Here is a 288,358-nt window from a genome sequence, read left to right on the forward strand (position 1 = left end):
CAACCGAGCGTTACTACAATCGAACCCGACTGCAGTCAGAGTTCCAAATAGGTGACAGAGTACTACGCGACCTGCACACCCTCGGTGATGCCAGCAAAGGAGTGGCAGCAAAACTGGCTCCAAGACGTTCGGGACCTTTCGTGGTGGTGGGGAAAGTGGGGGCGAGTGACTATTGTTTGAGGGACCAAAGAACGGGAAGACTGGCGGGGCTGGCTCATGGGGTGTATCTCGAAACAACCCATTCTGATTTGAACCCTTCTCGTATGAACCCATTCGCAAAACGCCCTTCGCGTTTTAACCCTTCGTGTTTCAACCCTTTCTCATTTATACCCGTCTCATTTGAACCCATTCTCACTTGAACCCTTCTCGTCTGAACCCATTCGCAAAACGCCCTTCGCGTTTTAATCTTTCGCGTTTAGACCCTTCCTTATTTGAACTCGTTCTCATTTGAACACTGTATTTCAAACCGATCGCCTAACGCTCTTTGCACTTTAACCTTATCTATTTTATGCCCTTCTTGGTTGAACCCGCTTTCATTTAAACCATTAGTGTTTAATTAAACTCCGTCTCAAAACAGGTACTTGGCGTTTCAACCCGTATCGTTTAAGCATGTAGTTTGACAATATCCGTGTCTTCCTGTTTAGTGTGCTCTTGGAATTTCAACCAGTCTCTCTTCATGTGTTAATAAAATATTGAAAATAATGGAGATGTTGGCACTGTTAATAACAGTGCCGGCTACTCCGCGACAATTTTTATTTGATAAACAAATAAACAGATCTAAAAAAAACGAGCACACAAACAAACAAGAAGCCCGTCAGAGTCGCCATTGTATATATTATTACAATTCAAACATGTTCGTCGATCCATTTTCGTGGTCTACCTGTGCCAGTGTGCACCGATGCGAACACTTAATGTCATGTTCCACACCAAGGCTAACTGGTGATCGCTTACCGCCCGCACCGGCAGCATCACAAAGCAGCAGTCGCGGCGGGTCTCTCGCACTACTGTGCACCTTGTCGCTCACAAAACGCCGCCGCCACCACTCAAGAGCACCACCAGCTGGGAGCGGCCAACGATCCTGTGCCCACCCCGGCATGAATCATTTTAACCCTTTTGCGTAGGATCTATTGCATTCGAAATATGTTCACAGAAATGTTTTGTTTTCCATACCATCCCGTTACAAGCGATTCGGAAAGCATTATGCCATTCAAACCGTATGGCTAATCGTTAGGCTCCTGACGGCTCTTCTTGAGACGCATAGAACAAAATATTTTTTGCCACAGAATCAGTCATCGCACCTTAATGCGATCTCATGCTTGGTAAAGCTTTATTCTGGAGCTTTGTTCCCACAAGCATTATCAACGCAGGTGATTGGTCAAACTATTTAAGATGACCGCAGCAACAAAACACGGACCATTCAAAGGTCAGAGAATTCCTTCGTCCTCAGAAAGTCACAAAGGGAAATCCCGCCATTGGCAAGCTGGCACTGCGGCATTTTTTTTTTTTTTTTTCGAAATGTGCGGGTGCGATGTTGCGCGGCTTGAGCTAGGTCTTTCTTACCAGGCACAGATTTTTTTCTTCGTTTCAGTCGTGAATCATCGGATGCAAATTATGTTCACTTGGCATGCCCTATGAAGTGGGTCCGGACATTTCATCGAACGCCGTTTCACCGAACGCCGTTTCATCGAACACCGTTTTATCGAAGTCGTTTTATCGAACGCAGTTTTATTGAACGCCGTTTCATCGAACGCCATTTCATCAAAACCGTTTCATTGAACGCTGCCTACTTGAGCAGTAGGAATTCTACATGTAGGAAATATTTTTCTTTTTAAGCACCGGGAGGATAGCAGTGTTTTAGTATTGATTATAATTTATAAACTTATACAATTATAAAAGGAAGAAACCTTTTATTGTCAAGTTTCTATTCTTTCTTTCTAGTAAATGATGACGTCTGTTAATGTGGCAAATAAGAAACGGGAACGCTGACGACACTTTTTGAAACTGCGTTCATCAGGTGCAGTGATGAACGCACGTCCGTTCAGGGGCGTATATCTTCGTCCTTGAAGATACTTTTTCTGCTTCAAAACGAAGCCGTCCTTAAAGCAGTGATTGGTCTCCGTGTCCAATGATACGGAAAAAAAGGGGTGTCCCCCTTCTTTATTAATTTATTATAACCGAGAAAACCATACGCCATTCGGATATTCGACATACAGTATATAGACTGCATGTCGAATATCCGACCGCTTTACGGTTTTGTCGGTTACAATAAATTAACGAAAAGGGGAGACGCGTCTTTTTTAGGAACATACATGTTCTTAAAAAGAAAGCTATTCTCCTAGGATAAAATGAAAACACAGGTAAATCGACAAATACGAAATAAAAAAAGGCGATGCGGAGAATAGTTCGCGTGAATAAATAGAGGGATGAAGTGGAAAAAAGCGTGTGGCCGAGAACAGCCGCCTACCTCGCCAGAAAAGAATAAGTCGCGTATTCGCTCAAGTTTTGGAATGACACAGCTACCCTGTATGATTCAGTAGCCGACGTTTAGGTTGACAAAAAATTTACCGGGTAGTAATTTTATTTCAGGTGAATTTGGAGTGGAGTCAAAACTATTTTTAAAGCGTAGTAAATTATGTAAAAAAGTATTGTATTGCTCTAAAATTCAGTAAAAGGAAATTCGATGAAACGGCATCAAGTGATTCGATGAAACGCTGTTCGATGAATCGGCTTTCGATAAAATATCCACTTATTCGATGAAACGACGTTTGATGAAATGGTGTTCGATGAAATGTCGATACCCCCGGCGGGGTAAGATATTGAATTATTTACAATCGGTGTTGGAGTGGTTGTACAGATCTATGATCATTGCATATTTGCCTATCTGTCGTCCGTCATGCCGTGGATTGGCATGCACTCTAGATGTCATTCTCCAGGAAGCATTTCAAGGCGTAATAAAGCTTCAGGTGCCTAGACATTATAATGCCATTGGTTCCTTTATTTCGGTCTCCCGTGAGTGAATTCTGAAATTATTGGTTTTCCCTAGCCTGATCAAGGTCTCGGTTAAAATGAGGAAAGCAGTTTTGACAATGGTCAAAACCAGAAAATGTGTTTTTAGTAAGTTTGAAATGAGAAAGTTTAAAATGAGACGAAAAGTCTTTTTGAGAATGGTCAAAACCAGAAAGTTTGAAAGGAGAAGGGTTAAAATGAGAAAAGTCGTTTTGACAAGGGTCAAAACCCGAAAGTTTGTTTTGAGAACGGTTGAAGGGGGAACACTGGTCTTGGAGCTTTTTTTTTCCTATTTTATGACCAAACTCAATGAAACTGCACAAGCTTGTTCAGCCTTTTTTGCTGATTTTATATATCTGGTACTTTCCTCAGTCAGTAGAATTGTCCTGAAGATAATTAAAACTTGCCTGCCTTTGTTTGGAGGAATGATAGGGAAAACACTGCTGATCAAATTATCCTTTTTAACGCATGGCCAGATACTACGGAGTGTAAAGAATACAATGTTGGAAGTACTTTTAAAATAAACCCAGTATTAGTGATTTTACAACATATTGAAGTTCAGTGCTCAATGCATGGCTAACAAGTACTAAAACAAAAGATCAAATAAAAATTTTCTAGACTTATATTAAAAAATGCTATTCTCAACATTGTATGCTTCACACATTTAGCAACACATTTCAAGGAAGGTTATATTTCTGACTGATGTAGATGCTGAGATATCCCTACTGCGAATTTTCAACGAGTCTAAAAATTGTGTTATGTGAAAACAATGTTTTAGAGTCAACTTTAATGCACATTCAGCCCACATAGACATTATAAATTGATTTATAGCACAAATATTCATCCACGAAATCAGAAGCCTGGTAGATTCAGAACAACAACAGCCATCGCCGTTTTCAAAAGAATGTAGTTTTAGGAAGTTTTTGGCTGCAAAGACCCATGTCCCCCCTTAAGTGAGAAAGGGAGAAAAGCGAAAGTTGTTTTCCGCTGGGTTGAAATGAGAAGGTAAAAACGAGAAGGTACAAATGCGAACGGGTTTAAATGAGGACCACCCGGCTCATGTGGACCAGTGGTCGAAGTTCTGCGAAGACCGACCGGACTTCAGTTTTTAAGGGGGAAGGATTGTGAGGGATAGCGAGGCACCGACGGGGGCGTCTCCAGCGGCAATGCACGGAAAGTGTGCCAGAGCGAGGGAACTCCCGCGGATGCGCGGGGGAACGGGAGCGAAGAGGAAGAAGCACAGTGCGAGCGAGCATACGCGGACTGGCTGTAGGTGACTCGAGGGACTCGTGAACGGTTTCGGAACTGGCGTTATGTGGATCGGTGCAGTGTAACTTAGAATAAACCAGTGTTATATTGGGCCCGAGTACATAACAAGACATATCAAATTCAGCTACTTTCTATCCTTCCACGAATCCTCATACACCCAGAAATCTAAGGCCGACTACAGCCCTCACTGAACTTCCACGAAGAGACCTACAGTTACAACAAAACATCAGGTTACCAGACATCGAACGCACCCTTTAATCCCAAACATAAGCCAGAGGCTCAAAGATTAACCTTCATTTCCTTCCCTCGTTTCCCATCTTCAAAGTGAACAATGAATCCAACCTTCACGAAGAAGAACTGGTAGTTTTCAAGACTTACCTTCAAAATTCAAAAGTCATACCCTCTTTTCTACTTGCTCGTATCGCAGACAGAAACATCGAGAAGCAACTGTTGCTAAGTTCGAACAAGAGACTTTGTTAAATTGAAACATGTGAGGTTCTTGTAGAACGCTCGTACAATGTGGGGTTACAGTACATTTGGCTCATCTGCATCGCCCATGAATATGACATGAATATGACAAAACACAGATTTTTAAACGTGAACATATCAACAAATGAAACCTTGCTTCCGCTTGTTTTCATCTCCAGGTGTCCTTTCATCAAAGCCTTCAAATTCGTATGTTGTCACTTGATGGGATAGATAATAAAGAAAAAACCTTCGTTTGATCAAATTAATTATGGTAATTAGCAAAATACAAATGTAACGTATATGTAACGATACGTTCCATTTTTAAAATCGTCACGGGAACAAGTTCCTTTCTCACAGATGGAAGCTGTAACGAAAACGCGTTCCCCCAAAAAAATAAGGAACGAGCTTTGGTTCCTCTTTTTGAAGAACGTGTACAACACTGGTCCCAAATGACCATATAGCTGAAGCTACACGGCTACCCTGTTAGCGCTCGCTGGAGGAAGCTCCTGTTCGCGCATCTGGGGAACTTTTGATTGACACCGCGTAATCCCCAGCTATATCTTCTTCCTTGGGAAAGTGGAGAATCTGCAGGACAAGACAATAGACCTGCCATTTCGCAACTTATTTCATTTCCCAATTCACCATGCCATGATTTTGATGCCTGGCGATGTGCCCGCTAAACGGAAACTCTCTGGGTCACAGGTCTCCTGGTGTACTTCTCGTACGGCATGAGGCACAGCAAGCTAAACCCGGACGGCGTGCTATCTCCGCGAAGCTCGCTGCTCTCAAGCCAGGAGCCAGCTCAGCGAACCTGGGGCGCTCTGGACAAGGAACTGTCCGTCCCTGGCGACAACGCAGACGCACCGGCGGGGGAAGACGACGATGACAAGCGGCCGCTGGTTCCTGCTTCGTAGGGCATATCCCTGGGGGCGACTCAAACGGGCAGATTGGTCGCACGAGTTTGATGCGCTCGTGTATAAGACGTCAAAAGTGTGTGGATATCAACTACACAAATGGTCCCTAAAAAAAGACCACCTTGCACACGGAATGCTGAAGGTACACCAGTGTTCAGCCGACCCTGTTGGTGCGATGCTCTGATGAAGGATACGTCACTAAAAGGAAGTGTGCCCAAAGTGCAAATTACGTTAGCGGGCGTTTCATTAACTTCCCTTTCCGTCAAATTATAGTGAAAGAATCTTTGCAGAACAATCGTTTTTGTAAACGGAGCTGCTATTATGAAATCTTCGTGAAGGGGGAATGGCCAAGTGGAAAGGGAATACTAGTTTTCTCTGTGATTGCGGTTCGACTTTCTCTCGTTGGTAAATGCAGCGAGCGACGGAAAACTAGGCATCGCTGGTTTTGTCTATATGTCGGCTCCGCGCTGAGGTCGATGCCATGTACTGAATACGGTGCTGAAAAAAAAAGTATTTCGATCGATGATCGACAGTGTCAAGCTGAATACATAAAATCATCAACGTGTGAACTTGGTTCGTGTGAAAAATGTTGTTGCTGACGGTTCTATGTAGTCGCAGCGAACATTAATGAACATGATATTAGCGAGCTTACTGCATCCGCGTTGAAAAGTACGTGCTGGACAAGGTGCACTTGTCGAAATACTGGTCGAAGCCGAGTACTCTCCCTAAAGGAAGAAAACTCCGTTTCAGCTCATGGTGGACCGCGGAGGATGTAATGAGCAATGGAAAGGAATCCAATGTCGTGTGAGTGTCACGTGATTGTCGGGAAAGGCACAACGACGTCTGGGGAGCGTAGTGACGTCAAGCGTCCACAGCGCTGGATTGATTGAGGCAGTGTAACGGCTGAGAGGCCTCAGAGCGCCACTGAGCGATGAAATGGAGTAAAGATCCCGAAGTCGTCCTTCGGCCGCCCGCTGCCTAGGTGCACCGAATATCTTTTGTGGCTGTATCAATCGCCGTCTTTGGCATGCTTTTATAAGGCCTTCATATGTATTTTTGTTCCACTGACATTAATCCTGAGGTACGCAATAACGTCGGCAGAAAAAATCCACGCCTGTGCGTACCGATCTCAAATGTTCACCAAAAGTGTATTTTAGAGGTGCGTATGGGTTACTTTTTCTTTTTTTTAATACCAAGGCATTGGAATCGTCCGGTGAAAAATGAGACCAACAAACATGGCAGGGCCAACGGTGGATGTCAACGTAGACCGGGGGTCTCCGGCATTTTGGCTCATGGGCCGGATCGGGGACTTGACACGGTCTCGAGGGCAGTAAAATAAATAAGAGAATATACATGAGGAAATACTAAGTAAATAAAACCTAATAAGTATTCAAATGCAAACAAAAATAACCAGAACAAGTAGTCAAAATACGTGTAAGGTGGGAATACATATATTTATTTTTAAATGCAATAAGTTGCTAATAAAGTCATTGCAAATAATTCCAAATAATATATGAAAGAACATGGGGAACTATGGTATATTCAGACAAGGCAGTATACATGAGTCTGGTACATTTGATGATGATAATATGCATGAGTTTTGACGCATGATACTACGCACTGTGTACATGAGAACGCTAACGAATATTATCCTAGTTCCACAAACACAGCGCAAGGAACTACGAATTGTAATTTTGGTGATGTCAACGTACCATAAACAATAATGCGAGAGACTGACGTTTTGATGCACTAGTTTTTTGTTTTTATTTCTCATTATTTTTGATAGCTTCGTTTGCGTTTTAGGTGCGAGTGGCGGCGTTGTCTTTGTTCGTCATGCGCACTTGGCATTTGCAGCAGCGGGCCATGGGTCGGGCGTTCTAGGAAAGACCGCGCCATTCGCGGGCCTGCAGGAGCGCTTACGCGGGCCGGAGTTTGGAGACCCCCGACGTAAACGACCGAATTACCGAGACTCGGACTTGATGGCGCAACAGCTTGCAGACAACCAGGTCGTCGCGCTGGACTGAATGTGTCGTCTGATCGCTGCGCCTGTCGGCAAATGGCGCCACAAGCACAATCTTCGCTAACTCGATCGTCTACATTGATGTCCGCCGCTGACCCTTGCAAGTTTGTTTATCTCGTTGTTTACGGGATAGGAGTTGGGCCCTTTAAGCTAAACAGAAAGGTTAAATGCACCACTGAACTTCATCTGCTGCAAATTTGAGATCGCTGCTTGCAGGTGTCGATTTTTCCGGCCGATTTTGGAGACTCCGTCGGGATTTCTGACATATTATGTGTTCATCGGCACGTACGACGCCAGTCAAAACACTGAAGTACAGGATCTATTGTATGGATAAAGAATTGTTCTCAAGAAATGTACAACTGGAGATCCAATGTTTCTGAGAGTATATGCGAATAAACTATTTTTCCCATCGAACCGTTTGTTCCTTCTATTACTCCCGACCCCTTTCATTTCATTGGCTCGCAAAAACGTTTCGGTGACTAAATTCGGAGAGTAATAAACCAACAGCTCAATTTACTATTTCGTAGGCAGGACTCTCCTCGTAACAAAGTGGTCATATTAACGCTCTTCAACCTATATTCCTTCGCTATTGAATGAGTTTTATAGCGTTCAAGGAGTCCAAAATAAAAACACAGTCGCCCAGAAGTGCTTGCGTAAACAAGCTATGCGGAGCGGAAGTTCGTCTGCTTCTTTTGCAGGAGTTGAGGTGACGTCAGAACGCCGGGCCCTGATTGGCTCTGATTGATGGATAGCGGGTATACCTCAAGGCAGCTAGCATTGAGGTCTATCCACTATTCTTCAATCAGAGCCAATCAGAGCGCGGCGTTCTGATGTCACCACAACCCCAGCAATACAAGCGGACGAACTTGCACTCCGCATAGCAACGCTCCACACAGCGAGATTCGAGCTATGACAGGCTGAAGAGGAATGTGAGCATCTCGGTTTCTTCAGAGCCGCAGGTTAGTTTAGGAATAAGTTATCTCATGATGATACCTTTCGTTTTACTTCCTCTGGATCACATGGAGCAGATAGAATCACCTTTATAAAAGGCTGATATATATAATGCTGTCTGATTAGCAGGACCGTACCAGGCAGCACGAAACATGTGTTGCGTCTCTGGCCAGCCCTCGGGCACTCTCCGGCCAGCTCAGCCAGTGGCCACCGGAGATCAAAAGATCACCGGCAAGCGTACGGCCAAAAACAACTCTGTTTTCCTTTGGCGACTGGTAATAAAAAATGATTGGCAAGCATCTGGCCATAGACAACTCAGTTTTTCTCTGTCCACCGGTGATAAAAAAAAAGACCGGCAAGCACCTCGCCACAGAACACTCACTTCTCTCTTGGCCATTCGTGTTCAAAAGATGATCCGTAAGTGCATGGTCACAGATGTATCATTTCTGCTCGGCTACCAGAGACAGATTTTGAGTTTGGGGCTGTATGTAAAAGACTGAAAAATAATTGTCCCCTGCGTCCGCTCCCTCTTTCGCACCGCAGACTTAAAGCCAATTCAATATAAATTAATTGGATCCTTTGATCAAAAATGAATTTCATGTAAAAAGCCAACTGGGAACTAAACTACGGAAAAAATAAAACTGGGCTTTGCCAAAAGAACAACCCAGGAAGGAGTGACAGGGAGAAAGGACCCCGCAGAGCTCGACACCAGCACAATCCCGCGAAGGGGCAGAAAAGGGCGACATCAAGGGGTCGACAACGGTCGAGGGCATCCCTATGCCAACAACCGCCGCCGTAGTGATTTTTGCTTTTCCTCTCCTCCCAAGGCGGGACCCTGTCAGAGGGCCCCCCCCCCCCCCCCCCCTTGGTAGAGGGGCACGGCTATCAATGACGAAAATATGTCTGGAAAGCATCTGTCCCCAGAGCACCCTGTTTTCTTCTGGTCACCGGTGTTCAAAAGATGATCCGAAAGTGTATAGCCACTGATGCGTCATTCCTGCTCACCTACCACAGACAAAAGATGTCTGGCAAGTATGTGGCCACAAAGCACTCTCTTTTCTTGTGGGCCTAGGTGTTCAAAAGATAAACCGAAAGTGTGTAGCCATGGCCACACACAGCCACAAATAATGCACTGATGCATTATTTGTGCTTGGCTAACAGAGACAAAAAGATGTCTGGCAAGCATCTGGCCACAGAGCACTCCCTTTTCTTCTGGTCAAAGGTGTTGAAAAGATTATCCGAACGTGTGTGGCCACTGCTGCGTTATATCTGCTCGGCTACCAGAGGCAAAAAGATGTCTGGATAGCATCTGGCCCCAGAGTACCCTCTTTTCCTTTGCCACGTACTGGTGTTTGAAATATGATCCGCAAGTGTGCGGACACCGCTGTATCATTTCTACTCGGCTACCAGTGACAAAAAGATGTCTGGCAAGCATCTGGTCCCAGAACTCCCTCTTCTCTCCTGGTCACCGGCGTTCAAAAGATGATCCATAGATGTATGGCCACTGATGCGCCATTTCTGCTCGGCCACAAGTGGCAAGAAAATATGTCTGCGAAGCTCCCAAGCATTTAGCCCAAAAGAAATCACTTTTCTTATGTCCAGCGATGTTCAAAAGGTGACCTGCTGGTCACAGTGCAGCAATTCTGTTTGTATACCAATATTACCAAAAGCTGGCAAGTATCTAGAAGCAGAGCACTTTCTTCATTTATTTTCATTATAAATAAGCCTAATACATATAATATATAGAATACATAAAAGAGAAATATTAAGACGAGAAAATAAGAAAAGGAAGGGGAAAAAAGGGACAGGGCATTGCAGCCTAGAGTGCAGAATGATGGTACCGGCTCACGGATAATTTAAGAAGCCCAGGGCATTGAGGAGATGATGGAACAGGATGATCGGCTCAGTACACTTCTTCCATGTCCTATTGTAGCCATGCACTTACCTGCCCGAAAATTATGGCGCTTCGGGTGCCTCAAAATGCGTGACCCAACATTATATCCGTATTAGTAGGCAACACCTACAGCACTATAAATTTAGGGGAGGTCAAACATTCGATAATGCAAGCACACTATTTTGTCGCGACGGGGATGTTGTGAAATGAGGTTGACAAATCGAAATTGAAACTTAGTAAGAAAGTGTTCCCGAGACGATGTGCCCGGCAGTTCGCCACTAGAATAGCTGCAATTTTGCAAGCAGCCTATTCGATGTCTCAGACCTTGAAAAGTAGCAGGTATAGATTGCGCCGACTCCTTTTCTTTTATGTACCAATAGATTCACGCTTCGGAAATCGCAACACACCGACAGGTTTCTAATGTGACGAATGTGGCTTCTCCCCGCGCCGCTGTGGGGCAATGACTTGCGTACGGTCCCAGCGGACGCCACGAGCCAACCCAGCCAATCCAGCTCTGAGAACGCAGCACGTGACTACGTTTTCCGCGCGTCGCAACGGGTCTATAGCGCAGTGGGAAATCGTTGCAGGTGATACCACAGCTTTGCTGTCTAACCACTTTCCCAATGTGGACTAAAATCTTGCTTCTTTTTTTTTTTTTCCTTTATGTTCTCTTATTTTGGGGTTTGTAAGTATAGACGCTTTGCAGCAGCTGTGCATGGGCGCCGCCATAACTGACCTTCAGTTTTTGCTTCCCCTTATTACGTTTACTTCACTTCATTATTACCATAGCAGGCTAGGTCATTGCCATGCTAAATTTTATTCTGTCTTTCTCCCCAGCATTGGCCTTTTTTGAAGCTCGTCCACACCAATTTCAGTGGCTCGGTATCTCGGTAAAACAAGAGAAGGTCAGCAATGGCGGCTGTATTCTGGCGCGTGTGCAAAGCCTCTATAAGCATGATAACGTTTTTGAATTTCGAAAATGACGACTGTCTGTCATTTAGTTTTCTTTTCTTTCTTTTCTTTTGGGGTTGTGCAGCATATGGTGGCTGCGCACTGATCTCCACTAGAGGGGACTGGATGACGTATTGAGCAAACAGGTATGAAGCCACCGGAAGTAAGCGGCTTGTCCCGAAAGTGAGCACTTGGCAGGCTTTGTAACCCTTCCGAGTGCTGGTTCAAAAAGCGTCGAGGGCGCTGGTTTTTCGCTTGTCACCTCAATATAGCCTGCTCGTTCCGCGGTAAGAGCGCATGCAGACCCGAGAAGTATCATGGGAAGCCATTCAATGTAAACATTTTGAGATTCTAGTTGATCCCATGTGCATATGTCCCAAGTTCAAATGCCTCATTTTCGGGATTTAATTCGGAGCATGATTATTAAAACCCGCTCAGACACTGGGAACTACGGACGAAAACATCGACTGAATGCAGTATAGGAAGCCCAGCAGACACCCGACTTCCGGGACAAGGATGAAACTCCCGGTGGCTTCACTTGCGCCCTGCTCGGAGAGCGGCTATGCAAGATCCAGCCCCCTATAGTAGAGATCAGTGCGGCTGCGCATGGTAGTACGGCGTGCCTACCCCACTGCCAAGGAAGTTATATTTAAATTTCTTTTAACATAGTCCAGCAAGTTAGAAGTGTTTTTCGACTCGCAAACCGAAGCCCGAATGACTAGGCATTTGCAAAGTACTCTTGGAAATGCCCGATTTTTAATTTTGTCTGCAAAAGTCCTGCAGCGCACTTTTAACTTTAACTGGCTGGCGTTGTTTGCGCTCGAATAAAAGAAACAAACAGCCTCTCCGTTGGCGCAATGGCTGAGCGTCATTCTGCTTCTGGAGTTCGCACCGCACGGATGCGAAGCAGAGATAACGGCCAACGCTGACTGCTGTTTCTCAGATTTTAAAGTTTTGTGGGGCTAGTTGGTCAATACTAATTAAAAGGTTTGCAAAGCGGGAACAAAACGAGGACAAAGAAGGCACGAAGACATCAGTACGGACACTAACTCTCAAATGAGTGCCCATTAGATGTCATCACCACATATTTACAGCCTCCTCTGACCGACTCGCAACACAGTCAATCACCGCTCCTACACGCAGCCATTCAGAAACGTCACGTCATTCTGAAGCAAATAAGTAGATGGCGCACTAACGAAATTGTCATATGTCTTTTATATATATATATATATATATAAAACGCCCCAATAATCTCTTTCTGCCCCGAAAAAAACAGTATGTTTTCACTACCTAGATTATGCAACTGGAAATCTAACTGGAATTGTTTCTGGAAACCTGAAATCCAGATAGCAGACAAACGAACAATTTTTGAAAACTTGAAATCCAGATAGAATCCAAATAGATTTCCAGTTCCATAATCCAGATAGCGAAATTTATTCTGGGTTTTTCGGTAGGGTGGGTTTATCTTTTGCTTTTTTTTATTAATTGTGTCGATTCAAAGCCAAGTTTAGTGCCACATTTTACCACTTTAGGTGTTGTGGCTGTAAACCTGACTTAGAATCGACAGATATTTTTTGTAAGGAAGATAAACCGAGAAAGAGATTATTGAGGCATTTTTATCCCTGCCCAGACGACACCCCAACGCTCCTTTTCATTAAAGGGCAACACCGCTTCATTTTTGATATTTAGAAAACTATGTAGCCCTCTTCAGTGTCATATAGGAAGACCCCATGTCAAATATTACGATCTAATTCCGTCTATACATTTAATAAACTGGCCAGCAAACTTTCAAGTGAGCCAAGTCGCCGAAATCTGCCAACTCTAGCGTGCGACGTGAGGCGCAATCGTCAGCGCAGTCAATGCGACGGAGTTGGAGCGGCCAACGTTGAGCCACTACGTCAGAGGCATGACTACGTCACTCTCACGTTTTGTTTGTCTTTACTTCTCAGAGCGAAATTTAACGATGATGTCAAGTTTCTCCTCCCGGTGTTGGCTGAACGGCTTCCACGTGATCACCGTACGTGGATGCGTTAGTTTGCGCTGCTTTGCGCGCTTATCGGTCTGTTTCTCCGCTCCCCTTCCCCTCTTTCGTCTTCTCCCCTTCCCCCTCTCCCCCGGGCCATCCAACACCACCTAGAGCAAAGGGCGCAGAGCTCTGAGTTGTGACGTCATAGATTCACGACGAATGGGCTGACCTGAGAGGAAGGCTTCTCCGCAACACATGCTCTCTTTTCTTTTTTTTTTTTTCTTAAATGTGTTTTACCAAAGACGCCAAGCGGCGCATGCTCCGGCCTTTTTTTGTTTTTGTTTTTAGCTTTCTCCGAGCCCAGGGTTCTCCCGGGGCAGTTTGCTCAATGGACAATTTTTGCCTCCTTCGCGCACGGCGGCTTGCACAAGTCTCGCGGCGGGAGTACGCGAACCTGCTCCAACCGTCTCTTCTCTTTTGTGTTTGGTGTGCTTGGCGGTGAACGCGTGGTGGTTGTCAAGTTACGGGGGCTTTCGGGCTAGCCATGTCTCATAAATGCTGTGTCCCTGGGTGCCACGGGAACTATGAAACGTCGTCGAAGAAAGTGTCTGTGTTTAAGTTCCCGGAAGATGAAGAACTGCGAAAATTATGGGTGCGGGCGATTCCTCGAAGAAACCTGGTTCTATCGACGCATACCAGAGTGAGAACTCTCATACCTTTTTTCACGTTGTTTCTTTTTTTCTTTTTTTAATTATTGAATTTATTTCGTTGAATTTTACGCTGACGTAACAGCGAAGGCGACAAGCCTAAGCTAGCTCTCGCTTCTAATTTTAAAAACGTATCTTTGTAGCGCAAGCTCCCGTTTTCAAAACCAGGGTCAGGAGCCCGTAGCCTTCGCTCTATGTCCCCTTCTTGTTCCTACATCTGTGGCGCATATTATTAAAGGAATCAATGAAATCGCCGAGGTTTTCAAATCTGAAGGAAATGTTACCATGGACGCCGAACAAAGGAAGGCGACTCAGAGACGACTTTCAAGAACAAGTGACTTCTGCAGAGGACGATCCCTGTGTGCATTTCTTGTGCAGTATTTTTGAGTGGCTGGACGCCTGGCTTGACGTATGGGAGAGCGAGAACCTTATCAGTGGCACGCTAACCAAGGAAACTCACGGAGCACTCCGTCAAACAACCCGTGCACTTGTACAGATCACCGAATACTGCTTTAATGAACTCGGGCTGAACTATCTCCTGCTGGGAAACATTCAGACTGATAGCTTTGAAGACCGTTTCGGGAAGTGCAGGCAGCTGGCTGGCTCGCAGTATCACATATCTATAAGGCAGCTTTATAAAGGTGAAAATAAGCTGCGACTGCAGAGTACGTTGCCGACAATCCCGTGTGAAGACGAGCGATGGGAGGAGCTTGAAAAACAAGAGACAGGCCACGGCCCAGCTGCAACATAGTATAGTTACAGGAGAGGCAGTGTCACAAGCGATAACGTAGACCCTCCCAGTCTTAGTCTCCGTGGTAGGGCACACAGCTTATGCCGCTTTGAAAAAGCCGAAATGTCAAAAATGCAGGGCGGCGCTTGCCGAAGAAGATAAGACGGCAACAGTTTCACTTGCGCAGGAGAACTGCTTTCTAGTCAACCAATTGGATCGAGGTGGACTCCTTCATCCAACTATGTTCGCCGTTAATGCCATGACATACAATTACGTTGTTGCTCAAGAACTCTCCAAGCAGGCAGAGTTCATGAAGGTTCCGATCCAGTGTCAGTTCGTCAGCGAGCTTAAAATAGAACTGCTGTCTACCAACGAGACTTCTGACATCGACGCATGTGAAGGACACACAAGTGAGCTCGTGCTGAAGAACTTGTTATGGTGCGCAGCACGAACATTGTGCTGAAAAACTATTGTGGCAAGGTGAACGAAAAGCTTATGAGGCTAATTCCAAGTCGAAGAAAAGAAAATGTGAAACTCTAAAATCTAAATAATTATTTTATATTCAGTGCCACAGTTGTCATAGCATTATTATTGCGTACATTGCCGTACATGTGTTGTGTCTTAGTGTCGCGAAAGCTACAGAGCGGCATCTGAGTTGCTTGTGTTTGAATTATGCCAAGGTGGATACAAGAAGAAACTATGGATACACGAGAATATACATTAGAAACTTTCAAAGGTAAAATAACTGATAATCACAGCATCTATTCGTAGTGTGCATGAACGCGGGTAGACGTGCATGAACCTTTCACAGCTGCATGTGTCCCTTACTGAAAATTATGCTTTAAGTTTGCTAAGTTTGCCTGCACTCGGTTAAATCAAAACTGGCGCACTTCGATCTAGGCGGCGTCTTTCCCTCTTTTTTGTGCCTTTTCTGCGTTTAATTTTTTGTCTTAGTGTCGCAGTCTAGGATTAACTACTTTATAATAAACATTCCCCAGCTCGCCTGCAGTTTTGTTTTCATTATCATATGTTTACCTCTGGTAAAAAATACATTTCAACACATTACATTTTGTCGTGCTCCAAAAGTCCACATTTTTTTAATAATCTTCTTTTCATTAGCTTCAGATACGAATTCAGTTACCGCATATGTGCATGCATCATCCACCTACTTGGTTGTTGCTGTTATGCATTTTGGCGGGACCCATCACTTGACGTTTCAGTGCATTTATTTTTTGTTTGTTTGTGCCTTCGAACTCCTAGAGATAATTAAAGCACCCAAGATTTGGATGCCTGAAACGAAAACCCATCTCTCACAAAACGTCGTTAACCTTGTTCTTTCATATGATAACAATAATTGTACGTCTTAATATTCTGCCCGTGTAACAAAATATATTTCCCAGTCATATGGATATTTATAAATCCTTTACACCTATTAAAAAACGTTTGGGCAAATAAAAAAATGCCATTCTACGTCGGTAAATCTATGCGCGACGCATTCAGTGCAGCGCTTTTCCGCGGCGCTCTCCAGCCGACTCGTGTGACGTCACCCGAGGAGCGCTGCGGCCTTCAGCTCTAGGTGATGTTGGGCCATCACCGTCCACGCCATGCGAAGCGACCTGCCCGCCTCGCGTGTCCTGTCCATCGCCCCCTCCCCCCCCCCCCCCCCCCGCCCCCCCTCCCCGAACGGCACAAGACCACGTGGTTCGACGTGACGTGGCCATGACTCTGACGACACGAGACCAATGTTGCCTGACGCAACCGAAGTTTCGAATTAGGATTACACATATAATATTCCACATTTCGCGAATCCGAAGACGTAGAGCTATTTAGTAGTGCTTTGTAAAATGGAATCACATGTAAGCCTAAATTTTTCGGAATTGAGCGGAGTTGCCCTTTAACTATCCTTTCCGCTAAAGGATATTCTGCTAAAGGAGCTGCTGTCACACGGCCGGCTAAATACAAATTACCACCGACATTGATTCATTTGGGACCAACGTTACTGAAGCAAGCTCAGTTTCACAGCTCCGCCTGCGACGTGGGCTCAGTGGCGGTCACGAGAACTAGCAGCGCTGCAGTCGAGTCTTGCTTCCGGATTGTCTAGCCCGCCAAGTGTGAATAGCAATATTTGAGCTTACGCAAGTTATTGATTCATACTAACACTTCACAGCTCAAGGAAACAGACGCGCACAGAAATAAATTTCAAACACTCAAAGACAGAACACTCACAATGCGCTGACTCTGATCTCTGTGGCGTATTACACTTCATCTTCATCATATTTTTTTGCTATTATACACATAAAAATAAAAAAAGGAAGAAAAGAAAAAGAAAAACAAGTTCTCAACGCAGTGGTAGCAGACAACGCGCGAGACAGGGAAGCAAGATCCAACTGCAGCGCCGCTAGTTCTCGTGACTGCTACCTTGGCCACTCGCCTTTGCAGGCGAAAATAGGGAGCTGCAAAACTGAGCTTGCTCCAGTAACGTTGTTTGGGACTGGCCACACAAAGTTAAAACCGAAAGTAAAAATATTATTCTAAATGTTTTTAATCGTTTAAATCATTACAAGTTAATGGTTCTTTTACGAGCAATTTTTGAACCTCAAATAATTCAAAAAATCTTTAAAGGAAACATGTGCAAAGAAGCTTTCGCGTCATAGCCAGACACTGGCAACCACGACAGTGTACTAAATTTAGTGTGCGCTAAATTATGGCCTGCTTACTGAAGCCTATAAATAATTAAAAACTAGTATCTTCCGATAGTTATAATCTGAAAATATTTATATGCCAGTTTAATACTTGATATCAGCAATACTCGAAGAGGAGTGAGCGCGCGGGCGAGTTGTTGAGTAGCCCGAGCCGCGTGAGGAGGAAGAAGATACATATCGTCTATGACACAGTTAAGATTTGAAATATCAGCGAAAGCTTTTCAAGAGCACGGCTTCGTCAGCCAACACCTGAAAAAGAACAGGGTGAGGTCAGTCTTTCAAAGTTCTAACCCCAGGGAGACGAAATGCCGCGTCAGCTCGCTCCAGTGCCATAAGCGCCTGTAGAGAGTGCTTTCTTTGTACTAAAGGACTCTAGCGAACTCCTTTTCCGAAAAGGATTTCGGTGCCGTACGGCACAAACTGCTTCTTTTTTTAGGAGGTCGTTCTTTCTACTAAAGGAGCTTAATCGGTCCTTCTGACAGTGGTAATATATCAAAAAGACAGATGACAATTGCGTCGGCGAACCATCCATCTATTTACTTAAAAAGAAGTGACGCTTTTGGATGCTGTTTGTAGTAGTGGTGAATGGTTGTGATGCGGGTCAGGCAGAGGAGTGTATGTACAGACGCTTTGCAGCAGCTTTGTATGGGCACCGCCATAACTGATTTTCAATCTCTGTTTCCTCTTATTCCGCTTACTTCACTTCATCACTACAGTAGCAACCCAGTTTATTGCCATTTTAGATTATATTATGCCTTTCTCTCCAGCATTGGCCCTCGTGGAGGCTCGTCAATAACCATTTTAGTGGCTCAGTATCTCGGTAAGACAAGAGGTCACCAACGGCGGTTGTGATATGGCGTCTGTGCAAAGCGTCTATGTATACAAACTTTCAATAAAATTAGTAGAGATTTAGCGTCTGTCGTGTTGTCTTCGTGTCTTCATTGTCCTCGTTTGTCTGCGCGTTTTAAACCTTTTAATTACTTTACCTACTTTTGCCTTGATTCAAGACTATCGTGTCGTTCTTCTTACCCTGCCTTTAGAATGTTGCTGAAAATATCGTCTTTCTTCACCGCGCCGCGGCCGGTCGCCCTTATTGGGTAGACCAATACAGGGCCGAACTGGAACACGTAGACGTCTACTAGATTAATTTGTAGCAATGTGGTAAAGAAATCGCCGGGGTGGCGATATAATAAGCTGTCACTGTGAAGAAAAGGTAATGACCTCTTTAATTCATCACGGCTTACCGAAGCTGGCCGCTCGTGATATGAGCACCCGACGAGCGAACATTGTTGTCGTCGTTCATTTAGTACAAGTTCGTAACACCTCTTCCGCCTTCTAAAGATGTAAAGACCCCAGGCTAGCAGTCGTTGTGCACTGGCTAAATTGCTCATCAGCAGTCAGTAACAAGGTCGCCATGTTCTGGCAGACTAAACTAAACTCCTGCTGTATAAACAACTAACGACTAATTTGTTTTATTTATAAGCTTGAAAAGGCTGCGCCTGCTTCCCAGCTCGAGTAGGACGTCGTAGAGGTAGCACAGGAGTTAAGGTGGGAGGGTTCGAGCTAGTGGGAGTAGTTGTAGGAGGACTTGAAGCAGACTGGCCCTGATTTGGCACCGTGTCCAATTCTTGACCAGTTGGAGCCCCGTCTGAGGGCACATCGACGTCTGGTGATCAAGGTGTGGGTTTCGGTGACATTTCTGAGCCTGTCCTGGAAACCCTAGTGGATCATTGGTTCGCCTCCAACGCACTTGATCAATGTGGTGACGCACCAATTTCGCATTCGTCCGTACGGTTACAATTAGAGAGCCTTCCTGTTCTCCTGAAAACTCCCGACAGCCAGTTTCGCCCCTTACCAAAGTTTCGGACCTCGTTTGAGAACTGGGTAGGCGGGATGACTTCCACATTCCCACGTCGACTTTAATGTATTGTCCAGGAAGCAGGTGTCCAACCGAGACCGAATCTGTTATCCTAAGAATAACTGAAGTGGAGGAATGCTTAAAGTGAAAGGTGTTGGCGATAATTTAGTAGCAGCCGGCAACACTTAACGTGTAATGCGAGCCCGGTTGCTTTCTTCAAAGCATCCTTAACCATACGGACGGCTGGTTCCACCAAGCCGTTCGATTGCAGGTTTAAGAACCGGGAGAACTCGTCACTTGTGAATGGACCACCATTGTCTTTGACCACGGTCCGTGGAATTCCAAAGCAGCTGAATAGCTCCCAAATTTCTCGGACAGTGAAATCCGAAGTAGCGTGAGACGTAACCGCTGCTTGAATCCACTTTGAATACGCGTCTACAACACTCAGGATCATCCTAACGTCAATCGGACCGGCGCAGTCTAAGTGCAACATCAACCAAGGTTCGCCGGAGGCAGGCTTGTCAACAGGCTTCAGAGCTACTGGCATAGTAGAGGCTTGTAAGCATAGCTCGCAGCGATGTGTGAGGTTTACGATCCTAAAGTCCAGAGAGGGCCACCAGAAATTTCACCGAGAAACCTGTTTCCTCTCTAAAGCCCCTTGGTGCGTCTCGTGGAGAAGCAGGATAACAGATTCACGAGCTTTCTCGAGAACGACGTCCCGGTGTCTCCAGTACAGCAAGTTGTGTTGGACGGTAAGTTCATTTTTTCTGTTGCAGTACGGTCGCAGCTTGTCTTGCTCCACCAAAAACTTCCACGGTCATCCGAGCTCGAGATAGCTGATAAGGCTACGCAGCACTTGATCTTCTGCCGTCATCTGTGCCATTTGTTTTGCCGTGAGAGGCCGTCGTTCACATTTTCCAGAAACGCGATGATTTCTGGAACCTCCTCTTCCAGTTCCTTCGAATCCGGCAACAGGGGCAGTTCGCTCATGGCATCGGCATTAGCATTACTTGTACCTTATCTGTACTCGATGTGGCAGCTGTACCCTCGCAGTATGACGGCCAATCGTTGAATCGCCATTGCCGATACGACTTTGTCGTAATGAAACTGGTCCACAAAAGGCTTGTGGTCGGTTATCAGGGTGAAATCCCTTCCTAACAAATAGTCGCGGGACTTCATGACAGCGAACAACAATGCCATTGCATCTCGTTGTAGCTGAGAGTAATTTTGTTCTGCTTTTGCCAGTGTCCGCGAACGAAATCTAGCCAGCCGCCTGTCGCTTCCACAACAATACGGAAAAAAAGAACAGCGCCAATTCAATCTGGCAAGGCATCACATTCAAGAACCAGCGGCTCCTTGGGGTCATAGTGAGTTAGCATATTAGACTCACTCAAGGCTGCCTTCGATCGGACAAACGCCTTGTCGTCCTCTTTCCCAGTGCCATTTTGTCCCTTCTGCAACAGCACGTACAAGGGTTGTTGCTGTTATTGTTAAAAACATCTTCATTCAGTCCAATAAAATAAAGAAAGCAAGGGAGAACAATGGGTGACTGCCCCCATTCCGGGGCTTCACTAGCCTTGGATGCTATGGCTGCTCTCGTTACCAGCAGTAGCTTTTGGCTTTGGCCCTCGCTGCGTAACACGGCCTCCCATCATTCCGTCGTCGGGTTCATGCGGGAGACGGGTACTATGCGTTGAGTCTGTCCAGCGTCGGTAGTAAGACCGTCTGGAGCCTTCCTATCAGGTGTTCTTTTCTCGAGATTCTTCTGCGGTAGAGGGAACCGCCGCCTGGCGATTCGAATGGCGTTCAGTCGTTCAAAGTATGATGCCTCGTCGTCAACGTCGTAGCCACGGGAGGGGAAGGCCCGGTTGGGAAGTAAACCTCGGACCGCGGCATGAGCCGACTCATGCCCCCTGTGTCCCCCATGGCCCGGCGTCCACGACACGTACCGACTCCAGTGGGTGCTTTTAAATAAGTCTCGCCGCTACGAGTCCGATGTACCCCGCTGCAACATTTCAACACGCTGCCTGCGAGTCTGTAAGGACAGTCGCCCTCGGATAGCAAGCGATGGCCACCACATCCGCGCGGGCCTCCGACTTGATCTTCTTTACCAACGCTACGCTGATCATCTTCTCGCCGTCCGATGACACCAGGGCCACCGTGGCGGTTTCATCCTGTCCCATGGCCGCGGACACGTACTTGGCATTGCTCCCGCGATTCCACATGTGCGCCAGGGCCTCTGATCTTTCTCTTCTCCTGTCTTCGCCTCCCCCCGGCCTCCAGCCTTCCTCCGGCCTTAGCCTCCAGGTTCAGCTTCCCCAGGACCCGCCTGCCGATGGCCATCCCGTCCAGCCGCTTGAATTGTGCCGCAGTCCGTGCGTCTCAGTTCCTTCAAAGTACACTTAGCTCCATGAGCCACTCGGTAGGAGTACGCTCTGACACCCCCAGTACTAACTTGAGGGCCTTCTTGAACAAGGGTTACAAGAATGATGCCATGTTAGTCATAAACCGATTGTAGTAGGTTATGAGACCCAGGAAAGAACGAAGCTCGCTGACGTATACCGTTGGTGCTCGAGCCTTCTGGAGAGCCTTCAAATTCTTGCCAGTTGCGTGTAGCCCTTTACTGTCTATCCTGTCTCCAAGGTTGGCGACTTCTGTGTTCCGAAAGAAACACTTTTGCTGTATTTACCTGAGCCCGTTATCTCGAAGCACCTGCAGGACTTGGCGAAGCTTTTCGCCGCTGTCTCCTTTCTTCTCTGCCACCAGCACATCATCAAAATACAAATAATCCTCCGGGATGTCTTGGAGCAGAGTTTCCATTCTCCTTTGAAAAATCGAGGAAGCCGACGCCATGTCGAATGGTAGACGGTTGCAGCCGAGTAATCCGTTGTGCGTGCGGGTCACTGTCAGCTTTCTGGACACTTCATTCAAAGGAATTCGGTCGTACGCTGCGCAAAGGTCCAGGTGACTACTTCAACAGTAGTCACCACCATTCAGCAAAGCAAAAAAGTGAAAGCCGTTTACAACTCCCTGTAACGCCGAATTGGAGCACAGCTCTTGAGGAGGAGGAGGGAAGGGTACTGAGGGGAGGGTAGACCCCTCCTTGTCCTCCTCCCCTTATTCTTTAATATGCTCCGCGGGGGGGGTCACCTGACCTCGGGGAGAGGGGGGTCACGTGACCTCGGGGAGAGGGGGGTCGCATGACTTCGGGGGGGAAGGGGGGTCATGTGACCTCGGGGAGGGGGCCACGTGATCTCGGGGGGGGGGGGGGGCGTCACGTGACCTTGGGAAGGATCACGTGAGCTGAGGGGTCATGTGATCTGGGGTGATCACGTGACCTTGGGAGGGGTCAAGTGACCTTGGGGTTCACGTGACCTTGGGGGTCACGTGACCTGGGGGGTCATGGGACCTTAGGGCGGTCACGTGACCTTAGGGGGTCACGTGACCTCGGGGGTCACGTGACCTTGGGGTGACCTTGGTTACGCCGATGGCGACGGCGACGCCGACGCCGCTCAAGCCGGAAACGGGCGCCTAAGAGCTGCGCTCTAAAATGTCCTCGATGTATGGCAGAGGGTAATCCTCCGTCGGACACGCCTTGTTTACGGCGAGCTTAAAATCACCCTATAGCCTTATGGCTGTGCGTAAAGCTGTACTCCAGCTTCTTCACGAGACCCACTTATCAGGGGTGGCGTCGAAGGGTGGAACGTTGTTTGCCATTCTTGGACTACAACGTTCCACTGCGTTCCACTGACCAACGCCCACTGCGGAAGAGCTTGCAAATCCTGCGACTACACCCCTCGAGTCCAACGTCGAGTCCGAGGTCCTCCCACACCTTTCAGAGGCGGAGGCTCAAACTGTCCCAGCCGGATGTGCTGCCGAGGCGCCTGAACAGCCGGATCGAAGCCCTGTTGTGCTTCCGTCATGCAAGGACTCGCAAGGGGCAGCTGAGAGTGACACCGACGACTTGTGCATTGCCGACGATTTCCCAGGCAGGCGACCCTCTGAATCCGTTTCTCCCATGAACTTGCAGGACAGGTCACGCAAAACCGAACATAAGTGGAAGAGAGGCTGCCTAAAAAAGTTCGCTTCTACCGCATGCCTAGCATACCACCAGACGATCGGCGGCGACAAGACCTACCGTAAGTGGCTGGACCTCCCCCGCCCCCCCCCCCCTGGTCAGGTCAAGAGATGCCAAAACTTTTGTGGTATGGTAATCCGTTTTTAGAGCGCAGCTCTTAGGCGACCGTTTCCGGCTTGTGCGGCGTCGCCGTCGGCGTAACCGCGCGGTGCCATTATGGGTAAATTTCCCCGCTAAATCTAGCGGAAAAATTTCCCCGCTAGATCTAGCGGAAAAATTTCCCCGCCAAATCTAGCGGAAAAATATCCCCGGTAAATCTAACGGAAAAATTTCCACGCTAGATCTAGCCGAAAAATTGCCCACTAAATCTAGCGGAAAAATTCCCCCCAAATCTAGCGGAAAAATTTGCCCGCTAAATTTAGCGGAAAAATTTCCCCGCTAAATCTAGCGGAAAAATTTACCCGCTAAATCTAGCGGCTCAATCTAGCGGAGAAATTTTGGTCACGTGACCTTTCCCCGAGGTCACGTGACACCCCCAGGTCACGTGACCCCCTCCCGAGGTCACGTGACTCCCTCCCGAGGTCACGTGACCTGAGGGTGTCGTGGTGACTCCCCCCCACGTCAACCCCCCCTCCCCCGAGGTCACGTGACCCCACGAAGGCCACGTGCCCTCGGGGGGGTTTGACGTGACCCTTTCCCCTGTCACGTGACCCCCCCCCCCCCCCGAGAACACGTGGCCCTCAGTACCCTTCCCTCCTCCTCCTCAAGAGCTGCGCTCCAATTCGGCGTTACTGGGAGTTGTAAACTGCTTTCACTTTTTTTTTAGTTCTCTCTTCATTATAAGGATTATTAAAATTTCTATGCTCAGATTTGTTCGTTTAATTTCTAGAACAAGTAAATTGGCTTCCACATTTTTTTTTTTTTTTTAGAAAAAACTTTGACATAGCATGCCTTCAAGAGACTAAGCGCATGTGAATGACCTAAAGTTTTTTCGAGCGACTGCGCTTTCCTTACTACGTTATCATGCAACCACTACAGGGCACAGTTTTGATAAGAAAGGACATGATTTTTCGTACACCCAGAATGGAAGCCTGATAGGGGTTTGTTGGTGGAGGTCATTGGAAACCATGAGTCACTCAAAAGTTTCAGAACACGCCCCAACGATGCAGCCAACCGCAAAGCTTTTCTCTTTAATTTGAGGCTGTACCTTGACATGCATATATCCAAGATCACGGAAGGGAATTTTAACTGTGTGTTCAATGCGCAACAATGCTCCGGCACTCCACAGTCTAACTCCAGCCTGTCGGAGTTCAGAAACTTCTTGCGGGATTTTAACCTAGAGGATGCAACGGACGCATTTAAATTACCCTTTCCTGGATACACGGATTGGCAAGGGAGCTGTCATGCATGTCTAGAGCGCATTTACAATCAAATTTAGTGTTTTTTACGTGCCAAACCAATGACGGGCATCTGGCACACCCCAGCGAAGGACACAGGATTAATTTCGACCCCCTGGGGATCTTTTGGCGTGCAACCGAAAGCTCGGCTACACGGCGCCTTCTCCGCAATAAGCCTCCGTTAGAGTGCGGCCACCTAGGTGGGGATTTGAACCCACCACCTGGGGATCCGTAGGCCGGCGCTTTAGCTCAAAGCCATCAAGGTTGTTTGTTTTGTTGTTTTTTTTATTCCAGAGCCACCGAGGCGGCCCGCATTTACATGTCCAGCGAGCTTGCCAGTTCGGTAACTATCCAGAATATGTCCCCTGTTGCCTTCTCTGACTAGGCAATGGTTACAGTGCGGTTAGGAAGGGTGGACAGTCAAAAGAAAACGTAGTTTTGTAGGAGCCTTTTGGAAGCTTAAAGAAACTCTTCTCGATGACGAAGGTCTTTGTTCTCAGATGAAAAGCACCATAACCGAAACATCTAGAATTTATGAAATGTAATATCGCAATTAAACTGGCTTATGGCGCTATGGGAAGGATAAATATTATCCTCGTACACGGCTTCAAACAAAAACTGAGCCATCAAAGAGCATCGATGACGTCGATCCCTTAACTCCACGCTTGAGTCGTTCTGCTCTCGTTTACTCCAGCGCGTACACGAGTGTTACGGAGCCGGCGAAGAGGGAGGCAATTGACACGACACAGTCAACCTTCGACGGCTTAGCTTCGGTTTGAAGCAGTCTATGAGGATGCATTTCTTTGTAATGCACACTAGAATTTTTTCGTCAAACTTCCACGCCGCGGTTAGAATAGAATGAGGCCTAGCGTCAGTTATCCAATGGCATTAGGTCCCAAGAAGTTAAAATGAAAAAACTAAGCTAAAGACGATTTTGACTTCTAACAATTTGCGCAGAGCTACCCACCCGGTCCTAAAATTTGTCGGAGGACTAAAAGACAACCTAAAGCAAGGCCTCTTAAAAATATTTTTTATTTATAGTATTTGATCGCTGTCAGCTAGGCATGATAGTAATTAAGGTGCAGCGGTGATCTGGGTCTTCCCTCCTTAGGAATAAAACTTTGAAGCCATTATGGTCTCACAAATGTGCATGCCTCGCTTATGGTGCGACCTCAAGTTATTTCAGAAAAAAACAGTAATGTAGAAATTTGAAAATCACACAATCTAGCGTCACTGGGCCCTTGTTTAGTCGGCATGAGTACAAAACTGTTAATATAGGTAATGCCACCATACGTGCATTGGCTGATAATATTAACAGAAGTACCACGCGCACAAAATGATCCTCTGAGATGTCTGACTGCATCAAAAACGTCGAGTTCGTGCCTGCGATTAGGGAAAGCGGTATGAAAATCAAATTTTATACTCCGGAATTCATGGAGGGCAAAGTATTGAGCGGTTGTAAATCTCACCTTATGTTAATAGTAGCGAGCACGACACCCAGCATACTGCTCAGTGAAAAGAAGAAAAAAAAAAACAGCAATGGCTCAAATAAGCCTAGAAGAAAAATTACAAAACGACTACGAAGCATTTCAGGAAAGAAGTCATTTAATAGAGATCGAGCGTAGAGATGTGGCCAATTTGCGGCGCGATCAGGTCAAAAGAAGTCTTTGCAAATCGCATCCTGTGCTCTTTCTTGTTTTCAAAGATATAATGTAGTGGCCAAACAAAAGACAAGCAATTAACGCTACCGCTGTCGGACGCGGGTAAGAGGTGAGCCCTTTCAAGCCGATGTCAAAGAGAAGATCCAGTGAAGGCAACACTTAGTCCCAAGGTTATCGCTATGTAGCACCGAATATGTACATATACATATACACATGTGCGCTTTTATGAGTGGCTTGTTTGGCGCTTATATACATATCTATATCGGTCCATGGTTTATAAATAACGCTGAAAGCAAAGTGAGGGTCGGTTTTATAACCAACTGTGCTGATTGTTGAGATTAAAGTCGCTTCTAAAAATAGCTTCCGCAACTCTCTGACATGAGATTATATCAGGAATTTCTAATTGGTCGCTCTCTTTTTGTTCTCTTTATCTACGCGCGTAAAATGGCGAACAGGTAAAACTAGTATAAAAGAGTAAATACGGTGATGGCACTGTTTCACATCTGTCCAGATGTCCGTATACAAGTGGAATATAAAAGAAATCAAACATGCAAACGTATAACAGTCATAAATGTTACGCTCGTACACGGTACGTCGTAATAACAGCATCATATATTAATTTTAAGAAAAAACATTAAAGGGTATTATTTGATAAGCAACGATTCTACGAGCCAAATTAAAAAAAAAAAAAGGTACATAAAAGTAGGTTGACATGAAACCGCGCTCAGGTACGAATGTACTCCCTCATGTCTCTGAAATCTTTGCCAACACAAATTCGAAAAAGCGTTTTCCATTGCACTGATAGCACATCATATCCGTCCTAGTGGTATGCGCGTCACAAGGACGTAAGCACATCAATTCCGTGCGCATTGTAAGCAACAAATGCGCAAGTCCAAGAGAGGCTCTTGCTGTGTTGTCGAGCACAACACGCTGCCGGAAACTCGTTGTTCGAAACGGACGACGACGGTCAGAAGCTTAGTTCCCGGAGGGTCTACCAGATGGCTCCGACGGCATGTCCGCTTGCCGCCCAGAGCGAGGCACTATGTACAGATGCACACAAGAGCACAGCCCCCGTCGAAGGCGTCATGCCGTCAGGCCACTCTTCAAAGGCGGCTGTTCTGCTGCTTGCCGTTGGAGGGACTCTCCAGCGCCTGGCGACCGTTTGACTCTGGGAGCTTGTTGAGCTTGCTGTGCTGGGTTCCGTAGACGAAGTAGCCAGTAAGTCCTGCAGCACAAGATGATATCACACTTCACGAATAGGATTCAACGATCAAGTGATTCACACAGAACCGTTAGACTCTCGTGAGGCCTTCCCTCTTGTAGTTGCGATATATGATTCGAAGCAAAGGCGCAGAAAGACGAGGAGACAATAGTGAAGTACACAACAGAGAAACACTGGATGCCGAACTCGGCTATATCTAATTCTAATTCTTCACCGGAAATCGATAACCAATTTCTCACAAAAAATGACTAACTCGTCCAGACTGCCATGTCACCAAGTAATATTGCCAATTGGCAGGCCACCTGATATCACCCTGCACTAGGGCATTCCTTCGTGTAGTTACTGGTAGGGTGCCTAGTTTCTTGAACATATGCACGGGACAGCAGACAGAAATGTTTATTGGCGCTCAATTTAAATATTTGGATCAGATATCGGGGACTCATACAACTACACAACTCCGCTGATTATCAACCGACACAAAAAAAATGCTAAGTCGTCGAACATTTCCACAGTTGAGGGAAGTACCAATATTTCTCAAGAATCTTTATAAGCAATAAACGTCGATCGTTCAAATGGATTCTTGAAGTTTAAAAGAGGCAGTTTTGAGGACAAATGTGGAAGAATGTCCGGGAACTAAAGCCGTAACTGCTGCACAAACAAAAAGAAGTTCGCAAAAGCGAGGTTGAAACAGTTCGGAAAGCCCAAAAATGCAAGATGACAATTATAATACATAGTTGACACGTACTAGATATAAACATCCTTAGGTACATATCCGTTTAAAAGATAAAATCCTATCGTTGCCTTCAGCTGTCTCAGTGAGTTAACCTGCAGAATTTCGGAACACAAATTATTAAAGACAACACGCACATGAATACTTAGGGGAAGCTTAAGCTTCGCCTTTCAGAGTGAAACGCGATAGCGTTATCGGGCCCCGTTCGCAAAGCCTTGTCATCTAAACCCGCGCTCGTTCCCAAGACGTGCAAGTGTGTGCGCGTGGTCTAGTCAGTAGCGTCACGTGTCACGTGACGTCACATGACGTAACGTGTGACGTTATGTCACGTGGTTCGTGGCGTCAGACGTAGTTTTGACGTCATGACACTACCGAAACGCTATATTTGACGGTAAATTTTCTGCTCAATTTGGCGTGAAACTTTTCTCTCCAAATTTAACGGGTCGATAGGGGCACGTCCGGAAGATAACGTGAACTCAGCGCGGGCTACAAGAGAGCAGCGGGGCTGTGACTGTTCGCTGGCTGCGCCCTGCAGATATCTAATGTGGACGTAGCGCAAACTACGAGACAGCAGCGGGGACTCTGACTATTCGTTGGCTGCGCCCTGTAGATATCCAATGTGGACGTAGCGCGAACTACGAGACAGCAGCGGGGACTGTGACTGTTCGTCGGCTGCGCCCTGTAGATATCCAATGGGGACGTAGCGCGAACTACGAGACAGCAGTGGGGACTGTGACTGTTCGTTGGCTGAGCCCTGCAGATATCCAATGTGGACGTAGCGCAAACTACAAGACAGCAGCGGGGCTGTGACTGTTCGTTGGCTGCGCCCAGCAGATATCCAGTGTGGACATAGCGCAAACTACGAGACAGCAGCGGGGCTGTGACTGTTTTCGGCCGCGTCCTGGGTATATATCCAACGTGGACGCAGCACAAGGACAGCAGCGGGACTGTGAGTGTTCGTCGACTGCGTCCTGAAGACATATCCAACGTGGACGCAGCGCAAGCTACAAGAAAGCAGTGGGATTGTGAGTGTTCGCCAACCGCGTCCTGGAGATATCCAACGTGGACGCAACGCACGCTTCAAGACGGCAGCGAGGCTGTGACTGTTCATCGGCCGCGTCCTGGAGATATCCAGCGTAGACGCAGCGCAACCTACGAGAGAGCAGCGGGACTGTGCCTGTTCATCGGCTGCGTCCTGGAGATATCCAGCGCGGACGCAGCGCAAGCTACAAGACAGTGGCGGGACAGTGAGTGTTCCTCGGCCGCGTCCTGGAGAAACCCAACGCAGACGCAGCGCAAGAAACAAGATAGCAGCGGGACTGTTAGCGCTCATCGATCGCGTCGTGGAAATATCCAACGTGGACACAGCGTGAGCTACAAGAAAGCAGCGGGATTGTGAGTGTTCGCCGACCGCGTCCTGGAGATATTCAGCGTGGACGCAGCGCAAGCTACAAGACAGTGGCGGGACTGTCAGTGTTATTCGGCCGCGTCCTGGAGAAACTCAACGCAGACGCAGCGCAAGAGACAAGATAGCAGCGGGACTGTTAGTGCTCATCGACCGCGTCCTGGAAATATCCAACGTGGACGCACCGTAAGCTACAAGAAAGCAGTGGGATTGTGAGTGTTCGTCAACCGCGTCCTGGAGATATCCAACGTGGACGCAACGCACGCTTCAAGACGGAAGCGGGACTGTGACTGTTCATCGGCCGCGTCCTGGAGATATTTAGCGTAGACGCAGCGCAAGCTACGAGAGAGCAGCGTGACTGTGACTGTTCATCGGCTGAGTCCTGGAGATATCCAGCGTGGACGCACCGCAAGCTACAAGACAGTGGCGGGACTGTGAGTCTTCCTCTGCCGCGTCCTGGAGAAAACCAACGCAGACGCAGCGCAAGAGACGAGATAACAGCGGGACTGTTAGTGCTCATCGACCGCGTACTGGAAATATCAAATGTGGCCGCAGCGTAAGCTACAAGAAAGCAGCGGGATTGTGAGTGTTCGTCGACCGCATACTAGAGATATCCATCGTGGACGCAGCGCAAGCTACAAGACAGTGGCAGGACTGTGAGTGTTCCTCGGCCGCGTCCTGGAAAAAACCAACACAGACGCAGCACAAGAGACAAGATAGCAGCGGGACCGTTAGTGCTCATCGACCGCGTCCTGGAAATATCCAACGTGGACGCAGCGTAAGCTACAAGAAAGCAGCGGGACTGTGAGTGTTCCTCGGCCGCGTCCTGGAGAAAACCAACGCAGACGCTGCGCAAGAGACAAGATAGCAGCGGGACTGTTTGTGCTCATCGACCGCGTCCTGGAAATATCCAACGTGGACGCAGCGTAAGCTACAAGAAAGCAGCGGGACTGTGAGTGTTCCTCGGCCGCGTCCTGGAGAAAACCAACGCAGACGCAGCGCAAGAGACAAGATACCAGCGGGACTGTTAGTGTTCGTCGACCGCGTTCTGGAGATACCCATCGTGGACGCATCGCAAGCTAAAAGACAGTGGCGGGACTGTGAGTGTTCCTCGGCCGCGTCCTGGAAAAAACCAACGCAGACGCAGCGCAGGAGACAAGATAGCAGCGGGACTGTTAGTGCTCATCGACCGCGTCCTGGAAATATCCAACGCGGACGCAGCGTAAGCTACAAGAAAGCAGCGGGACTATGAGTGTTCCTCGGCCGCGTCCTGGAGAAAACCAACGCAGACGCAGCGCAAGAGACAAGATAGCAGCGGGACTGTTAGTGCTCACCGATCGCGTCCTGGAAATATCCAACGTGGACGCAGCGTAAGCTACAAGAAAGCAGCGGGACTGTGAGTGTTCCTCGGCCGCGTCCTGGAGAAAACCAACGCACACGCAGCGCAAGAGACAAGATAGCAGCGGGACTGTTAGAGCTCATCTTCCGGGTACTGGAAATATCAAACGTGGACGCAGCGTAAGCTACAGGAAAGTAGCGGGATTGTGATTGTTCGTCGACGGCGTCCTGGAGATATCCAGCGTGGACACAGCGCAAGCTACAAGGCAGTGGCGGGACTGTGAGTGTTCCTCGGCCGCGTCTTGGAGGAAACCAGCGCAGACGCAGCGCAAGAGCCAAGATAGCAACGGGACCGTTAGTGCTCATCGACCGATCCTGGAAATATCAAACGTGGCCGCAGCGTAAGCTACAAGAAAGCAGCGGGACTGTGAGTGTTCCTCGGCCGCGTCCAGGAGAAAACCAACGCGGACGCAGCGCAAGGGACAAGATAGCAGCGGGACCGTTAGTGCTCATCGACCGCGTCCTGGAAATATCCAACGTGGACGCAGCGTAAGCTACAAGAAAGCAATGGGATTGTGAGTGTTCGTCGACCGCGTCCTCGAAACATCCAACGTGGACGCAACTCAAGCTACAAGACAGTGGCGGGACTGTGAGTGTTCGTCGGCCGCATCCTGGAGATATCCAACGTGGACGCAACGCAAGCTACAAGACAGTGGCGGGACTGTTAGTGATTATCGACCGCGTCCTGGAAATATCCAACGTGGACGCAGCGTAAGCTACAAGAAAGCAGCAGGACTGTGAGTGTTCGTCGACCGCGTCTTGGTGATATCCAACGTGGACGCAACGCACGCTTCAAGACAACAGCGGGACTGTGAGTGTTCCTCGGCCGCCTCCTGGAGATATCAAGCGTAGACGCTGCGCAAGCTACGAGAGAGCAGCGGGACTGTGACTGTTCATCGGCTGCGTCCTGGAGATATCCAGCGTGGACGCAGCGCAAGCTACAAGACAGCAGCAGAACTATGAGCGTTCGTCGACTGCGTCCTAGAGATAACGAATGAAGATGTAGCGCAGAATAAAAGACAGCAGTGGGGCTGTGACTGTTCATCGGCTGCGTCCTGACGATATCCAGCGTGGACGCAGCGCAAGCTACAAGACAGCAGCAGGTCTGTGAGTGTTCGTCGACTGCGTCCTGGAGATAACGAGCGAGGATGCAGCGCAAAATAAAAGACAGCAGTGGGACTGTGTGTGTCCATTGGCCGTGTCCTGGAGATAAGCAACGTGGACGCAGCGCAGTCGAAAAGACAGCAGCGAGAGTGTTCTCGTTCGTCAGCCGCGTCCTGGAGATATTCAACCTTGACGCAGGCGCAGCGCAAGCTACAAGACAGCAACCGGAATGTCACTGTTGGCCGGCGGCGTCCTGGAGATATCCAACGAGGGTGCAGCGTTAGCTACAATACAGTAGCGGAAATGTGACTGTCCGCCAGCGGCGTCCTGGAGATATCCAAAGAGGGTGCAGCGTTAGCTACAATACAGTAGGGGAAATGTGACTGTTCGCCGGCGGCGTCCTGGAGATATCCAACGAGGGTGCAGCGTTAGCTGCAATACAGTAGCGGAAATGTGACTGTTCGCCGGCGGCGTCCTGCAGATATCCAAGGAGGGTGCACCGTTAGCTACAATACAGTATCGGAAATGTGACTGTTCGCCGGCGGCGTCCTGGAGATATGCAACGAGGGTGCAGCGTTAGCTACAGTACAGAAGGGGAAATGTGAGTGTTCGCCGGCGGCGTCCTGGAGATATCCAACGAGGGTGCAGCGTTAGCTACAATACAGTATCGGAAATGTGACTGTTCGCCGGCGGCGTCCTGGAGATATCCAACGAGGGTGCGGCGTTAGCTACAGTACAGTAGCGGAAATGTGAGTGTTCGCCGGCGGCATCCTGGAGATATCCAACGAGGGTGCAGCGTTAGCTACAATACAGTATCGGAAATGTGACTGTTCGCCGGCGGCGTCCTGGAGATATCCAACGAGGGTGCAGCGTTAGCTACAATACAGTATCGGAAATATGACTGTTCGCCGGCGGCGTCCTGGAGATATCCAACGAGGGTGCAGCGTTAGCTGCAATACAGTATCGGAAATGTGACTGTTCGCTGGCGGCGTCCTGGAGATATCCAACGAGGGTGCAGCATTAGCTACAATACAGTATCGGAAATGTGACTGTTCGCCGGCGGCGTCCTGGAGATATCCAACGAGGGTGCAGCGTTAGCTACAATACAGTATCGGAAATGTGACTGTTCGCCGGCGGCGTCCTGGAGATATCCAACGAGGGTGCAGCGTTAGCTACAGTACAGTAGCGGAAATGTGAGTGTTCGCCGGCGGCGTCCTGGAGAAATCCAACGAGGGTGCAGCGTTAGCTACAATACAGTTTCGGAAATGTGACTGTTCGCCGGCGGCGTCCTGGAGATATCCAACGACGGTGCACCATTAGCTACAATACAGTATCGGAAATGTGACTGTTCGCCGGCGGCGTCCTGGAGATATCCAACGAGGGTGCAGCGTTAGCTACAATACCGTATCGGAAATGTGACTGTTCGCCGGCGGCGTCCTGGAGATATCCAACGAGGGTGCAGCGTTAGCTACAATACAGTATCGGAAATGTGATTGTTCGCCGGCGGCGTCCTGGAGATATCCAACGAGGGTGCAGCATTAGCTACAATACAGTATCGGAAATGTGACTGTTCGCCGGCGGCGTCCTGGAGATATCCAACGAGGGTGCAGCGTTAGCTACAATACAGTATCGGAAATGTGACTGTTCGCCGGCGGCGTCCTGGAGATATCCAACGAGGGTGCAGCGTTAGCTATAATACAGTATCGGAAATGTGACTGTTCGCCGGCGGCGTCCCAGAGATATCCAAAGAGGGTGCAGCGTTAGCTACAATACAGTATCGGAAATGTGACTGTTCGCCGGCGGCGTCCTGGAGATATCAAACGAGGGTGCAGCGTTAGCTGCAATACAGTATCGGAAATGTGACTGTTCGCCGGCGGCGTCCTGGAGATATCCAACGAGGGTGCAGCATTAGCTACAATACAGTATCGGGAATGTGACTGTTCGCCGGCGGCGTCCTGGAGATATCCAACGAGGGTGCAGCGTTAGCTACAATACAGTATCGGAAATGTGACTGTTCGCCGGCGGCGTCCTGGAGATATCCAACGAGGGTGCAGCGTTAGCTACAATACAGTATCGGAAATGTGACTGTTCGCCGGCGGCGTCCTGGAGATATCCAACGAGGGTGCAGCGCTAGCTACAATACAGTATCGGAAATGTGACTGTTCGCCGGCGGCGTCCCAGAGATATCCAAAGAGGGTGCAGCGTTAGCTACAATACAGTATCGGAAATGTGACTGTTCGCCGGCGGCGTCCTGGAGATATCCAACGAGGGTGCAGCGTTAGCTGCAATACAGTATCGGAAATGTGACTGTTCGCCGGCGGCGTCCTGGAGATATCCAACGAGGGTGCAGCATTAGCTACAATACAGTATCGGGAATGTGACTGTTCGCCGGCGGCGTCCTGGAGATATCCAACGAGGGTGCAGCGTTAGCTACAATACAGTATCGGAAATGTGACTGTTCGCCGGCGGCGTCCTGGAGATATCCAACGAGGGTGCAGCGTTAGCTACAGTACAGTAGCGGAAATGTGAGTGTTTGCCGGCGGCGTCCTGGAGATATCCAACGAGGGTGCAGCGTTAGCTACAATACAGTATCGGAAATGTGACTGTTCGCCGGCGGCGTCCTGGAGATATCCAACGAGGGTGCAGCATTAGCTACAATACAGTAACGGAAATGTGACTGTTCGCCGGCGGCGTCCTGGAGATATCCAACGAGGGTGCAGCGTTAGCTACAATACAGTATCGCAAATGTGACTGTTCGCCGGCGGCGTCCTGGAGATATGCAACGAGGGTGCAGCGTTAGCTACAGTACAGAAGGGGAAATGTGAGTGTTCGCCGGCGGCGTCCTGGAGATATCCAACGAGGGTGCAGCGTTAGCTACAATACAGTATCGGAAATGTGACTGTTCGCCGGCGGCGTCCTGGAGATATCCAACGAGGGTGCAGCGTTAGCTACAGTACAGTAGCGGAAATGTGAGTGTTCGCCGGCGGCATCCTGGAGATATCCAACGAGGGTGCAGCGTTAGCTACAATACAGTATCGGAAATGTGACTGTTCGCCGGCGGCGTCCTGGAGATATCCAACGAGGGTGCAGCGTTAGCTACAATACAGTATCGGAAATATGACTGTTCGCCGGCGGCGTCCTGGAGATATCCAACGAGGGTGCAGCGTTAGCTGCAATACAGTATCGGAAATGTGACTGTTCGCTGGCGGCGTCCTGGAGATATCCAACGAGGGTGCAGCATTAGCTACAATACAGTATCGGAAATGTGACTGTTCGCCGGCGGCGTCCTGGAGATATCCAACGAGGGTGCAGCGTTAGCTACAATACAGTATCGGAAATGTGACTGTTCGCCGGCGGCGTCCTGGAGATATCCAACGAGGGTGCAGCGTTAGCTACAGTACAGTAGCGGAAATGTGAGTGTTCGCCGGCGGCGTCCTGGAGAAATCCAACGAGGGTGCAGCGTTAGCTACAATACAGTTTCGGAAATGTGACTGTTCGCCGGCGGCGTCCTGGAGATATCCAACGACGGTGCACCATTAGCTACAATACAGTATCGGAAATGTGACTGTTCGCCGGCGGCGTCCTGGAGATATCCAACGAGGGTGCAGCGTTAGCTACAATACCGTATCGGAAATGTGACTGTTCGCCGGCGGCGTCCTGGAGATATCCAACGAGGGTGCAGCGTTAGCTACAATACAGTATCGGAAATGTGATTGTTCGCCGGCGGCGTCCTGGAGATATCCAACGAGGGTGCAGCATTAGCTACAATACAGTATCGGAAATGTGACTGTTCGCCGGCGGCGTCCTGGAGATATCCAACGAGGGTGCAGCGTTAGCTACAATACAGTATCGGAAATGTGACTGTTCGCCGGCGGCGTCCTGGAGATATCCAACGAGGGTGCAGCGTTAGCTATAATACAGTATCGGAAATGTGACTGTTCGCCGGCGGCGTCCTGGAGATATCCAACGAGGGTGCAGCGTTAGCTACAATACAGTATCGGAAATGTGACTGTTCGCCGGCGGCGTCCTGGAGATATCCAACGAGGGTGCAGCGCTAGCTACAATACAGTATCGGAAATGTGACTGTTCGCCGGCGGCGTCCCAGAGATATCCAAAGAGGGTGCAGCGTTAGCTACAATACAGTATCGGAAATGTGACTGTTCGCCGGCGGCGTCCTGGAGATATCCAACGAGGGTGCAGCGTTAGCTACAATTCAGTATCGGAAATGTGACTGTTCGCCGGCGGCGTCCTGGAGATATCCAACGAGGGTGCAGCGCTAGCTACAATACAGTATCGGAAATGTGACTGTTCGCCGGCGGCGTCCCAGAGATATCCAAAGAGGGTGCAGCGTTAGCTACAATACAGTATCGGAAATGTGACTGTTCGCCGGCGGCGTCCTGGAGATATCCAACGAGGGTGCAGCGTTAGCTACAATACAGTATCGGAAATGTGACTGTTCGCCGGCGGCGTCCTGGAGATATCCAACGAGGGTGCAGCGCTAGCTACAATACAGTATCGGAAATGTGACTGTTCGCCGGCGGCGTCCTGGAGATATCCAACGAGGGTGCAGCGTTAGCTGCAATACAGTATCGGAAATGTGACTGTTCGCCGGCGGCGTCCTGGAGATATCCAACGAGGGTGCAGCGTTAGCTGCAATACAGTATCGGAAATGTGACTGTTCGCCGGCGGCGTCCTGGAGATATCCAACGAGGGTGCAGCATTAGCTACAATACAGTATCGGGAATGTGACTGTTCGCCGGCGGCGTCCTGGAGATATCCAACGAGGGTGCAGCGTTAGCTACAATACAGTATCGGAAATGTGACTGTTCGCCGGCGGCGTCCTGGAGATATCCAACGAGGGTGCAGCGTTAGCTACAGTACAGTAGCGGAAATGTGAGTGTTTGCCGGCGGCGTCCTGGAGATATCCAACGAGGGTGCAGCGTTAGCTACAATACAGTATCGGAAATGTGACTGTTCGCCGGCGGCGTCCTGGAGATATCCAACGAGGGTGCAGCATTAGCTACAATACAGTAACGGAAATGTGACTGTTCGCCGGCGGCGTCCTGGAGATATCCAACGAGGGTGCAGCGTTAGCTACAATACAGTATCGGAAATGTGACTGTTCGCCGGCGGCGTCCTGGAGATATGCAACGAGGGTGCAGCGTTAGCTACAGTACAGAAGGGGAAATGTGAGTGTTCGCCGGCGGCGTCCTGGAGATATCCAACGAGGGTGCAGCGTTAGCTACAATACAGTATCGGAAATGTGACTGTTCGCCGGCGGCGTCCTGGAGATATCCAACGAGGGTGCAGCGTTAGCTACAGTACAGTAGCGGAAATGTGAGTGTTCGCCGGCGGCATCCTGGAGATATCCAACGAGGGTGCAGCGTTAGCTACAATACAGTATCGGAAATGTGACTGTTCGCCGGCGGCGTCCTGGAGATATCCAACGAGGGTGCAGCGTTAGCTACAATACAGTATCGGAAATATGACTGTTCGCCGGCGGCGTCCTGGAGATATCCAACGAGGGTGCAGCGTTAGCTGCAATACAGTATCGGAAATGTGACTGTTCGCTGGCGGCGTCCTGGAGATATCCAACGAGGGTGCAGCATTAGCTACAATACAGTATCGGAAATGTGACTGTTCGCCGGCGGCGTCCTGGAGATATCCAACGAGGGTGCAGCGTTAGCTACAATACAGTATCGGAAATGTGACTGTTCGCCGGCGGCGTCCTGGAGATATCCAACGAGGGTGCAGCGTTAGCTACAGTACAGTAGCGGAAATGTGAGTGTTCGCCGGCGGCGTCCTGGAGAAATCCAACGAGGGTGCAGCGTTAGCTACAATACAGTTTCGGAAATGTGACTGTTCGCCGGCGGCGTCCTGGAGATATCCAACGACGGTGCACCATTAGCTACAATACAGTATCGGAAATGTGACTGTTCGCCGGCGGCGTCCTGGAGATATCCAACGAGGGTGCAGCGTTAGCTACAATACCGTATCGGAAATGTGACTGTTCGCCGGCGGCGTCCTGGAGATATCCAACGAGGGTGCAGCGTTAGCTACAATACAGTATCGGAAATGTGATTGTTCGCCGGCGGCGTCCTGGAGATATCCAACGAGGGTGCAGCATTAGCTACAATACAGTATCGGAAATGTGACTGTTCGCCGGCGGCGTCCTGGAGATATCCAACGAGGGTGCAGCGTTAGCTACAATACAGTATCGGAAATGTGACTGTTCGCCGGCGGCGTCCTGGAGATATCCAACGAGGGTGCAGCGTTAGCTACAATTCAGTATCGGAAATGTGACTGTTCGCCGGCGGCGTCCTAGAGATATCCAACGAGGGTGCAGCGTTAGCTAAAATACAGTAGCGGAAATGTGACTGTTCGCCGGCGGCGTCCTGGAGATATCCAACGAGGGTGCAGCGTTAGCTATAATTAGGGTGTGTACTTCCCGGTGTTTATTTGTGAGAAAAATCGGCGGATGTTTTTCGGTGTTTATTTATTTTCAAAACACCGACGTATTTCGGTGGAACATCTCACGATGAGGCTAAAAACGGTGATTATCGGTGAAAAAAAAAGCGATTGATCACATACAGAGAGTTCCAATTTTATTCACATAGTTCATACACTTCTTCTCTAGGAAGCAACTATTTTTCACACTTGGTTATTATAGTAGATGCAAGCATACTTTCATGCTTGCATCTACACGCAAGGAACGTGCTGCCGTCATGGCAGCACGTTCCTTGCGGTTCTCAACCCGCAATTATGAAAACGCACGCTCCTGTACGACACGGACGTCGGCAGTGTCTTCCAGGAACCACAGCAACCTCTGAATACATGGCTTGCACCGACATCATTTGCCCAGACATAATGTGGAAAAGGCACGTGAGAGCCTACCCTCCACTGTGTTAATTTTTCCACAAAAAAGGGACATGGGAGACACAATAGGGGAAAGGCGTATGAGAGCTTAGCTTCCACTGCGTTCACCAGACGCTTTTGACCCCCAGAAAGGAGGGCGGACTGGCGCCACCCGCAAGCCATGTATAAACACTGGAAGAATGCAGGATCCACGAGATAACACGTTTGACGAACCTCTACGGGGAAAGGGCTTCGCTAGGTCAGAAAATAGCAACGACCGATGTTTTTCGGTTTTAACCAGGGCGAAAATATCCAACCACCGGTGTTTTTCGGTTTTAACCGATTTTATATTTTCGTTACCGACGGATGTTTATCGGTGTTTTTCGGTTAAAACCGGAAAATGCACACCCTAGCTATAATACAGTATCGGAAATGTGACTGTTCGCCGGCGGCGTCCTGGAGATATCCAACGAGGGTGCAGCGTTAGCTACAATACAGTATCGGAAATGTGACTGTTCGCCGGCGGCGTCCTGGAGATATCCAACGAGGGTGCAGCGCTAGCTACAATACAGTATCGGAAATGTGACTGTTCGCCGGCGGCGTCCCAGAGATATCCAAAGAGGGTGCAGCGTTAGCTACAATACAGTATCGGAAATGTGACTGTTCGCCGGCGGCGTCCTGGAGATATCCAACGAGGGTGCAGCGTTAGCTACAATACAGTAGCGGAAATGTGACTGTTCGCCGGCGGCGTCCTGGAGATATCCAACGAGGGTGCAGCGTTAGCTACAATACAGTAGCGGAAATGTGAGTGTTCGTCGGCCGCGTCCTGAGATTCTTTCAATATCATCTAGAACTGCGCTCCTCGGTCACACGCGCAATGTAAAATGTTGCTCTCTGAACTTTACTTCTAATTCCTCGCGTTGCTTTTGTTGATTGCATTGTTACTTTTAACGGGTATGTGCGTGTGCCGTTCGTGCTTTTGTCCTAGCCATCATTTTAGCAGGTCTCCGCGTGCACTTCATGTTTACCACCTGCCTTTGTTTGAACATAAATTTGATGAGCGAGCGAATGCTAGGTGCTGTCTTTCTTCGACGACGAATCCAATCGAATGTGCTGTGACTTTCCCACCCTTCACATACTCCAATAAATATGTCTACCGAAGAAAGCGTCAGGAGTTATTTTTAGCGTGTTCTGGGCCGACTCCTTTTAGACGGTACCCATTTGGGGCTAAAGAAGTATTTACCTCAAAAGGGTACCGTATCAAACCAGTACCCGTTCGAAACGGGGACAGGTATCGAACGTGTGCCGGTATGAAAGAGGTGCTGGTATCAAACATGTACCCGTATCCCACAATACCATATGGCTCGACCATTTAGTAACCCGTTCGAATTTTAAACTGGTCGACTATTTGGAACCCCCTTTGAATTTCAAATATTTTTGTCAGTATGGACCCCATACGTGACAGGTGTATTTATCGAGTTTCTTTCTACCGGTAGTGTAATTTTTCTGTACGTTAACTTTCTGTGTGTACATTAAAGAAATAGAATTTTAAATATGGAAGAAAAGCGCAAAATAAACGAGGACCAAGAAGCAAATAGAGACGGAGCGCTTCGTCTCTATCTACTTCATTATCCCTGTTTATTCGGCGCTTTTTTTCTCAGTAATGTACCAACTAGCACATATTTTTATCTCCACGCATTTTTACGTCTTTTCAAGCACAGCTGGGGAAAATGGCACAACATCGGCGTGTGTCTGTTTCAGACGAGCGAGTTAAACGATTTCAGATGTTCCACAAGTGCGCAATAAATAGCTGCCAACGATACTTATTCAAGTCTGAAACGTATTTATTACGCGGTTTTCTCCAGCCCACGCTTAACTTTGAGATGGGCTGTCTACATTACGTAAATGTCATCAAAAGCAATTGGTAAGTGATACCTATATTGGGCCAAAGTCATTATATTATGTAGCAAGGTGTGAACATCACGTTTTCTACATGCTGCGATCAGTTCAGGACACGACAGTATTTTAGCGGAAACTCACCAACGGAGATCCAAACAAGCAGACGAAGCCAGGTGAGAGCGTGCAGGGTCGTCATCAAAATGGTGTTCACGACGATGCTCAGCGCTGGCAGGAAAGGAACAAACGGCATCTGCGATGAAAAAAAGTTGCTCGCTATACGAACGACTGCAGCATCCCAAACAGCGGCTTAATCGATTATCAAAGAGCAATTGAGGAGCGTCTGACAGTAAGGCGAGCCGCAGGACCAAAGCGCAGAGTGTTCAGATTGTTCTGCGGTAAGAACAAGCGAAACGTAAAAGAACTCGCACTCATAATCCACATGAGACGAGCAACCGTCAGTGCCCTCCGCGAAAAGACTAACCGAAAGCGACCGGTTTTCACCTTTGTGAAGATCAAACAAATAGCCCATCGATCATTCTTTCGATCAGATTTATGTCTGCACTGAACAATTCTGCCTTCAACTACGAATCGTGTTTTGGTTAAAATATCAATATCGTCACCATATAATGTAGTGTTAAAGACTACCTTGACTGCGTCACACTGTCCATACAGTTTTTCTGAATTGCACTGGCGGCTTGTTGCGAGATTTCAGAGCCAGGAAAAAATCTAAATTTACTAAGACACGCCTCATGCCTGATGTTATTGCAAAAGCCTGCCAAGCGTTCATCAAGATTTGGACTTTAAAAAGAAGGATATTGGGTGGGATAGAGCACCGTGCCCAGTCTAGCATCTGATATTAGGAACACAAGTGTAACTTATTTAACTATCGGTTACACTAGTTTTGCGGTGGTTGAAAGAATTATAAATCTGGGATGACAACTTTTTTGTTGTTGTTTTTTGTATATTATATCGGGGATTTTGTGTCTTTGGACAAGCCCGCAAAACTCCGCAAAAAACACTTGCCGGTAATAATTTCGTCAATTCGGGTTTATCCAATGAACTCCATATATCCATGTCAAGATTTAAAAAAAAAACGATATTCTTTAATTACATTTGGTCATAACAAAGAGAATGCCACCCCAATTCACTTTCAAATCTCGGATCATAGGCAAAACGTGTCCTATTGTTTATCCTCTCAAGGTTCATTCAGGGGTAAGGAAAACAGGTCATTGTAGTGAAGGTACACGACAAAGCCACTGAATTTGTACTTGAAAGAATTAGGAGCGCTCCGTTTTTGTAAAATGAGGCTATAAATCATAAAGATTTCATAGAAGGGGACAAAAGGGAGGAAGAGGATGGGATGACAACGAGCTTCCCAGCGACTGTCTCCAGGAGGCTAGAGATTTTCAGGTATCGACGTTTATTGGAGAAGGGGCATCGGTGGCCGAGTGGTCTAGCGCATTCGAGCTTGGAGCACGAGGAGCAAAAGCTCGCGCTGCAGAACCCTGGGATCCTGGGTTTAATCCCTGCCCGTTTCGATCTGTATGGTCATCGTGCCGGTGTGTGGTCGTGTATCACTAATGCCTGGTGCCCGCTAAAGACACCAGTCCAGCCGTTGTACTGCACTGAATAAATTTCTCATCTACAGCTGAGACACCAGACGCCCATTGAGGTTGACTAACTTCTGGTTGTGTAAAAATACGCACAACATTATTATATCGGAGCAACACTTCTTTGTAATTACGAATGGCAAAGGCGTCAATGTAAAATCCAGTTCAAAAAATATTATTTGATGCAATCGCGTTTTTTTCAATCCAGTACACACCTAAATCCGGATAAAATTTATTTTATTTTAAAAAAATAAAAAAACTGCCAAAATAAACTGCTTACTTCACAGAATTGAAGATCTACCAAAATACTTCGATGCGATCCAATTTCTCAGCAAGCAATTAACTCCGGAATACATCATTCGATTGTGACATAAAGTAAGCCCTGAAAACACGGAACCCAAATTACAATGCAACCCTTGTGGAAAGTCGGAAAATTCAAAATCGAATATACAAGGTCTTTTTTTTGAGTTTTACAGATGTGTTTAAAGAAAGAAGCGGAACCTACGCGTATTCGGTTCCTGCAGGTGAGTTATACGGCCAGGCGGATATAGTATGGGAGCTAACCACAACAATCACCCGTCTAATTAAGTAGACTTTGTTAATTAACTTTTTAATTCGTGAACAACGACAGGTGGTTCCAATTAGAAACTCGCTCAGCATCATCGGAAACCACTAGGTTAGTCATTTTCTTAAATACTTCCAGCGCGTGGGACGCGTAGTAGTGCGCAAACGGTACCAATCGTGCAACAGGTACAAGGCTGGAGCTATGATAAGAGACTGAAAAATCACGCGGCACCTTATCGCACCGGTAGCGTGGGTCCTTCTGCACGGGTGGTAACTTTAGCGCACTACCGGGGCTCTCCCGCGCTCAAACGTCTTTCTGAAAATAACCGATTTTGTGGTTTTCAATGACGATCAGCAAGTTTCTAATTGAAACCGTATGTCAATGTTTTGCTAATTAAAAGTTAATTGACAAATTTTACTTAATTACACGAATGATCGTTACGATTGGTACCGTTTGCGCACTATACTATGTCCGCCTGGCCACATAACTTACCCGCGGAAACCGCGTAAGTGTTGCCTTCGCGGATTTTCGATACAAATCTGTGAAGCTTGAGGAAGCCTCTACATTAGAAATTGTTTAAACAATAATAGTTCATATCTCACAATGCGTGGTTGTTGCTGTTAATGTTTTGTTTGTTTTTTTGTTTCGTTTTTTCGCAGCCATGATACGTTGCAACAACTAATGCCCAGAAACAAACATAGCACATTTAGTTCCTTCGAAAGACCCTCAGGGCTGAAGAATAACTTGGGTATTTAACTGTTTTTGAGGTGTATAATAGCAAGGGCTTTGTGATAATCTATTGGGGGGGGGGGGGGGGGGGGAAGGGGTGTCTTCAAGCCTTTTAACTAAGGGGCCAGATCGGAGATCTGTCGCTGTCTCCAGGACCGGAAAATAAATGAGCAAAGGGAAATGACAAAAAACTAAATAAATAATCCTAGATATGCATACAAATATAAGATTTCAAAAACAGCAAGGATTAAAATATATAATCTACGGTGCATGAATATATAACCTTTATATTTTTAAAGCATTATTCAGCTAATTATAACACTGCAGACAATTTCGGACCCAGGAAACTCACAAGACATTGACCAAAGCGCACAGAAACTTTGAGATGGTCGCACCGTGCAGATGACCACAAAGAATAATAGAATTAATGCTGACAATAGGCATTATATACGACACGGAACACTAAGTATAATACAGATGGGAACGCAAGAAAATTTTAACACGCGTAATTATCCATATATGAAACAGGAGACTAAGAATAGTGACGCTAGCAATGATAATGTCTAATGAATAGGGAAAGACCCGCATTACAATGGCAATTTTCTCTCGTTTCTTTTTTCTGGTATTTTTGTTTTTCACACTGGTACAAATTGCGGCGTATTTTTTTTTTTTTGTTTTTTTTTTTTTGTTTTGTTTTCTTTTTTTTTACGCGCGTTTAATCTTGCTTTGCAAGCCACTTGTTTGCCGGGAGTGGGCCGGGGGTCGGGCTTCATTAGAAAAGCCATGGCCATCCAAGGGCCAGTCAAAACCCTTGCGGGCCGGGGTTTCGAGACCACTAAACTATAGTAACACGTTTTGTGTTTGTGCTGCTGTGACTATGCCACATTTGTGACATTGTCATAGTTGTGACTGCCACAAATTTCTCATCGGTTGTAGATTGTAGAAGTTCTCATTTTGGCTCCTAAGGATGCGTCCCTTAGGAGCCGAAAACAGGACGTTACAAAGAGATTATTCTCCCAATCATGGCTATAATGGCTCAGCCGGGCTTGTAGGAACGGGCTTGGTTGAAATGCTGCTAGTCAATAAACTTCGCAAATAAACAGAACTCTCGCTAACTGATTATTCTTTTAAAGTAGAAAACGGTGGTATTCGATACTCTGTCCGACGAAACAGCGGCTCAGTGGCATGTGGACGGTCGGCGTGTATTGACCTGTAAGTGTCAATAAAGACTACAGGGTGCTACTTTGAAACGAATGTGTGACGTGCAGACTTTCATTACTTGTATATGTGGGTTAACAAAGAACGCTAACCACCGCAAGAACAATAAAGGGGGTCGTGCGCGTTTGAGCAAGCGCGGGTCCGGGGGACAGCTAGCGCAATCAATCGAGCTTTCTGAGCGGAAAATGATGTCTACATGAGATACGTCACATAGTGACGTAAGGCGATGATGTCGCGTGTCTGGTACGCTTCACTTGGGAAAGTTTGGGCTGCGCACCCCTGGTTTGCGTTCGCATGCGTCGGTTGTTTACGCGGGATTCTGACGGCTCGACCGCTCCTACCTCGCGTGGGTCATGGGTGCAGAGCCGGGACTGGAGCGTGGAAAATCGAAAACGCTTACATCTGTAATTGTGAAAGGAAGAACGAAAAAAAAATAACACGACAGAAACGTATGCCGTTGACGTTTTCTCGTGCCATAAAGTAAGAACAGAGTACGTAACGACCGTGCAAGTGATTGTTTGTGATCTCTTTGGGTTTATTAAAGTCTCTCAAGCAATCTAAACTTCACCGATGGCAATCGCTGTGCGTGCCCCGCCGCTTCAAGGCGGCCGAAAGGTATCTGTCGATGGCGAACGCGGACGTCTTCTTCGTTATTTGTGACATGTACTAAGTGCTACGGATATTGCGCCCGGCCTGTGTCGCCTGTTATTTGGCAGCTAAACAGTGGAAGTTGTGACTGACCGTCTGAAAGCTCAGTCGGCTGAGGCGTTGGTCGGCTTGTTAAGTTCGAGCAGCGGCCATTTTGAACGGCCGAACATCGCAGGGCACCACGCTCTTTTCGAGGAATAAAAGCTTTAGAATCAAGTCGCTCCAGAAATGCGCGACCACCTTCTGCTCGTCGATTTGGAGCGAGTATCACGGAGCGGATTTTCGCCTCCCTCGCTGATTTCGGAAAGCGCTCCGGATCTGCCCAGCGGAATTCATCATTACGTACAGGGCTACGGAACCGTTACAAAACAGCATGTATTCAAGTCCTCCCCCCCCCCCCCCCCCCCCCCCCTCCCTTATATACCCAATGTCCTTCCAAAGTAATGCTTTTTTTTTTTACGACTTTTGCTCCTCCGTGTGTATGACTTCGAGTATTATGTTCCACTCGAGGAGATCAATGTTCCACTGCCCCCACTTTTCACACCAAAACTGGGTATAGTTTAAACAAAATGAAGACCTGGTCGAACAAGGCAGACGGGCTTGAGAGCCAAAACGAACCTCCTATAAGTCTTAGCTGCACCAACGTCTATTAATGGGCTTAGCTTCTCAGACCCTGAGGGTGTCTTGGCAAAACGACGGCCGCCACCTCTGAGATATTTCGAGTCGCGGTGTCAACAACATAGTTGTATCTATGCTCTGCTTTAAGCAAACAAATATGCAGTACAAGCTTCCCCCGAAAGCCCTCTACGCTTTCCACTTTAGCAGAGTGACCGTTGGAAAGGAGGAGTGGAGTCGCTTCCTCTCCAGAGTGCGCTCTGTTAAATTAGAGAGTGGAGGGCTTTGCGGGAGGAGCTTGCCCCGTTTTTTACATGCGTTAAGCCCCTGTCACACTGAGGCAACTGTTGGACAACTCTATCCGGCCACACGAGGAAATCGTTTTGCCGGCAATCCTCTCAGATCACGGCAACAACAGCAGTCGGGCTACGTCCTGCCGTCACCCGGCAGCCGTGTTGGCCGATTTGTTGTCCGACCACCCTGCCACACCGCACTACGCCATCTTGATTGTTTACCTTCGTTCATATCCGACGCGGCGTCGCTGAAAATGAAACTCTACAAAATGCTGGTGGGTTCAAAAGGTCGGAAATTACCACGGGAAGACATCAATCAGTGACTGTGATTAGAAAGCTTGACACGGGGATATTTCCAACGCTTTATTTTATCAAACGTTCTTCATTCGCTGACAAAGCAGATAGCCCTAACCGAGGAAAGTGGAATCGCTGATATATGTTCGGGATTTTCGCCACCATATAAAGTCCTTCTGTCCGGTTCTTTCGTGCCATTCCTATTTCTACTGTAAAATTGAGTTAGCACAGGCAGTACTCCAAAGCGTCACTTGTAGCATGGTGTTGAGCTGAACTGACAGTGCTTAGAAACTGCTACACCGGCACTATCGGTCTTCCTAACATTCGGTGGGGTAAATATTTTTCAACTTTGTCTATTTGCCTACCGCCTGCAATGTGATCGCTTCATTCCCCAAAACGTCCTGGGTATTTTTTAATCAATTCAGGTGTCTGGTAGCGGCTCTTTCCAAGTTCCAAGCATCAACAATCATAATCAGAGTGGTTGTTTTAATGCTTCGATTTTTTTTATCTTTGTTTTCCTGAATAATTTTTATTATACTTTATCAGCGGGTGAGTGGGCATGCCATTTTATTTCACTAGCAGTAATGTGAACTGGTCTCTCAGCAGTTCCAATTTCAACACCAGTCTGAGCGTTCACGACCGTAGCTGTGACCATTTCCACAATCGCTTTCCGTAATTACGCAGCAAAAACATTAAGAAAATTATTTTAGCTGCACAACAGCCTGAAGATCGTTAAATAACGTTTTCCAAACCTTATCCAACGTTGTCCAACGCAAGTTGCTACTGTTTTTATTTCTGAATGCTGTCATAGTGAGGCAACCTTTTCGTTGTCGTTCATGATGTGCCGCTCTTGCCGCGATGTGACACATTTATCGGACAACTAGGGAGCGAGCAACAAGTTGCCCAACTGTTGAACAACGTCTTGCGTTGCTGGTGCCGTTGTGTTGATTCAGTGTGACAGGGCCTTTAGCATTTATTGCCGTGGCGCATGCAGTCGCCTCTGGTTTGGGCGGTCGTGGTTTGGAGGCACGCTTCACCGCGCAAGCGTCGTTCTGTATTTCCCAAATCACTCGAAAGCGCGCGAGAGCGGGCTTGGTCGTTGTGGTTGCAGTGTCGGCTGCTAGCCCACACTCTAAAAAGAAAAGGGTGTATTATTACACCCTTTGTCCCATGTCATACACCCCAACACTTGAGTTCGATGTACAGCGTACTGACGTCGATCTGACGGTACTAACTTTCACGAGAGGCTTGATAGCCGTGTGGCACAACTTGTTAAAATAGCTCATGTACGTGTTTCTGACTACAAAAAAAAAGTAATCAGAGTTTTCTTGGCCCTACTGCAAAACCTCAGTTTTCGTTTGTGGTCTTTGATAGGTGTTCTAGCTATTTAATAATATCGCACCGTTATCAAGCCCCTTGTAACATATGAGGCCGTCTGTTCGACTATAGTGCGCTGTACGTCGAACTGAAGTTTTGGGGTGCATTATATGGGACAAGAGGGTGTAAGGTGATACCCCCTTTTTTTTTTTTTAGAGAGCACAGCCGCTTTGAAACTTCGCTCCCGTCGTAAAATTATTGCAACTACAGATATCTAAGTGGGGCAGACAATGTCCGAAGGTTCAAGAAACTGGCATTACGCTGACTCCGTGAAATGCCAACACATGCGCTAAATATTAACACATTTCGTCGAGAATCAACGTAGCAATAGCAGAGATTTCGACATAATTGTTTTTACCTGCAACAAAGTATAGGCCTTTTTCGTTTACTCTTGTCTCCTGCCACCCTATAGACCTTTCCAGCGGCAGTCTCGGCAGTCGCGCGTCCCTGGTTTTGAGAGTGTACGTCAGTGTTGTCCGACTGCGCTGAGCTGTGGAGTTTCTCGTCAGTGGGTTGTGGCAGCCTGAGTAGGCGCAATTCCGGACGCTATAGGCGGCTGAATTGCCGCGTTTTCTTTTTTATTTCGTGTTCTGTGGCGAGCATAATTTATAGAAGTCTATAAGAAAGCAGTGCTCTATTTTTGGGAACAAAAACAAAGAAAGGAAAGCTGTCTTGGTGAGTCCGTGCGCGACAACAAATGCAACTGAAATGTTTGTTTCATTTTATGTTCATCGTTTTACGGCAGCGTACACTCAGCCGTGTCAATCTATAAAGGTCAAAATTTTTGACCACACAGGATATGCGAACTGCATGGATATTCCCCGCTTACAACATGAAATTCAACGAGTCTCATCAATCAAACAACATATATTGTACGTACCCCACGGTGCCGCGTTATCCGAACAGGATTTGAGAAAGGTCTCAAATAACACAACATATCCAATATACAGTGTCGACGATAGTCACTTCATGACGATCGGACGGAATCCGGCGTGTTTTGGAAAACATGTAGGAGAGGGCTCCTTTTTTCGCAGCTTCAAAGCAAATGTACGAACGAGTCTATTCCGTCCCCACACCCCGGACCCGACCCTATTAGCTATTTTTCGCGAAGACCCGGAACACAGCCGGGAAGGCTTTTTGGAGATTAAATCAACGGAAATAATCCTCCGAGAACGTCGAACTGCCTGCGTCGCGGGCTGCTTGACGTTCGCTCTCTTCGTTCGTTTCCTGCAAAGGCCGAGTAGGCTACGAGCCCTGGTATACCCTGGTTCTCACAGTGGAAGATAACATACAAAAGGTAAGCATCCTAAACAGGTGAATAAAGTAAAAACTTCCAAGAAAAGCCGTCGAACTCCGGATGCAAAATGCAGGTGGGGAGTCACGCTGACCGGGTTTCCACAGCTCAGGCGGGTGCCAGAAATTTCTGGCTGATAGGGGTCGCTCGGTTCGCAAAATGGCAACGGCCAGAGCGCTTTTTTTTTTTTTTTTTTTGCAGAGGTCTATAGGCGTATCCGGTATGGGCGACAAAAAGAAATATTAAAACATTTATACCTGTAAATAGTATTAAAATAGGGGGTATACAAAACGAAAACGCTTGACGCTTAAGCTTTTATTAGAAATGTCTTCTACTGGCATGGCGACGGCAAAACAATGTTTTCGCCCACACCGGGAGCGACAAAATCAAAGATGGCGGCGCCTTTGTGAAAAATGTCTATAATAACGTAGTGTCAAGTGCTGGTGAAGCGCGCACGAATGGGGAGCGCGCTACCGGAACATAAAACAAAATGAAAATATTTAATGTTCATTGTTTTGGTTCGTCTAAATTCTACCGATTGACCGCATAAAAAAGTATCGCGATTGAAGCATTATTTGATTACTTGGAAGGTTAATCTATCAATCTTTCATCCCTGATATTTTCCAATTCTTCGTTGAGAATGAAAATGCCTTTATTCCCCTTTTTTAAACACTGAGTAAGAGATGTTGCCAAGCTAAGGATGCAAAAATCTGCTAAAAAAAGGATCATATACGGGTACGATGCGAACAAAATGCATCAGCACATGAAACCGCAGAAGTGTATTCAAACAGCTAGTACTCGAAGGAAGGTGAAAACTTCCCAATATGTTTATATTAAAAAACAACGACGTATGTAACGTTCAACATTCTTCGGTATTTATTCTAATCGCTTGGTACTGATTTCGCAACCATTCACCAAGTCGAACGTGCCTCGGCAAGGCTTATTCAGAAAACATTTCCGTTACCCATCGGTATGGCGTCAGATTGGCGATAGGTGGTAACGTCTCGAATCACTAAGCCACTGTTTTCGCTCGGTGGGATCTGTGGTGAGTCGATCGTCGAAACGCAGGACCCCGTGCTTGACTCTGTGTACTTATTACTTCGATATTTTATGCAATTAAGACCAGTATATTTTCTTTGATTCCTTACGAGACAACATCAGCATATATTTTCTATATTCACTGTCCGTCAAACATACCAAAATATCCGATAGTTTTGCTGGTACTCGATAAAATAACACACGTTCCTTTGATCACGATTTTGTATCGTACGCACTATACAATAAAAACACCAGTGGGGATCCATTTCAATTGGGGTTATTGGACCACAATAAATTTGGGATATGGGATCCAATCTTATTAACTTTCTTAATAGGCTGTATTTTATTGGCATTACAATTTTCATAACATAATACGTGTGATTAACTTTTCTTTTTCAATACGACTCACTGCTGATAGTCACGAATTGAGTGAGAGCGTCAAATGCCTAACGAAGGTGCGCAACGAAGCCAACACAGTACAGACAAGCGACACTGAAGACTGCTTACGCCGTCAAAACATGTTTATCTATATGTATAGGTAAGGACTGAGTAGCATTGCTTCCTTTTTCGTCAAATGGGGCTTATACCCTAAGGACCTTCGCACAATCAAAGCCAGAAATACGCAAACAGAATGTGTCACAAAAACGCCAAACAGATAAAAGCCCACGGAAGGCAAGGGTATTGACCACCCAATAATAGCCTTCAGCGCGCTGCCATATATATGTACTGGGCTGTGGAACGCATTCCAAGCATACCCAGTAGCCCTCTTCCGCGGAAGAATAAATGCTGTTATGTGCCCACTTCCTTAAGTTTTCGCCTGTGTCATTGATTGCTGGGAGGTGCGTACAAATGGCTTGGCAACAGAGCTCACCTTGTAGCGCTGTTCCGTGATCACTTGCTCGTGGATGGCGATGGTGGTAAAGAGCAGAACGAGCAGAAGGCAGAGCACGATGACCACTAGCACAGCCCACCAGGCACCCGCGGCGAGCTCGGCCGAGAGGCTCTGGACGAAGAAGCCCAGCACCAGTGTGACGGCCACAAGGCCGCACACGCTCAGCGAGATGGCGAGGTCCGTGGACAGGCCGGACAGCAGAGGAGCAAGACGCCGGAAGCGAGGCTTGATGCGCTCCAGAGAGCCGCCCACACCGTTGGGCAGCTTGTCCGAGAGGGGCCCCATTTCAACCACATCCTGCGAGGACCTCATTACGTGAATATTGGCGACCCTGAAGAAATTCAGAAGCTGTACCAGACGAGATACGAGATCATTCCTGTGGACGCTTATGCGAGAAAAAAAAAAAACAACATAACCATGGAGAACCAAAAGCAATAGTAAATCAAGTTAGCTGATGTCTTAATCTAAAAATGAAATTTCAGAATCGGATACCTCGACCAAGCCAACTGGTTGCCTAGTCAGTGAAGAGTCACGTGCCCTTATCCTATCTCACTCTTGTTCTCTCCGAAGAGACTTGAAATTTGATCCTATCGACGGCGCTAACGTTCCGGCCCGAATTGCTCGAGTGCAATAGAACCAAGACAGCAAAGCTGAGCTGGAAACATTTACACACCTTATCTTAGGTCCTATGTCTTTGGCTAATGAACATGATCCGAGCAAATTGCAACGTTTGTAGACACTGCACGTCGCTGCGTATTTATTTTCTATAATGATCATTACGGGCTGAGCTAGCTTCGAGACACGAGGAGACGCTTACTTGGCAGCGCTCTTGACATATAGCTCGCCTTTTTTGCCACATGTGCTGTTTTCTGCGCAGTGTTTGTTTACAGTGAAGGTCAAGCATGGCCACCTCTCCTGTTGATACCTGATACCTCATACCGCCGCCACTCGCGCTGATTGAGCGCCGGGCACATTTTATCAGTTGGCGGTTATCTCGAATGCCAGCTCAGCAACAGTGAGAAAGTTGACACGGATCTTCTCATATTTGCCATGCTTGTAACTATGATATTATATTAAATATCGGTTTTTTAATCGTTAAAATGCTAGCATATGTATTCTCGGGTACCGTCGCTGACAGAATAAGAACGCCGAGGAGGAGTTACAATTGTCTCTCCTCCAGAGCGAGCTTCCTACCTTGGATAAGGTTTCGCCGTCTCATTAGACCCGAGCCACGGCCTCCTATATACTAACAAAGCCTGGCCGATCGCCACAAGAAGCGGCCGCCGAAATGAAAAAGGAGGAGCGGCAGACAACGGATGAGACGAGAGCCACGTGACTGCCACCCCGCTGCCGCGAGTCCCAGAAACGCACTTCTCCCGAGCGAGCAGGTGAGTTTCGGGTCCTCGCTGCTGCAAAAGCTGAGCGCTTTCGTCCAGGTACCCCGAGAAATCCTCTGTGCTACCCGATCCTCGCACTGCAAATCTGCGACTGGGCACTCTATGGCTCCGTCGTCGAACTGCTAGGCTTTGTGAGTATAGAGGAGGTTATGCCCGAACGTGCACGCACAACTAAAGTACGGCAAAAGGCAACTGGCCCATGCTGGAGGTCGAGGGTTCAAAAGCGACGCCCTGGCGTTTTCACCTTGTTAATAAGTATAGTAACAAGTCCTGGACGCCCTGCCAAAACTAATTCGGCTGTTCCACACTCATCTGAGAAGTCTTCAGACGGAAGTTCTTGATATAGCGAATATGGTTGCCACCACAAAACTGGGCGTGTGCCTCCAGCTACGGCGCTTAGCCAATTCTATAGAAGCCAATCCTATAAGAGTTCGAAGACCATTGATATACACGTACAACCAGCACCACCGAAGCAATAAGGCAACAAAAGATCCGAGCTCCAAAAGACGTCCGAGAGCGATTCCTCTAGAAGGACAGACCCCCCTCCCCCCCCCCTCCCCCCGATTTCGTTCCCCCAGCCAGGTTTGACTTGCGTTCCCCCGCCACCGGCACCCACCGCGATCAGGCAGCAAAATAATTTTGGGAGCAAACATTTTCAGCACTCGTGTATACCCCTCCATAAAAAACAATTGCTGGCGCATTCGCTACGCTGTATGGCTCTTTCGCACGAGCATTTGCTTGCTCGCTGCAGTTGCGATTCTTCTTAGACAACCTGTGCTTTAGCAGGCGTAAACTTATTTTTTTTCTGAGTCTGCGTGCTGAGCTTTGCGATTGTACGGTGACTGCCGATTTGTAAGCGTTTGAATAGTGTAAAACACAATGGAGTAGTAACGGGTTGCAAGTTAGTTGGTATCAAAGGAAACTAAAATTCTGAAGCTCTGTTTTACACTCAAAAGGGTGCATGCCCGCAATGTGGGAAAAATCGCGCACATTGACTTAACGGGTGACGGACAAAATCATTTTCATCCGCATATGGTAATACTTGCTGCTCTATCTGCATCCTTCATGTACTGCAGGTTCTCTTATGCGGTGTGCGAGTAGCAACGCCCGTTGTAAACCCAACCGCTAAAGCGAGCCAACCTTGGGTCATCTCCTTTAACCGCCACGGTTGTGGGTGGTTGGAGGACGCACCTTTTTGGTGGGCGCCCTGTATCTGAAGATGATGATGCCTCCGCTGACGACCAGGTAAGCGAACAAGGTGCCAATGGACATCATCTCCACCAGAGTCTCGATGTCCAGGATGACGGCCAACACCGCCGCCAGGGCAGAGAACACGTACATGGCAATTAGTGGGATCTTGGTGCGCTTGTTCACCGTGCCGAACATGCGCATGATGAGGCCGTCGTCTGCCATGGCGTACGCTATCCGGGTCAGTGCGTACAGAGTACCAATCAGGACCGTTGACATCCCACACAGCGCTCCAATGATCACCACAATCTGAAAAATAAAGCCCAAGTAATTCGGAGTTCGTCGTAGCACGCTTTCGCTCGTGCCCCAAAGGCGCCCTGAGGATCGAGGTTTCGCGGATCTCTAAAATATGTCGATAACTCACTTTGCTGGCTCTAGGCATCCTATAAATCCTTAAATAATGACGATACTCGGCCGATTTCCGCATTAAAGAAGTACGGAAACGAAAATTGAAAAATTTAAATTTCGTTCTGAAATGAATCAAGCATGACGGGTGATTAGCGTAAAGGATAATCACGTTTTTATATTTAAGGACTGGCTATATATCTCGTTTCAAACGATGCACTCGAGCCTTGCTCGAGAAGGGGCGAACGGAGAGCGCAATGCGCCATGAGATATCCGGCGCAAACAAAAACAGAAAAATGATTCCCCGCATTCGTGACGTAGCAAGGCTGGCGTGGTTATGAGCTTTGCCGTTGGTGGCGTTGTCAGCGTTGTGGTGGTTTCAATAGCGTCAACACGTTACAACCGAGTCGTTCGAACTATACGTGGGGTGATGAGCGTGTGGCTGGCCCAAGGAGCACGAAGCTTCCATAACACTATCCGCGTAGGGGTGCATTAAGTGGGGAAAACAAGTTTTGTACGAGTTTTGACCGACGGGCTAATTTTCTAGGGGGAGAATGGCTGTGTCCGGGTACACAAACGAGGGTCCGAGCAAGAGGGGAGTCCCTCCTTTCCGTCTCCTTGAACTGTTTGGTACAATGTGCGATTCGTGAGCTGAGGAGGAAAGGTTAAGAAACATGTTGAATTCCAAGAAGCGGCGCTGCTCCGATGTTTAGTGCGGCTACGTAATGGAACTTGCTACGTCATGACTACGTAGCAAGTTCCCCAACTTTGCTAGATTACCTCCCAAATAGGTTCCACATGCATCCACCAAGTGCACATTCAAGTATCGTTTAATTAGCTTTAAAATTAGTTTTCTTGTGCCTTTCAACGAAAGACTGGTATTATTGAGGTTATGCTGCAACACGCAACACATTAAAGTTGAAAAATTACCGCTGGAATTTAGTTTCCGTACCCGTTTATATTGGCCATTAAATATCGCAACACACTGAGGGCATCTTCGGCGATCGGAGGAGCATGTTCCAAAGTCAGGACTACTGTCAGCCAATAGCGAGCGAAGGATCCTGGCGCCTCCGGCCGGCGGAATCGCGGAGTGACATCTCGAATGAGCGCGGCTCGTTGCCCATACAGCCCGGATACAGAGAACTAGAGGAGGGGTAGTGAGATCAGGCACCGACGCGCGCCATGCATTTCAGTGAGGCGGCGAGCGTGGAAATGTCCCGGAGCTTGGAAAAGGTCCCCGAGCGTTGCGCCTTCGACAAGGAGGTTTGGCTTGGCGGTTCGACAGTGCGAACTGGGTCCCGTTAAGACATTTCCCCCGTGTTTCCTGTCGTATATGTAGATTGAAGTGCAATAACGAATCGAATACGACGGCAATGACGACGACGACGCCGACAACGCCAGTAGCGCAGCAAATGCTATGGATGCATCCGCTACTACGGCCCATGCTTTAGTGGCGCCCTCACGTGCCGTCGACGTCATCGGGTGCCGTCGGGGCCGAGATGCGCTTCGATTGCAAACCGAAACTTAAAAACCTGTCGAATTTGTGCGTTTTTTCAGAAAGCCGTAAAAAGCTTAGCGTGCCTTCTATCGTTCTGCAATTTGTTGATTTAGTGTTTTTCGATGGTGCAGAGCAATTCTCTAATTGAAACCATGAGCTTAATCACGACATTAAAAAAGGTAATTACGCAAATTACAATCTAATTATCCCGGACTATAATAATTTTCCTAAAAAGGCCCTGACACAACACAAAATCAACACAGGCTTTTTTTTTTTTTTTTTTTTTTTTTGCATTTGCCCATTTTTTGTGAAAAACCCTGTATACATTGGTTCTGAGACGGTTATTGCGGTATTATGTTCTCTTTCCACGAAAAATTAACGTTTTTCGACTACTCTTATTTGCTTTATCATCTGCCAAAGCATACACAATTTGCAATAACAGCGTTTGCAATCTCGACTAAATGTCGCATTTTATAGATCACATGTTCGATCTTTTATTGCTCTTTTTATAGGAAATCGGTCGTCCATCTTTATGATTTATGGATTTCTAGGATGCTTAGAGCCCGCAGAGTGACTTATCGCCATATTTAGACGATTTCAGATATCTCCTGAGGGAACCTTTAAGTCACGGGTTTAAGAAAAAAATTCACGTCCAAAATATTTTTTGTTAATAGGCCACGAATGTCACAAGATCAGCTCCTGTCAAACAAAATTTAATTACCGCGTTACATACGACGCAGCAACTCGCATTTTGAATTGGGAGTGAACTTGTCTGCTCGCGCGCGAGGGCTGACACATAACCATCACATCACAGTTACAACAAAATAATTTTGTAAGCCTGCTCTTGGCAGCAATCAGGGCGAAGGAGAGACACGCCCGTTCGTACGCGGCGCCACGTGTGCGCGCTCCACCAATCACCCGCGAGCACTGAAAGGGAGAGGAGTCGCAACTGCCTCAATCGCGTCGCAAGTAGGGTGCCTATATGTCTGTCTGTCTCAGGATGAAGACATTAATTGTTGCCCTGAATGTGCCAGCGCGTGACGTTCTCCCGCATTCGGTGCGTGACTTAGGTGGTAAAATGACGTCTATGCATTAGCCAGAGCTACGCGCTCGAGCTGAGTGACACCGGATTACACGCACTTCAAAATTCATAAAAAAAACGATAGGGCGGAAAAATGGCTGAGATGTCACCACTCAAGCAAAAGCGCGCGTGTGTATGTAGGCACTCTAGTCGCAAGTATTGCATTTCGTTTTTGCTTGGTTTGGGGGGGGGGGGGGGGGGGCGATGCCTTGTTACATACACGTATTAGAAGGTAATGCCTGAGCGTGGCAATCTTAATTTTTGTTCAGAAATATTTTAATAATTTTGCTCTGTACTAAACCGTGGTGCTATTAACTTCTGCGCCACTTGCAGGGGTGTGTTGAGTGACAACAAAAATTATCCGAGTGCCGGGATGAAACAGTGCGAACTCTGAGAACGGGTGCTGAGCGACCTCTGCTATGGAAAACGAATGAAATGCGAACACCGGAGCGTCTTAAATACATGCTGCGCTAGCTAGACGCCACTATAGTCGGTTACAGGTTAAGAGTTCTGGGCTAAAGCTACCGGATAAGGGTGACTGCAAGGGTGTTACCTACTCCGATGTGCACACCCCTGTAGACGCCCTAGTGACCTTTAGATAGCGCAGCATCTATCGAAAGCCACACACTCGGCTGTTCGCATTTCATAGGTACCCGAAACCTTTGGTATCTGCTGCGACATCTGCCAGGAAAAGCCGCGCCATCGGGTGTCACGAGGCGCTCGTGTGCGCAGCTGAGCCTAGAAGTCAACAGCTGTTCGCGATCGGTGTGCAATCGCCGATAGATGGCTACAATAAAACGTGAACTTCAAGCTTAACCGTGTGTTTTTTATTACCGCATACAATGGAAACTTGTTTATTGTTTTGTCCTTCAAGATGTGTTATATGTTATGTGGCCCTAAATATAAAAATTCACTGGAAAGGCGAAACGTTTTATTTTAGTCAGAATGAAAAAAAAAACATTAGGAATGCGAAAGCATAAAAGCCTGTTCACGCATGCAGCGGAGCGCTACAAGCATACAGCGCTGACCTTGCGCTAAGCGCGTGCCGACGGGAGCGTTCACCAGCTTGGTACGGCCGCGCCGTCAAAGCCGGAGGCAGAGCGCCACGTCTTCCTCTTGCACGCTCCGGCCGTGACATCACGCTTCCCCACTGCGGAGGTGCGGCAAACCCCGCCGGATTCCGTGACGACGCATATGCGTTGCTGTGCTTTTCCTTGTGTTTTATTTCCGAGGTGCGTCCGCTTTGACATTGAGCGGCGCGCCGGCCTCACGGCTTCCGTCACGAAGCATCTGCGTTGCTGTGCTTTTCTATGTGCTTTATTTCTGAGACGCGTCCACTTTGAAGATTGACCAGCACATGACGCGTCGCAGCCAATAGGAATTTATTGCTCGTTTCGCTGCAACAGACAATGCCGGCTTCGCTCCATAGGGCAGTTAATGCTTCCGCATTAAAAAAAAAGAACACGTGCCATGACACTAGATATTCCTCTGTAGCGTATGCTGTGAGCCCACCCCCAGAGGTGGGAACGTTTTTCAAAGCTTTTACGTCCGAAAAAAAGACAATCTGTGCTAGATACAGTTAAGTAAAAAGAAAAACAAAACGTGGTGATCTTGCAAGTTCATGGTCAGCGTTTATGTACTGTCAAGGCGCATTTATACGTCAACGTAACGGCCGCGTGAGTGGACTCGCGGCACACCGACGTCACGTCGGTGAAAACGAGACACTCTAGGTACCGGCGCACTAACGCAACCGACGCGACTAGCGGTATTCGGCGCGCACAGACGTCGCAGGCGTGAAAATCAGGTTTACTAGGGGCGTGCGAATACCAGTTCGAATCAAATAGCGCACTGTCATCCCTGGCTTTAAAACTTGAAAAAAAAAAAAGTTTTTGTAAAAAATTTGGGGGTTTTACGTGCCAAACCTACGACGGGCATCTGGCACGCCCCAGCGGAGGACTGAGGATTAATTTCGACCACCTGGGGATCTTTTGACGTGCAACCGAAAGCTCGGTTACACGGCGCCTCCTCCGCAATAAGCCTCCGTCAGATTGCGGGCACCTCGGTCGGGATTCGAACCCGCCACCTGGGGATCCGTAGGCCGGCGCTCTCGCCTCGGAGCCACCGAGGCGGCTGGAGAAGGTTGTTCTGGCTTTTCCTTTTACTGCGAACGTTATTAATGACGCAGGCCTATTCGAATCGAAACGGCGTTCGCACACCCCCAGCTTGTAGCCCTCCCGCGCCGATGGTGCCAAAATCGCAAAATCGCTGGATCGCCAAAATCGCAAGCATATCGCGCTCTCGTCCGGCAGATACGGTACTTCGCAGAAAAGAAAATAAAAAAAGTGCTTGATGGAAAGTGTTCTGCGCATGCGCGATGATGTTAGCGCGCCGTCGTAGAAGTTGCAGCGGGTTCAAGCGTACACTTCGCAGCCGACGCTACGAGGTATTGGCTGCAATCAAGCAGCTCCAGAAGCGCAAGTCATTATAGGACCCCTCGATTTATGAATCATGGAGCATACGTACAGAAACATGACGAACATCATGATAGTGCGCTTTTGATGTTGTGCGGTTGCTTCCACATGCTCATATAGCGTCGGCTGCGTCTGGATGTGCCTCGAGCGAGCGTGAACAGCCGCCGAATGCTTGGCTGAGCTGTGCGCGACTTGCGACACCAGATAGCGTGGCTTCTCCCGGCAGATGTCGCAACAGGTACGCGAGGCCCAGAGCCGTACTGGCGAGGCCACGCGCTTTCCCGGTTCATTTCATTTTGTTAAGCACACCATACTTCTCTCTTCGTACGCGTACGATGTCACACGATTGCAAAACTAAAACGTGCGTGTATCAGATATTGACTCAAAGACAATAAATGAATACTTCCTTCTTTTTTTTTCAATGCAGCCCAGAACAAAATATGCTGAATTAATACTTTGGATCAAGCTACATCACAGGGTGGAACTAGCTGAACAAGGAAGGAAAACAAAACAAAACAAAAAAAGAAAACGACCGATCGATGTTTTTTTTTTTTTCTTCCTTTTTTGTCCAGCTGGTTGCACCCGTGATGTATAATAACCAACTAGCTGAGCTCATCCCCGTAGTGAATTAAGTTAGTTGGCTCATGTTCATTTAAAAAGTTTAAAACACCAGTTCGTGTTGTAGGTGTGCCTTCGTCTTTGTCTTTTTTGCGCTTTCAAACACTTAAGTTAACAGAACGAAAACGTGTTCGATGCGAGTTCAATCCCCACACCTGAACGTTTCGATCTGGATGAGCATCGTACCGGCGTGCTGTTGTGCATCATCACTGCGAGGTGCACGTTAAAGACCCCAGGATAGCAGTTGTACTGCACTGGACAACTTTATCATCTACAGCGATTAACAATGTCGCCATGTTCCTGGCAGCTGAACCTCCCGCTGTATAAACAACTGACAACGAATTACCTCTTTTCCCGATGTGAGCCTTCTTAAACTCGCAGGAACGAACGTTGACTTCACAGATACAAATAGCAAGAGCAGTGCCATGAAGCAGCTGGCACAAATATTAAACGTGCCGGAATAAAAAAAAATGTTTTCCTTGATGATTATATTATTCGCACTTTAATACCCGCAAATAGATGTCACGAATGTTGTTAGCGTTTACTGCGCCATTTGCTTTCCTTCGGTGTTTTTTTTTTTTTTTTTATAATATGTCTAACGGAGACATTATCGAAGGGGTGGACAATGTATTTACCACCCATTATTTAGCCGCAAGCTGTAGACGTTTGTTATTGTTGATTGCGTGCAACTTCTGTGAAACTCGGAACATGCAGGATAGCATGTTGTGTCCTTTCTGAAAATTTTGCTTTATGTAATCCGAGCCAAGGGTGCACCCACCTTTGCCCAGATGGCCCCCTTCATCTCAAGCGCGTCCGGGAGTCCGGAGTCCGGCACGATGTCCCGGTAGTTCACCATGAGCGTGAGCACGGCGGACACGGCCACGTAGAGCACCGTCACCACCGACATGGAGATGAAGGTGGCGATGGGCAGCGAGCGCTGCGGGTTGACGGCCTCCTCGCCGGCGGCCGCGATGGCGTCGAACCCCACGTAGGCAAAAAAGCAAGCCGCCGACGCAGCCAGGATGCCATGCACGCCGAACGGCGCGAAGCCCCCGGTGTCCGGGTTCGTCCAGTTGGAGAAGTCGGCGAAGTAGGCCCCGACGCCGATGATGATGAACAACACAAAGATGTTGACGCAACACAGGATATTGTTGAGCCACGAGGTGGCCTGCACGCCCACGGACATGAATGCCACGTACAGAACGATTATGAGCAGCGCCAGAAAGTCGGGGTGAGCGGACAGGTAGGGGCCTGGCATCTCTCCGGTGACGTTCATAATGTAGCCCTTGATGGCGCCGTGCGTTAACGAGTCAATGTACGCGCTACACGCACGGGACACGGCCGATATGCCGATCACGTTTTCCAGGACCACGTTCCAGCCGACGAAGAAGGCCCAGAACTCGCCCACCGAAAAGTACGCGTAGGAGTAGGCCGAGCCCGCGCGGGGGAAACGAACGCCGAACTCGGCGTAAGCCAGAGCTGCCAGCAGAGAAGCGACGCCGGCCACGAGGTAGGACACAATGAGTGCGGGACCCGCCACCCCCTTGGCCACGGCCGGCGTGAGTACGTAGATGCCGGAGCCCATCATGTGGCCGATGCCCAGCAGCGTGATGTCGAAGGTGGTCAGGCACCGCTTCAGGTTCGTCTGCATGTGGTCCGCGCCAGGCTCCTTGGTGCGCCTGAGCTTCTGCAGGAACGCGGACAGCATCTTGCCCACGCCTCCCTGCGAGGGGCAAGGACAAGGGTCAGTCGCGGACGCCGCCCGATCGCCAGGGCCGACCTGAGCAGACGCGGCAGTAAGCCAAGAAAATGTGGCCCATATTTGACCGAGGATTTAGGAAGGAAGGTTCCACCTATCTCACTGATCGAGGTGATTATAGGGTTATATACACCACGCGAATTCACGCACAATTTCCACTACAATCTAGTCAGGATACTCATCAGGCTCCTGAAAAGTGGAAAGGCGAGTCCACTAAATAGTCAAGATGATTCACGGACTCAAATATCGATTTCTCCAGACTATCTAACCATGTAGGCTGATCGCGCCGCTCTTAAGAGTGAGCTTCATAGGCAAAAAGGACAGACCGAAGAGAAAAAAATCACTCAAGGTCGTAGAGAGCTCGGCAGCTCCAGTCTGCTCCCGAACCTCATTAAGTGGTTTGTTCCCCTCATCATAAAATGGCAATTATATTCATGTCCATTACACAACTAGGAATCGTGCACAATCGCACACATAATTTTATGATCCACGCCTTCAAGTATCGTATTAGAATGTTTGAAAGCAATCCTAGCATGCTAAAACATCTCAGAAGGGGCAACTAATCACTTTCATCCACAACACAGAGCCCCTTAGTTGAGCAGCTCACCTTCATCTTGAGAGCAGAATAGGGATAGTAAATGCCGAGAGATCTGAAGGCCCGTGTGCCCACTGCAAGCGCGTGGTCGAAATGCCCGAGCGGTGCAACCCGCAGCGCGATCTACACGCGTCTCGCCGCCGTACTCCTACAGCAGCGGGAGAGGAGGTGCGAGCTCGAAGCCCATTGGCTCCCATCCGTCCCCATAGCTCACGCGAGCCACGCCAATTCATAGTACCCCGCTCTCGCTCACGACTGTCTTACGCAAACGTCACCCGTAAAGATTTAACAAGGTGCAGCCGTCCCAGCGGTACCGCTGCGCGTCGCCAAGAGCGGCGAAACGAGACCGGAGGCGCTCATCCTTGGCACTGCCGTCGATGCCTGCGTGACGTGAGTTACGCTGCCGTAAAGATATGCAGCCGCGCAATGAGGAGCGCTCGAGTTGCACAGTGGCTTCTTCGCACAACTCCGGCCGGCTCCAGACCCGCGGAGATTCCATGTATCTTCATCAGCGGTAGCCGGTTTATTTTACGAGAGCGGTGAATCCATGTCTCTTGTTTGTGTGTGTTTGTATTTTGTTTTGTAAGCAAAACATGGGGGGGGGGGGGGGGGGGGGGGCAGTATTCTTCAGTGGTAATGCCGTTCAAAGACATGCCGCATCGCAGATCAGATGTGTATCAAATCTGCCGTGAGCTCGGTCTCGTATTAACGCAGCTCTTTCTGGTTATCATCGCGAACGAAGTCTCACTGGACGTATGAGCTGTTTATCTTACGTCAGCAACGAAGTTTTAAGCAATTGCTTAAAACTTTGAGACTTTAAGACTTGGGCTTTTGATTTATGGCTGTTCACGTTAAGCCCGTTTCACACAGCACAGTTTTCTTACGTTACGAAGCTTACGTAGGTATACGCTCACGTCAAGATACAACCGAAAGTTACCGACACCGCACGCTTCGTGCGAAGCGATGCAAGCAGTTAAAGGACAGCACTCGCCCGTGACTTGCAGTTCTATTTTGATGTAAGCGTACGTAAGCTTCGTAACGCAAGAAAACTGCGGTGTAAACCAGCCTTTATGGTAGTTTAAACAACGTCTAGTCTGGGTTGTCAGCTTTGAGCCGCTCAATTAATGCATGTTTTTATTTTCATATTCTTGTTTCTGGTTTTATTTACAATTAAATGCGTTGTCATTTATTACGTAATCCTTACTCATTTTATTATCTTTCGTCTTTGTGATTTATTTTATTACCATCCGTTATGATGGCAGGTGCAAAGAAAAGAGCCGAAATTCCCCACCAGCATCCACTCTCTATTAGCTAGCTAGAAGTTTTTCGGTGGAAAAGAGCTTAAAAGGGTGCCGTAAATAGCAGACAGTGAAAACAGAAAGGTAAGGCATACGTCCAGCTACTGAACCACACTCTAAAAAAAAAAGGTATCACATTACACCATTTTGTCCCATACAATGCACCCCAAAACTTCATTTCGACGTACAGCGCGCCATAGTCGAACAGACGCCCCCAAATTTTACGAGGGGCATGATGACGGTGCGATATAACTTATTAAATACCTAAAGTACGTATCAAAGACCACAGAAAGAAAACACTGAGGTTTTTCAGTCGGGCCAAGAAAACCGCGATTATTATTATTTTTTGTAGTCAGTAACACGTACATTACCTATTTGAATAAGTTGTACCACACGGCTATCAAGCCTCTCGATAAACTTAGTACCGTCAGAACGACGTCAGTGCGCTGTACGTCGAACTGAAGTTTTGGGTTGTATTATATGGGAAAAGTGTGTGAAAACAGACCCTTGTTTTTAGAGTGCATAGTAACGGCTGACGACTGTTCTTAGTTATTTATTTGTTGTCTCTACTGAACGCCACTTTCTACAAACAGATATCTTTAATATGGCAGAAACAAGTCCCTTGAAATTTAATTAAAAAGAAAATCCCATTCACAGTTTTTCTGGAGCTCTCTGCTCATCATAAAATCCTCTAGCATCTAGCTTTTACCGCAAGCATAGATACGAGGGCCTTCGTCGGAAAGTATTATAACGTGACAACATGTTTCAGCATTCGTTTTGTGGGATCCTAGATGGCACGGGTGAATACTACGTTGCTACTAAAGATGAGCTGTAGCCAATTTGTACTGAGTCCAACATCCCAAGATACTTATCAAGTTTACAAATTCGCAGCCAAGCGCGCAAACTCCATAGATTAACAGACTCGCATTCGTTACGTTCTGAACAACAAGCAAAGCACCCGTCATGCTCACGGGCTGAAGCACAACTTGTGAGCTAGACTGTAGTATGTTTGCAACCCCTCCTGCTTCCGACGCCACGCCGAGACGGCACCGCTGCCCTTTAGCGGGGCGCGCGCAAATACATCGCCCTTCGCAGAACAAAATTCCGGTGCACGCTTCCAAACTTTCTGTTGACGTCAAGGATAGATGGATGGCTGCTAACGGGCGGTAGCTTGCGCCACCTAGCCTAGAAACCAAAAGTATGATTTTTCCGCCCCGCCAATTTCCTTCCCCTCTGCTGTTGTAACTCATATTTGGTGCCACGATGACCTTTGGGGGACTGGGCGAACGAGAAGAGAACTAAAAAAACATCTTACCCCCTCCCCCTCCCCTTCCAACACCGTGCCCACTAGGAGGCAGTGTCGAGGCTTTTGTCCAGAGCCACGCAGGAGGGAGTCCCAATTTTCCTCTGTCCCGCCTGTCCCCACCTGTGCTAGTTATTCATTCGTCCTTCGACTCTCCCTAGATAACTTCGATCAGCCTTCTCATCTCCTCTTTGTTATTCCAATGTCCTATTCATCCATTCATCCATTCTCATCTGCAAACCCCAGCGCTAAGACCAAACCATTACCCCATTCCCGAGGGAGTGGGGGGGGGGGGGGGGGGGGGGGGGGGGGAATGTAAGCCCTCTGCACGTCAGTACCACGCATTCGATTGTCTAGTCTTCTTGAAGTACGGTACACCGCCTATCCATTTCTTCATACTTTACCCTATATGACCTAGTTTTCAATACTCCCGTTCTACCCTCAGACAACGACGAACTTCCTCGTGAATGGTCATACCAATGTTCTTTCCTTATTTCCCTTTTTCGTCCCCTATACTTAGTTAAAGCCGATTTTTCCTGTATTTCTTCCACCCACGGTCTCCTCTCGTTCTCATTTACTTCCTTTTCTACGCAGGTAGTCTGCTCTGACCCCAGCACTTGACTCTTGGTATTTGAATTTCAGCTTTCAAGTTCCGTTTGTCCTCTCAGTGTTTAGGCTCTTCATATATAAATGTCTATGTAAACCTTTCTCGGCTATCGTGTATCCTCCATCCTCTCTAGTCTTTGCTGAAATTTCAATTTACCAATTGCCTCTCTTACTTAATACTAAATAAGCTTAGGCCTTATTTGAATCGTTGCCAGCAGAAGCACAAGGAGAGCGCCCAACCAACTCTGGCCAGAGACATAACGTAAACACAGTGCCACCAAACAAACCAGGACAAGCAAGGCTGCCGCGTGGCAGGGTCGCCAACGATGTTATGTTATGTCTGTGGAGTTGCTTGATTTCCAGCCAAGCAAGGTCGACTTAAACGCCGCCATAAAGTGTCGTCACTAAAGCGTACAAAACGCCGAAACACCCTAACTTACAAAAACTTAATCGAACGGTCGGAAAACAGGGGTCTCCTGTATATGTTAGCAGAAGAAATGCTAATGTCAAAATATATCTCTGTTGATATCCTTTAGTACGCGAAGGGCATTGCTGTTGTTGCATGTATGCAGCACGCACAGTTTTGCACATTGAACTCGAGCCTGGTAAGCTTACGTCAGCAACATTACAATGCATCTAATAAAGTGCAAGCTCCGAATACAAATAATTAGCGTACAATTCTTGTCGACCCAAGATTTCGTATGCAAGTTGATAGCCTATGTAAAGGTCACGAGAGATGACGTTTCGGAAGGGAAAAACATTTTAAACACCTTACTGACATTTGAACTATACATACAATGCGTCTAGCTCGCTCCGCAGTAAGATCACGAAGAACTGAAAACAGCCGGTAATTATTCTCATTAAAAATAAACAGGTATATTTCTCTTGGCTTAGAACTGCCTGAATTGCATGTGGAGACCCTACAGCCCAAAATATATCAATAATTAGTAAAGCTAGAAATACCAACGGCTCGCAGCCGATCTCCAAAGCAGCGAAGAGGCATTCACGCGGAAATGCGACCGCATCCATTGCATGGCATACCCAATGTAAGTAAAATATGTAAACCTTCCGGACATAACAAAGTATGTTTTCACACTGCATCAGTCCACCATTTTGTCATTAGCTGCGACATTGGCTGCTAATAATAACGAGAGTCCCGGAGTGAAGGAAGCCTTGAGGGTGCTCGCTCTTCGCTTGCGCTCAGCAGCGTACAACAATATTAGGGAGGAGGTTGCGTCGGTGAACAAGCACACAACAGGACAACTGATTGTCCAGAAATAGCAAGTTATCTCAGTTCAAGATACGTTTGTGTTAAAGGGTCTCCAATGTCGTATCATTTCCACCAACAACACCGAATGCATAGTTGTCCTCCACATCAATTTAACTCGTCGAGGCAATCGTAACTTCAGCAAGCCCTCTGTACGCCATCTGAACTGGGGAATCGTTTGGACAATTCACAGCCCGACTTTCAGGCAGCTGACCGCGACTCGTAGGAGAACATTATTTCCTTTGCGGACCCTTGAGCGGGCGTGGCGTCAAGATCACCGCGAAGAATGAGCGGCTCCAGCGTTGTTCCAGGTAAGTGGCCGCGCACAAAAAAGCACGCTCCCTGCGATGACAATCGAATGTGCAACCGATTTACACATATCGCGATCATGCGGATGAAATGTCAATCCGCTAGTAATTTTGTTCTATGTATGTTCAGACAGCCGGAAGTTAGTCTGCGTGAATGAGCAACTTGACTCTGGGCTGTAGATGAGAAATTTAGCCAAAGCAGTACAACCGCTAGCCTGCGTCTTCAACGTGCACCACGCAGTACTGTAAGACGACCGCACGATGGTACGATGCTCATACAGACTGAAACAGGACAAGGTGGGGGACTGAACCCAGGATCCCGGGTTCCAGCAGCGCGAGCTTTCGCGCATAACTCAGCCTCGCCATTCAAATTTAACAGACAGTGACCGTCAATGACAGGGCCGCTTCGCCATCGCAAACGTTCCTGTATAACGTAACGCAATAGGTGAAGACGCTTGTGAGCAAGTGTCATCACTGACTGTGAAATAATCCTCTATTCGGCTAAAAGCGTTCGCGTGACAGATCCCTCCGAAATCGAGCGGAATTATGCGATAGCAATGATCAAGAATACTGCCGGAGTTCGAAGGTGTCTCGCGAAATCCGACCACGTGACCCAGTGGCATCCAGCCCAGCGTCGCACAAACGAAAGAGGCGGCTGGTAATCGTGCGAAGCCCACGGCGAAGCCTCAGCACGGCACGCGGCCCGAAATCAAGAAAAGAAAGCGACGCGTCTGGCCCGAAACGCGACACGTGTCCTCGGCGAGCGGAGTCGACATGCGTCAGATGACTCTGGGAATCTTCCGTCGAGGCAGACGTCGGCTCTTTTATCGGCGCAATCGAGGCAACCCAAAGCCCCGACGGGTCGCCAAAAAGACCTTGGGCGATAGCGCTTTTTTTGCACTCCTCCCGAGAGAAAAGAGCCGTCGCCCAGAACGCCTGACCTGATGGATTGTTCGCGGACTACTCTGGGCAAGCTCAACGCCCTGAGACCGACGATTAGATTGCGCCAGCTGGGTGTGTATGTTTTCACCCGGCAGAGATGGAGTACGGATACGCTCAGTCATGTGCTCGTGCAGCTCGCCCACCAAGATTGGGAGCCGGATCGGAAATAGACGCTCACGGAGGGGCTCGTCCCCCCTTCGTCCGGCTCCCGTGCCTCGTTGCTGCTGGCGACACCTGTAAGCTCCGCATTCAATAGTCTACGTCATTGTCCACGGCACGCCCCAAGTGAACGGGGGAACTTCAGGGTATAGCGTCGTGATTCACGATTTGAACGCCAAACAACGAGCCCAAGATTCTGGGAAAGGGCCAGTGTCCAGTCTACTGAACATCGTCGCTGCCTTGACATTCGTCATGAACAATCTCATACAATATGCAAATATACCATTACAACACACGTTTGATGCGTTTACTACCAAAATGTATTATACACTTCTAGAGTAGGAATGAGCAAAACAAAAACAGTAAAAGAAACCAAAGGGATGCCGAGACCATGCTTTGAGTTGCGGACAAAAAGAACAGAGACAGAGAAGCCCGCGCTCACGACTTATACATTGGAACAAAGGAGGAAGGCTTCTACATGAACCTCGGTGATATAAATCACTCGACAGCTGTCGGTAGCGCGATGGTAAACTTTCCAACTAGAGAGAGGACAATAGGCCACAACTGATAGGTTTGACAGGTGCTTCCATTCATTGGCGTTAATGCAGCTTAGGTAGACTATACAACAACCAATCGGGACTCGGAGCGCTGTACTACTACCGGAAAGTGAAACAAATATACATCCTTCCGTTAGACGACCGCTGCCACATCGTCTGCGTTCCTGCCTGTAGACTGTGCTTGGCTTGCTTCAAGGTGTCAAGTAAACGATACAAAAGTAACTTTGGGGATGGAATAAATTACTTCAGTGTCACTGTAAATGAAGTACTAAAACAGCACGCAACAATGACTAATCATAGAGATAAATAACGTTATATTTCTATACAGGGTTTTATTTTATTTCAGACTTATTTTAAACGATCCGTGAAAGGCACACAAAGCGGTCTTTGTAGTTGAGTTATACGGCCAGGAAGACTTAATGTAGGGGATGACCGTAACGATAAGTCAGATAATGAACTACTATTTGTTGACTAACATTTTAATCGGTAAAAATAAAAATATTGTTTCAATTAGAGACGTTTGGGCCTCGTGCAGCTCGTGCAACAGGCGCAATGCACGGGGGTCCGTAAACGCAGATGACACAATTATAGCCCGCTTTTTCGGACCACCAGCCTCGAGCCCATTGCACGAGTAGTGACGTCAGCGCAACACCGCGCACCTCAAGCGCTTCGAGTCGTCCTAAGACTGACGGATTTAGTGGTTTGCGGTGACCCAGAAGAATTTTTGAACTCGAAGCGTATGCTTAGTTTCGATAATTATAGAGGTACTTAACAATATTTAGTTCGTTACCCATTTATAGTGGTGATATGATTCCTATATCCCCTAACAGTATAAGTCACGTGCACAGGCAGCATTAGTATACCTTTCGCGGCTTTTATTTTAATACAAATATTCAAATGGTAGTCAATAGCCCGGTATAAGACTTTGTTTTGGTGGTGAGGGTGGGGCACACGTTTATTTACGTTACTTTCTGCGCTCCATTAAAAATATTAAAGAATTTTTTAATAAAATTATATAGCTCGTTGGTGACCGTTTCCAGGTGGAAAGAATGAAAGTAAAGAAAGTCAGTTTTACGCAAGTATTTATTTGTTACACATCATCTTCAAAAGGAACGTGCGAGCTTGAATGCTTTACATTCAAGATTCACACAAATTCTAAATCAATTATAGTTCACTGATTGTTCCTCGCCATTATAATAAATGACTATAGAGTGCCCCATATAAGAGTCCCCGTCTGACCGATTAATCAATTCAAAATTAGTCGGAGATGAATACATTAAGTTATTATTCGGTAGGCTAATCCACTAATTTCACAGCCTTAAATATCCAATGACTTCCAAACATGTTTAGCTGCTCCCGCTTGTGTTTCTCAAAGCGCGACGTCAGCTCACCAGGAACGTCAAAAGGCGACACTTTGCAGTGTCGTTTCGCCCGGTATCCCTCCAGGCAGACAATAGTTCTCACCTCGATTGAGGAAATCCCTCGTAAGAGCTATTCGCACTGAACGCTACTTTCGTCGTACACGGCGAGAATCTTATCCGCGCCCGATCGGCGCGCGCGTAAGGGGGATTAGCAGCCAAGTCACTCCTGGAGGGAGCTATGCGTGTCTACCTATACGGGGGGCCCGGATGCATTGCGTTGTCATGCGCGATAAAATTGGTACCAGTTCCTTCTTATAGGTTCATTCCGGCAAGTCATTTATTTTTGCGAGTATACTAACCATTATTCTTGTGTCAGGCGTTTCTGTAGGCAGCTTCATTTTGCGAGTGCCCAAAAACACAACCAACGTGCGATTTTTTTTTTTTTTTTTTAGCACAGAATGTGTAATATGGTTGGCACTTACAGTAGTTTACAAGTAAAGAAGGTAGCGGTAAATGCCCCTCAAAGGGAATCCTATATCCCTCCGCCACCTCCGCATCCAATAGCGTCCCATCGTTTCCGTGACGTCGCGGCCAACGCGCGAGGAGGGTCTTGCCTTTCTGTATATATTTGCTTTATCTTTCGACTTTGACTTAGCATTGTGCAAGCCACGAGAGGGAGATTAGAGTTTTGCACCTCCGATGGAAACAAATACGACTTTCGGGGATTAGATTCCCCCTCGGATGGATACAAAGGCTGCTTTCAGGGGCTTGGTTCCTCCTCCGATGAATACGAAGGTTTAAAAGGTGGGATCGTAGACAAGTTGGAATCCATTGAAGCGGAACAAGGAGCGTTTCCAGTGAACTCTTCTTTCGACTGCGGAGGGATTTGAAACCGGCGCATCGCGCTTGTGGGAGGAGCTTCTCCTACCTTCTCGACTTGTAACCAACTATAGTTATTTCTTTAGAGCTCTGTATATCCGCGAGTTACCCGCTGATCAACTGCGGATATCCGCAGTGGATTGACAAATACGGATAGAAATTAATCCGATTTCACGGATTGAGGAACGCATCGGAAGTCAGGGGCTGCGAATGCAGATCAGATGTGAATATCCGCGTGTCCGGACGTTGATTTTTGGCCCGGTGACCCATAAACGTGTGCGAGTGCAGAGTGTAGAGTGAATAAGAGTGTGATACTCTCAAGTGCATCATCGAACGTTTTTCGTCAGCAAATTACATTTTTTAGAGAAAAGGTTACAATCGTGGATATTATTTCTTTTACGCCAAGAAAGATCGGATTCTCACCAAAGATCGCTCTAGAATGTTCTATGTCGCCAGAAATGCAGCCCCTACATAAAGTAAGGGATGCAAGGTCATCAATCATCCACAAAAAGCGTGTTCTCGTTTGCAGGAAAAGAGCGGAAAGCATTCTTCGGGCAAAGAATATCACAAACGAACAAGCCACAAGAAAGTCTTCTCAACAAGTGAAACGTGGCACGCGCGTACGTTTATTTGTTGTTTTCTTCTCAAAAGTTGGCAAAGATGTCGTTCGGAGCAAGCACACGCGGGTTCGTGTTTAAAACTGAAACTGAATGGAGGTGTTGCCACAATTGAATATCGGGATTTTTTTTTTTTTTTTTCTTTTCTCTGTGGTGTAGTTGCATCTTACCACCTATGTGCGAGTACTTCGCTGCGGTGGATGACTGCGGTTCCTCTTCCACTTTTTTATTGTTGTACCTAAATAAAATGGCAATGTTATTAGTCTATACTTTATTCATTTTCATGTTTAAGAAAAACACACGTCTTTTTGAACTGGGTGTCACAAAGAAGAAATAAAAAAAAAACTAAAATTGCCTTTTTCAGCGCATTTCCTAGGCCGAGTGTCACACGACGCAGGCTCCCAGAACTATCTCCTAGCTGCAGTCATTCAAAAAAAAAACTTAACGTTTGTGGATTTATAGCATAAGGTCGGTCTCACTCTGAGGCGCGGCAACACTGTTGTGCGCTGTACATGAAAAATGTAGCCAGTGCAGTACAGCTGCTATACTTTGTTTCAGCTTCAGTCCAGACGCAGCTGACGCAAAGAGGGTATGGGACTAATCAAGCAGCGCCAAAATCAATCAATCAATCAATTTTATTTACATCATCATCAGATAGTGATGTGGGCTGCAGAGGCAAAAAGTCAACACACTGCAGTTTTGACTGACAACGACTCTGCAGCCTTACAATTGGCATACGGTAACAAAAGCGCAAGTCACTGGGCCTTTTCTGTTTATCATTGGTTCAGCGATGATAGAACACTTACAGAAACATAAATATCATGATGGTGCGGTTTAGGCGCTCTCTGATTGGTTCCATCAGTTCGTAGCGTCGGCTGCTTCTGGGCTTAATGTAAACCGAAGTCTAGCAGACTACACTGGATGGAATGGGATAGGGCTCTGGGATAGGGAAGAAAAGACACGTCAGATTAAATAACACGGTTCTAGAATGAATTGAGTCTAGTATAAAACCATTTATATCTGATGTCTCTAGAGGACACCAGATAAAAATGGTTTTAGTATTACTGATGAATGACCACTTACGTGTGCACATTGTCAACGGAAGACAAGTGTGAATTAATAATCAGTTAATAATAATAATAATAATAATAAACATAATAGCCTTATTTACCATGTATAAGCATGGTGGGGCTAAGGAAAAAAACTGTCCAAGCAGGTTTTCCCTTCCTTTGAGTTAAGATCTAGAATCCTAGATAGTCAAAACTTATAAAATCGCCATATAGAAACCAAGTGCTATTTTCTTTTGCAACTTTTTGAGATTATGTTTGTTTGTTTTTTGTAAAAGGAGCAAGTTCACTTGACCTTTGTTCAAGGAAACCAAATTAAAATGAGGTAATTAAGCTTTGATTGTCTGCCAATGCTGTCATTCGAATTACTAAAATGTTCTCCAGGCCCTTTGAAATCTTGACAAAAATCGGAACAGGCCAGTATAGTAACCCTGTTCCTTCCGATTTCCTTTCTTGTATAAAACTGTTACTTTCATCAGTTGCATTCGCTGGGAACACACCATTTCAAAAGTCAGAGATTGAATATATGTACCAAGCAATGGGATATAAAGTCAATTACATTTCACAGGCTTTATCTGTAAACAATCGGAGTCACTATTTCTACTAATAAATTAAAAATACATTACATCTGCGTCAGTAACAGGGCTAAGAAATATGGACGCATAGTTTCGAGAACCTAACACGCTGCAAGCCTCGAACCCCGGGTTTTTGCTGTCTAACTTAACAAAATGCTCGCGTTGAATGCATTCCCCAATGCCTGTCAGTTCGTTGCCATTGTAGTTTTCTTTTCTACGTAGTTAAAGGCAGACTTGTACACGTTACGAATTATAGTTGCAGCTGCACTACCTTAAAAGTAAGTTACCGCTACATAAAAACGTAATTCGTTACTTTCGCGGCGTTACTTTAAACCTTACTGTTCTATGGTGAAACACAAAACAGAAGTGTGATGGAATTGTTTATAGTTGCCGCCACCAGGCACGCAGCCAAGAAGGGGGGGGGGGAGGCATGAGGCCCGCCCCCCCCCCCCCCCCGATATCTTCTATTTTGCTGGGACCTCCTCTCCCTCCTCCGCCTCATACAGCACTTTGTCATAGGTGCACCCCCTCCCCCCCTCCTCCCCCCCCCCCCCCCCCCCCCCGAAACAAAATCCTGGCTACGTGCCTGGCCGCCACTTACACTTACGTGACCTTGCGCAACATCTGGCTCTCAAAACTGTCATCATACATCTTTCCTCGTGTCTATCTGAAGATTTCGTCCTCCGCATTGAATACCTTTTCAATCCAGCTTTTTCCAAATAGGTGCTGCCACTTGGGCGCGCGACTGAGTGGCTACAAAACACCGCCTTCGCAAGGCCTCCGCCATCCGTTCGACACCCAACACGTTAGCTAGATCCGGTTGGCTCATTGAGACGCTGTGACGTGGATACGGCTTTCCCAAACTTCGCTTTTGTCCCAGGTGTGGATTATCTTTTTCCCTGAAGTTGATACAAGAAGTCATCGAATGATTTCTCTTGAGAAGAACGAGAGAAAGAAAAGGTGAAGAGACAAAACGAAAAAGCCCGCTCAGATCCGCCACACCAGCTCGTGTGCACTTTGATCGTGTTTTAGAGCGAAGCTGTATGTGACTCGTTGGTCGGGTTTTTTTCGTTTCCGTCGACAAAGCAGTAGTCGACAGATAAAATAGTAGACAGAAAACCCACGCGCGCGCCTCATCATCGTTCCCGCGCGCCTTATCTCTTATCATATGGTTTTGACAATTCTTTCAATAAGAAAACGACAAAACTAGTGTCAAAACCACGTGATAGATGGTAAGCACGTAGCGCTCCCCGCATGCGTTTCTCGGTAAGTATTGCGGTTGCATAAGGTGCCGCGGTAACGGCAGAGTACGAAGTCTTTCATATATAAAAAAATGTTTTGGTACAGTGCATTTACTTTCCTTTCGTCAATCATTTAGTATAGAATCTTTTGCTGTTTACAAGCACGAACCACCGCTTGCGTCCCAAGCGACTTCCGGTCGCACCATCTTTGCAAGCCTGTTGAGCTTGCTTCTGTCACCATGCTAGAAAGCATAAATGCTACACGGACAAAAAAGTTGGAGATTTAACGAGGGCCTTCGGTGATACAATATTACATCTTGGAGGAGGCAAGTTGGATTACACGAATACTCGAAACATTTTAACAGATCTCGCACTACTTCGTTTTTTTGGCGTTCACCTGGAGAATTGGTGGTTAAATGTTTCATCAACATTTGAAGCAGCGTTGTTAAAATGGCCTTTCGTTCATTTTTTTTTTAAACCGGAAGTTTTCTGGAACGTCAAAGACTGGAGCACCGCCTGGTGGCGTTTGCCGTAAAAAAGGTCTTTAGTGCATGGGGCAATCTTTGCAGGTGATACCACAGCTTCGCTGTCCAACCATCTTCACAAAGTGGATTGGGGCATTATTTTTTTTTTTCGTTAAAAGGAAACATTTTGGCCTCGGGTGTTTGCCCAGTGTTGTTTGCACGGAGAATCCGGTACTTTTGTATCAGTGTGCTTCCCTCTTCGTTGATGGCGAGGACGCTGACGAGCTACAATCGGCAAACAAAAGAAAAGAAAGAAAGATTTCAGTCGAGGTATAAGGTGACGTGTAAAAAAGCTTTCAGCATCTGAAGAATGCCAGGCGTTGCGTTCTGTAAGTGCAGGTGGCAGTGCGATTCCAATAAAACCTACACTTACCAAAAAAAAAATAACGATAAATATTTAAATTTCCCGTTTTTTTTCATGAATGAATTACAATCATTCCCTTAGGTAAAAAAAAAACAATAAAATTACTTTACAATTACTTTCTAAAATGTGCCGTTATTCCCATAATAAATTACTGACAACTGTAAGGGATTGCATGTAATTGCGTTACTTGTAATGGATCAAGTACAAGTCTGGTAGGAGTGTACGTACGATTTAAGACTGCATTAAGTTGTTTTTTTTTAATTTTTTTTTATAGAATATCGTTTTTGTTATTACACGCTAAAAATAAATTGACGAAATATTTTTTTCCCGACTGTTACGATTTTTTTAAGTGATTACAATAACGTTTAATGTTTACAAGCTGACAGACTCAACAAGTTGTAAGTATTTTCACATTTCACATTTTTGGTGCGAAATTTTCCGAGGATGTTTGTAGAAGTACTTATTAATTTATATGGAAATCATTTTGCAATATAGTGGTCAAAATTTTGCCAAAAACATGTATTTGCATCACCTGGATCGTAATCTTGGAGGACATCGTTCCATTTTGCAAAAGACCTTTTTTGTCTAATGTTATATAGGTTATCTCTGTTATGTTCTGAAACTTTACCAATAACTGATCTTTTTTTTTAAATTTATATTTACCTTTACATTAAAAAATATGCCAATGTGGTCACTTATGTCGGCTAACGCCAGATTTAGTTCGGGAAGCAACAAAGCTCGTGAGAAACAGATCACGCCATTTTAGACAGAAATCTGGCATTAATTATATAACATATGCAGGGTTGTTCAAAAAAAATCATTAAGTATGAGAATTGCTCAGTGTCCCGTAGATTCCTCGGTGCAGAGGTCGGACACAGGAAAAGCTGGGCAGCATCGCGATACAAATGTATCGCGATAGTATCTTAGAGACACTTTCGAGTAGCTGTATCTCTGTATCGAGACAGAATTGAAAAAAAAAATGTATTTATATCTTAGTAGTGAAATGTATTTACAATATATCGCTTGTACCGCGATACTTTGCCTGACTTAGGTATCTCGTTACGTTTGTCGCCGTTTTGCGATTAATTTAAAATATAGAAACATTTGTTTGGTGCGAGTTGCTTCAGAATTTATAATATGAACCCGCTCTATAACATGATCCAACTCATTCACCAACATAAGAGAAAAACTGTGGTTTAAAGAAGGTTACGGGAAAGAATAAGAAAATCAGCTCCTCTCACAAAGCCTTCCACTCTTTCCGATTCAGCAGAGCGAACGCTGTAAACAAGTTGAGCGGAGAAAAGTACTGCCCTGTTGTCCGATCTCCTCACACAATCGGTGACTCAGAAGCATATAAGACGAAAATTCGAGATGCGCCCTCACGCCAAAACAGGGTTAATTTCGGGGAGACTGCGTTAAAGACCGCGTACCATGTCAAGCATGGCACGCAGTTTTTAACGTTGTGTAACGAAGTGGTTCAACAGAGGTGACACGTCTTTTCAGTGGCGTTAATGATAACTAAAAAGTTCGAAGTAAGGCGTAGTGCATAAAATGCGCGTAAAAAAAAGGAGCAGAAACATATATTACCATTCGCATTCGCCACAAACTACACCCTCATCACGTGGCACCGTTCAAAAACAAATGTATTTCTATAAGTATATGTATCTGTAATGCAGAATACGTTTTCGCAATTTCTTCAGAAGTATGTCAGGGATATCCCGTTGCATAAAAAACACTGTATGTCAGTATCTGTATTTTGGGCCTTAAAACTGATGTATATCAGTATTTGTATTCCCGAATACTTTTTGGAGTATCTCTGCCCAGCCCTGGGGACAGGTGTGCGGCGGAGGGAGGTCATCAGGAAGGTGCGCATCTCCGTCGAGGGTCTTCCGGAAGCGCCCTCGGCAAGCCGCTTATCGGGACGCTCAGCGCTGCGAGACCCCGAAGCCAGAAGCACGCACGGGAGCACCACAACCGGGCTGCAGAGTTGACAGCCATCTCTGCACCTCGCCGAAGATCCCGAGAGGACATCAGTAAAGAAACAACAATGGGCAACACAGTGCGCATGGGGGCGCGCTAAATATACAACTTCTGCTGTCATGTTCTTTTTTTTTTTTTTTTTTTTTTTTTTTTTTTTTACCAGGTTGTTGGCATATTTCATTTATTCAACAATGTTTTTTTTTTCCTACCGCAAACCCCAATATAAATTTTCGCTCTCTGGATTATGGAATTGTCAGTCTAACTGGAATTGCTTCTGGAACCCTAAAATTCAGGTTGCAGATGAGCGAATAATTTCTGAAAACCATGAAATTCAGATAGAATTTATAAGATTTCAACTTTTATAAACTAGACAGCCAAAAGTTATATTGAGTTTCGGGGTAGGGACACATTCTCTCTCTTTCTTCCCTCAGAAGCTTGAGAAAAGCGAGAGATGGCAATGTTCCAACTAATCGAAAGACGAGGGTAGAGCCGTCCAAGCAGGCAGCAGCTCATAAAAGACGCGGACGTTGACGCGGCCAGTTCTCCTTCCGGCAGTATGAAGTTCATGCGACTCTGGAAACTCGTTAGATGTGCCAATTTCTAGAATTAACAAAATGTCCTTCGCTCTTGAGTACCGTGATAGCTTGTGTGTGGTTTGCATCGCGTCTTTCATGGTGACTCGGCTTTCGATAAGTCATTTTATAGACCTGCAACCCACAATTCACCCAGAATTGATAACGCACAGAGAGTGGAAACTTTCATGTCCCGTACTAATCCATTTTCTTCGTCCCCGATTGCTTTCTGTATCTGCGAGATTTGTTGATGACCGAACAAGGCGCACATCAGTTCAAGAAAACGTATGAATAATTGTTTTATTGATCCCGGAACTGTGATTCTTGTGTGTGCATTTTTGAGTGTTGCAAATACTGCAGCATACCTGCTTTTTTAGTTAATGTTGCGTGTCCAATATTTGTAAATTTAACGTGTATTCTCGTGCTTTATATTTTTTTACTTTGTACAGGTTCGTATGATGTGCTCGAGCTAAATAAATAAAATAAAATTATATACTAATCAAAACGTTATTATATGTGTCTCAACTGCCAACCACCTAACAAACACACACGCCTTTTACACTATTGTCGACATTTGGTGTGTCACTGATTATAATTCTGAGAAAACTGGTACAGGGTACGTGGATACCGAGTAAAATTATGCGATAACAAGAGTCGATAATTAAAATGAACTAAAATAACACTAAAACAAAAAAATAAACAGGTAAATATTTACATATATATATATATATATATATATATATATATATATATATATATAAATCCGCGATACTTACTCAGTAGTTAGCTGATTAATTAAAATTATTAACTTTTTAATTAGTAAAAAGTGATATATGGTTCCCATTAGAAACTTGCTGAGCGTCATCAAGAACCACTAAATCAGTTATTTTTAAAAAGACTTAGAGCGCGTGAGAAGCGTAGTAGTGTGCTAAAGTTACCACTCGCGGAGGAGGTACAGAGCGCGACCATGTTAACGGGAATAAGCGATCGCCGGTTTTTTCATTTTGAAACCAAGGGATATCACCAAGTTATTTTTGCTACGGAAAGAGCTCATTTAGTTCTATAATGTAAGCGATAAAAATTCGTGCTCGCTAATAGTATTTTGAAATACAATGCGAAAATGCACCGATGTCATGTTCGCGCTAACAGTGTCGTGATGTGTACAGGGCTAAGGCTCTCATAAGCGACAGAAAAATCGCGAGGGTGCCTTACCGCAACCGCTAGCCGTTGGATTGCGAATTATGAAAACAAAAAAGTGTGACTTTGCCCATGTGCACCTTTTATGGCAGCCCTCACAGCCGCGGCTTGACTAAACTAGGCCGGCATGCTCAATAGAGCACTGTTGACTGGATGTTGTTGACAAATTCCTCTTTTCTTTTTATATAGTTTGGGTTATTTTTTTATGCCTTGAAAAACGAACTGTGTTAGGGGTTTCTTGATAAAACCCACTGAATTGGTTGTTTCTGAGGACGCTCTACAACCTTGTCATTGGAACTTTTGCTCTAAATTGAATATTTCAAAAGTTCATTAATTAATCTTAATTAATCAGTTAATTGAGCAAAATACAAAAATAGCCTGACTTGCTCCAAACAATAAAAAAACTTATTCGTTTGGTTTCGTCCAGACTTGTGCTCGTTACTTGAAAAATGTAATGGATTACAATTACAAATTACCGAGCCTCAAATGTAATGGATTACCCTTACAAATTACTTTCGCTGAAATGTAACGGATTGCTTTACTCGTTACGTTACAAATTACCTTCAGATTACTTTTTTCGTACACTTATTCAGGAAACAACAGAAACAATTTTGATATTTCTCAAAAATATTCTGCAACACTACTTTGGATTTCTCATACGTTTTAACGTTACAATGTATAGCGAATGCAGAATGCAGGTTTCCCAGCTTACCTTGATGTGGTTCCGTAGATTAGAGTGTGTTGTTCTTGCTCATGAGAATGTGTGTTTTTTTGGCAAGCAAAGTATGCACTGAAGCTCTAGGTTTCCGTTCTCCTTAATGCCCTGAATTTTGAACATCTCATTAAGAGATGGCCATGGAGACGACGGATACTCCATGACCGAAAATTCGAACAGTGAGAGAAAAAGTGGCGGCTACGGGTTATCGATCGTTCATCGGTTCTCACTTTCAAACCAATATTCGTGAAGGCCAGGGGAGGGGAGGGCATAGAGCGAGAGAAGCAATGGCCATCAATCTCGCCAAACAATAGAGGATCACACCACTTTTACGCGTTCTCTCTCTCTCTCTCTCTCTTTCTCTCTCACTGTCAGCACTCGATGGCCTAACCACCCCCAGCCCCCCTTTTATGTTGACAGTTGACTGTAAAGTGAGGAGTGGACTCAACCACCATGCCCAGACGAGTAAAACAAAAGAAGTATCTTCCGTACCGTCGAAGGCGATGCTCTTAGCCTCGCGCCAGGCGCTTTTCAGCCGTGCATCAAGAGCGTGCTAGAATACAGTAGCGCACACCAAAGACAAAGAGAATTCGACCCCCTCGCGCGAGGCTACATCACCTGTTGCGCGTGTTGAGAACCCGCGAATCGAGGGTGTACGGACCCACGTTTAATGTCTGTGCAGGTGCTGGAGGCGTCGAAGTAGTTGGAAAGGGTGAAACGTGCAAGACAAAAACAAATAAACACGAAGAGCTTTCTCCTGCCCGGAAGACGAAGAAAAACACGATGGAAGGCGACGGAGAGCCTACTCGCCGTTGTCTTACTTGATCTTTGTCTTTCGTATATTTGCACATGCCTTGCCCGTTGTTCTAGTGACCGGACATACAAAAATCGTGTTTTATTTCCGGCTATTCTCCTCTTTCTGATATTTTTATTTTGTTGAACTTGCTCTCCTTATGCTGCTCAATGTTCCGTTCCTATTGTTCTAGCTACTGTATTGTGCTCATTATTTTTTAAGTAACGATTAATTAAAGTAATCCGTCAACAATATTTTGTAACGAAATTACATTACAAATTACTTTCGAAAAAGAGTAAAGAGGCAATTACAAAATTACTTAAAAAATTAACGGATTACAAGTAATCCGTTACTTGAAACAGATTACTTCCCAAGTCTGGTTTCGTCTTCCTAGAATGCACCAAAATAGTTTTAAATCTTGGCTCAATATACGTGGAATACCCTGTATATATGTATATATGTACGTAAACGGCAGGACGGTACGGTCACAGCCCGCTGAAATAATGCAAAAGAGGCAGGCCAGCTGTAAACAATTTATGTGGCAGAACATTCGAGACCGCGGAGCTTCATTTCTTTGGACGTGTCGCGCCCAAAATCCTCGATCGAACTATTTACAAACAAGTTCCTGTCCTCGGGCAGAAAGCTCCCGTAAGTCCACTGTTTTTCGACGTAGCTTCGAAGCAGCGAATCAAGCGATGTAGCCTCATCGCTTGACGGATGGTTTACCGCTTCGAATTCCGATAAGCCACCTGCTATTGGCCTCGAGATCGACCTAGAGATGGCGCTACTGTCGCGCTACCATCACCATCATCGAAGCGGGGATAGAAGCATGGCCGCCCCATAGGCTTTCCACGTTCGCGCGCGAGACGGTGTACACTAGCGAGTTTTCGCACATGGTTTCCGCCGTCCCGTAATGCCCTCCTTAACCCGCTACGATACCGTAACTCTTCGTTTAAGGCCATCGGCGCGCAGGCGCAGCAGCGGCTTCTTCGTTGCGGAGGGCTTAGCGGAGGGAAAAACGCGGCCTACGAAAACTCCCTATTCTTGCGTTTATTTTGTCGCATATTATCGGTGGGGAAACAATTCCATCGGAAAATGGTGCAGTACTGTTCGATGCTTCAGTGAAAATCGAATCGTGTTACCAGCGAGGGCTTAAATTTAAGTAATCGCTTGTGTGGATACGTCGTCTGCTCTAGGTGGACGTTGGAAGCATGGATCACCACAACAGATGCCTGTCTCCGAGTGAACTGCACTATTTATGTTAAATATTTGTTTCTTTTGAAATATATGTATCGGTTCATCGGCGTCGGAATTCAATAAAACAATGAATTTCAAACCGGACCACATAATACTGGTACAGTGGGCTGTAAAATCGCAAGTTCTATGCATTTTTTTTTTTTTTTTGCAACTTTTAGTTTTTGTAGTAATATAAAAATTTTGCATGAAGAGAGGTTAGTGCTGTATTGGAAATTATCGTGATATTGAGTTCCGCTGCAGCCAATGTTTCTCTTTACTGTGCCATGGAGTGCGTCCGTTTTTGGGAGTCGAAAGAATTCAACTACGTTGTGATGAGGAGAGAGTACCTCTTTAATACCCCTGTCAGACGGACACGTTAAATGACATTTAAGCAAAATGACATTACAGCACGGCCAATCCGCGTGCTTAATACACCACGCTACGCGTGCACGCGCCACGTCCAGAACCAGGATCGCGAGCTGATTCGCCGAGCGGTGAAAATGACATTCGATCAAAATGACATTTACGTTCCCGTCTGACAGGGGTATTAGTAACGCTCCGCAAACTGTTCGTTGGCAGGACAACTGAAAGAAGTAAAACAAACTATTCGAATATTTATGCCGCGAATGGAAGAAACGAGTCTAACCGAGCGACGCATTACCGTGCGTGTTATTAGAAGCTTTTCTCGGTAGCGTGGGTTCACCCGCTTCAATTTGCTCGTTGAGGGCCGCGGATCTCAAGAGGCCAATATTATAAATGTGTGGCTAAACAATCTTCTATTCAAACATAGTGGACTCTGCAACTCCAACAAACGACCCGCACCATGACAGACAGCATCGGCCGCAGCGACACTCTTTTACTGATGAGGGTTAGCGACTCCCTCGAAACGTTCTGATCACCCTCCGCCCTCAGCTAACGCATATCGGACAGTTCATCGATTAACCTTCAGATTATTCGAGTGATGCTTTAATTGCAATATGTTTTTTCGCCGTTTAATCGGAATATTGTGCTGGAAAAAGTCAGGAAAAAGTAAAAAATGCCTGCTTTATTAATTGTGACGCATTTATTTCTTTTGGGACACCGCCTTGCACGGTAAACAACTTCAGCGTGCTTATGATTGCCACCGAGGGTGATTGTACTGTTTAAATAATAACTTAAAATTACTTCGCTTCAAAAAATCTTCCCGTGTTCATATTCCTATAGGCGTCACAATGTGCATTTTAAAATGGGGATTCAATATGTGTTTTATAACATGGAAAAAATAGTAAAACAAAAGTGTGTAGATTTAACGTCTTTCATGTAATATGATTGGAGAATAATAAATTAACGGATTTATTTATTGATTACTGTATTAAAGGGTGGCGATCAGTACGGCTTATTTGTTAATGAACCCCCAGCTCCAATCAAAATTCAAAGTTTTATAAACGCTACGGATTGTGCGAGATAACAAAAATACCTAAGACTAACTGGTTCCACGACCACAGCACTCAGATTCTGGAAGCATTTGACTTAATATTTATCGCTCCGCTGAATTTCCACGTGTGTGAAACGATACAACATAACCTCCAGCAAGGAGAAACAACCACAAAAATATTAAACATTTAATAAGGAGGGAATCCAGATCAGCCGGAAACGTGCTTGCGTCGTCCAGATCCGTGCTTCTGAACGGGCGCCCGTAGCAGACGACGCACGGCGGTATCACCATGCTTTTCCACGTTTCCCATTTTGGCCGCAAGGTGGCAACACGGTTCGGTCTCGAGGCGAATATTCCCCAATTCGTACTCAAAGTAGATGTGTCATATCCAGCGTCCAGGAAACGCCAGTTATTATTGGCGGCGCCAGGATTGGAAGAGTAGAGGTAGATCAATACGCGCCACCGCTTTTTCTGCGCCCGATTGAAAGGAACGACACTAGGAAGATTAAGCAAACTTGGCTCGATCTGGTCGGTTGCCTTCCCTCTGCCAATTAAGGCGGCTACAGTGCTGACTGAAGCATTCATACCAATGACAGTCGCTCAAGCTCAGCTGTACCCAAACAACGTAGCCTGCCCACTCGGTCAGCGATTTTGCTTTTAGGCTGTCAAGGCTCGCACGGTGCTTTAACAACGCTGCAGGTCAGCATTGACGGGAAAGCACGGAGCTTCGTCTGTCGTCTTACGCACACACTCTCTCGGGTGTTGGAGACGTCAAAGAAATCCACGCACTCGCGCAAGTAGCCTTGTCAGCGTTGGATTACCGCGCAGACGCGCTACCCTTGACAAACGCGACCCATGAAGGGTCCCGCCGAGTACAGACCCCTTTCAAACGTGCGCCCTCTGTTGGAAGCTGTAGAATCCCTTCCTAATGGCGGACAGAAATGTGAGCTTCTTGGGTTTGAAGGCGTCCCGCGGCTTACGGTCCCTCGTGCAGAGGGAGCACAAGTCGAAGCTACCCGCTCGCGCTAGTTGCACGTTCAGCGGTGTCGCTTGTTCCACAATTGTGCAGTGGTTTGGATTTTTTTATCAATCGGCACGTGACTTTCGATATGGGTCTGTATAGGTTTGCAAGAAAGGTTCCCGCGCGCTGCCATTTTGAATGATGCAGTTGCCGCGTAGCGTTTCTGCCATTTTGGGTGTGCTATGGGCCAAGTCACCACACTGTACGATGATAACCGCACGACCGCACGGCGTCCATTTGCAATACATGGCCACGTCGGGTTATCGCGCGTGCGCAGAGATTGCCGAATGTTTGCCCAATCTTTGCAGAATTTAAAGTTCGGCAGATTCGGTCCGTCACTAGTGGTAACATCTCCGTGTTCGCCTATGTTCGTTTCCCGGAGGCGGGGGGCAATCTTTTTCAAGGATTTCGCAACATCGACGACGGACGCCCTACATCGCCAACAACAATAACTACTACTACAATATCAACAACTACAACGACGGATGTCATTTTCAGTGGTATGAAATAGCACATAACAGGTATTGCGGTAAAAAGCCACAAGAAAGGTATTTGTATCGTTTTTATAGGATACTGAAAGCGTGAGCCTTATTTCACTCTTTTTGTGTTGCTTTTTTTTTGTTTTTTTAGATGCTCTTTCACCAAGCGTAGACAGACGCTGCCTCACGCTTGTAAGCGACCTTGTCTCGTGCGTGATCGAACGCTGCACAGTGCCGCTTTATGCTCGATGGAAGCGTTACATAGTCGCGCCTCAAAGAGAGGCTCGCGCCCCTTGGCCAAGAGAAACAGGCGTGCACAAAGGATACAGGACGGTAATTATTAACTTAAGTGGAGTCACCAGCTTTAAAAATAACAAACGCCACCAAGAATTTCCACAGCTCAGGGAATTGACCCTGTGCAAGAGACAATTAAAACAAAACGTGCCTCAAAACAGGGGCCAAGAGATAACGACAAGCTTTCATAATAAAACTGGATATGCCATCAATCCCACTTGACTTTTTTAGGTTTCAGTTTATTTATGGCCTCTAAAAGTTCCGCATTGCGAACCGTAGACGAAGAGACATCAGTACACGGTTGTTGTTGTGTTTTCGTTATCCGGGGTTTTTCCCGTCATCAGGCTCAAACAGAACGTGATCCTCAATAGCCTTGGTGAAATAACAAAGAACCCACAGCTATTCGAAAACAAATTTGACAGCCCATGGTTAAAAAGATCAAACAAATTGGGGTAACGGTTGAAGAAACTAAAAAGTTCAAGGACTAATGTGTGGTCTTCAACAAAAATATTACGTCAATCCATGAGTACATCCTTTAATGTCAACGAAAACAGGTAGATTTACAATATGAAATTCACCGCAATAACCTTTTCCTTTTTTTTTTTATGAACGATGCCGGTAAAATGGCAGATATTTTAGGATCGAAGGCACTGGGAGGTATTTTTGAGAAAAAAATTGAAATTCCCGTAAGCACTGTTGAAGCCAGCATCGCGTCCGACAAGATACGAACAGGAATCGACCCGCAATCGTCAAGCTATTTGTTTACACCAAAAAATATAACTTTGGAAGGTATGTCGAGTTTTCGAGGGCAGCAAAATAACAATTTCAAACATGACCACTCTTGAGTGACCCTTCAAAAGCCAAAAGATCTGTTGAAATATAGCAAGAGCTATCGTGAAAACGAGGAGTTTGTTTTCCTGGCTCATCACAAGATAAATGTGGGAAGTGATATATCCGAGTGGAACAATCAAACATCCGAGTGGAACCACACCAAAGGTCAAATGGGAATTTAAAAAAAAAAATGTAAACTCACCAAGTCTAAAAAATGTGACGTTATTCACCACGAACGGCGCACTTTTAAGAAATTATTCAAGCTCTTGAGCTTCATTGGACTAAGTGGATGAGTCATTAAGTGGATGACTTAGAAATTATTTTATTGACTAAGTCCCCACGTTGTTATGATAACGGAGACCGGCTTGCACTATGCCATTGGTTGCAATAAAATCATTCTACCTTCATACAGAATGATTAGGAAAGACAGAAGATCAAGAGGTGGTTGCGTTACAGTTATATTATTTGGTTATATTCTGAGATTGTGTTGACTTGGTGCCAAAGCACTTGCTTCAACAGCGGAGGTGTATTATGGTGGGAAGTAACCACCCTCGGAAATAGATTTATGATAAATGCTGCATATAGGCTCCATACATCCTATCGAAACTTATGGAAGATTTATATGATTTCATGGCACTGCACTTTAATGAAAAATACAAGGTTATTTTGATGGGAGATTTTCATCTGGTCAAAATCGATTGGGCGGCTAGTCAGGTGAGGAAATGTAGCTTGCCACTTTCAAAACGTGGATGATGTGTCAGTCCTTGACTATTTAGAAGAACGTTCTTATTCCTTTAGTAAACTTTGCGATGTCAATGAGCTAGGAGGAAAATGTAAGAATATAGTGTAACACTGAATCGATCGTTTTTCCAGACAAGAACGGAGACAGCACCAAGAACTCATTCGTGTATGAGAATAGTAGTACCTCAAGTGAAGCGAAAGATGAAACAAAGAGGGTAGATAATATAAAAATTAAAAGACGTTTTTCTCTAGTGCGAAATTAGAGAGCAGCTCTTGAGGTATTTTGATTTTGCGATATACCGTGCTAAACAATTTGAGAAACCTCCTCGTCCCCCGTGCCTTCCCCCTCTTCCGTGTCTTCCTCCTCCTTCGTGTCCTCCCCTCTTCCTCTCCCTCCTCCATACCCTCCCCTCCTCCTCCTCTGCACCTTCCCCTCCTCCTCTTGCGTACCCTCCCTTCCTCCTCCTCAGTACCCTTCCCTCCCCCTCCTTCAACAGTTTCCCCGCTAAAATTAGCTGAAAAATGGACGCCACGTGACCTCAACACCAATACAGTTTCCCCGCTAAATTTAGCGGGGAACATTACATCACGGCTTCCTGTCACGTCACCTATGAACAAATTCAGTTTCTTCTCTATATTTAGTGGGAAGACTACCGTCACGTGACCTCAACACCGATTCAATTCCCCGCTAAATTTAGTGGAGAAACTGAATTGGTGTTGAGGTCATGTGACATCAATTTTACAGCTAAATTTCTCGGGGAATGTGAATGCGCAGTATTAGATTATGGGATGTCACTGACGTACACACCAATTCAGTTTCTTTGCTAAATATAGAGGGGAATTTAATTGGTGTATAGGTATGTGACGTTCCATAATGCAACGCGCGCGGTTACGCCGACGGCGACAGCGACGCCAACGGCGATGCCAATGCCGCTGTACGCGGAGACAGATGCCTAATAGCTGTGCTCTAAAACGCTAGAGAAATAGCAAGCTTAGGCCGTCATGTAGAAATCTTGTAGCGCAAGCAAGAGAAAGCTACTGCGTAAAGTCCCAAAGAAGTGGTGTAAACAGTATATACAAAACTCAGATAAAAGCAAAACCCTAATATACATATATAGATATATAGATATATATATACAGTGATGTGTTGTTAATATGGACGCCTCCGTTCCGCCAAGAAATTGTCCATAATGTGAGTTGTCCGTATTAACGAGGCAAAAATGCAGGTATTTTCCCAGTTTGTCCCCAAAAGTGATGTCCATATTAACGGGGTCCTTATTAACGAGACATGACTATATATATATATATATATAAGGAAAAGACCGTTTCGTAGGACGACGAAAAGTGAATAAGAGTGTAAAGCTACTTCGAAGCTTTTAGTGGAGTTTTATTACATAATGATCGGCGTTTCGGCCTGAGTCAGGCCTGAGTCAGAAATGATTCAGGCCGAAACGTCGACTAATATGCAATAAAACTCCTCTAAAAGCTTCGAAATACGCTTACTCTCTTTATATATGTATATATATATATGTATATATATCAAACTTGTGCCTATCTCAAATACTCTATCAAGACACTGTATTTCAAATACTTTTTGAAGTATCTTGATATCTTGCAAATACTTTTGATCGAGAGTATTTGATACTGTATTTTAGTTACATTTCTGAGTATCTTGTACTCATTATCTCAAATACATTTTTGAAATTCCGCAATTTTCCGAGTTTTTCGGTATAAGTGCCGTGGGCGTGGCACGAGCAAACTTGAACATTCTTTCGAGCAACCAAATCATGTTGCTAGCTCCGATAAGCTCCGATGACTTAGATTCAGCTCGTGAAAACATTGTTTTTGTGCCCACTGTAACTCACAATTCACACGTTCGCACAATGAAGGTTTTTCCCTCGCCATCCCAAATGCACATTTGTTTTCGTAGTTTCCTTCAAAGAAATTCTTAAACAAAAGGGGTGGTTTTACGGAAGTAAAGATTGCCACACAGAGGCGCAACGCAGAACGGGAAACGACCCACGACAACAATACAGACTCGAATGTCAAGAAAATAACAAATAGAAGAAAATGAGAAGTGGACACAAAAAGAAGACATCTTTTTTCTTGCTTGTATATTTGACCCCACTATGGCAAAACGTTGGGGTTTCTTTGGTTTCCTATTTTATTGTCGTCAGTCCGGCACTTATTGCTCTCGCGAACACTGTCCGTAAGCGAATATGAATAAGCAGAGAACAGGACAGGAAACTAACTACGAGCAGGATGACCTCTCAAATTGCCAACAAAGCGTCTCCCAATGTTAATGCCTTTCTGAACGCAACCTACTTGAAGCAGGTGAGACGAGTGCGGTAGCTATTATGTGGGCTCTCTTCGTTATCGATTGACTCGTATCCGCATCCCAAGTTCGTTTATACTGAACTCCCCATATAGGGAATATGGATTTTAGCTAAACGATGCGTCGAAGGTCCGCCGCAAGTCCTGATGTTGAGCGGCGTCACTATTGGCAACTTTCAGCGATGGTAGTACCGCGGTGTGAGAATCGCGCTCCCTAGCTCCTGGATGATCGGCTTCTCAAGAAAGGTGCTTGCCTAGACCTTCCTGGCGGGAACATATACACTAAGGCTGCTCGTATAAAGCAAAACTAGAATTAATAACGCGTCGCACACCCCGCCTCCTACTGCTGTTGTACGACGATCATCCAGATGACAGTCAATTTGATATGCACCCGCGCGCCCCTTACAGGTCGCTAAAGTTGCGAAGAGCTAAAGGCGACCTCTTTTTTTTTTGTCCCAAAAATGTTTTGTAACATGTATCAATGATATTCTTCTCTTTATGGTTGGACTGCATGAAATAGCCCTACGATGTTTTTTTTTTTGTTTTTTTTCTGTTTTGTGTTGTTGCGTGCGAATAAACCATTCTGGTAAACAAGATTTGCACAATTGTATAATTGTGTTTGTCACTGACGTCGATACAAATAACGCAATGCGGAAGTATCTTCAAACGTAACTGAATTACATTTCTAAGTATTTCTACTTATTCAAGATACTTTGCAGTAAAAGTAACTTAAGTAGTATTTTAAATACTTCATGAAGCAGGTATTTAGTAACTTAAATAATTTTATCGAGTATTTTGTCCAACACTGATATATATATATATATATAGGTGAGGTAGAGTAGTTTGAGAACAATGAACCGGGAAAATGTTCCTATGTTAGTTGCTATGATATATATTTATATGTTTATTTTGTGAAATATGTGGTAAATACTGCGATATATATATATAAATGAGAAGAAAAAAACCCTTAGTGAAAAACAGCAACAACGGACGATTTAATCTTCGACGTTTCGGCCGGAGTCCGGCCTTCGTCAGGAAGGCCGGACTTCCTGACAAAGGCCTTCAGGAAGCCCGGCCTTCCTTACGAAGGCCGGACTCCGGCCGAAACGTCGAAGATTAAATCGTCCGTTGTTGCTGTTTTTCACTAAGGGTTTTTTTCTTCTCATATATATATATATTATTTATATCTCGATTTCTCTACCAGATATTTCACAAAATAAACATACCTCAAGAGCTCCACTCTAATACCGCATTACAGTAAAACGTGAACGTTTGTAATTTTTTTTTCTTTTTACATTCTTGAGTGAGGCAACTTTCCAATTAGTAGTTATATCTAAGTGGTGTATTGTCTTTCTAAAATTGCAGACGAATTTAACAAATACTCTTAGTCTGTTTTACTCTGTCACGGGATATACCGGTAGGCCCTGCCCATTTCAATGGTGTGTCAGATAAGCCGAAGTTGGTTTTGTCGGAGAGCGGCGTCTTCGATTTCCTTTTGAAGATTAAAGATGGAAACCATCTGGGCCAGACGATATTCTGAACGCAATCTTGAGAAGATATGCGGAATGCGTTTCTTTGTATATATATATATATATATATATGTGTGTGTGTGTGTGTGTTTTTAGGCTTTGTTCTGACATGACACACTACCGGCAGGTTGGTTATGTGGAAAAATTATGCCTGTTGATAAGTCCAAAAACAGAATGGTTCTTCAAAATTATCACCCTATATAAACCAACTCATGTTTACAAACAAACTGGAGCGCACCTAGTGGATGTCACCGGCGCCGCGCATGCGGAATGGAGTGTCGGCAAGAAGCTCGCCGTCGCCTACAAACCAACCGCTAAATGCGATGTTGTCGGCATCGGTGTGAGTCACCGTGCTCTTTTTCGCGTTAAAATTGTGAATGCTACGTCTTCCTGTGAATGTCTGACTAGTTGAGCGACCTGAGGGAAATTACCGAGGCTCGTTACACCGCAAAACTTCGCGTCAATGATGTGACATGCGGCGATGTATTCTGCGTGGGCGCCGCAGAATGGACGCTGAAGCCTGATTCGCATGATGAGATTCCCCTCGCAATTTTAAGTCGCGACGTCACTCTGACTGCAAAAGCGCGAACCGTAGCTGAAATGGTCGACGTCGATACTGAAAATCGCAAGCAGAATCGAACCAAGTGAATCAGGCGTCACAAGTCGGTGATGGCCGCTGGTAACAATGATCAACATCTCCTTGTATCTACTGTTTACACCAAGCCTGCTTACGCCAACCAAACTTCAAACTTAAAAGTCTTTTGAGACCTGTACTTACTTCTTTTCAAAATTACCGGGCCAACGTTTGATCTACGGTCCGGTGTCGTCTGAAAGAGCAGACGACAAGCAGAAACGTTTGAAAGAGCAGACGACAAGCAGAAACGTTTGAAAGAGCAGACGCCAGTTCGAACGATCAGCCGGCCGTTTGAACTTAATGACGCACTGAACGTAATCCGCAGGTGGTCCGTACAACCGGACGGTTTCCCTGCATTCATGTTGGAACAAAACAAATAAATCTGATGACCAGAAGCATCCGTAAATTCAATCCCGCCCAAACAATCGTGGTCCGACGGCGTCTGGTTTTCCTTTCCACGGCACATATCCACGTTCACGGACGAACCGAGCCCATGTATCGGCGTCGAGCATCTCAGATATACGGTTCACGCTTTTGCAGCCCGAGCGACGTTGTGACTGAATATTGCGAGCGGAATCTCATCATGTGAATCAGGATTTAGCGTCCATTCTGCGGCGTCCACGCGGAATGAATCGCCGCATGTCCCCTTATTCACCTGAAGTTTTGTTGTGTAACGAGCCTCTCTAATAGGAAGTTTTCGCAGACCCCGTTTCCCCCTCCGCTAAGCCCTCCGCAACGAACAAGCCACTACTGCGCCTGCGCGCCGATGGCATTCAGTGTAGAGTTCCGGATATCATATCAGGTTGTGGAGAGCGTTGCGGGACGGCGAAAACGATCTACGAAAACTCCCACATTTCGCTGAGGCCGCTAAAGTAGTGAGACATTTCCAGGAAGACGTAGGATGAACAATCAGATTTCAATGGTTTGTTTATGGGCAGCGGTGAGCTTCATTCTTATCCACACTTCGGCGTGCATCCGCGGCGCCGGTGGCACCCCTAGCGGACGTCACTAATTAGGTTAATATTTACTTTTAGTAATTAACTCTAAAATTAATACGTTTAAAGGTAAAATTTCAATTCGAAACATTGTGGGCATAATTGAAAACTATTAAATTCCCCTACATTACAGAGACACAAGGCATGCCCAGCCTTTTACGGCACTTCGTAAAACATATTTAATTTGGACGTGTTTTGAGAAAGGGAGAGGGGGGGGAGACATAGAGAGATTTTGGGAGGCAACGCAAGAAAACACGTATGTAAAGCTAAACCAGGGACGCCCTAGCTTTTCACCCCCTAGGATAGAGCAGCACCGCTGTAGTGTCGTTGCCGATCCTGGTAACTGTGTCTTTGGAACCGACGTCTCGCGGCAAAGCCTCGATGGCCAAGACAAGCTAGCTCAATTTGAGTGAAGGTTTGTTTTAAGCAGGTCATATGTAGCTCAATGCTTTGCCATTACCGGTCATTTCAAGTTACTGTAAACGATTAACGACAACCTGAAAAAATAAAAAAGTTAAGATTTTGTTCTTAAACATTGACATGCAATTTTTTTTTACTTTTAGGGAAATGAGCTGCGTTTCTACATTGGTAACCGAACTATGATAACGGCTAATCATGTTTTGCTTGCATATTCGTAAACTACAATTAAAGACAATCACTTCGACACATTTGGCGTCATGTTTAATGAAGTAGTTCGTTGGTAAATAATTTGAGAATGTCTTTCTAAAACGTGTTTATTTGACGTGTCCGCAAATTTGTTTGCATTTAAATACTTATTGTAATTCTTAATATTTTGTGTATATGCTGTAAAACTTTCTTAAAATAAATTTTAAAAAATCATTACTACGTGCATGCTTTGGTGTAAAATTCACGGCTGCAAAAATTACCCGAGCAAAACCTTGGCAATCTCCACACCTCGAGATTCGAAATTTTATATCTCCGGGGAAAAACAAAAATTAGCAACGGCGTTCGCATAATAACTGAATGGCTTTCGCAAAAATATGGCTTTCATAAATACTTTTACATAAACATAAAAAATATGACCGAGATCAATTGTACGATTTGGTTTGGAAACGCCCTAATGCGTTCCCATTTTGCCAAGCAGCGTCATATAATTTCCAGAAATTCTACCACACGTGAAAGGTGAACAATCTGTTTGACTTAGCGATGGTGAGGTTAAAAACCATTACATATGGTTTATGGTTTATTTTATTTTCCAGTGGCCACAAACAACCTAGCGGTCTACTGCGTGGTGCACTAAGATGGGTGAATTATTATACACAAGACAAAATACAAATTAGCAAGGAAGGACTGAAAACCAACGCAAGCAAAAAACAAACTAGGGGTAGGCTTGATTTGGCCTGCTTAATTCAATTGCATCCATTCGCGTAATTGTTGCAGAAAATCCTGATGTGCACTAAAAATATCAAAGTTATCCTGATGTGCATTATTAAAATCAATTTGAACCCTCAAAATAGGTGACACAGGTGATGTACAAGAGGGGTAAAACGTTGATTTGTTCCTAACGATTCGGGGTGTAACACGGAAGGAAATAGACGGCAATAAGTCCGTCGAGTTTACCTCACCATGTACAACTTTGTATAGAAACATGAAATCTCGGTACTGTCTTCTCACAGTCAGTTTGTGCAATAGAAACCTGTGAAGCAATGGTTCGTTATGGTCGAAACACCCCCTTCCAATATACGTATCATAGACAATTCAAATATTTCGCTTCTGTACATTTTCAATCGCGATAGCTTGCGAAATAGTCAGTTAATTCCAAACCACAGGGCAAAATTCTAACCGTGATCTAAGCAAAGACTTCTACAAATGCAATAAACATGAAGGGGCACAAAATTGCCGACATAAACGTGAAACCATACCTAATACTCTTAGCGCTGCATTTACGGTTGTAACAACGTCATTATTAAAAGAAAGTGCGCTGTCAAGACAGACGCCAAGATCTCTGATAAACGATAGGGGGGGGGGGGGGGGGGGGGGGGAATTGGGAAGCCACCAACAGTGTACGCAAAGGAAATTCTCTCGCGCTTTCTAGATAGTGCACAATAAATCTAGTTTTTTGTGGGTTCAGTGACAAACAGTTTTCCGTACACCATGTAAAAACAGAATCCACATCATATTAAAGACTGAAACAATCAGACACTGACTCGACACTTATAAAAAGCTTAACGTCATCAGCGAAGAGAAGAATTTCGGCATCCTTAACGCAAGAAACAATGTCATTTATGAATAAAAAGAAATATCATGGGTCCTAGAATTGAGCCCTGTGGCACACCGGAACTCAAAATAAACTCATCGGAGTAGCTACCGGGAACACGAACCGAATTGCGGCGATGACCGAGATAGTTTGAAAACCAGGCGCAGAGGTGCGGGTTGAAGCCATGTAGGGCAAGCTTGTGTAGCAGTAATGTGCGATTAACCCGGTCGAAGTCTTTCGACGTGTCAAAGAAAATCGCGTCAACCTGACCTCTTCCGGAAACCACTTGAAAGCAGTAATTAAAAAATTTGCATAAATTTGATACTACGGACCTGCCCTTCAAAAAACCGTGCTGGAATTCAGATATTTTTCTGTTCAAGTAAAAGTAAATCCGCTCATGCACTACTTTTTCGAAAACCTTCGCGAAGCCCTATAACAACGAAACAGGACGGTAATTCTTAACTAAAGTAGAATCACCGGCTTCAAAGACAGGAACTACTACCGAGTATTTCCAGAGTTCAGGAAACTTAGCCTGAGTTAGGGACAAATTAAAAATATGCTTCAACACAGGTACAAAAAGAGAAGAGCAACCTTTAATAATAAAACTAGGTATGCCATCAATACCGGTGGATAATTTAGGTTTGAGTTTACTTATGGCTTCTAAAATGTCGTCATCGTCAACCTTAAAAGTAGGCAGAAGGTCCCCACACTGGATACCAACATCACGAAAAGCGCCACCTTGTTGTGCCGGTGAAGAGCAAGAACTAAAAAAATCAGAAAAACGATTCGCAATTTCTTCTCGCACACAGTGATAACCAGCATCATCATGAAGACAGAAATTTGGTCGATTTTCCCGCAAGTGTTGTCTAGTTAAGCGCCAGAACTCCTTAGGATTTTTAGTCTGACTATGTTCAATGCCATTTAAGTGCAACCGGTTATCTTGTTCGTAAAGTGGTTTGACCAGACTACGATATATACTGAACTTCTGATACCATATCTGCAATCCTGACTTCTTAAACATCCGATGATAGTTTAGTTTTTTTCCGGATGCAATTTTTAAATCTTTTAAAAACCAACTCGGATAATGAGAGGAGCGCGCCAGTCGTTTAGGAATAAATGCCTCGAGTACGCCTTTGACAACTGAGGTCATTTTGATAGTAGCCGAGTCAACTTCACTATCTTTAAAGACATCTGACCAGTCATATTGCTCCAGATATTGGTACAGTCCAGGATAATTGCCACGGGAATACGAGTATTCAACCGAATTATTGTTTACCCTTTGCCGGCACGATAAGGAGAATTTCGTAGTAAAAGGAGGGTGATAAGTATCAACAGGCACTAAAGGGTTCAAAGCGGGAGTCGCAATCTCCAGCGGGGCGTTCGATAAACACATGTCAAGAAGATTTCAGCAAGTATTCAAAAGTGTGTTATACTGACAAAAATCTAGAAAGCTTAAAAATGAAAGCAACCAGTAAGCCTTTTTAGAAGTCAGGCTTGCCGTAAAGGAAACGGTACCCGCTGCCCAGTCAATCCCTGGTAAATTAAATTCGCCATATATCTGGACGCGACACTTCGTAAAATCTACGGCTTTCTGAAGTGATTCGAAGTGTTCAACGAACGCTGCGTCATCATGCAAAGGAGGGAAATATTAATCGCCAACTAAATAGTTGTAACCATCACTCGCTGGAATCTCAACCCAGGCACACAATCTCAACACAGAGACACTAGATATAAAACCGAAGATTGCTCGATCGCACAAGTTAATGCGAAACACGATTATTGCAGTAGACTATGAGGTCATGGACATACGAGACACTCACCGGCACGCCAAATGTTTTTCGACCAATATTCGCAGGCAGTTAGTCACCAAGCGGGAACACAGCGAAGCCAGTTAGTTAAACGCTGTACCAGAGGAACTCCGTTCGCCTAAAACGGTAGCTCGGACTATAAGCGGCGTACTTCGCGAGAATCAGAACGCTTTTTTTTACTGCCTTTCCAGGAATGTAAGGGAAGAGTCGCGCAGCTGCCGATGACATTGGAAATGTTCGTGACTGCATACCGATTCTTTTCCATCCAGCCATCCGTTCAGCCGCGGAAGTTCCAAGCAAAAACAAAAAGGGTTCGAAGTGCGTGCAGAAAGCAACGCCGAGTACGCGGTCGATATACACTACATGCTATCCCGCTTCACATCTGCGTAATCGGCTCAAATCTGGAAAAGCTGCCTGACCCGCGTTCCAACACCTGCGATATCTCCTTGCACAACAGATACAGGGTGATTTGTTTTGTTTTCTTAAGCATTACAGATTTGCTTGAAAAAAAAAAAGCCATGAAAGCTACATTTACGCGGTTTCTGCAGGTGAGTTATGCGGACAGGGACACATAGAGTACGGGACTAATCGGGACGATCAGTCGGCTGATTAAGTAAACTTCGTTAATTAACTTTTTAATTAGTGAAAAGAGACATGCGGTTCTAGAAACTTGTTAGGCATCATCGAAAACCGCTAAATCAACTCTGTTTAGGAAGACATAAGACAGGGGCAGCATTTTACGGTCTACTGAAAAAAAAACGGTCAATTTTTACGCGTTTCTCGGTTTCAGTTTCTTATCGGAGCTCATCTTTGCGCCCGCGGTACTGCTTGCTGTCCGGCGGGCGCGGCGGAAAGCCGCGCCCGCCTCCCTTATAAGGATGGAGGGCAGGGCGGTTTGATACTTTAGATCAGTGTTGGCGATAACGCGTTACAAGTAACACGTTATCGCCGGTAACTCGCTACTTTTTTTCGGTAACGTGTAACGTACCCTTCACTTCTACCCAAGACATAAAAAAATTGCACTTCAATTTTTTTCGTGTTTTTGACGTCAAGCCATGTGAAGTTCTGAGTTTTTTTTCGTTTTCTTTGCGTTTTTTCTTGTGAGTATTTGGGTGAAACCGTAAAAAAGATGAAGTAATTGCGTTCAGTTTGTGCATGAACGTAGGGTTTCGTCAAAACAGTAAATCGTGTTCACTCATAATTAAAAAAATAACGCAAAAGTAACGTGCGTTACTTTTTATCAGTAACGGTAACTCCCTCCTTTTAGCTTGAAGTAACGTAGGACGGTAAAGCGTTACTTTTATTTGCACGTAACGAGTAACGTATTTCGTTACTTTTTTCCGGTAACGCCTACAACACCGCTTTACACCCATGTTACGGATTTAAAAAAAAGAAACAGGTCGCGGGTTCGCCAAAAAAACACGCTTTTCATGTAAGGCTCGTCAAATTATGAGGCGCTGGAGAAAACCAGCCTCCTGCCTTAAGCCCTTATTCCGAACTGTTTTTGTTCGCCCATTGAAAAGCATAAGTGGGAAAAGTGCCTCGGCACGCACCACGTATCGCTGCGCCGCAGTGTTATTCCGCAGCAAAAAAGTCCGTCTGCTTTCATCTCCGTCACCATGGCAAGAACGACCTTTTCGGAGATCGTGTGTATCATTGGAATCGCTGCTCCGGAGTCCGTCAAAGGGGCGCCGTGTCCCCGAGCCCGGTGACTTCCTCTCTGAAGCGTCTTCAAGCCCACGGTTTGTTTTCTATTGTTTTAAATTTTGTTTTAAATTCCATCGCACCTAAAATAAAATATCGTGCGCGCTAAAGTCGGCGCTTTACAAAAAGGAGTTGTAGTAGATCGTTTTTCTCCTCCGCTACGGTATTTGTAAAGAAAACGCCGCAGCTACGCATGCGCGCCACCAGCCTTGTCTGCATAGTCCAAGTTCTTGTGGCGGATTACGGAGCGCTAACCGGGTGCTTAGCCGGCTGCCGGAAACGGTTCACTACAACTCCCCAATATCAAGCGTAGAAGCCCACGGGAAAGTGGCCAAAATCTCCGAGGCGACAGTCGTGCACGCGTTAAGCACTAGCGAGTGTTTATATAACCCCTCCCTCCACCCCCCTCCTCATGTCCTGCTCCCCTCTGTCTACGTGTAAAGCAGATGAGACAGTAAAGTAAAGAAAAAAAATGCCGCTGCGTGTGTTCAGTTTTTGCGGGTGCCCGTGCGTGACGTGCTTCAATGAAGGCCAGCCAGGGGCGCTAAATTTGCCCCATGGTTTTACACTGTGAGAAAATCCCTATCCACCTCCTGGACGCCACTTCCCGGCGCTCCTGCGACCCTAGTGGACGACGGGGAAGTCGTCGACACGGAAAAGCGGTCCGGAGCGGCAATCCCGCTGCCGCGGCAGACAGGCGAGGCCCGTCCATAAGCGCTCGTTAGAGCCAAGTGGCGGGAACAAGGAGGCTCCCGTTTCGCATTAGCATGGCACGAGACCTTGAGTCTCGGCCCCGTATTCTGGGGCAGCCTAAGAGGGAAGTCCCCGATTCCAGAGGCGGTCTTGATCCAATCATCGGAGCTCGTTCACCGGCCGTTAGGCTTTATAACCCAGAGCTGTCGCAACAGGGGCGACAGGAGAAGTGGCTACCACTTTTTTTGTGCGTCCACTTGCAAAACGGGATACCAGGAGAGGAGGAATATCTCGCTCATCCGAATGGCGTCATCCAGATGTCGCTTTAACAAGAACTTACGAGGGAACCTGACTTCATCGCAGCTAAGGAGGTGCAGCCAAAATATTTTAAAGAAACTCATTTTTGCCTCTTCTGATGCTACGGCGTTTACTGCTAAGATCAGGGCATTAGGCGTTTCAAGATATGCGTAAACCGAAGAGTTTTCATCCGCGAGCCTAGGCTTTTGTTTCAGTAAATAAACTCCGAAACTAACGCTTATGAAAACTGCACACCTTTCGAAAGATAAAGAATGTATCTGCTCTAACATAATCATCGCGGAAAATATTTTGTAAGTTCCTTACCGTTATTCAGTCCACCGCGCAGAACAAAAATATGGGACAAAACGGAAAGGACCCACCTGTGCGCCTTTTCCTGTCGTTTCCTTTTAAACTTATTTACTTTGTTTGCCTATCACGTATTACCCAATAAAGGCCCAATATAGCAGGTAGCTCCAGAATTTACGAAAAAACACGTGCCTGCTATTATCGGCTGCTGTATATTTTCTAAAAAAAAAAGAATACATTGGGAGGAGAGTCCTCGTACGTCAGGTTTGAAAAAACGGTTCTGTGAATCACTAAAATCACATCCTGCTATCGTTCATCTCTAGCCTTACAATTCGTACCCATCATGTTCTTCGCTTTAGTTCCTGGAAACTTTCAGCCTTTCCACACTGGTGAAGAAGGAAGAGCAGCGGAGCTGTACTATGTGCCGTCATCTATGAGCGAGGGCGGCAACAAGTTGTCTGGTTGCCGCCGTCGCTCATAGATGGCGGTAGCTGTTCAGAGGGTTGTGTCGAGATTTATTTGTCCACGGACACAAAACTGGGGAAACTCCTTAACAGATCCGCTGTAAAAAGTTTTACAAAACTTATTCTTTTATGGCCAACGTTAGCTGAAACGCCGCTCCACGTGGCGTGCCGTACTGTGATAGCTGCCCGTCACATTTTTCTGTAAATTGTGACGCATGCTGAGGCTAAAACAACTGCCCTCTGGAGCTCGTTGCGCAACTTTCCACGTGTTAATTTGTTACCCGAAGACTCCGACTATTTCATTTTTACCCGCAAGCTCGGTGTGTTTCGGTTTGTATTTCCGGTATCGGACAAAATATCGCGGATTACAGGGCCTCGTAGTAGGAACAGGATGCTGCCGTGCGATTCCCTGAAAACCAGGAAACTCGAGCGTGCCGCGAATGCCTGGAAAACATCCCGGCACTGATAAGAGAAGTGACCGTGAGAATAGTTGCGGTTCCCGAACAAAGAAGGAGCCTGACGGAATATTCAGTGCGAGCTCTGTTCAGGACTGAAACACTATAATGCTGTAGATAAGGATTGCTTCCGCGAGGTGTGGGGATATTTTTTTGTATGCTTGTATTATTTGAGTACAGCTTCAATTCGTTTTGTTTTTGTATTTTCTACCTGGTTTTAAGGGGTTAACTCTCCGAGTTTATTGGTATTAACCGAAAGCACAGAAGCCCTGTAATATCCGCTATCTCCCACTATTGGTTATAACCACTTCCTCATCGCCAAATACTCTAAGTATGCTACATATTTTTTTTCTAACTACTACGCAAAATTTTTATTTACGCGGCTTTTTTTACGGTCCCATTTCTAGCATTGGCTATGGCATGACACTTCTATACGTCAACAACTTTCTGAAGGTCGCCAGGAGAAGCTCCACTTCGCAGTGTACGAAGAGTAGAAGGGAAGTAGAAGGGAGTAGAAAGGAGTAGAAGAGAAGCATGACATTCTATAACATTTGGGTGTTTCAAAGTAAGGATAAAGATACACATCGCGCAGAGAACTTTCATTACGTACTATCCCGCTCGAACTTTACTTCCGGTAAAATCCTTCATCAGTAAGCACAGCACAAAGTTCTTTTTTTTACACAACATCCACATGCACTTCTTCTAAAGGCAGTTGTAGACTGGAATGGCTTGCACGCAGACGTCTTGACCGCCAAGAATCACATTAAATGGCGCGAAGCAATATTGCTGTAACTAACACCCACTCATCTATATTATGTTCGATGGTCCTGTTTATGTTGTAAAACAATAAGTGAATGTGTTTTCTAACTTCATTTTCACCGTTTGTCGTTTAAGATACTCCGTGCAACTGAATAGCTTTATTTGCAGCAAGATAAAGATTACTGCCTCCCCTTTCGTTAGCAGTGATATATATGGCTGGAGAATAAAAGTTAACATTAATAAAATCCTAATGGAGATTGTAAATTCGATTGTGAGTTTAATCGCGCCGATTTGACAATAGTAATTTAGATAAAACAATTTTCCCAGAACATACCCTGAAACTATTTGATATGACGTGTATATCAATGTATGCAGTTAACGGGAATTTGTTTTTATTCAAAAGAAAATTATAAATCGCACAGTAAAGATTCAGATCACTGTTTTGTAGATCAAGGTATTTAAATTAAGTACACATAATTCAAGTGAAGTATATTTGATTTCTTTGAATAAAAAGCAAGATTATTTCCTTCTGATTTGAACGTTCTTCGGTGCCTACGCCTAGAAACCATGCATCGTGGAAAACTTTCCCCAGTGTGACATAAAAGCTTTCTGAGCTCCTAACCCTCGTAAACCTTGGCGAAACGGCGCTATGAATGCTCCCGCCCATAACATTATTGCTTTACGAGGAGAATTCTTTATCTTCGGAAACATCCGGTGTGTCACTCACTGGTAGCGGGTTTAGCGGGGGCCATTGAACAGTTTGCAGAAGCGGTTAAACTCTGTACTGCACGAACTCGATGTATAATTCCGGGCTCGCATACAGCGACATTCACAACCATACTACAGAGTTCTAGCATATCGTTTTTTTCACCCCAATAACGATACCTTCTCTCCTTTCCGAGGGCCTTGGCCATGCATCGTATCGTTATCGGGTGTCGTTATCGGGGCGAAAAAACGATCTGCTAAAACTCTCTACTGGAGCAGCTCCGCGCACCCGTAAAAGTCCGTATGCCTGAAATTGTGCCGTACTAACTCGGGTCCCAAACTCTCTACTGAAGCAGCTCCGCGTACCCGTAAAAGTCCGTATGCCTGAAATTGTACCGTACTAACTCGGGTTCACAGAACTCATACCTCGGATTCTGGCAAGACTATCTTTACAGCTTAATGTGCACAACCGCGTGCCGTCATCGACGCCAACCCTGAATGCACTACCACTATGAAGAAGTAGAACGGCGATGGCATCCGCTCTCTGACTGCGCGGGGGCAAAACAAGAGAGTGCTCCCCCCTTCCGTTTCTTCTTATCTACACAAACGAAATTCCGTTGCAGATGCCGTCCTCCGTGTGGCCGTTGGCCGGTGACTGCGTCCTTTACAGGAAGTTCACATCCGTCGCCAACTCCTTGTTGCCGCAAAGTGATAGCAACTTCATTCAAAACCTCATATAAGAAGTTGGCAACTGTACTTGAGCCGATAGGTTGCAGTGCATTGCTTCTCGTTTGTGGGATAGTATCGTCTCTCAATCTTTTCTTTTTTTTTTTTTTTTGCTTAAACTCTTTACCTACTAAATTAAAATTTCATTAATCTCCATTTTTTTCTTTTTTTACGTAACCGTTGGCATTTTAATGCATGGCCTACCTTGGTAGGGGGAAACACCGAATTGTTTTTTATTTTTTATCCACTGGATTACTCAAAAAATTTGCGCGCTCCTAACATTTCATTCCTCTCTACTGGTTTCCATGCTAAAACTTTCGTCACGTGTGCCGAACATCCCAGATCGTTCATTCAATGCCGAGACTTATTTAGTAATTGCACAACGCGTTCATGCCGTACTGTGCTTCGAATCATTGTCGGTAGACTGTTATTTGTTATATATATTAATGACAAGGAAGGAAGGACGAGGTAGACAGGATGAGCGCTGTTCTGATACCATCTACCCTGTTTTTCCTTGCTTGTTGTTTCGCGCTAAGCATCCTCATGATGGACAACCAACTGGCCCGCCAGGCCATCTTATTGCTATTAATGACCTTCCTCTCCACATAACAACTTAGATCAGGCTCTTTGCGGACGACTGTGTCATTTATCGTTGTATTATTAGCCCAGTAGATGCTTTATCATTGGAGCAGCCAATAAATATGTTTTCACTCTAGTGGAGCAACTGGCAGATAAGGCTAATGTAACCAAGAGCAAACTACTAACATTTACTCGTCAGAAAGTATGTAATATGGAGGTACATTTTGCTAACAATGCCTCTCGAGAAAGTATCAATCTATAGATAAAAAGGCGTAAGATTTTCAGATGACCTAACTTGGAATACTCACATTCACATTATAGTGATTAGCGCCTGTAAACCTCTAGGATACACTATACGTAACATGCCTTGTCCCCCGTTGCGTAAAGCTAACTGTATATAAAACTTTCGTCAGATCCAAATTAGACCACGCTAACTTTATTTGGCGGTTTCATCAAGCACACCTCATTAACAAACTCGAACCGGTTCAAAATGAAACACATCGTTCCATATCGCATGACTATTGACGGACATCAAGTAAACTGTACTAAAATCCATCTAGAGTGATCACCCATTACCTGAGAGAACTAAACTTGCTCATCTTGTCAGGTTTCGCAAAACCTACCATTCCTCTTATTTTTCGTCACAATAACTCTCATCTGCCATCTCATCAATTTGAGGCGTGACACAACTTAAAAGTAAATCTTCTATTAGCGAAAACATTTCTAAATTTTTCGCTTTCACAATCACTGACTGGATTTTCTTCCTGAATAATTGTACTCGAATTTAATCAGGCTAAGTTTGGTGACATGGTGACACACACGCCCCAAGGGTTTTTCTGTAGACCTTTCCAGCCTCCATCACATGGGCGCTGCCGTCTTGGAATAACGCCTGATAGCAATTTAAATTTTGTGGCTGACGATGCCGAAATGTACAAAGCGCATCTCGTTCAATAAAGATATGCCTACAGAGGTTTTTGGTGCCTAGCATTCCACTCCAGTCAAGCACAAAAGTGGTCACTTCTCTAGCGCGTTTTTAATCTAAATGGGCCAATTTTAAGCAACACAAATGTCAGACATCCCTGCTGGCCTGTAACTTATAATATTCATATTCTCAGCAAATGTCCGTAAATCAAACTTAAATCAAACTTGATTCTTTTCACGCTAACATTCATTCATGGGTGCTTTAGCAGTTCCGATATTTTACTAAAATCCCCCGGCCTAGGATGAACTATCGAAATGTTTCTCGAGCAATATCACGTTTCTTTTTCTTTTTCTTTTTTTTAATATTATGTCGGCTATTGTAGGAGATTTCTAGTCTTTAGTGTTCACAGGAAGTTGGTGCCCGCTAAAATCAAACAGCTAGTGATAAGTGAACTTGCAACTTCCTGTGTTCTTCGCGATTAGGCTCTTGTTAACCAGGTTGTGGACCTGCTTTCTCACTGCACATCTAGAAACTAATTTCTCCTACTTTGTTTTAATCTTTTCTGATGGGGAGTGTTAACGGGTACGGCTGTAGACAATGGTAATCCTTACTGTGCATCAGTTTTATGGTTTCGCTACCGAACGCAATGGAGATTATTACCAACATGGCCATGTGCATTATAAAATATTCGTTAAAAAGTCCACAATTACGCCTCGAAACCAAGTTTTAGTTCTCAAATTGGCTCAGTAGCAAATTTTGTAATGGTTGTGTGCTATAACGGACTCATTTCTGCCCCACGTTTTAAGCGAAAATGGAATGAAGCACTTTTAAGACCTGTTTATAGTCCAACGTCGGCAACGCAACGCACGCCGGTACAGACACATCGTGCCGCGCCGAGAAGCGCCCGAACGATGGTGTTTACAGTCCAGCGTTGACCAGCGCGGTCCAGTGCGCCCCGAGGAACTGACCATTTTGCGCATGCGCGATTCCATGGCAACCCTATCGTCTCCACGGGCGCTAGGTTGCGCCACCTAGCCTAGATGCAATCGGTCAGTATGGTTCGTCCTCGTCGTGTTGTCACGCTTCAAAACAACCATTCGGGGTAGTGATTAGCAGTTCGCAAACAAGGAAATGGCGGTGAAAAGGAGTTCGAACCAGCATTTATTTTCTGCGACATGTCACACAAATGCCAACGAAAAAACAAAAACGAAAAGAAAAAAAAACGTTCGCAGCCGGCGTCGGCTTATGCGGTCGGGCGCGTGCGCTCGTCGACGTTACGACAGAGTATAAACATCCCTTTACAGTCGCGAGCGCACCTAAACCGAGATCAACCAAAGTAAAGCCTTCCAATGGCGGCGAGTTTTCCAGCGTCCTCTATCAGGTGCTATTCTGTAGGCTTCACTGGTAATTGTTTTGCATACTAAGCCGCCCCTCATATAATGAACTTCATAGAAGTACATTACATGAGATCCATTGCAGTGCACCTCTCCTAAGATCGGTTTAGCAGCAAGCGCATTTTGATTAGTCTTGTCGCATGTCGCTTTTCAGCGGATACCTGAAGACGAAACAATCAAGTCTATCACTGATGACAAAAAAAAAAGACGTTTAACTATTCAGCAAGATTTTCCAAGTTGGAGGAAACGCTGCATATTACTAAAGACATTCATTATAAGTAAATTGACCACAACGGTGCTCAATGAATACCATAAGTTTTTTTGTGAGTGTGTTTTATTCTTCGATGGCAATAAGAAGGCGATTTGAAAGCCCCAAAAATACCTAATATTTAGGATTCTGACATATTAACCTGACACACAAAGTTTTATTAAGCCTCTAGGCGATTGTGATATTTTGCCTCTTCTATGTCGCATAATGGTCTTGTGCTTAAGACAAAAACAAATTACGCAGTGGCGCGTGACGCAACTATGAAGATCTCTAAGCTATAAAAGGGGCTCGTGAGCAAACCACAGAGGGGAAATTACATCAACAGGAAAACTTAAAACTACGTTTTGTACTCTTTCCAGGAAATTATATTAGTTTTTATAAAATGTTGTTTATTTACAAAGTTTATTGACTGGCAACTTGTCGAGAACAAACGACATAACATAGAGAAACCAAGATACAACTTGTGTCAAAGTTGAGCGTTGCTTCATGCTAGCTAGTATTGGCCTTCGTAGGAACGAGTATAAAGTTAACTATCGCAGTAATAATTGCATGCTTGCTACTCCGCCGTGAAGGAAAATTATCTTGGTCTAAAAAAACAACCGTTGTGAATGCTACTAATTGTTTCTATAAAAAAAAACGGTTTGATGACATTCTTACGAAGTTGGTGTATCTTTACATGGCGTCCGGGGGTCAAATCAACTCAAAGTCGTTCTAATCGCCGGTCCGTGCTATCTGCCCGTGCAACCTCGTCGTCTTCATCTTCAGGTTCGCTACATGTCAAAATTATAATATAATACCGCAAGCATTTCGCCACATTTCCAAAACCTTATCAGTTTCGGGTGCCCTATTTTAAGGAATCACAAAGACGTGGACGTATCCCATTATTTTATGCAATGAAAAGTTTAACGGCGCACTTTAAGTGGTTGCTTGACCGATCTTGGTGCGAATCCGTGGAAACGCAACTTTGTCACGGCATCCTCATTCAGGTAAAAACTTTTATTGAGGTAAGCAACACAAAATTAGGCTAAATAAATCAAATTTTTAAAATTATATCCTTACCCAGCTGCAAGTCAGAAAATGGAATTCCTTGTGTGCTCTTTTTTACTTGGCAATAAAAGTGAATTGCGCAACGACACCAAACTATAGGCACTTTGGCAATAGTGCCTGTTTATAATGCCACTTGAGGAAGCAGGGCGAAGGAAAAAAAAAAAGAGTCCTGTGTGAATCCACGCTGACACATCAAGGCGAAGTCGTTGGGCATCGGTGTCGCGTTCACTAATCGTGAGGTCGTGACGGCGTAGCCTCTACCACCACAAGTAGTTTTCCTGGAATGGCCCACCAAAATCAACATGAAGACGGTACCATGATCGTTCTGGGAATGGCCATGGAGTCGACTCTACTTTTTGACCGGAACGGTGATGCTCTTGGCAGTCGCGACAATTTTGAACGTTCGCTGTAATGCTGTCGTCTTGTTCATTCCACCACACATGGCTGCATGCTATGGTCTTCATCTGCTGGACCCCTGGATGGAGTTCGTACAGTAGGTTTATGACTTGCTCTCGCAGCTTTTCTGGAAAGATCAATCCCCAGAGAAAGCAGTCTTTCTGGACTCTGACTTCAGTCAGCTTGCTCAAAACGGGAACCACTGCGGTCCTCCAGGAAGGTTGCTGCCAGACCACAGTGTATATCTTGTTCGTGACAATACTGGGTTGGGTCTGGTATGTTCGACTACGAATTCAGGAGGAAGAACCCGAGATACGCCCTTCCAACATGAAAACATCAGCTGGTTTTGGAACCTGGAAGTTGTCTACGGGCAAAGGTAAACGACTCAAGACGTCGGCGTTGGCGTTGCTTGAGCCAGTTCGATAAACCAGCTTGTCCTTGAACGTTGCAAGCGTTAAGGCCGAACCACATAGAGCGTATTTGCGATGTATTTACGGGCTGTTTAGCGGATGTAATCCCGACGCATAGCGGGCGTCGGGACGAGCGCTTCCTCGACGCCTCAAGGTCGGCGTAAATACGCGCGGATTCGGCGATCCTACCTAAACAGATCTCGGCACTCCGGCGTGTTTCGGCGTGTCATATACGGAAGCGTACTGCGCGGTGCCGGCCAATCAGCTCATGAGTTAACAGATGGAAGTGGCTTGAGGATAGGCTTGCCAAGCTTTTGCGGCCTGCTGGCTAGCTTGGTTCAGCCGCCAAAATGGGCGCTCGAGCGCTCGCTTGTCGCGTTCACCAGTTTAAAGGTGAACTGTACGAAATCACTATATATATATCGAACGAGCGATCGATGAACCATTGAAAGAGAAGAAAAGACCATCTATATGGCGAGCGACATGAAAAAATTATAAAAGGAAAGGTTTTGAGCAAAGATCGCGACCGTCCTCCTGCCGGCACTTGTTAGCAACCTGACAGTTGCAAGGTACACTTTTGAGACAAGCGCTAGCAAATTAGGCTTTGGTTGCTGATGAACATTAATTTATTTCTGTCTCCTTGCGGAAGGCGATAAGATAGCAGCCGATATATATTCTTTTTCTCTTTTAATGAAAAGCGCGAGACGGCCCGACTCACACTTTTCTGCATCAAACGCCGAGGAGACACCGACGAAAAGCCCCGTGTGTGGTTTGGCGACCTTCCCCTTTTCTCTTCTGTGAAAAGGGGCTCGCCAAATGCCGTAATCACACCCGCTAAACGCGCGAAAATTCGTCGAGAATACGCCCTATGTAGGCCGGCCTTTATTGCTCAACGTATTAATCTTGGTTACTACCTCCCTGGGAAGAACCTGTCTCAGCCCAGAAGCCCAAGGAAAGGTTTGTGATCAATTATGGCTTCAAACTGGTTGCCCAAGAGGTACTAATTAAACTTTGACACCCAGAAGACTAACGCTAAGGTTTTTTTGTCGAGCTGGCTGTAGTTGTGCTCAGTTGGCAGAAGGCTTCAGGAAGCGAAGGCTATTGGACGTTCCTTTCCCCTTGAGTCTCGATCAGCGAGAGCAGCTTCGAATCTATACACCAACTCATGTTTACAAACAAACCGGAGCGCCCCTAGCGGACGCCACCGGCGCCGCGCATGCGCGGTGGATGGTGGGCAAGAAGCCCGCCGTCGCCCATAAACAAACCATTGAATCGCGTTGTCGTCGGCGTCGGTGGGAGTCCCCGTGCTCTTTTTCGCGTTGGAATTGTTGATTCTACGTCCTCCTAACAATGTCTGACTACTTGAGCGGCTTCAGCAAAACTATCGAGGCAAAACTTTGCGTGAATAATGTGACGTGCGGCGATTCATTTCACCTGGACGCCGCAGAATGGGCGCTAAAGCCTGACTCCCACGATGAGATTCTGCTCGCTATTTTCAATCGCGACGTCGCTCGGACTGCAAAAGCGTGGACCGTAGGTGAGGTGGTGGACATCGATACTGAAAACCGCAAGTAGAATCGGGCATTACAAGTCGGTGATGGCCAGTGGTAACAATGATCAACAACTTCTTGTATCTGTTTACACTTAGCCGACTTACCCCAACCAACCTTCGAAAGTGTTTTGAGGCCTGCACTTAGTTCTTATCGCAATTACCGGGTCAACGTTTGGTTTACGGGCCGCTGTCGTTTGAACGAACTGTCGACAAAAAGCAGCCAAGTTTGAAAGAGCAGACGACAGTTCGAACGCACGCGCAATGGAGTACCGGCAAGAAGCACCGCGTCCCGCGTGAACAAACCATTCGAATGTTACGTTGTCGGCGTCTGTGTGAGTCTGCATACTCTTTTTCGTGTTGGAATTGTCGATTCTACGTCCTCATCTCAATGTCTTACCACTTCAATCGCCTGAGCGAAATTATCAAGGCTCGTTACGCCGCTAAACTTTCCGTAAATAATTTGACTTGCGGCGATTCATTCGCATGAACGCAGCAGAATGGACGCCAAAACCATGATGAGATTCTTGTAGCTATTTTCGGTCGCGACGTCGCTCGTGCTGCAAAAGTGTAAAAGGTAGCGGCGATGATCGACGTCGATACTGAAAATCGGAAGCGGGAACAGACCAAGCGTAACAAGTAGGTGATGGACACCGGCACCAATAATTAACATCTTGTATCTACTGTTTACACCGAGCCTACTTAAGTCTTTTGAGGCCTGCAATTACTTCTTATTGTAGTCACCGGGTCAAAGTTTGGTCTACGGGCCGCTTTTGTTTGAACGAGCAGACGACAAAAAGCAGACAACTTTGAAAGAGCAGACGAAAGTTCGAACGATCAGGCGGCCATGTGAATTTGAAGACGCACTTAATCCGTGGGTGGTCCGGACAACTTGGGGGTTTTCTCTCGGTCATGTTGGAACAAAGCAAATACATCTGGCGACCTCAAATTGTGGCCCGCGCACGCAATCGTAGTTTGACAGCGTCTGGTTTGCCCTTTTCACGGCTGCTATTCACGTTCTCGGACGAACGGACGATGCAAAAACACATGAAAACTGATCTTCAAACCTTCCCAGACTCTCATGGTAAAGCTCTCATCGCAGCATTTTGACGAGAAGGCAGGTTTTTTGTCTCGTTTCTTCCAAAGGAACACGGGAATGCATGTCTGGCACGGCGACTTCTGCCCACCGCCCCAGACCGGAAGTGCGTCCGGCGCGCCACCACCGCGGCGTGACGTAGGAGAGTTGAGTTGGTGTATAAGAACCTTGTCGCAGCTGAGGATTATCTCCTTCTTTGAATCCAAGTTTTGAAGCACTTAAGTGGATGGCAAGAGTTATTTGCTCTTCTGAGACGAAGTCTCCTCTCCTTCTTGCCATCGCCATTTTGTGTTAGAACTAATAAATAAAGCGCGAAACACATGTACGACGAAACCGTCCAATCCGACGTCCGACCGCGCAATACGACGGTCGGAGGCGAGGGTTTTCAACGCTCTCCGATGCTACGAACACCCTCTCCCCCCAAGGTCATTCCGGCAGTCCGCACGTCGGATCGGAAGGTTTCGTCGTACATGTGTTTCGCGCTTAAGGTGATAGAACGGTACAACTCAGGGCAGGTTGGGAAGAAAGCGCCGGTAGTGGCTGATAAACCCAAGGTATCTTTCAAGTCGCGTGAGGTCAACGGGTCATGGAGCATTCATGACGGCTCCGACATTTCGTGGTGCGGTTTCAGCCCTCCCGCTTCTATCACATGACCGAGGTACTCAACTTCAGGTTCTAAGAATGTACACTTCTCCAACTTGAACTTGGGTCCATCACGACCCGTCAAAATCATATTGTCAAAATGCACGACGATGTGGGTCATGTCCTGCAGCAGGTTTTTCATTTCTCTCTGGAACAATTCAGGAGCTGACATCACTCCGCGTATGGTAGTCGAGTGTATTGAAATATATATGTTTCGGAGTCTTGATGGTGACAAGGTTTTGAGACTCAGGCATGGTTCCACTTGTTGGTATTCGTCCTTCAGGTTCAGTTTGGTAAACTTCACGGCTCCTGAAAGTTTGGCCTATATATCTTCTAATCTAGAAACTAGATGCTTCTCAAATATGAATGCAGAATTTACAGTGACCCTGAAGTCCCCAAAAATTCCCACACAGCCGTCGCTGTTCAGGACAAGCACAATGGGTGCCACCCAGTCCGATATTTTTACAGGACGAGTGGTTCGCTCAGGTTGGAGTTCCTGGAGTACGTCAGCTACTTTGTTTTGTAGCGCAGTTTTGTAGCAAAGGGAATGGTGCAAGGTTTGAATTTCGGATTTTCTCCCTCTTGAACAGCCATCTTTTCTTTCACACTTTTAAGCGAGCCTAGCCCATCGGAAAGAATTTCTTGTGATTTTCGAGTACTGTGTCCACACTAAGAATGGAAAAAATTATTTCACTTCAGCTAGACTGACTCCAAGCGTGCGCTAATTTTGACAGTGCTTTCTTTCACTCTGTCATAGCTGAGACGCTGCTTCAGAAAGCCGGCCGTATAGGCCCATGGCGAGCGTGGTCAGAACGGGCTTGCTCTCATGCGATGATAAAAATTGAGATAAAAAAGATAAGTGAACAACAGACATATAATGATTGATGTCTGCTTAATCGTATTCATGCAGACTTCATCATCATCTGGAAACGAACACGTTCCGACCATGCACGCCGCGGCATCTGGAATTACGACAAAAGGCTGTACCTCTGCACCGACCTCAAACACCAATCTCAAGCACCTGCGTGTTGCGTGTGCATGAAAATGAATAGTGTTGGTTGTTGCTATTTGTCACTCAAGTGGGACTGTGCTCCATTTCATACTTAATTTACACTTTATGTACAGCGCTGTAAATGTGAAAAGCGCGAGCGCGTGACTTCACGGAATGCTTCATTCGCTCAAGAGCACATGACAATAAACCGCGAGATGAAGCCACACGCTCGAGCCAGCAGCTTTGACAGTGTTGTACGAGTTGTGCGCTAAATGTAAAACCGAGTATACAAGACTTGCAATAACCACGCATCAGCGGATATTCTGATGCCCATGCTGCTGAGCGCGGACCCGTGTGCAACATTCGTCTTGCACTATTTCATCGTTTTTTCTCGTCAAGAACAAGTGGGAATGACCGCCATCGTGGTGCGATGACGTCACGTACAGAGCTTACATGGCAAGAATTCTGGGACATTCCGTGGAATAATACGTTTTGAAGAAAATATCGAAATTGTAATTTATCTGCGTACTATGATGTCCAGGCACTTACAGTCCTCGGGAACATTACGATATTTTGTCTAGAAAATCAGAAAAAAAAATAATTTCGTAAATGTGGCCTACATGATTCAATGCAAAAAGAACAAAAAAACAACCTAGAGCCCTGGAATAAAAACTATACGCGTACAAAAGTTTAATTACACTAAAGCTTATTCCTATTTTATTACTGCCTTCTAATATATTCTTCGGGAACATTACGACGCTTGTCTTTATTCAGTTGAAATTACCATCTTAGTGCACGCGCCGAGGCGTTGATGTCCCAGAAAGTTGGGGATGAAAAAGAGAGCATGCATGTACACGTGGCAGGGCCAGCAGTAAGAAGATCACTGAAACACACGGAGCACGTACCACGTGCCAAAAATATCACACTGCGTTCCAGGCGGCTTCATGTGCCTCTAGAACAGCGGTTCTCAAACTGTGGTCGACGGACCCCCAAGGGCCCTCGAGAGCGTTCAGTGGGGTACCCGCATAATAGGGGACCTTGGGATGTCCAACAAACCGTCTTTCCATGAGAAATGCTGTCGCAATATTCAATGTGCATGACAAGATCGATGTGATGTGATTGGTCAGGGTCATTTTGAAGCACCTTTTTGGAGTGGCTAAAATACCATTTTGGAGCAGAAAAAGGAACTTTTGTAGCACAAGTACACACTTCAATTCCATTCCTACCACTGGGAATATTGTCACGAAAGACAACTGATCAGGCGACGAAAACTGAAGCAAACTAAGTGTTTAATGGGGCGAACTTCTGCCCAAAACAAAATAGGAAACGGCTAGCGTCGAAGGCGTCGATGGCGTCGAAACAGCACGATCGAAAGCTGGGGCGAGACTGACTCCGGCTCGCCCCGCGGAGCCCCTTATGTTGACGCGTGGGCTACTGGAACAATCAACGCGAAGAGAATTCGAAGCTCGAATAAGCAACAGGATTCCCGAATTCACCAGAACGTGGCATTACACAGGGCGAATATTATGTTAAGATTCACCTGTTGGCGTGGCCCTCAAAAGACATTGCCTACTTGGCTTTCTCACTTCTGTGCAGCCTTTTGTTAGCATCAGTGCATGGCAGGTTTGATTCCCTCAAACGCCCCAAACACAGAACTTAGCTGTTTAGTAGCGACCACAAGCCCCAGGCACGATAGTAATTTGCCAAGTGATAAGGACACATTCTGAACAGCTGTGAATGGTTATATCAGGTACGGGGCCAAAAGTAGACCAAATTTTACTTCATGGAAATAACTTTAGAACAGAATAAAATTGAGCACGCAAAGGGGTGTTTCATTAAAGTCCTAAAGGTTGTAATAAAACTGCAACGATAAATTCAAATAAAAGTGACGCTTTTGTTGTTTGATTCCATTACACTTTATATGTAGATCTTCGTGATAGCATGTGAATGGTAAATAAACCTTAGAAAAATCAAATTTGGGGGTTTTACATGCCAAACCAACGACGGGCATCTGGCACGCCCCAGCGGAGGACTGAGGATTAATTTCGAACACCTGGGGTCCTTTTGACGTCCAACCGAAATCTCGGTTACACGGCGCCTTCTCCGCAATAAGCCTCCGTCAGATTGCGGGCACCTCGGCCGGGATTCCAACCCGCCACATAGGAATCCGGAGGCCAGCGCTCTTGCCTCGGAGCCACCGAGGCGGCTAAATTAACCTTAGAAACAATTCCGTTGAAGTCATCAAGCTCAATCCCAAGTTTCTTTCCTCTGCTCCAGCCAATTAAGTTTTAATTTACTCAGTTCGCTGTGCCATCGCACAGATAAAAGCTATGCAAAGGTGATAACTAAACAAGAAAGCTGACAAAAATAGAAGCCCACAAAGCCGTTCATATAAATCTTACCGCAAATGCACAAGTATCATCGCTAAATAACAAATTAAAAAAAAAAGATCGCCATACTTTTTAAGTCAATTATATACTAGCAGCAGTCTTATTCAGAACGTTTTACTGCAAGGTGGAGTCGTTACATCAGCCCGTATAAAGATTTTTGTTTTGTTTTTTGGTCCTGCTCTGGACTAGTGTTTTCACATTAGTACGTGGCTGAGCTGCGGCGAAGCAAGAAACGCAAAATCGCGATGTCTACTTTGTGGTCCTCGCTTCACTGCAGCGCACCCTGGCGCGGTGAGAAGCACACTTAACGAATCTAACTAACCCACGAAAACAAGGCCACAAACAGGAGAAATTTTGCGCGACTTCCGGGTGCCATCAGTGTTTCATAAAACACCCAATCGAGTAGTACATTATTTAAGGCGATAATCGAAGGCTCTCAGGCCAGACTCACGAAACGATATTGCGCCAAAAATGTGCGTACGATAACACCTAAGAATAAATCCGTACTCACGAAATGAAATTATAGTAAGTTTTGCGTAAGTTACGATGGAACCCTAGGAGAGCTCCAGAGCTGTCTTGCGCACTTTTTTTACGATCAAGTTAACGTGGTCGACAGCGTCGCCCAATCACTTCCTCGCGACGACCAACGGACATTTATTTTTCTCCGTGGTCTTCACGCCCAGCGAGAAAAAAGGAAGAAATGCTTAGAACCGACCATGACGGAGATGAGCGCCGGATCCATAGACATCCTGAAAAATCTACAACGGGAACGACCCGACCGACCAAGCGATCCCCAAGAGCTCGCTCGGCAGAATATAGGCCTAATAAGGCAATGCGACCTGCTTCGACGTAGCCTTCCACCGACGGTCCCTGGCAAAGACTGTCCGCCGACGACCGGCTGGCTTGCTCAATGGAATATGCCCGCGCGACCCCTGTGGGCCCTTTACGAGTGAATCGCTTGATCGCTGACTTCAATTTTCGATTAAGGGGCCAATCTCATCCTCTTTTCTTCCGAGGCAGGGGTGACGACCGCTCTCGTCGAAAAGGGACACTCTCATCGATTATATCTCATTGTTTTGTGTAATATAGACCTCAAATAAACGCTGTATGGGTTACCTCCGCAACATATGGTATGTACACTTTGTGATTAGTATGTCATTTTTGTTCCTACCGGAAGGTACGTTAACACTGTCGAGCTAGATCAGTTCGTGTGAGCTACGCGATGGCGGTTCAACCTTACTCTGCCGAGTGTCACGTCACCATCGAGTTGCAATCGTTTAAGATCTGGCATGAAGCGCTTGCCAAGACGCGGTCCAACAGTGCGAATTCAGTGCTTCGATCAAACACGCGTGCGTCCGCTCCGAGTTTTGAGCAGATTTTTACGTGGCTCTTGCTGACAGTCTTGTGATTCAAAAGTATCTTCTTGAACGTCGGCTCGCTCTTGCGTATCCGAGGCCGCGGAAAACGCCGCAGCGATTTGTTTCCATCTAAGCCGCTTAGGAAACGAGCTGCGCGGGCCGTCTACTTTTAGGAACGATGACATTTTTCTTGACTTCGTAGCGATCGAGTTTGTAACAGTCGACGAAGGCGGTTATCCCGGCCTTGGCAGTCGGGCCCCTTCAAATCCTCGTGCGTCGACATTTCATTGCACGGACACGATTTCCAGAGAAGCGTTGGCGGACAGGCAGGCTGCGTTTCTTGCTATTAAAATTCCACTTGCTCAGAGCCGAACCGTGCCGAGCTCTCTGATCTGTTGTTCGTGTTGCCCAAGACACTGTCGCCATAGCAACAGCCCGCTCTTGAAAAGATCGGGAGCTTGCGGGAAACCAGAAAAACTAGTTTTCTCGTACGAGAACTTCGATTTCCTCCTCTCACTTAAGAACGTATTCGTGAATACCGATTGCTCCTGTTCTTACGATGTTTGTGACTTACGAACGTCTTAGCTCAGTTGTCGCGGCCTAAGAAGCTCTTCGTAAATTTGGCCACTCAAAACTCGGACAAGCATAACGTAACGATTCCGCCATGTCAGCTATTACACTCTAAAAAAAGCCTGTGCGTCTACTTTCCCGCACAACATTCGTAGGGCCAACCACCGCAACTTAGGGAGGCAGCTCAGCAAATGACGATGCCGAAACATATGTTTGGACCGAAAAACACAGTCTGAGTTGTGACATTAAGAAATGCAAAACGCCGCGCCTGCATTGCTTTATGTCACAACTCAGACCGCATTTTTTGGTCTAAACATATGTTTCGGCATCGTCATTCGCTGAGCTGCCTTCGTCAGTTGCGGTGATTGGCTCTACGAGTGTTGTGCGGGAAAGTAGACGCACGGGCTTTGTTTAGACTGCATATTTTCCTTGTTAATAAAGTAAAATTATGTTTTTGCGCAATGTAGGCGCAAATTCGTCACATTTTTTTCCGAAATGTAGCACGGTGCAGCAGGGAAATCACCTTGGCACAGTTTTGCGCAAATGGGACGCAATCACATCACTGCGCATGGCATTAGAAATAAAGTTAGCCACAGAAAATACACGCGTAGTGCTTTGCGCTTCCGAGAAGTGTTCTCCTGTTGAATGCATGCGAAACCAGCTGTTCCTTGTCGCAATCTGCTGAGCTCACCATTTGGGCAGCCTCGCAGATGTGCTAATTTCGCAAAGCTGAACAAGCGTAGAAAAGCTTATGTGTATATTCAACCGTAAAACACTTGCCGTGCGCGACATTCTGATGACACTTTTCGTATGCCTGGGCCCGTTTGCTCGAAGCCGGTTAACTTTAACCGCGGTTAAAAGTTAACCGCCCTTCCCTACTAGTTACCTAAAAGTACCTAGCCAAGTTTGACGAGGGCTGGATCAGCGATAGCTCCGTGTTTTATTATTGGGGTGGTAGCTGGTGTCACCTCCTGGCTTTAGCGAATAAAAGTGGCTTCCGTGAAAAGGTTCCCGAGAGGGGGGGACCCAAAAAGGCGCGCTACCGTGTTTTCGCGACGCAGCGCGGCATACATTTGAGCTCGAGAAACAATTTTTATTGCTCGTGGTACAGATAATCGGTAAGGTAAAACTAAATTAACCCATGTTTGGAAAATTTCAAAATATTTGGCTGTCTGAAGTGAAGACAAGCGTCGTTGAAATTTCCTTCCGAGTTCAAAAGAGGACGACGAAGTTCAGTCCTAGAAACGATAAGAAAGAAGTGAGCAGTGAAATGCGGGTGTTACACCGGCAGCATGGTTGGCCAGCATGTAAGAACTGTATATAACTCTCATAAATTGAGAAACCTGTAATTCGGCTCCAGTGAAAAATTGACCTATTAGTAAATTACCCTAACATTGAGGAGAACACTGGAAGTGTAATTCAACGATCCGCGCGCACTGGCCTTCCACTTATAAAATATTCGAAGTAACTAATCATAATAAATCTTTGACGAACGCGCGTGCACGGCAAAATTTGTTGTAGGCTTTTTGCTTTCGAATACTTACTACTGCAGACGCCAGCACGCGCAGCGCGTGTAACTACACTCGTAGCATGCACCTCGGTGCTTCGGAAATTCAGCATAAGGTCTATCGGGACGCTGTCTGCTTTTGTGTACTATCAGTACCCGGCCGACTGAGTCAAGGCAATCCACTTTTCAAAGACGTTGCCATGCCGACAATTATCGCGTTCGTATGCGGAGGGCAAGTTCGTCTGCTTCTTGCGTAGGGGGTAGCGGTGACGTCAGAACGCCGAGCCCTGATTGGCTGATCGCGACCCCCTATCTGAGCGTCGTCTGCTCCTTTGCAACGTCGTCTGCTCGCAACGTCGTCTGCGTCTGTCTCACCTTTCCTGCGACTTTCGAAAGTACAGAGGCCAGATTAACGAAACGATCTTACGCCAAAAGTGTGCGTAAGACATAACTTAAGAACAAATTCGTATTCACGAAACGAAATTTTCGTAAGTTTTGCGCAGGTTACGACGAAACCCTACGACAGCTCCGAAGCTGTCTTACCACTTACGATCAAATCAGCATGGCCGACAGCGTCGCGGTCGCGACGACTTACGGACGTTTATTTTTCTTCGTGCGCTTCTCACGCGTCCCGACTTCAAGCAGCAAGAAAAAAGTAAAAGTACTTGAAACAGACCCCGACGAACAAGAACGCAGGATCCACAAACACCCGGGAAAAGCTCCGACGGTCACGATTACACCGAACACGACCAAGCGAGTACGGCAGTTAGGCCTAGCAGGCACTCCGCGACTCGGCGACCGTCTACCCACGACCGGCTGGCGTGCTGAATGGAATATGCCTGCGCGACCCTTGTGAACCCTTCCCGTATTATATACTTTGATCGCTGACCTTAATTTTAGATTAAGAGGTCAATTTCTTCCTCTTGTTATCTCCTTGTTTCCCGAGGCAACGGCGACTCTCGCCGGTGAAAAAGCGGTGAATCTCCGACAGACGCAGGAAAGGTAAAGCAGCCATCGCTTTGACTAGCAGACGTAAAGCAGACGACGTTAACTGCGCCAACCCGCCGACGCCGTTAAAGAATGAGGGGTCTCGCCGCACACGAAAGGAGGGAAGAAGTATTTGGGAGGGACCTTGCGGACACTAACCACACTCACTCTCGGTTCTTAGCAAACAAACCTCGGCGCCTCGGGACACCTCGCCAGTGAGTCCTTTCACTTCTCTCCTTGTTGCGCGTCTGCTAGTTGTTAGACAAAAACAACGTTCCGCTCGAGTTATTTCGTCTGCCCTCTCTGAAAGGCGAAGTCGAGCTCGCTCGTAAAGACCTGGGCAGACGACGCTGAGATAGGGGGTCGCGATCAGCCAATCGGGGCTCGGCGTTCTGACGTCACCGCTACTTCCTTTCTCATGCGCAGAAGACGAAAATGAGCCCACTTGCGAGGCGTATAGGCTTACGAATTGCCAGAATCGAAAGACTATCTAAAAAATGCGGCAATGTCATTGCTCATGCTTTGCGTTTTAAGTGAGGTAAGGGCAAATCGAAAGCCTCCTGCACCATTCATTGTTGACAAACGCGCCCGATATTGCAGCTACAACGACGTATTATTTCCAAAGCGAGCGGCGCTCACTCACCGGGGCACCGCCATGTTTCCCCGCCGTCCTTACTCTGCCGGTCACATGACCTAAAATTCCCCCTCGTAGGGAAATCCGGTTAACCGCGGTTAGTTAACCAGCTTCGAGCAAACGGGCCCTGATGTGGCGTCTATGCAAGCAGTACATACCTCGTCAATACTTTTTTTTTTTTTTTTGTGAGAAAAAAACCAGAAAAACGACAGCGATATAGAGAAACATTTTTAAAGTTGACAATCTAGCTCCAATGCAGCTAACTAATTTTGAAGCAGTCAAGCTTAGCCAGCACGTTTGATATTAACGCTTTTTAAAGGAACCCCCAATCCCAAAATTCTGTTCAACCGTCCATCCGTGAATTTTCCGCTGAATTTAGCGGAGAAATTTACATCACGTGATCTTCACACCAATTCGGTCTCCGCGCTAAATTTTGCGGGAAAAATGATGTCACGTGACCTGAAGTCGCAAAACGCACAGGTCAATTCAGTTTCCCTGTTAAATTTAGCAGGGAAATTGACGTCACGTGACATTTGAACGAAGTAAGTTTCCCTGTTATATTTACCGGGGATTCTATAAAATGATAGGTTCTTCGGGAAAATAGTAAGAGTTTAAGTGAGCTGGTGAAGGTCAGTCATGATGAATTATACCTCAGACTGTAGTAAGAAAATGGAAAATGAACACCTGAACCTGTGGTAAGAAAGGGAAACATCACAACAGTTTCCTCAAATTGAAACGTCGCCTTGTCCTTCTCTTCTGTCTTTTCGAATGTTTGATGTTTCCCTTTTCTCATCACACTCTGAGCAAGATATAATTCATCGTTACGTCAAACCGCCCACTCGGCCACCATTCGGTGGACGAGTAGGCATTACAGCACCGTGCCATAAATAAAATATCGCACGTTTTGCAATTTTTATGCCTACAACTTAACAGTAGTTCTTGGAACTTCCAGACAGCTCTTGTACAGCAAAATCCTCGCATCGTTTCGTAGCACATACGTTATTACCTCTGTTTAGTATGATGCTCGCCGAGGGAGCTCCCCACCACGGCTTGTGTGAACTCTTGTTCGGCGAGTAAAATTATAAAAAGTAGCCGACAGTATTAACCGCGTTCCCTTCGGTTGCGCCTACTCACTGAAAGGGGGATCGGTGGCCGTAGAGCCACTAAATAAGCTACGCTTTAGAGTAAGGACACTTGGCCATATTGTGTCTTAAAATCGTGGTTGCCAGTTATCTGAAGTGTTACCTGAAATCACAGGAAACGCTTTTCCGCCCTCCACAAATGTTTAAACAATTCGCGACAGAGCAAAGCAATATTACATGACCATCCTAACACCGAACCTAATGCTGAGGAAGTCACATTTTTGAATAATGACGATCGGCAGTTGCGTCTGCTCTGCATACGAGCCAAAATGGCGGCGATCACAACAATGTCGGGGAACGGAGTGCCGATACTCTAAGCGCAGCTCATTTAGTGGCTCTAGGTGGCCGAGTAGGCTAGCGCGCTCCAGCTCGGAGCACGTGGAGCGAAAGCTCGGGAATTGAACCCGGGGCGCCTGTGGTCAATCCCCACCCCTGCACGTTCCGATATGTATAAGGATCGTGCACGCGTGCGGTCGTGCAGCACTACACTTAAAAAAAAAGGTGTGTTTATTCCATTATGAAGGGAAAAACGATATTGTCCCCTGTTTTCCTTTAGAAACGGAGCAGCGTTCGTCCCTACAAACGGGAAAGAAAAGTTTCTTTTTCGTCTGCGTGGCACTATCGCGGCTCCGAATCGAGTGAATCGAGCTCAGTAGGGCTAAAAGGGACGCCAGGACGCTACGAATATCGTCGGTCCTTACGCTGAACGCTCCCGCGATTCAACCGAAAAGAGCAAGCCTAGTTTTTGGAACGGCGAGTACCTCGCACCACTGGCGCCCCCCCAGGCCTGCTATATAGACCTTTTCAATTTAGTAGTTGCCTCACCGGCGGATAGAGGGCGCTGATTTGGTTGGTTTCGGTTTCAACATGAACTCCGCTGTGTTGCTGTTTTACGTTGTTTTTGCTTAATTTTGTGATACGATTATTTTCTTTGTAGCACACAACCAATGAAACAGTGGTATTGAACCACTCTGAGGACTACGAGGTGCATATTATTTTAACCTAAACTTAGGGCTTTTTGGCCAACTCCTTTGGTGTATCTGATTATGGTCGGTTACGAAACGCCTGTCTGATGTACACGAGAGACTGCCATCGTCTGTGGCCGTGCCCGATGACACCAGTTTCTAGAAAAACAAACTAATGAAGAGATTAACATGTGAATGTAAAGAAGCATATTGACAGTTTGATTAGCAATGTGCTGAATCGGCCAGAACAGATGAACTCGCGAGTTTACTGCTCACTGTTTGGTTTTCGGGGCACCTAACATTTAGTGAACTTGTCAGACTAAAAACGTACCGTGTGGTGACGCAGATAATTGATATAACCAAGTAGCATCATCTCGGCCTTTTTTTTTAAACTCAGTACTCGACTATGTTTTGACACGCCGAGTAGGAAATTCCTTAATTATCAACCCTTCTAAAGTACTCGTAAGCAGCATTTCGCGATATTGACCTTAGGAAATAAATTATATTTATATGAACATTTGCTTACTCAAGATATAAGTGACAGTTTCGTCAAATTAAATCTGGCATTTGCCTTCCGTAAAATTGGCCAAAGAAAATTAAAGAGTGCAGGAGGAGAAATACCTCGGAAAGTTTGACTGAATTCTAGCGCTGGGCGCCACTTCACGGACCTGTGTGAACAAATATTTGTTTGTTTGAACAGATTCGCTCTGTAAATTTCGGCGTCGCCAACCACCAAAAGTAAACCTCTATTCGCCATCGACAATCCTGGGCAGAAGTGTTTGTTATGCAGACGGCTCTTTTTCTTTACTTTTTTTCGGCGTCAATTACAGCGGACTCCATGGATACAAACAAAAATAAAACAGCGTACGCAAAAAAAAAGAAAAAAAAGAAGAAAACGTATTGTCATTATTGCGCATGCGCCGAACCCAAACCGTGTTTGGATTTGCAGATAGAAACGACGTTATTTCTTTGTGCACGCTATTCTAAAACTCGCTACAGTTAAGTGTCTGTGGTAGTTAATTACGCGGGAAGACTCAGCCTTTGTGTTAAGATTAATTAAGTAAATGGCACTGGCTATCTAAACATAATCAGTCAATCACTTCAGTGACTGTCGAAATGGGAGCGAGTACGGTATACAATTTTTTAAGCTTCATAGGTAAACCGACCAACCGAATGTTTACGTCACAAAAAAAAAAAAGATTAAGAACCTCAAACACATGTATGTGTGATATTTTGAACAAACAAATCGCCTGATGTTGACGTACCATTACTTTTAGCCTCAGATAAAATACAAGTTAAACGTTCGTTGTCTATCCCCTCCGCGAGTTTCCTCACATAATCAAAAGAAACTGTTTTCGATACAACTAACTAGACTTTCAGGAAATACAGATAAACTCCTTGCGCTGACTATTCTTGACGCCTTCCGATCCTAAATGCAGGATATAAATATACGCGCTTCTTACTGAGAATGTTCCGTCACTATTAGTAAACAAACCTCGGTTTCATAAGGACCTTTGAACCCACGTGATGTCTTAGTCGTCAAGTAGTTTCCGAAGTAAGACAAGAAAGCGCGGTGGAACGCAACGAAAAACACGAATACAACGCATCCGCCAAGGCGCGGAGGGGAGAGCGGAGCAGCAAGTTGAAGCAACCTAATGGCTGCCGCGTCACGTGATTCCAAGATGGCAGCGCCCGCGCGGAAGAGGATGAAAAGGTCTATAAGCAATTACCACAGAAAATGCAGTCAAACGCCTCCAGGGGGATGGCATGACGTCACGAGCCTAGCCTCCGGAAGGTAACTTCTTCTGAAGCCGCCTCTGCCCCTACCCTCCTCACATTTTTTTTCCGGAAACGGTATGCATCTCGGGACGAGTCGGCCCCGCCACGTGACATTTTCTGTTAGGTTCTAGTAGAGGCGCTATTATGGTGAGCTGTAGTATGTTCAATTTACGGAGTAGGCAGTGAGCGCGGAGCCGGTGGGTGTTGGTTTTGTAGCATCTGCTTGTTGTTCTTTCGCCTTGTAATTATCGACCGTTACGAATAGAGCATGAAGTGTGTATTTCGGGACTAAAGCACTTCTTCGCGGTGCACCTCCGTGGTTGGTAAATCTCTTGGTAAAGCTCGAAGCAGCGTCTCAGCAGAGACTGTCTGAAGAAAGCGCTGTCAAAGGTAGCGCTCAATCTTAAATCGCGTCTTGCGCTCGCGCGCTCCAACCTTGACAGTGCTTTTTTTAAGTCCGTCTCAGCTGAGACGCTGCATTCGAGCAAGCCGGTCCTGAGCAGCGGTCCTTGCGTGCGCTTTAGCTTTCTCTTCCAAGCTGCTCAAAAATAAATAAATAAATATAAAATAAGCTTCTTCTTTTTTTCTTGTGTGTGAAAACGCACACGGAGCAGACGTTGTCATGGCGATGTCCTCGGCGACGAGAAATGATTTAGCGACGTGAGGCGTCCGCCCGAAAATTCGGAAGATCCAACACAGGAATGAAAACGAATCATGGTGAACTCCATATCCCTCCTGCTGTGCTCATGGGATATCAACTTACCTTGCTGAGGCAGCTTCCTTTTGTCACCGCGAGTAAAGCCTAGTTCCACTTGTCTCGAGGTGTCTTAATTCACGTATTTTATTTACATTAGAATCACTTCGAAAATTAAAACAATATATGCAACACTTATTTACAGCGTAGCAATAGATTTGCAACACAACATTGACGTATAGTCAGACGGACAAAAGAATTACAAGGCTGACAGAAGACATGGTATTCTGTTTAATCTGGCTTATATAAATGGCTACTGGCCTTTGAACTGTGCGAATTCGGTGTGCCTTCGCATTACTTCCTGTTGGAGTAGTTCATCTGTGGACACCGTGCTTATGCTTCGCTGTCTGATGTTTCGGTACTGCTGTACAACAGACCGCATATAGGCGTGATTCTCCATAGGTTCATTCTCAAGCATGTGGTCATTTAGTGAACTAAAGATGTCTTTGCCAATGAAGTGTTTCATCAGCAAAGGGTGAACGCACTCACCGCTGAAACACCAGTGGGCGACTTCTTCGACCACTCGGACCGATTACTGCAATTTCGAACACTACACAGTCCCATCGCGGTGAGGAAACACTAGCACGATTCGTCCACACCATCAAGCGCGACCGCCGCGATCGCAAACGCTTTGCAAGGTGACTCTTCGATAGAGTCTACACCTTTGATGTCGTTCTCCGTCGCCAGAACTGTTGCTCAAGCGGTGCTCTGCGTTATCACGCGGATTTCACGCTTCGATGGTTCGCAGACTCCGCATCTCAACGATCTCGGGCATCGCCGCACGTCGCTCCTCGGTCGGCTCCGTCCGTCATGCTTAAAGTTAAACGGTTAAACTCCAAAACAACAGGGATACGAGAAAAGATGCAGACAGGACCAACCAGTCTAACTCGCCGTCTTAATTCCGCCCGTCAGTCTCGACGGCTCCGTAACTCGTAAATCCTACCAAACGAGGTAACATCTTATAGTACACCGCCAACCGGCGCACTTCCGGGCCGACTTTTTTTTGTGACTAGGCTTCAAAAAAATCACGTGATGCCATCCCCCTGACCGCCTTGCTCAAAACTAAACAAGCATCTGCTTTCGGAGCGAGTGCTGTAGCAAATAAAAACATAACACGAGCTTTTCAATAACTGTATTTATTGCCGAAGCCGGCTTCCCGCGCAGGTAAGGAAACGCGTCTCGAACGCAGTCACTTAGTCATCTCGTTCTTAAAACAGCGATGTTTAAACGGAGGCAACCGAAACCATTTCTGCCAAAACCCGGCCACCGCGCGCACGTCAAGTCTCACCTTTGCAATCTCCCGCGATACATTCCCTTCGTTAGTACCGCAAGTGAAAGATGAGTGGTAAACCATCCGCGAAACCAAAAGTCCTCCCGAAAAAGGTAATTCCAAGCAGCCCCCTTGGCTTGTTGCATGGCCCAGAATATATCGCGAAGCGTGAAAGCAGGTTAAATTGCTAGCCACCAGATGGCAGGCACAGGCAGAGTAATTGAAAATGCCTAGGCTAGGTAGCGCTAGGTACCGTACAATTCATCGGCCACAAGAAAAAAAATGTTTTGCTCTACTAATGTGATTTATATATATATATATATTTACTATCACACACGTATACACTAGGCGTGCCACTACATACGGCACAATCCAAATAATGTGAGAACATAAACATACACGGCAAATACAGACATCAGCAAGAACGCACACCAGCCCTGATTATGTACGCTGCGCTTCCGACTTTTATGCTCGTCGTTTTGAAGGTACAGATTCTCTCGATGATCATCTAAGCAATAAATAATGTTACCAGCATGTAAAATTTTTCTCAGTGATGTCATTGCTCAGAACGTATTTCGAACAGCACAAGGGAGGAATCTCCTAGTAACAAATAAACGTTCAGACAGCAATTATTTGCGACATTCAATCAACCAACCCGCTTCAGTGTGGTCCCTATTTAAGCGTTAGCTTTTCCGCAAAGCACGTCGTTGAACGGCTCCACTTATACTATCATAGCATTCGTTTTGGTTTTGGCGCTGTCCGTTTGTGGCGGCAGTAGTCATCGTAAATTAACCTCGTTAAAAAGGTTATGCACTCAGCAGCTGGAAGTGATGTTTCACGTGCAGAGAAATCACTTTTCGATCAACGTAAATAAAATCAAAGCCACGATTTTCGGCAGATGCTGTGTACGGTTAGATATCTCGTGCAGCGCTCAAGAACAAGCAAATGGAGGGGATAACTCGCCTAAATAAGTAACTATCTCGTATCCGGTTATGCATCGCCCGCGGAAGAAAAAAAATGTTCTTATGTTCCAGGGCTTGGCACTCACCAAACTGCCGGCATGGTTCACTTTGTGCAGCTGCTCATACAAGTGGTGCCGATATTAGGCACGGTGTCAAGAAAAACGCCGTTCTTCGTACCCCAATATAACGCCGGACATGCATCCACGTCATCACCAACTGGCATTGCATGGTTGGATCTTCACCGAGGGTCAACTACGTCCCCTTCAACGCATCTAGAAAAGCAGCGTCCGGACCCGACTAACATCAGATGGCTCGGCACTCACCAAACCGCAGGCATGGCTAACTTTCTGCTACTGCTCATGGAGGTTAGTTCACACGACGATTACTACAGTTATCGAAGGGATTGCAGATTTCTGGTGATAGTGGCGTGCACTCAAAAGTGTCGCGCCATCTTGTGGGATGGCTGGAGTGCTTTAAGGCAGCTGCTATTTTTCGGGGGATGTTAAATCAAATCTAGGTCCAACACAAATAAAAATAACTTTGCAAAGAATATTGGATAACCAAGTCAAATTCAGTAGAGTTCTTCAAGAGGTTAAGACCGGTCAAATTCTCTTTAAACAGGCAGCGGCTGACATGAACATCAAGATCTCTGGGTATGAAAATGCAAAGAAAAATATTGAAAAAAGAAATGGGTAACATCGACAATCTAAGGAAATCTGTCGCTACCTTAGAAAAAACAGCAAGAAAACAAAATGACAAAGATTATACACTTAGAAAACAGAAGTATAAAAATATTTTGGTCTTTGGCTTACCTGAGGAAGAGAATGAAAGCACTGAATTAGTTGAAGCAAATCGTAGCTAAAGAAGTGTTTGAAAACGTTATCGGCGTCACTGTAACATATATCAAAATAATTCCCAGACTTGGGCGAAAACGCGATAAGACTGATAGGCCTGTAATCATAAAGTTTGCTGACCTCAACGAAAAAAAATAAAGTCCTCAGAAACTACCGAAAACTAAAAGGAACCAAGCTAAGCTGTGACTACGCAAAAGAAACAGCGGAAATTAGAAAACAGCTATGGACAAGCACAGCATCGAACAGAGAGAAGGGCGATGGACCTATTTTAGTACATGACAAGCTCAAACTTAACAGCGAAATATTCGAGTGGGATACTACACGTAATCAACCTTGTGAAATTTAAACTGAAGTGCGTGATTGACTCGGTGCAAAGGCAGACGAACAAAACCTTACCGAATTGAGAGTTATAAAACTAAACGCGAGAAGGTGATCTTAACTAAGCTGACACTCTGGAATTCCTTCTCCCAAAATCCTCATGCGATGACAAGTACAGAAACATGGCTTGCTCCCAACATTGGAAGCGGTTGCATTATTCCTCCTGATCATAAACTAATACGGCGTGAAAGAAGCATAGAGGTGAGGGTGTATCAATTTCTTTCAGAAATGATGTCAGTGGCGCGGTACTTCAGTGCGAATGTGATGAAACTGTCCGGTGCAAAATATATTACTGCAAACGTGTGTTTCTTGCAGGGGTAGTTTCCAGGCTACCGAATGCTCCAATCAAATTTTTAGTATGCTCGAAAGATATTTTCAGCAAACATGTATGTACAATCGGGGACAGAAGTTTCCGGACCACGGGAGTGGCGGCCGAGATGCATTGCTGCGCACCCTGACGGCGCTGCGCCGGCTGTCGAGGCCGGCGCTTGGCGCATGCGTGTTCTTCATAGTCGTAAAAATGCCTAATTGTTTTTTCTTCTTTTTGTTTCGGGCAGCCGCGCGGCGATTTCCGAAAACTTACCGCGTGGCGTCGCTTCAGAAGCATCCGCGCGGCCGTGCCAAGGTATACGTCAGAGATCGCGCGCTAAGAAGCTGCGCAGGCCGGCTGGCCTTCCTGACCGCGTCCGTAAATCAGCGGGAGAAAAGGATTTTCGTGTTTATTTTTATTTCTGTGTGAATAAGCGAAAAAAACACGCTCCAACTCTCTGCTCAATAATTTACCTCGAAGCGATGCATAACAACTGTGTTCCTATCGCGTCTAACAAGTGCCGGCAACGAAAAAAACAAACAAAAAAACTGGGGTCTGAGTTGAGCGAAGAGAGCTGCCGAAAAAGCGGTGCGCTTCGCGCGGCCAGGTAGGCCAGCCGAGCTGAGCGTCTTAATTCTTAGCTCTGACCTCTGGTGCAACTTGGCGCGGAACATGGATGCTTCCGAAGCGGCGCCACGCGGAAAGTTATCGAGAATCGCAGCGCTGCTGCCGGAAACGAAAGAATCGGCACTCCTGCTACTAAGGATTGACTCGCATGCGCCAAGCGCCGGTCTTGACAGCAGGCGCCACTCCCGTGGTCCGGGAACTTTTGTCCCCGACTGTACACAGTGACACGGGGGTAATTTTATCTCTGTATTACAGGCAATTAAAAAGTGACCCTGACCATGCAACAGCAAAATAGATGTTTTCAAATATTCATTTCTGTACAAACAATTAAAGAGTGGAATAGTCTTCCATTGGAGGGTTGTCTAATCAGCAAATATCTCAAATGTTGAGCGCTCCTTGCAACATCTGTTTTCTTTTTTCAATAAACAAAATGCATGTCTGCCAATGTCAACACCTACACAATATATATATAGATATGTATATATATATAAATAGATATATATAGGTGTGTGTGTGTGTGCGCGCGCGTGTGCGTGTGTGTGTGTGCATGCGTGCGCGCATTTCTTTTGTAGGGACATTCGGTTAAAGCTATATATACGTTTTAGATGTTTGCATTGTTTCACCTATTCCTCCTGTAATGGCCTCACGTGAAAGCTAACAGAATTATTAAATAAATAAATAAAATAATTCAATATATATTGGCCGGTTGTTGTGGCGAGTGGCTCTGGCGAATTAAAAGAGCGACATCAATGACGCGGAGCACTCCGTGGAAGTAATCACTTTCCGAACGATGGTTAGTGCACTGTTGCTATTTTTTATTTTTTCGATAAGCCTTATACGTTAATAACTAATGAATTCGGCGTCTACGAGAGCACTATAAAATGCACATTCAAAATTGAAGCGCGCTTTGAGCTGCATCCAACTATCCGGGGTTCAATTTAATTAAAATAAATAGCACGAACGCGGTTTTTCTCAAAGAAAGGCGCTAAACAACCAGAGGCTGTTAAATCATGTGTTCTTTAGCAGTGACGTGTAGATTGAGGAGCGGTTAAGTACGAAAATCAAAACCAAAAAGCTGCAGCGGTGGCAGGTAGGTTTTGTGGGCTGTGGGCAGTGCCAGGAGTGCGGGCGGCGTTCCTTGAAACTGTCTGGCGCACGGGCCGCGTCGCAGCCATTTTAAGAGCCGTTTCGGCGCGGAGGCAATTTCTCTGCCGTTCTTCGCGGTTACGGACAACGCCGGCTCCGCTGCATGGGACAATTAACGCTTTCGCGTTAAAGCTATTCGGCTATAACAGAAAGCAAATTTACCTAGCACCTTATCCGTCCTTCTGTCTGATTTCTTTCAGTGTTGATATTCCAGACTGTAAATACATAAGCGTACGAGCTTTCTTTCCATCATATGTCGGGCCTGTTCAGCCCTTCCCCGAGAGCCCAGTCGTTCTCGGGGAAGGGAAAACAAAACATTGCAGACGACAGCTGCATTGGTCACTCTACAATAATAGGAGCTACTTTCAGAGCAGCGTTCCAACATGGCTACCGGCAGGTGGATCGATTCCGGCATAATCACTCAAGCGGTCTCATTAAACCTTTTTAATTCAAAGCAGAATGTCGACCTCCGACCGAACGCAGAATCTCGTATCGCTGTTACACGCGAAACACATGAAGACATCGACGACGATTCCAGACTTCGTTAACAACGCGCTGCACTGCCATACCGACGCTGGTGGCTCACGGAAATACAAAATCACGTTTATCGTCTGACGGCACTCGGTAACAGGAAACAAACCCAAACGTAGCGCAGAAAACGTGCAGGCACCCGGCAGTGACTTGGACGCAAAGTTGCGGAGACGGCCATTTTAGCCCAGTGTACGCACTGGCAGTGCTTCGGAGCTTCGCTCTTTCTAACGGCTCTGTATGCTCGTTGGACAAAATTAGCGATACAAGAGTCGATGCAACCGATCGCTTCTCTGCGTTATTGAACTAGGAGACTGGCTTAGAGACGGTCTTCGTTCCTGCTGACGCTCAATCTGCTCAATAACGTCTATATAAAAAAAAAAGAAAAAAAAACTTGCGCGACGTACCCGAAAAACGAAACCGAAAGAAGATAAGACGAGAGAAAGGAACTTGTCTCCCGTTTGCCCGGAGAAGGAGAAAAGCGTCTCCTTCCTCCCTTTCTCTCGTGTCCAGTTGGGGGCATGTCAGTAGTAGGGAGAAAAACGCGCCGTTGCTACTTTCTTTCTTCTTTTAGTTTCTTTGGGTGTACTGCGTGGTTAGAGACTCCAAGCTAGGTGTTGTACAGTACTGGCTAAATTTATTATCTACAGCCAGACGCCAATGGGGCTTGCGGTCCAATTGTTGAACGATAGTTCTTTCAGAGAGAAATCCAATAGCATGAATTCGTCCATTGCAGCGCCAGTAGACGTTTATTTGCAGAAGTGACGTCACACTTGCTGGGTCAAGCCTCGCGTTGTCACGCGCTCAACAAAAGAAACGAGAAGGGCACGCAGAGGGCCGCCGCTGGCGAACGCAAAAATCGATAGCGAGCCTACGTGCGCAAAGCTCGCTGGCTTATGTGCCTACGGCGCATGCGTAGTGTGTAGCACGCAATGCTAACGGAAACGCGCAGTGCTTGCGTTTGCTTTTAACGCAACACTAAAACTCTCTATTGAATTTCAATCTCCTCTCCTCTCAAAGCGTCCGTACCTTTCTCAATGGACACATTGTAAATTGATGTTAATGGTGATCTGTCTGGCAAGATCATACTTGTAATGTTACACGTGCGCTTACTGTTGCGCAGAACGGCAAGCCTGACTGTCTCACATGAGTATCATACAGACTCAATCTATGAGTTTTCAAATGTATTTTCAGACTAAAAGTACGGATGCGTTTTAAATACCTCCTATTAATTTCAGCAAAGTCAGTGCGAGCCTGGAAGATGAAGACGCAATGTTTCCAAAGATTCACGTTATGTAAGTAATCTGAAGGAACTACAGCATTTCTAGGCATGCCGTAATTAGCGCGAAACTATATACAAGTGATGGCGGACTTCAAGGCATCCTGTAGATGTTTTAAATATTTTTTAACGTTAACTGCAAAACGTTCCTGAAACTATGAAGTGGCACGTTATAAAAAAAGAACAAAAAAACTTGAACATCGACTTTATTTTTTTAATGGGTTTACTGGGCAATAGGATACCTTTAATGTTGCGGGCAAAGGGAAGCCCTGGCTCGCCCCCCCCCCCCCCCTTCCCTCCCCCCTCCTCTTTTTACCTCTCCCAAGGAGTCCCATAAATGGCAAACCTGAGAACCAACTTCATTTTAATTGCCGGGGCGGGGAGGATTCATTGTCGCTTTTCCGACTGTCATAATAAATCTTCGTTTCGTCTTCGGCCGCGGCTACGCCCGACAGAAGCACTACGACATCGCAGCCAAAACGTGTTTCAGCTAGTGGGTTAGTAAGTAGTGGGCAAGGAAAGAAACAGGGAAGCCTGCTAAGGCGCGCAGGCGTTGAAAGGGGACACCATGTCGCAGACCGCGTCTTCGGCAGAAGTTCAACGCCCTCCGGCGTCGCTATAAATACGCCGTCGTGAGGGTGCGACGGCCACGTCCACAGAGGTGTTCGGCGAGGACTGACGGAAACACGAGCTTCCGACCGCACACTGTGTCGCTGGGTACCGACCGGTTGACACTCGGCGAAAGCTGCTCGTGAGAACGTTCAGGTCAGCCGGCTCGCTGAAACCCTTTCATACGAGTTTCCGAAGGAAGCCCAGGCTCGCTAACGGCAGCGGCTGGCTAAACAAACATGCAGACGATTATGCTTACGGAACAAGAAAAAAAGAAATCATTGGCAACTTTGTTATGCCTATGGCTAGACAAACGCCCCTTTTCATTCCCCATTGTGACTCAAAGCGTCAAGTGCCTCTGGTAACAATATATTTATTGTATCTGCCAGAACGGTTTTGGTGTATGGTCGCCTAGAGAAACTGAAACATTGAAACGTAATGCCCAAAAGGACGCCCTCAAACAAACTGGACGCAATAATGCTAAACTTCGCCACCAACTATCCTGGCGAAGTACTACGACAAATGGCGCACGGTTTCGCCACTACTTCAAATAAAACAGGGTTGGAACTATTGAACTAATTCAAAATAACTGAAATCTACTGCTTCTGCATTCAGCGTTCTAGACGTCAGGATGTTAAAGCTCCCACAAAATGTAATCGACCGCTCAAAGTGTGTTGCCATTAACAGCGGGAGTTGTTGCGTTGTTGAAAGATGCGCTTTAGTAGATTTGTTTAGTTTTTGCGCTTCGCCCTCTTGCAATGCTGGTTTACATGTAGCGCAGATTTTGAAACTATACACATCTTTGCTGGGGACTTTGTACTAGGACTGAGGCGGACTTTTGAACCAGAACTGAGAACTGAGGGGGAAAGAGTGGTGGCGAGGCGGGGGGCTTTCACTCACTCTCTTATCTTCGCCCCTTGTCGTCGCTCCTCTCCCCCGTGATAACGTGGGGCTTTCCTTTCGAAAATCGCCGGATTTTACCGGAAAAGGAGCACTAAGAGCTACAGCTGTATAGACGCTTGCAAGCAGCCGCGCTTCGAGAGCTTGTCTAGCCACGGTGGATGGAAAAAAGCTTTGTTTAGGCGTCAGTCTGGAAACCGTGGGTACGCCTTACCAATCCGGACAGCAGGTAGTCTGATTCTTGCGCAGGGTTTGCGGTGATGCCAGAACGAGGCCGAGTTATGATTGGCTTTGACTGGAAGGATAGTGAGTAGACCTCAATGCTAGATGCCTTGAGGTCTACCCACTATTTTTTTTTTTTTTAATCAACCCATAAGAGTTTGGCGTTCTGACATCATCGCAACCCCTGTGCAAAACGCAGACGAACTTGCGCTCCGCATTGGCCCTGTAAGTGATGACGCCACAACATGGCGCTCCGCTCCAAACAAACCGTTGCTAGTGCCGTTGTTATGGACAAATGCATAGGGGCTCGACGTGAGGTTAAAATGTTTCTGACAAAAAGGAAATACTTTTTGTAAGCATTGAGAATCTCAATATCGAACCATGAAAACTTTTGTTTTATCGTTTCAGTACCATAAAGTGATGACAAAAGCCCGTAATAAAGTTTCATAACTGGTTTTGCCACGCTAGCAGACAACACAATGGCTTCGTGGGTACAGTGGTTCTTTCTGAGGGAGTACACGACCACATTAAATGAGGTTGGTGACGATCGACGGAACTGCTATTCTCCGGGTCAACTCTCTTTTTGAATTTGGAAGCAAAGAGTGCCCGTGAACAGCTTTGATCGACGCTCGGCGTGCACGAGCGCGCTAACACCTTCCCGTGAAGCTCGCTTCCGCAATACTTGAGAAGGGGAAAACACTTTGAAGCCGAATCACGTACGACGACGACGTGAAGTGTATCAAGATTAAAGTGAAGCCAAGCACGCGTTTCAAGAATTTGTGACAGCACAGTTGCTTCAGTGCACATCTGCAGACTTGGAAGTAATCCGTTACAAGTAACGGAATTACTTGTAAATAATTATTTTTCCAGTAATTTTGCAATTAATCCGTTACTTTTTTGAGAATGTAATTTTAATCTAATTTCATTACTTTTTTCAGTAACGTGTTACTGAAATTACTCGTTCCAATTCTTCCACCCCGTCAAAGGGAAAAACAGAGTGGAAGAAGGGCGATGCAACGGCCTTCGCGCTTTTAGCATGGTAACACACGACGGGGGTTCGCTCGCGAAGAGAGTGCTGGCGAGGGAAAGGAATGCACGGCAACCGCGACAGCCCAGCCACAGCCCGTTTTTGGACTCGTTCGTGCGGTCAGTCAGGCTGGGAGGATTCGACTGTCTACAATCTACATGAAGGCAGCAAACTTCGACTTGGAGAACGAACGGACTGCTTCGAGCGCACAAAAGAGCAGAAACCTAACGGCCTATAAAACTGTCGCGTGGGGGTCGTGAGGAGTACGAACGTGGACACTGTGACCGTGGTGCCTATGTCCGCTCGCCCCCCTCTCTTTTCCGCCCTACCCCCTCCGTGTTATGCCCAAAAACCAATCAGCATTTTTTTTTTGTCACACGAGACCGTCCTTTGCTTGTCGTTGTTCTGCTTACACAGCCATCCCGCAGACGCACAAAAAAAAACTGTAACAAGATTTTGACCCTGTTCATCTTTGACAGCGCTATGAAAGCTAAATACTGGCTAGACCAACCAGCTTTGTGGCTTCTGTCACTTGACTTTGCACTAGCGAATGCGTAAGGCACAAACATAAGGGAAGCGATGGCAGCAGCTTATTGGAACAGAAAAAATGTAGCATCAACACTACTGCCAGTTCAAACAGTAACTTTCGACAGCAGGCGATAAGGTGGCCGGGGAGCACAGTCAAAACGGCTTGGGACTTCGACGCTGAACCCATATTCCTAGAAACGAGAATGTTGGGGTTCTCGTCAGGGGGATTGTGCCTACGGGAACTTAGTCCGACATTTTAGGGAAAGGAAACACAGCCCAAGTTTTCTAAGAATAAACAGTGGCTGACTTATACACAGGAGTTAAGGTAGCGTAAGGCGGCTATAAACGCGTGAGATACATTGAAGCCTGCTGTTCACTGACAATGGGGCTTTTCTTTGACAGTTTCTAAACGGAAAAATCAACTTAGCTGAAAGGTTGTGGATTAAGATTTCGTGTGAAGCTTTGGTTTTGATTAGTTTGATGATCAAACAAAAAAAGATCAAGTGGTTCAAAGCCGGATAACAACCTTCAACAAGCGGGACTGTTTGAAATCTGCCCAAACGCAAGTGCCGCATGTAGGTCTCACAGCCAGTTGGTTTTAGTGACTAAAACAGCCCCTTTTTAAGCAATATGCAGTAACCATACAAAAACCACATCTTCAGGAGAGTCGCGATCTAAAGTTTGCCGATGCCATATTTCGAATGGTGTGCGTGCCTCCGCACCCATGTGCATTCGTCGCATGTTCATGGGATTCAGTTCTGTCCCGGGTGGACAGCGCTAGATTCGTTTATATCGAACACCTGTTCCAGTTTTTTACAGCTTTATAGATCCATCCTTTTAAAATTATTATCCTAAAATAACCGGTAGATATAGTACTGTATCTGTGTTATTTTTGATGGGGCCCGAAACTACCCCCACAAACACGCAGTAGATATTGCAGGTATTGTGCGTGTTTCTTTAAAGTAACGCGAAAGTAATTGAGTAAAGTAACAAAGTAATTATTCAGTTACTTTTTACGGGGTGTAATTTGTAACGGTAATCCACTACTTTTCAGGCCAAGTAAATGTAATTGTAATTACTTTTTTGAAGTAACGGGCACAAGTCTGCACATCTGTGTGATCAAACGAGCTGTCCGCAACAGGTATACTATATTGTCAGAGATGGCAACGGATCGACAAGCCTCAAATATAAAATCAAGATTTAATCGGCGTGCTTGTGCCTAGAAACAAAAGAGAGGATGAACGTCGACGGCGGCAGCACCGAGCGACAATGCGTCGGCGTGACAGCTGCAGCTGTGAGTCGACAAAGCCGCGCTCGGATCCTTATCTACTACAATCGGCATCTCGAAAATTCTGCCTAGAATGTCTGTCAGTGAGTTAGGACGAGACTGACTAGGCAAGGTCATTCTGGCCTTCTTATCTTTTACACTCGCGTTAAGACTAAACTCGAATCTTCTAGTAGCAAAAAAAAGCTTTCCTCCTCAGTGATACACGCTTGGTGTCTTACTTAAAACTGAAGGTTAAGTAGGATTTTTTGCTCAGTTTGATGATTACAAGGCAGGTATGAAACACACCCATATAGACCCTTTCAAGAATTCAGTCTGGCCACTTTGATCACTATCAACATCTGAAAAATGGCATATGTGCTATGCTAATGGCGGCCTTCTGTTTACTGGTGAAGGAATAAGTTGAAAATGCTCATAAGCAGATGATTCGAGGCCTATACATCTAGACGTTAGCGCGACGTGAAGCAGGAACTGGATGCGAGAGCAGCGTAAGCGTTTATTTCTGACTCGGGCCCAGTCAATTTGTTAATCGTCTAAGGGAAAACACGGGCTGAGCACGACGCGAACCTAGTTAAAGTCTTCGAACGACTCAGCAAAGCCGGCATAACAGTCAACATCGAAAAGTGCGCCTTCCTATAGCAGACGGTCAAGTTACTATGCTACATCGTTTGCGGCGAAGGTGTGAAGCCTGACCCTGAAAAAGTCGATGCTATCACACAGATCGCACCACCATCAGATGTGAAAGAACTGAGATCGTTCTTGGGGGTGGCAAACGACCTTGCCGAGTTTTTGCCACAGCTGGCACACACAACGAAGCCAATGCGGGATCTCCTCTGCGCCGACGCTGCGTGGCTCTGGGGACCCGACCAGCAGCGAAGCTTTGAAGCAGTGAAAGAAGATAGCCAAAGCGCCAATTCTGACGCACTACAATCGGAAGGAGCCTCTCATCGTCTCAGCGGACGCGTCATCTTATGGAATTGGTGCGGTCTTGCTACAAGTGACCGACGGCAAGCGGCTGCCCATTGCCTATGCATCGCGCTCTCTCACTGAGACGGAGCAACGCTACGCTCAAATCGAGAAAGAAGCGCTCGCGATCACAGCATGTGATCACTTCCGCATGCACATCTTAGGACTGCAGTTTCACATTGAGACAGACCAAAAATCGCTGGTTCCCCTCATTACAACAAAGCGACTCGACGAGCTGAGCCCACGACTGCAGCGATTCCGAATGCGCCTGTTCCAGTACGACTATACCGTAGGTCACGTTCCGGGAAAAGCGATGTACACAGTTGACGTGCTCTCATGCAAGCCGTTACCCGACACAGCCTCTCGTACAAGGGAACTCAAAACCAGAGATTACGAGCTGCTCACGTTGGAACAGCTTTCAGCTTCCCAAGAAATGCTCGATCGCATCAAAAACGAGCTACAGACAGACCCGGTAACGAAGAGGGTAATCGAGTACACCTTTCAGACATGGCCGGATAAAATGACGCTTCCTCATGGAGTCCGCCAATTCTACGAAGTCGCCGGCGAACTAGCCGTACTAGACGGACCGTTTTTCAAGGGTAATCGGCTCGTCATACCGGAAGCCCTACGCTTCGAAATCCTGGAGCTTCACACAGGTAACCAGGGTGTGTCCAAATGCCGCGTCAGAGCACGAGAATCCGTCTGGTGGCCAGGCATTGGGCTCCACATCGACAGCTTCGTCCGAAAGTGCCCTGTTTGTCAAGAACACCGGAAACCAGACGAACCTCCGTTTTTGGCGACTCCACTGCCAAACTACCCATGGGAAGTCGTCGGCATGGACCTTTTCGTTCACGAAAGCAGTAACTACTTGATTGCTGTCGATTACTATTCAAGGTTCTTCGAGCTGGAACCTCTGAGGCGGACGACGACAACTGACACCATCACCGTCCCCGACCCAATGTTCACACGATATGGAGCGCCGAAAATTCTCCGAACAGACAACGGACCGCAATTTGCCTCACGCGAATTCGCAGTGTTTCCGAAAAAATGGGGAGTGACCCAATCAACGTCAAGCCCGTACCACCCCCAGAGCAACGAGAGGCCGAGAGGACAGTCCAAACGGTTAAGCAACTCCTTGGGAAATCGACAGACATCCACAAGGCACTGCTGGCCCAGCGTGCGACCCCGGGAATCGAAGGTTGCGTGCCAGCGGAGCTATTCATGGGATGAAGACTGCGCACAAACGTGCCAGTAAAACCAGAATCTCTCCAACCTCGCTGAGACACCACTGACTTTCGCTCCAGAAACGCCTTATACAAGAAAAATAAGCGCCAACACGATGACGAGCGCCGCAGAACACGTGAGCTCGACACCCTTCCACCTGGAACTGCGGTCAGAATTCTTACGGCCACATTCTAGGGCCAGCGCCTCAACCCCGTTCGTACGTGGTGCAGACGACGACCGGCACTACACGGCGAACAAGACGACACCTGCAACCGGCCGTGGCACCTACCGTCACAAGGAGTGGGCGTATGAGTTGTCCACCTGACCGCTTTGGGGAAGTGTGAGTGTTGTTCTTCCAAAGTGGGGGAGGTGTCGGGATATCATCATCATTGCCACCGCCATCATCATCATCGCCACCGCCGCCGGGTGACCCCGAACTCTGCCCGCCGCTTCTGCGCGCGGACCCTCTCTCCACCAGATTGCGACCAGACAAGGCACGACTCACACCTACCTGTATTGCTATGCTAGAATAAACCTACGCAGTTCAATCAATGTTATCTCGACCACGACAGTAGCACACACTCGGCTTCAAAGCCCCTTGCTGTATAGAACATTTTCAAGGCGTCTATGTTGGTTGGCGCTTCGTTCTGACTGGTTGCATATTTTTCGCCATTGAAACTGAAAGAGATTGAAAAAGAACTGACCAATAAAGTGCACATTCTCGTTTACCGTTGACTTGCGAAACTGACGGTGCCCTATAAAATACTGCAGACCAAAGGTTCATTGCCGCCATTAGTATACGGTAAAAGATAAACTGCCATTTGAGTCACTAGATGGCAACTGAATTCCGGAAAGGGTCTATTGCGAGCCTAAAAGACGAGGTTCGGGATCTCGAACCGCTCATCTTAGAGTAAATAATTGTTCTATCATTCAATGCCCGTTAACTGCAATATCAGAAAGAAGGACCCGACACAGCGTTGATATCATGTTTTAAATAGATGCTTTTCTAGCTATAGTTTTAGCAGATCTCCATACCTGTAATTTTCATTAGACACTGTCCCGTATAGCACGCAAATGCAATTCGTTCTCACAAACCTGATTAGTTTTCCAAGGCCTGCCATGTTCCAAATAAATACAAGATCAAAATCGTATCACTGTGCAGATGATTCAAACTGTCGCACACGGCACACTTCAGTCATTCTGTGTATGTTCGTCATGCGTTCGTCGTCTGCAAGAGGCATCTCGAGACGTCTCGAGACGTCTCGAGGACCGGAAACTGCCGTCGCAAACATTTCAGAAACAGTCGATTCTTGGCAAACTTCTGTCGCACTCAGTGTGAAATCTAGACTTTCTTTATCTATCATTTTTAGCTGTTTAAATTCAACGCCCGATTTTTGACCAATCGTTTTCTTGTTAGAGTGGTGACGTCACGTTTAAGGGGTCAATGTTTGACACACCAGCAGCAAGATGGCGGCGCTGAGAGGCCGTGCTTGCAAACGTCCATACTCCCTCTCACGATAACTTGGCGAACTGTGGAAGCTGCGGCCCTCGCGACCCAATAAGGGCACCGGAGCAAGGCACCTGATAACAATCCATGGACGAGGCCACCGGGGCCTCGTTACCGACACAGCGACAAAGCCCTCCGCGACACAAAGTAGTTCCGGGCTTCTTTTTTCTTTAAACGGCAATTGAACGCGCGCGATTCCGTCTATAAAGAGAAAATATCAATAATAAAAAAATATCACAGATGTATGAGTTTCAATTATATTTAAACGAATAAGTGACGCCCCATCCGTATCCGGTAGATTTTTTTTCTTCTTTTTTTTTTTTTTTTTTTTTTGTAGCGTTGTGGTTGTTGGCGATCACCGGCGATCGCAACTGAGTAATCGAACGTTTACGCTCAAAACATCGCACTGTGCTGTTGCATTAGCACCCGTCACGGATTCGCGGCTGAACAGTTCCCGAAGTGTTCGCTATTCTAGCGGGCGGATATGTTGCTACGGTGGACGTTCATCCGAAGTCGGTTGGTTTCGGAGCAGACGACTCTTGGCTAGCAGACGACAGTCGGTTCCTCCGGCCCTCGCGCCTCCCATTTGCCGTGGTGACTTTGCTCCCGACGTCGGGTCACGTGCCTCGCTCCGACGCTCTTATTGGGTCGCGGGGCCCTAGCCTCCACAGTTCACCAAGGTATCGTGAAACGGAATATATAAGGCTCCTGAATAAGAAGGGTAGCGACATCTCCATCCTCCTCCTCTTGCACGTACACTTTATATCTTAATTTTAATACGAAAACATTAACTGCCCCATGGAGCGACGCCGGCGTTGTCTGTAACTTGACCACTATCAACTATCAACTTGACCATCTGTACCAGAAAAACGGCACCTACACGCGAAATTCCGATTGGCTGCGACGCGTCACATCAGATGCTTCGTCACGGAAGCCGGCGCGGCGACTCAAGGTCAAAGCGGACTCGCCTCAGAAATAAAACACAAAGAAAAGCACAGCAACGCAGATGCATCGTCACGGAAGCCGTGGAGCCGGCGGGTGGCCGCGCCTGCGCAATGGGTGCGCGTGATGTCACCGCCGGCGCGCCGTGTGAGAAAGGAAGACGTGGCGCGCTGCTTGTAAGAATGCACTGCATGTAGGAATGCTTTCGCATTCCTACACTTAAGCGGTCTAAGTGTCTCTGCCGAATTTTTTCTTTGGAGTGCGATCACGTATGACCTTCATATGATTGGCAAAGCTGAATCTTCCGAATGTTACCACTCGTCCAACAGGCGCAAGGCCGGAGCTTCGAAAACTATCCAGCCTGTTTTTGCTTTTTCTCTTTCATCCGCGTGCTTTTCTTTTTTTTTTTTTTTGTACCGCCAGCTTCGTGCTTGTTGCACGAGTTACAAATTCAGCGCACTACCGCGCTTCCCACGAGCTAAAAGTGTTTCTAAAATTTGCTGATTAAATGTTTTTGATGACGCTCAAGAAATTTATAATTTCCACCATGTGTTTATTTTCACCAATTAAAAAGTTAACTAACAAATTGTAGTCAATTATCTAATTCTTTGACATATCGTGACCTAATATGTCCCCCCCCCCCCTCCCCGTAGTCGACGATGACTTAGACACTGCGATGTCTGGTTTGGACAGACGTCGCAGTGTCTAAGTCATCGTCGACGTAAGCGCATCCTTCAGAATTCGGCTTGCGTATCAGAGTATGGAGATGGTGCCATTCTGGAGCCAAGCACTGCGGGAAGCCACGGTCGGTTTTGCAGGGAACGCGAAGGCGTGGACGCGAGGCAGCGTGCTGTGGCGAGGTAAATAGTGCGGCGTTCGGCGACGAGCCGTTCATGCGCCGTCATCGTCGTCCCGTCGTTTCCTGCTTCCTTCTCGGTTGCAAAAAGCGCGCTCGCGGGTCGCCTATCGTCGAGGTGTGTGGTGTCCACGGCTCCACGGTCGTGATGGTGTCGTGTCGTGATGAAGTACAGTCAGGTGGCTGTTTCCGGTCTCCTTCCCATACGCAAAAACCAGACGAGGCGGCGTCGCACATCGGTTCTCGCCTTCGGGATCCTGCACAAGCTCTTGCCGCTGTCCGCGCGATTTTTGCACTACTTCCTCTCATTTTAACGGTGCTCTTTCTACGCGCATGCGAAATTCATTGCAGTAAAAAAAGCAGCCGCTGACGCAAACACCGTCCCCTCGCTTCCGAATGTGACCTCGCCGACTCGCCAAGGTGGCCGGATGTGCCGATCGCGCAGCGTGTATTATTCCGCGAGAGCCGCACACGCGGGCAACGGGATGGGATAGTCGTCCGTGTCGTCTGCTTCCCATACCTTGGAAACGGATGTTCTAAAACGTCACTCGCGTTATAAAAAAACTCCATTGTACTCTACTCTGTTGCTACACATAATGTTCAATGATTTAGAAAACTTTTGGTTCGCTCTATTTTCGTCTAGGATCTATACTTTGCGAACGCAAAGCGCAAAAATGTTACCCCAGAAACTCGGCGTTCTGCAAGGCCGCTTGGCCCCACGAAGGTCTAATCCAGTTCCGCCCACGTGACCATTCCTCCGCCAATATGGAGATGGCGGCCAAGGGAAAAGAAATGCGATATTCTGGTTCTACAAGCAGAGCCTATACACCTTTTTCGTGTCCTCTCGTCCCCAGTCACCTAATAGGCGTATCCGGCATGGGCGACGAAAAAATAATAAAACGTTCCAACGTGTAAATAGTAAAAAATAGAGGGGAGGCTGTAGCAGCGTGGCGCTGCAGGTCACGGCGCACCACGGCGCATCGGCTGTGCGCACCCCGGTCACGGATGTCACGTGACAAGCGCCTATAAGTATAGCACGTTCAATAAAGAAGCCCTCTTTGCCCGTTGGAATGTCGTCTGCTCAAGTTAGTACATTGGCGACGAGAATGACAACGCACCCGCGCTGCCCAGCGGAAGCGTCGCAGACGGCAGCAGACGAGCACCATACGAGCGGGGCCAACTGAACGGACAGCGACAGCCAAAGCAGCGCAGTCATCGCATCTCAAGCGGGCGACGGACGGAGCGGACACGACGGACGGAAGCCAGCAAGCGATAAGTACACCGTCGGTTTGCCGAAATATGGCACCTCTTGGAAAGCTTGTCGAATACGACGCAAAACAACAGAATTTTGACTCGTATTTAGAGCGTTTCGAGCACTCCGTTAGCGCAAACGACATCAAACCAGAAAAGAAGCTAGCGGTGTTCTTGACAGTTATAGGACCTCGAGCTTACGAAGTTCTGAAAAGCTTGGTCGTACCGGCAGTACCGGGAGATAAGTCGTTCAAAGAAGTGAAAGTTTTGCTGAAAAACCACTATAGCCCGAAGAGCTCGGTCATAGCGGAAAGGTGCAAATTCAACAGACGTGTACAAGAGGAACAGGAGAGCGTTGAAGATTTCATTGTAGCGCTAAAGCATTTGGCAAGGAAGTGTGACTTTGGCCAGTTTCTGCAAGATGCTCTGAGGGACAGGCTTGTGGCGGGAATACGGCGCGAAGAAACGCAACGTGGGCTATTCGCCGAAGAAAGCTTAACCTTCGAAAAGGCATGCAAGATCGCATTGGATCAAGAGCAGGCGGCACGACAGACAGCGTTACTACACGCCGGAAGCAAAGACGCGTCGTTGAACGAGATAAGAGCGAACCAGAAAGATAACGTCAATAAGCGTGACGTTCGAAAACACAAGCAAAGCAAGAAGTCTTGCGAAAGATGTGGAAGGGCGCATGCGGCAAGCAAATGTTGGTACAAGAATGCTACGTGTCACAAGTGTGGCAAGCTAGGCCATTTGCAAAAAGTGTGCTCGAACGAGAAAAAGGGACCCAAGAACGCGAATGCAGTGGACTGCTCGGAGGACGATTCAGAACTGGACGTCTATCACTGCCTTAACACGGTGCGTTCGGGTTATGAAGTGAAAGTCAATGTTGAAGGGGCGGACGTTTTCATGCAAATTGATACAGGAGCGGCTGTAACAATTGTTCCTGAAAGTGTTGCGAAAACCGCGTTCCCTCATGTCAAGTGTGAGCCATCTCGGGTAAACCTAAAAATGTACACGGGTGAACGAATCCCGGTAAAAGGGCAATGTGACGTTTCCGTCACATACGAAACCCAGACTTTGAAACTGCCCGTTATCGTCGTCGATAACCAAGGCAAGAAATTGCCGTTGCTCATGGGGCGGAACTGGCTTGAGAGGCTCAGACTTGATTGGAAAAGCGTCATGTCACTGGAACATGTAACTGATTCACACCGAATAGAAGCGCTGCGTAACAAGTTCCCGACAGTATTTTCTAATCAGTCTAGTGTCACGAGCAACTATCAAGCGAAGATAGTTCTAAAACAAGATTGTACGCCGGTTTTTTGCAAGGCGAGACCGGTGCCTTACGCGTTACGCGATAAGGTTGGAGAAGAGCTGGACAGGCTAGAGAAGAGCGGGGTTTTACGCCGCGTAAGTCACAGTGAGTGGGCGACTCCGGTAGTTGTAATTCACAAGAAAGATGGATCACTCAGGTTGTGCGGGGATTACAAAGTAACGATCAACCCTGTACTAAAAACCGACCATTACCCACTGCCGCGACCTGAAGATCTATACACTGCCATCGCAGGTGGCAAAGTGTTTTGCGTGCTGGATCTTTCTGCTGCGTATCAGCAGGTACCGCTGGCTGCCGAGTCCAAACCACTTTTGACTATAAACACGCACATGGGGTTGTTTCAGTTCCAACGCCTACCGTTTGGTGTGGCCAGTGCGCCAGCCATTTTTCAGTCCTTCATGGACGAGGTGCTTAAAGGCATACCTCATGTGGGATGCTACATTGATGACGTCATCGTGTCTGGAAAGGACACCCAGGACTGTCAAAAGACGCTGGAATGCGTCTTGCGTCGACTTCGTGACTACAATGTCACTTTGAAAACGGACAAGTGCCGTTTTTTCCAAAGCTCGGTGACCCACCTTGGTCACACGGTGAGTGCCGATGGCATTTACCCGACAGAAGCAATGACAAAGGCTATCACGGAAGCGCCCGAGCCCACCTGCGTAACGGAGCTGAAGGCGTATTTGGGGATGCTAAACTTTTACGCTAAGTTTCTCAAGAATGTTTCGTGCGTAGCTGAACCGCTTTATCGGTTGTTGAAAAAAGGTGAAAAGTGGTCGTGGACTCGGAAGTGCAGCGAGGCCTTTGCTGCTACGAAGCAGTTGCTCGTAAACAGCCAGGTTCTCACGTTCTACGACGTAGACAAGCCAATTGCATTGCTGTGTGATGCTTCATCGTACGGGATTGGTGCTGTCATTTTTCATGTAACACCAGAAGGGGAAGAGCGCCCAGTGGCGTTCGCGTCGCGAACGCTCACGTCAGCGGAAAAGAACTATGCACAGTGCGAGCGAGAAGCGCTAGCTCTGATGTTTGGTCTGAAAAAGTTCTATCGGTACCTGTATGGTAGGGAGTTCACTCTCTATACAGACCATCAGCCACTGCTTGGGATAATGGGGCACGATAAGCCTGTACCTACGCTAGCGGCAGCTCGAATGCAAAGATGGGCAATGATTCTTGCAGCCTATAGGTACAAACTCAAGTACCGTAAAGGAAAAGATGTCGAGGTGGCTGATGCTCTGTCTAGACTCCCACGACCAATGACAACAGCTGACGACCCTGCTGAGTGTCTTTTGTTGTTTGACAGTACTCCCTTGATCGCGGAAGACGTAGCTAGAGCTACAAAACGTGACTTGACCTTGTCTCGCGTAGCTAACTACGTTCTGAATGGATGGCCTGCCCAAAGTAGCGAAGAGCTAAAACCGTACCATGTACGACGTGACGAGTTGTCATTTGAGCAAGGCTGCGTCACCTGGGGCTCAAGGGTGATTGTACCTGAAAAGCTGCAGTCACAGGTTTTGGCACTGTTGCATGAGGACCATCCAGGTGCTAGCCGCATGAAAATGCTTGCCAGAAGTTTTGTATGGTGGCCAGGGCTAGACCTATAAATCGAGAGCTACGTACGACAGTGTCGCGTATGTCAGTCTGTTCAGAACGCTGCTCCACCTGTACCGTTACAGCCATGGAGCTATCCAACTAAGCCGTGGCAACGTGTACACGTGGATTTTGCTGCTAAAGAAGGCCATGTCTTCCTAGTACTGGTGGATGCTTTATCGAAATGGATCGAAGTGTGGTCCATGTCTTCCACCACTACTGGTAAAACACTCGACAAATTGCGAAGTGTATTTGCGGCTTATGGGCTACCAGAGGTACTGGTGAGTGATAACGGACCTCAGTTTGTTTCAGATGAGTTCTCTGAGTTTGAGTATGAATGGCATCAAGCACGTTAAGACGCCACCCTATCATGCTGCCTCCAACGGCGCAGCAGAGCGTCTCGTGCAGACCACAAAAAAAAACTCTGCTGAAGCAATTGTTAGACGAGAAACAGAGTGGCAAGAAACACTCTTTGCTCGAGCGTTTGGATAGCTTTTTACTGAGCTATCAAAACACCCCAAACAGTACCACTGGTCGCACTCCAGCCGAGCTGTTTTTGAAGCGACAGCCACGAGTGAAACTTTCTTTGCTTAAACCCGATTTTGTAAAAGCCATGCAAAACAAACAGCAGCACCTGAAGGAACAGAGTGATGCGTCGCGAGGTGCTAACCGGTCTTTTGTTGTGGGTGATACTGTGTTGGTCAAAACGGTGCGAGGCGAGCTAGTGTCATGGGAAGAAGGTGTGGTGACTCAAGTCGTCAGTCCTGTGACATATTTAGTGAAAGTGGCGCAGGTTGTGCGGTTCACACACGCCGACCACATCCGAGACCGCCTTGCAAGCCCGACGTCCCTTGCTGCACCGCCTACGCCGGAGGAGCCTACGCTCCCAGATGTTCCGGTGCCTCGAGAAACCCAGCCGATGGTGCCACAGGTTGCTTCTGCTGCTATGCCAGCGGACTCTCAAGCCGGCAGTCAACAAGCTACACGGACGCGTCAGCAGCCGCTTCCACCACCGAGTTCCACAAGTGCGCCAGTGACGACACCGGAGCCTTGTACTGAGGCACCGACTTCCAGAAGAAGTACGCGAGTGCGGCGTCCACCGGACAGGTACAAACCGGAGGACTTCCGAAGCTGATGTGAGGGGGAAGGAATGTAGCAGCGTGGCGCTGCAAGTCACGGCGCACCACGGCGCATCGGCTGTGCGCACCCCGGTCACGGATGTCACGTGACAAGCGCCTATAAGTATAGCACGTTCAATAAAGAAGCCCTCTTTGCCCGTTGGAATGTCGTCTGCTCAAGTTAGTACAGAGGCAAAACGAGCATGTGTGATGGTTAGGCTTGTATCCTAAATGTCTTCTATTGGCGTGTCGACGGCAAAACAATGTTATCGCCCATACTGGAAGTGACGACAATTCAACATGGCGGCGCCCTTGTGAAAAAGGTCTCTACCAGGGGTGGCCACGCTGACCCGGCCTACGTGCCGCAAATAAAACCAAGAAACTCTCAAGAGCCGCGGGGGGGGGGGGAGGGGGGGGGGCGGGGGCAAATTTTAGAGCGCAGCTCTTAGGGGCCCGTTCTCGGCTTGAGCGGCGTCGCCGTTGGCGTCGCCGTCGCCGTCGGCGTCGGCGTAACCAAGGTCACCCCAAGGTCACGCGACCCCCCAAGGTCATCCCAAGGTCACGTGGTCCCCAAGGTCACCCCAAGGTCACGTGACCCCCAGAGGTCACGTGACCCCTCCCCCAGGGTCACGTGACCCCCAAGGTCACGTGATACCCAGTCACGTGACCCCCGAGGTCACGTGACCCCCCCCCCCCCGAGGTCACGTGACCACCCCCTAGGGTCACGTGACCCCCTCGCCGACGTCACGTGACCTCCCCGATGACGTCATCGTCACTGATGACGTCACCGGCATCCACATCGTCATCGTCATCATCACTGATGACGTCATCAGTGACGTCACTGATGACCTCACCGGCATCCGCATCGTCATCGTCATCATCACTGATGACGTCCTCAGTTACGTCACTGATGACGTCACCGGCATCCGCATCGTCATCGTCATCATCGCGGATTACGTCATCAGTGACGCCACTGATGACGTCATCGACATCCGCATCGTCATCATCGCTGACGTCATCGGAGTCCGCATCGTCATCGTCACTGATGACGTCACCGGCATTCGCATCGTCATCGTCATCATCACTGATGATGTCATCAGTGACGTCACTGATGACGTCACCGGCATCCGCATCGTCATCATCACGGATGACGTCATCAGTGACGTCACCGGCATCCGCATCGTCATCGTCATCATCACGGATGACGTCATCAGTGACGTCACTGATGACATCATCGGCATCGTCACGTGACCCCCCAAGGTCACGTGACCCCCAAGGTCACGTGACCCCCCCCAGGTCACTTCACCCCCAGTACCCTTCCCTCCTCCTCCTCAAGAGCTGCGCTCTAATTCGGTGTTACAGGGAGTTGTAAACGGCTTTCACTTTTTTGTTTAGAGCAATACACGAAACTCGGACTACTTTCAATCTATCTGAGTCAAAAGCAGTCCAACCGTACGTAAGGTAGCAGTAGCACCCAAAACTACCAAACCGCAACCCCTCTTTCGATTTCAAACGCGTTCCATTCTTTCTGGGCAAAAACTTTCATGTGACCGGGAGGGAGGCGGGGGAGGGGGGATGGGAGGGGGAAGGGGAGGGAGCCGGCGAGCCGCAAAAGGCCTGACCACACTAGCGTGAACGGCGCCGCCGGGCGGCAACGCCGTCCAGCTTCCCAACGCGAGGAGTCCACATTGGCCTCCGTTTTGCGGGCGTCACGTGACAGTTCTGGAGCTCGCGATCGCGCCTCCCGTCGGATTTCCCGCTCTTTCGTCGTCTGCTCTTCGTTAGATTCTTCCGTTTCGGCTCTCATCTTTCGCATATATCAGCATCGAAACCGCACTCGCTGCCTACATAGTAGGAGTCCACGATGACCTGGTGATCAGCGTGAATGTGATTATCCTAGCCTGCTCGATGATCTTGCGACGTCGCCGCGCTCTGAAGGGAAGCAGGCGCAGGTTTTGTGTCCGGCCGAGTTGGTTCTACCGAAACACCGAAGGACAGGTCAGTGCTTTGCTGCCCCGGTGGCGCGCCAGAGATGAAGGCTAGTTTCGAAAGTGTCACGAAATCAACACGACATCCGACACAACACAGACGATATGCAACAAGTGCCACGGAGACACTCACTTGCTATTCCGAATTCCTCTCCTTTAATTTCCCAGCGGTTGTTCTTAGCGTCAGTATCTAGGTAGTCTGGCTGCGTCTTGTCAAATAAAAAGGAAAACATTCGCACAGTTTCAAGGAACCACTCCGTTGCGGAAAGCATCGGAGGGAAATAGGGATGGCAGTCGACACGAAACACGTCCTTCGGAACGCGGAGGGCCGGTTTGAGCGTTGCCATGGCATCGCGACGTCACTATCTACGCCACCTCCCATTGGCTCCTCTCTTCTGCGGCGAGCGGCGCCGAGCTCTGAACAACGCACGGAGCGGTTGGCTCTGCGGCGCCGTACGTCGCGCCGTTGAAGCCGAAAACTGGTTTGGGTCGGCAAACGACAGCGCCGACCGTCGCGCCGCAGGCCTCCGCGACGCCAATGTGGTCGTGCCTTAACACGCGAAGAGCCGCATGCGGCTTGCGAGCCGCAGTTTGGCCACCCCTGGTGTATACAGTTGCTCCAGGGTAACCATTCAGCCATGCTAACAACAGGGAGTATTCACTGGACGCCATATTTGTGGGTGCTGTTTAGAGTGCATGCTCAGAATGAGCTCACATCAATAGGCTGCTCGGACCGGCACTCTTGATGGTGCAGAATGCACGTTGCAAAAGAACTGTAAAAGCTCGCCGTCAGCAAGTGCTCAGCATTCGCGCACACAGCTATGGGCGCCAGTGAATACTCCCTATACGCGCGGGGGCCTCTGCGAAAATCAAGAAACCGCAACGAAGAAAAAATAAAGGGGGCTACCGGCGCGTGGAGAAACGGGAGAGGAAAGGCATAGAAGAGAATCAACGCAAAAAGTTCTCCTCTAAAAAAAAAAAAAGGATCGCGCTTTTGTTTTTGGATTTTACCCCTCGGGCATTTGGTTGAACCTGCCAGAAAGAGCCCCTCCGCGCGCACCCTTTTTTTTTATCTCCTTTCCCCTTTACAGCGGCCACGTTCTTTCGCCATTTGGCCGGCTTTCTATAGAATAAAGGAGGCTATGGTGTAGCAGAAGATACAAGACCAAGCTCCGGGCCCCTGCCAAGCACGCGCGCTTGTGCAGCACATGCATCGTTCATGGAAACATGCTTGTTCTTGTAGCTTCTAAAGTGACTTTAGCAGCTTCGATCTCGCCCCCACATAAGGCTAAAAAAAAATTCTGGGGACAGCTAAGCACTTATGAGTTGTGAACTCGAAAGCATGAATGTCGTTACTCCGCTCCCTTAGTTCGTCTGCGGTATACTGGCGTGCACGGCCACGTTTCGCTACTGCCGAGGTTTCGGCCGCCGACGATATAGATGCCTAAGGCGCCGCCATGTTCCTCGGCGCCGAGAGACGCAGACGCAGCCGCAGCCCCACACTTACCCACCGCTCCCTCTGGCAACGCCTGACACGAGAGCGGCGGCCAAATGCGCGCTCTCGTGAAGCGGCCGCCAATGCCTATCTATAGGAGCCGTTTTGCTCAGCCAATAGAAGAATGGGCATTTCTTTCGCGTTCTTTCGCGCTTCAAAGTAACGACACTTGCCCATATTGTGGCTTATAATCATGGTTGCCAGTTATCACAAGCTTTATCTGAAATCACAGGAAACGCTTTTCCTCCCGCCACAAATGTTCAAAGAGTTCGCGACAGAGCAAAACAAGATTACATCAGCTTCCCAACACCGAATCTAAAGCTGAGGATGTCGCGCTTTTGAATCATGACGATCGGTAGTTGCGTCTGATCTGCACAAGCACCAAAATGGCGGCACCAAGGACATTGTCGCGGAACAGAGTGCCGATGCTCTAAGCGCAGCTCCTTTAGTGGCTCTAGTCCTGTCCAGTGAGACATGATGTCATCTATGTTTCCAAAGCGGCCCTGGCACATAGTATAGGCTCTAAGCGCCACTGGGCGGCCGGGAGTTGCGCCACAGCAGGGCTGCAATCAAAGACACGGAAGCGCCCAGTTGAGCGCTGGTCAAAGCTGCGCATGCGTGCTCTCTTTCCCTCGTTGGAAATGCCACAGAAAAGTGTCCACGAGTATAGACTCTGGTCAAAGCAAACTGGAGAAGTTGAAGTTGGCGAAGGCGACGAAGTTACAAGACGGCAAGGCTTCGTCGTGACGTCGCTTTGACGTCGACGTCACGTGACGTTTTAGCGACATTTGACGTTGCGTGGGTCGTCGACGTCAACGTAGGCGTCGACGACTACGTCGACGCATCCTCGACTCGGCGTGACGTCACGACCGCGTCACGACGCCGACTGAGCGTAAAGGCGTTGTCCTCAACGCGACGTCACGACCGCGTTGAGCGGTAGCTTACGCCACCTATAGCCATTTTGTTTCACCATTTAAGCTTAGAATATTTAATGGTGAAAACCATATTCACTCCGCACTGAAAAGAAAGTTAGGCTATAAAACCCCCTTGCCATTAGTTAATGAGAAAATACCTAGTTTTCTCTCGCTTTCTGCCACCATTCACTTAATCTTTGCTTGGTAATCTCTACTGTCTTGAAATCCACTTTTCTTTCGAAGTCTCCAAAATCCAATGACTTTATTAAATCTATGTTGTCTTCGGCATAGAATGAAGCCCTTTACAGTAGAGTATCAAGTGCTCAGTCGTCTCGTCCTCCTCTCCACAAGCAGTGCACACTGCATCCATTTCCTGGTACTTCGCTTTGTATGTTCTGGTTCCCAAAACACCTGTCCTTGCCTCAAACAACAATGAGCTTTCCTTAGAATTGTCATAAATGTTTTCTTTGACAATAACTGTTTTGTTTAATCTATAGCTTTCCAGAGCCGTCTTTGTCTCCATTCCCTCTAGCCACCGATCTCTTTCTGTGGCCTTGACTTTCTTCTTAACTAAGACCTGCTCTTCCGTAACTCCACTATAGCCTAAAAACTTTCCTCTTAATTTCCTAGTGGGCTGTCTCCACTTCGTGTCTATAGTCCTCCTGTATAAATAGCTGAAAACCTTTCGTGCCCATTGCTTCCCATCCATTTGCCTCAACCGATCCTCAAATTCTATCTTGCTCACAGCTTCCCTGCCCTCAAATGACGCCTATCCCATGTCTCCTTGTACTCCCTGGTTTGGCGTTTTGCAATGTGCCCCCAAAGCCAGCCTACCTACTCCGCGCTGTTTTATTTCTAGTCTCGCATGCACTTCGGATTTCATGCATAGCACTGCGCTTCCAAAACTCAAGCCTTTCCTTTCCAAATCTCTCACCACCTGATACCTGGTGTAATTTCAAAGTGCTCTATTTTTCATTACAGCTGAGTTTCTGTCGCCCTTACCTGCTATATACTTTTCATGCTCGCTGAAATATTCTACACCATCACATATCCATACCCCTAGATACTTGTATCTACTAGCTCTCTCAACTGTAATATTCTGTATCTTCAGCCTCTCAACTTCATCATCGTTCAAAATCATGACTGCTGATTTTTCACTACTGAATTCTAAACCTAATTCCTCTCCTTCCCTACCACAGATGCTAATTAATTCCTGCAACTCTGTCCTGTTGTTAGCCATTAGTACAATATCATCCGCATACATCAATTCCGGTAAGGATCGCTGAATTTTTTGGCCTAGCTTACTGTACGAAAGGTCGAATCCAAGCCCACTCTTCTCTAGTCATCCTCCAATCCTCTCGTTGCCTCTCAAGCCACTTCGATCGCAGCGACACCACGCCAAATTTTCACATTCTGACCTTCAACTGAAATCATGAGAGGAGCAGCTCGGCCCACTGAATCATTTCTAGTTCACTGTGTCTCGGCGGACACTCGGGTACTGGCTCGTGTCCAACTACTGCGGTGATGAAAATAGCCGAACTAACAATGCCTGGAGCTCAGCACGCGTTCTCTACTTTGCCAACGCCAACTTCAGCGCATGGGTATGATTAACGTTGGCGGCATAGGATAGGCACCAGGGCACCAGGCCACGTGGCCGCTTGTTCTGGCTTCGGGTTGAGGGGATGAACGGTGCTCATATTTCTCATTTTTTTTGCGACTGCCGTTGCCTAGAAAGAAAAACTAAGGCAAGTTTATTTAGTTACTCACGTAGGGGAATGATTCTAAGCAGTAATTTGCGAAAGTAGAAAGAACGGAGCATGCTCGTTCACAACTGCCACTTGGAATTTAGCGAGCACGATCACGGAATGGCGCCAATGCGTAGATCCCGAAAAATGTTGTTTAGCGAACGAAGTTTTGATTTCACCGACTTCCTCAATTCATTTCGTAATGACAATGCACGGAGAAAATATCTTAACAGATACAGATACAAAAATGCATTTTGCACTGCAACGCAGCCCTGCAATGTGTATTTATTATAAAATTTATTTCTGGGACGCTGCAAAGGAAAGCTAAGAAATGTGCTTCTTAATGAATATTAAACGCAAAACAAAAAAATGAAAATCCGCTTAACTGCTTTTTTTTCATAGCATTATAGCTTTGATAGGCTCAGTAATTGCTCAGAATAAGGACGTAAAAGTTGCCACAAATGCCTAGGCTCTTCTACTGCGACATCATTTTAAAACCGGAGAACGCGCATATACTCACTCCTCCAATAAAATATGGCTCCGCGTTTCCCGTGTGTGCACATGCGTGTAACGAGGTCAACGTGTGCACTTACTGCGGCTCCTCACACGTGGATATATCAGACAGGAAGAGCTGTCAACACTATGCAGAGGTACTTCAATTTTTCATTCAAATCGTGCAGGAAAACGGAGTCCGTGTCCTAAGCTTTTGAAAAAAAAAAAAAAAAAAAACAGAAAAAGGTCGAGGTACATCTAAGCATTTCTTATGAGGTGTGAATGCGAAAGCATGCCTCCGAGATCCAGAAGCGCGTGCGCGCTTCTGGATCTCGGAGGCGCATGTCGCAGCGCCCAATGGGAGCCCCGTCGGCGCGCGCCAGCCAATGGAACCGAAGGCGAATCGCTCCTATTGGGGTCGCGGAAACTAGGAGCCGTTTTCGCGCTTCGAACTCATGACGTCGGCTCGCTCCATGAGACCAGCTAATGCTTTCGCATTAAAAAAGTAGTGTCGAAATCGCCGCTTTCGCTACGCTGATTCTCGACGAAATGCGTTATAGCATTTAGCGCTGGGGTTTTCCAGCCAGCGAAGGATGGGAATTCCAACCCAACAACGGTTCGCATAAGGTTGTCTTCGGAAAGTCAGTCCGTTCTCCAGGGCGCCGGCGGTTTTTCATGCAGCCACCACAGCTTCGCATAACGTTGTCTTTCAAGCGCCAATCTTCCCTCCCGGGTGTCGGCGCTTTTGCGCAAACGGCGTCGATTCCTGCGCCTCGGTTTTATGTTGTCGCGTACGTCGTGCATACTGAGGAGACGAATACATCTGCCCACGCCCCGGTGCCAACGTGAAAGGAGTGCGCGTCAACAGAGGCGCGTCATTGGAAACGTGCAAAAAGCTTCCCTCTTAAGGAGGTATTACATCGAAATTTCGGCACTTATTTCTTGGTCGATTCGTGTTCGAGGGAGCAGTATCACATCGGACACACCAATCTATTGGTGAAAAAGACGTCACAAAGAATTTTAAAACTAATTGAACGATTAGCAAAGAACATCTCGCGCATGTCGCTAACGCCTCGTTTAAATGCTTGTCTACCTAGGAACTTTGACAGGTAGTGACGACAACTGTCTCGCCTCTGGCCACCACGAGAGGAGAGAGGAAGGAGGAGCTGCCCTCTCCCCGAGACTCTCTTTTGTGTGTCCCAGAAGTGGCTACTGTCCCTCTACATGATTGTAAGAGATTAACCCGTCACTCAAAATTTGTTCAAAGACAACTGTGGGGTTAGTGGTGGTGGCCCGATCGATGGCGTGCTTAGGCCGCTTCTGTGGCTGGAAAGGCTATAGGATAGAGCCACTAAATGAGCTGCGCTTAGAGTATCGGCACTCCGTTCCCTGACATTGTTGCGGGCACTGCCACTTTGGGGCTTGTGCAGAGAAGACGCAACTGCTGATCGTCATGACACAAAAGTGACACTTTCTTAGATTCGGTGTTAGGAATGTCATGTAGTAATGCTTTGCTCTGTCGCGAACTGTTTAAACATTTGTGGAGGGTGGAAAAGCGTTTCCTGTGATTTCAGATGAAGGTTCAGATAACTGGCAACGATGATTTTAAGAAACAATATGGCCAAGTGCGGTTACTGTGAAGCGTAACTCGTATCGTGGAAGAACGTTTCGTGGACAACTTTTCATGGACGCACGTTCGTCGACACGATCGTTTCATCGACACTCGTTACGCGAATTGCACACGCTGTAGGGACATTTTGTCACGCGTGCATCACTGGGGTGCGCGTTAACCCCCCTTTCCCCCCCCCCCCCTCCCCCACCACCCCGGTCTGCGTTTATGCCGCTTCGCGGCGACAGTATGCAGCGACTTATTACAAAAATGTTAACTCACCTGACCGTACAGTACACGCCGCTTCGCGGCGACAGTCTCATGCAGCTTATCACAAAAAAAAAAGAGCCTAATAGACCCTTTGCTATATTACGCAGGCATCAAGGAGAATGCAGGGATTGGTGTTCCACGCGCCGCACGCACACGCCTTCCCCGTATAAAAGAAACGAAGTAAATAACCAAAATAAAGCGTTGACGAACGCGCGTGCAAGATGCCATTTGTTTTAGGTATTTGCTTTAGAAAAGCAACTACTGCTGAGGCCAGCACGTGCGGCACACCAATCCCTGCATTCTCCTTGATGCTTGGGTAATACAGCAAATGGTCTATTTTAGCTGTCGATGAAACAGTCTGTCGACAAAACAACGCGTGTCGATGAAACGATCTGTCGATGAAACGTCGTTCGATGAACCGATTCCCACCGATCGCAAGGGGGGCGCTGTACTCCAAGATGCGTCCTGCGCTCCACCGCGAGGAGAATGCCACGTTTTCGGTCGGCCTTGTTCAGCGGTCTGTCTTCGTATCCATATCCATACCGCGCCTCTAGACACCCGCTGCGCCGAGCTTCGCACGCCGTTCGCGCGATCCCGTCTCCCCGTCCCGCCGTGCTGGCGCTGGGCCACGGTGTAGGAAGGCTCCGCTGGGCTCACGGGCGCGCACGCTTCAGTTCCCGGTGAGTGCCGGCCGCGCAGCTGCCGTTGCTCGTCGAGGCGGGTGCCGTACCCCTTTGGCTAGGGAGCCACGGGAACGGTCGGAAACCGAACACTTCCAAAATAGCGCCGCCGTCGGAGTCACTGTGCGCACGCATACCACGCGGCACAGAGCGGCACCGCGCACGCCGGCTGCTGCACCCGGCGGAGGCCACGTGGGCCGGATCGGAAGCAAAGCGCCCCGGCCGGCACACGAACGTCCCCGTCAAAGAAGCGGCGGCGTCCTCCGCTCGCAGGCTCGAAGTGAGGAGTGAAGCTAAGGGGACGGCACACGGGTCGCCGCCGTGGCTACGGTCCTGCTGTCCGCATCCGAGTCGCACGATCGGCCGAGCCGGCCCAGCGGCTTGCACTCACCTCAGGCGCTGGAGGACGCTCAGCCTCGGATGGTCGGCGCCGTCACAAAGCGTCCGGCGGCGGAAACGTGGGCCGCTGAAGACGAGCACGCTCACGCCGGGAACGTTGCTACGCAACCTCGGGGTCCGATCGGGTCTCGACGGAGGCAACGATCCGTCCCGGTTCCCAGTTGTTCCCCGGGGTGCGAGAGGGGCTCGGGGGCGAGGAGGCCCCCTTCTGAATTAAGCGAGGGAAGCGTTTGTTTCTGTGCTTGTTCTGCGACGGCGGTTGTTTTCCCCCTCGCCTGGAACGGCACTTCCCTTTCCTGCTTCCTTCCCCCGCGCGGAAGCAGGCCGGGGAGCCGCGCCGATAAACCCTGGCTTCCGTTCCGTGAGGCGAACAACGCGAGGCGGCAGCGAGCGGCAGGTGGGGGATGCGGAGCACGGAGTGCTCCGCAGCGAGTTACAAATACTTGCACCGGAACACGGAATGAAATACGCGTTCCGGAGCAAAACTTCACTTTTTGGTTTGAACGGCCATCCGCAAAACATGAGCGTATTCAAAATACGGGCGGATGAGGGAAAGGATACGTAGTAGTGCGTCTGGTGCGGCGCGGAGGCGGGTGGAGGTACTTCGCGGCAACGGGTGTAATGCGGCCGCTGCGAGTGCCTCTGCTGTCGAGAAAATAGCGCGTAGACTGCTTCATCAACGTGGCGACATCGGCAACGCAGGTCGGTTCAAGGTGCGGTTTGGTGCCGATCGAGCGGATTGACATCGCCGCGAGGCAGAAAAAGTATTTCACTATCATCGCACGAAACGGAGAAGAGGGACGAAGAGTTTAAAACTTAAAAAGGGGTAACAGTAAGAAAGCACAAAACAAACAGAGGGACAAAAACAGACATGTACAGCTTGTACATGTCTGTTTTTGTCCCTCTGTTTGTTTTGTGCTTTCTTACTGTTACATCTGTCCCAACACGCTTGTCAAAGTCTTAAAAAGGGGCCACGCAAAAATTTTGTACTTCGCGGAAATACAGCTTAGGACGAATCCCTGACGTTATTGACATATGAAACACGTGTTTGTTTTGCACCGCACGTAATAGAAGTCGCAGAAAAAAAAAATGAAAGAAAAACGAGCAGCGTTCACCCCCTCAACTCGCAGCCAGAGCGAACAACCACGTGATCTGGAGCCGATTATATGCCGACAATGCTAATCATAGCCACACGCTGGGGTTGGCAAAGCCCATGACACGCACTGAGTTTCACAAATTGCTATGGTTCGTCCATTGTCGTCATTGCAGCGATTGGACGTGGGACCCGAATGCTTGTCGAGCTATCGATTATCAAATCAATTAAAAATTTATTCAGACAACCGTATGAAATGCAGTCGTCTGGGAGTCCGCCACAAAAGGCATAGGCATGTCTGACAAAGCGACAGTCCCACCTCTCCCCCCCCCCCCCCCCCCCACGAGTCCAAAGCGAGTCCTCACGCAATTCTCGGCTTCAAACTATAAGCCGAATTAAAATACGGTCACTGGTGGATACTGCGATCCCCCAGCTACATCATCAAGTTATGCGACGGAGAGATTGAAAGAAAATGCTCGCTTTTGTCCATGAAATGACACCGCAACAAAGGAGTTTCTTGGTCAATGGCGTTGAGTGCGAGTGTAGTTGGGTCCCACTATAACCTTGTCTCATCCAACGATGGACAAAATACTCGATAAAAGTATTTAAGGTAAGTTACTAAATACCTGGTTCATAAAGTATTTAAAATACTACTCAAGTTACTTTCACTGTAAAGTATCTTGAGTAGAGTACACATACTTAGAAATGTAATTAAATTACTTTTGAAGATACTTCCGCATTGCGTAATTTATATCGACGTCAATGACAACGACAATTGTACAGCTGCGCAAATCTGGGTTACCAGAATGGTTTATTAGCACGCAACAACACAAAACGAAAAAAAAAAACGTATCGTAGGGCTATTTTATGCAGTCCATTTATAAGGAGCAAAATATTGTCACGAATGGCAAATGATGAGGCGGCGAATAACTGAAGAAACTAAAAGTTCAATGCGGCGAACTTGTGCCCAAAACAAAATAGAGAAAGGCGTGCGTCGCCGGCGTCGATGTCTGCGAAACAGCAGGATCGAGCGCTGGGGCGAGACGCGCCTTTTGTACCCGCGTGTGTTTCTGGAACATTCGGCGTAGAACGTTCGGCGCGTAGAACATTCGTGACTCGATCAGTCGACAAGGCTCTCGAACTTAGGAGAATGTTAAATTGAAAAAATTAATAAAAATAAAAAAGAAGTCCGCTCTCTGGTATCGGACCCGGAGCCTCCACCCGAGAGCCAAATGCGGTAACCATTCGGCCACGCGCTCGCCCGCAACGCGCGTGGCAATATCACTGATAGAGTTTACAAAACATTTCTGGGACAACAAGAAAGACGTCGTTTTAGCAATTGGGGAGGAGATCAAACCGTGGCGCCCCAAGCGGTTAAGTTTAGAACTAGATGGAGGGCGACAACAAAATCCATGGCTCAGCGCTCGGCTGACTTAACCGAACGCGGCGGCAGCGTTCGGCTGGAGTTCGTTCTCCGGTAAGGGCGATGAGGGGCTCTTTTGTTACCACTCCGACCTGCATAAATAATGCAGTATGCACGGTTCCCAGCTCAGCACAAAAGCCCAAATGAGTCAAGCTCGCATCCCCTGACGACTGCTTTCGTGAGAGATTCGGCACTTAAAATCACTTCACTAATTGTTGGTGTTTTTTTATTACACTGTGCCCCGCGCTCTACTAAAAAATATGACATGAACATACCCACAAGGCCTGTGGGCACGTGCACAGGCCTTGTGTTGGGCGAACACCGAGGTGTGGGGGTGCGCGGGTCAGAGCGCCTCGCCAATAGTAACATCGCTGAATATCACGTCCTGCGGTGCACCTTAGACGCATCGTTTAAATACAATCCATATTCCTTACATGGGGAGTTCACTATAAACGATCTTCAGATACGAATATGAGTGAATGGATAACAAAGAGAACCTACATAATAGCCACGGCAGTGGTCTCACCTTCTTCAAGTAGGTTGCGTTCAGAAAGGCACTGAACGTAGGGGGACACTTTGTTGGCATTTTGAGAGGTCATCTAGCTCGTAATTCGTTTCCTGTACTGTACTCTGCTTATCAATGTTCGCTCACAGTTAGTGTTTGCAAGAGCAAAAAGTGCCGGACTAACATCACAAAAAAAAAACTAGACGTTTTGTCTTAGCGGGGTCAAATATAAAAAAAAAAACAAAAAAAAATTATTTTTTGTTCAATTTTTATTTTCTTCTATTTGTTATTTGCTTGACACTCAAGTCTGCATTGTTGTCGCAGGTCGTTTCCCGGTCTGCGTTGTGCCTTAGGGTGGCATCTTTACTTCCGTAAAACCACAGCTTTTGTTTGAGATTTTTTTTGTGGGAAACTCTATGGAAACAAAAGGCGCCTTTGGGAAGGCGAGGGGAGAACCGTCATTGTACGAACTTTGGGGCTGAAATATGAGTCACAATCGGCAAAAAAGGCGATGTTTTCACGAGCTCAATCAAAGTCACGGTAGCTACGCGGAGCTAGCAACAGGATTTCGTTGGTCGAAAGAATGTTCACGTTTGCTCGTGCCACGCCCACGCCACTTCATAACGAAAAACTAGGACAATGGCGGAATGTAAAAAATGTAGTTAAGATAATAAGTACAAGATACTCGGAATTGTAATTAAAATAAAGTATTAAATACTCTTGATCAAAGGTATTTGCAAGATGCCAAGATACTTCAAAAATTATTTGAAATACAGTATCTTGAGTAGGGTATTTGAGATAGGCACAAGTCTGGTCTCATCCAACGATAGACGAAAGGCCAAAGCCACTGACCGCCAGGTCCAAACGGGTTCCACGCTAAACTATGACATGCTTAACATTGATCAGGAGTGGACGAATAAAGGTCCGAACCAAAAAGCGCTGCATCATTTGTAGAGCTTCGACACTGCAAAGAGCCTGCTTGTCGTGGCTTTCTTTGCAATGTGAAATTGATGAGTCACTCAGTGCTATTCGATTCGAACCACTGTCCGCCTACCCCATCAGTGATCCGAGACGCGGGCACCGATACGTGCCCCAAAGCAAGGTACCACCCGATTTCTAAGTGGCTCGTGATTGAATCTGGCGTCCGTAGCTTTTGTCCATCGTAGGGTAAGACGAAGTATAGTGCCAGCAGGCTCGTGTAAATTGAAAAAATGACCAAGCGAATATCTCTGCACGGCGCCTTTAAACGGCAGGGCACGATTGTAACTTTGTCCCACGAAGCCTTGATGTGCGACATGGTAGGACGAGGCATTCATTGCTTACCTGATTTACCACACGACTGATCGCAGACTACGAAACTTGGCACGAACACAACATCTCGCAGACGAAGAAATACTTGTTTTGTTGGCGACGTTTTAGTAGGCATCCTTCATTTATTAACGCCAGCAGAGGAACAGATCGAGTCCGGTGAGCATGTGGTAAGCACAGCAGTTTCACACTGCCCCACAAAAACCATCGCGAGGGAAGCTCAGACCACGACGAGTTTGCGACGCAACTTGACCAATAAAGAAGTGGCACCGATACACCTTGTTCAAGTCTCGACGGCAGCACCTCGTCTACACTCTCGGCTCGACCAAGCGCGAGGACGTTGAACAGTCGTCGGCGGAACATCGGGCGAAATCTCACGCCATCACACCGAAACTACCGCGTACAAAAGACAATACTGACATAAATTTGCGAAGGGAAAGACGAGAAATAAAAATCACTGGGAGAAGCCGGCAGGTGTGCACCCGGCCAACTGAGCGCTCGGCGACACCGGCGTTGCCAGCGTCGGAGACAGCGTCATAGAGCGTTCGTTTGTGTCAAGCACGGAAACAGCACGCGATCATTGGCATGAAGGAAGCGCGCTCCGTGATCGGCCCCTCCCTCAATAAGGGCGCACCTACATCACAGTACAGACACCCGTAAAAGTTGATATATTAATGCGAAAGCGTTACCTGGCCCATGGAGCAAGCTGACGTCATCAGCTGCCGCGCCAAACGTTAAATAAATTACCCTCTCCAAATTGTATCAGATGAGCATAACAGACCGTTCAGTATCACTGCAGCAGCAGGTCTGATTTTATAGGCGCCACGTCATTGGGCCTGGCCAATGCTCAAGGTATGCAGACTTCCATATGTTACATCTTCCCTTCTTTAAATAAACACAATATACATACACGAGCAAATATAATAAATGAAAAAAAAACACTGACACGCAAAGCAAACCCATACACACAAATAAAAAAACGAGACTTAGATTATTTGGTTGAAGTTTTCGTCATAAGTCAGCACGGCTTGAGGTCTGCACTGCCACGTTGATCTTCTTAACTGGGTCCCCTGCTGACTAAATGAACTGGGTGTACTCCCAGCTGTTCCTCCTCTTGCTACGTCGAGGTGGTTTCCTGATGTAGCGCTTGGAGCTCTCGCTGCTTCGAGGTGTTTTTCAGACACTGCTTTTGGAGCCCGGTGTTGCGACGCCCTTCACTGGGGGCTTTAAACTCAAAAAGAACGTCTTCCGGAGGCCACGAGACCATTTGGAATCGCGGGCCCTCGCAAGGAGGAACACCGGCGTGCGTGTGCGTGCCTGTGTGTGTGTGGGTCTGTCGGTGTTGGGTTTCAACAAGAACGTCGACTCCTTACATCAGCCACCGGAGCGCGGCAAGAACGTCGAGGGATTACATCATCTGCCACTCGCTGAAAGAACACCCGGAAATTGCATCAGCCGCCCCCGCACTTCGGACACCTCGTGAACACTCGAACACCGGGGAAGGCTCCTCTCTCTCTCAGAGGGCCTTCTCGCCCTCGGAGGGCTATATAACTTGGGCTTGGGGAGTCCGAAATCGCCGATTGCCGATTAACCAGTCGACCATGCTACTTGTATATTAACTGTACATAAAAGTTCTACTTTAGTACCCCCACTCCAGGCCTATTTCCTCGGGGCCATGGTAGCAGCGAGCCACAACCCCGACTCTTGGTTCCGCGCCTGAGATCGTCACCCTCCCAAACGCAACGCCGGGCGGCGTCGAGCTGGCACAGAATGGCTGTTCTTCGCCGTCGTTCGCTTCCGGAAATTCGTCCGATTCACTACCAGTACCGTCGGCCCCCTGGAACGTTTTCCTGAGTCTTTAGTAGGTGTTGCCTGTTCCTGCGAAATGTACGGTTGTCTTCCGTCAATACCTCAAAAGAACGCGGTGCAACCTTGCGAACTACTTTCGCTTTTGGTTCCCATGACCCAGCAGCCTTGATCCGTACAATATCGCCAGGGTGAAGTTCACCTAGATGAGTTCCTCTGTAGTGCCGTTGGTGTTTCTTTACATATTTTTTTTTATACTTGTGAAATTGGGCAACCTACATCTTAAATTCCTGTTCATAAGTAACTCACTTGGTGAGCGTCCACCTTCAAGAGGTGTTGATCTATGATTTATGAGTCATAACCACTTGGCTCTACCAACGAAATTGGTCTTCTTAAATATTTGTTTTTCAATTTGAACTCCCTTCTCCGCTAGTCCGTTAGAGCGTGGGAATCTGGGAGTTGAGGTTATGTGTCCGAAGTCATAGGAGATCGAAAACGCTTTGAATTCGTAGGACGCAAACTGTGGGCCATTGTACGAAGTGACTACCATTGGTATATCATGCCTTGCGAATATAGCTTTAAGTTTGTCAATCAACGTCCTAGCTGCCAGGTCTTCTAGTTTTTCAACTTCCGGGTAATTGGAGAATGCATCAAAGAGAACTAAATACGATTTCCCGGCGAACTCAAATATATCAGTTCCCACACGATTCCAGGGAAGGTTTGGTGTTTCCCTCATTATAAAAGGTTCAGGTGTTAGTGCGTCGGCTTAGCGCTTCCAGACGGAGCAGCTGTTGATCATCGAAGTTACTTCCTCGTTTAAACCTGGCCAAAAAGTAAATCTGCGTGCTTTAGCCTTACACTTTGTCATCCCTTGATGTCCGTCATGCAGACGTAACAACATTTCTTTACGCATACCATGAGGCACTACAACTCTGCTTCCTTTGTGTAGAACTCCTTCGATTACTGTTAAATCCAATCAAAATATTTAAAGACCCCCCCCCCCCTTCTACAGGCAAGTTATTCGTAATTGCAATGATTGCCTGTTTCAGTACCGAATCTTTTTTTGCGGTTTCTGCTGTCAACCGTGACAAGGTAGCTGCAGACACCAAGTCCCAGAGAACACCGGTTGCGTGAATCTCGACGTCGGTAGTGACCTCTTGCGACCCATCATTGACCGGTGCCCTTGAGAGCATATCGGCTACTAGCAGTTTTTTTTCCTCGAACGAACTGCATAATGAAATCGTATTTTAGCAAGCGTGTAAAAAATCTCTGAAGACGCGGTGGCATGTCACCTATGGATTTCTTACAGATTAATGTAAGTGGCTGATGATCCGTTTCAGTTGTTATTTGCATACCGTAGACTAACTGGTGAATTTTTCACAGCCCACTACTATTTCTAATGCCTCCTTCTCTATATAGGAATAGCGCGATTCAACATCTGTTAGTACCTTAGACGCATAGGCCACGAGACACCAGTAATTCTGATCGTGCTGCAAAAGTACCGCTCCCCGTCCTGTAGAGGATGCGCCCGACGTAATTTTTGTAGGTTTTTGGGGGTCAAAGATTGCTAGGAGTGGAGGCTCTGCCAGCAGAGTCTTCAAATTTTCGATTTCTTTTGATGGGTTGGTAACCATTCGAAAATTACATCATGCCTTAGTAGACTTCTCAGAGCCATTGTTTTTTGCACTAGGTTAGGCACATATTCGCCGAAGTAGTTAATTACCCCAAGCAGACACTGGAGTGCTTTTTTTTGTTTTCTGATGCAGTCATTGATGAAAGACCGCTGATCAGACTGGGATTGGGCTTGATACAATTGCTGCCAATAATGTCTCCAAGAAATGCAACTTCTTGCTGGGCAAATTTACACTTATCTAAGTTGAATGTTAGGCCAGCTTTTTGAGCTCTCTGTAAAGTCAGTCGTAGGCGCTCATCATGTTCTTGTCTCGTACATCTCCACATGAGAATATCGTCTATATAGATTCGTACACCCGGCACTCCTTCGAAGATTTCATTTAGAGTCTTCTAGAAAAACCTCTGGCGCGGATGCTATGCCAAAGAGAAGTCTTAGAAATTTGTATCGTCCAAACGGTGATCCAAAGGTACATATTCTTGATGTATCATCATCCAAAGGAATCTGATGAGAGCCAGCTTTCGCATCCAGCGTTGTAAAAAATTGAGCTCCCCTAAGCTCGGCTTCAATATCCTCACGTCGAGGCAACTGATAATGTTCTCTTTTTAGCTGTCAATTAATGCGTCTAGGGTCCAGGCATACCCTTAGCGTCCCGTCTTTCTTTCTTACAATTACCAACGGACTTACCCAGCCTGTGGGTTCGTCGACTTTCTCGATGATACCGTGTTTCACCATTCGTTGATGCTCGGTTTTCAAAGGTTCGTGCAAGGCCAGAGGCACACGCCGGGCCGGCTGAACACTTGGTTGAGCGCTGTCTTGAAGAACCATGTGGCAACGACGGCTCACGCAACCCGTTCCAAAAAAAAAAAAGCTTGCGAATTCTTGAGGCACGCAGTTCTCCGTGTCTACATACCCAACCATATTTACAAGTCCGAAAGCCTCCGATGCTTGCAGCCCTAGGATTTCCTGGCGTCGACCCATTCTTCACAACAAAGAAATCTTCCGATCTTTTCATGCCATAAGCTTTAGTCGCAACGTCGAAATGCCTAAGTGTTTTATCACACCTCCGTCGTAGTTCCTGAGTGCTGCGTCACTGTGGCGAAGCTTAAATGTTTGGCCCACCTTTTGGGATAGCAAAAACGGGATCAGGAGACTATGTTGCGCTTTTTGGACTCCCACGGCAACTATGGAGAAGGAAGTGACGTCAACAACGCTGCAAACGCAGATTGGATGCTGATTAGTGAAAGTCGCTGATGACGAATTTCCTCAGAAGAAGCATCCAATCTGCGTTTTTTGCGTTGTTCAAGTGACTTCCTTCTCCCTAGTCGCCGTGGGAGTCCAAAAAAGCGCAACATTGATCTCCAGGTTTGCCTGCGATCTGGTGTCCACTTTAAGGTCGACCATGGATCGAGGACCGGCGCCCTGCACCAAGGATGCGGTGATAATCCAGTCTCTGCGGGTGTTTGTGGAACAGACGCTTGTATCCAGAATGTCGAAGTCGTCTGAGGAGTGTCGCTGTCAATGTACTGCTGGGCGGCGTTTTGCTGTTGTCCATCAGCTCGAAGAGCTCGCGGCTTCACCATTCCTAGCACTTTCCTGCCCTGACGCGTGCAATCCATGTCTTGATCTTCACTTCTTTCTGGTCGCTGGTGGATACAACAGTTTCGTTGAGTCTGCGAAGCTGGTTTCAAAGGGCAGCGAACGGCAAAGTAGTTCCTTTTTTCGCACCTGAGGCATACCTTGCCAAAAGCAGGGCAGGATCGTATCGCGTGCATCAAATTGCAGTGCGTTCATTTGGATGACGATGACGACTCTCGCAACTTCGCTTTTCCGTTGAGTCCACGGTCGCCGTTTCCTGATTCTCTTCCCAAGTCCAGTCTCGGTGCTTGGCCATTTCTGCTGCCTTGCAGATCTGAACTGCTTTCTCTAATGACAAGTCGACTTCCCGTAGAAGTCTTGCAAGAAGCTTCTTGTCCAGAATTCCGTAAACGATTTGATCTCTTATCATTCAATCATTCAGCGCTTCGAAATCGCACGATTGCGCTTTAGTTTTCTCGTACCGCAGAAATTGCACAAAGGGCTAACCTTGGTTTTGTTATCTTGTCCGTAAGACATACCTCTCGAACGTCTCACAATTTCTCGGGATGCAGTAATCCTCGAATTTCCCCACTAGCGTTTCGTACGCTTCTCTTTCTTCGTCTTCGGCAAAGACGAAGGTGTTAAGATATCCAGTGCCCCCTCTCCCGCGACGTGCAGGAACAGTGCTGCTTTCTCGTCATCGGGCTTAAAGGCATATCCGGTGGCCTTCAAGTAAATGTCCAGCCTTTGTTCAAATCTTCGCCAGTTCTCCTTGAAGGTTCCCTGTAAGACGTAGCTCCGCTGGCGGCTTCAGGCTGTCCATCCTCCACCGGGGCGCGAATCGGTTCCGCTCAGGTCAGTTCCGCTGGAGTCGGGTCCGCGTAAACCCTCGCCATTCCAAGTCGGCTGCGCCATGTATCAGATGAGCCTAAACATGACCGTTCAGTATCACTACAGCAGGAGGTCTGATTTTATTGGTGCCACGTCATTGGGCCTGGCCAATGCCCAAGGTATGCAGACTTCTGTATGTTACACAAATGAAGCGGAAATCTCAAGGTTTCAGATTTGAAGCCGCGCAAAACGCCGAGCCAAACGGCAAATAAATTCCCCTCTCAAAGTGAAACCGAAATCTGACGGATAGGGCTCCTATTGGCTGATGTGCATCACAGTTTCAAGGAACGAGGCTCCCATTGGCCGAGGCGCCTCAGCTTCAAGGAGAGATGCATGGCGCTACGTGCCAGCGCCAGAGCGCGCCGGGAAAAGGAAGCGTTTGGCTGGCGGAGCCTCCTAGAGAGTGCCCGCTCGAGCACACTCTGGAGCGCGGCGCGGGCTCTTCACGAGAACGCGCGCAAGAACGACATTTATGCTTTCGCATTCACAACTCATTAGAAGTGCTTCGGTGTACCTCGAGCTTTTTGGTACTCCAAATACTGAAGCCGGGACACGTAAAAGCGATGCTGTGACGTCAGAACCGGAAACGGGCATCTCTATACACGAACTCATCTCTGTTACGTCACAGCGCGGTGGCGGCGCGTCGGGCGCACTTCCGGTCTGGGGCTGTGTGCGGAAGTCCCCATGTGAGACGTGTATTCCTGCATTGTTTTCAAAGGAACCAGACAAAAACCCGCCTTCTCGTCAAAACGCCGCGACTGGAGCTGTACCAAAAGAGTCAAGAAAGTTTAAAGGTCAGTTTTCATGTGCTCGGTTCCTCCGAGAACGTGGATATGTGTCGTCAAAAAAGAAAACCAGACGCCGTTGGACCACGATTGCCTGGGCGGGAAGCACTTTGGGTTGAATTCACGGATACTCGTGGTCATCTGATTTATTTGTTTTGTTCCAACATGAACGCCGGAAAACAGCCAAGTTGTACGGACCACCTGCTGGCTGCGTTCAGTGCGTCTTCAAGTTGAAACGGCCGCAAGACGATCGAACTGTCGTCTGCTCTTTCAAACGTTTCTGCTTGTCGTCTGCTCTTTTAGACGACGCCGGCTCATAAACCAAATGTTGGCCAGGTACTTGCGATAAGAAGTAAGTGCCGGCCTCAAAAGACTTCCGAGTTTGAAGGTTGGTAAGCAAGCTCGATGTAAACAGGAAATACAAGGAGATGTTGATCATTGTTACCAGTGGCCATCACCGACTTGTTATGCCTGATTCACTTGGTCCGATTCTGCTTGTAATTTTTATTATCGACGTCGACCATCTCAGCTACGGTTCACGCTTTTGCAGCCCGAGCGCGTCGCGACTCAAAATTGCGAGCGAAATCTCATCATGCGATTCAGGCTTAGCGTACATTCTGCGGCGTCCACGCGTAATGAATCGCCGCATGTCACATTATTCACGCGAAGTTTTCCGGTGTAACAAGCCTCAGTAATTTCGCTGAAGCCGCTCAAGTAGTCAGACATTGCCTGGAAGACATAGAATCAACAATGCGAACGCGAAAAAGGGCAGGGGGACTTACACCGACGCCGACAACATCGCATTTCAATGGTTTGTTTACGGGCGACGGCGAGCTTCTTGCCCACACTCCATCGCGCATGCACGGCGCCGGTGGCGTCCACTAGGGTCGCTCCGGTTTGTTTGTAAACCTGAGTTGGTGTATACGTGTTCCGGTACACGAATTCGGAATACGTTTCAGTTTTGGACCGTGCTTTAGGGACGCTGCAGCATCCTCGTCGGCGTATGGACGCGTTACTGCCGAGGACGTGGGATGCCTCTAGAGCGTATAGGATAGGCAGCACAGACGTGACACTCCCCACTCTCTGCTCCAGTGGGAACAAAAGCGCCTTAATATAATTCACGCTTCGCGTTTCATCAAAGTACCAACAACCAGTGTGGTTCGAAAGCTCAAAACACGCGCCTCGAGAGCGTGATGCGTCACCATTCGGTTCCGATGGCCGCTCATTTTAGTGCTGCACTGTTACCAAGTCCCGTGTATTTGGTGAATATTTGGGGTAAAAAACACGCTATTTACACAAATTACATAACAGTACACACTGAGTAATGGATAATTCGTTCAAAAATCATGCGAGGTTGTAAAAAACTTTTTTTGGTTCGGTCATACACGCATAACCATGTAGCCGACCTCGAAAACACGCATCACCCCCGGCAATGACCGCACCATTGCCGGCTATCGAAGCACCGGAATGCTTGGGGACACACCTAGAAAGCACCGTGGACGCAAATGCCGCGGAAAGAAACATGTCTCGGAGACAGATATGCACCAAAAGCAATTACGCCATGTCGCGGGACGGTGTAATTCCGTGAGAGTGAGAGATAAAATTCAACTTCTTATCAAATATGGCTGAGTTTACATGGATGCGATCGTAGCGAATCGAATCGAGATTAACCGCCTATGATTGGGTAGACGAGGAAGGGAAAGGAGGATCGCGGGCGCGTGACTGGTCACATCTCGATTCGATGCGCCATGGTCGCATCCATGGAAACGTAGCCTATGACTCCCAGAAACATATGCTCGGCTTTAACTGGTATAGGTGCTCTGTTCAATGCCAACACTGGATCAAGGGACAGCCCTCGTCGAAGAGAAAATGGAACGCACACCGTTTTTCCGGATGAAAACCTGAAGCCATTTTCGTCGGCCCACTTACTGATCTTATTAATTGCTAGCTGCAGCTGGCGTTCACAGCTGGACAGATTACAAGAGGAAAATGATATCTGTAGGTCGTCGACATACAATGAATGTTCAATGGAAGGTGGCAGTATTTGAGCTAGGGAGTTAATCTTTAAAACAAATAATGTAACACTCAGGATGCCCCCCTGAGGAACCCCATTTTCTTGAACAAATGTGTCCGATAATGTGATGCCTAGTCGAACCTGAAAGGTCCGCCCAGTCAAAGAAGCTTTTATACAACGCAACATGCGGCCCCGTACTCCGCAGACATAAAGGTCTCGCATGATTCTATATCTCCAGGTCGTGTCGTACGCCTTCTACAGGTCAAAAACCACAGACATACAGTGCTGGCTCTTTACAAAAGCCTCCCGGATCCTTGTCTCGAGGCGCACGAGGTGATCTAGGGTAGACCGGCCTTGGCGGAAACCACACTGATTGTTATCAAATAGGTTTTGTTCTTCAAGAAAGAACACCAGCCGTTTGTTGATAAGTCTTTCGTACGTTTTACCGAGACAGCTCGTAAGAGCAATTGGGTGGTAGCTCGGGGGAAGAGAGGGGTCTTTGCCAGCTTTCAAGAGGGGTATAACATGTGCTCTTTTCCGGGATTCAGGGAAGTAAGCTCTTTCCCAGAGAAGGTTGAAAAAACTAAGCAGATGTTGTAGGGGCAGCTTACGAAGCATATCATAGTGGATGAAATCAGGACCTGGGGCAGACTGTTTCCTGATGTCAAGAGTCAACTCCAGTTCACGGAGCGTAAAGGGCTGGTTGTATGGTGTAGAGGTTGCCCCCGACATAACTATTCGCTCGCATTCTTCTTTCATTTTGAACTGTTTAAAAGTGGCACTGTAGTTTTCAGAACTCGAAACGCTCTGGAAGTGAACGCCAAGAGTATTGCCCAAGTCTTTCAGTGATGTAGGAACAGTCTTGAACAATGGAGGGATAATAAAACAGCAGTAATCCCCCTTGATCTTGCGGTAACGGTCCCACACCTCCTTTGCGGAGACAAAGCTGTTCAGTGAGGAGAGATATTTCGTCCACGATTTCTTTTTTGCTTGCCTTCTAGTCCAGCGGGCTTGAGCTTTTCGCCTTTTGAATTCGATCTTGTTACATACTGTGGGGTACCGTGAAACATTCTTCAGTCCACCATGGCCTGCACTTTCTTGGTAATTTCTCAGAGGTGCGAGGAATAGATTGTTCTGCAGCCTCACTTATCTTCTCAGTAACATAAGCTGTAGCATCATCTGGAGACAAGACTGATAATAAAGAACTATAAAATGTTGCAGATGAGCAAAACAGTTCCCAATTCGCTTTCTCAAGGCGCCATCACGGCGAACGTTTTAAAATAGTACTAAAAGCAGCAAGGCTCTCTACGACAATCGGGAAGTGATCGCTCTCGAATGGGTTTTCTAAAACCATCCAAGAAAAACAAGAAACCAGAGATGGCGATGATAACGATAAATTGATGCAGGTGAAGGAGTTATGTGCGAAACTAGAAAAGGTTGGAAATTTCGTGTTTAAAAGACAAAGATTCGATGACAATAAAAGTCGTTCCATAAGTTCTCCACGCGAATCAGCTCGTGCACTGCCCCACATGCTGTGATGAGCATTAAAATCCCCTAATGTGTGGTAGTTGGGCAATGAGCTTTTGAAGCTCACGCATGTGCACTGTGATCTGTGGCGGAAGGTACAATGAAACAACGGTGATTAAACGGTCAGTCAGAACCCCCACAGCCACTGCCTCGGGCGGGGTGTCCAGGGGCACCTCGGCACATGCCACCCCTCTCTGCACAACAACTGCCACACCACCGGCTGAATGAGATGGGCGGTCTTTACGAAAAGTGTGATAGAACCGTAAAACATTTGAATGACTGGAATTCAAATGAGTCTCCTGCAAAGCCAGAGCTATCGGTCGTAGCTCGCTAAGAAACAAACTAATGGCATCATGTTGCGTAGGAGACCTCGACAGTTCCATTGCATAAAAGAGAGATGACCCATCAAAATTATTTGAAATCAATAAAAAGTTGTGGGAAAAAGTGCATACAAATATCGGTGTGGCTGCCTTTTAGTAAAATCCCCTAAAAACGCATAAAAAAGTTAAAAAGATACCTATATATAGTTAAGCTAATTTTCTTTCGAAGCTAAAATCCGAGGAAAATTTCTTTTCTTTCTAGCATTGTCCTTCTGTCGTTCTGCGGGCTCACCCGCGGAAGAAGACAAGGACTCCGCTCCCGAAGGAAGCAAGTCGTCATCTGAAGCTGGACTGGCCTCTTCCATTTTCTCTTCCGTGGATACCTCTGGGCCCTTCAACGAGACTGCCTCGTCAAAGTGACCCGGCTTTCTCGGATTGTCGGTCAAGCGAGTGGGCTGTGCCCGGCCTCTGCCTGACGGGCCGGCAGGCACCTGAGATGTCTGCGCTGGTTTTTTTAGGGGTGCAGAGGAAACACTGCCTGCCTTCGAGCATGAAGGCACAGGAGTGGCAGTTTCCATGCTACCCTCGGTGGATGGGAGAGGTTCCGTCAGTGACTTATTGACCTCCATGGCCTCCTCCACCCCCTGTGTAGAGGAAGGAGGGGATCCTTTTCGGACTTGGGAGCGGGTGGGGTCAAGCACCACGCGAACCTTCGGGGCCAGGCGTTGCGGAAACGCCTTGGACTTCGTGAGCTTCTGTGGGGCACCTCAGGCGTCCGAGATCCCACAGAAGTCTCCGTAGGGGTGAGGGGACTGGGTGGGCACTCAGTTTCTCGAAGACTATACTGGGTACCCACTGATGCATTTGACTGCGACCTAGTCCCCCTGACGGCTGCCTCGGCGTACGTTCTCCTTGAAGGAACGAAAATCGTTTTCGTGCTTCAAGGTAGGTCAAGTTTTCCTTTGTTTTTAAGGTTAAAATTTCTTTCTCCTCTTTAAACTTTGGACACGATCGCGAGTAAGCAGGATGGGCACCAGTGCAGTTGATGCACTTAGGGGTTGAGCTGCCACACGTATTTGTTGGGTGATCTGTGCATGCACACTTTGCGCAGGTTGCTTTTCCGCGGCAGGTGGCAGAGCCATGACCAAACCGTTGACACTTGAAGCAGCGTCTCAGGTTCGGGACGTATGGGCGCACCTCACAGTGGAGGTAGCCCGCCTTGATACTTTGTGGCAGCATCGTGGAAGAGAATCTAAGTACTATATGTTTTGTTGGTCGCTCGGTTCCGTCTTTACGAAGCAGGATTCGTCGTACTGCCGTTATTTCTTGACTGGAAAGACCTTCCAAAGTCTCCTCGTTACTTGACTCTAGCAAGTCATCCTCGAAAATTACTCCTTGGCAACTATTTAATGTTCGATGTGGAGTGACGGAGACTCATAACTCAGAAATCTTGTTTAGGCCCAAGAGGGCAGCACTCTGTGTTCATTTTCCACTTCAACAAGCAAGTCACCAGATACTAGCTTCTTTGCTTTGAAGTTTTTGCCTACAAGGGTTTCTAGGGTTTTTGCGATCAGAAAAGGTGACAACTTCGCAAGAGGTTTTTCTTCTTGTTCGGAGTGCATAACAAGGAATCGGCTAAAGGTGTTCTGTACCGGTGAAGACTTATCATTCAGCTCTACTTCGGTCCGACCCCTTTTCAGGGGCCGATCAAAGGGTTTAGAACGGAGGGGTGCCATAAGAGGGCAAAGCATGTTCAGAATACGCGGTGCACCGCCCACGACCGAGCCCAACAAGGGATTAGGTAACGCACCATAACAAGAAGGGCTTGGCTGGAGACGTTACGCTAGCAGTGCTGCCGGGAAACTATACCCAAGTGTGGGTCAAGAGAGAGGTCTATTGCCACCCAAGGTTAACCAGCCGCCAAAGAGGGGTGAAAAAGGAGTAAGAGAAATGAGAGAGAAGTAAAAGAAACAGGAAAGGTAAAGATGAAAGATTGGAGGGAATAGTAGAAGAAAAGGCGACTAGACTGAATCATCCTGGCCGGGCCTTACCAGGACTCCCGTCTACGAGAAGCAGGGGCCGAAGTGGTGTATTGCCTCACCCGGGGGTCCCCGAAGGGTCCAAACCTACCCCGGGCTAGGCTCAACCACCAGGATGCCCTTTTCCTCGGACACGGGAAAGCCACACACAGCCAGACGTGGGCGGGCGAACCCGCATGGCTCGGGGTCCGTGGTGACGCCACTCACCAAACACCTGCTTTCACAGGTGCCCCCTGCGGGGAGGGTTAGATGCGTGGTCGGCGAGAATAAATAATTTGCAAGATAGCACCTACATTGCTTCTGACTTTTGCTTAGTTGCAAGTTTTCTTGTGCAAATAACTATCGGAACGCTTTTCCAGACGTTCAACCTAAGCGTACTTAAAGAATAACTGCCAAAAAAGGTGTTTTTTGTAAACAGCCTAGTGGGGCAAGCATGTCACAAAACAAATGTTCCGCGAAAAAAAAAATTTTTTTATCAATATTTACTTTACAGGACGTAATTTAGTCGGAGTCCGAACCTCTCCATGAAACTCCCGCTCTTTCGACTCCCGCGGAGGAGAAGTACACCCCGCCCCTCACTCTTGGAAATGCTCCTGGGTTGACTTGGCTGCGGAGTTGAACGACGCAGCGTCACGACTTCCGGTAATATCTGGCAACAACGCGCGTTAAACATGGCGCCGGTATTGTTTTGGTTTGACGGGACACGAGATGGATGGATGGATGAAAACGTTTATTGAGAAACAAATCTAAAAGAGCTCCGATAAACCAAGTCATCGCAACGCGGTGACCCTGTGGTAGCTGCGCGGTTTTCGAGCACATAGCGAAGACGTGACCGTAGAAGTGCCCCTGTGATGTTCCCGGAAGACGGAAAGTATCGTTCGTAATCGTTCGTGCGTGCTTTGAAAGCGAAGGGAGTCACAGGGTCCACGAGTGCGCAACCACAAGCCAAGGTTTACGACAGTTCTGCGTTGACTTCGGCGATCTCGTTCTGTTTGGTGCAACACGGCGATGCGACAAAGAAATGAAACGTTCGTGGTGTGTGTGGTGCGGTGCTTGAAAGTAGACACCCACACTAACACGAAGCGCAAATTGGTTGTTCTGGGGTTTCTGGGGGGTTGTTCTGGGGTTCAACGGGTTCAGTCCCGTCGTCGTCAGCTGATCCAGTCAAACTGGTCCGGGAGGACGCAGCGAGCGTTGTTAAAAGTAAATCTTCCTTCGTTCCGTTTCAAAATGTGGAAGATTCCCGACGTATACCGTGAGTAAAAAGCTGCGGTCGTTTCAACAAAATTACGTCGTTTTAATTGGACAATGGGCTCCGAATCGTTGTCCTAAATCTGCCGTTTTTATGCTTCGTATTGTTGGCCTGCGTTTGCACAGCGACGTGTTGCGCTCATCGTGCGCTATGAATAAATTTGGTCAAGATTTTCTACCTTCCCACAGATGCATAAACTGAGACCATTTTTTACGTAGTGAACATAGTGCTTTCTTATTTTGGGAACAGGCGTTGAGCATTTATTGCGGTACAATCACTTGAGTGTTCAGAAATTGGGGAGGGCGAGCAAGCTTTCCGAACTTTGTCTCTTTGCTCTCTGACCCTGCCCCTAGTTTCAAGTTCCAGTTGCAGTAGACATACCTACTAGCAGCCAGCAGGACAAACTGCTCTAAGGCAGGTAAAAGACTGGGAAGTCGGGACGGTGCGGACTCCGTTTTTCGCGCTTTTCGCAAGGTGACTGGGGAAGTGCTTTTGCAAGGTGTGCGGAATATGCGACCGATTTTGTTATGCCCGTCGTTTGCGACTCTCCAGCAAAACGAATAAGATAATCTACAAAGCCGCAATCACAAGCCAAGATTTACGATAACAGTACAAATTCATTCAAACTTTACGTAAGATGATTCGGAAGCCGAGAAAAAAAAAATCTGTCGGCTAGAGCAGAATTTGGACGTCCGAAGGCTTCTGTGGACGGCTATTACGTAATAACCTGACTGTGCCACGTTTTTTACGTAACAGCTGTGTCTAGTCGCGGACGTTCGGTGCACCCGGTGCGAATCTCGACGGCCTCCGGAGCGATATGACGAGAAGGTAACTGGACACGTTTGTCGCTACGCGAACGCCCGATTGCCTCCAGCCAAATAGGATTCCTTTCGGGACGACATGGCTGCTAGAAGGCTCGCTGTCGGGATCACTCATCCGACATCTCCGATAAATCGGCATATGCGCGCGCAAGCTCCACGCGAAAAAAAAAAAAAAAAAGCACGCTAAGCAAGCAAAGAGGAAAACGAAAGAACCGCACTATGAAAGCCAAAGCCCCGCGTCGCTTCCTATCACTAACACCTGCGACAGCTGCTAAACACACACTACTTCACTTCAAGAAGTCTCACTCACGTACGTACGCACCTGGGTCAGCACAAAACACTGATCACTTCGGCGAAACGACTAGTCGAGGTAGGCGAGACAGGCGGGAGCAGAGACTTCGGCGGCCATGAAGAAATGCGAAGCGTTTGTTCGTTATGGTATGACTCCAGACGGAAGTGCCCGTCTTGTAAACCTTTTGTAAAGAATAATAACTCTCATCACATGGGTTATTTTTTTAAGCGTAAAAATATGCCGCTCAAAAGGAAATTACAACATATAACAAAGGTTTCACAACCGAGATCTAAGCTTTCAATCAAACTCTTAGCCAATGAGAAGTATAGCAGCCAATCGGTGCAAAATGTCACGGAACACCAACTTTGTGGCGCGCGATTTAAAACGGACGAAATAGCCGCAAACTAAAATCAGTCTCACGCAATAAATATTGCTGTAATTTTTTTCTTTTTCTCGCGGAAAGTTTTTTTTTTTTTTTTTTTTACATGCTTGTCCGAATTAGGCTGTTTAAAAAAATATTTTTTTTTTCTTTGCAGTTACCCTTTAAGATATGTCAATTAAGAAGACCGCGCCTAGCATTTTCGCTACTTAGTTGCTAAAGAAATACAAACAAACGTCCCCTCCACATAACCCATTGGAGCGTCGAGTGCAGCTTCAAGGTGCAATGTTTAACCGAGAGGCTCCCTTTGACGTGTTCGAAGCTTCGCTGCAGCTGCTGAAAATTTCCTTCTGAGCATAGTATACAATCTCGTGTGGAGTTGGGCCCCACAAACTGTGGTGCCATCGGTCTTTGATAAATCCGGAGGCGGTGTTTTTCTGCCTTGAGAGTTCCACACACCGTGTCTGGGGGCCACCGAAGGGACAACACCGCAGAACAAACAATGTGAAGTAAAGAATGCAGACAAAAGCTACCATTTCCCCTTAATAAATGACCCATTTCAACACCCAGGTTTTATAATGAACTACCTCATTTTCCGATCTGTCACGCCGCCGTATAAATTGTACACCCCTATAGACGGCAGCTTTCAAGAAAGGTGTCGTACATCAGTCGCACATTTGTAGCTCACTTGTTGTAAAGTTGGTAAAGTCACTGCAGGCGCGAACCTGTGCCGCCAAGCTTCGTAGCGTCTTCGGATTGCTAGAAAAGCTGGCTGTTGGAGGTGCTGTGCCTCCCCTCCTTCATTGAGAATGTCAATACGGCGTACATTTTGCTGGCATAAGGTCATTTCGTATATAAAAATGATTCATGTATGTCGCACCGTAATATGAGGCGCACAGGCGAAAAAACAAATACTTCTACGGCATAAAACACGGTAAGTTACGAGGTGGATCGTGGGCTATCGAAATACTCGTGCCAGGACGGCGCACTATTCACTCGACAAACCGACGGCTCCACGAAGAGGGCGAAGCCACAAGCCGAGGTTTATGGATCACCCCAATGCCTCCGAAGCTCAACTGTCGGTCACAGCTCCTTTGCATAGTCGGCGAGGCGTTATCAAATCACCGCTCACCGAAACGTCTCGCTGTCGACGATGGCCCGCTGCTGACGGACACTCGCGCTACGGGCTGATTGCCATCGTCTAGTCGAGCGCCCAGAGCGCGCTTTTAGTGAGCAATCTCGCGCTCAAGTACACTCTTCCACGCCCGCCCGTACGGGAACTGGGACACTGTCGATGTCGTTCGGGTCCGATGAGCTTGGCCCCCTGATAGGGGACTCTGCGTTTTACGAGGCGTGCATTCGAGAGGATTGCTACTCATTCCCGGAGTAACGAGGATCCGCGGGTTGGTCCGGAAACGAGTTACTGCAAGGAAGACAGCCAAGTCAAAGCGGGCCACTAGGCCCTCGACGCCGCGAAATGAGAACGGTTAAGCTGCCGCTCCATCGGATGCCAAGGTTGAAAAACAAAGCCCAGATTGGAATGCCTGGTTCGAGGCCGGAAGTCAGGCTTGGGAACATTTCTTCGGGAATACACTCGTTCACGGCACAAAACGCGGCTTGTATAGGCATCCCATAGTGGACGGGCTAGATGTGTCCGGCAATAAACTAGCGTGTCTTTTAGGGGTAGCATATGGGTATGATGGCGTGCAATTCGCTAACTGTAAAACACAAAATAAAAAAACTTCGTTTAAATAAAGACCGAATAGCGTTTTATTCTGTATAGATAGACTTTAGCAGATGTTAGAAGCGCCTTAATGTAGCCTCGTTATGCCCCCCTCCCCCCCCCCCCCCCCCCCTCCTCTGAGCGCCCATGTAGCCAAGGCACCTTCACAGGCGAAGAGTACGCCCTTATAACCTCCACAGTCGCTCACATTACAACAAAATAATTGCATTAAGTAACTTTGACCGGCGTGCGCATTACGGCAGGACTCAGTGTTTCTTCTTGAATGAGAATTATTCTTCGACAGAATATACTGCCGGCATTCTCAATAGGACCCCTGCGGGGGTTGGATACAAAGCTGCAAACGAAGTTAACGGGAAAACATCAAACACACATATTTTATCTACTATTTCAAATTCAAGTAAGCAGTGTTCAGCAAGGGCCTCACCGGGCTTTCATTCGTTTATATAATGCTTACTTTCCAGCTTTGCCACCCGTAGCGGAGTAACTGTGTTGCTATCCAAGAATTAAAAAAATAGTGACTTCATTGAAATGTTGCAGTAAGGAAAAACATTTCCGAACGAAAAGTTACACGGGTCTCTTGAGAGGGACAGAGTACCAGTAATAGAACGTGTATGTGTGCGTCAACTCAAACACATACTATCAACCAATTTACACATTAACAAATAATAATAAGATATGCAAATTGTCGACGTAAGAAATATAGAAAAGTCCTCAAAATCATCATTCGTACCGTTTTTTTTTTTTTTTTTTTTTTTTGAGCATGAAATGCTTATTAAGGGGCTCTCTTTCAAAATTCCAGGATTGCTTTGTCTGTCACTCCGTGCATATTCCGAGAAATAAATGTTACCTGATATATACATCAGTTTTGTTTCCCGGTCAAATCTAGCGAAGTAATTGATTTCACGTTAGCTATAGAACATCACACATTACAGACACCGCTTAGAGCAACACCTCCTAGAAATAAGGCCGTAGCGCTCTTCTCGTGACGTCGCAAAGAAAGGCCATCGGGGGCGGGCGTCGAAGCGAAGGCAACGCGCGTGGATCGACTGTCGTAGCGCGCTTTTCGTCACATACGCGTGTTTTATTAGCTAAAATGAAAGCTGCATATTGCAACGGTCTAAGAAACACTTTATTAGACGGGCAAAACATTACACCACTAAATAATCGATGCGAAATGGCACGAGGTATGCGTAGAAGACGTCTATAGAAAAATGTGATTGTTTTAAGTAGAAAATATTGAGTCACGCAATTATTGCTGTAGGAATGCATATTTTATACAGAAATATTTCGAAAAAAGGGCGAGACACGCAGTGATTGGACACAGCAATACAGGTCAGTGTAAAATCAAGTAGACGTAGCTAACGCGGACACGGTTCGTCAAGTGTCACTTATGATCATGTAAGCAATGTTACCGCGTGCAGTTACTGAATTAAAATCAATGTAATTTCGATCGAATGAAAATATGGGGCCGACAAATCAGCTTGCGACGCTCATATAATCACTCAAAGCAGCGAGCTGATTAAATCCCGTGTTATTTAATCAAAATATATTAACTTTTCCGTGTGGCAGGGGTACTAAACTTACTATTTACAGTGAAGTAATTTAGTTCTCCCTGTGGGCTCGGGCTGCCTAAGTCTGCCTTTGCCCCTTCCCCGTCACCTCCCTCGTACGGTGCCCTCTTACGACGCGACCAACACGAGCAAGCCCCATCCAATCAACCCCACCAAGTGCATCGCGGCTTCATTGCATTCCGCGGAATGCCGAAGCCTGGTGATTTAAACGATAGATTCTACAGTCCACGACATGAATTTTTTAACGTCTTTTAATCAAACGTTAACGATCGCAACTCACATACTGCATGTTATGCGTTACGGGACTTTAGGGATAGAGAATTCCCTTCCCGGCTATCCCACTTTTTTCTGGAAAACGCCAAACAAACAAACAAAACTTTAGAGACAAAGGTTGCTGCCAATTCTTTTAACAATCATAACTCGCCGATTGGTGGAGCTCTAGCGTAGGAAAGTTTGCCTTACGGCTCCGGTCCCACGGCGGCCGTCTTGAACAAGCCATTAGTTTGCCCACTTGATGGTGGCACCAATCTATGTGACCTATATATGGTCGCTAAATAAGGGTGCATGCAACTCAAACATGGTACATCCGGCACAATGAAGGAAGAGGAGGAGGAAGCGAGCAGACAACACAAAACAACAACAAAAAAGGCACTTTCATGGCGCCTGCGCCATATCAACGTAGCCAAGGCTTGGCGAATCTACTGTGTACTAATTATAAAAAAAAGCACTGTCGGGGCTGCCGAAATCGTCCAGTCGTTGAAGTCGTCTATCTCTCGTACTGTAAGTCTGAGTGCGAGTTGAAAAGATAAGTACAGCGCTAATTTAATTATGGTTTATCTTCTTGTTAGGGGTGACAGCAGCATGGAACAGCCGTACACCCTAACAGCGGTTCCAGAAAAGCAGCAAAAAATATTCCAAGCACAACCAGGTGACTGGTGCGCGACCGCAAAAATCAGCCTGGTCCGGAAATCGGACCCGGGACCTCTCCATTCCCAGTGGAGCGCTCTACCAACTGAGCTAACCAGGCGTTAGACGTCAGTAGAGCAAACCGGTTTTATCACCTGCCACTGGAAATTGAGAAGTTCTTGGTTTGATACCAGGACCAGGCGGATTTTTTTCGGTCACGCACCGGTCACTTAGCTGAGTTTGGAGATTTCTGTTTGTCTTTTGTCCCATTTGTTCCCCATCTCTATTATTATTGTAATACTTTTCCAGCTCGCTTGCACCTTTGCCTTAATTGCATTATAATCATAAGCTTAAAATGCAGGCCTTTCATCCTTGTTGGTGTGAGACTGGAGGCAGCTGATAAAATCCGTTTGCTCTACCGACGTCTAACTCCTGGTTAGCTCAGTTAATAGAGCGCTCCACTGGAAATGGAGAGGTGCCTGGTTCGATACCAGGACCCGGCGGATTTTTTCGGTCGCACACCAGTCACCTAGCTGTGTTTGGAGATTTCTGTTTGTCCTATGTCCCCTTTGTTTTCCTAATCCAGGGATTACTATTGTCGTTCTTGTCCAGCTCGCTTGCACCTTTGCATTAATTGCATTGTAATAAAAGAAATACTAGTTTGCTCTTGTGTTATTTTCCAGAGTGCAGAGCATATACGTATTCCGTTTTTTGAAGACGTCTCGGCAAAGGAAGAGGAAACAAAACGGAATAAAAAACCAAAGGGGATGGAGCCCATATGCAGTTGCAAATTACGGGTCACTACAAACACATCGATTGCTTGCGTTGACGCTTCTCTTGTCCTGTATGTATGTCGGACAAGTCAGACAAGGCCCGCTCCACGGTTTCTATCGTTTTTTTTCCCCAATAGGTAGTGTTTTTTTAGTTATTTATTTCGGTCATGAGCAATTTTTTACACTGTCCCTACACTGACCCGGCTCGCTTTCAGCGGGCACCAGTGCACGAAAGTAATGTGCAATTAGGAGTCCTAAAAAAATTGTCTCAAATACTCCTCCCCTCCCCTTCCCCTCCCCCCCCCCCCTAAAAAAAAAAAAAAGAGAGTTCTGGACCCGCCTTTTATCCCCAGCATCTCACGCGTAGAAAAAACCGTGATGCGAGGCACGATAAAATGCTTCGAGAGTTCCGACGATGGAAAGCCGTCTTTTAAACATTATACTTCTCCTCATTCGTTTTGGGGCTCGAATTAATTGCTTTCCAGCATGGTGCGCACTTCTTTCTTTGCTGCATAAGCCTGTCTGTTCGGTAAACATTTCTTGAAATGTATATGCTTTCTATTTTATATATGTGCGCATTTATTTTGCATCGAAAACTCGCCGCTTTTTGTTGGCGTGTTTACCGCAATCACCTCTTAACCCTCAAAAGTTTGATGACCGTATAACACGAATAAAGATTCTGGAACACTTTCTATCAGCTAGGTAACCAAACCCTTATTTTATTCTTGTGACTTTCCCGTACTACTGAATTCTCTATCCGATCTAACCTATTTAAAGCTTTAGGACAACGCCAATGTCGAATAAATATGGAGCAACACCAATAGTATCTTCGTAAAACAAATTTAAAATTTGTTTTTCGCCAAAGTGGTGTCAGCACTAAATGATCGAAAACTCAATGTAACCCCGTAGGGAGCCGTGAATTAGGAATATCACGTGACAGGTGCCGCCCAACCTTGAAAGCGTCGCGGACTCCATAGCGAGAACATCAATACCGAAGACACACCAGCAGTGGCAATATCAACAACAACAAAGGCGCGTCTCCAGTATTTAGGGGGACAGGCTGTTTTAAACGGGCGTACGGGGAGCCCACACCACTAGGAAAACCCTCGCCCATCAACTGCTATTTCGGCTCGTGAAAGAGCCAGAATAGACGCTGCCGGAGAAGAGCGGGAGCTCCAGTGACAGTAAAGGACCCCTCGGTCACCCGACAGCAGACTAACGGGTCTTCTTGCCGTAGCGGATTCGACACGCGAAGATTGACGACGGGTTTTCGTCATTCCTCGTCGATGAAGACCCGTCCGTCGAACAGCTCTGAGAGAGCCACTGTGCTTCGGCCTCTGCGGAACCAGATAGGACACGATTGCTGCTGTGCCAGCATTCGGTTGGTACTCGTGTTCCTCGAGTGCCAGCCTACAGCATTTATGGAGCCAGTCGCAAGCCTCACTTACACTGTCCATGCATCGTGCAAAAGACAGTCTGCAAACACTGGCGTTCCTTGTATGATGGTCACATTGTTCATACAGATACCGTCTGCAGACATCTTGAAAACATACGTCTGAGGCTTCGTTCGTGCTTGAGGTATGCCGCAGATAACCCTGTCATACATGCGCGCAGCTAACCGCGTGTCTTTCGTAATATGACGTATAAGCAGCTTGACTGCGGCTTCGGGAATGTTGTGTCCGGCTCGATGACGTCAAGGCGTCACGTGCCACAGGGACGTCACCCCAAAGGCGCTCTAAATGCAGAATGTGGTGACTCGGCATGAAATGCCTCGGACTATATAGGCCGCAGCGTATCTTGTTTTTGTTCTTACTGATAATAAACGACCCACGGCTATTGGAGCGAGGCGGCGATAGAAGTCGGCTGTGTGTTGTCTCGTTCCGGGACTGCGCCATGCACCTAGAGTCACTGAATGTTCCCAGAGTACCGAAACTCCCAAGCTTCGTTTCAGGACCGAGTCGCGGCGCAGCAGTCGCGATCCCCAATATGGCACCGCCATGTACGGTCGAAACGAAGCGCGTATACAGTGTAGCGTTCGTTCTCGTGCGAGCTCCTCAATCCACGTTTCTGGCCAGTGGCGACCACAGGTTTGTTTTTAGTTATTTATTTTGTCCGGAGCGGTGCGTGACCTGCCTCCTCGCTGTCTCGTCTCTCTCTCTTTCTTTCTCTTCTCTCACCTCGAAAAACATCGAAGTCGAGTGTTAAGCTTAGCGTCTGAGGTGTAGAGTTATGGTGAATTCCGCTCGCAGACCTCGAGCGCTCGAAAAGCGCTACATTCTGAGCGCGCATATTCCGCTCGCAGATCTGGCTCGACTTGGTCATCTTCCGCTCGTAGATCTCTGGCAGCTCCCGTTCCGTGGACCGCCTTCAACTCCGTCGAACTTGATCTGCGGGATTTCAGAGATCTACACGGAAGTTGACAGAGCGCGCTACGTCATTTCCCCTCTCTCGGCGGTGGCGCATGCGCGACGAGGTCGGTGTGGGTGGGCCGACCGGTGACCGGCCGCGCCGTCGACGGTGGGACGGAGTCGAGTCGGTCGTGCTGAGTCTGCTCGGAGGCGTCGGTTCTTTACGCGGGATTGTGACGGCTCGAACGCTTCTAACTCGCGTAAAAACGGGATGGAAAGCCGGGACAGGAGCGTGACAAATCGGAAGTGCTGACATCTGTGATCGTGAGAGGAAGAACAAGAAAAAGAACGGCAGAAAATCGGAAGGAAGCAGACGCAAGGTTAGGCCTGTTCATTTTGCCGCCACCGATTGTTTACTTTTTTTACACTCCATGACGCCGGCCTTCTCTCGTGCAATAAAGCAAGAACAGATTAGGCAACGACCGTGCCAGTGAGGGTTTGTTACCTCTGTGTTTATTAAAGTCGTACCAGCAATTTGAACTCCACCGCTGGCAATCGCTGTACGTGCCCCGCCGCTTCGAGTCGGCCGAGAGGTATGTGACGTTGCCGATTGCGGACGTCCTCCTCGTTATTTGTGACATGGGCTCCGTCGTACGTATAATTTCGCCCGTCCTGTGTCGTGTGTTATTCCTGCAGCTAAGCAGAGACAGTTGTCACTGGTCGTCGGAAAGATCAGTCGGCTGAGGTGTTGGTGGGGTCGTCAAGTTCGACCAGCGGCCATTTTCAACAGGCAAGTGGGGAGTGGGACGGGGGGGTCGCTCCAAGAAGGCGAGTTCATCTTCCGCTCGTCGATTCGGAGTGTGTCCCACGAAGCGGAATTTTGCCTCCCTCGCGGATTTTAGAAAGCGCTCCGGATCTACGAGTGGAATTCGCCATTAGAAACGCAGCACCAGCGTAACCTGAGCGAGCAAACGAGCCGTCAATCTTCTTTGGCGAACCAGATTAGGGACCACTTGATATAAAAGAAACATAGAGAAAACCACCGCTTCCTCCGCTCGGTCCGAACTCATCCATTTCCAGGGCTCCCACCCATGCGTGCCCGCCGTAGCCGTGGTAACGCGGAAACGTTTTGTATACGTGTTTTGTTGTTTTATGCAAGATTTGGGGCCAATCCACAAAATGGCCGAATGATCGTTTCTGCCAGGGGTTAAAACTGCCAATCAGAATTAGGATTCCGCGGGGTTGACTTCCGGTAAACGGACTGAATTAAATTCGTACTCTGGGAACATTCCAAAGTGCAGTTACAACTATTCGCAACGAAGATGCGATGAACGGACAACATGCCAAGGTTTCACGAGTTCCGTCCGAAGGTGCAGACCTTCGACGACTACCTGGAATGCTTCCAGATCTTCGTGAAAGTGAACGCCGTGAAACTTGAAAATGAAGCGTCAACGTTTTCAAATTTTCTCGGAACATATGCCTGCGGCACACTTAGAGACTCGCTGCTTCCCGCGCTTCCAATTTTCAGGAGCTTGTCAGACTGACATGTGTGCTCAAAAACCACTTTTCGCCATCCAAGTGCACCAGTGCAGAGAAAACAATATTCCACCGGAAATACCAAAAAAAAAAAAAAACCTAGCAGTTTTTTTTTTTTTTTTTTTTTTTTTTTATTGCTTTTAAGTTTTAAGAAATGGTGATGACTTGTGACGGACGTGAAATTCCTCAACACTGCCCTCCGAGACCGGTTCGTCGCAGGTTGTCTTGACGCCAAGATTGCAGTCCCAACACCACACGGGGTGGTGTTGGGACTGCAGCGTCTTGCGTGAGGAGCTTGGTGTAGATCGCGGCAGGTGTCGACACCGGCGCATTGCCAGTAGGGTGGTGGTTGTACGCGTGCGCCGCAAAATAGGCGCCTTGGCTCCTTGCGAACGGCTGCAAACGCCTAATGCCTGAAATATTCGCCGAACTTGGCGGGCCGAGGCGATTTTCTGCTATCATGAGGAATGCAGCGCGGCGAATGTTCTCTACACGCGCAGCCTCACGAGCTCCAATTGAAGAACCGCGCCAGTCTAAACACTACCCCGTATTCTAGTACACTGCAAAAATACGTCACAAGAGCCGCCTGCAAACGCACGGAGTTGTCGCGATTCTCATGGCTGACTGTAAATGTATACGCCGAATGAAAGACTAGAGGACGCGGGCGCCACCATGGCGTCCCAGTTCGCAGATGGCCTGTGCTTGTTCAGAGGATGGCATATATCTACGGAAAAACGGACTAAAGCTACATCTACGTCTTTCAGACCGCATGTTTGCGGTCTATCGTAATGGCTAATTTTCTCTATCACATTAAACCGGTGGCAGCATATCTCGGGGGAATACCGACCTCTCCCAGCAGAAACGTTCAAAACGTTAAATTTTATTATTTCATTGCATGCAATAACATTGTCGGGACCACAGCAAGCCGCAGTGATTCTTAGTTGTGACGTCGCAAGAGGGTAATCGGGCGATAGACCCCATTAGTGTCTCGCGAGAGAGTGATCGGGGATATTCCCCGGTTACTGGTTAGGATGAAGATATGTTACCTAATTGATATATTATGAGTGAACATCAATAAAACTTGTGCTTTCGAAATCCCTATAGGGGCAAACTCCATTACTCTCTGGCGAGAGAGTGATCGGGGTATCCCCCGGGTTACTGGTTAGGATAAAGTTTCGTTACCTAGTTGATATCATATGGGTACATCAATAAAACTTGCGCTTTTGAAATCTCTATGAACGTATTCCACTAACACCTAGGGGCGGATGCAGGTGTTTCCAGAGGTGGGTCAGCCTATCAGATGTTTTAGACAAAAACAAAAACACCCTCTTTTTCCAACCCTAGGATGTTGCACATGCGGGGCTCAAGCACTGCTAACCCCAAACATGTATTTTCAGCTCCACAAACATCAACATACCTACAGCAGTAGACCATTGTTATAAGAACCAACAGTTAAATATTTAGGGGTATTGCTCGATGACTATGCCATTTGGAGCAAACGCCTACAATATAATACAAAGAACTGTGAGTGGTATTCGCCTATCTTTATAAACAAACAATTACATGAAGTGCAAACTGGAAACGGACAATTGTAGGATAATTAAGCGACCCAATCTTGCGATGGGGAAATACTGTATACGAAAATTATTAAGGTTAGAAAAGCACAGGATTGATAGAGTTATAAGATATGTAAATAACATTTAGTCTGTTATGATGTTAATGCAAAGGTACCGCGAGTTGGACAAGAATAACAAAAATAATCCCTGCAGGGGTGGGAACAACGGGGACAAAGGAAAAACACAAATCTCCAAACACAGCTACGTGACTGGTTTTCGACTGCAAAAACCCGCCCGGATCGGACCAAAAACCTCTCCATTTCTAATGAGGAACTCTACCAACTGAGCTAAACAGGAGTTAGGCGTCAGTAGAGCAATCGGGTTTTAACAGCTGTCGGCGACCTGCAAGATGTGAGAAGAACAAAACGCAGTGCATATTTCCAGAATGTTTATCTACAAGATTTTAATGGTGTGAAATTGATCGTTTAATTGTAATGGACGGGATAATGAGTAGCCACCCTCGTTTACTTTGAACCGTTCTGTATAGAAACAATTTCCGACATGTTGCGTGGCCTTTTGATTTGTACATAATTGCTACTCAATGGATTGTAGTGTGCTTAAATGACTTATTGTAGTGTCCTCATGAGGCTTCTCTTTTATTACAATTTTTAAATTACAATGAATATCGCAAGTTAGCCTACTTTACCTTTCTTTTTAAAACCGTAAACAAAAAACATATTTTTGAAGTCGTGGAGGCGCACAATGCCGGTAAGGTTACTGTTTTTTTACTCAAATGAGCACGTATTTCGCACGATTGCGTCTCAAATAGAGGAAATACAACCAAAATATTACTTTTCTATATTGTTTTTCTTGTAGTGGTGGTAAAAGAATTCAATTTTTTTTTTATTTTTTACAAAGAACGGGGTTTTAAGAAAGTCAATTTCAGGCTTTAAACATTTGTTATTTCTCACAACGTTTACGTGAAAATGGCGGAGCGGCTAGTCAACAGATCATAATAGCATTTTTATATCTATAATTTGCTTGCTTTGGCCTTTCTATAGAGCTGAAGAAAGAAAATTCACCTTAAGTACAGACGAAGTAAGAACCTGTCAAAGTTGACCAAAAATCGACCTGAACGAGTTCGAAATTTGTTTTAAAAAACAATAAAATTCCTAAAAATGTTTGAATACTTTAAGGTACCTTATAGTATTTATTAAATGAAGGGGAAAAGTTAAAATGGTGGAGGGAAAACAGTAGAGGCAGCAGAGGGTGTCAAACACGCGACCTGCGACAGCAGGCAAAAATACTAGTTTCTGCCACTTCTACGCTTCGTAACTCGAGAAGAAAAACTCTAAGCAACATGCGGTTTGCGCCCTCCTTGATTTGAGAAATGCCCCCGAAACATATATTGTTTTCTCAACATTAAAAATTAGACAGTTTCAGCCTGCCCGATTTGAGATGAGACCACCCAGAGTGAAAATTGATGTCACGTGACCTTAACATGAATTAAATTCTCAGCGGGGAATTAAATTGATATTGAGGTCACGTGACGTCGATTTTCCTGCTAGATCTAGCGGAGAAACTGGATTTCCTCTTAGGTGACGTGACACCAAGTCATGTACGTCGTTTTTCGCGCTAAATTTAGCGCAGTTACGCCGGCGCCGGCGCCGCGAAACAAGGGAACGGGCATATAAGAGCTGCTCTCTAAAAAGAGACCTGCGGCGAACAGAAAGATTCATAATTCCTCAAATATTCACTAATTGGGGTAAAACAAAAAGACGTCACTAGATGCCCTCCTCTTTTAGCACTTTGTCGGAATCTTTATTTAATTTATCATTCATACAAGTGGTCAACAAATGTACGTCCCAATAATAAATACTCTACTTCGTTATAGTAATTATATTATACTGGGTGTATCAAGGAGTGACCAGGCACTTTAAATCTACCGCAAAATTCTGTTTCTTAATTAACCTATCACGCTACGACTTTGTGCAGCGTTGCCCACAGATGGTGCATTTTTTTTTTTTTTTTTGTGTGTGTAAAATTTGCAAAGAGCGAACTTACCTGAGGAAAAGCAAAGGAAGAAAAAGGTTTAGTTCCTATGGAAATGCGGCAAAGCCATCGGTCTTCAAACAATACGGCGTCGTTTCGCACGGGAGATAAGAGATGGCGCAAGCGGTCGCGATGCCAACTGCGCCAACGAACGAGCATACGGCGACGAAAGCCGGCGTCTTTAGCAGATAATCTTTTCGACTCAAAAGCGGCGCAAGCTTTTCTGATATCAGTTACCGATGCATTATTTTATCATCCTTACTGATAAAACGTATTCAATGGACAGATAATCGATTAGAAAAATAGTTTGTCGGAATATTTTGACTGTTTTTTTTTTGTTTTTTTTTTTTTTCGAGAGAGGGGGGGGGGGAGGTACCGATGTCGTCTGCTTTGCAGTTCCTTGTTGTTACCGCGCCTGTCTTTGTTTCTGCGACTGTCGCAGGCCCGCGGAACGCGCTCCGCTTTTGATGCGAAACGATCGTCTGCTAAAGACGCCGGCTTTCGGCGCCGTATGCTCGTTCGTTGGCGCAGTGGGCATCGTAATCGCTTGCGCCATCTCTTGTCTCCCGTGCGAAACGGCGCCGTATTGTTTGAAGACCCTTGGCTTCGCCGCATTTCCATAGGAGCTAAGCCTTTTTCTTTCTTTACTTTTGCCTCAGGAAAGTCCACTCTTTGCATATTTTACCAAAATTGTGCACCTTCTGTGGGCAACGTTGCACAAAGTCGTAGCGCGATAGGTTAAGAAACGGAATTTTGCGGTCGATTAAAATAGCTTGGCCACTCCTTGATACACCCAGTATAATGATTCATATGGTTCATATATTTTTGTTTATAATATTTTATAATAATATAAAGATATTTCTTGGTTGTCTGGTCCCGTACACAAGCATTTTTTGTTGCTTGTGCGGGTCAGGTGAAATATATATGTCTTAAAGTCGATTCAAATTATTCTTATTTTTCCAACATGAAGACGCCCAAAGCTCGGCCGGAAAATCATTATATGACACCGTAGTATCGCTTTACACGACTCTTTTCTGTCTGACGTGTCAATAAAATGCTAGAGCACTGACGTGAGCTATTTAAAGAAGCACGGAAACGATATTTTAGAGCTTATTTCTTTGCCTAAATATGAACTATCGATCAAAAACACCTAAAAATGAATTGGCAGCGAACGTTACCTTCAAACTCTTATAATGCATAAAATGCGACATGGGGAATTGATGAAAGAATCGGTGAGGGAATTGGTGAGGAAATTGGTGTGTCACCTGACATTTATGTTCCCGCTAAATTTAGCGCGGAAACTAGATAGGAGTCTAGGTCACCAGACGGGAATTTTCCCGCTAAAGTTAGGGGGTAACTTAATTGGTGTATAAGTCACGTGACGTCAATTTCTCGCTAAATTTGGCGGGGAAACTGAATCGATGTTTTCGCCACAAGACGTGAATGAACCCGCAAAATTTATCGGAGAAACTGAGTTGACGGATAGGTCATGTGCCGTTGATTTCCCCACGGTGCATAGGTCATGATATGTCAAGGGACATCACGTGACGCCACTTTCCCCGCCAAATTTAGCGAGGAAACTAAACTGGTGTTTAGGTAACGTGGCGTCAATTGTTCCGCTAAATTTAGCGGTGAAACTGCATTGATATGCATGTCCCATAACGCCAGGTTTGTTGACATCAATTTATCCGCAAAATTTAGCTGAGAAACTGAATTCGTGCATAGGTATTGTGATCATAATTTCCCTACTAAATTTAGCGGGAAATGCCCGGACGCACAGACGGGTGGACGAACATTTTGGGGGGAAGCGTTAAAAAGCGCTTCATGCTTTAATACTGGTTGTGCGTTGGAAAACATGAGAGAATATACTTTAAAATTAATTAAACGATCAGCACATTTCACCCATCCGATGCCTCTGTAGCTTTCTTGGAGTGTCCTCATGCCATTGGTCTCTCGTAGGGACGGCGCTCTGCCGCGGTAGTACGGCCGCCGTTGAGTAGGTCAAGGTCTGCAGCGTCAGCAGGCGTCGTTGACGAGCCGTTTCGTTTCCATTTTGACTCAAGTTTACGCAGGCGGCCGTCTCTTTTGGTCTGTTTATCTGCTTCGTCAGATGGATCGCATGTTCTCCGTGCGATTGTGCGGCAAGGGGCTTGCGCCGAAACAAAATGTATCAACTGTCCGTGAGACGCCGCCGCGCCAGTTCACCGTTTGGCGAGCGATGTGAACTGCCGAAGCTGTGCATATCGCTCGTCTGTCGTATTACGCACGCCTGTGGGGTGATTATTTTTGTGGTCGAGACTTTTCCTCGAAAGCAACGCGAAGGTGCATGAATGGCACTGTCTTAATCACATTTAGAGGGAACACGGGAGACGGCATAAAGTACCGTCGGATCACTCTCACGGCCAGGAGCGAAACTGCATTGCATCCGCGTCGCTGCAGTTGCGCAGCGAGCGGTTAGAGATATCTGAGAGTACCCGATGCCACGGGCTCCCGTGTTCCCGCTGCGATTGAGATGGTTTTACCCAACAACAGCACGGCTTGCTCGAATAGCGGAGTCGCTAGACTCCGATCTCGAGCCGCCAACGGTGTCGTTGGCTGATCTCGTCATCGTTGTAATAGTCTTCCTCTTGACGTGGCACTCTACACATAAAACCGCAGGTAGTCTTCAGCGCAAGTGCTCCGCGAAGGAGGTGATGGCAGTGAGGTAATCAGGAAGATAGGACCGATGAGATTTGACGGTCGTGTGGTCTTTCAGCCCTCGGGTACTTCAACTGAGCGAGACAATAACGCGTTTGTCACCAGATGGCAAAGCTCGTAACAGCGGTACGCTTCACCCTGCGAGGGTCGATGACCTCGAGGGGGCGACTAATATATCGAGACGCATCACGCTTTTCGATGTTTCATTTTGAAACGCTGGCCAAAATCCCGCATTTGGAACAAAAAATAGAGCTATGCGCTCAAAATACACACATGCGATTATAATTTAGTTGTTGTATTGATCCTATTTTACTTATGTTTTAATATTTCGCGTTTATTTTAAGTTTCTATTTTTGTTATAAACGGCCAGCAAAACAAAGTGAATAGGAGCTCTCACCCCTGGCAGATGCGTTTACCGCTCCTAATTAATCCGATCGTGTTATGATTTTCTTTTTAATCCCAATTTCATCGTTTATGACTGTGGTCTCAAACTCATTTGAGTGTGGGGACCAGATAACCCACACTGGAAAGGCCGAAAGTCAACGTTAGACGGGGGAGAAAGGGGGAGGGGGTTTAAAGGAAATTGACCGCATCTCCACGTGGTGAATGATGCTGATTGGGGCGAAGCTCTGGTGGTGCTTGTCTGCGTAGACGCTGAGCCGCAGCATGCGAGCCTTTCGTTCGTTTTCATCAATGTCAGAAAGAGAATGTGTGGTATGGAACGTGGTTATACGACACTTTGAAAAAATACTTGTCTCCTAATGGCGATATTTTTAAAGGCGAGAATCCCGAGCTCTTTAGCTTTATCTTTTGCAGTTGCTCCTGCTGATCGAAAGTTCGCGCAGTCGAGATGTATACATCTCGACTGCGCGAACTGTCGAAGGTGCGTTCATGCACCTTCAACAAAGGGTTCGCGCTTGCAGCCTAGTAGCGGAATTTGTGTACATTACAAAGAGCTGGGAAGCAAAAAAATAAAGCGAAACAAAGGGCAAAGGAACACAGATAAGTAAAAACTATCCGAATACGTTAAAAAAGCAGAGCTACTTTTCGAGCGAAAATAATCGACGAGATTAGATCACTATGGCGCATTCCATTTCTAGCGCTCGAGACTTGGAAAACGGGACTCGTGGCAGGTTGGGCCTGCGGGCCGCGTCCCAGCATGTCACGGGCCGCATGCATGCGGCCCGCAGGCCGCGTGTTTGAGACCCCTGGTATACGAAATGACATATACGGTTTTTTTGTTTTGTTTTTTTACTTGTGTACATCGTGTGCATCGATGGCTATAAAGTGCAAGCATTTTTTTCTCTTTTTTTTTTCTGTGTACTACAAAGGGAAAGCTTTACAAGTGGACGCGGAATGGCACGCTTCACGAAAGCGCTTCAGGCAGGCGTCACCGGGTATAGTATGTCATTACTAAATGTCAAAGAGAATAAATTGAAAAAAACGTTCATCAAACCGTACGATGCAGTACGATTTTGACGCGTCCAGGAAATCTCATTTCTGCTTACTATCAAATAGCTAAGTTGAAACAAACTCGATTTATTGCTCTAACTAGAAAACTGACGGTGACCCACTCAGCGCCTTCGAACGGACTCACGCCCACGATCAAAGCTTGGGAAAGCGGTTTATCCAAGACTACAAATCCAGCTTCATGTGAGATCTATGATTCCGAGGCTACCAGATGAGAGATTAAGAAGACGGTCAGTCTCGGCGGATGGGTGTAGGCGGGACAACCCGAGTCCGGATCAAATTGGCGGTACGCCTGCCGCTGGAAAGATGCTTATTGAATGAACCCCTTCACTCGAAGATATATCGTAGCCCCAATGACAGATCCCCAGCCGACGTCTCGACCGACACATGATTCAGTACCGCACTCGAAGTCAAGCCTCGGCTAAATGTTTGCGCTAACAGGAGTCGCATTAAGCTGCATTTTTTTGTCAACATTACAGTTAAACTGGGACACAGGTGGGGTTAATCACCAGCAGGGATTCGTCGTTCGTTGCCACAAAATTGTGTCAGGGTGCTTTCCAGACGAGCCAAACAAAAATACTGCGAGCGAAATAGTTAGCATTTATTTCTGAAATGGCACTGGACGGGCACAGACCTTATGGCTTAATATTGCTATAATGCATTCAACAAAACGTGCTGGCCAACGTGCCCTGACACGTGAAATGTGCGGATCTTTTAATTCATTTTAAGGTATCTTCTCTCGCGTTTTCCAACGAACAACTAGTATTAAGAGAGAAGTGCTTTTTAACACGCTACCACCCATCCATAAAATTTTATCCGTCCGTCCGTGTATGTCCTGCTAAATTTAGTGGGGAAAGTATGATCACAAGACCTATACACGAATTCAGCTTTTCAGCCAAATTTAGCGGGAAAATGGATGTCAAGTGACCTGACGTTACGGGACATGCATATCAAGTTAGTTTCGCCGCTAAATATACCGGAACATTTGACGCCACGTGACCTAAACAGCAACTTAGTTTCCTTACTAAATTTGGCGATAAAAGTGGCGTTACGTGATGTCCCCTGACGTACCATGATTCATGACCTATGGACCTTGGAGAAATTGACGTCACACGACCTATCCGTCAACTCAGTTTCCCCGCTAAATTTAGCGGGAAAACTCACGTCTTGTGACCAAAACATCGATTCAGTTTCCCCGCTAAATTTAGCGAGAAATTCACGTCCCGTGATCTATACACCAATTCAGTTACCCGTTAAATTTAGCGGAAAAATTCCCGTCTTGTTACCTAGAAACCTATCGAGTTTCCCCGCTAAGTTTAGTGGGAGAAATCGACGTCACGTGATCACACGTCATGAACCTATAACACCATTCAGTTTCCCCGCTAAATTTAACAGGAAAATATACGTCACGTGAGACACCAATTTTCTCACCAATCCACTATGTTGCAGTTCTTGTATTTCACGCCGACGTGCTCCGGCTTCAAGGGCTACTGCAACGAGGTATAGCTAGAAGGTCTTTCACTCTACCCGTGTTAACTGACACTAGTGGAACCTGAAGCTAGCTCATATGATTGTGTTTCCTTTAAAGTGTAACAGCTATAACAATGTTCCCAATCCAGACAAAGGCATGGGCTCATGGGCCTAGGATCTATCAAATGTTTCCATTTGCGCGATATTGTGTTTTCTTTTCAAAAGTAAGAGTCAGTGTTACTTTCAAAAGCTCCAGTATTTCTGCACCAGTGGCGGCGATCAGAGAACAAGAAAAGCTCGATCAAGCCCCCTGGACTTTGTGAATCAAAAGTATAGGAGCCACCTAGTGTCACTGAATACTGCGCAGAGTACAGCATTCCCTTTCTTTAGTATTTTGCCGACAACAAACTCACTCTAGTCTAGTATTTTTTTTTTATCTCCTGCGGCTTCAATGAACAGTAGAAGTAACGTGATCCGTGTGCGGTCACTATTGTTGTAATTGGTTCAAATGGCCGCAATGAGAAACCGTCTTCTTGCTAGCCAGCTTCTGTTGAAACACTCTTGTTCTTCTTCTCACCTAGTTAGTGCCGTGACGCACGTGTTTTTAGGAAATCGCATCTTAATGTTGAGCATTTAGCGGCACCTAAATGCCTGCTTCCGGTGCCGTCGGGTGCAGGAGCAGGTTAGAAAACGGTGCAAGACTTATTGTCGTTAAGGAACTTCAATAGAGAAATAGACTAAGACGAGACAACTGTTTAACTATGACTATATATGTTTTATAACAAAGATAAAATGGCGGACCGAAAGACAAGGTCTTTTTTCGGTCAGCAGACAAGGACTGCCCCACGACTAGTTGTCTCCACATGGGCGATACAGAAGTCATTATGGCGTGTGTCCAGGGGAACAGAGCTCTCGGCTACTTCCACCCGGTCACTGATCTTTACGGCGAACGTCCGTTCCGCAGAACTGCTTCAGATTGCACCGCTTCCAGCGGCCGTGTGCAGATGTAATTTTGTTTTCAACAAATATGATTCATATTGTATGACGCTAAATAAAGGTGAAGTTGTTTTGAAGGTATGAATTGCTTTGACGGTTGTTATCGCATCTTTCTCTTTGACTCTTTCAAGGTGGTCCGGCAGACTCGAGCTGTTTTTTTTTTTTTTTCGCTTCTGAGAGGACCTTGCCGAGGGACGTTCCTACGAGCGCGGTTTTCTTTTATTCTTATTAGAAAATTGTGCTTTTTGTGTTCTTTTTTTTTATGGTGGTTAAGCATGGATTCTCGTCATCACCACGCCACCTGCTGTGACAAGTGAAGGAAAAATTACTGCCGGAAGCCGGGACTCGTATGGTTTCGAGTTCCAACGGACGGGAGCTACGCTCTTTCGATATTTTTCTCTGGCTTTAGTTTCCGAATAAATGCCTTGTGACAGCAGAGCCTAACTGTCGCAGTGGTGGCGAGTATTAAAGTGTTTCATTTTGGCAATAACTGCAATAGTTTTAAATGACATAACAAATGTCCTATTAAATATTTAGGATTCCCTGCGTTCAAATCCCTCGCCGCGAGAATTTCACAATTGTCAGTGTCAAATAACTCGAAACTTGTATATAATATAAAGATCGAGGACACGTGCATTTTAAAAGATTGTGAAACGGTTACAGTGAGATGTTTACTTGAAATAGCTAGTTGTCAGCCATTCACGGTTCTGTTCGCGTGAAGTGACAACGAGCCTGAACGTTTTTTTCGATGAAATGGGGATGAGCGAAGAGCTATCCGTTCTAGTTTCCCGCTTCTTTCAGCGTTCACGCGCTCTTAACTTTAGGTGATAAGATGAAAACCTAATACAGGTTCATGATGAAGACCCAATGCCAAGGAGCCGAGCTTCTGTTTTCTAACATTATTGCTTAGCTTCCATCAGTAGCTAGACACCATCGTGGGTTTTTATTCATTTTTACATATGTAATCAAATTCTAAATGACTGGCGTGGAGGTATTTAACTCGAGGAGGAGAAGAAAGACAGGCCAGACACGAGTTTTTAGTGTTGCAGTGTTAAACTCGAAGCGCCGTTATTTGAAAGGAGATATGGAATTATATCATCACTGTTTTCACGCGATCCATGTCAGGCATGGTATTTAGGTTGTCCAATCAAGCAATTAATTCTAATTTTTCTTTTCTGGGCTCCACACGTGAGGTTGCACGGCGCAAGGGTTATGATTACACGCCAAAGACCTCGAGAATTATCACAAACCCACAAAGATCTCACGCAGGTTGTCTACATTTCCAACCTTAAAAAATATGCACTCAATAGAGAAGGTTAAATCTTATAAGTACCTATGAGTCACATTTGCAGAGGACCTTACTTGAAATGATCACATCAATAATACCGTGTCCCGTGCATGTAAAGCACTAGAGTACTTTAAAAGCCATCTTTTTCGCTCATCGAAGACCGTAAAACTAACCGCATATAAAATATTTCTTAGGTCAAAACTTCAGTATGCCAATATCATCTTGTATACTCATCAAGCGTACCTTCTTAACAAGCTTGAATCTGTTCAAAATAAATCACAATGTTACATTGCTCATACCTACTAAGCCGCCTCTAGTGTCACAGTTATTAAAAAAAACTTAGCCTTAAAGGGATACTCTACAGGTCTTTTCATTGTCTCCGATTTGCTTTAAATTTTGCAAAACTCACCAAAAAACATTGCTAAAATAGTATCCGAAATGTTAGGTCAAAACAGTGATTTTTCGCAAGTTATTTAATTTACAGTCTTGGTCCTCACCATGCATTTCAAACTGAAAGTGTCTACTAGCAACAACAAAAAAGTGACGTCAGTGGAAGGCAGGGGTTCACTTTTTGTACCGTAGAATTTGTTCCCCACTGATTCGAAGAAGTTTCATAATGTCAAATGAATGCTTGGAAGCTCGCTTTAGTACCCACGCTCCAACTCGAAACAAGTGATTGGCATATTCTATTTTTAGAATTCTTGCTTGACTGGCAAGCCTGCCTGCCACTGACGACACGGCACTGAAAGTACGGGTAAATTATAATGTTGGTTTTCGCACAATTTTCATTTGCCGATTTCACAATAGCTATTAGGAATTTCGCGATACTAAATAGCATACCGGAAAGGGTAAAGGCCGGCGAGTCAGAAAATATAGTTAGTTGAGGTAATTCAAAGAATCTGTGGAGCGCCCTTTTAAGTCTTATGATCAATAGAATCAAAATTGCACGTCTTTACTTTTTTCAAAGGCAACTACTATTCATCATCTGAATTTCGCGTCCTCAATATATAAGACCAATCTTACGCTTCCAAGCGCCTAGATCATTATCTTAAAATCCTGCCTCCCTTCTCCAGAACTAGCAAATTTAAACACTCCCCGCCTTCTTTTGCCATTGCAGACTGGAATTGATTGCCCGCGAAAATAACTTGTCTATAAAACTGAATAAAAGAAAGAAATTGTGACATCTGTAAACACGTTTTGTGAAGTATGTACAGTGCTATTGTTTTTTAATCGATTTTAGCATTTAGTTTTCTAATGTTGTGTACTTTATGTTGTAACTCCCCCCCCCCCCCCCCCCCCTCTCCCCCTGGCCCCGGGCCCTCATGTAAAGCGCTCTATTCTTCTGAGTACCCTCGAGGAAATAAAACTGAACTGATGCTGTTCCAATAAGCAACAGCCAATTAATTTTCTTCTCAGGTAATCGAGTAATTTAACTGAATACATTTCAACCAAGAGCACTTCTAATCGATTACTTCTTTTTTTCGAGTAACCTGTGCAAGACTGGTCCCAGCCAATCCCACCTGAAGACAAGTCCTGTGCGTGATGTCATCGTTCGTGGCTCCCCGATACACGGCAAGCGGCAAACACGCTGAATGTTGACGAGAGTCGACTCAAAGTGGAAGACTCTCGTCTTGGCGTCGTCGCGTGCGTTGCGTTCGTTGTGAAACGCTGCAAGGACGCGCTGGCAGCGAGGCTGATGCAACCTATAGAAGACGCTACGTGGAGCCTACGTGGGGGGGGGGGGGGGGGGGGGGGGGGGAAGGGGGGGGGGGGGTAAAGGTTCAGGCCTTGTTTTTTAGGCGGCAATGTCCCAGCAGGGCCAAGTGGCGCCGCGGCGGGGCGTCCCCCCCTCGTTAGCTTCCGCATCCATCACGCCATCTGGCAGCGGAGGCTAGTGTTCTAGGGAGGTATATGATGGAGAGAGCGGCGCACGTGCCGTGAGGTGTTTGCGCGTTGACGGCGCGTGGGGGTGCTGCAGTAGAATTCCTCAACAAAGCACTCCGTCGTCCAAGACTCCCATTTTACAAAATAATTTCTGACAATAAAAAGTTATCACATATTGGTTGTTGTTTTTTTTCTTTGGCGCCTAAAAAGAGACACTCGACAAGTGCGAATCGAGCGATTCCATTATAATGTGGTAGGCTCCTTTTTTGGCATGGCTTGGCTTCCTATTGGGATTGCGGGGATATTGACGACGAGATGTTTCGGTGGCGTGTCTTTTGGGCCGCTGTAACAGCTAATACATCAATCAAAAGACAGTCTTGAGACATTCTCTGAGGCATGTTTCTTCCTCGTACGACGTTCCTCGACGTCGGCAATAGCAGACGGACGTTGCTGAGCCAAGAGCGGCACGCTCCTTTTTTGCCCACATTGTCACTGCAAAATTATTTTCGTTTACCAGTAAAAAAAATAATATAAATCATGAACAATTAACTAAACAAAATGTTTTGTCTCGTTTATTTTTCAACAATTATTTTTGTTTACAATGGCGTCATCTGCTCTGCATTGCCTGCTTGGTAAAGCGTCTCTTTTCTTGTCTGCAATTTTTATATCCCTGCTGTTTTGGGGTGGTCGTCATGTTCATGGCGCGCTTAACTCCCAACGAGCGAGTGAAGGTTGTTCTCTGTTACTGGGATCTGCCAGAGCACGAAAAAGGGCAACCAACATTTTTGGGCGGAGTTTCGGCGGTGACCTCCTGGCTCCCTTACAATTCCACGCTGGGTGAGGCGCGCCTTAAGGAGTAGGGAAACCTCCAAAACAAGCTATCGCCAAAAGCGGTGTCATCACCGAGGCTGACGCAGAAAAATCCGGTAGTCGCGGCGTCTTCCCTGCGGAGTCCCGAGCCCCACTTGTCGACATGGAGAGCACTGCCGACATCTATCGGGTTTCGCGCCAATTAGACGTCTTTGGTTAGCACGCGGCCGCCGTGGGTATTGATTTTCAGTTTTTCATTTCTAACTCCTAACTCAGGCATGTTTGTTCGGTGAAATTTTTATACCCTTAATGCACGTTCCTTGGCCACCTTCGCGAGAAATCGTAGTTTGGTATGTTCAGAAACCGATTTACGCCGCCCCTTTAAACAGCCATCGATCCCCTTGGTTCACCCTGCAGTAACTTTGAACCGTAAGTCATGTGACACCGTGACGTCACGTGACCTTGCATGGCTCTGGTCACGTGACCCACAGTGGCACCAGTCACGTGACTGCGTGATTCATAGCAGCGTTCTTCTAAGTTAAGTGGGACGTTAGCCCGGTCATTTTCGATAAACGTTAGATTACTAAAATTAGCTGATCATGATTCCGCTGGATCGGATCTGCGAGATCCAGGAGCGTCTACCGAATCCGAGATAGAGTAACGGCGCGCCAGCCGAATGCTCGGCAACTTTGCCAAGCGGCCAGAGCGCCAACAAGGGAACTGGATACCGAGGGCTACTTCCGCAACCACTCGACTACCGGGGCGCAAGCTACCACCCGATACCAAAGGTTTAGCATATACCATTCATTTGTCCGTTCATCACCCCTGCACGTCGCACCACGAGAACCACTGTAACATGTCTGCATGCCCAAACTAAAGAAGGCAACCTTCTGCGCGGCCGCTGGTAGTTGCTGCGTAAGTCCCCCGTCACGCGCCGAGCGCTTCCTGTGCTCACTGCACAGCACAGCAAGGTCGGTGCGGTGTTCAAACGCGGCGGCGTCCGACGCGAAGCCTATCGGCCTTTTCGGCTTCTTTCTCTTTCAACCAAAGATCGAAAGTGGCTGGAGTAACGTTACTTGTCGTTTGAGATGTTCTCTCACATCGCACCCACTTTGAAGCCAGGGCGCTTTTAAGCGCCACGAGATAGAGGACGGCGCGATCCGAAAATCTGAGAGCGCTTTGAAAGAACTATCCGAATATTTAGCGTAGGCAGGTCGTCAGTAACGCGGCTACAATGCCTTACAAGTTGTCGTTCCTCTTTGCATTATGCCTTGATGTTAACGAAGGCTATTGTTATCGTTCGGCAGACCGTTTCTTACTGCTGCGGCTCTGCCCACAGCTTTTACAACCTTATGTCAAATAATGCGTTTTTTTTTTTTTTCAGAACCTGCTTTGTTTTGCTGGCATGGATTTAAATATTGGTCCCATAAGTGGGGAACAGTTGGTTCAGTTTACACAAATGTTACAACCTCTGCAGGAGCTTAATGCTGGATCACAAAGCTTCGAGACAGGCCAAACGAGCATGAAGAGTTTTATTGATAAAATAAGAAACTAAAAAGCCGTCAATAAAGAAGTAACAAATATTCGGGAACAGCTTGAGACTGATGAAAACAAAGCAGGCGCTTAGAGAGCGAAGTGCGAGCGCAAAGGCAAGAAAACGGAGGCCAGAGGAAAACAAATTCCGCACTACGTTCTCGGCTCCATGGAACGAAAGACAAATCAAGGCGAAACAACCTGCTTTATTACGGGTAACGTACTAAAGCACGTTGTTTACGATTGCAAGAAGAAAAAGAAAGCTTTAAACGGCCTTATCAGACTATTTCGATAGGTAAAAAGCAAACATGTCTGAAAACTCACCTTTTTTTTCATCGATTTCTTTTATTGACAAGAAAGATATGCCGCATTTTATGCTCGGAGTGGTGGCATCAAGTTCGGTGCTTTAAGGACTGCCTTCGGATAGCATGTACCACCGAGGAGCAACATCCTAGACCGTTCCGCAAATGTCAGGAGCGGTCAAGAGTCACCGTCCAGGCCGCGGAGTTTCTTTGGCATCAGGTTCGCTTCACGCTATCTTCCAGTAAGAAGATGCCCAATAAAAAAAGCAAGCTAGTAATCCTCGGCGAGAAGACAATTCCAGAGCATCACCAACTGCTGTTAAGGAAGGGTCCCAAGTTCTGCTCCGAACTAGGGTTAACCTTTTTAGACACACTGATAATATCAATATTTGTGACTCGATCTATACCGGAGGAAGAAAAGCCAACATGCATCGCAGAGTGTGTGGAAATTTTGCCGAAAAAACGATGGTAAGTCCTCTCCCAATAGGAGGCTAGAACCAGTTATTGACTTTCTGACATCAAATGGGTTCCACATTCTTTTGCTTGACAAGGAAGGATTTTTGTCGTCTTGCCGGAGGGTAATTTTGCTAAGAAAGCTAATGCAGCCGTCCAGAAAAACTTTAGGCAAGTCACAGAGCAATCGGCGAAGATAAAAAATCGAGCCTCAAAGATACTTAGCAGGCTAAACTTGAGAAAGGTCGCTGCAGAGGCAAAGAAAAAAGGAATGAACCTTACGCTAGAAATATTTTTCTCAGCGAAAGCACACAAACCAGGAATACCTTTCAGCACAATATTATCAGAGCGAGATGCCTGGGCTTCAGGTGGTTTCGACATATCTACAAAAACACCTTAACTCACTACAGATACGTGACCCATTTAGCATTCCTAACTCAACGTCAGTAATTTAATACATAAAAAATGCTAACCCAGTAGAATACAGTGCTTTCAGTATAGAAGTTGAAGAGTTATATTATTCTATATCCATGATGAACTCATGAAGAGCGTAAAGAATGTATTTTAGACCACAATTATGAAACAAGGTTTAGGACAAATATCGAAATCCCAGCAGGAGATTTCTTTCAACTGTGTAGAAATACCCTGCGAGCAGTTCATTTCGACAAACTGTCTTAATTCTCTCTTTCTATATCCGACAGACCAATGTGAAATAATGGAGTTAATTCTAGCACTAAAAAATTAGTGCGCCTCCGGGGCAGATGACATTAAACCAAAACCGTTAAAAGCCGTTTGCGACACAATTAGCTTTCCACTCGCGCACGTTTGTAACCTCATGTTATTTTCAGGAATCTTTCCAGACAAAATGAAGCATGCACGTGTGACGGTTATACACAAAGGTGGCCCAGTTAGCGATTTAAACGACTATAGACCTATTTCTGTACTTTCAGTTTTTGCAAGGATAGCCGAACATATTATAAATAAAAGACTTGTGAAGTTTTTGACTTTCAATAACATTTTAGTAAAATAACAATTTGGTTTTCAGAAAAATAAATCACTAGAAGTTGCATTTCTTGGAATTAAAGAACAAATTCCAGAGAACCTAGAACAAAAAATATACACGCTTGGTATATTTCTAGACCTCAAGAAGGCTTTTGATTGTGTTCAGTATGACATACTTGTACACAAACTTCCGTTTTGCGGAATACGCGGTATTGCCTTATCACTGTTTGAAAGTTACCTCACTACGTAAACGTAATGTACAGTTGTAAATGGAGTAAAATCAGGCGTTCAGTACATAAAGTATGGGGTTTCCCCAGGGGTCCATTCTTGATCCTTTATTATTTTTGTTATATATTAACGACATTGTAAAACATACATGGCAGTTGAAATATAGTCTCATAAGTAGACGACATAAATATTTTTTTTTTCTGGCTTGGTTATCTACGACCTCTTTGGGAAGGCAAAGCAGTAATTGCGGGGATTGGACTTATGGCTTGGATCTAATAAACTTTATTTAAATTTAGAGAAAAAAGTATTTACTGTTTAGTCCAAAAGGAATGATACCACCTTCCGATCTGCAATTAGAATTCCACGACTCTCATATATCCAACCATCCTCAACCATTCGATTCTCGGGGGGTTTATTTTATGAAAACCTATCATTGGGGGGGGGGGGGGGGGGGGGGGGGGGGGGACGCCACATTCTGATTCTTTAAGAATAAGTCTTTATCGGGTGGTTGGTGTTTTAAATATATTAAGATATTATCTTCCAACAAAAGTGAAACGGACAATTTATTTCGCCCTCGTGCAGTCCCGCATAAGCTAGTGCATTTTGGTGTGGTCGACTACATCCCAAACAAATCTAGACAGTATTTTACCGATATAAAAGCAAGCATTGCGAGCAGTTGGTAATACACAACTTCTTAAAAGTGGCAGACCATATTTTAGGACATACCAAATACTCAACGTAAGAGATGAACTTAAATATATTTAAGTTCATCTCTTACGTTGAGTATTTGTATACAAGCTATCACTTGAAATTTGGAGGCAATTTCAGCTCGATAAATTGTCGTTCCATGATAAGTGCCACGCGAAAGATAGCCCGTATAATTTAAGGAGACATTTATTAATAAAATCGCGTTCGCGAACGAATTATGGAGACCGGAGTTTGCTTTATTCTTTCTGTTGCCAGTCAATGTTACCAACACGGTCTTCACTTAATGTTAGCGTATATTTTAGCTACATTGGATTGCGTACGATCACTCTATCGATATAAAAATATTGTAAATGAACATATACTCACAGAGGACTAAAACCGGATCTGTTTTAAGCAAAATGCTTAGGATGACTGATGCAAATGTCTTTTCACTTTATGTTGTTTTGTGATGCATTTGTTTGGTTTTGTATATATATTTTAGTTTGGAGTGAAATTGTATCGCTCCTTATTTGTTTCATGCTTTTGCTACCGTTTCTGCCAAAAGGGTGGCATAGCCCCTTCAGGCATTTATGCCTTCTGCCGTGTCCCCTAAGACATCGCTGTACTGTTATGTCTTAAATAAAGGTATAAACTACAACACGTTTTTGCCCTACGCATCCGCTAGTGCGAAGTCAAGTAACAGAAGCAACATAGCTGGTTGGTCCAGCCAGTATTCAGCTTTCACAGCGCTGTCAAGGATGAGCAGGGTCAAGGTTTCATTAGAGCTTCCTCTCTGTTTGCGGGGCACGTATGCGGGGCGAGCGTGTGTAGGCAGAAACATTGACAAGGAAAGGACGGTTTCGTGTAAGAAGATATAAGATTTGTTTTAGAGGGGCAAGGCGTGGAGGTGTGCGGGAGGACGAAGGAGAGTAGAGGAGGGTTGGGGGAGGGAGGGGGAAGGGAGCCGACATATGCACCACGGTCATTGTGTCCACGGACTTAAGCGCGAAACTCATGTACGACGAAACCGTCCGATACGACGTGCGGACTGCCGGAATGACCTTGGGGGGAGAGGGTTTTCGTAGCATCGGAGAGCGTTGAAAACCCTCGCCTCCGACCGTCGTATTGCGCGGTCGGACGTCGGATCGGACGGTTTCGTCGTACATGTGTTTCGCGCTTTACTCGACACGTACCCAACGCGACGGTTTTGTGGTCCATTTGTTTTCTTCCTTTTAGTACGCTCAAAGCAGTCCGTTCGTTGTCCAAGAAATCGAAGCCTGTTGCCTTTCTGAAGACAGTCAAATCCTCCCAGCCTGGCTCACCGTGCGAAGGAGTCGAGAAACTGTCTGTGATTTGGCTGTCGTGCTTTCCGTGAATTCCTTTCCCTCACCAGCACTCTCTTGGCGAGCCAACCCCCGTCTTCTGTTACCATGCTAAAAGCGCCGAGGCCGCTGCATCGGTCCTTCTTCTACAATATTTACCCCTTTGATGGGACGGAAGAATTGTAACGAGTAATGACAGTAATTAGTTACTGAAAAAGTAATGCGATTACAGTACAAATTACATTTTCAAAAAGTAGCGGATTAATTACGAAATCACAAAAAAGTAATGAATCACAAGAAATCCCGTTACTGGTAACGGATTGCTTCCAAGTCTGCTAACGGATCCGTTTTGGGTTCTTTCCTTTTTCTCATTTATTAACGTCCTTCTCAGTATGATCTCCTCCTCAATCTCATTATTTGCACACGACTGTCCCATCTATTGAATAATATCTAATGACTGACTCAAGCAGTTACAGCATAAATTTAAGATTATATATTGAAATGGGGCGAGCTCTGGTCAATAGAACTGAACATTTACAAGTGTAAACTGTGCGCATGGACCGTAAGATTAGTTTTACTTCTAATTTTAAGCTTATTAACACCACACTAGCTCGTAAACGCTTATAAGTATCCAGGAGTAATCTTAAGTTTCGATGTTTCCTGTTACTTAGATATTAGTTAGGTGACTAATAACGCTAACCGTATGCTTTCGTATTTTAAGCATAATTTTTCTCTGACCTTTCATCGTTAAAACTATTTCTTTATCAAACATTAATGCGGCCAGAACTTCAGTATGCTGCCTCCAACTGGAATCCCGGTACCACCTACCTCACCGACTCACTTAAATTAATTCGGAGCAGATCCGCGCTTTTTTTGCTGGCTAATTATGATCGCACTGCTAGCGTAACATAAATGAAAAACACTTTATTTCTATTGAGCCTCGCACATCACCGCAGAAGTTCTAGCAATTGTCTTTTTTCACAAATATTTTCAATACCACCTGTGCTCAGAAATCAGCTGATAACCCCGCCATCCTATCTTTTTCCGCATATACGGATCACTATCGCAGCGCAGGCGTTCCTTTTTGCCATTATAACACATATTTTGCATCATTAATCCCTAGAGTTTCAAATAAATGAAGTCATCTACATGCCTCACTTACATCACTTACATCAATTGTTGATTATGTTCCTTTTGATCAAATGTACCAATTCCCCGTTGTATAATTATTTTGTTTGTTTCATTGTTATTACGTTCAGGGCCGGGTAGCATAACTAAATAAATTAATAAATAAATACATAATTAAATAAATAAATATTTAGTGCGTCCGACTTCGTCCAGTCGAATGAACAGCGGTTTTTAAATGTCCAGCGTGTCGCCCTCCGTGGTTGCGAATACGCTCCGTGCGTGACGATATGGCGCCACCGTCTCTCGCGCCATCAGCGACTCCCGTGGTCGGGATAAGAACTATTGGTTTATTGCATATTACCATGCGGATGCGGCGGCTTGCGTGAGTGCGGGAGTGGCCATACGGCGCGCTTTTGAGACAACAGAATAAATGACACTATGATATATTTTAAAGCAAAGCGTTTCTGGCCAGGAAACCAGCTTTATGCTGGCAATCAGCAAAAAACTAAACACGTTTATCAAGCACTGTGGCTGATTTTTGTGAAAATGATATGGCGCGGTAGGAGTTTTTTTATCGGATATTTTGTGTATCTTTCTTTTCCCTCCTATTGTGTTTACTTTTCTTACTTCAACATAAAAAATAGCGCGAAAAAAAGAACAGAGACGTGAAAAGCGCTTCTTTTCTGGTTCTCTGGTAAATGAATCTTCAATTGATAGATAGCACTGTGTCCGTGTACTCCTTGTTTCTCTTCCTTCGTCAGATTGAGCTGTTCCCACCCCTGTAAGACGATCAATTAACTCACCCAACTTTCTGCGTTGCTGAAGCAAGTAACCTTGTCCTTTCAAATTACAACAATAAAACCTGTCATCCTCTTCGTCGGTTAGTTACCCAAAATGGTAGTGATTTCGCATTCTTTCAATTAATTAATCAGAAATTGCAGTGTCTCGTCTCAGTTTATGGAAATTCTGACCTCCAGTCTAAACACGAAAACAGTCACGGAACTTCGCACGTTGCTAAAAATAGAGTGGATTTTTCTGCAGGATCCTCGCGGCGAGCACCTGCTCGTAAGTGCAGCGAGACAGAAGAAGCGAGAGTTTCCGTAAATATGAGTCCTAGGTTAGACTCGAAATTTCAGTGCAGCTTGCATTTTTTTATATCCAACCCCAAACGCGGAGTTGCTCCTACTGCTGCATACGACATATCTATAAATGTAGTCTGTAAAATATGCATAATAGAAAGAAAGCCTGTGTTAAAAGAGCCGCGAAGTATGCCGTGCCTGCAGCCGTTCACGATTGAAGCATCCATTAGCGGCGAGATGTTTTGGTAGCGCCATCCCATGGCTACCTTTCGTGACGTCATTACCTTGCGAACAACAAGTTTGATGGTGTTTGTAATGAGCATGGTGGAAGCTTGAAATCATTACCATCTCAAAGCGACACTGCCAACAAAATCCAAAATTCAAGCTCTTGCATTCCTCTTATTTTCGTCGATGAGAAATCCTTTCCTGACGTCATAGTCAGCATTCAGCCAATCATGGCCGGCCGACCACAGCGACGCCTTCGATCGTGCACGTCGCCAATAGTCGGTGACAGGTTCAGAGTGAAGTGGAAGCTTCTCCCACCCCTTTCCACTCTAGCAGAGCGAACGCGGGAGAGGAGGTCGCATCTTTTCCAGCGTTCGCACTGCTAGAGTGGAAACAGGTGGGAGGAGCTTCCACTTTACTTTTGATTTGTCACCAACTATAGCGAGCCTCTGATTACTCTGCAAATTTCCAGACAACACAGTGGCCAAACACAACACGGATTTCGCAATCATCAGACGAAAGAATCTGTGCTTGCCCGCAATAAAGATAACAACGGCCAGTTGGCATTGAGAGTTGTTGGCGAAGATTGCGTCGCCTGGCACCCGGTAAATAAATATATGACGTTAGCATTAAGGTGCAGGCGGTGACGAGATCGAGCTAATCGAGCCGCAATCAGACCGTCTTCTGTGGCAACATTCCACACACAGATAAGATAATTTCCGCTACTCTCTTCGTTGCGCGTATCCTCTGGACATATCTCAAACTGCCGCAGCGATTAAGCGGTCTTTGAGGCGCACATTCACGACAGGGCTTCATTCGTAAGCTGCTGTTCTCCATTTCATCTTACAGGTTTCCCGCGACGCTCCTCCATATTATAAACTGCGTTTGTTATATGTGAACTGTCTTAGTAGACATCAGTAGTCTATACAACGAAAACTAATCTTTGTACACAACGTTGCTTAAAGAGCAACTTCTGCTTATTTTCTCTATTGAGAAATCAATGCAGCTATATATTGTAATCACCTAGAAAGACCACACACCAGTATTTGGATCTAATTTAGCCAAAAAGTTGATTAAATCTACATACGATGTTTGAGATGTGCTGCGTCCCACAAAATCTGCTTGCTCAATCGGGTGAGGTGCAGCGCTGTTAACAACTCAGTCAATAGCGAGTTTTAGTATTGAGTATACGAGCGAACGCGAGCACTGTGCGTGTGCGTTAGTCTTAGCGTTGCTGTTCTACATTGCGCCTGCCCGGAGTCCAAACTGCGGTCTTGGATCTGCGCATCGTCGCTTCGTCAAAGTCGGCTTCGTCGCGAACGAAGGATGTTGTGTCCGTAGCTGCTCTAACTCCAGGTTCGTGAAGCGGTATTATGTATATTAAAAAAAAGATACATACGACGAAAGTGAAGAACAAATGTGTATTTACGAGCTCATCAAGTTTTGCGAAGTTTACGATGGAATCCTTTTACTGCTTCATGCACTCAACACGATGGAAAGCGTCGTTCGGCTACTTTGCCGCGACGACGAATGAGCATTTTCCTACGTGCTCGGTTCTGTTCAGAATACGTTTATTGATGAGGATACAACTGGTAGTGGCAATATACTCTACGGTAGGGCCAGACGGGGCAGTTTGGGTCATCGGAGGTAGTAGAGCATGATATAGATAATATTACACTTCTCTTCCTAAGCCGGTCGTCAATAGGAAGTCAACCAAGATTCTCAGGATGAGCTGGCGTCGTTCTGCTGTTCCCATGGGGTTTATCCATTCACGTAGTGTTGTGGGCTTGTCTTTCGGTCTGAGGACACCCAAAGCGGCGTTCTTTTCATTTTCGTGCTGCTTACAGTTCCAGAGCAAGTGCTGAGGGCCTACCGGGGTATATTCTAGGCAGTACTCACACCTGAAGTCGGACCACACAGGCCCGACTTCAAGCAGCAAAAAAAATAAAACATTTAAATACTCCGAATTACGCCACTGTGCGGCAGTTACATCCACGGATTAGCAGGAACATCTAAAACGAACGCGATACTACCGACCGGCCGTGCTCCACAGGCGAGGCACCAAGGCGCTTCAGTGCTCCTCACCCACTACCTGTTGTCTTGCTAAAAAATAACGGCAGGACCTTTTGTTTTTAAGTGTTATTTTGCTCATGAATAGCTAGCCTAAACCCTGACCTTGATCTTAGGCTTAGAATACCACTCCACCAGCCCGCTTACAACCCTTTCAGAGTTGTAAGTTGTTATGACGGACGCTCTCATCGATTAAATCTGCAGTCTTGGTTGAAGTAGAGCTCAAATAAGCACACTATGGATGACTATCGCATCGTGTGGTAGGTGCAAATTTTGTTTTGAGTATATGTCCCTTTTATTAGAACGTGAGGGTGATTAAACGAAGAATGGTGGATAGAGCATGCCTCTTAGGAGCTATACACCCTAGCCTCGGTAACCTAAAGTGTAACTTCTAGACCAGAGTAACTTACAAAATAGAGGTTACAGCGGCAGTCGTTTTGATGTTTAAATTATTTTTGTCAAGTCTATAGGTTACAAGGCCCAAATTGAATGCCACAAAGCCGATCTCAAGGTTACTTGAATGGCAACCGACGTGTAACCTCTACACAGTAACACATAAAAAAGCGCGGTAACCTAGAAAGCCCTCACGGTAACCTTTACGCGAGTCTTTATATTTTCTTCCTAGCAAAAGAAATAAAAAAAAAAAACTCAAGGAAATTGAGGGAGAAGGCGCATAAAAGGGAGAGTGAGTTCAACGAATTCGGAAACTATGCTCACGTGACCACACACGTGATCTCGGCTTCTAGGCGAAGTCGTGGAGTCGGAGCTTTGGCCGGTGAACCGTTGGGCCCGTTGGCTTCGGCATGCTCGCTCGGTCATGGCGTGGCGACGCTTGAGCTACTCCATTCCTTTGTGCTGTCTTCCTTCGCACTGTGCGCTCCTGAGATTCGGGCGGCTCTAACGAGCAAAAACGTCTGGAGAATCTGAATGCATGGGCTACCTCGGAGAAGCTGCTTCGTTGGCAACTTGCTCCCCGCTGCTGAAATGTGACCGCTGTCGACATGAACTATCGGTGCACGCAAATTAAGGCACCTTGGGAGAGTTGATTCTCCGTTTTCTCTTAAGATGCGATTGATGAAAGTTAATTTATAAGCTTCTCCGTTGCAAATTTAATCTACGGGAACTAAACGGTATATGTCACGGCTTCAGCTTCATGTTTATGTCTGGAGCGAAGACCAGCTTGCACTTATTCGTTTGCTTGCATTTGGTTGTGTCCGGCGTTCTCCGTTCCTATGTGTGCACACATAATATCTAGACTCCTGTTTTTGCCGCAGTTGATTGTTGTGTATGTCTTACAAAAAATCGTGTTTTGCAGAAGCTAGCAAAAAATTCTACTAATATCTTCAAACCACCATGTTTTTTTTTGTTTTTTTTTTTCAAAGCGCAGTCACATGCGCTTATGCCTTTCTGTTGGCTGTGCACGTTGTTCTTTATTTACAGAGTATGTCGGGAATTGATAATACAAGGACGTCACAATATTTCGCTCCCTAGTAGACTTCCAGTAGCGTATTTATTTGTTCTTCCACAGCGCGCAACAATAAAAAAAAAAAAAAGATGTTTCTTTGGGAACTGTAATTCTTAAAAAAATTGTGCTTGAGAATAAAAAGAAAAGCATACGAAAATGAAAGTTAAAGGAAAAGTCCAGAAGGCATCAAGGGTCCATCGACAATGGGCGGTGAACCTTATGTTTAGAAACACCTGTGAATTGATGCCAAAGCCGCGATTTGTGTGGGATGTTTGCTGCATTGTGCTTGTGATTTGTGCTCGTAAATACTGGCACGTGTACAAGAAGTGTTTGTGTAGGCTGGATTAATTCATTTATCTGCACATATTAAAATACCTCATTTGCACGCTTTTAGTCCCTCTCTTAATAACCATAGAACAAGATGACGGGAGCAGGCAAGAAGTTGTGTAATACAATTTTTTTTTTAATATCCACTTGTTTTAAGGTGTTGCTTCGTTTCGCACAGCGGTGGGTAGTTAGTACGAATTATTGAAAAGATATTTGAATTTGCTAAAACAAGCATATTGCTCTATGACTTGATTCAGCATCCCCCTCCGCCCCCCATCTCGCCCAGAAATATTTGTAATTTATATCGAGACACGAGCGGCAGTATTCCACACTTGTAAACGTGTGTATGGGGGTGCTACTTTATAAATGGACGACATATCCTCAATATTTAGAGGCCCCACATGCTTAGCGAAGACTTTTCTTTGTGTTCCTTTTTCAGGAAGAAGTGCGAGACGAGGTTCCCTCTACCGGCCTTCACTTTTATAGCCGGTAACCGAGAAGATTGCGGTTCAGGGTGGATGGTCGAGAGGACTCGCACTCAGAATGCTCTATGTACCCGTGATGAAGATATCGCGATGTGTGATGCAGTCTATTAGGTCACGAATTTTCACCTCCCTTTCTATGCTCAGCTATTGGCAAGGTGCGCGATCGAAAGCGTCGCTGTGATCGGCCTTCCACTATTGGCCGAATGCGGACTATGACGCCAGCAAAGGATTTCGAATCGACGAAAATTGGAGGAATGTAAAAACTTCAATTTTGACGGTGTCGGCAACGTTGGTTTCAGAACGCTATGATTTCAAGCTTCCACCATGCTCACTACAAACACCATCGAACTTTTTGTTCGCACGGTGATGACGTCATGAGAGGTAACCATACGAGGGCGCCACCAAAACATTACGCCACTAATAGTCCTTTTGCCGAATTATCCAAGCATCAAAAAGAATGCCGGGAACGTAGGTACACGCGCTGCGCGTTCTGGCGCCTTCAGCTTTAACTGTTCAAAAGCAAAAATCTAAAACAAATGGCACTTCGCACGCGCGTTCCACGGACGCTTTATTTTGGTTATTTACTTCGAATGCGTTCTGTAGGGAAGGCGAGCACGTGCAGCGCGTGTAACTACGTTCCTAACGTTCTCTTTGATGTTTGGGTAATTTAGCGAAAAGTCTATTGATTCTACCTCAAGAGTTGTTTTTCTCTAAGTATACAGTGTCCATGGGTACTGGTGAACAAAAGAAAAAAAAACGAAGATTTGCTATGTAATTCGCTTTAGGCAAATTCACTCTCAAAGACAAATTACCATCTATTGTTCGGATATATAATATAGGATTTTCTGAACCGTTGTGTGTTGCTTCTTTGAATTCACAAAATCCGTCGTCGCGGCTGTCGCATGTTTTGTGCTGATTTATGGCTTAATTGATAAACTATGGGATTTTGAATGTGCTGACTTGTAATTATTTTGGCAGTGCTCTACAACATCTCGGCATTTTGTATCGTCTTCGACCGACGCAGCAAAAAATTGTCATTCCATAAATAAAAAAAAGAAAGTGCATGAAACGGGAGACGCCAGACTCGGAGAGCGCGTGTGAGGAACGCGCTCTCCGAAGCTAGCGTCAGGCGTCTCACACAATTTGTTTTTGAAAAAAAAAAAAAAAAAAAGCGTGTGCAAGTTATACATGATGGTTGAACCCTGAAACGGTGGTTTGAAAAAGGGAACACTCGTGAAGGAGGAAGAAAAAGGGACAGACAACGGCTGTCTGTCCCTTTTTCTACCTCCTTCACGAGTGTTCCCTTTTTCAAACCACAGTCTCAGGTTGTAATCGTCATGTATAACTTTGGTCTTGTATGGAACGACAAATCTGGCGTGTCGGTCGAACGCACCGTTTAAAGGTTACAACTATTGGCGAAAAGGAGGCTCATACGACGTAACTCTATTTGTGTCCTGCTGTTGAGTGTTGTTACAGGGGTTGGGACCCAGTCAGGTGATCGTATTCACCTTTTGTCCCAACCCCCTCGACAATTGTGTCAGAGATAAAATAAACAAACAAACAAACCTCTAAAATATCAGAAGCATGTATACCTATGCTAATGGTTACTGAGCTTTGGGTTACAATGTACCTTATAAAATAAAGGTAGAGTAGGATTTCAGAATGTGCACCTTTGGTATAGGTTACAGAGCTTAGAGTGTATAACGCGACGCCTGCCCAACGTTTCATCTGCCGTGCGTTGCGCCACCATCAATTTGCGACGCGATTCATAGGGGCGGTTGGAAAAGATGGGTTCTGAAGCCAAGAAAGAAACTTTCGGACAGGTGTCGTTAGACGTAACAGACTGCGGACGGAGCGGAGCTGGTGGAGCCGACGGCACTGCGACGCTTGCGCACCGCCGCCCGCATGCCCGCTCCATGACGTCGATGCACCACTGAGTTACAGGTAACGGCGTTACGTGTAGCGCGTTAATTTTTTCCGGTTATGTTATACTGCACTCGTTACGTTTTCAAAACGGTAACGTGTATCGTACTTACGTTACTTATTTAGAGTAACGCGTAACGTAGTTACGTTACTTGTTACATACTTTTTCCAAAATTAAAAAAAGATTACACTTCGATTTTTTTTTTGCATGTTTTTAGGCGCCCAGCTTTAGAAACTTAAGAGCTCTTACGGGTTTTTTTTTGCGTTTTTTCTCGTAAGTATTGAGCTGGAACCGTAATAAAAAATAAAGTAATTGTGCTGTGTTACTGGATGGGCATAATGTTTCTTGAAATATGGCGCTTATCCCCGTAATATGGCGCTTATCCCCGTAATATGACCCGTAACGTCGAAAACGTCAAACGCGATAATTCACAAATCAAAAAGTAACGTGCGTTCCGTTTATTTTGAGGTAACGTAAATCGGTAACGCGTTCCTTTTATTTACATGTAATGAGTAACGCGTTTCGTTACTCTTTTTCAGTAGCGCCTACAACACTGGTTGAGCCTGAGCAAAACGACAAGAGAGCAATATTGTCCGCCCCAAGCGGAATCTTAGTTTCGGTTTGTGACAATTTTTAAATTACAATTGTACGAATAACTGTGCATTTTTGGGAGGAACAAATTACTTAGAGCCGTTTATTACTGCTTTGCGATGTATCATTAACCATTATCTCGAAAATGCTGGTATTGACAGGACCTTTTAAGGACGAGTGTATGTGAAATGTCATGTTTTGATACTGTCTTGTTGCTGACGTTAATGAACTCTATGGTGTTTTCGAATGGAAACATGCCGCAAATGTATGGTAGTAAATTTGCCCATATTAAACATAAAAGCGAATAGGGCTATTCGTGTCTCCTTCGTGTTCTTGTCTGTCCTTCGCGCCATTTATGCTTATTAAGATTCAAGGTACGCGAAAATACAATCAAAGGCTCTTCCATGAGCTTAAAAAGTGCGTTACATAATTTGTTTTTATTGTTAGTTAGGTTACATATAAATGAATAGTATTACCCTCAACTTGCCAAAAAACGACGATTTGACCTAATGCGGTAAGGTGTTTTTTTATTATATATCTCATTTATTTACCGAATATCCAAAAGAGCCTCGAGGGAATTGTCGTAGTCGGGAACAGGAAACAACACACAAGGGTCACATGTCCACGCGATTAGTTATACAAGAGAAATAATAACACACAGTTGTTCAAGATTCTTACCACTTCCTCTGGAGGCAAATTCCACTTTCTGATTGTTTTTACAAAGAAGGAATTGCAATAACTGTTTGTTTTATGTGAATATTGATGATCCAGAATTCTTTTAAACTCAACTAAAACAAAAAAGCGTCAGCGACTTTACCAATAAGCAGTCAAGAAGGCCCTCTGTCTGAGCTTTTCTGTTCGAAATGAATCGTTAAGGCGTAAGGAATAAGCTATAAAATAGCACATACGACATTCATTTTGCAGTCGACCGAAGCACCCTCGTTTGCGGTAAATCTCCGTTTAAGTTTTTTTAATTATTTTTCAATCAGTTTAGACATGTGTAACAGCTACATAGTGAATTCACACACCAACTAATATTTTAGAATTCCCAAATACGTATATCTTACACACTGTCATAAAATGATTACATTACGCATCCATATTACATTACAGTTATGACGCGCATTACTTCTACTAATTGTGCGTCATTTATATAATTTTACGAAACACGTTATCAACGTTACAAGAAACTCATCTGTACGCAATTAGATATATCATCACGTTTTTTTGTGCGTACGCGTTCAACACGGTAAGGATGGTCCATCATTAGGGATTTGGGAGAACTATATGCGTAGTTCCCCTCGACCGTTTTTGTTTTTGTATTGTTTGTCGGGCGAGGGGTCTTTCCTCGTGAAGTTTCCGCCGGCCGCACGTCTTTCGTACGTGTTTTTTTTTTTTTTTTAGTATTTGTACGTTTCAGCGTAGCCTCCTCTATACTGACAAATCCTGGCAGATTGCCACGAGAAGCGGCCGCTGAAATGGAAAAGGTGCAGCGGCAGACGACGGATGAGAGGAGAGCCACGTGACTGGCGACCCGCTGCGGCGAGACGCCGAAAAACACTTCTACCGAGCGAACAAGTGTGTTTCGGGTCCTCGCGGCTGCAAAAGCAGGGCGCTGACGTCCAGGTTCCCCGAGAAATGGCTCTTTGATGATCTGTGCTACCAGATCCTCACGCTCCAAATAATCTATGGCCCCGTCGTCGAACTGTCAGGCTTTGTGAGTAGAGAGGAGGCTATGGTTCCAGCGAGTCCCCTCCGGGGCCGATCGGGTTTCAGCAAAGGCGCCGTGATGACAAAACTGTCAGCCGGGGTTCGTTGCGTACTTGACGAATGTCAGTGACGACTATTGGTCTGTTTGTGTAGCGCGCCTCCGTAAGGGTTTGAAACAATCGGCTAACTCCTACCTGAGGGCAACGAGGTTGATGCCCTCAAAAGCCTGTGTTCGGGCGAGATAAGGCGATTCTTTTACTCGGACCTTGACCCAGGAGCGGGTCAACCATGGAATCCCCCTTTCTTGTATAGAGATCAGGGCCGGTTTGCTTTTTAATGTGGGCAATTCTTTCGGCGGCTAACTCACGCGCAAAAGGGGTTTTGGGTCGCTTTCTCAAGATAAACGACATAAATGACATCGATGGGTAATACCAGTAACATGACTGCCTTCATCAAACCCTTCTGTTGGAAAGTGCAAACAATTGTTTCGCGTATGGCACGCGCACTTCTAAGGAGCCAAGGTAAAACTCATGGCAATGGGAAACCGCATGACGGCATGATCGCTCTTTCTCACCTGCGATCGGGCATGTACATGTCACCCGAAAAAGTAACGAAATACCGTTACTCGTTACTCGCTCAAAAAGTAACTAAATACGTTACCCGTTACCGATTCTCGAAAAGGAGGCGTTAATTTGCCTCAAAAGTAGCGAGTTACTTTTCTCTTTACTATGACGACTGACACGACTGTTTTTGTTTCATGGTTTATTGTTTTATTTACAGCAGTAGTTGCACTTAACCAGTAGTTGTTTCTCAAATTTTTTATCAGTTATGTTTTCCCGTTTTATTGAGAACACATCTGCGACGCCGAAGAGTCGTTCTACTGAGGCGCTCGAAGGAACGGCAGTGTTGTGCCTTCGTCAAGAGCCGGTGAATTTGAGATTCCTCTTTCTATCTCTTTTGCTCTGCCTGCTTCTAAAGTTTAAAATTAAGAATAAGTTATGTGCCTTCCCGCTTTGGCAGCCTCCGGGTTTGCATTCGGTCTGTACACGATTCCAGAAGGTTTAAACCCTACGAACCTTACTGTGTCCGCTGGCTGAAGGACATTCCCAGCTGTAGAGTTCGACTGACGTGCTCAGCGGTAAACATTGCTATACTGTCATACTGTTTAGTTGTTTTGTTCGGGTTGCCCATCTGCCTTCGTCGCAATGGACCCTTTTTAAAAGTCAGAGTCACCTTGTGGCAGTCTCAAAAGCTCCAATATTGCCGCACTAATGGCGGTTAGAGGAGAACATGCTCAGCTAAATCAAGCATTCTTGGTTTCGTGAATCGAAGGTGACCTCAAAGAACCAGCACCTTTTCCCTTTTCTTTCCTACGCTTTCGAAGACGTTCGCTCTTAGAGCGCAGCTCTTAGGCGCCCGTTTCCGGCTTGAGCGGCGTCGCCGTCGCCGTCGGAGTCGCCGTCGCCGTCGGCGTAACCAAGGTCACCCCAAGGTCATGTGACCCCCCCAGGTTACGTGACCCCCGGATGTCACGTGGCCCCCCTTCCCTCCCAAGCCCACCCAAGGTCACGTGACCGCTTAAGGTCACCACAAGGTCACGCGATCCCCCAAGGTGACCCCCATATGACCCCCCCAGGTCACCCAAGGTCACGTAACCCCCAGGTTACGTGACCCCCGGATGTCACGTGGCCCCCCTTCCCGAGGTCACGTGACCCCCCTCCCCCCGAAGTCACGTGACACCCCCCCCCCCCCCCCGAGGTCACGTGACCCCCTCCCCCAAGGTCAGGTGACCCCCCCCCCCGAAGCATATTAAAGAATGAGGGGAGGAGGAGGAGGAAGAGGGGTCTACCCTCCCCTTAGTACCCTTCCCTCCTCCTCCTCATAGCTGCGCTCCAATTCAGCGTTACAGGGAGTCGCAGACGGCTTTCATTTTTTTTTTGTGGTGTGGAGAAGCTGTGTACTGCCGCCATTAGAGCATCGTGTTTGGCTCTGCACAGGGTGGGTAGATTGTCTTTCAGAAAGGGTCTATTGACGCATACTCAGGATGGAATGAAAACGCGGCTGGTTAAAGGTTGTTGTACACGTTACTTTTCAAAGTAACGGAATACCGTTACTCGTTACTTAGTCTTAAAGGTAACTAAGTACGTTGCTCGCTTTTTCTGAAAAATTACTAAATACATTACTTCTTACCTGAAAGAATAATTAGGTAGAAATAACTCGTTACATACATGTCTGCATGTGATTTGTTTATTTGCATTTGAGTGTGAATTTCTCGTGACTTGAGAATTTTCGAATGAAGAATCGGCTTATGCACATTCATCTCTCATAATTTATGAGGGACTTCTAGGCCAACGGAGAAAGACTTTTATTAAGGGAGACGTCAGCGTAACATATCTCCGTTTAAGAGCTGTACAAGGAACAAAAATCGGTCATCCTCTTATGCGCTGAACAGCGCGCCCCCAACATTAATGTGAGGAGGAGGTGAGAGGGAAATCTTTGACCTCCACGAAGACATGTGGTGCGGCGTCGAGTCCCTGGGACTCATGAACACTTGTGTCGAAAAAGATCGCTGTTTTCTGACGCACCATAATTGCTCGTGTAACTGATGGAGACAGCTAAAAAAGTACAGTAGATAAGCTGCGAAAAGAACGAAGCTTATGCGGAGATCAAGTCGTCTGCTTCTTGCCCAAAAATGGCGGTGACGTCAAAACGACGCCGACCTCTGACTGGCTTTCACTGAAAGGATAGTGGGTAGACCTCAGCGCTAAATTACTTAAAGTGTGCCTTCTATTTTTTTTTTTTTTTTTTTTTCAATCAGTTAATAACATTTTGGCGTTTTGACATCATCGCAACTTCTGTTCAAGAAGCAGACGAACTTGCCCTCCGCATTAACTTCTTGAAGCCAGCTGACTGAACCACTATATGCATCTCACATAACACTTTGCAGAGTAAATATAGGCTAGTACCGCGGATTTCCGCCTGTCACGAAGGAGGGGTCAGAGGCCGGTCAACAACGAAACACCTGCGAACCGCGGCTACTTGTCTTGGCCTGCGCTGCACGAAAAGGGACCACCGAGTCAGAGGTATAAAATTATACAATTTACATGGACGCGACGAGAGCTGCTGCCGGGGGCTTCAATTGCAGTTCCTGCTTGACTTGTATTTTAAAGAAATACTAAAATAAAGGAAATCGGGGGCCTAGATGAAACCGGTGTTTCACAAAATAAATTTCATGAAAAAAAAAAACATTTTATGGCATTATTTATTCTGCAAGGCGCAATTTAGGTGACAAAGCCCTTCTCTAAGCCGTGTCAATTAACAAAAGGTGCTTCGCTCGCTAAGCACCGTTTCGCTGCTGTCATTGGCTTGTGAGATGAATGACGTGTGGAATGACTCAGCTGTCACACATCACGTTTTTTTTATCTTTTTTCCCCAAAACGTCACTGGACTGGAATAGCCTTCCCGCAGCTGTAGTCGAGATTGCCGAGAGCTCCAATTTTCGATGTATCGACCTACGAAAAGAAAAAGGACAGTTGTCCGAGAACAGCCAACGACAGAGCATCGACAGACAAGGGGAAGGCTGGCGAGAAGCAACTGCGGACCTTTGAACAAAGACCGGCACAAGGCGAGCTGCGGGAAGGACAAAGGACTTCAACGACGAGACTGGCAAGCAAGCCCGTGACAAAACTACTTGGATCGACCAGAGACGTGACTCAAGACAAGTGTTGTCGGCGTTAGCGGGAAAAAAAAATAATCAAATACGTTATTCGTTTCTTGCAAAATAATGGAATGCGTTACCGTCTCCGATAAAAACTAACGCACGTTCCTTTTGCGTTACTTCTTTTTTAAAAATCGACGGTAACAACGTTTTTTTTTTTGTTCTTTTTTTTGTGACAATGGTTTTTGTCATTGGAACAATGGGCGTGGGCGATGGGGTTTTTCTAGGTGGGAATGTTTCGTGGGGAAAACACAGGCAAAATTTTGAAGTTGTGTGGATCAAGTGCACTGATTAATGACTTGGCGCCTATACTTCGTTTCAACTTAAATTCACGCGGAGCCGAATCTAGGAGCGAATGAAACCAATCAAGCAAAAGCGGCCTCAAAAGCGCAAGTCCCTGGACTTTTTTTGCATATGATTGGTTCAACGATGATAGAAAACCTACAGACACATGACAAACACCAGTTCGCAGCTTCGGCTGCGTCTGGACATAAGCTAAAACGATGTATAGAAACACGAACAAAATTTAGGCGTATTTATTTTTCACATTTTAGGTGGGAGTAAACACATAAAAGATTGCCTATATAGCGCAATCTTTTATGTGGGCAGATAGTTTTCTACATCATTGTACAAAATATACATCTTAACTGCAATTTCTGAGATCGGTAAGGGCGCAGGTCTTTGAGATAGCTAGAAAAGTGCAAGTAACATCACATATGTGCCGTATATGGGACTGACAAACACTTAGCATCACATATATGCCGTATATGGGACTTTCACACACTTATTTGCCAGGTCCAGACATGCTGTTATGTAAAGTAGTCCGGATATGGACATATAATATGCATGTAAGGGCCAGATATGAACCTTATATGTGCATTTGGCCGTACCTGAACAATTCCTTGTATATTCATTTCCGGATTTTTTTCATGTAAGTCCATATATGACATTTCTGTAAAGGTCAGCACGCCATCCTGCTGTGTCCTGTTTGGACAGTCCTTCATGAAAGGAGCCGTCAGGATCAACGCCTGAGGAGCCGAAAGCCCAACTATTGTCGGAATTTTTTTGTTGACGCTTCTTGACTTCAGTTGCGTGAGCGTGTGTGGGGGGGTGTGTGTGCGTGCTCAGAAGGACAGGGGTAAATCCAGGCAATGTGGCGCGTTGGCAGTTCGGCCACCATACGCCGCCAACGCTGGGCAAAGAAAAAGCGACTGTATAAAGGAAGCAAACGAGTGGTCGCGAAGCTCCTCTCTCATTTTGAGCAAATTGTACGCTACATTATGTAAACAAACAGTATATATCTCGAGAAAGACCTGGCTTCTCGTAGTTTGCACTGGAACCAAGTCTTGTCCCTGGTCCGAGCCACCTCTCCTCCACCTCTCCTCCACCACGGACACCGCTCGGTCTCAACAACTGAATGGTAGCAGAAAACATCGGCTCACAGTCGTGGGACGAAATGGTTCAGTGAGTGTTGCTTTTCGCTCCGGAGTTCGCAAATTTCCGTGTTTTATATATATATATATATATATATATATATATATATATATATATATATATATGAATTAACCAGGGGGTACTTGATGATCTTTGTTTTATATACTACACTCGGCGTCAACAATTATGTGCGACGCTGTCAAGGCTAGCGTTACTTCAGGAGTGCTCCAACATTGTCAAAGCTAACTGCGCGAGAAAAGGCTTCGTTCTGCGTCTCCGGCTGCTGCATTGAGGAAGTTATGCGAGCCTTGGCAGCGCGGCAGAAACTAATTGACGCCGAGTGTAGGGGTAGCGAAACACCCGTCGTAGTACCCCGCAGTAATAATCCGAGCATAAATATGGACTGGCCTCAGTTTGCGATATCCGTTCTGGTGCTTTAAGCATAGTACATGGAGACTGAAATTTCGATCGACATAAAAAAGCGAGCAGCTGATAGAAAAAAGTATCGCCCTCGATTTTCATCAGGAAGATGTCATTGATTGAAGTGATGTAGGCGTGTTTCTCGACGTGACAAACACACGGAATCTGTGTCAGTAAGCCATCAATTTTTTTTCACACACACACACAAAAAAAAAAAACTTAAAAGAACACCACGTGACGGTCCGAACGCACGTACCTACTTGAAAATGGCATATGTTCGAGCGTTTTTGATGACGGAAATCGAAAAACAGCTGGCTAATTCTTTACCTATGTTTTTCACTCCCCCCCCAAACCCCCTCCCCCTTTTTTTCTCCCTTTTTCCACTTTTTGTGTGGAAATAAAAACAAACTATTGTTAGTTTTCGCCTATTTCTGTTTGTCGCTTCACTTCACTTCACTCTTAGCGCCTTAAAAAAACTGGCTTCCCGGGGGTTGCATGAGGGGTGGGGCTAGGAAACAATCGAACATGAGTGTTACATATCTTCATGGCGATAGGTGAGTGGTTAGATTTTCGATAAAAGTAAATGCGCACGCGAATGCAGTGATGTAGTGGGAAAGGACGCTTGAATCGGGAGCTACACAGTGTAAGAATGATGCGGCAAACGTAACGTTACGAGTGCGTGGGGATTCAATTTGTAGTGGATGACCGGTGCCCTGCTAGGGTAAAATGTAAGGGGAGCTAAACAAACTATATAAACTTATGAAACAAGCAGGGGGTGGTGATGATGCGACGAAAAGCAAAACAGACTAACCCAGATTTAGCCTCCAAGGATAATATGCTAATATCAGATGAATATGAAGAATTAAAAAAAATATCTAGTGCCGCAATTTTTGACTCCTGATTGGTATGTCTGAAATTGGTATGTCTGAAAAGTTTAGAGTTTATTAGACCTACGTCGGCTAACACTGATAGCTTGATGTTTTCGCTCACAGAAAAAATGTCACTAGCAAAAAACGTGCCTGGGTGCACTGCACATCTGATAACCACAGGTTGCGTCGAAAATATCGCTCAAGATTGTTTTGGAAAAAAAAAAACAATATAAATGCAGTGTTGAACGTGTTAGGGCCTTCAGTGTCATTCGCCATTTACAACTCCGCCCATTGTATTGGTGAAGGTATCAATATGTGTCGGGGGGGAGGGTTTATCATTTACTAAAATTTTAGGGAGGGTCTGTTCTAGATATTCGGCAGGTTAGCGTGAGAAAGAGCACTCGCTGCTTTGTAAACGGAAAAATACTTAGTGCTTTGTAAAAGCAATTAAATATGCGTCTTCAGTGGCGTAGTATTTCTCCCACGCACGAGGATCTAAGTTCAACGTGGCTTCTCGCAAAATACATACTTTTTCTAGTTTTTTTAGGGTTTTAGTAAATTAAGGTTTCTGCTGATTGGCACAGAAGCTTATGGTCAGGATGAATCTACTTGCGAGTTCATCCATCTTGTTTATGTAAGTCAACCAGTTTTCGTGAATCGATTTCTAATGAAATGTAGCATCGAAAACTGGAAGAGAAGCGTTTAGCTCATTATTTATGGTTTTCGCAGTTTCCTTCATCGATAGTCGGTTTGTTTCCCTTTCAGTCTTTCTCGTTTCAGTGTCGTTATTTGTGATCCTTCGCAGCGCAGTTTGTTCAAAACATGAATAACCACCTAGCCCAATGGCAAGCACGATATGTTGATCTGTATTGCGGGTACACAAAGTGACAAAAAAAGAGGTAAGCTGCCTTGAACGCATCTTCGAGTCTGCCGTTCCACAACCCACGCAGCGAGTGCGGTCACGAAGTAGCACTAGGTTACGTCACAGAAGCTGGTCTGTCATGCTGTCGGATGTTGCTACCCTGGCAGCTAGATGTGCGAGCAATGGTCCCCTTCGCCGCGACGTCCCATCCCGCGTCTGCTCTTGTTTCCATCGACTGTATGACTGCAGAGCGGGGTTCGGCCCAACAGGCGTCTGTCGTATACAGATGGGCTGCTGAGCCATCGCCGGGATTGCGTCAGGCAACAGCATGACCAGCATGACACTTGTATGAATTCTGTGACGCAATCAGGCGGGTATCGAGGGGCCATAAATGAGAATGGGGTTAACATACCTCTCAGACAACTTTCAAAGAGTCAGACAGCAGTGAAAAAAAGGCAGACCTGGCTGGGTACACTGGGCAGCGGACGCCATCTTGAAGGATGCTTCCGGTGTGTTTACGTCGCCCCAGTACGAGTTTCGTGGCGTCGCGTGAGGAGGTCGTGGGTGAAATTCACAACTACCGTTTCGTTATCACGCGCTAAGAAATTAGTTCTCTTTATGCTCGGAGTAAGGATGAGAGACATGGTGGTATCATTATTTATTATAAATGTAAGTAATTTCTCTTTTTTTTTTTTTGTATTGGTGATGCGTTGGCAGCCAGGGCTGGCCCTAGGGGTGGGCGACTTGGGAGGTCGCCCAGGGCGCCATCAAGTAGAAGGCGCCGTTTCACCCCCCCCCCCCCCCCCCCTCCCTTGAATTTTTTTACCCTTTTTATTTATTTGATGACGACGACCGACACGGCGCTATATGCTCGATCGCCGTTCGATTTTGGAGCGCGATTCTCGTCTGACAAAACGCTCGTGTTGGGCCACTACTCACATGTTTACTAACAACGTGATGTCGTACGTGGTAGGTCGTACATAGTAGGAGGCGCCACGGCCGGTATTTGCCCAGGGAGCGTGATGGTGTAGGGTCGGCCCCGCTCGCAGCTACTTGTTGTGAAAGATAGGTGAGTGTTACCGGCTACGCGAGTTGAAAGGCTTCCGGTTGCATCATCCTGATATTTTAGAGCACTGGTTCTCAACCATTGATGTTTCGCAAAACCCTTGTGGATGGGTGGAGATGATGGAGGACCCCATTCGAGGTGATGGCAAAGGGAAAGTATAGGTTAATGATGATAATGATTTATTCAGTGGATATAACCAAGGACTAGTGTGAAGTATACTTCTCTAATTGACATACACGTGAAAAAAATCACCCTAAAACTGGAACTTTTTATTTAAATCTGAAGAAATACAACTTTTATTGCCGGGCTTCATTAATCAGACAGGGCTTTGCGGACCCCAAAGGGTCCGCGGACCTCCATTTGAGAACCACTGCTTTAGAGTTTATTCCCGATCAGTCGCCAGTTGATGTAACACCCAGAGCACAGTTATCGGCGATCCGGTGATTACAGACCCACCGATTGCTAGTCGCTGCGCTCGCAAGTCCTCTGACTGACAAACTCACGATACTCCACTTCACCTTACAATGGACCGCGATAAACGCTACGAGCCATCGAAGCCAATCCAATGCCTTGGGAGTGCCACGTGACCTTCCAGATTTGCGCAACAAGCCGCGCGGGGCGCGTAGTCAGATGATGCATTCACTGCACAGGACTGGTTGGGATGGCTCGTATCGTCTGCTGCGGTGCAGCATATGATGAAACATACTATAGCAGGTTGCAAACAGCACTCGAAGCAAGTAGACTTCATGTCTACAAGCAGTTTTGCGAAATCAGTGCCCCTCCGTTTGCTTGAATAGCGCTATCACGTCGTATGTGCAGACTGCTTACGTAAAAGTCAAATTTGAATTTTTCGCAATTCTTACTGGGTTGTTTTCAAGTTCGGCCACGTATTCGAACAATTGCACACACAAATAAAGTGCCTACCTTAAAATCTGGTGGACTAACTTAATTTAAATTTATTGTTCAATAAGTCGTATTCGCGGCCGAATAATTTTCTCACGCATTGTTGAAAGTAGTTTTAAGACAATCAATCCTTGGAAAACATTTGTTACACGTATTAAGTACAAAAATTGTATAACGTCACTTCGATTTGTACTTAGAAGTTAGAGCGCTGCCGTTAATCAGCTCTTTAAACCTTCCAGAGAAGCACGCGAGGCCTTAGTTTTACATATCGTCCGCGTCTACGAGTAAAGCCTCCCTCCACACGAATAAAGCAGAGTTCAAAACGTCTTCAAAAGAAAATCCGCACACTTTTTTTATGAATAATAAGAGTAACTCTATATATAGTCTAACCGGCTCACTTGCAAATCTCCGCGTCAAACGCGGAGAACGGGCAGTCTTCGTCACGTCGAACGGGCAGTCACCAACCCGATTGTGGCTCACTTTTAGTCCGTACATCACGGCAGAACTTAATCCAAATAGAGTTTCTTCACTGATTCGGGCAACCAAACCACTCTCCATTTGACTTTCCACAACAAAATGCGAACGTATTGTGCTTAAAGGGGTTATGACACGAAAATTAAACGGATAGATTATTCTTGAAATGGAATGCTCATAGGCTACTTAGTATATACACCAAGTTACGCAATTTTTCGAGCTCTGATAATTGCAATATTCAATTTACAAATTTTTATAATTTTCATCTGGCGACCAGGCAACACTGCTCAAGTTAGTCACACCATGGTGTCCATAAACCACGTGACCATGAACACTCTCTCATTCTAGGCGCCCCATGATCGCCCAAGCTCTTTTCGTCGCGGTACGAACAAAACCACTCAAACAGCTCGGTAAACTGAAAGCTATTCTCGCTCTCGCCCCCTGGCCGGTTGACCTTCCACCCTGCATGCGCCTGCGAGATTCCCGGACGACGGTGACCACGGCGAACTCGTCGTCGCTGGAGCTCGTCGCCAGCGGGTCGCAGTCAAAATGAACAGCTTCCAACATCTCTGGATAGCAATCACTCTCATCGCTGCTGCGATGAATGTCGAACACTTCGACAAGGCGATCGATGCCGTAGACGTAATCGTCACAGACCGGATGCTGGAAACGTGGAAGGTAAACGAGGAAGCTGAGAGTTGATATGCCAAGAAGAGCCGAGTCTGTGAGTGCGTGCAAGTAGACACCACGCTGGAGGCTGGCTACGTCATCAGCCTCCAGGTCCGCCTGGATCTGCCCCTCCGAGGGGCCCGCATATAAATCGATTTATCCACGAAATTATCGCGCCTTTTTTAAAACAAATTTAGCAGGATTATAGGAACATAGAATGGGTCCTAGCTGAATAGTTATGTAATATTTTATTTTTGGCGTGTCATAGCAACATTCAAACATGCGCAGACTGGCTTGAGCGACGCGGCGTGCTTCAAGATGGCGTCGGGTTCTAGTTGCCTTTCCGTGCGACAGATGGCTCTCTTTTATCGAAAGGGCCTATATAGCTGTCGTGACCGTTAGAAAGAAATTCACAACAACATTGAAATGCTTATTGGTATTTCCGTAACCGTAAGTACTTTCCTAACAGTCTCCGAGCGTTGAGCATAGGTAAAATCCTGCACCACCACATGGCTTGGTAGGCACGAAGAACTAGCGAATCCGGTTAGATAGAGCAAGTCTCCTGTTCGAGCGTGAATTCTATTCAATATAGGGGTGAGGGTGGGGAGAGTGTACAGTCTGTGCAGGTGCCATCAGCAACAAGAGAGTTACTAAATAAGATAGCAGAGACCTCTGGCGAAAAATGCAAGGAACGCTACAACATTACTCGTGGCATCATCTGCTCATGGGGTCTTCCTGGGTAGCGGGTGGACACCGCTGTTTTATTTCAATTATTTTCATTGTAATGGGACTAAAATCTATTTGCAATTCTCAGCAAATATAGAGGTTACTTTTGTACGGTTTTAAATATTGTTTCAGAAATGCAGTCAAAGCTACACTAATTATGTATGCGTAGGTGAGTTATACAGTTAGGCGGATATAATAGAGGGAAACAATCGTCAAGATTAGTGGGTTAATTGATTAAAACTTATTAATTATCTTTCTAATTATTGGTGAAAAATGTACGGTTCCGATACGAAACTTGCTGAGCGTCACCGAAAACCGATAAATTAGTAAAGTTTTGTAAAAAAAAAGCGCTGTGTGCGCTGAAGTTACCATTCGTGTAATGGGTGCAACGGTGTGACAACGCGAATGATAGGGTGCGGAAATACGTACCGCGCTCTCGCGTTTTTGCGACACTATACCCTTGCGCGTTTTGCGCGAGTGGTTTTCCAGGCACCCCAAACCTTTCTAAAGTCCACTTATTTAGTGGTTTTCGATAACGCTCAGTAAGTTTCTGATTGGAACCATATATGTTTATTCGATAATTAAAAATGCAATTACCAAGTTTTAGTAAATTAACCGATTTAATGCGACGATTATCTTCGTATACTAAGTGTCGCTTTTCATATAACTCATGTGTACGAACCGCATCAGTCTAGCTTTCGCGGCATTTTAAGTTAAATCTAAAAGATCTTTAAAATAAATACGCAAAATGCAAGCTCGAAACATGCACACATTTATAAAACAAAACGCTGCTATCGGTTAGGGATGTTAAGGCAGATTTATAATTCGAAACCCCTTCCCGGAAAGGTACTTAGAGCTTATGAAGAGCCCGAACAAGAAGAACCCCGGAAGAGCTTACGACGAACGTTCCGCTGCTATTCCGCCGCAGGAGCGGATCCCTGCCCGACGGTCCATCGTCCCGGTTCCTCCAGCGTTCCAGTGGCCACACCGTTCGTCCTGAACTCAGCATTGTCGTCCTGCAGCTGCGGCACACCTCTTTGGACGACCCCTTCTCGAAGGACCGGAAGCTGCCTTTCCCGTCGATTATACTCCCAAGCTCAAAGGAAGGCCTCTATGCCCGTCATTCATTCCAAACCAACAATCCGAGGAGCGGTCACTGGTTGCATTCCCATGCCCATTCAGAGTCCGTACGCGTGCCGAGAGTGTGTCGACAATTATTTTCCGGGCGTTTCACACTGCGCTGGGCGTAGAACCGGGCCGCGACAGCTGCCCGAAAGCTCTCCGTCGAAGAGAGCCTCCATCGGTGTCAGACCGCGTCACCCGACGACGGGGTACGCGTTCGCGCAGCTGCCAGCTGCGCGCGATTTTGCGCCGCGCGTGAGTTTGGAAAGCTGCGAATTTACCCGACACTGCTCAGTCATTTTGCCCCGGACGCAGGATTTCTTCTTTTTTTTTTTTTTTACGTTAATCGCATCCTCCGTAACGATGCCATGCAGCAGAAATATTACTATTTCTATCGGATCCAGGATTTACACCCAAATGTATATACGGCGAAATGCCTCGAGGTTTGAGTCTCGCCTGTATAGAGGGTAGGCTCGTAGGAATCACGCGGGCCTCCATCTAGTGTATTATAACGGCGTGGGCACTGTGAGGCTGCTTCACTGTGAGTAAGTATATGCTCCGCAAGCGGATCATAAACAGTTATTCTGGCCTCATAGACTGCTGAGACAACCCTTAACGGAAGAGATTGTCAGTTCCGTTGTGGGCGCATGCGGCATGGAACCCTGACGAACGAATCGCGAATGTGTAATGACCATAAAAAGGTTGCCAGATTTTATGACACGGGTGGGATTACAATAACAAAAAGTCGATTTTTCTTGCGGACAAAATATATTTTGCAAATTGATATTTGTCTGAACAGCAAAAACATACGTTTTATAACCGAGTTTATAAGGAAAAACTGCATTGAAGGAATGGGTAGAGAGTCATCTAACGCAGAGGAATATAAACGAAAGTTACAGTTATTTACTTTTTTTTTCTCAATATACCGGGTCTTCCGGGGGGGAGTAATTTATGCGAGATTAATAATTCACCTTCTTTCCGTATGGAGATTTGATTTATGCGTGCACGGCCTCCCTATCTTTTAATGATATCACGCGATCGTGCGGCGACCGGCCGCCAGATGAATGCCTTATCGCGGCGACAAGCGGTGAATTCAACGTAAATATGCGCGTGCGGAGTAAACACACCCAAACGCGAGCGTTGTCGTGGTTCGCAATGTGCCTGAGGGCCTCAAATGCGATGCTCGCGTTAGCATATGCCTACTGAGCAAGCGCTTAGTTTGCTTTATTTCACCGTTTCACGCCACGCTAAGGCGCTGATCTATAGCGCCCGGCCGGCGTTAGCGCGATGTTATTAAGAAATTGGGACCGACAGCAACGATCCAAAACCACTAATTTTATGAGCGTTTATAAAGACAACTTTCATCAAATGATTGCTTAGGCGACTTATATCGGACTTGAAATCCGAGTTATATGGGTTCTGCTCGACGGAAGAGGGAAGGAGTGATCGTTGCACGGCCTGTAAACGACAGCTCGGTCTACGTAGCAACCGCGGTGTTAACAAGTGAGCATACATCTTCGGCCTACGTTAAACGCTGACTGTTGCTTTCACTTCTAAAATGGATGACGTAAAAACCTAAAAGCCTCTCATCGTACCATTAGTGCTGCAGCTGCCATTCGGTTTACGATTCTGCGTTCTGCAATGTGCGGTTCATTCATGAGTTGCACCCACCTCCCCTCCCAAAAAAGAGCAACAGCAACTGCTTTTCTTTTTTATTTTTATTTTTGAGGGGCGGGTGAAGTGTTCATTTTTCGTAGTTTTATTTCCACCTAAAATATGGAGAGTTACGTAGTCCGCAGTTACAACTGTGAGATGAAGTTATTTTAGCAGGTTAGTAGCAGGAAAGCGCGCGATTCTGGAATACTTATCTTTGAGGCAATCTGGCCACTCCGTGAAATAGGACTTCTCGATTAGTGGCCGTAACCAAATGTGGGTCTTTTTTGGGCTGAACTTAAATGGACGGCGGGAGAGCTGCGGACGTCTTGGGGAAGGAGAAAACCAATGGATGTCACAGGAATAGTGTAAGGTTTAGTAAATAGTTGAGCTGATTGACCTTTCACAGAGAGTCTGTGAGTTCCGTTTCTCTAAGTATATCGAGGAGCTCTTCGTAGGCTTTCCCAACTAACTCGAAGGGGTGGATCGGAAAAAAACTGACAACTTTCTCTTGTGCAAAGAAGGCGGCAGGTTGCGTAGCGATTAAATAAAGAAAAAATATTGCTCCTGCCATAAATAAACGTTTCGACTTCCCAGAGTGCATGTAGATTTCGTGGTTTTTGATGCTAATCCTCTTCAAAACCTTCTATCTGATTGAGCCTAATCATACAACTGGCTCGTTGCGCTTCACTGTTAGAATATGCGAAACATAAAAATATAAAGTGTCTCAATTCACCGGGCTCGATCTAAAATGAATCGTAAAAATCGACGCCTGCACGAAGCATTCTAAGCTTTTCGTTAAAGGAGTATTCCTCGGGTCCACTTTTTCTTCCAAAATTTTAAAGCGTAGCTCTCTTTCTGTAAAAAAAAAAACAGGGCCAAAAAACTTGCCATGGTCAACGGCGGGCGGCGACGCAGACGGCTGAGTCGAGCGGCGGGCCGTGTTTTGGCGCTATCTCCTTATCGAGACTACTCGCGATGACCGTGATTTAGTAAAATGAAGATAATCTTTTCGTAGAGTACCATTGGTTTACAAATAAATGCGGACATAAAACCAAAACTTGAAGATAAGAAAAAAAAAACGCGGTTGCATAACGACGGCGTTTTTGCTGCCGACGGATTTAATCTGGTGTCTGCTTTTTCTTTTTTTTTTTTTTTTTGCTGGTCGGCTAAATTTTTTTTATGTTGCTCCCGACGTCATCTATCAATACGTTCGCCAAATCCGCCCCGTCGCTCGACTGAGTCGTCTGCGTCGCCGGCCGGCGTTGACCCTGACAAATTTTTTCGCCCAATTTTTTGCAGAAAGAGAGCTACGCTTTGTAATTTTACAACAAAAAACGGACCTGTGAAATATGGTTTTGACGAAATGATTTTTATTGCTTCGTGCAGGCGTCGATTTTTACGGTCCATTTTAGATCGAGCCTGGTGACTTCAAACACCCTTTATTGTCTGGTTGGTTCTGCTGTCAAGACCCTTTATCTTAATGATAGCAGCATTACGACAAATTTGCCGCCCGCTTAAGCTTTTGTGTGTCCTTCATATGTGACTTATTTTACGAGTGCTCCCCTCCAGTCGAAAATTGCTTTTATCTAGGAAACCTTCCTTGAGCTTCGCAATGAACTAGGGTTGCCGCGTGTCAGGTGCCGCTCATTGAACGGGGTAAATATTTACGGCTAAGGTGATCAACGACTCCGTTACTTATCTGTCCGACTGCCGTGTCTGCCAAAAGATTTGTACAGTAGCTGAGAACGTAGGCTCCACTTATCTCAGGTTGCCGCTCTGCGGAGACCTGACTTAGGCCAGCCGGCCTGCCGCCGACGAGACCCCTCGCGCCACGCTAATTGCTCCCAACTAACCCGATAACACGAATAGCAGTCTTTCGGCGTGCCGTGCTCACTTATAGCGTTAAAGTTGACTCATTAGGCATCTGTCCGCCTCTATAATATATCCATTTTATATCATAGTTCATACCTGAAACGGGTGGTTCATCGAACAGGCATGTGTGAAAGAAATAAGAAAGGAAATAAGGTGGACATCTTTTTGGAGCACTCTTGGTTTGGTCCCGAAGCTGCACCCTCCCTCTAAAGCAAAGACAGTCTTTTTACTGGCAAGCAATAATTCACAACGCATAAATTTGAATTCGGATATGTTTGATTTCTACTTCTATCACTCTAGCAGATGACGTTCCGGGCACCTCCCTTTTGGACATAATCACCTGCTTTTGTTCTTCTCGGTCTCAGATTTTTTGAAAGATGAACAGGCACGATCCTTCTTGCTCTTTTAAATTAATTTCACTTTTAAAATTAACGTTTAGAGCTTTGTGATCGTGTCTATTTCTCTTCTGTCTCAGTCAAAATTGCTCGCTGACTTAGTAGCATTTTGCCTTCGGGCGTTTTCTATCCCTCAATAAATGACCGGGGAGAGATCGGGCACATACGGATAGCAAATCAAGAGACCTTACAGGTCAAACCTTCTGGTGTGTCCTGGCTGCCCACAGTGAGGTACATTCGCAGGCACAAAGCTGGTGCCCGGCAGTCACACTAATGAATACGCCTTAATACAAACACACTAATAAAAATATATAAGATCTGCGCCCGTTGTCTCGAGACTATTAAAAGAGTATTATCGCTTTTTATAAGAGAGCTCATAGTTGTTTGGGTTCTTTTGCAGTTGAACCGGCACATGATCCACTTGCTGTGCTAGGAATAAAAAAAAACTGAATGTTCATAAATTTTCCAAACGGAGGTGTTAATATTCATTTGGGTCGACTGTGAATCCTAATCGTCCGACAGCAGCATATTCCTTGTTCTCACAACCAGCGATGGTCGTGTCATTGAAGCCTTTCTCGCTTTTAAGATAATGCCGAGACGGCTGCAAACGTTGTGCCAAGGTGCTCAAAGCGGTTAGTTCATCCCGGTGGCGATATTACGTCTTCGCCGCCAAGTTACAGCGAGAAAGCTCGAGCGGACATCGGAGTCCCTTTGAATATCAGGTGACTCTGACCTGTTCCAGGAGGAAAACCGTTCTGCCGAGAGAAACGAGACTCACCGGAGCCGGCGCGTGGCTGTTGCTGCTGAAGGCATCCTTCAGCAAAGCCTCGGTGACCTCACGGTTGTCCAGCATTCCAGCGTTCTTCTCAGCGGCACTCATGGTCAAGCGTGCAAAGTTCTCGGACTCAGCGAATCGTCCCGCTCCTCCGGAACACCTTTCGGCTCCCTTATATGCGGTTGTTTGGTCAAAAGAATAAGCTGCCTGATAAGAGTGTCATTAAGGAGGAGACCGCGGAGATAGCCCAGCCGGGGTTCCCTCCACGTGCGGCGCCTGGCTTGGGTGGTGGGCAAACGTGGCCAACTCCATCGGAAAAGCCCTGTTTCGGTTCACCGACGGTGTGCACACCATGAATGCTGGACGATCACCCTAAACTAAATATGTGGTATTCTTATCTTCGTTATTACTGTTTCTTTTTTTTTTTTTTATAACCGGAACACACACCTTAGTTTACGCTGTCTTCCTTGAACCTTATATAATTGAACTTGTGTCGACTAATGGCCAAATTAAGATTTATGGGTCAGGCTGGCGGGGGGGGGGGGGGGGGGGGGGGGCTGGAGGAGTCTGCTGACACGACGGTATGGCCGAAACGTTCCCCAAATCAATTTTGTTGACCTAATATTTGTTTTCAATGAAAACTAAACTTTTGACTGGAGTATATAAATGTTTTCATTAAAAAATGCGTTTACCTTAGGGGCACAAAGAGGGGAGGGGGCGGTCCCCTCACCCCCCTCCTTCCTAAATCCGCCCCTGTTAAAGGTGCAGTCGAGATGCTAACTGCTCCAAGGCTTCTCGCAGTTCAGTTTAAGCAGGACTGTAGAAATCACAACGAAGAACCTGTAAACCATAGGTTGACACTCCATCACTAAGCTGTAGGCATTTCTATGCGCATTTCCCCTTTTAAGTTTACCCCATAAGTTTAGAGCCCGTCTCGCATTCGTGTAATGAAATGTCGTTCGTAATCTTGATTATCACAGTCTGTCAATAGATACAATGTATCACCAAATTTTAAGTATCACTTGTCATGTCATACTTAACTCGCCAGTTCCTGAACAAACCCTCAGCAATCAATGACCTCGTAAGTAGCCTTGTCACTTTAAAGGAAAGCTGAAGAGGTTCTTAAAAAAAACGAGCTAGGGGTAAAATCAACAGAATTTTGATACCGTGATTCTGAATACCGTGTTCATATTCACCACATATTTAACTAAACGCGAGAAAGCACGAAAACCAATCGACCAGTCGTTACGTCATGCCCACATCTTTCGGCCGCATAACGCGTGTCGCTCGTGTGGACGGCGCGTGCAACAGACTGATCTCACTAAGCGTTCGGCGCATGCGTGAAGCCAGCATTACTTTAGTTCGCAGGAGGCAGACTGCGGTGCACGACAGGGTTCGTGAAGTCTCGTGCTCTACACGCGCAGAGCTCCAGTGAGGTTGCCGTACGTGCCGAAGGACTAAAGTTCCCTCGATGCATTGCGGCAGCGGTGGCGTAGTCGAACTGGTTGGTGAGATCGGTCTATTGCAAGCTTGCCAGGTATTCGCGACTCCAGCGACCTATGCGGGACTTCACTATGGGTAAAATATGGCGGCCTAATACAGGTCGTGCCGTGCCATGTGCCAGCTCGACGCAAAACGCTCGGGCATCAGCTGGCAAGCATTGCGCTCAAAATGGCTGGCCCCGCTTTATATCCTTCACGTTTCGAACCCGCCGCGATGTGTTGGCGTAAGTGAACTTCCAGAGGCTTGACTTTCTTTGAGGAAGCGAGGAAAGGACTGCCTGCCTGATGTCCTTCTATGATGCTGATGAATGTTGATAAACACGGAATGTCCGGTTCACGCGGTTGCGTAGGATGCGTGCAGAGCAACCTGGGAACCAGCTGATACTACAGTTACGACAGAGTCACCTGGACAACTGTTCTATCCCGTAAACCACAGACATGTCATCACGGAAGCCCCAAGAGACGAGCTAGCAGAAATCGCGAAAGGACCTGTTACGGCCAGTTTAGTGTTTTCCCGCTAGGTGCCGTCCGTTTTGCTGGAGTCGCGAATATTCCTCCGCACTAACACCGGTCACGACGTCTTTCTCTGAACCTTCTGAAAATAGCAAGAATGCGCGTACATAACTTCGATAGGCGCCGAAGATGTAAGAAGGCGGAGATTCCGAAAACTCCAGATGTGACGTCACGCTCCCGGAAGGAAGGGCTTCAGTGGTACACTGAAATGATATTCTGAAGCCTCCGTGCACAAAATTGAAAAGTAATCTTGATATTCGTGATTCTGGAAACCAAATGAAGACGGTTTAAGTGCATGTCCTCAAATACAGAGCCGCTTCAGTTTCCCTTTAAGTCACGCAGGCTTAATGAGCGCGAAGTGAACAAAAATGAACAAAAATTCTAGCTAATAATATTAGTAATAACTTTACTTCCATGGATTATGACGGAGGAGGGGGGCTTTTCTCTTTTTTCGCAAAACGGAAAAAAGTTGCAGTAGGCAGCTTGACTGGTCCTCAGGCTCCTTACGCTGGTCAACAGCAAGCATGCGGAAAATATACAAAAGACAACATATACAGTACAAACATTGCACATCTATGGTTTATATGCTTACAAACCAAAGTTAAACCCAAATACAGAACGTGAAACTAAAATAATAATTACATTCAAAAATGTGAGCGCATGTCCTTGAAAGTTAAACTGTCCAAATTAATATTATCAATAAAATGACTATTTAGCGAATGCGGAAGTGTGAATTTTAACATTTTGATATTCCTAATTTGCTCACTGCGTGACCATCCTTCATTTCTCTGCGCTACGGGTAGGTGAGGAAATACAACACAAGTCTTTCTAGAAAGCCCGAGAACCTTTTTTTTTCGCTTTTAAAACTAGTAGAGAGTTTTTAGTGATATAATTTGTATATATTATTGTCTTATAGTTCTTAGATAAATCGGCAGAATGGAAGTCGTATTCCACTCAATACTGTTTTCTGCAGCAGACACAGTTCTTTTTTTTATGTTAGTCGTTGTTGTGTCCCAAACCACATGGCAATACGTTAAATGGGAGTAGAATAGTGATTTATAAAGTAACAATTTAACGCCCGTAGGTAAAGCAGATTGGTAGCGATTTACGATTCTCACTACCCCAGCAAGGTTTAGAATAACATAGTTTATATGAGTATCCCACCTCAGTGTCTCGCTAAAAACAAACCTAGAGTTTTGAAAGAACTTACAATTTCGATGGGAGACAAGTCATAGAAAAAAATTTTACATAAAATCAGATTTATTTTCTGGTCGAAAAATCGCTGCCTTCGTTTTATTAATATTAATTTTCAATGAATCGCTGTCTCCACAGCTTTATATATTTCATGAAGTAAAGTTCACATTATCAATCATATCGTCACAGGTGTCCCCAGAAAAAAAGATATGCGCGTATAATCTGCGTATAATACAAATTTCGCCTTAATATTAACGTTGATGATGTCATTACTGTACAAACTTAGAGAAAAAATCCCAAAATGCTTCCTTGTGGAACACCTGAAGCAGTAGATCTTACAGCGGAAAAAATGACCGTTAATGTTAACATATTGCTTGCGATGGTTTAGGTGTGGCTGTAAAAGCAGCGCGGCGTGTACGCGAATGCCGTAAATTTCAAGCTTTTGAATAAGACCTCGTTACTAAACCAGTCAGATGCTTTTGTAAAATCTATGAAAAACTCTACAACTAATTGTTTGCTTTCAAGCCGTTTCCAAAATAAATCCCTTTTGATCAAGTAGGGCTGTCTCTGTTGAACTTTTTTTTTCTCTTAAAACTAAATTGTAATGAAGTTTTCAGGCCACATTAATTCGAAAAGTTCACTAAACTGTGATAGAGAAACTTTTCGAAAGCTTTACAAAATACAAGCAGAACAGAAGTAGGTCTATAATTACCTAACTGATTTTTTACTCCCCTTTTGTACAATACACACACCTTGGCTACTTGCTTTATTCGGGGAAACACACAAGATTCCAAAGAAGTATTAAAAATATAGGTTAACACGGGAGCAATTACGTCAGCAACGTGATTAATTGGGTGACTTTGCATTTCATCAGCATCACATCTACAGCTATTTTTAGGTACATAATCACATTCGTGATTTCTGAACTAACAATTGGTTCTAAAAATTGCATCTGCAGTTCCCCTGACAAATATATTGGCAAGGGTCATTAAAATTGACAATAACAGATATACTTACGAAATATTCATTAAACCCATTAGCCATAGCTCGGCCGGTTAAACTTTCACCTGCATACTGTAATGTCTCGATGGTATTCGATACAAGAGCCCAGGCACGCAGCCAGGATTTTGATTAGAGGGGGGGTGCTGTATGAGGGCGGGGGGCGAGAGGTGGCTTAGCAAAACGAATGATCTCGGGGGGAGGGGGGAGGGGCCGCATGGGCCCCCCCCCCCCTTCTTTTCTGGATAGGTGCCTGCACTTGCAGGAGCCCCCTTCACCATCGAACCGAGATGTTTTAATATTACGTCAACGCGACCATTTGCCTAGAAAAAAAAGGAAGAATAGTAACATTTTTTGGCATACCTTAGCTCTTTGGTCGAGTTGTCCCGGTAAGACTTAAATTCGTTTAGAATATCTGGGTCTCGCGTTTTAAGGAAACTTTTATATGAAACATACTTCTTACGAATTTTCTTGATCAAATTGAACGTTACCCATGGTTTACGATTTCTTTATCATTTTTTTATTATTTATATGGAAAGTGGAGTTTCTACAGTTCGATAAATTGCTCCAAAAATTAGTTATATACGTCATCAACGGTTTCCTGCGTAAGCACCGTATCCCAAACAATAGCTACAGTGTCCCGCCTAAAAGCATTGGGGCTATTTTGTCAATATTTCGGAAAATTGCAGGTTGGTATTTCATTAGCTTTCAATATATATCAAGCTTAACACACAAACAAATGAGAAGATTTTCACTCAGGGAACGATCGACTTATACGTACGTACATTCATACATACATACGTATATTTTATTTCCAGTTTTTAATATATTGCAATCTGTGCCCCCATTAGCCAGCAAGGCTTGTGCGTGGGGCGCGGCAGGTACGCTCAGGTAAACACACATTCATGTTAAAATGATATTTTTGCCTCTGGCATGTCCAATAGTATCATTGTAATAGTATACATATCCAACTCTGTTTTATGAGTTTAAACCAAAAGCGAACAAAACTTTCGATAATACTAAGGGTAATTTCAACGTTCATTTACAACCTGACGTGGAACAAATAACAATAAACAAAATATCTATAATAATAGACACAATCGGAGTGGTGGTCCGCTTTGTTGATTTTGATTTCTTTATAATTATTTTCCTCCAATATTCACTCGATCTGCATGAAAATTAGTTATAAATAAATCTAAAATAGTTTTGGACTGTAAGGTATTTCTTGTGGGATGGACAATCGTGTTGAGACATCCGTACGTACATGATAACTAGGTTCTACATTTCCCTATTCGAAGCACCGGCAGAAGACATATCAGTGTTAAAATCACCCCCCCTCCCCCCCGGCCCAAATGGCGTTGTATTGATTTTCATTTGTAAACGTAAAGAAAAACTAGGAAAAAATGCAACGAAGGACGACATGCTACCGTCCGATGGGCAATAGAAGGCAGCAAATATATTTGACTGCCTCGGAAGCACAACATTGCCTCGTCTTTTGTAATAAGAGAATAGTCGCTTTTCAGTCGATATCCTTTTTAATTAAAATGGCCAACACCCCCCCCCCCCCCCCCCCCACGCTTTGAAGTACGGCTTAAAACGTGTGTATCATGGGAGGGCAAGCGAAAAACATCCGAATCATCGTAATACCAGGTCTCTGTAAACATTATGCTATAAAATAGAACACCGTACTGATCAAAAAAGCAATTCCATGTCTGCTGTTTTCGTTTACTGCGGACTGCGTCTTTAGATAAAAACACTTTAGACGCGAACTATATTCTTTCTCGAGGGGAGCTTTCACCTCATCTGAAAGCAGTGGCTGAAAAGACATACCAAATACCATTGACTACCAATACTGGAAACTGGAGCCAAAATACATGGGGTTGTCGGGAGTCACAGAAGTGCTGCCATCTCTCGGTGTGGGATGGTAAAGTATGAGCTCGAAATTAAAAGCATAACAGTCATTAACTACACTATTTTTTCTCTTCACACTATTAGGAATTGTGAATATATGGCAAACCGGTATGCCGATTTCAATTGAGCAGGAGCTGATAAACGGTATTTCTAATAATGAGGTGCGCTTCATATTAGCACTAAGTATTTAGATTATATGGACCTATGTATTACACCTGGTACAAATGACCTACTCGCAATTAGTGACTTTATAGTAAATTGACAGTTTATGGACCACTCTAAAGGCTATGGCTGCTACTAGCTGTCGTGACTGGCTCTTTGCAGTTAGAAATAAAGCACAGCAATTCAAACATGTAATTGCTCCATGGGTCATCATTTTAAATTATATGATATTCACTTCCAATGAGGCTGGAAATGCTACACGACGTAGTAATTACAGCCAGTAAATGCTACACTGGCTGTTTAACGAAGAGCCAGTATTTATAAGGAAGTAGAAATAGTGTCCGGTTCAGTATTACCTGTCGTTTTGGGGGCCTGGTTAGCCTATAATGACTGCAGTGACTATTGGATTGTACTTCTGAGTTATTTGGACGAGTATAAACTAGATTGCCTTCCAAGGGCTATTAATGGCTCTCGGCCAATATCCTAAGTTATTTCGGGGCATATAGACCAAGCAGCTGTTTATTAGGTAGTTCCACTTGTGATAGACTTTAATGACCATTAGTGACCATTTCGTGATATTTGTAATGTTATGTCTCAGATTGGATTTGAATGACTATTATTTGATATTTGATTGTATTTCCTAATTATATGGCGGCTTTCGGTTCCAAATGACTTTTAATGACAATCAATGACTATTTGTAACTATTTTGAGTTATTTGATTGCGCGCGGACTGAGTTTGCTTTCAATGGCTAATTTTGGCTTTTTGATCAAAATTTGACATGGCAGACATTTAGTTCAAACGACTTCTAGTTACTTTTAATGACTTTTGGCCACTATTTTGAGTTATTTGATTGTGTGCAGACTGAGTTGGCTTCATATGGCTATTACTGGCTATGTGATCATGTTTATAAATTATATGGTAGATTTAGGGTCCAATTGACTTCCGTGACTATCAATCACTATCAGTCACTATTTCGACTTATTTGTTGTGTGCAGACTGCGTTGGCTTCCATGGCTACTATTGGCTATACATTCATATTTATAATTATATGGCAGATTTATGGTCCAAATGACTTCTAGTGATTGTCCATGATTATCAGTCCCTATTTCGAGTTATTTGATTGTGTGAAGACTGGGTTGGCTTCATATAGCTATTATTGGCTATATGATTATATTTATAAATTATATGGCAGATTCGGAGTTGAAATGACTTATACTGAGTATTAATGACTATTGGTCACAATTTTCAGTTATTTAGTTGTGTGCGGGCTGAGTTGGCTTCCAATGGCTATTATTGACTATACAATATTTTTATTTATATGGCAAATTCGAGGTTCAAATGACTTCTAGCAACTATCAATGGCTATTAGTTACTATTTCGACTTACCTGATTGTGTGCAGATTGATATGCCCTAATATGGCTATTATTGACTATATGATTATGTTTGTAAATTATAAGGTGGGCTTGGGGTCCAAATGACTTTTAGTGACTATCAATCACTATCAGTCGCTAATTCGACTTATTCAATTTTATGCAGTCTCAGTTGGCTTCAAATGGCTACTATTGGTTATACAATCATGTTTTATTTATACGGCAGATTCGGGGTTTAAATGACTTCTAGAGACTATCAATGGCTATTAGTCACTATTTCGACTTACCTGATTGTGTGCAGACTGATTTGGCTTCATATGGCTATTACTAACTATATTATTATGTTTATAAATTGTATGGCGGATTCGGGGTCCAAATGACTTCTAGTGACTATCAATGATGATCAGTCATTATTTCGACTTATTTGATTTTATGCAGGCTGAGTTCGCTTCCAATGGCTATTATTGGCTATAGACATCTCTTATTGACCTGGTTGGCTCGAATTGCCATAAAATGGCTATTAGTGCTTATTGGTCGCAATATTCTGCTATTCTATACTTATCAATGAAGATGGCTTCAAGTGGCTATTGTTAGCAATAGCATATCATCGTAACAATAACACCTTAAATCGCTTCAGAATGAACATTGGTGAAAATTAGTGACACAGTATTCATGATGTTTTGAATATGAATGGATTCAAGTGTCTACTATTATTGTCTAGGGGCAGTTCTTGGCCAAATCGGCTTGAAATGGCTATACATTTCTATCAGTGACTATTATTGGCAATTTATGCAATTGGAGTGTGTATAGATTTTAATAACTTCAACTGAATAATATTGGCTAGGCATCTATTCTTGACTTGGTTGGCTTAAATTGACTATTATTGGCTATAATCATCTGTTCTTGACTTGGGTGGCGTGAATTGGCTAGAAATGGCTTAAAGTGACTAGTATTTATAATCAGCAGCTATTTCTTTGTCTACAAACTGAAATTGCTTCATGTGGCTAATTTTGACTATTACCATCTATTTTTTACCAGACTGGCTTCAAATGGCTATGAATGGCTATTTGTGAATATAGTTGACAATTCTGTGCTATTCCGGTGATTATGATTGAAAATGACTTCAAATGGCTATTTTTGGCTATTAGCATGTATTTTTTTTAGATTGGCTTGAAATGGCTATACATGGCTATCAGCAACTATTATTTACAATTTATGCAATTGGAGTCTGTATAGATTCGAATGACTTCAACTGGATATTATTGGCTATAGGCATCTATTCTTGACTTGGTTGGCTTGGATTGGCTATTATTGGCTATAATCATCTGTTCCTGACCTGGGCAGCTTGAATTGGCTACAAATGGCTTAAAGTGACTAGTATTTATAATTAGCGACTATTTCTTTGTCTACGAACTGAAATGGCTTCATGTGGCTAGCTTTGGCTATTACCATCTATTCTTTACCAGACTGACTTCAAATGGCTATGAATAGCTATTCGTGAATATAGTTGACGATTCTTGCTATTCAGTGATTATGATTGAAAATGACTTCAAATGGCTATTATTGGCTATTAGCATCTATTTTTACTAGATTGGCTTGAAATGGCAATACATGGCTATCAGCAACTTTTATTTACAATTTATGCAATTGGGGTGTGTATAGATATGAATGACTTAAACTGGATAATATTGGCTATAGGCATCTATTCTTGACTTGGTTGCTTGGATTGACTATTATTGGCTATAATCATCTGTTTCTGACCTCGGTGGCTTGAATAGGCTACAAATGGCTTAAAGTGACTAGTATTTATAATTAGCAGCTATTTCTTTGTCTACAAACTGAAATGGCGTCATGTGGCTAGTTTTGGCTATTACCATCTATTTTTTACCAGACTGGCCTCAGATGGCTATAAATGGCTATTCGTTAATATCCATTGAATGGCTATGAATGGCTATTCATGAATATCCATTGAATGGCTATGAATGGCTGTTCATGAATATCCACAATTATACTTGCTATAGCCATTGCTAGCCCATTGAAGCCAATCTGGTTACAAATGAATGATAATAGCCAAAAACAGCTACTAAAAGCCAGTCCGGTTAGTAAACACTAAAATTGCTCATAACTATCAAGACTAGCCACTAATAGTCATTTGTAGCTATTTCAAGCCAATTTAATAAAGAAAAAAATGCTTAAAGTCAATAATAGCCACTTGAAGCCAGTTTCGTACATAAACAGTGAAATACTACACAATTGTCAATTATACTCACTAATAGCCATTACAAGCCATTTGAGGCGAATTTGGCCAGAAATAGATGCTAATGGCCAACAATAGCCAATAAAAGTCATTCCAGTTAGTAAACATGAAAACTGCTTATAAATATCAACACTAGTCACTACTAGCCATTTGTAGCAATTTTAAGCCAATCTAAATGCTTATAGCTAGTAATAGCCACTTGTAGCCAGTTTCATCCAAAAACACTGAAATAGCACATTGTCAATTTTACTCACTAATAGCCATTGCAAGCCATTTGAGGCGAATCTGGCCAGAAATTGATTCTAATGGCCAACAATAGCCAATAAAAGTCATTCTAGTTAGTAAACATGAAAGCTGCTTATAAATATCAACACTAGTCACTACTAGCCATTTGTAGCAATTTTAAGCCAATCTAAATGCTTATAGCCAGTAATAGCCACTTGTAGCCAGTTTCATCCAAAAACACTGAAATAGCCATAATTGTCAATTATACTCACTAATAGCCATTGCTAGCCATTTGAAGCCAATCTGGTCAAAAATATATGCTAATAGTCAACAATAGCCACTTAAAGCCATTTCAGTTGGTAAAAACAAAAATCGCTCATAACTATCAACACTTGTCACTAATAGCCATTTGTAGCCAAATCTTGCCATTGAAATAAAAATAAATGCTTATAGCCAGTTATAGCAACTTGTGGCCATTTTCATCCATAAACTCTGAAATAGCACATAATTTGCAATTATACTCATTAATAGCCATTGCTAGCCGTTTGAGGCGAATCTGGCCAGAAATAGATGCTAATAGCCAACAAAACCATTTAAAGTCATTCCAGTTAGTAAACACTAAAACACCCATAAATATCAACACTAGTCACTAATAGCCATTTGTAGCCATTTCAATCAAATTTATCTAAAATTTGATGCATAAGCCAATAATAGCCGCTTGAAGCCATACTCATTTTTAAAGGGGCGGTGCAATGATTTTAACACTGAACGAATGTGCAGCTTGTATTTTTTATATTGTTTACTTCGGCATAAGTAATAGAAAAAGTGCCACCATACCCCGAAATACCTCTATTTCGCTGCGTAATCGTAAAACAAAAAACGCTTTTTTTCCCAACCTGCGGCCACATGGTGGCCGCAAATGGAACCTGTGCTGTGACGTCATTCGGAGTGGTTTTTGAAAGTGATAGTGTTAGGCAATTGTGAGCTTGATTTAAGGTTAAGTTTAAAAAACATTGTTGTTTAGGCATGCAGAAACGCTTCAAAAGCATAATATTGCCGCTAAAAGGGTATGAATTATTTGTGGCGCCATCTACCGCAAGTCAACAAAACCTGCCGTCGCCGTCATCTGTCGACGCCCGAGGCGCCTACGGCGGCTACACGAGCAACCCGGACGGTTTGTCTTTCCCTCGCTCGACGGAGTGCGTTGGTCGTGGTCCGTAGTATCGTGGTATCGTTATTGTTCCTGGTGTCTCGACCTCGACTTCGACTTCGACTGCCCGCCGCGTCGCAAGCATCTTGCGCTCGACGTCGCTCAGGCCGTCCGCCCATGCCGCCATGTTGGTCGGGAATCGGCGGGAGAGCGGCGAGCCTGGCGAGCCGGCGAGCGCTGGGGAAACGGAAGCCAGAAGAACCCAACCGGAAACCAACGCCACTCCGAATGACGTCAGAGGCGAAGCTGGTGCCGCTTCAATGTTGAGTTGAGGGGTCCCAGAGATACCAATTTATTTTATTTATTTTTAATGAAAACTAGGGCAAGCAGGAAATAATAGTTTTCGGTCCTTCGTTTTATATGTGGCCGGGATCGATTCCCGCAATTAATTAGCCAAAGTCCGCAAATTGTTGCACCGCCTCTTTAAGTACCGAAATAGCACATAATTGTTTAATGATCTCATCAATGTCCATCAGCAGCCATTTCAATTCAATCTGGTCAAAAATAAATACAAATAGCCAACATTATCCACTTGAAGCCATTCCATTTCGTAAATATAAACATAGCTCAAGCAATAGTTATATACTAATAGCGGTTTGTAGCCATTTGCAGCCAACCTATTCGAAAATAGGTGTTCATAGCCGATACAAGCCACTTGAAGCCATTGTCATTCATAAACACTCAGACAGCAGATAATTGCTAATATACTGACTAACAGCCATTAGTAGTCATTGAGTCAATCTGGTCAGAAATATATTCGAATCGCCAACAATAGTCACCTGAAGACATTCCAGTTTATAAATAGAAATAGCTCGGTTTTCATTACTCATTAATATTTGTAGCCATATCTATCAAATATATATAAAAGTGGAGGCTGATCGCCAATAATAGCCGGTTGAAACCATTTGCATTCACCAATGCCGAAATAGATAATTGTCAATTATCTCATCAATAGCCATTGGCAGCCATTTAACGTCTGTCTGGTCAAAGAAGATGCTAATAGCCAACAAAAGCTACTTGAGGCCGTTCATAAGAGTAAGCAAACAAAAAAAAAATCACATAATTATCAATAATAATCACTTCTAGCCACTTAGAGTCATTTCAAGTCGATCTCATAAAAAATTGATGCTTATTGCCAATTATGGTCACATGGAGCCAAGGGCATCAATAAGACATGTTTCGGTAGGAACAAAAGAAATAAATCAACAAGCTCAGAAAAGGTTAATAATTATTTAGATTGTACAAAATCGCTATACAAATCCTGACTGGTCTATACAACACACTGCATTTTGACATCAAAATACCAAGAGCTCCAATATCACGAGCTTATGCTCCCTACGCTCCATCAAAAAATGGGAATGTTTCATAGACTATCAATTTCTCTAGTGAGTCAGACCCACTTGATTCATTTCCGGGGAAAGTGGTGAGCTGTCCACTCCATACCGCCAGGACCGCTTTCTACTTCCGTCTCCCATTTTACCCCGGAGTTTCCTGTATTATTCTCAACGGTATTTGGACATATTTTCTTCCATGTACAAGTAACCCTTTCGAAAAAAATTCGGGTATATTTTCTTCAGAACACTGTGTACCACTCATGCATTTTTGATCAGGAAAGTCGCGTGTTCATTAGGTCCCTTTTGCACGCGAGATATGTTTAAGGTTGAAGAGACAGTGAAATAAAAAAATACATAATTAGAAAGCATCGATTAGACACGCATTTGTTTTAATTATTCCACGAAATATTTTTTTGCGCAATATTTACTCTATTAGACGCCATTAGTGAGACGCCGCGGCCCGCTCGAAGCTTCGCCCACAGATCAGTGGCCCCGTTCATTACTACTGGATTGGCTTGGCTGCTCGGCCGAACACGCTAAAAGCCGAGTGTCTCGCTTTCGCGACATCCGGTGCGTCAGCCTTGCGTCTGACACCGCATCCTAGTCGTGCGAGCAGACGCGCGGCAGAATCGGGCATCGTCAGCTATTCCACCACCGTTTATCGTTTTCTGCAATGCCCGTTGGACTATAGTGCCTGGAAAGCGTCTCCGACTGGTGCTTACCGCGTCCAAAAAAGTGGACCCTCGATTTCCGCCTTATGACGTCATAGAAGTGTCATACTATCATCGGCCGCAATCCTGGCGGTGTTACAGCAGCGGGGGTGGATGTGGCAGACGCCTGTTCTGCTGCGGGTCGCTCTTCAGTTGGAGAGTCCACGGAACCCAGGAGTTAAGACGTCGCGACGACAGCGACACTCGCGTTCGCTCGTGCTTTTTGTCGGTATTTCTACTGTCAACCGCCAGGATCGCGACGTCCAACAGCATGACATTCCGGCTTTTGTGACGTCATTTGTTGCCATTTCGGGGCCACTTTTTTTGTATGAGCAGGAGAGGACGCTAAACACACCAGTCGGAGACGCGTTACACACACCATAGTAGGATGCGGACATGAAAGCCTGCGTGTCGGCGTCCGTTTTCGCCTTCGTCCCTGTGCTGTTCCGCCCCCGTTTAAGAACTGCTACAACGCGCCCAGCACGCGACCATGAAAGCGGTGTTCTAGCGTTCCACCGTGCACAGTCCCATAGAGGTGTCTGCCAGAGTCTGTGGATGTGCGGTAAAGAGCGACTAAAAGGACTGAAAGAATAAACAAAACAAATATGTATTCCTTCCAGCTTTACTGTTCTTTCTGTTTATTTTTTTGCGTGCCATCCGCGAGCACGGTGGGTGAGCACCATGACGAACAATTAAAACGCGACGCAAAAATGTTTGCTTTGGCAGGCCTGGAGCACTGCAAAACTTCAGAGCTATTTTCTTTTCGAAGCGAAATCACGAGAACATCCCTAAACAAACTTGTTGCGAGCCGAACGCTCGACTGCCTCCAGCCAAATGGCTCGCAAATTCTCACCTTTATAAGTATCTCCTCGGAAGTGAATCCATGGTTGTTGTTACGACGGTTGCAGAATTCAAAGAGCAGCGGGCCGCTTTTACGGGAACCAACACCTTCATTCAAAAGCGCGAACGAACGAATCAAGCCAGATCAAGCAACAAAGTTGACATGGGACGCTAGGCTGAGGCCAGTCCCGCTGCGAGAACAAGCATCCGCACAACGCTTCTGAAGGCGCGTACTTGCGACAGTTTGGTGCAAACAGTTCGTTTGAAGAGATCTTCCTCTAAACACCACGTTGAACGCAGAACGACTCGCACTCATAAAAATCAACGAGCTGAACGAGCTACGCTTACTCAGCACGCCGCAAACGCCGACAGCCATGTTGACTATCGTTCGAAACCAAAGCGGAAATGCAACCTCGGAATATGTTTGAAAACAATTATGACTCTGTCTAGATTATCTGGTTCTCAGACATAAAAATATGTTCGATATAAATACTATTACGGCAGCAAGAAAGAATTTTACGACAAGCATTACAAACGTGAATTATCTCTGCAGCCTATGAGAGATCTAAACAACGAGGTAGAGGGGCTTAGAGCGATAAACCGGGGATTCGGTCTGCACTCGAAAGTGAGCCCCATAAGGCCGCTGCAATTGTACGCAAATTTGACCACTCGTCACGTGACCAAACCAAATACGTGACGTCACAGGAAAGATGGCAGTGCCCAGGCAGCGGCTGGCCCCAGCTGGGCCGGAGCTTGTCGGATGCTTTGCTTGTTGTCGTTTGTCTCGGCGAGTTGATTTCAGACGCGGAAGCCGTCATATTAGGCCGGTCGAAAGCGACTTCAGAGTTCAGCGTGGTGTCTGACGTAGGTATAACGTGAACGTAAGCAGGAAGGGTGTGCATTTCGCTGGTGACCGACGGGGATATTGCCACGAATGAGACAATCCGCCTATGTTGCTCGAGCCTCCGATTGATTCGGATACACCTAGGATACATTTTAAGGCGACGTTTCTGTGCTCTCGTTTACCCACGGAATCTTCGAGGTCTGCAGTGAAGCGTGTGCAATATATTTGGATTCACAGTTTTGCGACGGAAATTGCGTGAGTCGCGCTTGGCAGTGTGCAGTCGTGGTGCGGCTTCGTTCAAATGACCGAAGGCTCACTTTGGTTGTGCGGCACACCGGAGAGCAGCCTTCAAGCTGGTAGTTCCTGTGCCGTACTTTAGGTGGTGCTGTGCTGCTTCCTAAATTGTTCTGGAGTAGACGCGCACTTTCACGGAGTCCTAACCCAAGCCCGGCAGAAAAACCGCAAGACGAGCGAGTACCACAAAGACGAACCTCAGAAATACACCACGAAGAACTTGAAATTCGAGCCAGTCGCTGCTATGAGCAAGAACCACCGGAATTCTGTCTTTTTCCAGAAAAACTAAGCTGACTACGCCAACAATGACAAACATTCGCAGCAAAACGTGTCCGCTCCCACCACTGTTTGCATGCCCGTCGCACCTCACACTCCGATGCCCTTTCACCCAAGGTGATGAAGACGTCGAGTGCTGGATTGAACAATATGACCTAGTTGCCCGCCACAGTGAGTGGACAGACAACCAGCTTCTGTAGAACCTATACTTCTTGTGGAAGAAACTGCCAGGCACTGGTTTGAGAACCACGAATCCTCCTTAACGTCGTGAAAAGTTTGCAAGATCGAGCTGAAGTGCATGTTCAGCAGCCACCATTGACGAGAGAGAGCTGCATTCCAGATTCTGTCTAGGACACGGCCCCAACGAGAACGTCACCGCCTTCGTGGAGCATGTTTTCCGCCTGATCGAGCACCCACACCAACCCTGATGCTACAGAAGACTAGAAGCTAAGAATTCCACGTCCCTCACGTGGGGGACAACACCTTTGGCAGCCTTGTCTGCAACCCCACGATAACAGTCGAAGGGTTAATATCACCGAGGCTTCCAACATTGAATGTACACTGCAAGCCCGAGCCTGACACTATCAACAACTCCTCAGCTTCTCGACACTCGAGTCGTCCAGCTGCAACTTCGACGCCAGCCTTCCAGGCATCCGCATCATCATCCACAATGTTGTCCGGGAGGAGGTCAGGAAGCTTCTTCCTGCCATCAGTTGCCCAACTTTTATTTTGACTGCCGAGATTGTTTCGGGACAAGTTGGACAGGCATTTCAACTGGAGACTTCTTCGAACGAAGCGGCGTCTGACGAACCGAGGGCGACTTATGCCACAAAGTCACGACGTTCGCCACCGGCTACCCCTTAGTATTCAATTCCAATTCAACGAGACACTCCAACGTCGAAGCATTCCCGACATCGGGAACAACCAGTGTAGGTCCGCGCTGAACAGAGTACACCGAGGAAAACGAATGTGCTGCGAATGGTCGACCGAAAACCACTCTGCTTCCACTGCATGAGGACGACCATGTCTACTGGAGGTGCCATACCAATGAACTGGCCTGCAAGGGTTCGTGCCGAACGACCCTCGACCACGTCTCGAGGAGCGTCCGCGGGACATTGAGGATTATCTTCGGCGGCCTTTTTTCCTGGTGCCGACATTACCCCGAAGCTCCTGATCACCATGACCTCGATGGGAGGTAAGCAAGACAAATCAGGTGGGCGGCAATGCAAGGACAGCTGATTTGAAGTCGGTGGCCGTCCATGGACAGTACGTAATAATTTACTGACACCAATTATCTGTGTCCACGCCACGAAGCACACAGTTTCCAACTTTGAGAGAAAATGCCGCTGGGTGACTTGAAGAAATAGAATGGTTGGTTGTTCTCAAAAGTGGACACCAAGCATCACCCGACTTCACTTTGCCACACGAGACTACACAAGTTGCAGTGTTCGCGGAATGCAGAAAAAATCGCCATTACGAAATGGAAGTGAAATGGCTTGGATAGCAAACAAACATTGTTACCAGTTATCAAGTCAACGGTACAACAAAAGGCACAGCCACGTAAGCAATACACGCCCGAGCTTGCTGCATTATCGCAGAAAACTACCAGCAAAATTTACGGATTAGAAGCAAGCCCTGCAGCTTCAGTGCATCAGATGTCAGTGGCCGCACATGACGCACGATTACAAGACAGCATCAGTCGGTCGAAGTTGCCACTCGATCAAACTGAACACCGACGTGCCAGGAACATCATCCGAGAACAAAGAGCACAGGTACTACGACTGAACACCTTACAAAAGACTGTCGCAGAAAGAACTCGTTATAGAACCATTTGCAAAGAACCAATAATTATGCAGTCAAGTGGAAACAAACATATTTGATACACTAACCAAATAGACATATTTCCGCTCGCTTTACGCCTTCAGAGTCCATACACAAAGAATTGTGTTCACCACGCGTGCTGGACCTTTGGAAGACATTCGCCTCTCTGACCCCTCAATATTAATTAATGGGACATACCAGACTGGTCGCATTGGGCTGCACTCGTTCCACTTTTCCTGAACATGTGGCGCATCCGAAAACCAACTTCAATGATGTGAAAATTTTACTTATTAATTTATTCCCTCCAAGGGCCTTTGCAGGCATTGCAGAGAGGATACTTAAAACTACACACATGATAACATTAAAGCACACTGCTGTAACTTGTTAATGGCAAAAACAAACACACCTCTGAGCATTTAGTTTAATAGCAGGTGTTGATGCATTGTTATATAGCAGGAAACTTCCTGTACGTATGACACAATAGCACCTTTGCAAAACCCCATCAAGCAACACAACTGTGACCATTTTTTTTTTCTTTTGGCATAAAGCACACGAATGGGCCCCAGTTCACGTCGAACGCCAATGCAGCATTCGAGTCCAATAGGCGCTCAGCCGAGTTCTCAGTGATGACTGACATAACATTCATGTTGAACAAATGCCCAAAGTATGAAGGCCATGGGAATTAGAGTAGTAGCTACTGTAATTCGTTCCATCACAATTTGGCAAACGGCAAAGGCTAAAGTCTCGGTGAGTCAATATGCACGTTGGAGAGAGGCACATGACAACATGTCATTCAGAGTGCTCGTCTCCACAGATTTGTCACACACCTTCACTCCGTCTCTCTGATTGGCTCGAGGGGGCTGGGGCGGTTGCCCTTTTCCAAGTTACGGTGAAACGAAGTATAGGCAGCCCACACTTTTGAAAAACGTCTAATGAAGAGACTGAAAGGAATGGTAGTCAACATTTTTCAACAAGACCGCTCTTCGGGCAAGGGAAGAACACAAATATGAATAATCCTGTCCAGGTAATTAGGACAAGTAAATAATTGACCGACTTATACAATGCCGCTCTTGATGAAAAAAAGTTTTGGCTGCTATAAATCTTACGAAAAAAAATATGCAGTTAATCTATGCGTACACCAAAACGGTTGTTTTATAGCAAGTCGAATAGCTTTGAAGCAGGTGCCTGCAACGATTTATTCATTCCCACACTCAATAAAACGTCATCCTCGCAGCTGAAAATAAGTGTGCACTTTTCACTTACACAAAAAAGAAGAAAAGCGATCGAATGTAGAATCGTCGATTAGCACAAAAGGTTAAAGATCGCAGGAGCTTCCTCGCTAAAAGTTTCTATGGTTATTCAATGACGCAGGGCTAAAACAACTTCCCCTAGGCCCTAACGCGACGAATACCTTTCGCTTCGATTCTTTGACGCTCAAACGAAGCTAGGAAATGCGAATATTTTATGCTAGAAGTTATAACGTAAAATTGTTGATAAGTATAAAAAGTAAAGATCGCAGAAGCTTCCTCGCTAAAAGTTGGTTGTGATTATGCAGTTACCTAGGGCTGAAACGAATTCCCCTAGGCCCTACGTCCGACGCATACATTTTGCGTCGATTCTCAGGTATCCCAACGTTCAAACAAAGCTAAGAGAATGCGAAAATTTCATGCTAAAAGCACTCAAAGTTCTATCGATCCTCGAACACATCCGGGAATCCGAGCACCGGTACGGCGATACGGCTGATGCTGTCTCACAGGCGTTAATATCCAGATGATCAAGAGCGATCTTGCGCAAAAAGGATATCAAGTCTCATTCCTTCATGTTTTTACATTATACCTACGTCAGCGAGCGCGAAAAAGCCCGAAGTCGTCGGCACGGCTACCGGGCACCGAACAAACTCGCATCCGCCAGCTCTGGGCGCTGCCATCTTAGCGATGAAGTCACGGCTCTTGTGAGGTCACGTGACGAGTGGTCACTTTTGCGTACAACATGGCGGCAACCGGGGGGGGGGGGGGGGGGGGGGTTGCCACTTCCGAACTTCCGGTTTATCACTCTAAGCCCCTCTACCTTGTTGAATAATGTGGATGCTTGGGCTAGTTGGTAATTCATGCTTGGATGGAACAGCGCGGGTGAACAGTCACACTCATAGGCACGCAAGAAGGAAACAGAATCTGTTTCCTTCTTGCGTGCCTGTGAGTGTGACTGTTCATCCGCGCTGTTCCATCCAAGCTCGTTGGATAAACCGTGGTTCCGGGCTGCAGTCGAAAGTGACCCACTACAGGCCGCTGCCATTGTATGCTAAAGTGACTACTCGTCACGTGACCAAACCCAGTACGTGACGTGACAGCAAATATGGCAGCGCCCAGGCAGCGGCTGGCCCCAGCTGGGCCGGAGCCAGACATGTACAAGTTACTCAAACAAAGTAATTAAGTTACTGAGTATTGGCCTCGAATGTAATTTGAGTGGAGTAGAAACTATTCAAATGGAAAGTAATTTGGTAACTTACAAACTACCGTAAAAAGTAGCGAATTACTTTTGAAGTTACTTCTATATTTTTTTAAGGTAATAAGGAAGTATATAGGTTTCGATCTGTTCGCGAAATTCTGCTACCCAAGTTTAAAGCAGCTTGTGTTTTCACAGATATGCTTTAAGGTGCAACCCCACCCTTGGTTAGTGTAATTCTGAACCTACAGATGGCGGTGGGATCGCCTTCCAGGCCTGTACATCAAGGCAAGAAATTGTGTGTGGTGGCGCTTCAATACAGTGGGATATTTTTCCATATCCTGAATTTGACATACCTGGGGCCCTAAACTCGTCAAACACAAAGTTGGGGCCGAAGTTGACGGAGCGCACCGATTGGCCTATCACGACGATGACTTCGCGCTTTTTTCGCCGACGTCCAATCAGCGCGCTCCGCCAACTTTCGGCTCCAACTTTGTATTTGACGAGTTTAGGACCCCAGGTCCCTTGCTTGTTTTCTCTGCACGAGCTTTCTTTGGAACGCGCACGGCTGCGCCAGTCCTCGTGCAAGGGGCCGAGTTGCCTACGCTCCGAGCTCATGTCTCCAGCAAATGTGGGCAGAACGAAACGCGAAATTAGTCCTGAGTCAAATCGCGAGACACACACACAACAAAACTACCGGCGCGTTAAAATATATAAAATTGCCTTTGCGCCGTTATCAGAGATTTCAGAGGTCAGTTAGACATATTTCAATGTGGTTAGGTTTATATTGACACGAATGAAGGTGACGAGAAGACTAACAGTGAACTGAAAAATAAAGGTTAAATTGGCGAACTTGTGCCTAAGAAAAAAAAAAAATTAATAAGGGAAGAGCATCGAGGCAGCAGAAAAGCAGGCGGCGATTTGGCAGCGGAACAGAGAGCGCGAGCGAGACAGACTCGACAAGGTCGCTGGCAGCTGCTTATCAAATCGACAGTGCGTCACCATCTCGAAAGTTTGGCAAAGAAGGTTGAGCGTCGCGCGCTCGGGGCGAGGATGAACTGCACTCTCGAGAACAAGAAAGCAGGGCGAAAGTTACATCTGGTGCAAGGATGAACTCGAATCTTCCAGAAGTTCGTGACCGAGCGTTGCTTTTTCGGCTCTGCGGGCGGCAATGTGACGGGCCGGTCCTTTTGTCGTGCATGTGTTTGGCTCTTTGTAGGTTTCCAGGAAAACGGGATGACGTGATAGGCTTGGGTTTCCAAAATTCTAGCTTGAAAAATTAACTACATAAAAAATAACGAAATAATTTTTTTTTTGTGGGGGGGGGGGGGGGGGGCGGTCAGGTGTCTTATTTATACTTCGTCTCACCCTACGATGGACTAAAGGCAGAAGCTACGAACCGCCAGATCCAATCACGAGCCACTAAGACATTAGAGAGTTTTAGTAGATCGTTCCGATACCTCCGATGGCCCCGATAACGATACTTTGCTTGCGCAAGGGAGGCGGTGGCGGAGTATCGGGTATCGTTATCGGAGTCATGGGAACGATCTACTAAAACTCTCTATTGCGTGGTCTTTCGCTTCAATGCACGTGTCGGTGCCCGCGTCTCGGATCACTGATGTGAATGGGCGGACAGGGGTTAGGATCGATCAATTAGTGACTCGACAATTTTACATTGCAAAGAAAGCCACGAGGTACTGGCTCTTTGCAGTGTCAAAGGTATAAAGATGACACAGCGTTTTGGAATCGGCGCGTTATTCGTCCAAACCTAATCAGTGCTAAGCGAGTCATAGTTTAGCGTGGGACGTGATTGGACCTGGCGGCCCGTGGCTTTGGCCTTTAGTCCATCGTAGGATGAGACGAAGTATAGGTGGCTGGGTGTTTATTTTGACCAAAATCACGAGACTAAAAAACACAAAAATGACACTCAGGTTTAGATGTTGAGTTTGGTAAACCCAAAGTAGGACTGGCGCGGGAGTCATAATAAAAAAAATGCCGAGGTTAAAAATTAACTCAGCAAAAAATTATACGAATTAATTTCAATGCGAATTCAGTGATAAATGCAGCGACTGGCCAGGCAAAGATTCTGGGTCTGTGGATGGCTTTTGCATATAACTTAAGCAATGGTACAGGATGTCACAAAATTAAAAAAGTACAGATTTTTTTTTTTTTTGTATTGCAAGAATAAACGAGGTATTGCCGAACGCTCATTCTTCGCCCACTGTAGTGCTAGAGGTCGCAAACAGATGTCAAAGTTTCAGCCCGATCCGATACCTTATTCAAACGTTATGAGTGATTTTTTGAAAAGTTCAATGGGAAGATGGCGACCGACGGAGTTTTCGAATACATGGAACTCTATGGCGCCAGAAACCGAAAACGGGCAAAAATGGGCTCCATTTTCTCATTGAATTATTCAGAAAATCCCTTATAACTTTTGAATAAGGTATCGGATCGGGCTGAAACTTTGGCGTCTGGTTGTCAGCTAGTGCTACCTTTGGGCGGAGAATGAGCGTTAGGCGATGCCTAGTTGACTTTTGCGGTAAAAAAAAAAACGTAAATTTAGTTTGCGACACCCTGTACATCTTAATTTGGTGATTTATGCGCGAAAGTAGTGGTGTGCGAAAATGAAAAAGATGCAAACGGGTAGAGTTTGACGTTGTATAAAATATTGTGTAAGCACGCACATGGTACGCTGATTAAGAATGAAACAGCTCTACAGTTTACACTAGCGGTGAGCGTACCGAAAATAAAGGGTGCATCAAAAGCTGAAGCATGTACACATATACTGCTCAGGCCATTGTGTTTGAGTGCTCATAGTATTTTATTACCCTCAGATTTGGTATAAATTGTGTCCTGATTACTTACAAGAGAAAGAAGGAAACATTCTAACTCTGGGTTGATAGAAAATCTCCACCTTCTGACAGCTACCAATCATCTCGGTGCCGATTATCAGTATTCACTGCATGCCAACGGTCGCGTGCTTAGAACGAGTTTTTCCCATGTTATTTCATACAATCGCAATTGTTCTTGACAAATAACTATATCAACTGAAGCAAGCGGACAGATGTGAAGCTTAGAATATTTTGTATTGATTGTGGCACACATAACGTGTTGCACAATTTTTTTTTTTTTTTATTCTGCGAAATAGATTGCTTCTGAATTACCTTGGTCTCTAGCGCATGTAGCACACAGAAGAGCACGATCTGCATCGCAGTGGGAAACGAAAACAATAATGAAAAACAAGAATTTAATCACGCGAAAACTGAGGGCACTGGACATATACAGAAGGTAAGCTTTGTTTCGCTAAATACATTACCAGTAAAGCATTTGGTTTTATCCTGCGAGCGAAGCGGAACATACAAGTGCGAACATACTGCCCTAAACTACACTTCCAGTGAACAAGCACACCATCTAAGGCATCGAGCTCGCTTTTGTAGCTTTTGGTACGCTCAAACCTTTCAAGACACAATTATAATCAATTCTATTATTTCCATTATTTTTATTAGGTGCGCCTATGTCCGTGCGTGTGTGTTTATGTATTTTGTCTTTTGCGTTCACGTGCCATTTTCTTAGTTATATAACATTTTTCCAGAAGTCCGACAACTACAGTCTGTTTCATCATTAGAGAGTTTTAGTAGATCGTGTTTTCAGGCCACGATAATCGTAGCGGGAGCTCGCGCTGCCACTTCGATGCATGCTCTGAAGCGCGCGCTCGTAGCGGTAGCGGGCCTTTGAAAACGATATACTAAAACTCCCTATTAGTAAGAGCCGCATAATCAAAGATGTAGACAAAAAAAAAAACGCGAACACGCGAACACACATTAAAAATGCAATGTAACGGCGCATTCAAAAATTAGTCGTTAGTTTCTTAGAGAGCAGCAGTTTCGTAGGGCGTCATTGTTACCCGTTGAAGGTAATAAAAAGTGCAGTAAAACTGTTAGCTCGGGGTCTTTAACGCGCACTACGCAGTGTATGTTGCACACGATCGCACGACGGCAGGATGCAGACAGGCGACTGAACCCAGAGTTCTTGCTAATGCCCCTTGATAAAGGCGTTTTTTTACAAGTTCGGCCCACCATTGTTGTGGAAACGCGCAAGACACGTGCCACGAGCGGGTGCTCCGCCGCCATTGGCTTTCAAGGGCCAGTCATTTTAGTGCTGCGCCGCCTTTTGCCTCCAAGGGCCGCTCGAGATACGTTCCTCGTGCACTGGCACCTTTGAGGTTATTTGAAAAACCAACGCAAACACATCGAGGGGATTTAGTCCCGACAGGCTCTGCAGCGTGAGTTACGTGCTTTGAAAGGAGCTCGCGCTCGAGCATTTCTCCACGTGCTCTGATCTGTGGTGCCACAACACACACGGCCAAAGATCCCTCACCGCAGTTGGTTTAGCTTGTGAGCTAAACCAAATCAGCTACGCTTAGAGTATCGGCGCTTTTCCCTCCGATATTGTTGGAGGCGCCGCCATCTTGATGGTTAGTGACGAATCAAACGCAACTGCCGATCGTCACGATTCAAAATTGCGACTTCCTGAGCATTAGTTTCGGTGTCAGAAAGCTCACGTAATATTGCTTTGCTTTGTCGCGAACTGTTTAAACATTTGTGGAGGACGGAAAAGCGTTTCCTGTGATTTCCAATAAAGCTTCAGATAACTGACAACCATCATTTTAAGCACCAAGATGTGCATGAAGCGTAGCTTATTAAGTGGCTCAGGTTTAGCCCGACCGCATAGGCACAGAAAGAGAACGAACAGCTTGACCTCGCGCTCTTGGCGCTGCTTCAGTGGTTTCATCAGCCTGTAGCGTTGGCGGTGCTCCGAACTAAGGTAAAGCAAAGCAAACACACAGATCTTATGGTTTCACAAGGCAACCCAACAAAAATCACTTAACACGCCCAATAAAAAAGAAATTGCGGGTTCATTTTGACTAACTGGAGATCTTTTGACGTGCAACCGAAATCTCAGATTGGCCTCCGTCGGATTGCGGGCATCTCGGCCAATATTTAAACCCAACAAATATGGATTCATGGGCCAGCGCGTTGGCTCAGAGACACTGAGGTGATTTAATGTTTTGTGTGTAGTTTTAATATTATTGCCACTTGAAAGCCACCGAGGTGTTTTTTAAAGAAAATATAGTCAAACCATTCCGACAAGCATAGTTTGATTGCGAAAATGATTTTTGCAAGTGATAAAAACATTAAAATGTTTTTGCATACGTGGCGGAATCTGAAATGGCAGAATGCATTTCGTGGCGCCCATTTCATTTGGATCGCGTCGGATGTGAGTACCGACGCACAGTAGACCGCGCGCAAAAGTAGCTGTGGTGCACCCACAGCCTCGCGCTCGTTGTTCTGACATCTCTGGCTCGCTCACTGCTGGCATCCAAGCATCTGACACCCCGACATCTGGAACTTTTTCTGTCTTTCACGTGGCGTTCCAAGCGGCACACGACGGAAAATGCACATCAAGCGGTTCTTGAACACGTGTCGCCATCTGTACTTTATATTAAAAAACTACAATTTGTCGTAACTGAATGGGAAAAGTTTGAGGTCTTATAACATTCTTAACATGTAATACATCAATATGGAAGTTCTGGAAAATGTATTATCGAAGCATGCTTCATAATTTAGTGTCTAGTTATTTTTATTAGTTGACGTGATTCCGTTTTTAGAGCGGCATAAAATAATACCATTTTAAACTTTATTTTTTTATTTTAAAATATACATTATTTGTAGAGTTTATTGCAGACGTTTTTAATTTATTACATCCAACCGAACGCTCACGTAAAATATCGTGGACGATGGGACGTTAAAACTCGAGAAATAGGTTTTTCAATATTAGAGACTGTGGTCTATTAAAAGGTAAATAAGTAACTAACAACTAAAAGTAATCGTAATATCGAGACATTAAAGCATTGTTGAAAAGCAGCTCTTTAATTTGACATTCACTTTATAATTGTAAGATGTATAGAAAGAAAGTTATAAGCCGTCAAAAAAGCACCAAAACGTCAGGCATGGTGGGGTTGCACCTTAATGGCTGGTTCTGCTTCTGCGTGCCTAATTGTTTTGCACTTTTTTTTTTTGTTTTTGGTCAGCGCTCTGCTGCGGATGTATCAGTTTTACTTTAAAGTTTAGCACCGCTTGAGCTTGATCTTGCAGATAGTGTTTGCTTCTTTACAGGGTTGCGATAAGTACATCTAACAAGTACTTGAAATAAAGTATAAAGTAAATGAGAGGTTATCTACTTCAAATAAACCTCTATTTTTTTTTATTTGGATTGCATTGTTTTACGTGTTATAATCGGAGGTGCATCAGTCTTTTTCGGAAGTGGCGACAAATATTGAATGAAGACAAATTGCCACAGTTTTCTCGCTGACAAACTATTTAAGTTATTTCTATCGGTCTTACAGTCGCCATTGCTTCACTCAGTGAAATGACCAGATGATGTCTCGAAAAACGCGCATTTTCACGTGACGGTGAGCCATTTTTTGTTTTCAAATTTGGGGAATGTACTTTTAAGTCGGGAGTTGAACTGTCCTCGGAAAGTAATAAAAAAATACTTTAGTAAAGTGCGTGTACCTTCTCAAAGAACGTAGTTCAAGTAAAGTACAAGATTTCTAAACGTACTTGAACTAGTAGTTTAACTACCATGCACTTATAGTACTTTCCAACACAATTTGTTTACTAATTAATTATTTTTTTGTAAAAACGGTGGGGGAATTACTCAGATTTCTCGAACGATCTTCGAATCATGGAAGACCTGAATATTCTGAGTTTTGGGAAGAAAATCAACTCAAAGAGGTTACCTTTACGCTACCCTTTAGCACGTGATTCTTCAGGTACAGCACAAACTACGAGAGCACCAGATGAGCTTCAGAGCGGGTGATGCATTTTATTGCCTCCTCTGAGTGAGGATGCATGTGTGCGCTTCCTGTAGAGGGCAAGAGTTCGTACGTTGAGAAGAAGCAGGGACAAGCCCTTTATACAATGGCGTCAAGTCTCCTTCAGCTTCGGGACACAAAGAAACGCCGGCCTTCGGCGTTAATCTCGCAGTTACACGGCCTCACTTGCGACATGTATGTCCACTCCCCGGACCTTGCAGCGGAGTTGTTGCAGTGGGGGTCTCGTGAAAATTTCAGGGGGTTTCAGACCCTTCAAGCCATACCCCCCCCCCCCTGCTTACGCCACATGCTTCCCCCCCCCCCCCCCCCCCCTTTGCAAATATCAGCTGATCTTCCAAGATCTTACATCTTTCTGCGCAGGAATGTTTGTTGATAAAGAAACCTACCACTAAAATTGAAAAGTAATTTGTAATTTCTGTAGAAGTTACTTGAAAGAAATAATTAAGTAAACTACTAATTACCGAAGTAAAAATATATTTGAAAGTTACTAAACTACTCAGAAAAGTAGTTAAACTACAGTATAGCTTGAGTAGAGTAGTTGAATTACGTACAAGTCTGGCCGGAGCATCGGCCGGAGCTTGTCGGATGCGTTGTTCGTTGTCGTTGGTCTGAGCCAGTTGATTTCAGAAGCGAGAGCAGTCCCATGAAGCTGGTCGAAAGAGACTTCAGAGTTCAGCATAGTCTTTCAAGTACGTATAAGGTGGAAATACGAACGAACGGTATGCATTTCGCTGGTAATCGACGGGGTATTGCTGATATTGCCACGTAACAGGCAAGCGGCCCTGCAGTGCTCGGACGTCAGATTGATCCGGATATCGATAGGATAAACTTTAACTCGACGTTTCTGTGCTCTCGTTGACCATCGGAACCTTTGAGGTCTGCAGTGAAGCGTGTGTAACGTATCTGAAGTCACATTTTCGCTACGGAAATGGCCTGAGTCGTACTTGGCAGTGTGTAATCGTGGTGCCGCTTCGTTCAAATGACCGAAGGCTCACTTTGGTTGTGCGGCGCACCGGAGAACTGGTAGTTCCTGTAACGTGCTAGATAATGCTGTGCTGTTTTCTCAATTGTTCCGGCGGAGGCGTGCACTTTCACGGAGCACAGGTGTGCGGCGCACCGAAGAGTTGTTTTCAAGCTGGTAGTTCTTGTGCCGTGCTAGTTGATGCTGTGCTGCTTCCTAAATTGTCCTGACGTAGTGCACTTTCACAGAGCACAGGTGTTGCAGTTGGTATTGAATCCGCTGGTCTACCGCACGTTTCGTCGACACAAAAGTTTCATCAACACTCGTTACGCAAATTACAAGCAAATATCACTTGGGCGCGTGTTACCTACCCAGCCCACCCGTTCACGCCGCGAAGTGGTGTGAAGGGTGGACTGGTGGAGTGGGCTGGTGAACGGGTGGGCTGAGAAATCGTAGTTCCTTCGCCGAAGGCTGAGAAAAGTTGGAGTAGGCCAGAGGGTTTCACTGCTGCTTGCCAAGTGGAGCGGCCACTCGGTGGATTGAATTGCACAGTAAGCAACTTCCTGCGCTGAGCCGGACCGCGGGCCGCTAGAAAAGCGCGCGCGGGCCCCATTCGGCCCACGGGCCGTATGTTGTGCACCCCTGATCTAAGGAGTGGGGCTGCATCTTTTCTTTAAATTATAGATGTTAGAATGATGGATTAGACAACCATCTAAGAGGCGTCTGATTATACACATGGAGGTTACTGTGGATTATTGATACCGATCGGCAAGGTAAAGAGCCTACTAATACTAATTTCCAAGGGACATCGCATGCAACGTTTTGTGCACTGATCAATCAAAATGTGAAGACTTGCTAACTGTGTTTTGATATTCAAGTGGATAAATGGACTGTTTTATGAACGTTAGTAATTACCTTTTTTTTTTTTTTCGGATGGCTGGTTCGAATACTTTGTAACAGTTCTCGTGCACGTCACTTAAGCAAACGCCAGCTTTTCACTTATAAAAAAAAACACTGTGATCAAATGCAAGCTAGTGCAATAAGAACACATTATATAAAAGACTTGGAAGCCGCCAATTTGTAGAATCGTCGATTAGCACAAAATATTAAAGATCGCAGGAGCTTCCTCACCGAAAGTTGCTGTGATTATGCGGTTACCTAGGGCTCAAACAACTTCCCCTATGCCCTACATCCGACGCATACATTTCGCTTCGATTCTCGCACATCCCAACGTACAGACAAAGCTAAGAGAATGCGAAAAAAATTATGTTAAAAGCACTGAACGTTCTATCGATTCTCGAACAGATCCGGGAATCTGAGCATCGGTACGACGATACGGCTGATGCTGTCTCACATGTGCTAATATCCAGATTATCCAGATCGATATTGCGCAAAAAGGGTATAAAGTGGCATTTCTTCATATCTTCGCATATCTTCTACCTACGTAAAAAAAACAACGAAGAAGCCCGAAATCGTCGGAAAGCAGCTGCACATGACGGCTACCGTGCACCGAACGAACTCGCATCCTCCAGCTCTGGGCGCTGCCATCTTACCGATGACGTCACGGCTTTTGGGAGGTCACGTGACGAGTGGTCGCTTTTGCCTAAAACAAGGCGGCAACCGCCATGTGCCACTTTTGAACTTTCGATTAATCACTCTTGAGTCTTAGCCCCTCTACCTCGTTGGATCTAAACACGGTGTAAGCAATGGGCACGGCTTAGCGGGCTGCGACCCCCAGCATCTCCGCATAAATTGTGTCTAACGGCGTAAATAATGTGCAAAAAAAATTCGTGCAAAAAAAGTGTCTCAAATATGCTTTTTAAAAAACACTTTTTTTTCATGTCAGAGAGAAAGTAGCCTTTGAACAGTCATCGAGTAGCGAGTCTTTGCTTTGCTTATAAACAAAAATGAGCTGTTCCAATCTTGCTTTAAACTTTAATGAAAATATAAAGTTCTAAAATATTTAAATGTTTTTTCCTGAAAAATTGAGAACGTCTAACTAATTTTGAGAATCGGTGATTATCACAAGTACGGACAATTAATATACAGTTTAAAGGGGCGGTGCAGCAATTTTTGTGCTTAGCACAAATACCGCTTAAAACGGACCCCTGACGTTAATGACCTATGAAACACGCGTTCGTTTTTCACCCCACGCAATTGAAGCTCCAGAAAAAAATTTTAAAGAAACGAGCACCGTTCACCCCCTCAACTCGCAGCCAGAACAAGCGGCCACGTGATCTGGAGCCGATTATATGCCGCCAATGTTGATCATAGCCACGCGCTGGGGTTGGCAAAGCACAGGACACGCGTTGAGTTCCAGACATCGTTATGGCTCGGCTATTGTCGTCGTTGCAGCGATTGGACACGGGCCACTACCCGAATGCATGTCGAGGCATCAATTGTCACGAGCCCAGATCGAATGCGTACGCAGTCTTCGCGTCCACTAGTGTGAGCAGCATTTGAATATCGTCACCGCAAAGCTCGATGACGCATTCCCGGGGATCGTACTGTTGTCACTGTCCCCACAGCTCCGTCATCAAATTTCGCGAAGAAGCAAAATGCGGCTTTGGAAGGAGAGACTGAAATAAAAGCGCCGCTTTCATCCTTTGAATTCCGCCGCGACGAAGACGCTTCTTGTTCAGTGGTGTTGCGTTCGAGTAGTATTGGGTACTACTAGTGCCAGGAAGCTGGTGTAAAGTAAGAAATATTCATACCCAATGTCGTTGCACAGCCCCTTTAAAAAGTTAGAAACAGAAGTTAGAAAACAAAAAATATATATAAAAATGTGAGCTTTAAAAAAAAAAAACTCAGCTCATCAAGGCCAAATATTCTATATAACCTAGTGTAGTATATAAGCAGACCTGAACGGCCTTGCCGAGTCAGTCTCGCTCGAGCCAGATGTCATGCTGATATCTCGACGCTCGCCCCCTTTCTTGGTGCAAGTTTGCCACATTAAACGTTTAGTTTCTCTCGTTATTTATTGTCTTTCTGCGTGGCACTCGTGACATTTTTGGTGGAGGTCTGGGATACAACGCCCTATGTCCCTTCCTGAAACCCCTCTGAAGCCCCGCCAGACAAGTCCCATTCCAAGTCCATGGAGGCTACCTTTCGTCGAGGAACCCAAAGCTTGGGCCAGTCGCCGTGTCCAAGACCAATCCCCCGAATTTGAACTTTTGCCGAAAAATTCAAAGAGGACAAAGAAGACGATAAGTACCGTGCAGCCGCAGAAACCGGCCAGCCTATCGGTCGTCCTCTTGATCGTCGCACCCCTTGCTCCGATGCCTCTGCACGGCGACGTCTACGAGGATATCTACGACTGGATGCAGCAGTATGTGCGAGTTGCCTGTCACAATGGCAGGACGCGGGACCAATTCCTGCAGAATCTCTATGTAGTATTATAAGATCACTCGCGGGCCGACTAGTCTAGGGGTGGTAGCCAGATGAGGCACCGTGACCAAGAGGTCGGTTCTCCGGGACATAGCTGGATGTGCAAGCTCCGGCTCACCGGGCTGCCGTGTGGGTTCCAGAAAACTGCAGGTCATTTTGGAGCGGCGATTCCACCGAAGACATCAGCTCCCGCAAAACGAAGCCAACAGACACGTTCGTTTTGGTCGTGATCTGAGCGGGTCCTCGAGCAATCGGCCGGATCGCTCGCCTTTTATTGATTTCATAACAATGTCAACTGTTAGCCAATCAATCATCTCGCGTGATGTGATGTCATGTACATCTTCCTCTTTTACACATTACTACAGACTACTTCTTTCTCGAAGAAACAACACGTATCTGGTATAAAAACCACAAGACGGCGATCACCAGCTGGAGTGCATGCAAAGATGAGCTCCGCCGAGCGTTTGGGACACAGTAGCAATGAGAACGCGCTCAGGATCTGCTTCATGCATGGATTCAATGCCCCAAAGAGAGCATTGTCAGCTTCGTTCAAGGCGTGCTTCGACTTAGCAACCGAGTGGATCCCGAAGCTCCTGATGCGAAGAAACTAAGGATCCTCATGCGGAGGGTAAAAGAAAACACCTTTCTCGGTCTTGCGCGCAGTCTACCTGCGACCGTCGAACACTTCGTAACTGAGGCCACGAACATCGAACGTTCCCTCTAGGCACGAGCCCTTCAATACCAGCGAGCAGACTTGCGCCCGTTACTTCAAAAAAGTAATTCATTACAGTTACAATTACTTGGCTTAAAAAGTAATAAATTACCGTTACAAATTACTCCCTGGAAAAAGTAATCGGTTAATTACTTCCTTACCTTACTCGATTACTTTTGTGTTACTCCAAAGAAACACGGAAAATACACTATGTACTGCGTGTTTGAAGGGGAGAATTTCGGGCCCCATAAGAATTAAAACAAAAATTCAACACATTTAGTACTATGTACGCCTCATTTTAGGCTAATAATTTTAGGAGAACCAATGTATAAAGTTATAAGGGATTTAAACGGGTGCTCAAGATAAACGAGCCTTGCGCTGTATACAATCGTGACAAAACTAAATCCCATGAACATGGCTTTTTCTATGTTTGCTGCATGTTGCCTAAATAAGGGCTGATTTACCTACTAAATCGGACTGGCTGTGAGACCAAGATGCGGTGCTTGCGTCTGGGTACATTTCAAAGACTCCTTTTTGATGAAGGCTGTTACCCGACCGAATGACCCACTTGATCTTCTTTCTTGATCACCAAACTTATCAGAACCAAGTCGTCACAGGAATTATTAATGCACAATCTCCCAGCTGAACTGATTTTGCCGTTTATAAATTATTGAAAAAAGCACAGTTTTCAGTGAACAGCACGCTTCCATGTCTTTCACCCGTTTACATGCAGCTTCTCAACTCCACTGTCCAAGTCAGCCACTGTTTATTTATTTATTTATTTATTTATTTATTTATTTTACCCTCAGGGCGTGAGCATTACAGAGGGGGAAGTGGTTGCATGAGATATCAAAAAAAAAAAACACACAGACACAGATACACAGGAAATACAATCAATGTAGATTAGAAAAAAATACTTTCCAAGGCTTTTTTAAAAAGGACGTGATCTATGATCGAGACTACGGGTGCAGCCAGGTGGTTCCAGTCAAAGGATGTAGACGGTATGAAGGAATGGTGAAAGACGTTGGTGCGAGCATATGGGATGCCAACTTTGTGTTGATGGTCAAGTCTATAGTCAGTTACAGGTTAAGAAGGTAGCGGCCCTCAAAGGGAATCAGATATCCCTCCGCCACCTCCGCATCCAATAGCGTCCCACCGTTTCCGTGACGTCGCGGCCAACGGGCGAGGAGGGTCTTGATTTTCTGTACATATTTGCTTTATTTTTCGACTTTGACTTAGCATTGTGGAAGCCACGAGAAGGAGATTAAATAAATACGACTTTTAGGGATTAGCTTCGCCCCTACGGATACAAAGGCTGCTTTCAGGGGCTCGGTTCCCTCTCCGATGAATACAAAGGTCGCTTTCTTAAAAAGTGGGATCGGAGACAAGTGGGAGTCCATTGAAGCGGAACAAGGAGCGTTTCCAGTGAACTCTTCTTTCGACTGCGGAGAGATTTGAAACGGGCGCATCACACTTGTGGGAGGAGCTTCTCCTACCTTCTTGACTTGTAACCGACTATTCGCGACTCCAGCAAAACGGACGCCGCCAAGCGGGAAAACCGGGAACCAGCCGGTCCAGGTCGCTCCGCGCCCCGCCGCGTCTCTGGTGGCTTTCGCGGACGCGTGTTGTCGGCGCAGCGGCGAGCAATGTAATTTGATGAAGGTCCGAAAATTTCTTAAGTTTGCCTGAGTGTTCATTAGTGTGGTGAAGCCTCAGTAGATTGTTTCTTTCCATCACGTGTTTGAAAGCCCGTTTATTCCACAACACACGATCGCGTGTTTTAAATTTTTTGGATGGGAAGGAATCACGGAAAAACGTTTTGATTTCTCGTCTGTCTCTAATCACAATCAAAGTAACGACTGCTTGGTAACTGATAAGCGGTTTCTTTATAGGGATGTAGAACAGTAGACTGAGGTCGACAGACGAAGTGTTTTACTGGAGGGGACACCAATGTTGCAGACAAGTGAATGGGAAGGTTCGATAGCTGCTTTCCTTGAGTTTGGTTGTGCTGGATTAGCTTCAGGTTAATTTGAGCCACTAACGCCGGCCGGTGCGTTGGCTATTCATCTTGGCGGCTTTTCGCCGAAAAAGACCAAATTGAAGGAGTTGGGCTAATTTCGCAATTACTTGATTCAAAGAACCTGCTCGCTGCACATGATTAATGAGGGAAATTATCTGCTTTCAAAAGGTGGGGGACGCGTCTCGCAAGGATAGAAGCTGTCACGTCATTAGGATCTATCGCGCCTCCAATACTTATAACCCCTGTCGAATCCAGCAGCAATATACGTCTACATTGCTCAAATTGACCGGCCACAAAAAAAAAAAAAAAAAAAAAATTATCTGTTTAGGATTTGAAGTCAAGTTCAATGCAGAGAGGTCTGAGTTAATCTCCGATGAAGACTCTCCTCAGCTTGTCTGCATTCGTCCCGTTCTACCGGCTAGAACCATTTGGCTAAGTTTAATCTCTCTGTCTGTCAAATATACTTTTATTCAGCAGTTCACCCTAATAGTTAGTCAACTATGTTCATATTTCAACCCGAAGAACATACTAATATCGCTTTAGTGGGACCATAGTACGTAATATAATACATAACCGCATATTCATCAAAATGACTTTTCGATTGCTACTAAAACCTGAATTGAAATACCAGTATCAGCTGCTTAGTGAAGTGCCAGCGAGTTGACATGCTCCTTGGCTCAAGAAGCGCTTGCTTAATTTTCGTAATTTTCCTGCAGCCTGTGTTCTTGACCCAGCACACGAGTGCAGCTGTTTCTTGAAACGCAGACAGGCACAAAAGCTCAATTTCGCGGACAGATAAGTCGCATGATCGAGGCATGCGAGTTAGCTAAACATTACTCTTGGTAGAACAATTTTGTAGCCCTCGCCACTTTCCTTAGATGATGAAAACTAATTAGAGTCTATTACCGTTTCTCCGGAGCCCATAGTTTCGGTTTTGATCGAAGTCTCCGCAGCGAAAGTTTGACATGAAAAGAACAAAAAAACACCGGCAAAACAAAACTATGCTCGGCAAGTTTATGCGCACAGGCTAAACTTAACAGTCTCAGTTCAAATACCCATAAAATTGGGCATTCAACAAAAGAATAATAGTTAAATTGAATGCGCCACCCATTCAGGCGGCCCGGCCGAGCCGACACGACCTGGACTCAGCCGCCATGTTTGTTTGGTGGTGGCGCCCCCTATAGGTCGCTGGAGTCGCGAATAGGTGAGACGTAAAGAGGAGGTATAATTAGCGTATCACGCAGCGTCTCATTAGTGAAATAAATTTTATGAAACAAACTTAGACGGGCTACTTTTCTACGAGTTGATAATTCAGGGAGAGAAAGATTAGACTTCATAGTGCTTACGCTGGCTGTCCGATGGTAATTCGAAAATATAAATCTAACAGAACGATTTTGGACGGCTTCAATCAGATCAATTAGTATAGACTGACCAGGGTCCCAAACAGAAGATGCATATTCCAGCTTTGATCGTACAAGGGTTTTATAAAGAATTAGCTTCAAAGACTGGGGTGCTAAAAAAAAGAATTCCTTTTAAGAAAACCTAGCATGCGATTAGAGTTGTTAATGATGTAGTTAATGTGAGTCCTCCATGATAAATCAGATGTAATATGAACTCCTAAATACTTATAGGCTGTAACTAATTCAAGCGGATGGTTATTTAGCGTATAATGGGGCTGAGATGAAGTACAACGAGACACTCTCATAACCTTACATTTGCTAGAGTTCAGTACCATAGACCACGAGTCGCACCAGCTGGAAACAAAGTTAATATCGTTTTGTAGTAGGTTAGAATCAGAATCATGAGTAATTTCTCGATAAATAACGCAGTCATCAGCAAATAAAGACATTTTTGAGGATACATGAGAGGGTAGATCGTTAATGTATATAAGGAATAATAACGGACCAAGCACAGAACCTTGAGGAACACCTGATGTTACTGATACCATAGTAGAGCTTGTGTTATTCACGTTGACAAATTGTTTACGGTTCGTTAGAAATGAATGTATCCACGTGAGTACCGCCGGATCAATATTTAGTTTACTAAGCTTGGACAAGAGTAAGGTATGGGGCACTTTATCAAAGGCTTTAGAGAAGTCTAGAAATACGCAATCTACTTTGGAGCAAACGTCAACGATAGAATGAAGGTCGTGCGTGAATTATACAAGTTGTGTTTCGCATGAGAATGTCTTTCGAAAGCCGTGTTGAAAGGGACAAAAAAACTTATTTGATTCTAGAAAATTGACTATGTTAGAATAAATGATATGCTCTAAAATTTTGCTTGGGACACTGGTCAATGAAATTGGGCGAAAGTTTCGAGGGTTGAATTTATCACCTCCTTTGTGAACTGGGACCACCTTGGCTACCCTCCAGTCGTCTGGCAAAATACCTTGTTCTAAGGATTGAGAAAATATACTCGCAAGGAGAATGGAGGAGTACATTCTAGTATTCTTCAAAAACTTGGAGTTTATACTGTCTATACCACATGACGAGGATAGTTTAAGGGAATCAATTATGTTCACAATGCCTTCAGGACTAATTGATATGGGGTACATGGGGAGTTTATTCACAAAAACCTCGGGCTGTGTTCCCTTTCCCTAAAATTTCGGTCTAAGCTCCCGCAGGCGCAATCCGCTGACGAGGACCCCAGCTTGGATGTCCCAAGCCGTTTTGTTGTGCTCCCCGACCAGCTTATTGCCTGCCGTTGAAAGCTACTGTTTAAACTGACAAGGGTTGACGCTAATTTCATTTTTGTTCCAATGAACGCTGCCATCGCACCCCTTATGTTTTTGCACTATGCATCCGCTGGTGCGAAGTCAAGTGAAAGTAGCCACATAGCGGGTTGGTCCAGCCAGCATTTAGCTTTCACAGCGCTGTCAAGGATGAGCAGAGGCGAGGTCTCATTAGAGCTTTTTTTTTTCGTGTTTGCCGGGGGGGGGCGGGGGGGGGGGGGGGGGGGTAGGCAGAAACATTGACAAGCAAAAGACGGTTTCGGGTAACAACAACAAAAAAAAACGGAAAAAAAAACACTGATTGGTTTTTGGGGGACAAAACTCAGAGGGGCGGAGAAGCAAGGAGGAGGCGAGAGGAGCGAGGGGAGCGGACGTATGCATTAAGGTCACAGTGTTCGCGGCCCTAGTCCTCATGAACCCCACGCGACGGTTTTATGGGCCATTAGTTTTCTGCTCTTTTGTGCGCTCGAAGGAGTCCCTTCGTTTTCCAAGAAGTTGAGGCCTGTTACCTCCAAGTAGACAGTCGAATCCGCGCAGCTTGGCTGACCGTACGAACGAGTCCCGAAACCGGCTCAGGCTGGGCTCTCGTGTTTTCCGTGAATTCCTTTTCTTTCCCACGCCAGCAGCTGACCTCAGTCTTATGTTAGCATGCTAAAAGCGAGAAGGCCGTTGCATCGGCCTTCTTCCACTATTTTTTTTATTTGATGGGACGAAAAAATTGTAACCAGTAATTAGTAATTCGTTACTGAAAACATATTGAGATTACATTACAAATTACATTCTCAAAAAAGTAAAGTATTAATTTCTAAATTACAAGAAAAGTAATTAATTACAAGTAATCTCGTTACTTGTAACGGATTACTTCCAAGTCCGCCAGCGAGCGTCTGGCGTGGCTGCGTCCTCATCGTAAAGCCGCTACCTTGGCTTCACTACATCGGACATACGTGAGCTCATCCGGGACGTCGTCCGAGAGGAGTTCCGAAAGAGGCTCCCCGCTGCCAAGCGCCCGGCCTCGCTTTTAGCCGCCGAGGTTGCACGCGACGAGGTTGAGCGAGCCTTACTGCCGGAGGTTCCCGTCAATGTGGCCGCCCTGGAGGAGCTGACGTTAACCTACGCCACTATGACCCGACGACCGCCACTAGTTGCCCGCCAGTACTCGACGCTGTCTCGGCGCGAGACTCCTGTACCCCAGTACTCTTGACGCCAGAAAAAACGACTCAGTACGTCCGTCAAGAAAAGCCGGCGCCAAGGAAGACCAACGTCTGGAGAACGGCTCGCCAACGTTCGTTATGCTACCACTGTGTCGAAGCACACCACATTTATCGCCGATATCCTTGGCAACTTGGACTGAGCGGATTCCACCCGAATGACCCGCGCCCGCGGTACGGTAAGTGCCCGCCAGAAATCGACAAGTATCTTCACCGTCCAACGCCTCCTGCGCCCGCTTCGTCCCGAAGAGCTCGCATGCCTTCAACGCGACGCCCTGCATCGACTCTCCCCTGCCTCGCAGGGGAAACGAAGTGCGGCAATACCAGGAGGCTGTATTGCCGAGGACGAACGATGCAAAGATCCTCCACGAACATTCCGGAGGGCTCCCACTCTACCAACGACACGCATCAAAACGACTCTCCCGTGAAGGTGTCTAATAACCTCCACGTGTTCACCGACGGGCATGACGAGACGGCGCCCACCTACACCGAAGCAGACTATTCTGTTCTGAATGGGAAGCCCTCTTGCCGCCTTCGAAAAGTGATGACGCCGTGGGATGGTTCATAATTTAAACCGTGTTTATTTATTGTGCCGTGCCCGCGGTTAGTGCTTGCATTTATGTCTGTTTGCTCTGACATTATTCGTAGAATGCTTTCCGAGTGTGGGGATATCGAATCAAACCAGGGCCAACCATAGATGAAATGTTCCAGCAGAGATAACAAGGATATAAAAGAAAATCCGTCTAAAACAGACAAATCGTTGTCTGAGACGAACATAAGGCTAACCTCGATTGAGCAGAATACGGACACCATGCAGGCCACCCTACATGAATACAAAAAAAAAAAAAAAAAAAAAGATTACATTCCTGCAAAAGAGCGTTGATGGGCTACTCATCAAGGTTAAAGATTTAGAAAACAGAAGCAGACACAGTAATCTGATCGAGTACGGAGTGAAAGAATCTGTAATTGAGGACAGCGTTTTGTTCAAAAATATTTCTTGTAAAACCATATTTTCAAATATTCTATCCGTTCCAGATGTGGCTTTTGAAAGAATTCACAGGCTCGGCATGAAAATTGATAACAAATGCTGACTCTTTATTTTGTAGTTGCTGGATCGCAGAGATGAAGACAAAATTCTTAAGAACTGCAGGCTAAAGGGCACACCCTTCAGCATATCGGAATATTTCTCGCCCAGAGTGACACAAATTCGGAAAAGCTGTGGGATAGCACGATTGACCAAAGCAAAAGGGAAGATAAGGTGTTCTTGACATTTGACAAAGTAAAGGTAAACTGCGAAACCTTTATTTGGAACGAGCCTGCTAATATGGAGTTGCCGTTGCGGAGGGCCTGACGGGACCATCAATCAGCGCCGGAAGTTGGCCCATCCGTAAGCGTGAATTCTGCAAACCCAAGTAAATCCTCACTCGCTCCAACTCCCCTCCTAATCTTGAATATTAATGCTATAAGTGTTGCAAATAAATTGTCCGAGTTAGAAGGCATCTTAATGTGTTTGATCCGGACCTAGCCATTATCACAGGAACATGGTTTCACGATAAGATATCTGATGACGAAGTTATTCGTAATAATTATGACATCGTTCGGAAAGATCAGGGTTCGAAGGAAGGAGGGGTAGCCATTATAATTGTAATAGGTATTGCATTTTCTGTAATAAAAGACAAGATCAACGTCGAAATGATCTGGATGAATATTAATTTGGGTTCTTCTAAGCTGATAGTGGGTGCCATGCATCGACCACCGAATGCAAGTACCGATCATTTGCATACACTACACAGTTTTCTTTGCGAGGAACCTATAAACACTTTTCGAATATTGCTCTCGGCGGGTATTTCAACCTACCAAACATGTATTGGAATATTATCTGTTTCACAATCGGCTGTTGTTATTTTGAGGCACTGCTTGACACAACATTTGCGTGTAATCTCCCACAAATAGTACAGGGTCCAATCCGAGTGACTCAAAAGGTCAGTTAAATTCGTGACCTTATATATTTATCCGAGAAAACTAGTTTGTCTGACAATCTTTGCGAGATCGTACCGGGAATATCGGACCATCATATGATTTGGCTAAAGTGTTCGGCTATTCCGCGCCCAAAGGTACACCGGCTGCCTGCTCGCCTGCCTCCCTGCCTGCCTGCCTGCCTGCCTGCCTGCCTGCCTGCCTGCCTGCCCACCCGCCTGCCTGCCTGCCTGCCTGCCTGCCTGCCTGCCTGCCTGCCTGCCTGCCTGCCTGCCTGCCTGCCTGAATGCCTGCCTCCCCGCCCGCCCGCCCGCTTGCCTGCCCGCCTGCCTGCCCCCCCCCCCCCCTGCCTGCCTGCCTTCCTGCCTGCCTTCCTGCCCGCCTGCATGCCTGCCTGCCTGCCTGCATGCATGCCTGCCTGCCTCCCTGCCTGCCCGCCCGCCCGCCTGCTTACATGCTGTCTGTACATGCGTCTGTTAGAGAGTTCATGAAGACGCATGACGCGGACATTTTGGATTTACTTCATTAACCGTACGATTCATTTGTTAACATGAGGGGTGAAAGTGAAGTGAACATAAACGACCTATGAGATTTTTTTAAACAGCTAGTATTTGCCTGCATCAACAAATGTGTGCGTCTCGGCAAAAGGGCAACGCGCAAGGAGAGTCCGGGGATAAATAGAGAAATACTGCAGTTAAAACGTCAAGTGTACGTTTAATAAGAAAAAAGACTAGTGCAAAAGCGCCGCTATAATCTCTTAGAAGACATCTGCGGTAAAAGATTAAAACTGCCAGATACCGTGTTTGTTTTCGTTTTTTGTTTTTAACATGACGATGGACAACTTTCTAGGAAGCGACCCTGAGACATTTTGGCGCTACTTGTCTCGTTCAAAACGACTCGTAAACAAAATAAAGTTAAACGGCAGGGAAATAGGGGATACTAACTCCATCTCGAAGTCATTTAATGATTATTTTAGTTCGGTATTCGCGGGACACGATAGCGGTGTCGCCGTACTTGCGCTTAATCAGTTGACCATTCCTGATGTTGCCTTGTCAGAGGCAGGCATATTTGAGTCACTCCTATCGTTATATGCCAAGAAAGCGTGTGGGCTAGGCGGTATCCAAACATATGTTTACATCGTTATGCAGAGTGGTGCGCGAAACTTCTACAAATTATATACGACAGTAGCCTAAACCAGGGTAGAGTTCCACAGGAATGGAAGACTGCGAAGGTTGCAGCAGTCTACAAATCCGGGGACAAATTAAGTGCAACCAACTATATCACCCAATGTTTCTACTTTGCTCAAGAGGGAAGGTACTAAAACACTTCCTCTTTAGACTACTATCTATGCACATCGACAATTTTTTTTAAGAACAGCACGGGTTTTTTTTAGGCCTCTCGACAGTGACACAGCTGCTTGATACTATAAACGAATTTGCAACGGTTATAAATAAAGGGAAACAGACTGACGTGGTTTCTTTTTTTGGTATTTCCCAGAGCGTTGGATTTTGTCTCTCACCCAAATATGCTTTATAGACTAAGAAACTTTCTCAATAACGATAAGATTTTGCTCATCATAACTTGCAGCGCGACTGGGAGAAGGACAGCCAGACAGGAGAAAACACAGGACAAGCGCTGAACTAACAAACTAATTCTATTAAATCGAAAAATACATATGATGCATCTGCTGGGACAAGGCCACTGTCGGCTGGCTCACGCGCGAAGATCCGTTTTGTGTTATGCAGTACGTCTCCATCATTTCTCGGGGTAGTTTGTCCTTGTGTTGGAACATCATTGTCGTGTTGGTGAAAAGGGGTTGGCACCCGCAATTCCGGCAATGCATCGCGAGGTGTGTGTAAGCGATTCCTTTCAAAGAACTGTGGTGTTCTCGTAGTCATATATAAAGGCAACGCCCAGACTGTCCTGAGTACGCACGCCGGCAGGAAAATGGAATCTTGTAGACCACGCGTTCTACGCAGGCGAGAAACTGCATTCCGTGTTTGATGCTCCAGCCGCTGTGAGACGTAGGATCGTCTTTTCTCACGCGTTTGTTGACTGCGAAGAACACTGAGCTGAGCTTGTGGCGGGCGAAAAAAAAACACATTCACATCGTACCACGAGGCGATTTGTTTGAGATCGTGGGAAAGAGTGGATGTAGGGTATGACTGAAACTTTCTTCTCTTTCTGCTCGAGGTCACGTTCTTCGATCCTTGGACCTGTTTGAAGGTGTTCACCATTTTTTCGCAAGCTGAGGAGATTACCGAAATAAAGTATCCCGAATCCTTGAGCCGCTGAATTTGCGACATGAAGCTGGGACTCAATTTGTGGATGCGTGTACTTGTTAGCAGTCCTCAGACAAAGAAAAGCACTGCCTTGTTTCACAAGTTTGGAGTGGGCTGACTGAAAGTTGAGAAGATACTTCGCTGTTCTGGGACTGTAAGACCAGCAAACATGATCACCCCCCACTTCGACGAGGAGATTCAAGAACTGAATAATGTTCTTTCTTGGGGCTTCATAGCTGAATCGGAAGTCCTAGCCCTATTTCCGCGAATATCATCAGCACATCGTGAAGCGCCTGATGGAAATTAGACATCTCAACGAAAACCAAATGATTGTCCAAGTACCTAAACACTTTTTTGTGTTCTTTTCTAAGCAGGGTTCCAGACCCCGATTGATCCTGCCTAGGTGGATGTTACTGAGCACAGGGGCTACCCTCGACCCTACGCATACTCCGGAATTCTATGGATACACCTTGTCCTGCCATCCGATGGGTGTGGACATCAAATAAACGGACAGGAGCTTCTCTTAACCTTCTTAATGTCAGTAACCCAAACGGACAAAGTCCTCTACTGTGATCCCGCATCGCGTCCTGAAGTCGCTTTCGTCCTTCTGTTCTATTATGCACTCCTTGACACTAACCATGTGGTCGTCGTGTGGCATAGAATAATATAATTCTTCAACATCGATGCTGAATGCGCTGCACCCGTTTGGGTTACTGACATTAAGAAAGTCAACAACCGCATTGGAATTGGGGACGCACATTCGCTCTACAATATGCAGGGAGTCGAGGTGCCTTTGCCAATATCCCGAACCAGCCTGCAACCATGAATACCGCTTCGACACTATGGTGCGAAAGAGCACTTCTGGCTTATGAGTTTTGGCCGCAAAAAATACGTCTAACGTGAGTTTTTTTTTTTTTTTTCTTTCTTGGCTCCTGCACCAAGGCTGGTCAGGTTCAGTTGGTAGAGAAACTTGATGGTGCGTTCCTCCACCTTGGCAGGACGATCGAAGACCACTCTTAGGTTTTTTAGTACAGCTGTTGTCACTTTTTCGGAGAACGTACCGTCGGGCACGATGACAAAGCACCCTTTTTTTCGGACAAAAGTATGTTGATGCTGTCGGACGCGAAAAAGTCAATCACAGGCTTGAGGCCTTTGGTACTTCGGCACCCTCCTCCGGATCTCCACAAGACATCCACTCAATCAGCAACGCACCTTGGTACTGCCCATGAAATAGATCTCGACATGACCAACCTCGTCTGAGCACAGGCTCGACGCTGAACTGGATCCTTTTTTTTTTCAAAATCTCTAGGTGAGTGTATGGGACATGAAGATCCCCGAAGATAACGACGTTACCTTCTTTGGCCGTGGTCCTCTTCTTGGGAGACAGTGTGAAGCGCACCTGGGTTCAAAGAAACTCAATAACTTAGGCAGTGTTCCTTAACCATTCTTGAAAAAGGCAAGATGCTTGAGGATGAATAAGCCCCGAGAACAAGCGATATGAAGGCAGTCCTTAGAAAAGCGGACCTGCTGACACCACTCCGAGCACAAGATGCGACACAGCCTGCCGGAGTGCCTTGGAGACGGAACCATCCACCCACCAACGACTTGTAAATCCGGGGGGAACATGGAGGATCTAGCGTACCAGAATACGGTCTTTCCTTGCATACATAGGAAGCAATGAGGGATGATAACACGACGGGATTATTTTCAAAGTCTTGAGAAAACAGAAAAGAACCCCTTGTAGAAGAAATCAAACCTAGCAAAATGAACAATTGGGCGAGTTGGTAAGAGGTCATGACTTGCAGCTCGACTGGGACAGGGACAGACAAAGAATCCGATATCCAAAAAGCGAGATCAGTTATTTGTATCTTGGATAACTCGGCCGATTTCGTGTGGAGTGAATGAAAAAGCGCCAGGTAATGGAGGGGCATGCCAGTACGAGCAGCAGCAGTATGTATATTGTCAAGTATATTTTTCGTTTCAATAAAATCAGTTGCTAGTTAAGCGCTTGTCCTGTGTTTTCTCTGTCTGTCCTTGTCCCTGTCGCGTTGCAAGTTATGATGAACTCTTATCAACTCGCCAAATTGTTCATTTTGATAATATTTTGCGTTTGTTGGACTGTTACTTATTCCAACGCGGACACTGTGTTCACATAGACAAAGTTTGATCCCCACAGTGCCAGCTTTATCAGGGGTGCCGCAAGGTTGTGTATTTGGCCGTTGCTATTTATTGTTATTTATAAAAATCTACCTATTCAGTGTCAATTTTTCGTGGATGGTTTTGTTCTGTTTTCATAAATAGGTCGTGTTGAATACCAAGAAGTTCTCAAAAATCATCTTGCTTCTATTTGCGACTGGTGTTGTAGTTGGCAAGTGTTAAAGAACTCTGAAAAGTGCGTGCAGATGAATATTCCCAAAAAAAAAAGACTCCTAAGCTTCTTTTTTTTTCATACTGCGTGAATGGTGTTCCGTTGGAAGCTGTTAGAAATTATAGGAACCTTGCTGTTGTCACTGCGTTGCATCTCACGTGGAACGCGCACGTCAACTACATAGTTGCTAGAGCGTCGCAGGAACTTTGGTTTTTAAGAACAAAATTAACTTACTGTACACCCAAAACAAAGCTAAGGGCATACACAACTATAATTAGGCCAATATTACCCAGGCAGCACACAGTATTAGGCCAACATTTGATTTCATGTGGCAAAGAATGGCCCAACAATGGCCCAACTGAGCCATATGTTTTCCAATATTGGAAACACATTGGACAATAACGGACTATCAAAGCCAATCGTTTTCCAATATTGGTGATACGTTGGCATAGGCTGTTCAACATTGGACTGTCAAAGCCAATAGCTTTCCAATATTGGATATATGCCGGCATCATAGGTCGGCATTTCCGAACCCACTCACTCACCATCACATCACTAATTACAGCAACATCCAAAAGTCACAGCCCTTCACATCACAAAGTACATCGACGTCCAAAAGTCACAGCCTTTCACATCACAGAGTACACCGACGTCTAAAAGTCACGGCCTTTCACATCACAAAGTACACCGACGTCCAAACGTCACAGCCCTTCACATCACAGAGTACACCGATGTCTAATATTCACGGCCCTTCACATCACAAAGTACAACGACGTCCGAAAGTCACGGCCATTCACATCACGGAGTTCAACCGGACAACAAACTCATCCCCATCACGTCACCTCAATCTCTGAACTCACAAAGTCATTCACCGTCACTTCACGAATCCGTCAAGTTCACGAAGTACTTCACCGTCACATCACGAATCCTATAGAGTTCATGAAGCATTCCCCATCCCATCACCGCCAGCTCTGAATTCACAAAGTCGCTCACCGTCACATCACGAATCCGACAGAGTTCATGAAGCATTCCCCATCCCATCACCGCCAACTCTGAATTCACGAAGTCGCTCACCGTCCCATCACGAGCTCATCGAGTTCAGCAAGTCGTTCCCCTCACGTCCGTGAACTGATCCCGTTCATGAAGTCGTTCGACCGGTTCGACTTCACGGCCCTTCACAGAGTCACAGTCATTCACCGAGTCACAGCCATTCACCGAGTCACCGAGCCTCGAGGTCACGGAAAGCGGCGTCGGCCCCTGCAGCCGCGGCCACCGCCACTGCCTCCGGCTCTCAGCCATCCTCGAAGTTCTTTCGCAGCGGCGCTGACGGCTCCAGATGTGTGTGTCAGTGTGTGTGTGTGTGTGTGTGTGTGTGGGGGGGGGGGGGGGGGGGGGGGGTATTGGGCTGGGCCTGGCGACGCACCCTGCACTTGTCATTTTCTTTGTTTAGCTTGTTCCCTCTGGTTTTAGTTTTGTTGTCCCGTTTCTTTTATTTTCGTTTTGTTTCGCGCTTTCTTCATCGAGCGCGCATGCTGTGGAGAGCGAGCGGCTTCTTGACTTCCCTGCTCCGAACTTGTGAGATAAGGTGCTTGTTTCCGGGAGAGTTATTAGCCCCACGGATGCCCAGAACCAAAATGGCTGCTGGTTTGTGGGCGAGCGGTATTACAAAGGGTGGCATCACTCTAGCAAAGCGCACATGAAGGCTCCCTAGACTTCGCCTGGTTGTCGGCGTTGTGACTGTGGAGGGGACCCCACCTCAAAACCTTCTGGCCTGTCCTTTTTTTTTTTTTTTACCTTTTGTTGCGCACGGTTTTTTCTACGAAAAAAAAAAGAAGGCGCTTATATTTTTGCCAACGACCGCTCGCCGAGGGGGCAAAAAGGAGAGACAGACACGAACCTGCGTGCACGATTTTTGTGAAACATCTTACAAACATTAATGCGAGTCCATATTATATGAACGAAGACGTTTTAGCGCATTAGAGTTTAGCGAATAGAGATCACATACGCGAGTCGACGTTAGGCATTTGTAGGGGCGGCGAACTGGGCATCCAAACAGACCGCGCCAGGCGGTCTGTTCAGAACGATAGCAAGGGGTGCTTCGCTATAGTTTGGGGAAAATAATATGAACTCAAGTTCGAGCGTCCATTGCCAAAGGTTCGGCAAGCTCGAAAACAGGACAGCGGCGGCCTTCATTTTATCTATTCGGTCAAATGAACGCCGCCATTCGCTAAAGTGGCATGCGATGAAACGTCGTGGGCCAGGTTTCTCTCGCTAAACCGTCGTTCGATCAGTACAAAATTGTTCTGTGTATTTTATCTTAATAATTATGATCCATGGCAACCAGCCTATCATTTCCTACCTCACTTTACGTCGTAAAATAGCGCGTTGATGTCACTTTCATAAGAGATACCATAATAACGCAGTACTTCACAGCCGACCGCTGAATCACCCGTCTAATATATTGTCACGGATTTCATCATATATATATATAAAGTAGACATTCCAAAACAAGAGTCATCCATTCCCAAAAATTTCAGTGGACTGGAACTACCTTCCCACATATGTTGCCACAATTGCCACTTACTATATGCTTAAAAATTGCCGTAAATAATCTAAACAGCTCAGACTGAGCTCCAAAGTGTACAGCTTTGTTCTGTTCTCTTCTAACTCCCGCTCACCTCTGTAATGCTGATGGCCCTGAGGGTATGTCAGTTAAACAAATAAATAAAAAAAGTAAGCGCCTCGCCTGAAAAACCTCTTAAAAAGGTCGCCTCTTTAAGACGTTTGCAGCTTGCCGAAGCAATGAAATCTGAGTTTTATTCGAACCCGTTGGTCAGAGTACACCTCATCATTAATTAAACCACTCATTGGATCATTCACCTCAAAGCAATATGTTTACTTCCGAGCGTGTTCGTGTCGCTCAACCTACTTTGAGCGAAATGCAGTCGAGATAACTAATAATGGCGGTCGACTCCACTTTTCTCAGCTTTGAACCGAGGCAAGGCGCGCGACTCACGCGCGCCTCGCGCTCCTTGTTTTACGCCGGGGTTTGGCTGCGCATAGACTCGTATTATATGTAACGTACTGTGTTTTCGGAGTTCATGTTTGAATAGAATCGGAGCGTGTTTTTAGGAGTTTATTTTGTAGCGTAGTCTACACTGGCCGAGGTTGAGCAGTTTCGCGTGGCTTCTGGCGAGCCGTGCTGCGTATGCGCGAGGAGCAGTGACGTCACACGTGTCAGCACCGACTGGCCTACCTTCAAACTTTACCACAGTTCGACTAAACATTTGTTGGACAAAGAGTCAATCATTTGCTAAAGTCCGACGGGGCGGTGTTCGCGAATATAATAGACTCGGAAACTTGATGGGACGCAAGTTCTTGAAGCGGGAATATCTACGAAACGTTTTATTAGAGGACAGGGTCTTCTAGTTTCACCCCTTGATATTGCTTTCAGTCAGGATGGCACGCGCTGTGCAATTGATTGGGAGCTAGTGCGCCACTTTCCGCGAGAACACCAGTAATGCAGGCGGCTGCTACCAACGGAGAAAACTGCGAATGACAAGGTCTAAAGTATCTAGACTTAAAAATGAATTTCCTAACGTTATACTCACATGACGTGACGTGAGCATGTAAAACGTGGTGCTCAGTGGCACCTCATTTCACGTCATTTTTCCACTATATTTTATACACCAACTCATGTTTACAAACAAACTGGAGCGCTCCTAGCCGACGCCACCGGCGCCGCGCATGCGCGATGGGGTGTGGGCAAGAAGCTCGCCGCGTCGCCGATAAACAAACCATTGAATTGCGTTGTTGTCGGCGGTGGTCTGACTCCAACGCAGGTTTCTGCGTTGGAATTGTTGATTCTACGTCTTCCTGGGCAATGCCTGACTACTTGAGCAGCCTCAACGAAATTACTGAGGCTCGCTATACCACAAAACGTCGCGTGAGTAATGTGACATGCGGCGATTCATTCCACGTGGACGCCGCAGAGGGTACGCTAAAGCCTGATTCGCATGATGAAATTTCGGTCGCAATTTTCAGTCATGACGTCGCTCGGGTTACAACAGCGTGAACAGTAGCTGAGATGTTCAACATCGATACTGAAAATCGCAAGCAGAATCGGACCAAGTGAATGAGGCATAACAAGTCGTTGATGGTCACTGGTAACAACGATCACCATCTCCTTGTATCCACTGTTTACATCGAGCCTGCTTACCAATTTTCAAACTTAAGTATTTTGAGGCCTGCACTCACTTCTTATCGCAAGTACCGGGCCAACATTTGGTCCACGGGCCGGTGTCGTCTAAAAGAGCAGACGACGAGCAGAAGCGTTTGAAAGAGCAGACGACAGTTCGAGCGATCAGGCGGCCGTTCGATCTTGAAGACGCACTGAACGTCCGCATGCAGGCGGTCCCAACAACTTGGCGGTATTCCCGCTTTCATGACGGAACAAAACAAATAAATCTGATGACATAAGTATCCGTGAATTTAACCCAAACTGCTTCCCGCCCAAGCAATCGTGGTCCGACGGCGACTGGTTTTCCATTTTCACGGCACATATCCACGTTCTCGGACGAACCGAGCACATGAAAACTGATCTTCAAACCTTTCTCGACTCTTTTGGTGCAGCCCCAGTCGCGGCGTTTTGACGAGAAGGCAAGTTTTTGTCAGGTTTTTTTTTTTAATACAACCCTAGAATACACGTCTCACATAGGGACTTCCACCTTCAGCCCCAGACCGGAAGTGCGCCCGACGCGCGACCATCGAGCCGTGACGTAACAGAGATGAGTTCGTTGGTTCGTGTATAGCCAGAACATAATTTCGGCGACATATTCGCCTATACATGAACTCATCTCTGTTACGTCACGGCGCGGTGGTGGCGCGTTGGGCGTAACAGAGATGCTCCTCAATACCAAAACCAAAAGGCTCCTTAAAACCAAAACCGACAGACTCCACACGTAACCCGTAACAAAAAAGAACAGGTCACAACGAGTCGACAAAGGACGTAAGGAAAAAGCCGAACAGCGAACTTTTCCCTACACTTGGCAAGGTCAAACTTTGTACCTACAGGTTGCCTCAAGCTTGAAACACAAAAGCTTACCCCAAGCTTGAAACACAAAAGCACTAATCACAAACGAGCGTGTTGGGGACGAATTAAGTAAGTGCTTATACTTCCTTTACACGTCTAAGAAACTAGGGAGTTTTGTGTGTTGTTCCAATAATTCCTGTAAGGATACCCGATACTCCTCTGTCGTTTTTGTGCATGCATAGTATCGTTATTGGGTATCGTTACTGAGCACAAAAACCGTCTAAAAGAACTCCCTACCGTTTATCGTTTTTCTAGTGAAATTAAAGACGACGTTAGCAAGGAGAAGCAAGCTAACTAACCTCGAAAGGAAGAGAAACAGAGGTCGTCTTCGCTCCCTCAGCTCCCCTTGATAACCGGTGATTTCTTCAAGCAGACAGAGCCAGTGAGGACGCCTTCAGCGAACATCAAACATAGTCTTTGAGATGAATAGAGGCAGGTTCTTAATTTTGTTTTTGTTACAAAAGAAGGGTCATTTTGAAACAAGGTCTGGTGGGAAATGCAAGATGGGAGAACGGGTAAACAGCTCGTCCACACTTCTAGACGGGGAACACAGCCTGTCAGAAAAACTGGTCATCGCCGGCTCATCTGACAAAAAGGTGCAATGCCAGGCTCTAAAGAGCGTGGGAAAGTAAAAGCTCTTTGAGTGAACCGACGATACGTGCCCCAGAACAGCCCAGCGACGTGCATGAAAAAAGTTTAAAGGAACGCGGCAAGCCCGGTTCAATAGTTCTCCATGTTTTAAAAATAACAGGCTTATTCAGCTCTTTGCGCACCTCGTGTGTTTGTTTACCCCTCAGACGCTCTGATGTACCGCTATTTACACCTCATTTTGACCAATGACGGCGCGCGCTTTTCTGTCTCGTCTTCGCGCGTTCTGTGCGCGCCCTTTATGTTTCCCGCTGATTGTTGTGATATTCTTCGTATTTACTTCTTTTCAATGGGTCACGATAACGTTCGCAAGCGCGGAAGACACGTGTTGGTACCCCTACTTGCACGTCGTATAACACTTACTTCGAATTTGACTTCGACCTCGACCGCGCACCTTGTTTTTCATTGGTAGCCTGCTTGCAACAGAAGGATGACGGTGATGACAACGCAATCGCGGTTTGCTTGTGGTCCTGTGTGATGGGCTCTCACTTCCGATCGAAGTGAGAGCCATTCGTATCGCTCCGACGCTGTTGAAAATCTCAGCAGACCTTTGAATGAGTCACTTGCTCAGGAAAATAATGAGGAGACGAATGTCTAAGCGCTTATGTAAGAAGGGTGGTCTCGATTTCAAATGAAAAGCACTCCAGCAAAATGTGGCCGATATGGTTCGTATGCAAAACTAGCTAGCATAAAAAAATAGATAAATTCAGAAATGGGGACGGACTATCTGTCTCCCCCCTTGGAAAAGATTTATGTCATTTTATCAAAAATCTTCGAACACTCGTACTCCGCCTTCGCGTTCGAAGCGCTGTTCACGGAGTAAGGCTAGGCTGCTTAGTGGATTGAGTTTCGACACGTGTTCGTCGCATATTTTTTGATGGGGTCCGGCTTTTACAGACAAGTATCGTGCCAGTAGTTGACTTTTGCTCAAATAAACAGAAACAAAAACCCCTTTAGTCAATATTCGCGTTCAACGGAGATCGAAGAACTCTGATCGTATTCCTAGAATTCAAGAACTCAGGCATATGCACGACTGTGATGAAACCTATTATCGGCAACAGCAAGCGAAGTCCCCCACCTAAACGCCTGAGAGCACGTAAAATTCTCTCCGCCTGTTATTGCAACGGACAGGTCCGCGCGCTTGTTAGGAAAGGTGAGCGACAAACCGTGATGCCAATCGGCTGCTTCCTCACATTTTTAAAATTATCATAATTCTCTGGCATATGGATAAAGCCCGTAAACTTTCGTGATTTTTCTAGAATGGAGTCAAGCCTTCCCGAGATCTTAGATGCTAAATAGCGTTTGAAAAAATCCGGAAGCGGCCGAAACAGATCAAATCCGGCGCACGTTTTTTCGTGTGGACGGATAAAAACGAGCGTATGCCGCATATTACCAGCATCAGAATATCTGTAAGCATTATTAAGCGAGAGCGAGAAAACAAACATTGTATACTCGGTTAGGGTCACACCAGTACTCGCGTAAAAGCTCCGGGAAGACGGTTTTATTTGTGTTTCCTTGAGGGGTGCGCGCACGCACGCGCTTACAAAAGACAAAAACATGGGCGCACGGACGCACGCAGATGCAATCAACGCGAAGAGAAACCCTCCCGTGGCAGAATAGCACAGAGGCAAAACGACACCTTCCCCGGCCCCCCACACACAATGGCACACACAGACACACACACCGAAAGGAGGAGCCGCCAAGCCGCGCCGCGTAAACGGAACCCCACGGCCATGCAGGAGGCTCAAACGTCTGCCGCGCACAGACAAAGCCCCCCTAACGTTCGCTAAGCTGCACGTGTACAACGCGACGTGGGTACGCACGCCCGCAGTATCGGGGCAGAAGAGCGGAGGCCCGCCAAACTCGTTGGAGTCGCCGCTAAGTCTGTGCCGGTCCAAACATCCCCCCCCCCCTCCCCCCCAATCGACATCTGGGAAGCGCTGGTGCCGCTTCGTCTGCAATACACAGTCCCCTCCCCCTTTCCGATTTCGCGCTTAAGCCGCGCACAGTCGCACACGCAAAATGTCACATCCTCTCTCAAAGTCCTCCAAAGCAAACGCCCCTGCAGTTGCTTCCCCCAAACGTTACCAGACCACCCCTACGAATCTCGTTCTGGCCTCTAACAGAAGTTCCTTCCAAGTTTCTGCTCCGTCTACACTCTATACTAACCGCCACAGCATGTTTGTGCGTGTAAGGGCACCAACATGCTGCAGACACTACCAAATGTCAAGTCGGCTATCAGTCGCCAAGAGTACGCACACGCAAGCAAATCCATACCGACACCTCCTGAGTCCTGACTCCTAGTTCACGAACTCAGTCCCCATCACATCACAAATTCAGTTCACGAATTCATTCACCATCACATCACGTATACACCAGAGTCACGAAGTCCTTCACCACTGCATCACGGGTGCGTCAGAGTTCACGAGGTCACTCCCCGTCACATCGCGACTCCTTCCGAGTTCATGAAGTCACTCCCCTTCGCATCACGACTCGTTCCGCGTTCACGAAGTCACATCCACTTCACATCACGGCTTCTTCCGAGTTCACGGAGTCACGCCTGTTCACATCACGACTCCTTCCGCGTTCACGAAGTCACATCCCCTTCACATCACGGGTTCTTTCGCGTTCACGGAGTCACGCCTATTCACATCACGACTCCTTCCGCATTCACGAAGTCACATCCCCTTCACATCACAACTTGGTCCGAGTTCACGAAGTCATTCACAGCCCTTCACCATGACGCGGTGAGCGTGAGTGAGTGTGAGTGAGCGAGTTCGTGAGTGACTTCGCCGAGGTATGGCCGGCATAGGTTGTCCAATATTGGACTGTCGGAGCCACTTGCTTTCTGATATTGGCTATACGCCGGCATAGGCTGTCCAATATTGGACTGTCAAAGCCAATAGCTTTCCGATATTGGATATACGCCGGCATAAACTGTACAATATTGGACTTTCAGAGCCAATGTTTTTCCGACATTGAATATACGTTGGCTTAAGCTGGTTAATATTAAACTGTCAAAGCCAAGAGTTTTCTAATACTGGTGATGTCTTGCTATAGGCCTTTTCAATATTGATACTGCCATAACCAATTACTTATCGATATTTATATCGCCTAGGCTATAGACCCGCGAACCTCTTTTTTGCATTGCAGAGGTAGGAAATTGGAAAAGAGTCATTCATGAGCTTGCTCGGGCGAGAATTTTATTTAGCCAACTTCATGGGGCGTACGTCGCCGGCGCTTTATAACCGCGATCACAAATACGTCCTTAGCTGCCTATAGGACTATTGCAGTTTTTTTGCCGGCTGCTCTCCATTCGCATTGCCTTACCTCGGCGTTGACAACTTAACTCCGTTTTTTTTAGATTTAAGCATTTTTGTCTTTTCCAATCTATTTTGTACATATACGTAGCGTTAACGTCTTCTCTTTGTCCGTGCCCCTGTCATGTTTGTATTTCTTTCTGCGTGCTCTATTTTTTTTATATTTAATGTTTCTGTGCATCTTTCGTCATTGTCGACGCAGGTGTCAACAAACATAAAGCCGCCGCTTACGCCGCAACCGAAGTGACTCTCAGTTTTACGAGAGTATATCGCGCTATAAAGTCATATATTAAACTCGAGTGAAGTTTCGAGAGGGTTGCTTCGACTGCCAGTGCACATGTCATGAGTGTAGGCAGAGCAACGACGTAGCTATCGCGACGCGAGAGCACACTGCGCCTCGATCTGGCCGGCCGCGCTCGCTCTGCGGAAATGTGAGCGTGGGACTCTCGAGCCCCGTTAGCTTACTGAAGCTGCTAGACGCTACTATCGTTGTCGCGAATCATTTGCCCTTCGAACGGTCGCGAAGCCGTCGCGCTCGGAGTACCCTACCCAGCATCTTTCAGAAACCGTTCGCGCAGCATCGCAACCTTCCGTCTGCGAGCGTCGGCGATTCATCGTGTGTTGAAATTCGGACGATGTGCTGTTCGGGGTGTCTTTTATGTGTAACTCTTTCGTAAAACAATTTGAAGTTTAAAAACGCGAACCTAACAGCGTACAAACAGTTTTAAATTTATTGATAAAAAAATATTTATATACTTATAGATATATTTGTTTACATCGAGCACCAAAAATAGTCGCGCTTAGTTCTTAATTACATTATATTATATATTTATATATTATTATATTTACGTTATGCGACGTAAAACATACTGTCTTCAAACTTGCCCCGTTTAGAACCACTTTTGGGCTGGAGAGCTTCTTTAGAAGTTCAAAAGCTGACCTTCAAAGGACTGTCCTGTTAAATCGGTATTGACAGCAGGGTAGACGCTATGCGTGTTTAAGGCCAATCGTGTCTCCGGTTAGGGTCACTCGACTACAGTCTCGAAGCTGGTTATAACTTATAAGGCAGAGCACGGAACCTGCCTAAAGCCCAAGGTCACGCATAGCATCTACTACACTATCAACCTTGGGTAGAAGTGACAAATTCTCTCTGCGTTCATTGTTGAGATGCCCCTGAAGATTAGCCTTTGTAAGCGCACCCCAGCCCCGTTCTGGCCTGCTTGCTTTGTCCTCCTTCTCTTTTCTTCTCTCTCCCTAAGCTGAAGGCGCGGTAGACGGTCCGTACTCGCCGGACCAATGAACCGTACACGTTTTATCGCTTGAATCCGCTCTCTGTGCGCGGGTAACGGCAGAAGCGTGATCACGTGGTTTGACGGATGACGCATTAGCCGCTGAAAAACTCGGAATGCCTGAGTCGCGAAGACCGGACCTATAGTTTCGCGTGTGATGCGGCCTGCGGGGTGCGGGCCCGCTGTGGATTTCTGTGGTAAATGGTATCTTGTTCGAAAAGTCCCACCCGTGTCGATTTCTTCATAGAAGCCCAAGACATTCTTCTCAATCGTTTAGTGTTCGGTTCGGCAAATGGCAGCGTGTGCTGCATCGTGTTGAATCTTCACGGATCACTTCCTTCTGGTTTTTGTGTTTGAGTGGTTTTTCTGCAGTGCCCGTGTTTACATATATGTTGGATTACATCTTTCGAGTCCGGTATTTTCAAAGTAAGTGCGCTGCAACCTACTTGGTGATCATTGTCAGTTCTTGCATGGGTGATCTTCCGGATAACCTCTAGAATTGGGCAGGGCCTATCTCCTGGCAGCCGGGAGAATAAGTTTCCCGCAATCTTCCCGACAGTCGCCTGCCATTATCTGTCTGAAATAATGTCACAACTGCAGGTAGAATGCTGACTTTTTTATTCTCCATGCGTTTCGCAAAAACACGTTTCGTGGCCACCTTTTCGTCGACATTTTCGTTTCATCGACATGCGTTACGCGAATTGCGCGCTGTAGGGGCATTTCGTCGCGCGTGTATTCCTGAGGCGCAACGTTTCCTTGACATGCGTTACGCGAATTGCACGCTGTAGGGGCATTTCAACCCAAGTGTATTCCTGAGGCGCGTGCTCACCGAACCAACCCACCCTTTCACGCCGCTTCATGCCAAGTCTGAAGCGGTTCATTA

The 288,358-nt window shown here is 46.2% G+C and overlaps 3 protein-coding genes, 1 non-coding gene and 1 pseudogene across 5 annotated transcripts in view; 2 read left to right on the plus strand and 3 right to left on the minus strand.

Moving 5' to 3' along the window:
• LOC8023522 (probable cationic amino acid transporter) overlaps nt 1–5,657 on the plus strand; it is a 15,818-nt gene extending 10,161 nt beyond the window's left edge. Inside the window, exon 4 of the mRNA XM_042290400.1 lies at nt 5,446–5,657. Coding sequence (XP_042146334.1) covers nt 5,446–5,657 — 212 coding nt within the window. The remainder of the gene's footprint in view (nt 1–5,445) is intronic.
• A 20,841-nt stretch (nt 5,658–26,498) lies between these two features.
• Nucleotides 26,499–156,590, minus strand: LOC8032668 (cationic amino acid transporter 4). Of its 2 annotated transcripts, none has more exons than XM_040218852.2 (6): nt 156,412–156,590; nt 61,195–62,139; nt 54,347–54,652; nt 51,738–52,055; nt 41,327–41,435; nt 26,499–27,797 (listed from the first exon to the last, which is right to left on the minus strand). In XM_040218852.2, exons 2-6 carry the CDS (start codon nt 62,122–62,124, stop codon nt 27,676–27,678), a joined length of 1,785 nt encoding a protein of 594 aa, XP_040074786.1. In that variant the 5' UTR covers nt 62,125–62,139; nt 156,412–156,590; the 3' UTR covers nt 26,499–27,675. The 2 variants fall into 2 exon arrangements, with proteins under 2 accessions (XP_040074786.1, XP_029850609.1); XM_029994749.4 differs by lacking the exon at nt 156,412–156,590 and adding an exon at nt 62,783–63,176.
• Nucleotides 142,838–146,920, plus strand: LOC120846941. The gene is made up of 2 exons (XM_040218848.3): nt 142,838–143,644; nt 146,503–146,920. The coding sequence occupies exons 1-2, from the start codon at nt 142,838–142,840 to the stop codon at nt 146,842–146,844; spliced, it is 1,149 nt and encodes a 382-aa protein (XP_040074782.3). The 3' UTR covers nt 146,845–146,920.
• A 23,761-nt stretch (nt 156,591–180,351) lies between the features above and the next one.
• Trnaf-gaa lies at nt 180,352–180,424 on the minus strand. Its single transcript has one exon. It is a non-coding gene; the product is annotated as a tRNA-Pro (tRNA).
• A 51,828-nt stretch (nt 180,425–232,252) lies between these two features.
• LOC115328310 lies at nt 232,253–276,002 on the minus strand (annotated as a pseudogene).
• Nucleotides 276,003–288,358: the final 12,356 nt, after the last annotated feature.

Source organism: Ixodes scapularis, unplaced genomic scaffold, assembly GCF_016920785.2.
Source record: "Ixodes scapularis isolate PalLabHiFi unplaced genomic scaffold, ASM1692078v2 PGA_scaffold1__304_contigs__length_218370807, whole genome shotgun sequence".
Taxonomy (NCBI): Eukaryota; Metazoa; Arthropoda; class Arachnida; order Ixodida; family Ixodidae; genus Ixodes; species Ixodes scapularis.

Bases quoted from the DNA above. Each gene is read 5' to 3' on its own strand.
- LOC8032668 (XM_029994749.4), bottom strand. The intron at 52,056-54,346 runs GTGCGTCCTCCA...AGGTCCTCGCAG, and splicing joins ACAGGGCGCCCACCAAAAAG to GATGTGGTTGAAATGGGGCC. The intron at 41,436-51,737 runs GTGAGCTCTGTT...TTTTCATCGCAG, and splicing joins TCACGGAACAGCGCTACAAG to ATGCCGTTTGTTCCTTTCCT.
- LOC120846941 (XM_040218848.3), top strand. From the start codon at position 142,838: ATGGCACCTCTTGGAAAGCTTGTCGAATACGACGCAAAACAACAGAAT. The intron at 143,645-146,502 runs GTGCGTTCGGGT...AAAGTGGCGCAG, and splicing joins TCTATCACTGCCTTAACACG to GTTGTGCGGTTCACACACGC.